At 46.9% G+C, this 277500-nt stretch overlaps 1 protein-coding gene and 3 long non-coding RNA genes across 7 annotated transcripts; 2 read left to right on the top strand and 2 right to left on the bottom strand.

The window, feature by feature from the left end:
- The first annotated feature begins 127494 nt into the window (after nt 1–127494).
- Nucleotides 127495–129241, top strand: LOC128804551 (uncharacterized). The gene is made up of 3 exons (XR_008436108.1): nt 127495–127530; nt 128866–128990; nt 129093–129241. It is a non-coding gene; the product is annotated as an uncharacterized LOC128804551 (long non-coding RNA).
- Nucleotides 129242–156241: 27000 nt separating this feature from the next.
- LOC128804560 (uncharacterized) lies at nt 156242–163553 on the bottom strand. 2 transcript variants are annotated; one of them, XR_008436109.1, is made up of 4 exons: nt 159012–159406; nt 158752–158811; nt 158572–158650; nt 156242–157826 (listed from the first exon to the last, which is right to left on the bottom strand). It is a non-coding gene; the product is annotated as an uncharacterized LOC128804560 (long non-coding RNA). The 2 variants fall into 2 exon arrangements; XR_008436110.1 differs by lacking the exons at nt 158752–158811; nt 159012–159406 and adding an exon at nt 163507–163553.
- Nucleotides 163554–164136: 583 nt separating this feature from the next.
- SLC8A1 (solute carrier family 8 member A1) lies at nt 164137–275790 on the top strand. 3 transcript variants are annotated; one of them, XM_053972393.1, is made up of 9 exons: nt 164137–164208; nt 167600–167703; nt 179708–181543; nt 261922–262025; nt 264875–264892; nt 266511–266641; nt 267287–267386; nt 270914–271189; nt 273256–275790. In XM_053972393.1, exons 3-9 carry the CDS (start codon nt 179715–179717, stop codon nt 273630–273632), a joined length of 2835 nt encoding a protein of 944 aa, XP_053828368.1. In that variant the 5' UTR covers nt 164137–164208; nt 167600–167703; nt 179708–179714; the 3' UTR covers nt 273633–275790. The 3 variants fall into 3 exon arrangements, with proteins under 3 accessions (XP_053828368.1, XP_053828366.1, XP_053828367.1); XM_053972391.1 differs by lacking the exon at nt 261922–262025 and adding an exon at nt 261471–261577; XM_053972392.1 differs by lacking the exons at nt 164137–164208; nt 167600–167703; nt 261922–262025 and adding exons at nt 169877–169935; nt 261471–261577.
- LOC128804561 (uncharacterized) lies at nt 191609–193705 on the bottom strand. The gene is made up of 3 exons (XR_008436111.1): nt 193423–193705; nt 192197–192368; nt 191609–191781 (listed from the first exon to the last, which is right to left on the bottom strand). It is a non-coding gene; the product is annotated as an uncharacterized LOC128804561 (long non-coding RNA).
- Nucleotides 275791–277500: the final 1710 nt, after the last annotated feature.

Genomic DNA, 277500 nt, shown 5'->3' with positions numbered 1-277500 from the left:
CTGTAGGATCACCATACAAATTCTTGCAGGTCAGTTGGATTCATGCACTAATTTAACTGTCTCTGATTCTCTTGGGGCTTTTTTTTTTTTTTTTTTTTTTTTTTTTGGTTTTGTTTTTTGAGTTTTTGTTTTTATTACTTGGTCGGTTGGTTGATTTTCTTTGTTTTTTAATAAGAGAAGAGCTGTCTTGTCCAAGTAAGTAAAACATTCCAGACCTGAAGGGGTTTGCAAAGGGAATTGACAGTTTCCTGTAAGAGAGCACATATGTGGAAGTGCCAGAAGAAGCAGCAGGGCACAAGTCAAGGAATGGCAGACATGCAGCAAGTCAGGAGAGCAGCTGTGCCATCCAGAATGGAGCACAGATCATTCCTAGGAACTGGCAGCAGATGGAACTGAGGACTGCTGGGTGCACGTTGGTGCTGGAACACCAGTGGTGTGACTTCTCCCTGAGTTGCTGGAGCCAGCTGAGGTCTGGGTTGGGTTTTAAAAGGAACAGTGACACAATGTCATGGGTGCTATCAGGAGACTTGGAATCTGTTGTTTCTAATCTCCTGTGTCACCACAAGGAACCCTGGACAGCCACGTCTAGATGCTTGTGAGTGTTGAAGAACGGGAGAGAACAGAAATGTGTCTTTCCAGAAACCAGAAATGGTTTAAAATCAGCTTTGTCTCCCCTTTTACAGTGCCTCACCATGAGTTTTGCCACAGTCCTGTGTGCTCTCCACTGTCTCTGCCCATTTAGCCCCCGGGGAGAAATGCCTCTTCTGACAACAGGAGCTGACCAAGGTGCCAGCTCCCGTGTTTGGGATGAGCAGTTTGGCATCTTCCTGGGCCTCAGATCTCCACAGAGACTGCCAGCCATGGAGGCTGCCAGGACACAGGCAAAGGCATGATGCAGTGTTGGCAGCAGCCCAGCTGTGGGTCAGGGGCCGGAGGCTCCATTCTCATGTTAAGGAAATTTCCCTCTCAGGCCATCCAGGAGCCACTCTGGAGTCCCTCTTGCACCACCTGAGCTGGGACTGAAGCCCCTTCTCAGCTACACCCCCCCCACTCAGAGTCAGACCAGGTTTCCTTGCCAACTCGGCCTCAGGTGTGAATTATGTTGATAATACAGGATGGCAACTGCATGAGCTTTATTCCTAGAGATACTCTGGACCTCTGCTACTTTGGGCTCTTCTCGTTTGTGCAGCCACATAAATGTTTAACAGGAGATGACCTGCAGCTTCCTTGGTTACCAATGGCATGAACAGCTGAATCTGGCAGCTGTGAGCTCTTTTTCTCCAGGGATTTGTGCCTAACAAATGCTGAAAGCCATTAAAGACCAATTCACCTGAACAGATCACTTATTTTTCATAAATTAGGAAAAAAAAGCCGTTAATGACTGCATAATAAATAAATGGTAAAGCCACTAAGTGATGCATTCTTTTTATTGTTGGTAGGAAAATGCATATGGGTAAAAGATGTGCCCGGGAATGGCTTAGGATGCTGTGTCCTGACAGAATGCCAATGCCATGGAGGAGAAAAGATGGGAGAACTTGATCTGTTTGCTCTTGTGTCTCTATCTAAACAAGAGCCCTGGGGCTGACAGCCCTCAGCAAGGCTATTTCCCACCTAGAGGAATGCTGGTGTCTTTGTGTTCATTCAAGTCAGAGCAAGAGCACACCAGGAGGCAGAGCTGAGTAGCAGAAAAATGCCCTGGGAGACAACTTGGAAAAAGCAGGTTTATTCTCAGCTGCAGGACAAAACTTGTGGTCGAGCCAGCTCCTTCATCTATAAAGCAGACATCTGTGCTTAGAAAGTCAGGTGCTGGAATTGTACAGGAGCTGCTCGGTGGAAACAGACCAGCTTTAAAAAAGGACAGTTGTTCTTGGAAATAAGTCATATATTAAAAAGAAAAAAAAAATCTGTAGATATCTGTATGTATGTATTTTTATTTATACCTACCTATATTTATTTGTCTACATAAATATGTATTTTGTATACCTATATTTATGTACAAATGTGTATATTTGTTTATATATGTGCATGTATACATACATACACATATTCACATGCAGAAATAAATTGATTCTGTGCAGGACCAGCATCTCAGCTTGTGCTATTCTCCTTCTCCTTCTTCTTATCCTTCACTTTCTCCTTCTCCTCCTTTTCCTTCTTCTTTAATGAAATGGAGTGAAAAGGCTTGAAAACTGTGAAATGAGTGCCAGGAGGCAGAACAGAAGGCCTCTCTATCCGTGTAAGGATTTAAATAACCCAGCTTTCAGGGGCAAGGCTCAGAAGTTTTGAATGCAGAGTGCTGGTAGATTGCCCTGCCTCTAAAAGCAGTTCTCAGGCTGCCCTTCCTGTGGGTTCCTCCAGCTGACATCTGTATTAAATCCTGCCAAATCAGGGGGAGATAAGTGCTGAGGTATACAATTTATACCGTGGTGCTTTTCTGGTGGTGTTTATATGGTGTTTGTACTAATGCCCTGCATAAGAGAACTTTTGGGCAGGCTTACATGGGTGCCCAAAGGAAGGTAATGGTCCTTGACATCGTGATTTGCTCTTCCTGTGATCAAAAATCCATTTCCACACAGGGACGACCTGCAAAATGCCCAGGTGAGGCATCTTCCTTCCCCTCAGCCTCTGGGGAGTTCTCTGCGCAGCTGGGATGCGCCACAGCGGTTTCACCACAGAACTCCACCAGTGCTGGTGCGAGACGAGTGCTTAAAACCTGTGCTTAGGTCTTTAGGAAGCCTTTGAAGTAGTTTACCCATCTTTTAATCAGTACCAAGACCCTTTGAAAGACCTGGAAACAACGAGAGCAAACCAGAAAACTTCATCCAGCCGCTGAAATCGAAGCGCGCAACAACGGAAGAAGAGAGCAATGCCCAGGGAACGTATCGAGCTGGAAACAGCAGCACTGCACATCCAAAACAAAGAAAACCACAGTGCACGGAGCAAACTCCCAGCTCTGGGATTCCCAGAGCAGTGTGTTTGGGCTAGAGACTTTCCAATGGCAGGGGTTAAAGAATCAAACATGTCATCACCAGCTCTTATTCCAGAGCCCAAGCGAGGAGGAGGGCTCTGGGCTCCATGCCAGACCCCATCACACGGTAACATTATCCAAAGTTCTAGTTAGAGCTGACTGGGAGGGTTTAGACCAGGCAACAAACCCTAAGAACATGCCTTTCTGTCAAAGCTGGAAAAAACCTTGTGAGAACTGTGTGGTTCTGACAAAAAACCACACGGCGAAAATGTTTTGCGCTTCATTTTGGAATATTTTATTGCATCTGCTGTTATTTCTTGATTTTGTCTTTAATATTCTGACATCACGGGAGAAAATATGGATTCAATATTTTTATGGGAAAATGCCATGGTCGGAAATCTTTATTTCTGTGACTCTCTATTTAATAGGGAGATGGATTTTTCACAACACGTGCTGGAACAGGGACCAGAGTGACTGTGGGATTGCCATCCCTGCAGATACCCAAACCCCAGCTGAACACGGCCCTGAGCACACCCTTGTGACTGGAGCTGCTCAGAACAGGGAGTCAGACTTGAACTCCTCCCAGCCAACCTTCATTCCTCTGTATTCTGTGATGCAAAGGATGGGAAGAGGCTTGCTATGACACAGGAGAATGAAAGCCTAAGGAAGATTTCCCCCCCCCCCCTTTTCACTCTCTTCTCCACAGAAAATCACGAAGTGCAAACCATTAAATTTCAAAAACCTAAAAATATTCCACAGTGCTGCCTCCTCTGGCAGAGAGTGGTGGGGTCATTTGATCTCCCTTTTAACACAGATTTTTTTTTTTTTTTCTTTTCAGTTTAACATCAAACAGCTCCAGTTAGAAGTGGGACCTGAAGGATTTGCCCTCCTTGGACCTGGCCTACTCCTGCAGTGCTGTGACCAGGCAATCCAGCCTGGAAATTCACAGTGCTGGGTGGAAGGCACACAGCAGGGACTGACAGCAGCACCAGCTCCCCTTCCTCTGCATTTCCCAGCTGCTTTTTCCACAGAGCCCAACAGGATTCTTTGCTTTTGCAGATGGATCACCACAAGTGCCCGTTCTTTCATGTTAAAGGCAATTAGTGGATATTTATAGTGCAGCCCACGTGGAGGGACTACTTTGAATTTAAGTGCTTTGGGCCAGTCCAAAGAGAGATTCGTGACTGTGGCTGCCTCTGCTGCCATTCTTTAACTTCAGATTTAGTAGCCCTCAAACAGTTTCTATTTCCTCTTTACTCAGTGCTTCAATACATCCACCTTGCCATCCCCACCTCTCCAAGGCCCCAGTGCTGGTGGCTTGGGAGCACAGGAGCTCCCAGGGCTCGGAGCAGGAGATGGAAGCAGCTGCCTGCACTGGCACTGCCCCTCTGGCAGCTGCCAGACCCTCCTCTCTCGTGGGCATCCGTCCTGTGGTGGGCCCTGGATGAAATGTGCGTGGAATATCCCTGATGCAGTGCCATGTTCTGGCTACCCCTTGCAGCTTCCCTTCCTGAAGGCACTGATTTAAACAGACCCCAGTCTAGAATTAGTCCTCTCTTTCTCTCTTAATAACACTCTGTACTCCATGCTGCAAATACTTCTTCCTGTGTTCTGCTGCATGCAGAGAAAATTAAGCAGCACAAAAACCTTTGCAGTTCAAGTGTCCCAAATGCCATTACACAGCCACTTTCAAACTCTCAGCATTTGCCATCCAGGCTGCTTAGAAGGAATTCACATTAACATTATATTATAGTTGTATATTATGCAGTTAGAAAATCAGATTTCCTCCATAAGAGAGACATAAGCACTGTAGAAAAAAAAAAACAGTTTATGACATTGCAATCAACCACTCTTGTGGGGTGGGGGAAAGTACAATAAAGTTCACAGAGGCAACATTAAATCTGTTACCTGCTAAATCATGGGTACTTGATTTTTACAGTGAGACACATTTATTTTCCTTTAATGCTTTTTCCCATTATGCATTTTCTTGAGCCACAATTTATCCAGGGCAAAAATCCCTACAGATCCCACGTCCCGTGGTTATTTCCCCTAGGACAGGCTGGGAATGGCTGGAAAGCCTGTTTGAACTATGGTTTAAAACTTCCACTTGTAGCAGAGCACAAGCCTGATGGGCAGGTTGAAGCAGATGTGGGTAGAGACTCCACTCAGTGAATTACAAGCACTGAGGAGCCAAATTCTGGACCTCAAATCCTGCAAGGGAACCTGTGAGGTTGCTGGGACACCCACTAACTCACCAGCCACTGTCTCACCTGCACTCCACTCTTACAGCACCTCCCACTTGTTAAGGCCAAGCAACAGCTTTCTCCTGCAAATCTCTCTGCTAATCTTAGTTGATTTTAAAAAAAAACTCCTTCAGATTCAATTAGCAGTGCCAATTAAGATTTCTGCAGATGTTAAAGCAACCATCCTCCTGATTTTGACGTGTGCCTGACACCAGGCGCCTCTCAGAGGATGGTGGGATCTGTTCCCTTGCCCGTTTGCCTGACCCTGGTACAGGCTTGTGCTCGATGTACTGTACTCAATTTAAATTTAACTGAGCCATCGTGAGAGGAGGAGGCCCAGGAAAAGCTGCCACCACCAGGCATCTCCTTGCAAGTCACCAAGTTTCCATGGCCCTTCCCTCTTATCTCTGTTTAAAAGTATCACAGTGACTTCCCACGGGGAAGAGGGTATCCCAGTGAGGTTTAGGAGGAAAGCTTAATTCTTGACATTCTCCACTCTCAACTTCTCCAGCATTCACAGAACCTTTCTCTTTTTCTTTTTCGGTCGCTTTGACCCTGCTCCAAAACTGCTCCTGCCTCTTGATGTGGATTTCAGTGCTTCCACTTCTGCCTTCTTTTCAATACCTGCCCAAACAGGCACCAGCCCACATGCACAACCACAGGAGCTCCTTTGCAAAGAGAACTTTGGTCCCTGAGAGAGATGAAAACCCCTTATTCAGCCTGCCCAGTACAGGGAGACTGTTCCCTGCCTTGCTTTTTACTTGGCAATTCAAGTTTGACAATTGTGTGGTCTTTTTGCTTCCGTTTGTTTCTTGTTTTACAAGTTTGCATTTGTAAAATCTGCACGAACTGGATGCTTCTTAATGACTGATAATATTCCTAAATCACATTAGGGCTTGGGGATGCACCCTAACCTCCTCCTTATTTTAGCTTGACCCTCCACTTCTTATTTCGATGAGTGGCTTATGTTGGGCACTTCTGACACTGGAGAGAACACAGTGGTACCTTTTGGAACCTTCCTTTTCCTAAGCAGGCACATCACAGCCAAAATCTCAGCTACTTCTTGAACCAGCCCTGCACTGGCAGCATGAAATGATGGCTGTGTATTACCAGCAGTTATAAGTAGTGTTTTACAGAATATTTGCCCCTCTTTGCAATGTGTGTAGATGTGAAGCAAATGTGATCCCTGCTGTTAACAGGCTGGGCAGCTAAACCACCTCTGTGGTTATCCTGATGGTCACCATCAGAGCTGCTGTTCTAGGAGGAAGAAAGCAAGTCTGAGAGGAATGATGCTTATCTCAGCAGGATGCCTCGCAGTTTTCTTTCCCTTAATGCTCTTTTCTGTCTCAGGAAGTGATATGTTATTAAGTATCCTTTGTGTGAGAGTTCAGGGGACGATGACTGAGTCTCTCTTTTGCTAGTTGCTAAAGCAAACAGCATTTCAGTTATTTAAATGGAATTACTCTAAAATCAGCATTTACATTAAAAGCACTAAAAACTTCCTCCTGAATAAATGATAGCAATAGATACTGAAAAAGCCCAACAAATATTTTTGTTAGGAACACACAGTGTTGGCCTCTGAGCGCTTATGATGAGCTTCACTTTCCAAATTGCTTTAAGACATGCTTTCCACTCAGCTGCAGGACTCATCTCTCTTTATTCTCCCATTGCTTCTGTGCAGAGGGGTGCAACTAATTGATGTTTATTTCCCTGGCTGTTAAGAAAATGAAACAATTTCCATTGCTATTTTTGTTTTTAACTGAGGTCCCTATGAGTTAAAAATACATTTCACATTGGCCAATGAAGTTTAGCTGAAAAATGACTAAAAAATAGAAGTTGACAAGAATATAAATTTGCATTAAAAGTCCAACCTAGTGCATTAAAAAAAGCAAGCACAGGATTTTCTGAGCTGCTGTGAGCAATCTGGTGAAACAGCACAGACTCCATAGGACATTTTGGTGTCAACTGAATCTGCTTTGCTGCTTTCCCATTTTTGTGAACCAATTGCACTTTCTTCACCCCACAGATTGTGGACTGCTGCTCTGGCCACAGACCCCGTGTTGTGGTGAGCAGAATGCAAGTGTCTTGTCCTGAAGAGATTTATTAACTGCACTGAGCAAAGACCTTGTAACTGGGGATCTGATTCAAAAAGCAGACAGGTGTTGGTCTAGCTTTGCCTTCAGCAAAATCCTGCTGGCTGCAACACAATTGAAAATCCTCTTCAGTGTCGATGCTTGGGAGCTTGACATCTGACTGCTCTGAGGAATGCTTAGTCATACTCAAATGTCACATTTGGATTCTGCTTCCATTGGTTTGGGGTGTTGCTCTGTTCCTCACACAGAGTGGACAATACCTCCCAGGATTTAAAGGGCTTTGCTCGCTGCAGACTCACCCAGGAGGAATAGATAGAGGTTCTTGTAAAAACCAGGAGCAGCCAGGCCCTTACAATACAGTAGGGTCTATTGTTTACATCCCAAAAGGGTTTTAGAACATGAAGTTAATTGTATCTGATGTATCAACTCCTCTGTTCTGTAGAGCTCATAATGAGAGTCTGGCAAACAATTTCTTCTGAATAATTTGTTGCATGAACCCAACCCCCTTCCCAGCTGACAGAAGCCATGAATACTGTGCAATTCCTTCAAATATATTCAGTGCTGCCCAAATTAATGGAAATACGCTGTTCCCAACTTGCCCTTCTTGCTTGGGAGGTCAGGTATAAAACCAGCACTGCCAGTTCCTGGCTATTTCACCAAACTTTCCCTTCTTTTGGTGGGGAAGGGCAGCCTGTCTGTCCCCCAGGTGAAGAGGACCAGGATTTCTGTGGGAGCTGCTGCCTGCCTTTGGGGCAATATGAGGCACCAGCAAGGAGCAGGGTCAGTATTTGGGCAGGAAGGATCCTGACAGAGCAGGCATGTTCCAGCTGCACTGCCCCCAAGTTCAGCTGCATCCACACTCTCTTAAAATCAGCCTAAATTCACAGCCTCGGACCTCGTGTCATCCCATCCAGCATCTGAGACTTACTGAGGGTTGTGGGGGCTTTTTTGGGTTGGGTTTTTTTTTTTTTTTTGGTTTTTTTTTTTTTTTTTTTTTTTTTTTTGTTTTTGGTTTTTTTTTGTTTTGTTTTGTTTTGTTTTGGTTTTTTTGTTTGTTTTTTTTTGTTTTTTTTTTTTTTTTTGAGACTATGAAAGGTGATATCCAAAATATCTTAATAGCAAGCCCTGCTGGAACAGAACAGGTGGGTATTTTTTCCTCTCTCAGCCCACTTACCTAAGGTCAGTCTTGGATCACAGTTAGGAATTGCATAGTCCTTCTTTGCCCTGATTTTTTTTTTTTTTTTGGGGGGGGGGGAGTGGGGGTGATAGTGTATGGAGTGGGGTTGTGGTTGGTTTTAACTAATTTTTTTTCTTTTTTTAACTGATCACACTCCAAATAAAACACTACTGGAGAAGAGATGTGACTTTGGGAAACACTTGGTGAGAGAAGATTGACAGAAATATTTCCTGACCCCATCAACCCTGACCCTAAGAGGGCCAAGAGGAATTAGCTGTTGATCTTAGTAGTAGAGAAAAACCTGCTATTGAAAGCAATTGCTAAACAGAGGGGCAGCTTCTTGTGGAACAGACTGGCACTGTGTCTTTTTTTGAACAATTACAGGGTGTTGCTGTGTAAACAGCTCAGTGCCATAGCTTGTCATGTTCTGGTACCTTCCAAAACACTGCATAAAGGCATTATAATTAACCTTAGTGATCTACCAGTATTCAAACAACAACTTTATTTTTTTTCCCCTAGTTCTGTTTTACCCCATGGCAATGTGGTTAAGGGCTGCATTTGGGAAGATGCACTCAGCTCCTTTCAACAGGAAGAGAGGCCACATTCTTTCAGGGCAAATGGAGCATTAAAGCTCCTCACAGGCCACTGGAAACAGAATTTCAATTGTTTTGAAACAGGTGGTTTCAAAAGCAAAGACAGAAAAAAATCAAGATGATTTTTCACCTGCTGCCCCCAGGACTGATAATTCAGTTTGTCACTGTGACTTTGGGTGGAGAACAAAAAAAAAATTATTTTTTTCCACCTGAGTGAGCTTTACAAAACGTGCCCATTGAAGGTGTGAGAATGCCTGAAGGGATGTGATGCTGTTTGCTGTGCACTGTTCATGGCTGGTGATTGTATTTCCTCTTTCTGCACCGAGTTCATTCCAGCTGGTGCCTGAATCTCTCAGCACCACTCATCTTCCAGCTCACCCAGCTCCCCAGGATGCACAGCTGGTAATCTGGCTTCTAAAAATGCTTCAAAGTCCCCAGTGATATTTTAAAACAACTAAGAGGGGTGAATAATCTCTTTAATTTAGGCCATCATTCCACCTGAACCAATAATTCCTTTAGCTCAGAGGCAATCCAGGGCTGCCTATTCCTTCTTCCTTCTGTGTTTCAAACTGATGGAAGAGACTCACTTGCCATGACTCCCACACTGCTCTGCTCATTTCAGACCTGACCACGCTGCAAACATTTCTCATCATTTCTTCATTATTTAATGCTCACTTTTTCCTCATAAGAGGTCGTATTAACCCAATTTCTTCCCAAAGGAAAAATTACCCCTCCTGCAGATGCCTATGAGGTGCTAGCTAGGAGCCATGGCAGCGTGTTTGCAGCAGACATTTCTCCTGTCTGAAAAGAGGAGAGGAGAGGAGAGGAGAGGAGAGGAGAGGAGAGGAGAGGAGAGGAGAGGAGAGGAGAGGAGAGGAGAGGAGAGGAGAGAAGAGAAGAGAAGAGAAGAGAAGAGAAGAGAAGAGAAGAGAAGAGAAGAGAAGAGAAGAGAAGAGAAGAGAAGAGAAGAGAAGAGAAGAGAAGAGAAGAGAAGAGAAGAGAAGAGAAGAGAAGAGAAGAGAAGAGAAGAGAAGAGAAGAGAAGAGAAGAGAAGAGAAGAGAAGAGAAGAGAAGAGAAGAGAAGAGAAGAGAAGAGAAGAGAAGAGAAGAGAAGAGAAGAGAAGAGAAGAGAAGAGAAGAGAAGAGAAGAGAAGAGAAGAGAAGAGAAGAGAAGAGAAGAGAAGAGAAGAGAAGGAGATTTCAGTTGGAAGGGACCTACAATGATCATTTAGTCCAGCTGCCTCAGTACTTTGAGGCTGATGAAAAGAGAAGTTACAACTGGAAATGAGAACAAAATGTTCCCCATAAAAGCCATGCCATTGTGAGATGCCCTTTCAAAACAACAAAGTCTATAGAGAAGTCCTTGTGTCCGTGTGCCATTTCCAAGAAGTTTAGCTGGCTGATCAGAAGAGGTTCTTTTTCCTGTCACAGGACTCTCCTGTGCAATCACTTTCTGTGATAAAGAAGGCTGAAAACACCATTTCATTGTGATAAAGACCCATCAGCCTCCTCCAGCTCAGTGGAAAAGAGCTTCCCACTGCACTAATTCCAGGGCCCCTCCCCAGCACTGCTCCTGGAAGATCCCTGACACGGGGATGGAGATGCAGCAGTTGGCACAAGCAAGAGCAGTGGAGAAGTAGAAAAACATTGGCTTCCTCCATATGGATTCTGTGCCTGAGTCCTTCAGCCCCCACAATATGAGTGCCCTCTAGAAAACCCTGAAAGTTTTATTTTTACATTAATTACAGCCCTTCTGCACCTGCTCTACTTGGGCAGCATGCTACTACAAAAGCACCTAAAATGACCCAGTCTCTCTGCTACATCTGGATAGCACCAAGGACAAAGTGGATTTTAGCCCCCAAATATGCATCTTTGGCACAACTGTAATAATATCCAAGAAAGAATATTTTTCAGGGATATATTCAGGGGTTGAAGTAGTATCTGTGTTGGGATCCATAAACTTTCCTCCAGGCTTTCTAAATCTCCAGGGATTGCTGAAAGCCTCTTAGCTACAGCCACATACCTGCCTGATGCAGGATGACTGTACAGAAAATTCCAATTTATTGGGGCTTGCCATCTAAAGTTCATCTCCACCTCCCTGCTCTTGGCTGGGCAGAAGGGGAACAGCTTCCCTGTGCAAGACTTCATTAAGATTGAAGAATTGTTGCTGCATGCAGAGATATTTTGTGTAGCAGGGCTTGGCCATGACTGATGCTTTATATTAAAACTGATTAGTGTTCACAGCAGAACAGATGTGGAACTCTGATTCCTTCCTCTGTGTTAGTTCTGCATTTTTGATTGTGATCCCAAACAACTTTTTCCTTGTCTAGAGAGAAGGCCCATGGCACTATCCCAGCAGCACAAAGCTCCTGGGCACCACGCTGTGGGCAGTGGGAGAGGGGTGGCAGGTATGGGGCAAACTCAGGGTGCCTGGGGCTGGCCCAGGTCACACAGCACGTGCCAGGACAGGACACTGTGCCATCAGCAGGGCTGCACTGCAGGGTGGGAAGCAGCAGAGGAGAGCAGGGCTGAAATGCAGTGCTGACTTTAAAAGAGGATCACAAAGAAAAACTGAAATTAAAGCCCAGTATGAGTCCATTTCCCAAGGCCTTTCCACTTCCTGGGGGATCACCATATTAGATGTTACTATTTCCCCTGGTTCTTGGCAAATTAATTTCTGAAAAAAATTAGGTGAAAGAAAAATGTTTCTCGATGTGACTTCAAGCATGGTGGCATTGCAGGACAAAGCTGGAGCCTTTCCTGCAGCAGCCTCCTGGGGACACTCCTGCCAGAACATTCACTGCAACATTGAGTTGGAGACATTCCTGCTCCTTGGAATGGCATTTAAAAGTTCCCTTCTAACTCAAACCCTTCTGTGATTCCATGATCCCAAGGGTCACAAGCCCCATTCTGCTAGGAAAGCCAAGGAGGAAGGAAGCAAAGCAAGCTCCATCTCCACCTGTGAACAGAGAGATTCCTCCAGGGCAGTTCATTGTCACCTGAAAAACCTCTGCTCTCATAGAAAGTTTTTATTTATGCCACAAAATTATTTCATTACTGTGGCAAAAGCCACAGCCAGCACTCAGAGCCTTTGCACTCAGCTGTGGCAGCTTGGAGAGGCACTTACACCTGGCAAAAAAACCTAATTACTTTTTTTTTTTTTTTTTTTTTTTTTTTTTTTTTTTTTTTTTTTCAGGCAGGTTTTTCAACTCTGTAACGTTTTTCTGCATAAGCTACTGGAAGCCATTTGGCCCCTGCACCCCAAAATTCAAACAGGCTGAGCTGGGGGTGATGCTGCAGCCTGTAAGGCTTCGGTGTGAGCGTGGGTTTAGGACAGAGCACAAAGACCATGTGCTGAAATAATTACAACCTGGCTAATGTGATGGGCATCAGTGGTGTTATCAATGCTGATAACAACTTCAGATGAGCAGGAACCTACCAGGAGCTGCATATAATTAGGTACACCTATGTGTAATAAATCTATAATAGAGTACATAATGAAAATGATGGGCTACTTAGTTAACTCACACAGTAAGTACATCCCATTTAAGGAAGTGCATTTTAATTAGGGATGGACAGACAATATCCACCGTGCAGGAAATGCTAATGCTGCAATGCTTGATTTAATTATGAAGTGGAAAGAAAAAACAATATTTCAGCATCGTTTCTGGAGGATCAATTCCCCCTCCTGCACAAATTCTTTTAACTGCCTGATGGGCAGAAGTCATGCTGTGGTTTTACCAACTAAACAATGTACAGGGGTGTGGGTTATGGAATACATCACTCTTTGTAAAAAAGAGTGTCTTTGTAAAAAAGAGTACAGTAATTTCTTGCTGTAGTTATATAAAACTCAGATTAATCAAAGGCCCACATACAAATTTATTTACATGAAAGGAGAAAGGTGGAGGATTTGGGGTGGGGGGCAGCTGCTTTTTGCTTAAATTCTCAGTTGCACAGGAGTTCTGTTTTCTCTGGTTCCAGTCATGGTTTGTGTGGTTTTGATCAGCAAACATTTTCAGAAGGGGGAAAAAAATTGCCTTTTTTCCTGGTCCTTGTGTTAGTGAGGGACACAGGATCAGGAAGAATAAAGGGGGATTGATGGGATGCAGTGGTGAACAGGGACATTGCCAGCCAGCTGTGCCAAGGAGCCTGGCCCTGAGATGTTTGTGTGCCAGGCCCAAACCTGTGTTTCTTTAAAGGCTGCTGAAAAGCTGGATAAAATCCAGAGGAGGACAATAAAACTTGGCCAGCAGCTGGAGATGATACTTTGCAAGGAAAGAGAGTTTCTTCTGCTCCAGTTATTGAGAGAGAGAGTGGTTCATGAGCCTTCAGGAGATGCAAATGTTGAAAGGGTTTTTCACTGAATGGGGAAAGAAAAGCCTAATGCTTCTGTCTGGGATTGGACTTGGGGCTTGCTTTACCAGAGAGCAGATTCCTGAGACCAGTGCAAGGGAAATGAGTGATGCAGATGGTTTTGGCTGGCTTGAGGGGTGACCACTTGGTGCTGCATGCACCAAGCCAAGCTGGCTTTGGCAAACCAGGGGCAGCATCTGGCTGCAAATGACTCAAAAGTGGCTCCTTGGTTTTTTAATGCCACTTCTACATCCCTGTGCACTGCACTGCTTTGTCTCCTCCAAAGTGGGACGGGGTAAGGCTGAGCCTTCAAGACCTAAGTAGCTTTAAATGACAGTCCCACTGCTCTTGTTTTAAACCCATTATGTAATGCTTAGATACCTTGACGGAAAGCACATTATAAATTTGGATAAATACACCAACACCATGTTCCTCTGCTATGCAAGGTATCCTTGAAAAGCTTGTGTTTTTTAGCCTTTCCCTCTGAAGACTGCCACTTTTTCCTTTTTTGCACCACAACAATGTTTTGCTGCCTGTAAACACCAGGCAGCTCTGAAGGATCTGCTAAAAAGAGCAAGTCCATTCCCAGGAAGCTTAAATGTACCTGCACAGGAAAATATCTAAGGGCTCAGAAAATAAGGAAACTAGATGTCAGCTTAGTTGGCAGCTATGAATATACACAAAGAAGGAAGATCTATTGTAGTCTCTGCAGTGCTGTTCAATATTTAAAGTTAAATGCCCATCAATTAACTGGAGAAGAGAGGTCTAAGAACATTTCCCTGAAGCGACTATAAATATAATTTGCTGTAATTATGAAGCCCTTTCTGTTGCCATAGTGACTTGAATTGGCTTTAGTCTACCTGAGAATTTGGTTAATAGATTTTGACTTTAGCTCACTGTCGTGGTTTAACCCCAGCCAGCAGCCAAGCCCCAGGCAGCCGCTCACCCACTCCCCCACCAGCAGGACTGGGAGAGAATCAGAAGAGTAAAAGCTGGAAAACTTGAGATCAAGACAGTTTAACAGGGAAAGCTGTGCACACAAGGAAAGCAGAACAAGGAATGGGCAGGCAGAAGTTCAGCCATCTCCAGGAGAGCAGGGCCCCATCACACAGAATGGTGACTTGGGAAGACAAACACCATCACTCCCAATGTGCCCCCCTTCCTCCTTCTTCCCCCCACTTTATATACACTGAGCAGGATGTCACGTGGTCTGGAATATCCATAACGTGGAATATCCACGTTAACGAGTGGATGACAGAACATAACAAGTGTAAATGGTGACATTTCCAAGGAAAAAGCAGTTATAGCCTAACTATAGTCTAGTTTCAGTAGCAGAGAGCAGGCCAGCTCAGAGGGCTCTTTTGTAATTTCTTTCCTTTCTTTGAAGTGACATAGGTTTGCAGCTTAAGGAATTCCCATTGTGTTTCTAGCCCCTTTCCCAAGAGGGTTTTTGAACACAAGGCAAACTGAAGGCTAACTCAGTTACCTTAACCAGTTTCTTTGTGCAGTGGCTTTGCAAAGTGCCTGGAATATCCCTTTGGTCAGCTGGGGTCACCTGTCCTGGCTGTGTCTCCTCTCAACCTCCCCTGCACCTCCAGCCCCCCCATTCCAGCAAGGCCAGTATGAAAAGCAGAAAAGGCCTTGGCTCAGCAGCAACAAAAACATCTCTGTAGTATCAGCCCCGTGTTCAGCACAAATCCAAAACACAGCCCCACACCAGCCACTGAGGAGAGAGTTAACTCCACTCCAGCCAAAAGCAGCACATTCACGTATCAGTTTTCAAGGAGCTGATGGGTTATCATAGGTTTTTTTTGGTTATTCAAAGGTAGATAAGGACACTGATGCCTTGTGAAGGCTGACCTACAACAGAGACTGTGGGAACCCAGGACATCCCTCTGGCTGTCTCAAGACCCCGGCAGGGGGCTCAGAGACCTTGGCACGAAGTCAGAAACACCTGTGGTTCGATTTTAGCCCGTGGGAAAAACGGCCAACTTTGTGTGAGGATTTACAGGTCACAAGAGTTTATGTAACACAGGGTGAAAAAGTAGAATTTTGGGGTTTTTTAGAATGGGGTTCGGGAGGCAAGATGGAGGAATTTGGGTGTGTCTTGTCCTTCTTCTCCTTCTTCTTGTCCTCCATCTTTCACTGTGATGGTGACACTTTTCATTGGTTTAGAGTAGAGACACACTGTCTAACATGGGTGATAGGTATTGGGAATGAATCGTAAATAAAATACATGTAGTTCATAGTATGAACTGTAAACACCCCCCCAGAGGGCAGACAGAATGCCATGGCTGACTGGCTAGACAGAGCTTGGCAGGTCAGAGAAAGAATGTTATAGATAAGAGAAAATAAACAACTTTGAGAAGCAAAACCGACATATCTGGACTTCTTCTTTGGCTGCGGGGCTGGGAGGAAAAGACATTTTACAATCCCGGGGTCATCCTGACCACAGAACCCCGAGAAGAGACTAGCCGGAGCTCAAGAATAAAGTAGGGATTTATTAAGTGGCCTCAATAGATCCACCTTGGGCAGCACAACCCAAAATGGTCACCAAACTGGTCACGGGGTCTCTCAGTTTTATAAGTTTTGGTCCATTAGCATATTGGAGTTAATTGTACAGTTACAGCTTTAGCTTATGCAGTCCCATCCTGCTTGTTTTTCTCTCTTTAGCTCACATTGTTTCTGCTCTTGGGCCTGAGATCTGGATCATTTGTCCTTGGTCCCCAGCTGGAGAAGGAATTGTTTTGTCTCCCTGCTCTGTGAAGAGAGCTCACCATCCCATAATATGAAGCCCAGACCCACTAAAGCAGCACAGAATCTGAAAAATAGAAAAGCTAAAACCTGAGGCATCAACCCCATCTGCATTTGGTGCCCTGTGTGAGCACAGAAGCACCCCAGGGCAAAAGACCACCCCAGACAGAGAGCCTGGCATCTTCTTGCACTCTCTGTCCTCCTGTGAAATGAACCCCTCTGTCCTTGGAATGTGGCTGGGGTTAGCCAAGGAAGGCAGGAAGGCATTCAAGTTTTTATTGAGAATGCAGGGAGAATATCCAATATCCATAGCCCCTGTGCACTCTGTTGTGTAACCATGACCTAGATGACAACTTGTGGGCTAAGCTTTTGTCGATGTGCTGCTTTGATTTAATAGGGCACAATCTGTTTAGCTGGAGCATTTGGCTCCTAGGTATATGAGCTTGGGAAACATCTGAATGCTGACTTCCACGCTCCTGCCTGCTTTCTAAACGTGTCTGAATGCCCAAATACATGCTTGAAGTTGCCTTTATTCCAGATGGCATCTCACTGGAAGCAGTCATGCCCAATGTGTGCAGATAGGCTGTGATGTGCAGGAATGGTTGCGAGGCAGCCATAGGTCATCCGGCTCCTCCGGCTGCTGCACAGGGCCCAGCATTTCTCCCAGCCAAAGGGAGAAGCTCAGTTTCTCCCTGCTCAGCTCCAGCGAGGCTCTGGACACCACAGCCACCATCAGTGGTGCACGTGGCTGGGGGTGGCCTGATGCAGTCACCTCCAGGTCACCGTGTGTCACAGGGGAGGGGCAGGGAGCTGCCTCCCGGGCAAGGCACCTGAAACCTGTCCCAGCAGATTTCCACTGCCAGCCTGCATTTCATCCAGGACAGGAACAAGGCATATGGAGGCAGGTGAGCACAAAAAAGCGCCCCACCTCGTGCTGGAGGCACCAGGGCTGTGTCCCGTGCCTGTGACTGTGAGGCTGAGCCACTGGAGCTACCTTGCTCGGAGGATGTGGCACAGCCTATGAAGTTCCACGCTGCTGAAGTTTAGGGCAGCTCCTGGGGGACCAAAAGATGTGGGAAGCAAATGTAATTGACCTTCCACGGAGTATACATTCCCACGGAATATGCATTCCCAGTCGCTCCAGGAGCATTTGAAAAATATCTGCTCTGAAAGCCCCTGAGCCCTGAGCACAGCCTTCCCTATGCATGGATGCCCCCTGAGCATTGTCATTTTTCCTTTGACAGGAATAATGTATCAGGCCATTTAAGAAGGCTGCTGTAGATTCCCCTGCATGCTTTGAAATGAAGTGTCAGGTAACCGAGAGTCACACACTTTTTCCATTCTTAGGAACAGCTACAGGAAAAGTATAATAAGAGTGATTAGCCCCAGGTATAATACCTGATATTTCCATGTCTTATCCAGGGTCAGATTTCATCAGATCATTATGGTCTGACCTTGGCACATTCCAAGATTTTTTCCCCCCCTATTATTGTTATCACCTTTTCTGCTCTTTAAAGAAATTCTCCATCCACGTTAACAAAGCGTTCCACTAGTTAGAAAAGTTGGATATATTTTAAGAGCTGTCTGGCCAGGGGGTTTTTTCCAAAGTGCTTAGGTATCTGCTAGAAGTGTTCCAGAAATATAGCTGTCAACATGGAAAAATGCTAACAGCAAAATGCTCAGATGAAAACTTAAGATGTACAGAGGGGAAGATATTAAATTTCTGATGCCCTGACAGAGGTCAGGGAATCAGAAGAGTCAGTCTCTCAGCCTGCTCAGTCTCTGTCTCCTGGAAATGCTATTGAGAGAGAAATATTACCAGCTCATCTCATTGTGGGTCTGCTTTGTTCCCCTCCTCCTGGCTCCCCAACATTTTCACTCTGTCTTGCAGGCTCACCATCGGTTGGAGCTATTTTTCTGTGCATGGGGATGAAGGTACTGATTCCTTTAGTTTTCCCAGTGGACTATCTCCAGGAAGGGCAAGGAGCTGAAACTGTAATTTAACTGCATTCCATCTCTGATTTGGAAAATCCAACAGGCTTTATTGCTACATCCATTCTCCTTTACGTTTCAGGCCTGGATATTGCAATGGTAAATATGGGTCCCAGTTCCTTTGTTTTTGGCACAGGAAATAGCCTACCAGTGACAAGTTAATGTCATCATCCAGATATTGCTATTTTTACAGATGGATATAATTCTGGTATCAATTGGCAATTTGGGCTCTTACAGCATTGAAGACTGAGCAAAACCCAAGAGTCTTGCAAATCACACCTAAATTTTGTAGCCATTTACCAACCACATATTTAGCAGAGGGCAAAGCTCACATCAAGTGGCAGGGGACTCAAAATTTGTTGACGTAACATTCTTCCAGTGCAGCATCTTCCTTTCCCCTTGCCCCCTCATGTCCTGGTGCCCTGCAGGAGATGTCCAGTCCCCCATACACGGGGCCCAGCCCTGTGCCAGCATCCCTCTGAGCTCAGAGGAGCTGTTGGAGCAGGAAATCAGTGGCACAAGGCACATCCCAGCTGCCTGTAGCCAGCGCAGCCCACGTGGTGGCACACGGACACCCAGCCTTGTCCCTGTCACTCCAGTGTCACTGCACACAGGAGCACTGACATCCTCTACTAATGCAGGCCATGCCCCTGCTGTTCTCTGCTGCAGCTTTGCTGGGGACAAGCAAGTGGCCTCCAGGGCCACCTGCAGGTGCACAGCAGGAGCTCATCAGTGGTCTTGTCCCCAGCAACATCACTCAGGCCAACAGAAGGTGCTGGCTGTCCCTACAAAGCCTTGTTCTGCTCACATGATCAAACCACAACAGCTGTACCCACCCAGCCATGACAATTTTCTTTATGCTCACAGGTGTAGCACAGCCTGGTGCCCTCTGGGCTGCTGGCCATGGCTATTTTTCTGGCCCAAGTGCCAGAAAAGTGCCACTTTGTTGTAGTCAACAGCAGTCCTGGATTCTGGTGTGGACAGGCTGTGTTTCCCCACGGAAGGTCAGCAGCACAGCTCCCTGCTTTCTTATTCTCTCCAGGCAGCCTCTTGCAGGCTCTGCTGGTGATGACACAGGTGCTCTGCTGCTCCTGAGCTGGAGGTCATGGGGGGCTGCAGCTCTGGGCTCACCCTGATCTCTCAGGTGTGGCTGCCTGCCAGGGCTGGGGCAGCACAGCCCTGTGCACGCCTCAAGGTGGTACCCGTGCATGGAAGCACTGGCTTCAAGGAGGCCCAGACAATTAGCAATTAAAGTGAATCAATTAGAGCAATGCCTGTGTTTTCAAACCAGCTTTAAACTTAATTCTCATTGATTTTAGTTTTGCCAGTTGATGGCAGAGAGGCGGTGGGGTAGAAGCATTGGTGGTGAGAAGAAATCAGTGTCCATCAAATAGACAGAGCCATAACAAATGACCAATTAAGAACAGCAAGCTAGAAATGGATGTGATTAACCAGAGGGAGTCCAAATGGGAGCTGTGAAATTGGAGTCACAATAGCAGGGCAGTGAGTTATTAATGAGATGTGGCAGCAATCAGAATGGCCTTACTGTATTAAAGCACTCTGTCTCTCATGGGTTCTGTTAGCTGACCTGTCAGTGGCACACTGGGAAAAAGAAAAGCAAAACAAACAATCAAGCTTCATTTTAGAGGCTGAGATTATGACAAATGTGCTGTAAACACAGTTGCTTCAGATGTGACCACAGTTCAAGCTGCTGTTGTGACATAAAGTGTGTCTGTATCAGCCTTGGAGGGCTGTCACAGGGCTGCCATCGTGTCCTTATGAAGGCTCAAATTTCACTATTCCAGTGAGATTGTTTTCCAAGGCAAACTGCTTTCAACCTCTTTTATGGCTTGTTCTGGTATCTTTTTCATTTTAACAGAAAACCACCATGAGTGCTGCTTCTCTTGTTAGAGCCTCAGAGAAGGGGTGAAAGTAGTGCCAGTGGGAGATCTCTGCTGATGGAGACACCGACCCCCTCCCAGTGGGTCCTACCTTGGAGCCATTGCTGGATAACCCCTGCACATTTCCCACATCCAGCAGCCCCCACACTGGCAAACCCATGGAGCAAAGCCATGAATGGCAGCCAGGCACCCTTTTCCAGCTGCACTCAAAAACATCCCTGTGCAGATGGGGAGTGAATTCAATGTGGCAAATGTTCAGCTTTTTAACACAAGGAGTTTCACTTTCTCTACTATTTTAAGAATTCTGCAGACAAAGGCAAGTCTGCTCTGCTGGGCACAGCCAAGCATGGCTGCTAATTAGCCCTGTGAGGAAGAGCATTTTTCTTTTATGCCCAGATAGGGATAATGTAATCTGTTACAAGCAAAAAAGGAGTATGTTAAAGAATCAAGGTAAGAAATTACTGTAGAGTGGGAAAGTCTCACACAAGCAGAGCAAGAGTTACACCAAGTCCAGATATGACTGATGAGAAACTTTAAGCAATTAAAAAACAGCAATACAGTTTCTGCTTTCTTTTTTTTTTTTCTTTTTTCCTTCTCTTCTCTTCTCTTCTCTTCTCTTCTCTTCTCTTCTCTTCTCTTCTCTTCTCTTCTCTTCTCTTCTCTTCTCTTCTCTTCTCTTCTCTTCTCTTCTCTTCTCTTCTCTTCTCTTCTCTTCTCTTCTCTTCTCTCCTTCTCCTCTTCCTCTTCCTCTCTCTATTTCTTTTTCTTTTTCTTTTTCTTTTTCTTTTTCATTTTCTTTTTCTTTTTCTTTTTCTTTTTCTTTTTCTTTTTCTTTTTCTTTTTCTTTTTCATTTTCTTTTTCTTTTTCTTTTTCTTTTTCTTTTTCTTTTTCTTTTTCTTTTTCTTTTTCTTTTTCTTTTTCTTTTTCCTTTTTCTTTTCCTTTTCTTTTTCTTTTTCTTTTTCTTTTTCTTTTTCTTTTTCTTTTTCTTTTTCTTTTTCTTTTTCTTTTTCTTTTTCTTTTTCTTTTTCTTTTTCTTTTCATTGCAGATAAGGGACTGAATGCCTTACAATCAAAAAGAGCGTTCAAGAGCTGTGCTTTAAAGGGATACAGAGAAGGCCCTTGCTGTGGAAAGGAAGGAGAGACAATTTAATCTCATCAACCATGGGATTACTGGGCTGTGCATCTCCCATCAGTCTTACTCATGCTGATGGGCAAGTGCAGCAGCAGGAATAATCCAGCCTGACTCCCAGCAGCAGCTCTGCCAGCCTGAGCCACGTTTTCAGGCAAGGAGAAATCACAGTGCTCAGCCAGGAAAAGGGCTCCTGAGAGGAGGGAGGAAAGGGAGCATCAGGTGGAGGAGCAGAAATCCTTCTGAAAGGCTGGTTTGTGGGGAGACAAGGAGAGAGACAAATCACAGGGAAGGATGGGCCAGTGGGGCTGCAAGCTCTCTCACAGGAAGAGGCAAGAGGAAAATGTCTCAAAGTGTAACCCAGACCTCAGTCTCCTGTAGATTGGCAGTGACTTTACAGATGCACTTTCAGGTGAATGAGATGTCAAACTCCCACACCTCTCAGCAATTACCAAGACCAGTACTTCACTAGGGTAATGGTACCCAGTCTTGAATTTCTGATGTCAGATTTCAGGAGGATTCAGTGTTACCAGCTTGGCTGTCAGATAAAGCTAAATCCTAAGAGAAAATCTTCCTGCTGTCTTAAACTCTAGAGAAGTGCACTGTGTGTCTTTCTGGGTAATTTTCATTACATTAAAAAGTTACTTTGCCTCCCTGTAAAAGCAGGTGGTGGGGATTTGTTGTGTTTTGTGATTATTAATCAGCATAACACGTTATCACACAGATCACTATGAACAGTCACAGAACGTAAACGAGTGGAAAGTCATAACAGCATGACAGAACATAACAAGTGTAAATGGTGACATTTCCAAGGAAAAAGCAGTTATAGCCTAACTATAGTCCAGGTTCAGTAGCAGAGAGCAGGCCAGCTCAGAGGGCTCTTTTGTAATTTCTTTCCTTTCTTTGATGTGACATAGGTTTGCAGCTTAAGGAATTCCCATTGTGTTTCTAGCCCCTTTCCCAAGAGGGTTTTTGAACACAAGGCAAACTGAAGGCTAACTCAGTTACCTTAACCAGTTTCTTTGTGCAGTGGCTTTGCAAAGTGCCTCAAACTGGCTCAGTGCTGGAGGTTATCATCTTGGGGGTCTGGTTCCCTGGGCAGAAGAAAGGAGAGAAAAATTCCAGCAAATGTTCTTATTTCCTGCCTGTTACATGAAGATGGAGAAACACAAACGAGCCAATTTCCTAGAAAAAGCTGCAGTGCACAGAGAGATCTTGCAGGCTCACTGTTACTAAATTTGCCATGTCAATAGATGCCAAAGTCATTATGACATTACTTTTTGCTGCAAATCTTACAGATGGAAAGCATGGATAAGGTTCCCTGAGACTAGATCACAAAGTCCAAAAGTTTTCCTTGTTTAGTAAGATTATTTAGAGTTATTTTGACAGAAATGCATTGTGGGGTGAAGGTGTGGTACTTAGGAACACTGTGTTACCCTAAGAAAGGAAATGTTACAGCAAAAATTAAACTTACTACAAAATTGCCTTTTCAAAACTCTCTTTTAAATAAATACCCTAGGATTTGCATTTTCATGCTGCTTCAGTGAGAATATAAAGCAAGACAAAAATTAGCCAGTTTTCCACAAATAAGACGTGGGTTTGGACTGCCTTGCTGTGTATGCTAAAGGATGGAATTCTGATAGCCCTTTGAAAGCCACAGCTATATGAACACTAGAGATCTTGATGTATTTATAAAACTCCCTCCCTCCTGCAAACTGCCAACATCTGCCTTGTGATTTCTGCCCACAAATGAGTCCCCCTGCTCTTGGGGCTCTTCACGAGCAGGTCATGTTTTGTCCTTTCATCTCATTCCCTGGTTAAAGCCACATTTTCTCAACCACTTTCCAGACCAGTTTTCTAATTCTTGGCTGTTTTTCTGAGCTTCCTGGGTGGTTTGGGTTTTTTGGTTTGGTTTTTTTTTTTTTGGTGTTTTTTTTTTTTTTTTTTTTTTTTTTTTTGGGTTTTTAAATTTTTTTTTCCTTTTTTTTTTTTCAGGAAAAGAATCTCTTCGTGTGTGTAACTTTGGCTTGATCACTGGGGATGCATTACTTTCACCATGCAAATTTGCATTTCAGCCTGCCTTATTCTTGTGACAAAAATATTCAGCCATGTTTCAAAGCCTTTCTGAGGGCATTTTGCAATCCATGGTGCACTCCAAGGAAGTCCTTCAGCTGGTGCACAGGGACTCTGCTGGATAATAGTAAGCTTGGAGGGGGTTTTTATTCAGCTTTTTGGCTTGTTTCAGCATCTTGGGGGAGCACAGTACAAACATGACTGCAAGAACACTTGTCTGAAGAATGATTCCTTTCAGTGCACATGCTGCTAAGCTCCTGAGAAATAAACTAAAATTTGATGCTCCTTTCCCTTCTCAGACATGGAGATTGTTTTGGAGGGGAGATTAGGTTGCTCTGATGGGCTTAATTGAGATGTGTCTCTTTTACTCCCCCCCACCTTGACTGGGTTGTCACCTGCAGGACACAAATTCTGTCCTTGGTACAAAATACTGCAAAATGGACGGGCGCCTTCAGGAGAGAGGGGGTGTGCCAGGAGTCCTCTTGCAGAATTCTTGGCATGTTTTCAAAACTGTGGCCTCCTGGTGAGACCTGTCCAACCCTGCCCTGCTCTGCCAGAGGAATCACAGTCCTGTGAAAGGAAGAAAGAGGAAAGAGGGTCTTGGTGCTCTCTTTAAGCTCATAACAGCTTTGCCTTGAGTACTGAGTGCGTGCATAGTGCTGGGTTTCACTGGGGCTGGCAGTGACGGAGCAAGGAGCACAATTCCACATATTGCAGGATGAAGGAAAAGCTCTCCAGGCAAAGCAGACCAGGGGGAAGGAGAGAAGAGAAGCCAAAAGGGCCTGGGGCTGCGGTGGAGGCACTGTTAGCTCCAGTGAACCACAACTGAAGAGGGACAAGAGGACTAAACAGACACTATGGGTGCAAATCCTCTCCAGCACACCCCATGGATATTTTCATCCTACCCAAAGCCACACACATCAGCCCTTGCTGTGATCTCCTGTTGGTTGTGAGCTGCACTGCTTGGCCCAGGGTCCCTTGCAAACTTTTCCTCCCACTTTGCACCTCCTCACCCGAGGACATCTCTCCACCCCAGGCCTTGTCACACATCTCAGATTTTCCCCTCCCTTTCCCAGCAGCTGCCTTTCCTTTTTTTCTTAGACCTTCCCCATAGCTGTCTTGGAAGACCAGCCCCAGGGTCTGGTGTCAGCACCCTTTACTGTCACCATTGCTGCCAATGACTTTTGTCTCTGTGATTCAGGACTTTTTCTTATCTTGCATGGGGGCAATTCAGTCTCTCAGAGGACCTTGTACTATTTTAACAACACAACCTGCTACTAATGAGGCACAAAAACTGGGGGATTTGTGCCACTGTGTTGGAATAGAAGACTGGGAGGGTCTTATATATATTTTGACACTCTCTCAGAAGAGCTGAAGATTTGCAAGTAGGTCAAAAACTGGATTTTAACTTTGCTGTGACCAGAGATCAAAAAAAAAAAAAAAAGCTAAAAGAGTTAATTTCCACCAGCACTTTTCTTATGGCAAGCAGTTTTCACAGTTGGTGTTTATAATTAGAGAACATGCAGATGGCACTGCCACGTCCCTGTGTACACAGGGGTGAGGGGCTCTGCCAGGACATGAAGCTGGGCTCCTATTTCACACTGACTTCCGAGCACTGTGCACTGTGGAGGAGCCATCCCCCTCAGGAGGTGGCAGACACCAAGACAGGGCAAACATGGGGTCAGTGCCTTCACTGCCACCTCTCTTCAGTTACCAGATCTCCCCAGAGCTGGGATGTGTCCCTACATCCCCCTTTCTCCTCTGTTCCCCATCAGATGGAGGCTGCATCTGTATGGCAGAGCCCCAGCAGTGCTGTCAGCCAAGAGTTGCTAGGCAAATCTGAGCAGTGGGAGGATTCTCATATCCTGCAGCCACCTGAGCTGCTGCCTGCAACTCTCCTCCAGCTCTCTCCCCTCAGGCTTCTCAGTCCCTCTTCTCCAGCCTTGTGATACCCCTTTCCATGTGATTTATTAAAGAAATATGGATATTGATCTAGCACCGATATCCAGCTATGCCATACAAAAACTCTCTAACAGTTTGAAGTTAGAAAGTGTATGTTCATTGCGGCGCCGGGCAGCGTGCGGGATACTCCCAAATGCACACTGCACCTTTCCAATGATTACAGAGTCCTTTTATCCACACCAGAATTGAATACCCAAAATACAAATACATATTCATCATTTTGGTACATCCCATTCCTCGCTCCGTGTGCTAATCATTCCAAAAGCTCTTAAGCATGCGTAGTTTGTTCCTTGAAATGGGTCGGTGGTCCCTTTCATTGGGGGAACAAAATGAGGAAGTAAATGAAGTCTTCCTCATTCTGATCTTTCTACCTTTTCAATGCAAATGTGACAAATGAACCTTGGTAGAACTCCCATTCCCTGTCTTCAATGGGTTTCAGAACAGAGGAGGCCCACAATTGTCTTATGTTCCTAAAAGCTATTTGTCAGTTTCTATATTCCTCATTATAAACCCAGATAACTAAACATTGTGTTGACAAGCAATCAATTATTAGTTAACTACTAACTCTTAACTTCATCAAGGCCTACTCATTTATTTTAATTAACTCTAGCAAGGCTTATCTCTAACTAAAATCTTAGTTCCTCTAAAATCTCTAAATCCCTTAAAGTTTATGTTTCACATGCCTTTTCTACTCTAAGGGCAAGCCCCTCTCTAACTCCCTCTTAAGCCTGCTTCTTACCTTCCCCCAAGGGACAATCCACATGTGCAGCCTGTGAGGAGCAGCAACTTTCAGTGCCCTGAGAAAACACCCACTTTCCCTGGGTCAGCCCAGGCAGGCAGAGATCTCTGTGACTGTCTGAGGTTGGAAATGCAAGGTGTGGCCGGGGGTATGCATTTTATTTGCCATCTGTTAGAGGCGGGGCAGTTCTCTTCTGTTCATTGGGCAGTTTTCTTTATCTCTTCCACAACCAATCCTCCCTCTGGAAAATATCTTCTGTTAATGGGCCATTATCTTCTGTTAATGGGTCATTGAGTGTCACTGCATGACTGATAAAATTCCATCATCCCGTGGGGAGATGCTCAGCCCAGGGGGAAGAGCCAAGCATTCCTACCTGGATACAATCTGAGGTTTGCAACACCACAGCAGCCTTTGCCCACTGCATTCCCAGAGGAAAACCAGTCCCATCTCCACCAGCCCTGGAGCTTCAGAGGGAATCTCCACCCTTGTCCAGGATCCCTGCTCCAGCAGAAGCACAGCTGGCACTGCAGGAGGGCTGAGCCACCATGGAATGGGACTGCTGCCACCTCCCTGACCCACAGGCTGCCAGGGCCTGCTCTGACTCTGTCACGGTTGTTTTGTATCACTGCATTTTTATTTTATTTTTATTTTTTCCCTAATAAAGAACTGCTATTCCTACTCCTATATCTTAGCCTGAGAGTCCCTTAATTTCAAAATTATAATAATTTGGAGGGAGGGGGTTCACATTCTCTATTTCAGGGGAGGCTCCTGCCTTCCTTAGCAGACACCTGTGTGTTCAAACCCAGGCAGCGACACTGAGGTGATGAAAAGTGGGGGTCAGCTCCCTGAGAGAGACCCCAGTGCGACACACAAAGCCCACCAGTGGAGGCCTTCTCGGGTCTGGTGGTGCCCCATGTGCTCAGCAGGCTGAGGACTCAGAAAAGGCTTCTGGAGGTGCTGGCAGAGGAGTAAAGCCCCTCTGCCAGGAGGTCACCAAACGATGCAGAAGAAAAGCACCCTGCATTAAAACTGCTGTAACTTCTGCCCTGGGGATAGAAAGCAAAAGGTGACACAGAGCAATTAAAACCCAGCCACTGCAGAACGGCTGAGCAGGGATCACATCCTGAAAAACTGCTTGTTTTTCAGTTTATTAGCAAGAACTTAACTGAAGAGAGAGCTGGGAGATGATGAAAGAGCAGCAGTGGGAGCTTATTTGTAGGATGCCAGCCAAAAAAAGAAGAAAATTTGTAGGAGGAGTTCGAAGGATGGAAATGGACTTGTTTTTTCAGGCATAGTCTGAAAAAATAGTTCCAGGTCTCAGGGTTATGATAGGGGTCTGCAGAACAGAATAACCTGCTTGGCTTTAAATGGACAGGTTTGAAAGAAGGACACCCCCCAAAATGAAGGAAAGACTGAAAGAATAATGCACATTTGCTTTGTGTTGCACTAAAACATGCTTTTTTCCTCTCCATTTTTGTGGAAAATAAAGGAAAGATTGAAAGAATAGTGCACATTTGCTTTGTGTTGCACTAAAACATTCTTTTTTCCCCTCCATTTTTGTGTTAAGGAGATTTTTTTTTCCCCCCGCAGCCTCCAAAATGCCCTTTGGAAAGCACAATTTCAAAAGTTTTTTAAGAACTTTCAACTCATCTGGATGAAGCACTCAGACTGCTGTTGCTGATACCAGAGCTGAGAGCAATGAGATGTTGGACTGGCTGGAACAACTCCCTTACTACATCATCCTGCAAAGTGGAAACAGAAATAGGAGAGAGAGAAGGGGGGAGATTCCTTCACTCCTTTAGACCAGCCATGCTGGATGAAATTGTTTGCCCAGCAATCAGCCTACTCTGTGAGTGGAGATGCTGGCTACAATCCCTATATCCAAGAAGTTTCCAGTGCCAGAAAACAGAATAAAACACAATAGAGGCGTCCACAGTAATTTGTGTTTTGCTAGATCTGAGATTATGTTTAGGACTGTGGCTGATGGGGAAAAAAAAAAAAAGACCAAACAGCTTTAATAATAGATTTTGGGGGACTTTGAATTTTCAGAGCCATTTTCTAGTGACAGTTTGTCTGAATCATACTTGGCACTGGTAATATACCACATCTCCTGTCATTCTTTTAATTAGTTTATAGCCTTTTAAAAGAGCATTTTAAAAAAAATTAATTAGGAACACCTCTGATTTCAGATCAAGAATGAAAAAATAAAACATCCCCACTGTTTCATTTTAAGTGGCGGGTTGTGCTGGTGCTGAAGATAAGCTCTCTGAAAAGTCTGACATGCCAACAGTGGAACAACCCCAAAAGAGAACTAATTTTTTAGCCATTTAAGGGCTTGGGAAATGCAAGATTTTTGAGTTTCAGGAGACAAAGGACCTCTGTTAATTAATTATGTTACCAGAAGTCTGCATTAGAAGGATTGGTTCCACTCTTCACCAATTAAAGCTTGAAAAGATACTGAGGTTAGTCTAGAGCTGGTTGTAGCTGTGGTAGAAACCACTTGCAGATTTCTTTTGTGCAAAACCAGAGGATATGAACTCTTTGAAAGACTGTAGAAATATCAGCATTTTAGGAGTCATGTTAGAATTGAACAAGATGTTTTTGCTTATTTGATGGATTTTGATCTCTGCCCAACACATGTCTAACAGCCACATTCATGCAGTTTCTCTCCCAAATTTACCCTGAACTACAACAATTCTGGTGCAGGTCTTGCAGTTTAGTCAGGTGCAGATCCAGTGGAGCAGTGTTACCTGTCCTAGAGCACAGCTGTGCTGCTGGGTTAGGAATGGTCAGCTCCATCCTGGAGGGGAATGTGTGGAAGGGCGTCACACTACGACACGAAAAAACTCACACACGCTAGATGCAAAAGAGGGAAGAAAAAAAGGAAGTTTATTTTCTGACTCCGCAATATATAGAATTCCAAAAGGATTGGAGGGTGAAACTGCCACCTCTCCAAGCACAGTGGTCAAACCAACAGTCCATCAATTCTCTCTTCCCACAAAGAAGAATGCAAACCAGTCATTGTTTATATGAACAGTGTGTGAGAACTCTAGTAGAAATATGTAAACATTAGAAGGCATAGAAAACTTGTAGAAGAACTTTAAAACTCTTAAAAAACGGGGTGACAGGAGGGAACCTGGAGGATGTGCTGTCCATGTATCAGAGGGTATATGGACAAGAAAACATGGTCATCTGCTTCAAATGCACTCTTGTACGCCCAAAAAGGGCGTGTGTGCCACATGTGTGATGAGAGGCATCCCAGGGCATAATTAGGATCTCAAACAGCAACATCTGAACCACTGGCCCTGCCTTACTCCATCTCACACAGGATCCAGCAGCAGGACCAAAGGGGAAGAGGAGACACCCAGAGGGGAATCTCAGAGGTTCTCTGGATTCATGAGCCACCTTTTGAGTGTCTGTGCAGCAGGTTTAGCCAACACCAGCGAGGCAGGAGTGTCTCTGCTGGCCTTGTGACATCTCAGGGGGCAGAGACAGCCTGGTCTGGATCAGTGGGGTTCTAGGAGGCCTGTGGCTGCTCCTGGCTCTGCTGCCCATTCCAGCCCAGGAGGCTTTAATTTGCCCATGCCCCAGCTTCTAAGCTAAGCCAACAGTGACACCTTGGTTTGTAACCACACTGCTGTCAGGTCGTTACCTTTCTTCAGAACAGGACTGTGGAAGAGGTTCTACAGCCACTTCTGTCAGCCAGAGAGAAGTTTGATAAGAGGATCCATGTTTACCCCTGAAAGAATTTTCTACCAAGGTCGTTGACATAGAAACCAAGAAAGAAAGATAAATAAGAGGAACCTGCAAGTGTCTATTCCAATGAGCACTTTGTTTGTCTTTCCTGACCAATGAGTAAAGTGTAAACTTAGGAGTTTTGTCAGAGTGTATAAAAAGCATGCACACTGTAATAAAATGGGTTTGAAGCCTTCTGAAAATGGAGTGTTGCTCTGTATTGTGGCCATCTAAACTACGACACAAGACTGCCTGGTGTTAAGTGGCAGTAGGGTGAGCCAAGGGCCCCTTGTCCAGCTGCTCAGAGCAGACTGGGAATACCCAGCTGGCAAGTCTGCAGCACCTGCACCCAGGCCAGGGATGCTGGCAGGCTCCATGGCTCCTTCCTCCTCCCACTCCCGAGCACGCAGAAGCAGAGCAGACAGAGCTGCCCTCTTCTGCAGCTCCTTCAGCTCTGACAGCCTCATTGCCTTTGTGCAGGGGCACAGTGTGAAAAAAGGGTGGCAGGGGAGGTTGCTCTGAGCTGCAAGAGGTTTTCAGAATAAAACACCTGAATGTCTCCTAGGCTGTCTCCAGCATCTGGTGAGAACCACCTGCCCACCAAGAACACTCCTTGGTCAAAGGCTCCTGTGGGTCAGCTCTTTGGGCTGAACAAATCAAACCAGGCTGCACAAACCTGTTCCAAACTACATGGGGTTCATGCAGATGCTGAATGTACCCCCCTCCAGAGCAGTCTCTGATGCCCAGCTGCAATGCTGAGTTTGCCAGCACAGCACTGGTGACTCTGAGCAGCTGCTGCCTCCTCATGGCTCTTGGGAGCCCACCCCCAGGCACAGGAGAGAGGAAATGAGCAGAAGGCTCCCTCAGTCTTGCCATCTTTGCTGAGAGCATGATAGGTCAGAGCTGCATGATGGCAGGGAGACAGTGTGGGAATTGTTTCCCTCTCCTTTCTGTAAAAAGTAAAAATAATCATAATGAGTAAGACCTGGAGCTCAGGCTCGCCTGTGCTGTCCACTGAGGTTGGGACACATCACCCCGTGCATGTAGCAAATAATCTGTCATCCTTCCCACGAGGGTGACAACTCTGCCTGAAGGTTCTTTTCTTGTTTTTTCGCAGCATAGCACTGATTAAAACCCTGGCCTTTGATATCAGGAATGCTTTTCTCCCAAAGGAGAAAGCCAAAGGGCTGGGTTAAATTTAGGTCTGCCCTCAACCATTCTGAGCACCAAAAAGGGTCTGTGCATATTCTACCACTGAATGATAACTTAAAGGAAAACAACTGCAGACCAAACCAATGGCAGCTGGTTTTCAAATAGCCTTTTTACAGAGGTAACAGATTAGCTGGCTGAAAAGGAGCAGCTCTCTCCCCTCCTCCCTCATCTCATGTGTGGAACACACTAAGGCTTTCAACAGACAAAACATGTTCAATTCTTGACCAAGAGCTGCTCAGCATACAGGGAAAAGAAAAAAAGAGAAAGGAGGGTATCACTTTTCCCTTTCCTGAATGTGAGAATCCACCTGTCTTCTCTACCCAACATGTTCCCTGTCATTTGCACTGCAAAGAGCCAGAGAGCAGCCAGGCAGCTCTATCCTGGCAGCAGCTAGCCAGTCTCCTGAAATTAGTGGGAATTGCTGCCTGTGCTGTATGAGAACATGTTTGATGGGAATATGAACTGGTTTCATGTAAAAGGCTGCCTCCACTCAAAGCAGCATATTCTTAACCTGGTTGTGCTGGGATGCAAGATGTCTTTCTTTCCTGAATTACTTTTGAAGCTGACTCTGCTTTGAGCAAGGGCTTGGACCACAGACCCTCACAAATCCTGTCCTGCACAAACTCTAGAATAAAAGTGTTTATGTTTTCAATACTAGATTTTCAATGCTGCCAGGCCTTTCCTTCAAAATTTCTCCATATTGCAGGTAGAAATTAGAAGCATTTAAGTTATCTGGCTGAACCCACAATATTTTCTTCTTTCTCAACTCCCTTCCCACCCCAGTGCCATTGTTTCATCTTACCAGAAGTCGGTGACATTCACTCACAATGACCTCAGTTTAGGGGTTTCAGAATCATCTGTAAAAAATAAATCCATGGTTTTGGTCAGCTTTGAACAGACACGAGTGAGTCAGGGTGATTCACTGCCCTGCTGAGGCACTGTTTTAGCCACAGCTTAGCCCCTGCAGATGTGGTCCTCTTTGTCCTGAATAGCTGTTCTGGGGGCACAATTAATGAGTCTTAATTGTCTTCAGATGCCCCAAACTGCAGTTAAACCACTCTGTTCCTTTAGGAACAGGTCCTTCAATCAAAGGTGCCATTGAAGAAATCTCCTGCCCAACACTTCTCCATTCCAACCTGGAAGTTGTACCTTGAGCACTGATGGAAAAAGGAAAGCAGATCCCATCAGGGCTGGTTCCAAGGGTCCCTGCTTAGGCTTTTTTATGCATCGTGGTCGTGCCCGTGTGGAGCACGATTTCCTAGGCACTTCTCAAGCCCAGCTCTTCACAGCTTATGAATAATAAACCCACAGGTCTCTTCATTTCTCAGTTTTGTGGCAGCACAGCTCACACAGCCCTCATGTATGGTCTCCCTTTGCAGTCTGTCACCAAAGGTTCATCACAAGTATCACTCATAGCAATGATTTATTAATCTCTAGTTGACAGGAAGTAGCAAGGAAAACAAAACAGAATGACTTCAGCTATTTCCCTGGTTTATTCAGCAGATATTTGAGGAGACACACAACTATAGCCTTGCCACGGAGCCGAAACCCAGTCATGGTGTTATTTGAGAACCCTACCTGTTCTGCTGTTGGCTGTGCAGTGTTTGTGAAAAAAAAAAACAAACATTGACAGGCTCAGCTGATATCACTGCAGCAACACTCTCAGCCAGCTGGGGGGAAATGGGGCAATAATTTACAGAAAGAGCTGAGTATTTCTGTTCAAAAGCATCCATGCCATGCTTGTGGCTGCTGCACTCTTACCTGAAGGCCTGATTGTCTGATGCAGTTTGGAGTCATGTCAGTTAACTATGAAGTTTAACTAATTGCTATTTATAGAGAGCGCTTGAAGGTCTGTCACTGGAAATGTTAATAAAAGCTCAAGATAGAGTCATCTAGTCATCCTGCATGTCTTTTATGCTGGAGTTTTCTTGGGTGTTTTTGGTTTGGTTTTTATTGGGTGGGCTGTTGCCCTGTGCAAACCTTCCCCTGCATGACCTTGGCACACAAATGAGAGGGTCTTCAAAATTTACAGAGAAAATTGATCTCAGAAGCTGTTGGAGGTCTCCTGGTTGTCATAAAGCTTCCTGAAACGTATTTATTTCCCTCCCCCCCCTTCTATGATTGGACCTGAGCCCTGCTGTCTTTCTGCATGCCCAGCTTTCCATCAGAGCTGCAGTGACATGTGTCTGCCTCCTTTGTCTCCAGCACAATGACTGATGTACACAACCTTGACTTTAGTCAGGCTGCCCTTGAGTCGAGTCACTGTGCCCTGCCAAAGATCACAGAGCCAAGCAGGGAGCTGCAGGTGGAAGTATCTTCTGTGAGGAGCAGAGTGACCTGGGCTGGGAGCAACATCCCTCTGGGAGCCTGTGCCACCTGGGCCCTGGGTAAGCCCCATGGCAACGGGGCTCTGAGCTGCCAGCAAGGCATGGGAGAGCTGGGAGCCAGGCACACACTCCAGGGAATGGTGTCGATAGGAATCAGAGGGAAAGCAGGAAATAACTGGTTGTTATACCCATTGTCACACAGGTCCCTGTATTAGTCCCCCTACCAAGGAATTCACAGAATTCACAGAATGACCAGGTTGGAAGAGACCTTCAAGATCATTGAGTCCAACCCATGTCCTAACACCTCAACTAAACCATGATCCAGGCTTTTTTAAAACACATCCAGGGATGGTAACTCCACTACCTCCCTGGTCAGGCCTTTCCAGAACTTTATCACTCTTTCCATGAAAAGCCTTTTTCTAACATCCAACTTAAACTTCCCCTGGCACAGATTGAGTCTGTGTCCTCTGGTTCTGTCAGTGCTGCCTGGTGAAAGAGACCAACCCCACCTGAGCACAGCCACCTTTCAGGGAGTTGTAGAGAGTGATAAGGTCACCCCTGAGTCTCCTTTTCTCCAGGCTGAGCACCCCCAGCTCCCTCAGCCGTTCCTCACAGGGTTTGTGCTCCAGACCCCTCTCCAGCCTCGTTGCCTCCTCTGGACGTGCTCAAGCATCTCAATGTCCTTCCTAAACTTCTGGGACAAGTGGGATGGGATGGGGTTTTGCAGTCGTGGAGTTTGATCCTATCTCTGTTTCAAGGCCAAGAGCAAAACCGCACTCTGGGTGTGGATCCCTTTTGTATCACAGCCTGTTCTGTCCTGGCAAACATTGTTTAAAAGGTTTACGTGTCCTCTGAAGACTGTTCCCATAATAGCACGTCTATACATCACTGCATGCTCTGGGATTTCGTGCAAATCCTTTTTGGACTGAAACACAGAGACAGCAAATGAATCATGGATACAATTTAGAGAGACTGGTTTTGGCTAGATGAGTTGATCTGCCTTGCAGTCAGAGAAAAACTTGCCAATTGGATAGACAGGGATAAAGTCAGAGAGTGGAAGATGGGGACAGGTCTCTGTACTGACAATCTGGAGTTACTGAGGGAGGAGATGATGCCTCTGTCTTCTGACTGTTGCAAAGTCTTTCTTTCTCACTGCATGGAATCTTAAGTCTCTGATGAAAGTGCAGCACAGCAGTGCTCTCACCCATCTTAATGCAGATTCACTTTCCATCGATTGGCCATTCAGAGCTGCTCTCATTTCAGGTGGCTGTCACTTCACTGAGCACTTGTGGATGTCAGATTGATTTAGCTACACTCTTCATTTTTAAATTTCTTTGCAGCACAAGTTCAAGTACCTGGCAGAGCCTTTAGAGAATCCTCTGTGGACGCTGGATAGATGGCAGGAGTCAGACTGCGAGGTGAGGATCACTGACTGACAGGAAGCTGAGCATCTCCTGTGAGTCACTGCTGAGACACCAGGGATTTCAGCACGGCAGCAGGAAGGGCCAGCCTGCATGTGAGTCACCAATCCTGGTACTGGACTCACACAGGAGCCAGTACCACAAACTCCAGCGCAAGTCCAGGCAAAGCTTTTCCCACAAGCAAGTTTTACATCCAAGTTTCACAAAGCTGTGCTTGCTGTCCTTTAGCAGAGCAATACTCAGTACAAGGAATGAAGAAGCAAATACCTACATGGACAAAAATAGGTGAAAACAGCCCTTACCCGAATGTTTGCCTGTCTGGCTGCTTTCCACTCCTTCTCAGACTTTGGCTGTTCCTCCACCACTTCTGGTCTTTGCTTTGTCTTTTCTACTTGCCCAAGGGTCCTAGTGGATCTCTTAATAGTTTTGGACCAGGATTCATCAAAAATCTGCTTGCTACAAAAAATATGATCTAATGGCTGGCTAAGCATTAAAAATGTCACTATGGCTTTATGAGAACTTAAGTTATGACATTAAAAAATAAAAAAAGAAAAAAGCAAGCAAACAAAAAAAAAAATGCATAAAACATTAACAGCAATGAAGAATATGGCACCTCCCTCCCCAGCACTTTTCATTCCAAGAAATATGAATCAGTATTCTTCTAGCTTGAGCACTGCTTGGAGAAAGCACGGTCTTCATTTACTTTGTTTGTTGGAAAATTGTTTTGCTCGTTCCCCTCTCAATTTAATTTGTGCCATATGGATGTTGTGCACGTACACATGCCACCATCCACTCAAATCTGAGTGGCAAAGTCGAGGATTCCTTGGCCTGCCAGCCACATCTCTCATTTCAGGCACAGGCACCTCTCACATGGGCACCTGTGTGTCCGTGACAGAGCCAGGCAGGATTGGACCCGAGGTGCTGTTCCCAAGGTGCAGAACTCAACACAGCATCCCCCTCCACCTCTGAGAGCCTCTTTGAGGCTGGATTTCTGTCCTGCTTTTCCTAATCTTCCTGACTCCTGAGTCACAAACTGAAATACCCATCAGCTCTCTGAAAAGCTTATACAAAATGGAGCAGCTTATTGGACAGACACTACTCGGAGAGATTTCATCCCACCTGGTTGTTTCTTCCATCTTCTCAACAAGCCCTCTCCAGGTGCTTTGTTAGTTTTTTTTTTATGCAGGCAGGATTTCCATTTTATTAGCTGCTTCAGCCACAATTCCTGCAATGATGAATAACACAACAAGAACAACAAGCCAACAAGCCCTCACATTTACAGCAGTGCGTTAGAAAAATACTTTTGTTTTTTTTTTTTTCTTTTTGCAAGGTATTACACAAGAGGGAAAAATCCTTTCAAAATCTCTTTGTTGTTAGACACATCAACTGCTTGGTAAGGTATTTAAAAACCAACACTTATAAGGTATGTGTCAGCCTCCAGAAATAAATAAATACTTAATTAGATGCTTTTGCACTGGCTTGCAGCAGTGGCCATGCACCTTGCTCAGGCACTCCTGTGTAGGAGAGCTGAGCAGGGAAGGAGCAGAATTCCCCAGGCTTGTGTAACAGCTTCAATCTGTTATATACATCAACACGTAGGATGTATAGACACATCACTGAGCAACAACTATGGGGGAAAAAAAAATCAACTTCCCTCCCTTCTTTTGGGCAAGGATACAGACTGCACTGAGGATTAGCAACAGTTGTAAAACACATCCTTCCACAAGTGAGTTTGAGATAATTTTTCTGCTTCATTTCAATAAACTGTTGGGACCATTTAGACATTTTGCATTTTCTTTTGAAAGGTTTGTTTTTTTTTTCCTTTCTCCTGATTTAAATTCCTCATTTCAATAGGCTGCACTGGTCAGAGAAAAAGGAGTGGTGGTGTTTTGGCAGAGCTTGGTGGAAGCCCTGGACTCCTGTGTTAAGCTGAAAATGAAAATCTACTGCTGAAATGCTTCTACATTATTTTTCAAAATGCATTTAATGTCAAGAGGTTCCAAGCAGCCAGCCTTTTTCAGCTGTAACACAAGAAATATTTCTGAAAACAGCTGGAAATTGGCAAGATAATACAAAAGTTAGGACATATTTAAGAATCACTAACTTATAATTAGCTAGACCTGTAATTAATTGTTTTTAAAAACCCAAATACTAGCTTAAAATGACACACAGAGATAGAGTCCTATAGCTGTCATCTCTCATATATACCTCTACAATTCTGAATACTTTATTTCTCAGATGAAAAATCTGTGACTGGCTTTTCACCAGTCACAGAGCCAGATGGAACACATTTTCCATGAAATATTCCCATTTTAACTAAAGCAACAACAATGACAATAATTTGGGAAACAGGCTACCATCAATTCAACCACTTCCTTCCAGAGAAGCCCCACTGGAGACTCTTAATCCCTCTTGTGAGTAGTGGACCCATAAACCAAGGACCAGAAGCATCCAATGTAAAAGTAATTAATAAATATGCTCCTGCTTCTTTATTGTATCAGCAGAGGAAAAACAAGGAATGCTGTGAATTTTGTATTTCATGGAACACACAGGAAACTACCCAAAATGTGCAGTGTGTGGAATATTATGCATTGAATTCAGTAGTAATTAGTCAATATTTGGGTTTCTGGTCAATTTAAAAAACTTTTGGGGACATCTCATCTCCTCCCTGTGTTTTATGAGCCCAGAGAGATAATTTATGTCTTTATGTCCTCTTTGATTATTCACCTTCATCCTTTCTTCATCCTAAACCTGCCCTGTAAGAACCCTTCTTGTTTGGGGCTCACATTCTAGACTGATTCCCACCCCAGAACAACAAGACAGCCCAAAATCTTTCTGCCTTTGTGCTCTGGGTCACTTCAGACAAGTGAGCTTCCTCAAAGAGCTTCCTGCAAGTAGGCACTACCCATCCCTTCATTTAATTTAATAAACTCTAAGCTCATGTGACCCAAGCTTGGTATTTCTCCTGCCTAGCAAGCTGAAAATAGCAGGCAGTCTTTGATGGATCATTAATTTCTTGAGCAAGAAAACTCCCAGCTCTTGCATCCCCTTATGATTTTTTCCCCCCTTTTTTCTTCTCTTCCTCCTGGAACCTTTTCCCTTTCCCATGAGCCTGCACTGAGCTGGATAAGAGGAGTCCAAGTCCTCCCAGCCCTTGGATGCTGCAAGGAGCCAGTGTTGGGAGGGGCTAAGTTCCAATTAATTCAAGTGCAAACGCTGGCACTGAAGCAGCTCGTTCATAGCAATTGCAGATGTGCTGGTGTGGGGAGGCTTCTGCAGGCCTCCACTCTCCAATCTCTTGCTGCAGGTTGGTTTTGCCTTGGAAACCTCTAAGGACAGAGATAACTCACATGACACAAGCCCACATCCAGCTGCTTTACTGCTTGAGGAAAAAAAGAGCCCTGGACAAAGCCTTTTGTGCAGAAACCACAGTAATCCACCACAGAGCACAAGTTCTTCACCATTTTGTGCTGTGATGGAACCCTGTGGGGAGAAACAGAGCTGTTTTTATCTTCCTGGAAACCTGTGGTTCTCATCTGCTCAGGAACTTACTCGTTCTCACCGCGGCTCGTGGCAGGCAGCGAGGCAGCAGAGCAAGCCCCTCTCTGTGCCAGCCTGCAGGGCAGGCAGCAGCCTCCCAAAGGGCTCCAGAGAGGCTCACTCAAGAGCAGAGCATGCAGAGCATCAGGAGAGGATGGGAATCTGTCTGTAGGAGCACACCACTGAAAAGGAAGCGGCCCCTGACAGCCAGGCCCAGGTGCTGCTCTCTTTGCTCAAGGCTCAGAACTTGTTGGGAGAGCAGCGGCTCCGTGGTGCAGGGCAGTGACCGTGGTGTAGCGATCCCTGCCAGGATTTCCAGCTCTGTGAGGCACCTCTGTGCTGCCTTCCCACCCAAAGGCACGACACAGAGCTGCCAGACAGACAGACAGACAGACAGGCAAGCTGTGTGCACAGAAAGAATACCCAAAACTTGTGACCCACAATAGCTGGGGTCAGCTGCCCTCTTGATTAACGTCAGTTCATATAATTAAAAGTGTGCCAAATTAATTGCTAGTGAAGACTGCAGAAGATTTATGCTAAAACAGGAGTAAGTAATAATTTGGAGCAAGTCAGGGCTGTGTCATCCCACAGCTATTCTTGTCATTACACATGAAACAAAGCTCTTTTTCTGACCCTTTGTTTCTTCACTTGGCATTTGAGAAGATCCAATTAGTTGCAAATTACACCAAGCCCCGAGCTCTTCTTTCTTTTCAAATACAAATTTAAATCTGGGTCTAAGGCAACCAGAAAGCCAGGGACTCAGAAAGTATCAGCCTGTCTTTTTGGAGGAGCTTGATTTCCTAAGGGGGCTCCCCTCCAGCCTCACCAGTCCAAAGCAGCACATGGGCACACTCATCTGCCCAGCTCCTTCTGAAACCCTCTTGGCTTGCAAAAGGCCCATTTCAGCCAGAACCCAGGCTGTTTTCATTTGCCAGCGTTACTTCCAAGTCTCAAGAGCTTCAGGAGGTCTCCCCCAAGCACCTGGGGGTCCAAAGACCCAGCCTGCACACTGACACCTTGCATCAGTCTTGGTGTCAGGGAGAGGGCACGTTGTGGTGAACACAATCTGAACCAAATGTCAGGAACAGAGAGAAGAGTAGGAATATGAGCCAATCACTCCAAAGCTCCCTTGTGGGCATGGTGTTCAAGTTTTTCAGACACAAACCAAAACAAAGCAGGTTGGCAGGGGGTGGGGGTAGATTCCCTAGTTCCCTAAACGATACATTTTGGGATATACCACTTCACGCTGTTGTAGATCCACTATTCTGTTAGGAAAGAGGTGACTCCTTTTCTTCTTTCAACAAGTTATTAAACAATTCCCACTGAAATCTTGCAATTTCACTTAAAAGACTGGGGAAAACAGCTCCTGTAATATGGAAATAAGCAAAATTCCATTTCAAAGATTTACCCTCATGTTATGCAAATCCTAGAAAGTCCTCTGAAGTGCACCACTTTCAAGCTCAGCTTTAATGTCCCACACGTTGCCACAATTCTGGAAACCAAGCAAGATGAAAACATGACCAGGATTGCACAGAAGGATGAGCAAGGGGAGAACAGGGTATTTACCTGCAGTATCTGCAAGCTGCTTGAAATTTCAGGCTTAGCCTTGGCCATCAGCTTGGCCTTTGTGCTTTAGCCTGCTCTTCTTGTTACATCTGAGCAGAGTAAAATGTTATTTGCCTTGGCTGGTCACAGTAGCCACCCTGGGTAGAGGGCAAAAAGTAGTGCACTTCATGGGTTTAGAAATTTTTCTAAATTTGGGGGCACTGCTGCCACCAAATCTCTCTGTGCAGCAGGAAAAAAGAAATTGGGAATGCAGAGGATGGAGCCCTGCTCTGCCCCAGGGAAGTCCTGCTCACAGGGGTGTTTCTGCCCATGGGATTTCTTCTGGGGGCTGCCAGATCCTTTGGCAAATATGGGAGCAGGGCAACAGCCCAATCCTGACTCCACACAAACCACCCCTCTTTGCAAACATCAGCCCGTGACTGCCACTGCAGCCCTGCAGCCTCGCCCAGAAACCAGGTGATCAGAAAGATCTCGCTGCATTGTATTCCTTTAAACCATGGGCAAAAGATCTCTGTGGCTGGAGAAAGGCAAAGAGAGAAAGGATGGAGAAAGACATCCATGGATTCTCCATCTATGGATGAAGAAAGGCAATGCTCCTGAATTTCCTCTTCCTTGATTCGTGGGCACATCTTTCCTGCTTACTCTGTTTGACAACACAAAGCAGTGAATTAGTGCCCCTGATGGCCCCATCTGTCACCTCACACTGCTCTGAGGTCCATGGAGTGAGTGGAGCTGGATGGCTCTGGGAAGGACAGCATGCATGTCTGGCCCTGCAGAAGGAACTGGTGTTAGGCTTGTCTCAGTTTGTCACTCTCAGCCCCGTGTCCGAGAGAGATCTAAGATTCACTTCACATACACACTTCAGCACAGCCAAAGATGTTTTCCAGGGATTAATGAGCAAACTGACTGACAGCTCAGGGAGCAGCAGAGACCATTAACCTTGTGGAATGCTAATTTTCTGCTCCCCATCAAGGATGTTAGCAACTGGAAATAATTCCCAAACATCAAGGAGACTTGGGGTTGGTTTGAATGGGTAATGCTGCTCCGGTTGGACTTCCTTGGGTCGTTTGTAGAACAGCTGGACTTTTTCAGCTGCTACCACCTGTCCTCTGTGCTTGAGACAGCCCAAATTTGCAGCTTCCTTCATGATAGGACAAAGGGTTGACTCCCTCAGTGCCCTGCTTGGGTGGCAGGGATGGTGCTGCACCCCACATTGCACATCCCCAAAGTTTGCGCTGCACCTCCGCTTTCTTTGCCAGAGACTGGGAGGAAGCTGGGAAGGGCATGAGCCTCTGTCAGAACACAACAGTTTTGCCATCAAAAGCTGTGTTTCCATGGCTGCAAAACACACTGCCTGTTCCTGGCCTGCACTGCCCTATCCCACGGCACTGGCTCACAGCATCACACCCTCTGCTGGGAAGGGACTTGGGAAATCACAGAATCACAGAATAATGAGGTTGGAAGAGACCTCTAAGATCATCGAGTCCAACCTATGCCTTAACACCTCAACTAGATTACAGCACCAAGTGCCATGTCCAGTCTTTTTTTAACACATCCAGAGATGGTGACTCCACCACCTCCCTGGGAAGACAGTTCCAGTGCTTTATTATTCTTTCAGTGAAAAAGATTTTCCTAATATCTAACCTGTACCTTCCCTGACGTAGCTTGAGACTGTGTCCCCTTATTCTGTCCTTGCTGCCCGGTGGAAGAGACCGACCCCACCTGTCTGCACCTCCCTTCAGGGAGTTGTGGAGAGCAATGAGGTCACCTCTAAGCCTCCTCTTCTCCAGGCTAAACAACCCCAGCTCCTTCAAACGTTCCTCATAGGGCTTGTGTTCCAAGCCCCGCACCAGCCTCGTTGCCTCCTCTGGACACACTCAAGCATCTCAACGTCCTTCCCAAACTGAGGGCCCAGAACTGGACACAGCACTCAAGATGTGGTCTCACCAGCGCCGAGTACAGGGGAAGAATGACCTCCCTACTCCTGCTGGTCACACAATTCCTAATGCAGGCCAGGATGCCATTGGCCTTCTTGGCCACCAAGGCACATTGCTGGCTCATATCCAACCGGCTGTCGACCAGCACCCCCAGGTCCCTGAACACTGTCCAGCCACGCTGTCCCCAGCCTGTAACGCTGTAGGGGATTTTTGTGGCCAAAATGTAGAACTCGACACTTAGACTTATTAAACTTCATGCTGTTGGACTCTGCCCATCCATCCAACCGATCTAAGTCTCTCTGCAGAGCCCTCCTCCCTTCCAATAGATCAACACAAGCTCCCAGCTTAGTGTTGTCTGCAAATTTACTAACGAAGGACTCGATGCCCTCATCCATGTCATCTATTAAAATATTAAATAGAACTGGTCCCAGTACAGAGCCCTGAGGGACACCACTGGTGACTGTCCCCAGCTGGATGCTGCACCATTCACCAGCACTCTCTGGGCCCGGCCATCCAGCCAGTTCTGAACCCAGCACAGAGTGCTCCTGTCCAAGCCATGGGCTGCCAGCTTTTCCAGGAGTGTGCTATGTGAGACAGTATCAAAGGCCTTGCTGAAGTCTAAACAGACAACATCCACAGCCTTTCCTGCATCCACCAGACGAGTTACTTGGTCATAGAAGGAGAACATCCAGGGGAAGGCATCCTTCAGATCTCTGGGTGGCTGTACCACCCTGGGGCAGGACTTCTGCTCACGGTCAAACCTGAGCTTCCAGAAACAGCTTCTGTTTGTTGCACCTTGTTATATTGTCTATCACAAGCATCCTCACTGTAAAATCCTCTCAGGAGTCAAGCAGCTGCTCCTAATTTTGGGCTCCATAGGAGCAGAAGGGAATAAGGGCAGAGATAACCAGGTACTTCACCTTACACTGGATAAACACCACCAAGAGGAACCTGTAAAATTGCCATGTGGGTGCTGAGATGAAGCGCAGCAGAAGAAATGCACACAAAAAAAAGGCAAGACACATTAAAATTGTAAAACCACGCTTATGAAAGTTATAAATTTTCATTTTTGATCCTTTTTCAGAATACAAAGTGAAAAAAAAATCACATTTTTCAAATGTTCCAGATAATACACCTTTGAGAGTATGAATCATGATTTTCTTCATTTTTATTTCTCAGGACTAATGTACTTGTTTAAGGGACTACAAAAAGTTTCTGTTGCGTTCCCACTCCTCTAGGTCTGAAGATTTTGGGGTTTTATTCATTTGTTATCTTCACAGTCAAAGGCAGAAAGCAACTAAAGTACTTTTTCTTCTGATCTCTATTTTTTCAAAGTTGAAGATATTGTAAAAGCTTGCAGAGAGAGAGGAAAAAAGAAAATCCCACCCCAGGATAATCCATCTCCTAACATTCAACATGACCGTGCTAGATATAGATAACTTTCAAAAGCAAAATTCAAAGAGCAACACTCAGTTCAATACCAAACTTCTTTTGGGGCAATTATTTAATAATTTACCTTTTGAAAGGTGGAGTCTACAGCCTCTGGTACCAAACCCAGGTAAGTCTGAATTAACTACAAAAGAACCTCTTCATTACAAATGGGAAGATAGGATCGCTCTGCCTGTTTTTACTGCACATGTGCTGCCAGAAATAAAGCCATGAGCAAAGGCCAGAGCCCATAATGGCCATCTCTGGAGCAGGCACCCAAGGAATAGCACGAGGCTGGAAGCCAAAAACCAGGCCAGCTTTGCCCAAAGGAATGGACTGGCCTGCCAGAGCCACCCTTGACTCAGCCACTGATTGGTACAGGAGTTCAGACCAAGCGCAGCAGAATCACATTAATAAATAAGTATTGTCTTCTAATTACCCCATCTCACAAATAATCTCTGCCAGAGCCCCAGGCTGGAGAAGAGAACTTTGCCAGCAGAGATGGCAGTGTTTGGGTAGATAAAACCCTCAGCATCCCAGTCTCTGAGGTCTGAGGGCTGCTAAGCTGGGCTCAGAGAGCATTAGGACCTAGGACACCTCATCACTGCTGTCACACTTCCCCCAGCAGTGAATAATGCACTAAGATGCTCAGTATTAAGGGCATTTCTCATCTAGTGGTGCAGGATCCCCCATTCACTCGTTTTCAGAAGTAACCAGCGCAGGGATCAGATGTGAATCCCTGTGCCTGCAGAAGAAAACGAGGCAGACATCAGCTGGAAACCTGCCCTGGGGGAAAGGTTGGGCAAGCAGACTGTGCTGCTAAGGACAGCAGGAAAAACGGGTGGCAGGAACTGCTCAGACAACTTGCTGAGCAAAATCTTACACATTTTGGGGAAGAGGAATTCTTGCACTAAACTGCCCCTTTCCCATCATCTTAAAAGAAAAAGCAAACTTGCAGACCTTGAGGAAAGACAAGGCACTTTCCTCACGTTTAAAACTGACTGATTTTTAAATGTTTTACAGACACCATTGATGTTTTTCAGGACCAGGGATCTGATGCAAATGATAGTGGTGCTGGGGTCTGCTTAACTTCTCTGTGGCCCATGGTTCTGTTCAATTCCCTCCAGAGATATCCAGGTCACCTGCTTTTCTTCTCCCATTTCCCTGCCTTATTACAGCTGCAGACCAGTGCTCCCCTTTTGTGTCGTGGAACAAAGCAAAGATCTCTTTGCAATGTGGCCAGGAGAAGCTGTTCCTGTGGCATACAAAACTTGCTCCAGGAGTTACAGACTGGCTGGAGTTTTCCATTAAGCCCCTTCCAAATGTCAGATCTCTAGCTTTGACCCAGCATTACAGAATGCAGGTTTGTGCATTGGTGTTGCTGTTCCTTGCTATGTTTTCCCTGCCTTTTTTTTTTTTTTTTTCGTTTAATTACAGAAATCACCTGTGGTGGGATATGCTTTGTCAGGCTGGTTAGATGAATGAGCTCACCATTTTCCTAGAATTCAATTCCATAGAATCATAAAGTCATAGAATGGCTTGGGTTGGAACTTTAAGATCATCCAGTTCCACCCCCCTGCCATGACCAGGGACAAATTTCACTAGGTCAGGTTGCTCAGAGCCCCATCCAGCCTGGCCTTGGGCACTTCCAGGGCCTGGGAATCCACAGCTTCTCTGGGCAACCTGTGCCAGTGCCTCACCACCCTTTGAGCAAAGAACTTCTCCCTGTCATCTAATCTAAATCTCTCCTCTAAAAGCCTTTTTGGCTGCTGAAAAGAATGCCCAACCAGAGAAATGAACATGACAACAAATACAGTGAGGTAACAAATGGTGTTTTCAGCTCTCTGTGCAGAGGGAATTCTCTTCCTGGCCCTGAATCCCAGCTTGCCAGACCTCTGGATTTTTTTTGTGTTTTACTAAACCACAGACCAGGACCTATCACTTTTGAAACCCTTGCCTGTACTGCCTCAGTTGACTCACAACAAATATTTACCATGTGTTAAGAAATAAAGGCAGGATACAGACTGTGGAAAACCATCAGTTTTTAAAATCATAGCAACTGGGAGACATTTTGGAAGAGAATTCACAAGGCAGGGGTGTTCTCTTCCTTTTACTAGTGCAGAAGGGCAGAGAAAATGAAAAAGAAACAGGAAGGGATGGAAAGAAGGAAGGTAAAAAAAATGTTATTTTGAGGATGATTATAATAATAATAATACCCAAAAGGGTAAAGAGATTAAAAAAATTCCATGGAAATCATGGACTCATGGAGGTATTAAGGTACAGAAACTCCCTGACAAAGTACAATTTTTGAAAACAAAGCCAAATGGAGATCTTCTTGCATGACCCAAAAGCAGCAGACTAAACAAAACTTCTGCAGGGAAGTCATGCAGTTCTGTGCCATGGCAGCTATCATGCATCCAGCTGCAGAACTCCTGATCTGCTCCTCAGAAATAGGCCTAGAGAATCAGTTCTCCACAAAAAAAGAACCTGTCATTGCTGTTGTTGAATATCCTGTGTCACAGTCAACACACTTATTTGTCACAGTCAACATGCAGTATTTGTTTATATGAATAGGACCAAATAATTCAACACATATCTAACCTTTGATACAATAATATTATTTCCTTCTTCTTTAAAGTGGCAAATTTTTTTTTGGTGTTTCTTGGAGGCAGTATTAAGTGTGGGTGGAGGGCAGGGACAGGAGCTGTAGGGCACAGCAGATGCTGCCAGAGCCCCACCTCTCCTGGTACCTCTGGGTGGGTTTTCCCTGAGCTCATGCTGTCAGGTCCCAGCAGCAAAGTGAGTTTCCAGCCATCAGCTGGCTTGCAGGAAAGCTGCCCTGTGTACACCTGCAAAGCCACAGTAAATGTGAGCTGACTTCCTTACTTGGCTCTGACATCCAGCCATTTGGCTGCGTGTCTCCCCACACAAGGATAATCCCTAAAATCTACCTTCCCATCATGGTCCAAGCCAGGATGCAACTCCTCTGAGTTCCTGGCGTGAGGTAGCAGTTATTAATTTTACAGAAAGCTTTTATTTGTAATTTTGTAAAATTGGCCTGAGCTACAGGGTTTGCTTTTCAACTTCTCTGTTTGCCAGGAGGTTGGATCTGAATACTGGCATCCCTCTACCTTACAAAATTTATGAAGCATAAAAATGTGGCAGGAATATTACTGCTCTGCAAACATCAGATATTAAAGTATTAATTGCTATTCTCACTCCTCTTCTACTACACACAGTTTGGAAATCAGAAATAAGGTTTTTCTCTAATTTACACTGATTGAAATAGAGTTCATTCAAATCCCCACATTTTTTTAGTGCCAGAAGTCAGGTGCATGGAGGGGTTTTAATAACATCAGGTCCTTCAGGACTCATCAACTCCCACTGAAGACTAATATCAACACAATTTACCTGGGCAGTTTCAGTCCTGAACCCAGCTGGCCTCAGTGACAGACCAAGGGACAATGAGCAGCAATGTCCCTTGATCACCTGGATATTGGACTGCCAAAAGCACTCCTGCTCAGTGTGAGAGGAGGGAAAAACTGTTAATGCTCTTCAGGAGGTGGCTGCAAGATGTGTTGGATGTGTGACTGGACAATAACCTTAGCTGTGCATTTCAGAAGAACATCCAGCTACCACTGAGCCAGAGGAGACACTCATCTTCCTCTTTCTTGGTTCTCAGTTCCCTGTCATACAGAAGCCTCAGAAAATGCAGACACAACTGTGCTTTAGCCACCCATCCCTGAAACAGGATCTCAAAACACAGGGACTGAGGCATTTGCTCAAGGCAGCTCAAACTCTGGTGGGGGAGGCTGTGTTGAACCAGGAGTTGAAATTCTCGTTTGCTGTGCTCACAGATTTTTCAGTACCCAGAACTTTATCAGTATACCTCGAGTGTGGCAGGAACAAGGGCAACCCAAGACTGTCTATCATCTAGTTGGAGCTCCTCTTGGTTTCAAATTGTGCCCATGGCTTCCTGTTCTTTCTCTGTACCTCCAAAGAAGTGTCTGGAGCTGTTTCCTCTGTACCTTTCCCATGCTGATCAAGCCCAGCTCTCTCTGCCTCTCCCAGCACTGAGTCCCCCAGCCCTGAGCACCTCAGTGGCCTCTGCTGGACTCTACTAGACTGGATCCAGTAGCTCAGCACAGCATTCAGCTGTGGCCTTGACCGTGCACCAGGGCCCTCACCTCTCCTGCAAAGCTTCTTTCTAATCTGTTTGCCCCAGTTTGTCCTGCTGGTGGTTGGGTTCGAGCTGCAGGACTTGACATTTGCTTCAGTTAAACTCCCTAAAGTTCCTGAATAGAGAATCTTGCTTCCATATCAGTGTTTTTTTTTTTTTTAATGCACTAAGAGCAAAACACAGAAAAGCTGACGTTTTTCTGACAAATCCTTAATCTGTTTTATTTTAGTAACTGGCATTGGAAAAAATTGAATCCCCACCTACTCAGTTCTCACTTAGGCTATATTATTATTTTAAGACATTTTAAAATATTCTTGATTCTCAACCATAAACTGTAGGGAAAAAAAAAATGTCAGAAAAGAGGTTACAGATTTGAGCTTCCCTTCTGTCAATTCTCCCACACACACACCTGTGCCCTACTGCTGATCTGTGAGATATTGAAAAAGTATCCCAGGGAGACTAAACATATATCTAAAATAAGCCACAGTGATTTCCATCCATTCAGGCAAACAACCAAAAAAAAAAAAAAAAAAAAAAAAAAAAAAAAAAAAAAAAAAAAGGAAAAAAATCCATCAGGGAGAAAAAAAAAAAGTAAGGAGAAGTGATTCTCCTAGTGACAAAGTCTGAGAAGCTGCAAGGCAAAAATATCAGTGTGTGTTCTGGCACCTTTTCCTTCGCCAGGGTTCAGTTTTTACGTTTGTTTCCTAATTGCAGTAATGTGTAAAGCTTATCTGGCCAGAACTGCCATGGATTTCACCCAGCCATTGTCTCTGCTGACTCTGCAGAGCGTGTGCTGTTGTGTGAGCCATAGCTCAGATGGTGCAGCCTGGACAGCCTGGAGATGAGCAGTATGGACAGCCTAAGTCAAAAGGAAAACTGCCTTACCCAGAAACCCCTAACTGCTGTCAACCCCCTGATTTTTACTGTTTTGATTCACTGTTGAATGGTGGTTTGCAAAATAAAACATGTTTGGATATCCTGTCTATGGTGGACTCAGCACTTGGGCCTGCAGGTGTTGTCAAACATCTCTTTGGGCTGTAGGTGTTGAGGGTGACAAAGAACAGCACTTTCCAGCCTGTTTGCCAATGGATACCTGGTAAGGGCAGGGAACAACCACCCAGCCTGGTGCTGACATCCACCTTTACTTGACATTTCACAGAATTCACAGAATTCACAGAGTGACCAGGTTGGAAGAGACCTTCAAGATCATCAAGTCCAACCCTTGCCCAAACACCTCAACTAAACCCTGGCACCCAGTGCCACATCCAGGCTTTTTTTAAACACATCCAGGGATGGTGACTCCACCACCTCCCCGGGCAGCCTTTCCAGAACTTTATCACTCTTTCCATGAAAAGATTTTTCCTAATATCCAACCTGGATATCCCTTGGTGCAAATTAAGACTTGTGTCCTCTGGTTCTGTCAGTGCTGCCTGGTAAAAGAGACCAACCTCACCTGAGCACAACCACCCTTCAGGGAGCTGTGGAGAGTGACAAGGTCACCCCTGAGTCTCCTCCAGGCTGAACACCCCCAGCTCCCTCAGTGGTTCCTCACAGGAATTGTGCTCCAAGCCCCTCTCCAACCTCGTTGCCTCCTCTGGACGTGCTCAAGCATCTCAATGCCCTTCCCAAGCTGAGGAGCCAGAACTGGACACAGCACTCCCACAGAGCTTTCTCCCCCTCTCTGGGTTGGAAGGGACATCAGGAAGCCTGGTGTTCCTGACCTGCCTTGCCTTTGGAGCAGGACCATTGCCAGCACTGGATCTGTCTTAACCAGATCTCGAAACCTTCCTGGACCTGACTGCCCAGCACCACACCGAGTGTGCTGCAGCTTCTCTAAACACCCAACCTAATTTTCAAACAGGACTCAAGGATGCTAAAAGTGACTATGTCCCAGACAGGCTGGAAGTGAGAGAACCCTAACCAAATAAATCTGCTAGAGCTTGGGATGCACATCGATGTGTCCAAGGGAACTCCTCAATTTTTTACAGACTAGCCAAAAAGATAAATAGTCCAAAAAAGCAAAACATTGGGGTTTTATTAATAGACACAAGATATTTTTTGCAGAAAAGTCTTCTCTCTGAGAAGAATTAATACATGATTGCAATTGAATGCAATATCTCTGGAAATCTTGCTTGCTTTTCTTTGAAGGAAATATTAAAAAAAAAAAGAAGAAATTCTTTAGTGGTAGCTAGACTTTTGAAAAGATATATTGGGGGAGAAACAAGGGAGAAAAGAAGAGATAAACTTTGAAGAATAGCTCCAAAAAATATCACATATCATTGTTACAAGAAAAGAACACACAGAGTCTTAAATATCTTCTTGTAGCATCTCTGTTTCTTGGTGACTCAGACCATGATGTTTTGCTGTTGAAAACTGAGCACACCTGTCCAATTATTTTACTAATTTGAAAGTCTGCCTGATAAAAAAAATATGCTCTGAGTTGAATGCATTTCACTAGAAATAGCATATCCTAGGTACCAGAAAGAGATTCATGCTGAAAAACAGTAATGTCATGACCAAAAGGGAGGCTGCTTCATTGGCTCATAATTTCTCTCAAAAGCAATGGAAATAATCAGCTGATTGCAGTATGACCATGTCAGTGTTTCCAATAGTTACAAGACAAAAAAAAAAAAAAAAAAGTTAAGTGGTGAAGGTTTCTAGACGAATAGTTGGTTGGTTTTTTTTTTTTTTTTTTTTTTAAGAAGACAAACCCCACAGTTTATTTTGTGCAGACAATAGAGCCTTTAAGAGATACAAAACCCCCCAAAACAACCCTCAAAAGTAAAGGTGTAAGCCCTCCTGATTCCAGGGCAGATGCAGTCAGGAGGCAGCAGATCAGATGATGCTTTGCAGAGGTGACAGATTCCAGGGGGGCTTTCCCAAGTGCTGAGCACAATGAGCTCCTCCATCCAGGCACTTTTCAGTCCTAGGAGCACTCCTGCCTGGCACGTTCCTCTGGCTGTGCTTTGTTCCCTCCAGGGAGCAAAGCCTGCAGGACACAGAGCTTCTTTGCTCTGGGAAGTGGCTGCTTTCCAAACTTTCCAAGAGCTGGAATGTGGCACGTGGCTGTGTTACTCCAGTGGGTTTTTTGGGTTTTTTTTTTGGCTGTGGCAGGTGTTACCAAAATGAGCTCAATCTGTTCTGGGAGGGAGGAGATGCTCTCCACTCGAAGATTTGCCATTTCCTCCCACTCCTGAGGCCTCCTGTGTAGAGTGAGCTGTCAGCAACAGGGCATGGGATGAGAAGTTTTCCAGACATCAAACACCATCTTCACCCACTCCAGGGACTGGGTTGACATCACAGCTCCCATCTACTCACACTCAGAGGTGTGCATCTTCCCTGCTCCCTTTACTAACTCACCTAGATAAAATAAAAAATCAGTGTGTTTCACTTCTTTGTTTCAAAACCAGTGCAATCCTTTAATCCAGTGCTGTCTCAATCTCCCTGTTGAGAGAGTGATAAACATTTGAGAAAGAAGTGAACACCCTGAAGCTGACAGAACTGAAATACAGCTTTTCTGGGTCTGCATTTGTGACGAGGTTGTGCAGTACTCCAAATAAATTGACCTTGTTGTTTTGTCAGTGTCCAAGAGCTCTGATTCATCATTCCTTTGTGCCCCAGCCCTCTGCCATAAGAACATCTGTGAATTTATTCCCAGCAGACATCCCTGTCACAGGGACACCTCCACCAGAAAAGCGTTTTGGACAAGGTAGAGCAGTCATCACCTGTGTATTTCAGGTACCCTGAGGGCCAGGAATACAGAAAATTATCACTGTAAGGAAGATTAAAGCCATCAGGGTATTGATCCAGCGAAGCAATTACATACACACTTTTTTTTTTTTTTTTTTGTCAAAGCAACTAAACAAAGAGCTTGAGCATTTGGCAAAAGCCAAGCAGAGAAATCATAGTTGAAACCCAATGAAACTGTCACACAAAGTACATCCTAAAACCTTGCACATTGATCAAAATGTTTGATTTTTGATCTTTTTTTTTTTTTTTCCCCAAGGACTAGAAGAAATATTTCAGAAAGCTGAAATGTGGAGGCCAGTCTCTCATTTAGCAGGCAGGGCTAAGTGCAGGATAAGACATTGTGGCAAAGCCCCCTGCCCAGAACACTCCTGGGAAGACATTTATTTAACAAACGCGAGAGAGCCTTTCCCTCAGCTGCTGTAGGACACAGCAGGGGTGATGCCAAAGCCCTTGCAGCTGACACAGGGACAAGTTAACACTAAGGACAGCGCTGCTGAAGTCACTGAGCTCTCTCCTACACCAGAGCAGTGCTGTCTGGGCAGTGAGCACACACCATGGCCCCTACACTTGGCAGGACACTCTGGAGCCAACCAACCAGCCAAGGATGAGCAGAGAAGGAAGATTTGTTTCAGCCCAAGCAGAACACCAGTAAATTATCACACGAATCTTATAAATGAGACACAGGGAACACCTGGGTGGGAAGGCCCGATTTAAAATCCATTTCCCAGCCCAATCTGTACTTGGACCTTGGCTTTCCAAGTATGAAGGTTTTGTTGCCAGATGAACCTCATCACAGTCTGTCTCCTGCCATAATTGAGTTTCTGCCTCATCATCCAACAGAGAAATGACTCAGCATCAATTATGGGAGGAAAGTGTTGTTTCTCTCTTCAGTCATTTCCTCCAGCTCCTCTGTCTTTGGGAAAAAAACCAAACCAAACTTAACCAAACCAAACCAAAAAAAGAATCTCTATTCCTGAGATCACTACAGTGTTTTAAAAAATCAGTTTTGTTTTAAGTCCAGGAGGTTGTCCAGGGTATATCACATCCTTCTAACAAGAGAAAAGGCTTCATGGCAGATCCTGTTTGGTGAGTGAGCCCTGAGAAAAGAATACTATTATTGCTTTATTCTTATTTTCTACCTTTTTTTTTTTTTTTTTGGCAAAGCAGAAATATCATGTGGGAAATACTGGCTTTTAAAATTGATTGCAGTTTCCACCCCTCAAGGAAGGCTGAAACATTCCCAACCAGCTCTGCTAAGAGTAGAATTTATATTTTTTTCCACCTTAGTTTTCTATCAAAGCTTTGCCCATTTCTAGTCAAAAACCTTTTTAATATACAAATGTGTGGGCAGTAAAAGGGCTCTAATATCCAAGAAGTGTCATAGAAAAGGAGAGAGATTTTAAACTCTACCAAATAATTTCTGTCTCTCCAAAGCAATATACAGCCCTCTAAAACAGAGGGGTTTGCTCTGTTATGTACACAAGCCTCCTATGACATCTTAATCTCTTGACTGGAAACCTTTTTTTTCTTCCCATCTGCAAAGAAAATGTTTCCTCTCCCCTTGGAGGTGGCAGCCCCTCAACCCACCAGCACATGTGGTGTGTGGCCATTTCGCACGTGGCCAGCCCTGGAGCGGCCCTGGCTGTCCCCTGCAGCAGCCAGCTGTCCCCAAGGCCACCACGGGGAGGGAAGTGCATGGCTTTGGAACAGGATCCAGTCTTGCAACAGATCTGCTGCTGCCCACGTGGAGCGAGGCGAGAGCAGATGGCCCAAAAGCAGCCTCAGCACTGGCTGGTGAGGACCTGAGGGCTGGAGGGGGAAATCTGTGATCAGAGAGATGAAACCCTGGGCTAAATCATGTCAGTCTCATGGAGAAAGAATTCCTGGCCAGCAGGAAGGGAACGGAGCCCTTAGGATGGAAAGATAACACCTAGGGCACGGAAGATCTGGAGCTCCTTGATCTGGCCTCCAGGCAGCTGGTTACTCCTCCTTGACACCAGGATGTGAGGAAAGGAAAAACATCACTAGCCACGAACACAGAGCCTGCAGAGGGATGGATGAGCAGGCAGCACGCTCAGCAGAGCACTGGCATTGTCCAGATATGGCCTTTCCAGGAAGAATTAAATTAACGCACCACACGGGCTATTTGCAGCTATGAAAATGTGTTCTGCTTTTTGCAGGGGATAAAAAGATGCATGTTCTTCACTAACAGCTCAGCAGACGTTCTCTGTCATTCTTAGCATTAGCCAACTATGTTCAAAAAGCTGGGTGAGATGCACCCATCCTTCCAGTCACATGCTGCCAGTCCCTAATGTAAAGCACGTATACAAACGGAATTAATCAAAACTGATCCTGTGCTCGTGCTTTCGCAGATATTTCATCCTTCCTCCAGCTTGTCCACGCTTCCTTCTCTCCCACTCCCTCCCCCTCCCAACAACAGTAATCACAAAATCATGAGAAAGAAAAATAAAGCAGCACAACACAAGATATAAAACAACAGAGCAATTTAACAGGAGCAGATGGCATCCACAAGAAACTGAAATACAAGCACACATCAATTACTGCAATATTCAGCCCTTGTAAACTTTCAACAAATATGTTCACATAAACAAGATCCTACATTCTGCATCCTAATTAATTTTCACATTTGTATAAAAACACTTCCAAGAACAAGGAAAAAAATACTAAAGGAACACTTGCTCAAAGTGGTTTTGTTTTTTTTTTTCCTCAAGTAACTGAAAGAAAATTCTAGGTTTTTTCTATTTCAAAATAATACTTGAATCCCCTTCTCAAAAATTCATAATGATTTTGAAAAAGGGCTGATTTTACTCACAGATGTAGCTTTTTCTCTGGAAAGGGCTGCCTTACTTGTCTGGGCATAAAATTAAATTTTGCTTGGCATTTTATGGGAAGTAAGGAATGAAAAAGGGAACCTGAATGCAACAACAAGCCAAACCACAAAGGAAACACAGAGTTTTTCAGATAACCGATTCTTTGGCTCAGTAATTGTAATGAGGAGGTGGGAAGTGGGAAGACTTTCAGGATGAAACTTGAAATTCTGCAAATCACAGTGACTTTGAGGCAGCTTCTGCACTGGTATCACTTCCTGCCCCAGCTGCAGTGGTTGGCACACCAGTCCTGGTAGCCCACCCAGATCTGGGGCCCACAGTCACCACTGTCAGGGCATCAACTCCATCAAGCATTGCACATACTAATACTTGATAGTCTTAACTGGAGTGAGTATTTCTGCCAAGACAGTGAAATAATTTCTTTCTCGGGTCAAACACCTCCTCTTTGCTAACAATGAAAGGTTTCGTATCAACTGTGCTTTAATTCCATCACAGTGGCAACATACCCAGGAAATCTCTGCTCTGGAATGTGCTCAGCCAAACTGGTTAACCAAATTAGACTCCTAGCAAGGACACAGCAGTGCTGGAGGTATTTTGGCAATCCTTGCAGTTAGAGCATCTTCTGTGCATAAATCATCTCTACTCATTGGACTGCCCAAGCAGTAGGTACACAGTAATTGCAGCAATGAACGAGCCTGAAGGTAAGTCTTGTGCATTTTGGCACAATATCTATTTACAGGCCTATCAGTGCACGTGTCTGAACTGCTCTGCATGGGCACAGCCAGGCACACAAGCCCTGGTCCTGACCACAGGCTGTAGAATCACAGCTTTCCGTGACATCTGTGATGTGACATCACATCTTTCCAGCCACTTGTGCTCACTGTGTCAGTGTGCCCATATCCATAGCTCACTGCCTTGGATTCCACAGCCCAGATTTCGCCTGCATCAGCAGGAAGCAACCTTAAGCATGGAGACATATCTCTGCCTGCCTGCAGGAGGGAGATGAGAGGGGCATCAGCAGAAGACAGTCACCTGCAGATGTAGTTTCTCTGTAGCACACAGCCAAAAGCATCCAGATTGTGACAAAACAAGCGCTGCTTTTAGTAGGTTGTGAATCTCCGGGAAAACAAAGTACCAGGCTTTCTTGGCAAGGGCCTGAGGATGGTATTTTTTTCTAGATTTCTGGTAGGGCTTTTGGGGACAGAACTAAGAAAGTGTGACAGCTAGAGGTCACAGTGCCTTTGTTTCAACTCCCTTCATCCAGGCAGCATCAACCAGAAAATCCTCTCCAGCCCTCACTGACTTGTCCTTTCAGTACCAGAACTCCAGTAGCACAACACACAGCTGGCACCAGACCACAGGGAGCTCCCAGGTTCATTGATTTCCAGGCAGACTTTAATCGAGGTTTAATGTTTATGAATCTGGAACTAAGGGTTCCTAGACTAAATGGGACTTGGGATCAAGGCTTGCAGAAATAAGCTGTAACAAGGACCGGCATTTAGTTGTGAGAAGCTTTTACCTCAGTGCTACTTTTTCCAGGGCCTGGTAATAATTTGGAAAAGAACACTCATCTGGAGCCAGTCAATGCAATTAGAAATGCAGGAAAAGCCTGATTGTTTTTCCATGTATGAAACATTAAGAAAATGAAGTCATTTCTCTTCAGTCCAAGTATTGACTGTAATTATAGATAGCAGGCAGCCCTAGCTGCTATAAAATATTGAAGTGCTTTTATATAGTTGCTGCTATAGTTTACTATTTAGGGACAGGAGAAAGGTTGCCTTTTAATGAAGTGCAGTTGCACAGAACAATGGAAAGGAGGCCATTACTACATGATACTGCTGCCCTTTCCATTATTAGTGTGAAAGCACTTGCCAGATGAATAGAAACTGGTTTAAACTTGGTCTATTATTTCTATAATGTTAATTTGCCTGGAGCGGCTCACTCTCTAGGTAATGTCTGCTTGGGAGAGAGATTTCTATCTGACAAAAGAGTATTTAGCATATTTTAGTTTCTCAGAGTTTCAAGTGGCTCTTCTGGTATGGCCAGGGTCAGAGGTGAGGGAAAATGGGTCACCCTGCAAGTGTTTCCTCACAGTCAGGGCCTGCTCCTCAGCTGTTGGCATTTGGCAGAACCAAAGAGTTCAGTCACAGTCCAAAATAGCTCTGCCACCTCCTAGTTTTGCAGGTGAAAGCCAGTCTTGGAGGGGCTGGAGAATCTGTGAGCCGAGCCTGGACAAGCTACAGGGGCTGGAATCTGGGGGGACCAAGGGCACCTGAGGACACGGGCCCGAGAGGTCCCTGCAGTCCAACTTCCCTGGCTGTGAAACAGCACCTCTGGATTTTATTACCTGTGAAATAGGGATGAGGCATATTGGAAAGGAACAGGGATTGCTTAGGGGTGAATAATGATGGTCTCATCACAGATTCCTCACAGTGAGAGCAGGTGAAATTGCCCAGCAGGCCTGGCAAGTTCTCCTGCATGATACAGCAGGGCATGACCACAGTGCTGCCAATAAAAAAAAAAAAAAAAGCTGCAAACAAACCCTGTTTCACCTCTAGAAGGTGCCACACGTGGTAAGGCCCTTCAGAGCTACTCAAGAAAACTGAAGCACAGTCTGTGGCATTTTCCTGAAGGTCCCACCTGGAGCAGCAGTTCCCTCAGGGAGAGGAATGGGAAGTGTCCCTTGCTTTGTTCAGACTTGGGGGGCAGCAGGAGATGGGAGAGCACCTCTGCTGCCCCTGGGATGGAAGCAGCAAACAGCTGGCACTCAAATCCTACAAGGTGCAGAGACAAGAATAAGTTAGGAAGACACTCCAGTTTTTCCAGTGGTAGACTGACTACAACACTCTATGTTGCCACAGCTGCCATGTACAGAAATTTTATACTTGTTTTTTTACACTTCAGCTGGCAGCATGGTTTTAAATTTAAAAGGGAAGCACTAGTTAAAATTCCTCAGAAGCAGTACCTGGAATTGTACCTCACCAAAATTTTGTATCCAAACTGCTGGAGGAAGTAAAGATCAGCCTCTGGAATTTAGCGCTGTCAAGGCCTATCAGAGAAGGTTGCTGAGGTTAAGGTTAAACCTGAATGTAATTAGTTCCCAAGCTTGAAGGAATAAATGTAGATACTAGGCCAGACTAAAGTAATATTCAATTAGGAGACACCTTTGCTGCCAGTCAGATTGGCTTGGAATAGGTAAGACCTAGCTACAGTTGTGGGTTTTGCTCTACCAAAATTATTACAAAGAACCATATGCAAAAGCAGAAGGCATCACAAATATCCTTTGATTAGCAAGATTAGAGAACTATTCTTACATTCCAGGGTTTTGTTTTTTTCTCTTGTACTCCCAGACTCTTGCAAAAAGTAAAACAGGAGGCAAAATGGGGTGAGAGACACCTCATTCATGCCTACACTTAGCAGGCACTGGGGCTATCCAGGGCTCTGTCTTCCACTGTTTCAACATTTCTGCTTCCCTTATTCAGGGAACAGTTTGGACAGACCAAATCCAGCCCACAGCCATCTCGAACAAGCATCCTCTTGAAATAACATCCTAATTGTTCAGTCAATAGACATCTCAGTGCAACCAATTAGCACAGCTCAAGTATTTTATTTCCTTGCCAGCCAGTTAATAAAACCTAAAGACTCTTCCTTTGTCAGAAGAAAAATCGCTGTTTCCTTGGTGCTAAGTCAATTTTTTAAAAAAAAACAAAATGGTTCTCAGGTGGTCACAATCCTGGGGTGCAGTTTCTCCCAGATGTTTGAAGAGCCAGGTGATCTTTATCAGGTCAACAGCCCAGAGCATGGCCTGGTCTGCAGCCCAGTTCATTCAAGAGGGTAAGTCTAGGTGAACTAAGCTTGTACTGGGGAAGCTGTATATTATAAATGATATTTTAGAATGTGTATTATAAAGAAAGATCAAGAAGTTTCAATACATCTCTGAAATACAGCGATCAATGATTTCAGCAAAATTCCTGGGTTTAGAGAGTGGGATTTGCAGTCAGTGGCCTCACAAGAGTTGCACAGATAAGAAAATGAGTGAGGGACACAAAAGCCTGAGAAGGGCCAGCTCGGAGATCCAGATGCCTTGAGAGCAGTTTCGTGCCCCAGCCCTAAGCCTTCTTCACCAGGACTTTGGAAAAGATTTTTGTCTTTTCTGCTTTTTATGGTATTGGTACCTCCCAGACTTTGAAGGATCCAAGTACATTTTTTTAGAAGTCTTTTGCTGTGCTCTTCTTGGAAAGCTTGTCTGATGGACCAGCAACTTTGTACATTTTCTTTCAAGAAGAAATACCAGGAACATCTAGAGGAGTAAACAGACTTACAAGGATGTAGCCCCAAAAGTGGAGGGAGAGAATTATTTCTTGAAGATTATCTTCTGGATGGAAAGCAGTTGCCAGAGCAACTACCATAGAAAGTGTTGTTAACTTCCACAGTAATCATCTTTTCTGTAAAGAAGCAGATCTTTTGTAGCTATCATAAAAAAAAAAAAATCCCACCCTCTGAAATACCAAAAACATTAATAAAATAATTTCCACACTCCATTAGTAGTGTAGCCATGGCAAATGATTAGTTTATTTTGTTTTCTTCTACTGGAAAACTGCCTTTTAAATTTTAATCACTTCTCTAAAGCAGCTGCCAGAGTTCTTCTTTTTCTATCATGCATTTATATACTGTATATTAATTTAACTGCCAGTTTTGATGCATAAAAAATGGCTTTGCATTAAAAATATAAATAAAGCACAATGGAATGCCTGCTGGAAGACAAAATAGAGCAATGTTTTCATCAGTATATGAAAGGAGATTGCACAGTGCTCTCCTTCCTTGCAAGCATTTCTCCTGAGAAACCAAGGCAGATTTAGTCAGAGCTGAGCACGAGGAAAATGCTTCTGTGCTGGACTTCAAATACATTGTGAAACACACTAAACAGAATTTTCTGCCCTAAAAAATATCTCACATTGTGCTTTTGGTGAACAAAAGACACAGCTGATGTGCACAGATGTTGAAACCCTGCATGAAAGGTGATAAAACCTGTCTCCTCCGTAAGAGATGTTCTGATTTGGTTGCCTTTATCAAGCACATCCCAAAAGTGACTCGACATTTCTCTGGGTAGCTGTGGCTTGCCTGCTAAATCCACCCATGAGCATGTCCTCAGGCTAGTCAAGCACTGGCACCACCAGAACTCGGGTCAGTGATGTTTTTTTTAAGTTGTTTAATAAACAAAGACGCTCACCCGTGGGGCTGGAGACACAGAACTGCTTGAAGGAGCTTTCCAAAATGCAGCCATCAGTAGCCATCCCTGCCTGACAGCCCATGGAGAGCAGATCAGCAGCACCTGCTGCCCAGAGACACGGCAGGTAGTGGAGATGCAACATACTGAAGGCAGAGTTTGGACGTGGAACAACAAGGTCTGCAGAGGCATGTGGCTTAATTTAAAATTGCTCCTTTTTCCTAGATTGCTTTCGGCAGTTTCCACATGCAGAGGAAGAGACTGTTAAACTAAAAAAAAAAAAAAAAAAAAAAAAAAAAAAAAAAAAAAAAAAAAAAAAAAATTGAAAATGCTGCGCCGTATCTGCGCTGAAAGGGTCTGCACAAACTTGAGGTGGCTGAGCATCCAGTTTCAAAGGCAGAAATAGGTTCATAGGTTCATAGGTTGCCTCCACAAAAATGCCTGTGTTGGATGGGATTTGGGAGTTTTGGGGCTCCCTTTACAGATTTGATGTCAGCATGTTTGTCCGTGCTGGGCACAACTCCCTGTTGTGGGTGTCTGTCTGCCATGCTTTGGCTGTCAGCCTTTGCAGGGCCCTGTGGGACAGGTGAGAGTGTTTTCTCCTCCAGCATGAGTCCCCTGGGTGCTTCACTGCTCCTGGGTTCCATCACACAGACGTGCCTTCCTTGTGGGCTTCCCAGCGTGAAGGATTTGCACGCTGCAGGACGAACCCTTCCCAGACTGAACTGAAAACCTCATGGGGCTCTACAAGAAATGGCAAACAGGCTGCAGCTGGAGCTCCTTCCCCAAGAAAATGGCAAAGAACACCCCAGCCCAATGTTTCAAGGCAGTGCTGGAGGACTAAATACGCTGCTTTTAAAGAAAATACTGGGAAATCTCGCGGGGTTGGCCAAGGATCTCGCTGAGAAATGTCTCTCCAGTGGAGACCAGCTTCTGATAATGACAGCACACTTGCATCTGACAGCCATACCCACTACTCTAGAAGGCCTCTGCTTATTCCAAATGGTGACAGGCTGCATCAGGGATCAAAGGGAAGCCAGGACCACCAGGGCTCCCAGATAAGCAACTGCCCTCAGGAAAAGTGGAACAGCAGCACATGGAAAATTTCCGTACTGGAGAGGGTGCAAGCGATGCTTGTCTAAACAGAAAAGGACAAGGAAAAGGGATAAAGCAAGACTTCAAGGAAGCTTAAAAGTGAGTGGGAAAAGAGTGGGGGTGAGGGAGAAAGGAGCTGCACACAAATTTCCATAGAATATCTTCTGCTCCTCAGCATTTAGGAGCCCAGAGTCCTCCACAGACAACAAAATATGGCAGTGTATGAGATTTATAGAAGAAATTGTCACAATAAAAAGAGTCAGTGCTGCTCTGATCACGGGCAAGACAAGACCAAAAAACAGAGGCACCCAGTTCAGGTATTCTTGGATGACGTCTGAAGGAGATGCCAGTGTATGTCCTTCTGTCCTTCCTTACTTTCCTGACTCTTCAGGCATAGGCCAGCTTTGCTCTCACTCCCATGCTTTGCCCAGGGGATATTAAGCAGGTCTTGGAGAAGCTGCAAAAAACCAAAATCTCGGCCTAACATCACCAGCTAGGTGGAGAGCTGGACAGGGGACAGGAGCAGGTCAGGAGAGGGGTTTCTGCCAGCACATCCCACCTCTTTTCACCAGCAGGGAGTCTCGTTCACTTTAACACCCCAAGAGCAGGAACAAAATCCCATAAATACTTTCCTCTGATAAGTCTGATGGGTAAGCCTCACACAAGCACCACTTCAAGAAACTCTGATTATCTCCACTCCAACCTCTCACTGAAAGCAGGATGATCACAAGAATTGGGCCAGAGCAGCCTCAGCTCTGGAGGGAGTCATGATGGAGAGAGCTGTCCCAGATGAGGAGAAACTCTCCTTCCAAATTACCTTTTAAGCAAATAGTCTGTCTCATCTGTGTTTGTCTCCTGGACTGATTTCCTACGTTAATACCCTCCCAGAGAATCTCTCTGCTGCTTGGCAGTCTTTGCTTTCCTTACTTTCCTAATTCAGGGCTTGTCTGATCCCAGTTTCTCCAGACACAGTGTCCCAGTAGTCCCAGTGGATTTGCATCAGGCACTAACCCTGTTCTGTCACACACCCTCTCTCTTCCTCAGTCATTTTCACTCTCCAAATGAATCTCCTTCTCCTACAGATATTATCATAAACACAAAATCAAGAGTGGAACACATTCCCAGTTATAAAAAAAAAACTTCCTTAAAAATCAAATTGCTTGACTGGAATCAAAGGATCAAGATAGATTTAAGGAAAAGGGTAGAGTTTTTAATTAATTTTTAGGAAAAGGAAATGCATCTCAGGTGGATTTGGATTGTTCAGCAGAAGGGTGAAATATTTATAGCTGGGCAGGCCCAGAATTTCTGATTTCTGTGTATCTATCTATCAAGAAATAGGAAAGGTGACTGAGTACTGGGAAGTGTGGGACCTGGCACAATGTAAATAGGATGGGATAAGAGGTGAATACTGTCCTGGAATCAGCAGTACCAGGTACAGTGCTGTGTTTTGGATTTGGGATGAGAATAATGCTGGCAACACCCTGATGTTTTAGTTGCTGCCAAGTAGTGCCTACCCTAAGTCAGGGATTTTTCGGTGTTCCCTGCTCTGCCAGTGAGGAGCTGAACCAGAAACCATGAGTTAGCCCAGCTGGGACATTCCAGAGGGATATTCCACACCATAACCAGTATATAAACTGGGAGAGTTGGTTGGGATCTGCTCAGGGATGGTTTGGGTGTCAGCCACTGAGAGCTGAGCAATTGTGTTGTGCATCACTTGCTTCTCCTGGGGTTTGTTCCTTTCTCTCTCTCCCCCTTCTTTTCATTATGATTATTGTTATTGTTACTACTACTACTGGCAGTGTCTTTTATCTTGTTTCAGTTATTGAACTGGTCTTATCTCAGCCCACTGAGATAAGAACTTTTTTTTTTTTTCCAATTCTCCTCCCCACCTGGGCCAGGGGTGGGGAGTTTTGGTGGGGGAGTGAGTGAGTGAGTGAGTGAGTGAGTGAGTGAGTGAGTGAGTGAGTGGCTCGATGGTACTGAGCTGCCATCAGGGGTGAAACAGTGACATAAACACAGCGAGAATTAAGGCCATATTCTCTCAAAGGACATCTCTGGAGCTTGCTGGAGAAAGACTGACAATACATTGTCAGTCAGACAATATTTTAAGGTTTGCCACGTGCCTTAATTTGCCCACCTATCCCACATGTTTTTTGCCTGTCAAGGAAAAGATCAAAGCCTTTGTCTTGCTCTGAGGCACAAGGAGACCAAATACATTTCACCTGCTCCAGGTTCACTGGCCTTTCAATGGCCACTGGCTGTGATAAATGACATTAACAGCAGTGAGCTCTACATTAGGCCCCTGTGAGCTTTTAACAGCTGCCTCCTCCAGCAGACAGGACCAAAAGCACTGCTCAGTAAAAGGGTGGGGGGAGGAGAAAAGGAGGCACGACAGAAACAGAAGAACAGGCTAGAATAGAACACTAGAATAGAATAGAATAGAATAGAATAGAATAGAATAGAATAGAATAGAATATTTCAGTAGAAGGGACCTACAATGATGTCCTGGTTTTGGTTGGGATTCTATCATTAATTTCATTTCAGTAGCTGGTACTGAGCTGTGTTTTGGATTCAGAGTGAGAATAAAGTTGATAACATACTGATGTTTTGGGTTTTGCTAAATCATGTTTAGCCTGGGTCAAGGACTTTTTTTTTTTTTTTTTTTGGCATCTCATGCTCTGCCAGTGAGAAAGTGAGAAAGTGCACAAAAGAAAAGCTGGGAGGGAGCATAGCCAGGAAAGGTGACCCACACTGGCCAGAGGGATATTCCACACCTGAGAACATCATGCCCAGTATATAAACTGGGAGAAGGGGCCAGTTTGGGTTCAAGGATGGGGTCTGTCACTGGTCAGCATATGGGGAGCCATTGTACTGAGCATGTTCATCATCATCATGTATTACGATATTTCAATTAGTCTTAAATTATTAAACTGTTCTAATCCCAACCCACAAGTTTTACTTTTGATTCTTGCCACCCACTAGACAGATGACCTTATTTTAGAAGGACAAGTATACACTACCAAATACCTATTTCACTGTGCATGTTGTCCTTTCAATGAAGGAACAACAGCAATTAAAAACAAAACAACCAAACAGAAAGACCAACCTCACCTCCAACAGCAGTATGTTCACCCTTCTTAAAGCTCTTCTTTCTTTTGGTACCAAAGACAAACACAATATGGGTCTGAAAGGAAAATATTTCTTCTTTCCTTTGAGGAAACAAGAAGAGCTAGAAGTTCTCCCCACAAAACTCACATTTTTGTTTTTGGTTTTGTTTGTTTTTTTGGTGTTTTTTTGTTATTATTTTGTTGGGTTTTTTGAGTTTTTTTGACATATTCATTTCTGGGTTAAAAGAATCTGTGAAAAATCAATATCTAAAATAAAACTCCAGTAATATGGTCTCCTGTAGATGCACTAGTTTCAACTCACCTCTTAAATGCAATTTCTCTTGAGAGGGCTGTAGTACCACACAGCAGAATAAAGATTACCAAGGTGGTGAATTGCAGCATTTCTCAGAAGAAAATACTGAGCTTTCATGGTAAAGATGAATAACAGCAGCAGGAAGTGGCAAAATACTGCATCTCAATGTCCTAGTTAATACCAGAACTGACACATCAACATGGTGATAAAAGTGTGTTTTCACATCATTCTGCAGCTGCTCAGGATTTTAGGTAGCTTAATATCTTTTGCACAGACTGTGCCAAGAGTTCAGTTGGTCTCTCCAGTCATGAACTGTGTAATTACCCTAATTTACAATTGCCACTAATTTGTTTGGTGAGGTTCCTCTAAAAGCTTTTGCTTTCTGTAGCCCATAATAAGATGGGTTATTTGCAATGCTAAAATGTCCATGAGGAGGAGAGAAGAGTTGTATCCAGCTGAGGAAGTGTGAAAGATCTCATCTCAACCAAGAACTGAGTGGCAAAGTCTTAGGACCCAAATTTAGCCAGGCAAGGGGGAACACAGAGCTCCATCGTGCTGAGCACTAATCAGTCCAGAGAAGCAGTTCCAAACCCAGAGAATTTAGAGCCTATGAGATTGTAGGGGTGTCCTGCATGTTTCTCTCTATTTGGGAAACCTAAGAAGCAGCAACACATTGCAGAATAAGCTGTACTAAAGCTGGTATGGGTGGTCTTCAGCCCCCATCAGCTGATGGGCTGTCAGCTCCCTCAACCATACACCCCAGCTCTCTGAAATGTATTTATTGCCTGCTTACATGGTGTGTCTGGCTTGTAACTCCAGCCTACCCCTCTCTCCTTTGGGTTCACAGGTACATTTTTAGGGTTGAAGCAGCCTGCAGACGGCGCTTTGATTCGTACGTTGTGCGTGATTCAGAGAGCCCAAGCGGCCTCAGAGAAATTGCTGAACCTCATCTCACATCTCCCAGCACTCACTAAATGCTCCATGAGTACCTGGCATGGAGCAAAACACACAGACTCCTGCAAACTGTTGACTTCTTCTTCAACAGGGGCAAGCAAAATAGCCACAGACTAAAGTCAGGTTTTTTTTTGGAAGAGGTGTACAGGACAGGTCTAGGTGTATCTTCACCAACAGGCTCAGACAGAAGTGCAACAGGGAGAGTAAAAGAGAAGCAGTTAAAGGACATGGAAGAGAAAAAACAAAGTATTCTCCATAGTGGATACCAAGGGAGCAACGAGAGCAGAATGACAAGCAGCAGGGCAGCAACCAAGGAAACCAAGAGTCCTAAGGGTATCTTGGAAGATGATTTTATCTCTCATCACACAAAGAGCAAAGAACTGAGGTTGGGAGACAGCACCTGAAGAGAGAGCAGCCCATGGGATGTGCTCAGAGAGAGCCAAGGCACTTCCCTGCAGCAGCAGATTGCCAGAAGCTTTGGGGTTTCTCTCTCCTTCACACTACCAATGGCTATATGAACTTTTAGGGAGATACTAGCTTCCTCTCCAAGCATTCCACCTCCAATAGATGAGCTAGGGAGCAGGCTAACCCCAACAGAATTAGTAAGCAATGGATAACTACTGCTACCCTCTGTGCATAATAAGGAAAAAAACTTATTGCTGCACTGCCACTGTGTGAAATCAGAAAGTGCAGGGGTCCTGCAGCCCTGACAGCACAATCTTAGCCCTGTTTTGAGAGCAACACCTCACTCCTAAGCACTGCATGTAATTCTCCCTATCAAAGGTGCAGACTGGTTGAGAGAGTCAGCCCGAGTTCACTGCTTTGATGCACCAATGTAAATTTAGTTATCCAAAGAAATAGCTTTGAGCCAAAGAAGGGTCACTGGGAAATCATCCAGAGTGAGAAGCTCACACACACAGAAAAAGTGTCCTGTTTAACACAGCACGTCCTCCTCTCCCAGCCCAAGAAAGAAAGACCAGGAAGACAACAATTACAACTTCCAAATTAGGTTCCAGTGTTCTGGTAGAAAACCCCAGTCGTTCAGAGCTGTTTTGTTTAAAAATCAGTCTAAGCATTACGGGCCTTATGCAAAAACAGCCTTAGGAGCAAGCTTAGAGTGATGATTACCTGGGGACAGATGCATTTAGAAGCCCCAGTCAATAGTCACACACCACACCCACATACTCTGGCAGCAATAGGCCCCAAGTGATTGATGTCTTAGAGAGACATTTAATACTCCCCTCCCTTCAATTTCTCGAAATGGCATTTCATTTAATCCCCCAAGGCAAAAGCACCCGTGCTGCGAGTGGGAATAATCAGCAGTGCCTTGGGGTTTGCAATTCAAATGAGTATGTGTGTAACAGACCCCAGACAAGCACTTGCACTCATCCCTGCGAGCTCTCAGGACTCCGACTGGTTCAAATCACCAGAGAGAATTCAAACATTTTTGACAGCTTTCCAGTAAGTTCCAGCATGTCCCATATCACGTGTATGGCTCAGCAACACCCATCATAATTGCAATTCTAGTGGGCCTCACTGCCTGTGGTTTTCAGTGCAGGAAGATGCACTCTCCTGGTTTGCTTTCCTTGTTACCTGCTGCAAGGCTTTGTGCCTCCAGGATGCACAGCAGCACTGCAATATTCACCCTCACACCATAACACCCCCCTGGGCAGAAAGCAGGACAACAGCTGAAGGGTGAATCTGGAGTATTTCCATTGTGGCTGCAGCTCTTTGTCTGTTCCTTCTGTCTCCCAAGGAAGTGGATGGAAGATTTTAGATTTTAGTAAAAGATGGTTATTCGTGGTAGATGCTAACAGGCCTATTTTAATATTGTTCATAAAAGCAGAGATTAATCTTTCATGAAAATATTAGAAGGAAAGTACTAAAAGGGAAGAGACTAATGCTAGTTATTACTAAAGCGTTTTTACTTGCAAACAAAACTTGATAAAAAAGTCTCATTTATGCACAGGATTTCATTTCAGCACAGACCAGGAGATCATCAAGTTTGCCCTTTTCTATAAGGCAACCCCAGGTCATCACCCAACTCTGCCTGTGCTAAAAGAAATAACTTGCCAGAAGGGAGCTATACAGTTGTAATAATTTAAAGGCATCAAGAGCTGAAGGAGCTTGGAGGATGCTTTCCTACAACACTTACTCAGTACAGAAGATGTGTGTTCAGCACCCAACCTGAAGTTGCATAGCTTTGATGTTAGTCTTGCCTACTAATTTGAAGTATCATAATTTCTCTGCATTTTCTCCCTATAATACATATCCAATACAATAACCAAATTTTAACAGTGTTTGGTCAGAAAAAGAGCTGACTCACTCAGCTCTTGATATTTCTTCATGAAACACCCAAGACATCACCAAATCAGAACCCAAATGTTGATGTACTCCATATGATCTGAGATGAGAGGCTAAGACTGAAGTTCCTGGAAGCTATCCAGATTTTAGACACAGGTCTTGTTAAAGCAGGAGAGGTATGTCTTTTCTCTCCCTAATCTAACTTGGAGGATTGACAGATTCTCACAATCAATATTAAGAGTCACAGAGTAGCTCTCAACTAGTCTTCCTTCAAAGATAGTTTTGAAACAGATTTGTTTTAAAAAAAACATCCAAAGGTCCATCTGTGACTTAAATTTTTAATTCAAAACCAGATCATGTTTTAGGCATGAGTCATCCTTCTACCCTACTGTGGCCAAAGGCTGGCAAAATCCTGATGCATCCCACAACAGCAAAGCAACAGAAGTGACCAGGGCTTGCACATCTCCTGCATAATTTTGCATTTCCAGCCACAAACCTCCCACTTGCTGTGTGGCTTTTCATTCTATGGTCACCCAGACACATCTCCATAAGCCCCTCAGTGTATTCTGAACAGGATCTCCCCTGCTGGGAAAGAACCCCCAGAAGAAGAGGTGGGGGGGTGTCTTCTCTGGAGCTTGTAGTGACCCTGTGGCCCTTTAAACCATGTGGATCCAAGCTCTGCCTCACTGCTGACAAACAGTGCCTGGCAGATTCTCACAGACATCCCTTTTCAGCCTCCTCTCACATGTGAAACAGCACCAGCACCTTTGCCCTAGCAGGGCTTCACCAATTTTGACAGGTGCCAAACCACCAGATCCTTCTCCCAGGGAACGCTCCCCCAGCACCAGTTCCCTTTTAGCAGAATTTGGATGTGCTGTGAAACAACAGGGGCAGCCACAACAAGACTGAGAGCACAGGGTCACTCTTCTGTAGGTCCCAGATTCTGTTGTGTTTGTATCACCTCTGGTGGCACTGGACACGTGAAGAGAGGACAAGTCCCACAAGACAGAGGCTGACTACACTCTTCCACATAGGACTAGAAGGTGCTTGGACAATGAACAGGAAAGGTGCAAATTTTTATAGGGAATTCTCCTGCCAGTTCTGGTTCCTTAACAAGCCAGTTTGCCAATTAGTGGAATTTCTCCCAGCTTGTTTGTACTCTTGAACTTTTTCCTTCCTACTTTTCCCCACTGCAATACTCACAAATTCTCTCAATGTTTCACAAGACATTTGCTGCTAACCTCTCCTTTCAGCTTGCCTTGATGCTTATTTGGGTCAACTGCAAGCTGAGGCACCAAACTTCTGAGTCAGTCAAGGACTGTTTCTTTGGCCAACAATTTTCCCAGTATTTGTAGGAAATTCAGTAACTCTGGGGACGCTGCTCATTCAGTAAATTGATCAAGTTTGTCAGCCAGGGTCAGGAATTACTGGGAGTGGAAGGAAAATCAGGCAGAGGTAATGATCATGCAAGCCTTATTCCAATAGGAAACTACAGTACTGCTAAAGCTGGGGAGCTCTGCTAATTAACATTATCCCATTAAACCTCGAAGTCCCTCTGCAGGAAAATACAAGGCTTGCTTCTAGCAGTGTGCTGGCAGGGGTGCCCTGGGTGCCTGATTCAGCAGTCCTGCTGCAGAGTGCCAGCTCCAGCAGGCTCAGTGCATTTATTCAGGCTGGGGGAGCAGTGGAGGACTCTCCCACACCTCTCCTCGCCATCGATCTCGTCACCCTGCCAAGCACGCTCCAAGTGACAGCTGTGCAGGCATGACACGAAAACAAGAACTGCTGTAGCATACTTAGCTTCCAGAGGTAGATGTGAAACATGGGAGAAAACCAAAGATGGAGCTGTAGAAAGGTTAGCAAACACCCTCTCCAACAGGTCTGGCTTGGGTTGCCTGTTGAGAGGACAAGCACTCCACGACAGACACACACCCGTGGCTACTGGGGAGATCCTGCTCCGCTGCTCTGCTCTGCTGAGATCCCACCTGGAGTGCTGCACCCAGCTCTGGAGGCCCCAGCATAAAAAAAAAAGGCACAGACCTACTCGAGTGGGTCCAGAGGAAGCTTCAGAAACCTACATGTAAATCCTAAAATTCCACATTCTGCTGTGGTGAATAATAACAATGCAATTAAAATAAAAACCTAGTCATTCCTTCATCAGAAGCTTCAGGCCGTCTTTCAGAGTATTCCTGTTTTTTGTTAAATTGCACTTTCATGTTTCATAAGAAGTTTATTTACCCATTTTAACTGTCACAATGTGACAGGGCACTTGGGTCCTGGCTGAAAACCTCATTTTTCATCTTTCAACTCTTTCATGCAATTGCGGCACATTGGAGAAAGGGGCCAAGCCTCGTTAACTCTTATGCACAAATTCAACAGCATCCATTTCTGCTTCTGCTTCCTTATTTACAGAATTAGATTGGAAACCTCACTATTTCCACTTTCATAACCCTTCCAGTTTGCAAAACATTCGCCATCCCATCCAAAAAATTGGGAGATTGTTAGAGCAGTAGCTTAATTTCGTAATTCAGCAAAGGACAAGATTTGATCTACTTCCAGCACTTGATCTTGCAATAAGTGTTATGTTTTTATTAGTCGAGGATATATTTTTTAAAAAATTAAATTCTTAGTATTCCTTATCACCATGGTGTCCAGTGGCTGGAATGGCCATTACGTGTTCTGCTGCTTGCTAGGCTCACACAGCGCACTGCAAAGTGCCAAAATTCTCCTTGAGATATTATCTAGATCCTGGAAGGCTGCCCAGAAGGATAGTTTTGTATGAAGAATATGCAACTGCCTAACATTAGCACCTCTGGGTTTTTTTCAAAATCTGCTCGTAATAAATCACTCCGGAAACAGAACGTGCAACTGCTGCACTTGCCAGAAAACTGACTCAAGAAAGGAGCAGCCAGAACTGGAAACCAAATTATAGCACAGATTATGTACCACATTCTGATCAGAAGTACCACACCACCACACCAAATCCCTCCCAGGCTAAACACCTGCACAGAAGTCAGCAGAGAGCTGAGACAGGGACAAGCATTCCTCAGAGAAGAAATCTTGGCTGCTCCTAAATTTCACAACGTGATTTTGAAGACTCTTAATGGAGGACCTGGACCTAGCCCATGTTGTCTTCTTCTCTCTGATCTGCTACCACCAAAAATACTCATATTTGTTTTCTGCAACCTGAAGGAATGCTCCTGTGGAAGGGACCCTCAGTGGAGCACTTTGTGAACAGCTGTAGCCCATGGGAAGGAGTCCTGTTGGAGAAATTGGTGGAGGACTATCTCCCATGGGAGTGACCCCACGCTGGAGCAGGGGAAGGACACCTCTCCCTGAGGAGGAAGCAGTGGCAGAAACATTTGATGGACTGACTGTTCATTCCCCATCTTCCTGTGCTGCTGGCAGGGAGGAGGCAGAGAAACAGAAATTAAGTTAAGCCTGGGAAGGAGGGAGGGTTGTGGGGGATGGTATTTTTAGGATTTGTTTTACTTCTCATTATCTGACTCTGATTTTGATTGGTAGTAAATTAAACTAATTTCCCCAAGTTGAGACTGTTTTGCCCATGACAGTAACTGAATTATCTCTCCCTGCCCTTATCTCAACTCATGAGCCTTCCATTGTTTTTCCTCTCCCCTGTTCAGCTGAGGATGGGAGGGATCGAGTGGCTTTGGTGGGCACATGGCACACAGCCCATATCAAACCACCACAACCAGACAGGAGTCATATAAAGATCCCTGACCTGACCTGACTTCTTGAGAGCTCTGTGGTTGTTTTCCACATAACTAATGAGCTGGCAATGAAGGTTATAGACAGGAGGGGGTTTAATCTCAGGCCTTCGACAGGATAAATCAGAAGAAGGAAGAAACTAACAAAGCAACTGTGCTGAATCAGCTCTGCCTGGGTAGAAGGTAATTCTTGCAGGGGAAAAGCAGATGCCTGCTTTCCCAGCCCTCAAATGACACGATCTTCTCACCAGCAGTCACAGTCAAAGAAGTCCTGATGATTAAAACTGCTTGCTTTCCTCCCCCCACCCCCTCCCTCCCCCCATTAAGGGCTAGGCACTTTCACTGCTCACACTTATCAATAATTAGGATAAAGTGCATAAAGGCACCCACCATATCACAGAGCTACATAATTTGTCAGCAGGGCAATGAACAAATTAAATCAGGCTGAAACATCCTTTAATTAACATCAAAACATTTGCAGCTTTCCGTGCTCAAACACGACTTGTGCTTTTAAAAGTCTCTTAGGACACTAAACATCGCTGTCCCCCTTTTCCTCCAGAGCTAATTCTGCCAGTGTGAGCTTTCAGGAGAGGGAGCTAACAGGACCAGCTCATTAGTCCAGCTGAGCAGCCAGAGCTCCCCATGCACCAGTGCCCTGCCTTGCCTGCAGCCTGCCCTGCCTGCTCCTGTGCTCGTTCCAGAGGGGCAGGGGCTGCTCTGCACAGCCTTTGCCTCGATCCACGCATGTTGTGCTGCCCCTTGGCCATTCCTGAACCTGTTTACTGAGTGGGTCTCAAAAAACGGCTTCTCAGTGAGGTGTGCACCTCTGCCAGCAAACATCTGGGCACCCGATGAATTTCAGCGATGTGAGGGGGAAAAAAAACCAAAACCAACCACAAAACCGAGCCAACAAAAATAAAACAACAACACCAACAAAACAAGGAGTGTGGGGTGTGCCAGGTCTGCCTGTAGAAGCAGCTTTGGTGGATCAGTTGTGGGTAATTTGCAGTTTCCTAGATTCCTTCCCACAGCTCCACATTGCTCTGCTTCCTAGAGGTCAGGGCAAGGGCTGTCCCAGTTCCTGCTGGCAGGAAGCCCTGCAGCTCTCTGGGACACCCAGGCCCTGCCCAGGGTCAGGACTTTCCCTCTCCATCTTTCTCTGTGCTGCCAATATAACAGGACCAGTTGTTCACCCACCCTCCCTCTTCCCCAAAATGAAAAAAAAAAAAAAAAAGTGTTGAGACTGAAGAATTCCATCGGTGGACTTCAGGGAGAAAAAAAAGAATTCTAGATCTTTTCAAGGACATGTCCCAAAGCAAGGAACATGAATTTACTTTTATTTATGCCCATCTGGCAGAGAAGAGACATTTTAGTTGGGCCTGGCTGGGTGATACACAGGAAGTTTTTGGAAACACTGTGGATCTGAGTTTCCTCACCAGCACAAGGTAACAAAGCTGTCACACACATGGGAGGACATTGTTGACAGCACTGTCTCTACAGTGTGATCAGGCTCATGAAAGATCTTCCAGCTTGTTTCTAGTCATGTAGATTTAGCAGGTGCCCAGGTTCTGCCTTCCTACAAATTGTAGCACACATCAGAGGGTGCAAAATCAGGCAAAGCCTACAATATTTCAGTGTTAGGCTTCATGCCACTGTATCTCAAGCTGTGGCAGAATTGCCTTCCCTCAGCATCCTCGTTCTGGGTCTGAACTAATAATATCTTGGTCATTCCTGGAAACCCATGAAGCAAGAAGCATCAAAGCAAGTCCTCAATGGGAGCATTTTTGGAAAAACAGGGATAATTAAGTCTTTAATTCTACCTTGAGTGGCATATTCCACACTAACCCAAGCAGGACACTTCCAATTTAAACATTTCTGACTCCTTATCCTTTAAAACATTTACAGAAACATAAGACACACTGACTATTTCTGACCACTTTCCTTAACTGGTCTGCAGTATTTTACATGTCATCAACAACTTATCTTTAAAATCCCCACAGAAGCCCTGGAGACTTTCTGAAGATCTGTCTATAACACTTTTACTTAGATAAATCTACACATTAGCATTCAATGCACATTGCTATATTTAGTTTTCAGGAAATATGACATTCATTCCACAGGAAGATTGGTAAAAAATATAACAATGACCTATTTCTTTATAATAAATGTGTTGCCAAGGTATTTCCATTGGTTTTTCTCTGCACAATATCTTTCTAAAGCACTGTAGGAGGAAGTTTAGGATCCAAACCAAGGAAGAAAAAACTTTCTCTAACAGACCTGAGTTTGATCTGTCATTATGAAATAAAATAAGGAAAATAAAATACCCCCACAGTCTGTCCTCTCGTGTTGTCCACAAAAGTCAGATGCAGTACCTGGTGTGCAATAAGCCAATAATTACATACTTGAGAGAGACACAGATTATTTATTTCAGAGTTGTGCAGGCCTGGGTGCTCTGTGGTATTCCACAAATCAAGCACACCAGCTATCAAAACTTTTTACTATTTATACATTTTAGCAAACAAAGGGGTTAGGCTACATGTAGTTCTCTTGTTAATTAGTATTCTATCTTTGGTTAATGACTCTCTTGCTTCTCATGCTAATTAGTCCCCATGCTCAGGCATTCTCTTCTTCTGAGCTGGGTTTCTCAGGTCAGTGGTTTGTGAGCTGGGGGCTGTGATCTGTCCCTGCTGGAATTACCTTTTACCCAGGCACAGCTGATTCAGCACAGTCGCTGAGCTGTCTTTATTGGTTTCTTCCTTATCTTGGGAGCTCTGCTAAATGTCCTTGGGGCCCATAAATTCTGCATTCTTTGTGTCCACTCTCAGTGGTACATCCTTCTCCCCAAGCCTGGTTAACCTCCCCCTGGGTCTGAGATCATTGAAGCAAGTCCCGCCCTAAACCTTAACGAGGCAATTCTACCCACAAGTAATTTGTTTCTCTAACACATGAACATCTCTCAGAGCTTGTTAGCTCCCTGATTAAATCTCCTTGTTGATTAGGCTTGAAAGCATGCAAAGATCAAACATCAAAGAACATCCTTTCTCAAGAAAATTCAGCTCTATCAAAAAGGTTTACCCACAGCCCGTTTCCAAATCTGAAGATATGAAAAAAGGTGAAATTGTTGCAGCTACCCCGTGTAATTTTTGATTGAATCCCATCCACTGTTTCAAACGTTGAAATTCCCCCTATCTTAATTTTACTTAGTGATTAACTGAGTGTACTACAAGATAACAGATACAGCCTCATTAGTGCTGTTTACAGTGCCCATCCATAACATGACAGAAGGGAGCTAAGAAATAATTTAATCTCATGTAAATGAGCAAAAATAACCACATCTGAAAGTTCAGCATAAAACTGTGACCTGTGAAGCAAGCTTGTTTGGAAATCACCATAACAGAAGGTGACCATTTGACAAATTGCATAAGGTTCAGTTTTCTTAATAGACAATATTATTCCAACAGCTTTGCTTCTCCCCAGCTGGGTTACACAAATAGCTTCTCTCATCTTCTCTATCTGGGGCAGTGGTTTTCCATCCAATCCCAAGGATCCATGGGCTTCTGAGGGATTGCAAGTGGTAACTAATAAAGCACCTACAAAGTGTATGCATGATTCCCAATGTTCCTGAGCGGTCTGGCCCTCTTCTGAGACACATTTAGCATTCCATTAATTTGGATTATTTGAAAAATCACCTGTTTAAAGGGCAAATTATTAAGAGCAATGACTATAGCTTACACTGAAAATGTACAACACCCCATTTTATTGGCTGTAAAGCAACAGAAGCAAACATGGACAATGTTGCTGGACTGACAAGGTCTGGTTGGAAATCATACATATAGTTTTCTTTGCTGATTTCCATTTTAAATAAACAGTCCCACATTCAGATGCCCAGTTTAGCAGTTTACCAGCCCAAGGAAGCAACAACTGCCACCCTTTCCCACAGAACTTTGATGCTGACAGCATCCTTCCATTCCCCGGGAAGTCAGGGTGGGAATAGCTGTCTGTTGATATTACCTGGATTGTCAAAACTGCATTAAGGCAAGAAAAGGTGTGGTGGGGGTCAGGTGCTGTGGCTTCCTTGACTGTCCAAAGGGGCTGGAATAAAACACTCCATCTTGGACCAACTGGCCCCAGTCCCAGCAGAGCCAGACCAGCCTAGCATGAGCCTTAAGGATTGTTAAGCCACTGATCCCAGAGCTTATTTCAACTATTCACCTATTCTCAGTTGCCTGGAGGCTGCACCCTCACCTTCAACTCATGAGACTCTCATATATAACTCCCTGCTTTAAAGCACCTCATAAAGTCCTGGATCTCCTTTTAACTACACTCCTGTAAATCAACAGGCTCTCTACTGCAGTCAATAAACCGCATGAGCAGGGGTTAGTTCTTAGCATCTGGCTCAAATCCACCTCTATTTTGGCTAATTGATACCTCTAAGTGAATAACTGTGTAGAAATGACCTTTGGTGGGAAGAGACTTAAATCTGAAAAAAGTGTTCCTGATTTTACTAACCCCGGCTGCTGCCTTCCCAGAAAAACCAGTCTCTTGTTCCCAGCATAACTAAGAGCAGAGGTATCTTTCAACAACACTATTTTCTGGTTCTCTCTTTTTCTACCAAAGCCTATTGGCAGCCAAAAAAAGGCTGGATGAAGTTAAACAGATTTTTTCTTTGAACGAATCTTAGCGAGCATCAGGCCTGGAAACTCAGCAGCATCCTAGAGATGACCTTGAAAGGAAATAGTTTTGCTTTGCCCAGCTTTGAGCAGAAGCAATTAAAGCTGCCTACACACACTGCACAAAAGCTTGTTAGGAGGCACAACAGAGCTGAGCCCCTCAAATGCCATGTTTTTGGCTTGCTGCAGACAGACCAAGAACACGAACACGTGACAGCCTGCAGCATGTGGATTGTCAGGGCAGGTGGCTGGAAAACTTCTTTAGGCCTTAGACCCTGTGATTGAGAAAAGCTTCTTCCAAAAAGCAGGCAGTCATAAATCAAGGGGCAGCCTTCTGACTCAGCAAAGACAGCATCACCTCAAGTGACACTGATAAACGAGGCTGCGAGGTTTGCTTTGCTATGCTACCTTCTGTTTGGCCTCCTCTGAGATTTAAATGCATAAAATAACATTAATATAAAGAGGAAGCCAGGTGTGAAATGAAACAATTCAGGTGCAGTGCTTCATCACAGAGCTGTTGGTATAAAGTGGAGAATAACAAACTATTCCAAGTTGGAAGGGACCCACGAGGACCATTGGGTCCAACTCTGAAGTGAATGCCTGCACAGGGATCAAACCTGTGACCTTGGTGTTGCTAGCACCATGCTCTGACCAGCTGAGTCTAAAAAGCCATATGAATTGGGGAATATGTAGGTGTGATTTATTTATAGATCAGTTTGTTCTGAGCCACACCACCTCCCCTGCAGAGAACAATTTACTTGTATTAATTGTCAGCTTTCATGAAACACTCGGGAAATCTTCTGTGCTGAAAGTCCAGCCCAGACCCTGATCTCAGCAGAACTGGGTGATGGCCACTGGTGCTCACCTTTGCCACCCCTCAGTCAGGAGCCACCTGGAAACAGCCAGATCCCAGTGCCTAGGGGTCAGTGGATTCCATTCTGGCTCCTGGCAGCCTCCTGGGATCACTCTGCAGGATCACAGAGGAAAATAAGTAACTCTTATTCAGTGGAAGAGAAGGAAGAGATGGAAATCATGACTTGCATGGAAAATACAAGGGAGGCATTCATTAGCACTACTGCTAATAAATGCTGGAATTCTTTGTAGGTTTGGGATAAGCAGGTGAAATAACCACGTCTCATTTTAAAACCACTATGTCTTAATGAAAGATTATATGAAAGATCTCACACAAAATAATTAACTTAAAGAATAAGTGGTGAGTTGTACAGGTGCCTTGGCTTTTGAGTTAGTGAGATACAAATTTGGGGAAGCACACATTAAAAAGGAAAACAAAAATACGTATTGAAAAGAGGGAAATTAACTCAACTCAGAAGCTTAAATGTCATTTACTTACAGTAGAAGTAAAGGTTACACAAAAATTTTGAGAAAAAAAATGTTTTCAAAACATACATGGACTTCTGATAATAGCCCCAACATCTAGTAGCAGCAAGCTGGGATCTCTGCCCAAATTCTATCTTTACTCCTTCTTTCTTCCATCCTCCCGACTCTTCTCTGGTAGCAGTAATGCCTGGCCATGACATCTTATCTTTGTGAAAGCAAAAATTCAACCCTACTTGCCTTACTGTGTTAGAATCCCAGAATCCCAGAATCCCAGGATGGGTCAGGCTGGAAGGGACCACCGTGGGTCATCTGCTCCAACCTCCCTGCTCAAGCAGGGCCACCCCAGAGCACATGGCACAGGATGGTGTCCAGATGGTTCTTGACTGTCCCCAGCAGGGGAGACTCCACAGCCTCTCTGGGCAATCTGTCCCAGTGCTGGGGCCCTGCACAGGGAAGTTCTTCCTCATGTTCAGCTGGAGCTTCCTGAGCCTCAGCTCCTGCCCCTTGCCTCTGGTCCCATTGCCCGGCGCCCCGAGCAGAGCCTGGGCCATGCTCTGGCCCCTCCCTGCAGACCCTGACAGACACTGATGAGGTTCCTCTCAGTGTCTCTTCTCCAGGCTGAACAGGCCCAGCTCCCCCAGCCTCTCCTCACAACTGAGGTGCTCCAGTCCCTTCATCATCTTTGTCCCCCTCTGCTGGACCCTCTCCAGGAGCTCCAGGTCTCTCTTGTCCTGAGGCTCCCAGCACTGGACACAGCACTCCAGCCTGGCCTCAGCAGGGCTGAGCAGAGGGCCAGGATCACCTCCCTGACCTGCTGGCAGTGCAGCTCCTAAGGCAGCCCAGGATGCCCTTGGCCTTCTTGTCCCCAGGGCAGGGCTGGCCCGTGGACAGCTCGTTGTCCAGCAGCACCCCCAGGTCCTTCTGTGCAGAGCTGCTGCCCAGCAGGTCACCCCAGCCTGTGCTGCTGCCTGGGGCTGTTCCTGCCCACGTGCAGGACCCTGCACTTGCCCTTGCTGAGTTCCAGAGGTTCTTCCCTGCCCATCTCTCCAGGCTCGAGGTCCCTCTGAAGGGCTCACAGCCCTCTGGGGTATGGGCCACTGCTCCCAGCTCCCTGGCACCAGGAACTTGCTGAGCAGGCATCTGCCCCTTCACCCATTGATGAATAAGTTAAACAATACTGGGCCCAGTGTAGAACCCTGGGGCACACCACTAAAGACACAGCACTAAAGACAAGCAGCCCCTGTGCCACTGATCACGACCCCCCAGGATCTGCTGTTCAGCCAGTTCTCAATCCACCTTACTATCCACTCATCTAGACAGGACTTGCTGAGCTTGCCTGTGTAGGAGTGTCAAAAGCCCATCTGAAGTACAGATAAACAATACCCTCTGCTCTCCCCTCATCCATCCATCCATCCATCCATCCATCCATCCATCCATCCATCCATCCATCCATCCTTTCATTGTAGAAGGCAACCAGGTTGGTCAAGCCTGACATAACTTTAGTGAATACTTGCTGACTACTACTGATCACCTTCTTGTCCTCCTCTATGTGGCTAGAGATGGCCTCAAAATGAGATGCTCCATCACCTTTCCAGGGACTGAGGTGAGACTGATTGGCTGGTGATTCCCTGGGTTCTCCTTCTTGCCCACTTTGAAGACTGGGGTGACATTTGCTTCCTGCCAGTCCTCAGGCACCTCTCCCGATCACCACAACCTCTCCAAGATCCCATCAAGGCCCATGGATTTGTGGATGCCAAGTTTGCCTGCGTGACCTCTAACCCAATCCTCCTTGACCAAGGGAAGGTCTTCCCTCCACCAACCCTCTACCCTGCTCTCCTGGATCAGAGATCCCTGAGGGCTGACCTTGCCAGGGAAGGCTGATGCAAAGAAGGTGCTCAGTAGCTCTGCCATCTCTGCATTCTATTTGCCTCTTACTTGTTAATTCAACGGCGTGACTGCAGAGGAAAGTTACAGGCCCATTGCTGGAATTACATCGATTTGTAAGCTCGGTGGTGTCTATTTGGAGGGAGCAAGCAACTATTTTAAGACTGCTGGCATTCTCAGAAACAATTTCTGGAGAGAATTTCTATTTACATTAGTGTTACTACTCTGCATGATTGCTTCCCACAAGAAATATGGACTGTTTAACAATAAACCAGTCACTATTTCTCCACCAAAGGAGTGCTATGCAGTCGTTCGAGGCTGATTCCTTTGGACCCATTTATTATCTGGGTTCCTTATTTTGTACCAGAGTTTCATTTTTCTTCCAGTTGAGCTCTGTGTTCCTTTTTGGCACTTTTAAAGATCCTTATAAAGTATTTTTGTGCTGCACAAATTAAATCAGTTTTTAGAACAAAGACATGGAAAAATCAACTGTGGCTGGTTTTGTCCAACAAAGATCCATGACAGTCTCCAGCTCCCTCTTCTACAATTCAGAGCTTCTTGGGATGAGGGTAGGGTGGTGGGTTCTTTTGTTGGCTGATCCACTTCTTCCCCCTCCAAACTCTTCTCTCTTCTGTGCCTGGTCTCTGGGTTCTCAGGCTGGACTGGGCAAATGAAGAAACCTGTGGAAAAAAACATGGAACAGTGCTGAAAGAACACACAGCACTGTGGCTGGTGTCGTGGCTGTGCCAGATCAAAGGGACAGTGATGCTTGGGAGGCCACTGGCAGCATGCAGCCATCCTGCCTCGCACGTACAGGCCAAACTTTACAGGTTTGTAACTTATAAAGTTATAAATTGAGGTATTCCTCTGTCCCCCTTTCATGCAAACACACTCCAAACTCCAGGCTAAGCAACAAACCCTCCCGAAAACAAGCAGAAAGATGGGAGAACAGAAAAGCGAGCCCATCAGAGCAGTTCAGCAGGCTGCTTGTGATTATAAAATCCTGACAGTACAGGTGAGAGGCATCCTGCTTTCATTCTATCTTTAATTCCCCCTTACACAACACAATAGTCCAGCCCCAATGGAGAAAATTGCTGCGCAGACAGCGAACTCCCACCAACAATAAAATGCAGCTCAGTCCTGCTTATTCATCATATCCCCATGACCTTGAGATATTTTAAAAGACAATGAAAACACCTGAGACCTTCAAGTCTGAAAAGCTCTGTGCACATAGGAATCACTTCTTTTTCAAGAGGGGCTTTGTTCAAAATTAACAAAGTGTCTATTAGGCATACTAAAAAGTGAGGGCAACAGATAAGTAGCAAAGAGCATTTCTTATCATCGCAAAGTAGGTCACATCTAGAGTATTTTTCTTTCCAAACTTGAGGTGCTTCTATTCTCCTCCCTTTCTTCTCCAGATCTTTCCCTAAATAAACTTCTTGAGAAAACAAAGATCTCCTTTTCCTTCTCTAAATGAGGGAAATACATTTCCCAGCTCACTCTTTCTCTGCTGTTTGTTTAAGTCCCCTACTGATTACCGTGTATTTGACAAGAAAGACAGCATGCAGCAGCAGAGGTGATATAAATCATATTGCATGAGCCTGGAAAGAACAACACCCATCATTGCTGCCAGGGAATTTCATGGCAATCCACTCCTGTCCATCCTCACCTTCAGCTCTGCCAACAGGGATCTCCGTGCCTGAAGAGGGATGCCCTTCAAGGTGGTGACGTGGGCAGAGAGGGTTATATTCATGCATGTTTTGTCCTTTCTAGGAACATAAAGATATGAAAATGGTTTTGATTTTGAGCAAAGGCTGGTTTGTGTTACATGGCATGTGGGAGCACCTGAAACTCTGGGATGGCTCCTGGGGGCTGCTGCAGTGAAGCAGCAATGGATAGTTTCTATCTAGGGACTGACAGGAATGGGAAAGCCTGTCATTTAGGAGGGTATTTTAATTTATCTCCACTGGATTTCTTCAGGGACCAATAATATTGATTTAGGACTTTGTTCTGGCGACAGCTGAAAGGTGTGAGCTGGGAAAATTTCCGTGCCTTGCCAACTGCTTCCCCTAATTACTTACTACCTGCAATAGCAGCCTGGAGTTCTTGCTCCTTTTTCACCTTGAGTCTTAAGACAGGATGCTGCCAGGGACTGAGCCATCCCTCTTGGTATCCTGCACCAGGACCTCACTATAGCTCTCGACATGTTCTGGAAGTTAAATTGGAGCTGCTTTCAGTGTAGAACTGAATACAAACTTAGCATCTGGGTTTTGCACAGCCTAGAGGACAATGTAGATGTTAATTGGTGGGCTGTGGGGGAAACCACACAGAAACACACCAAAAAAAAAAAAAGAAAACCAAAACCAAAACCAAAACCAAAACCAAAACCAAACCAAACACAAACCAACAAAAAACCCAAACCAAACCAAACTAAAAAAAACCAAACCAAACCAAACCAAACCAAAAAAACAAACAAACAAAAAAAACCCCACAACCCCCCCAAAAAGACCCCCAAAAACCCCCAAAAAATCCCCAGAAAACCTCAAAAAATAAATAAATACCAAATAAATAAAACCCGACCAACCAATCAACAAAAAAAAAAAAAAAAAACCACCAAAAAAAAAAAAAAAACCAAAAAACCCGAAAAAACCCAAACAAACAAACAAACAAACAAACAAACAAAAAAAAAAAAACAAAAAAAAAAAAACAAACAAAAAAAGCCCTGAACCTTGTATTTCTCCTTAGGGCACAGAGAACCTGTCTCCATGGGTAGAAATAACCAGCCACACTACCTTTCAGCACATTAGGTTGAGTTATGTCTGTTTGTGCCATATACAACCACACAAATTCCCTCTCTCCTTGCAGTTGGAAGGGTTGATAGCTGTTCCCCTGCTCCTCTGAAACTTGTGGGCATTTTTAGTTCCCACCTGTGGTGAGACAGCACTGCCTTGGCTCCCCTGTACAGCCAGTCCAGATATTAATTGGTCCAAGCAGGGTGTCCCATTGGGAAATCGCCTGTGATAGAGCCTGAAATACAAAAGATGCCTTTCTTTTGTTGTTTTTCTCTTTTGTGTTGTTTTGTATATGAGAGCACAGTGTCATCCTCTTATATTCCATTTTAATGATTTCATTTGTCCCGTGAAATTCTTGCAGCGGGAGAACTGGATACAGCACACCAATTTTCTCTTGCAAAATGAATAATCAGAGTCCCTAAGTTTCATCCTTTGGCTTTGTAGGCAGAACTAAAGTGCATGGAACAGACACAACCACATTTTCCTGATGTTTTGCATTGTTCCACCTTGCAAAGCACCCCTGAACCACAGGAGGCTGATCTCACAGCTTAGGAGGCATTGTCTGAGCAGAAGCAGCTACTGCTTATTTTGGGGATGGGATGGGGGTGAGGCTTGATATTATAAACCTTCTCCTTAGGAAATTTTCAAATTTGTAGTATCTTTTTTCCCTTCTGAAATGAGAAAAAGCACAAAAAGAAGGCATCAGATCCTCTGCTAATATGTTTGTTTTCTGCTGCTCTTCCTGAAACTTTAACTCTTCTTTGAAAATAGGAGCTGTGCAACCCTATTACATAAGAAGCACATCTTGCAGACATTGAAATAAGTGTAACTGGTGCAGAGCTACTTGGCTGATTCTGAAGAAAACCAGAAGCAGTGGCTTGCAGACAATAAATGCTCCCCTTTCATCTCTACTCAGAGGTCTAAAGCCAATCTCTTTAATGCCACAATTGCTGACTGCTTTCTTCCCAAAGAAACCACCTCAGGGAGGAGAAAAATTAAATTTCCTTGCACGGTGTGCTGCCCACAGAGGCACAGACAGACACTTCTGATCATACTTTTTAAACCTCCCTAGTTGGTTGTGGGCAGCTCCTCTGATCTTAACAACAACAACAATGCCTTATGCCGTATCATCTTTTTAAAGACAGAGATGAACAAAGATTGGCTTTTTCTTAATCTGTACAGTTTTGGATGGAATCAGTAGGATCTTATCTCTCAGACCTTCCTCATCAAACCCTCCTCATCCAAGATTCACTGATGATTATTCAACCACCTGCATTAGCTGGTGGAAGCTGCCTTTGCTCTAGAAACCCCCCAGAGCTGTACTGAGATACTGAGAAGGTGTCTGGATTGTGATTGTACTGCCTAAAGGGGAAATTATGGAGAACTTTCATGACCAAAGAGACAGCAGGACTTTGTCTTGCAGGGCTGATGAGGCATCACACAGACCATCAGCTGAGGAGCTGACAAAGACAAGCTTCAGTTTTCCTTTGCTGTTGTGCAGAAGTTTGCAGAGTTTTATGGCAAGGCTCCCTTCTTCTTCCTATCAACTCTGAAAAATCATGGAAAAAAGGTGTCCAATGAGTGGAGAAAAGCCAGTGTTACTTCCATCCTCAAACAGGGCAAGAAGGAGGACATAGAAATTACTGGCCAGTCAGCCTCACCTCCATCCTTGGAAAGGTGATGGAGCAGATCATTCTGGATATCATCACCAGGCTTGGCTTTGAGAGTCTCTGTTTTGTCTCCATAGGGAGTTAGGGCTGCCCTATCAAGCAGAATTTCCTCCTGTGAAAAAGCAGAGCATCACCAAAGCTTGAGAAGCAGTATGCTTGGGTTTATCTGAACCAAAGCAAATAAAGAGTTGAGAAAACAATCCTAGATCCTCTTTTCCCACTGTACTCATTCATCATCCCAGCATCTGGAGCATGCTTGAACTCTTGAAACCTTTCAGATTGCTCCATTGCTCTGACATTCCACCATCACTCTTAGATGTGATCTTGGTGGTGGGTCTTTGGTATAAAAGGCATTTAAGGGTCCATTTGAAGCTGTGGACCTCAGGATTTCATTGTAGAGCAGCAGAGGCAGGATGGCCCATGCCAATGCAGACTTTAAATCAGTCTGAGTGTTAAATCAGCCCTAGGAGGGCCAGTTTCCAAGGTATCAGGGGCACATCTCAGGCAGGGCCAGGCTCTTTGCTGGCATGAACAAAACTGCAGCTTTTCAATGCTGCACTCCATTACTGTGCACAATATCTAGCCTGAGCTGCATTCTGCTAGGAAAGCAGCTTAGAGTCACTGCAAAATTGAAACCGTGCAACTACAAAGCTAGCAAAATAATATCTGGAATATCCCTTTAGGCTACTGGGTGCCTTTGCTTAGCACTGCAGTAAATGCAGGGGGAAAAGAGAGGGTGAAACTCACTTCACTTACTTGAAAAAGTCCTGAGTAATTTATTTAGTTGAATGTTGCGTTTTGATGAATAATGTGCCTGTCTTGGTGAGAGAAGCACAATCACAATCTGTGAGGGGAAGCCACGGAGCAGAATTCAAGCATTACACGGGATGCCAGCAGGGAAATTAACTACAAAGAATGGATTTTTTTTTTTTTTTTCAGCGACCCCAGTAAATCTGCCTGTACCTTTCAGTCTGTAACCACCACTGGGTAGCCAGCCCAAGAGCATGATGTGCCAGTAAACAGGGAACAATGGCAGCCTAGAGGTAAATATTGCACAGTTCAGGACCTGCTGGCCATCCAGGTCCTGCCAGCTGTGTCCTCATGCCAGGACCAGCTCCCCATCCCAGCTGCAGCCAGTCCTCCCTGGCAGCAGGGAAGTTTGTGAGATGTACCTGCTCAAAGGGAGAGCTCACACTGGGAATATTTACAGAGTGAAGTAATTGGCTGCTATTCAACAGCACAGACAAGAGAGACGTGTCTTCATCTTGCACCTTTGCTCCCCTCTATGCTAGCCAGGAGCTCTCCAGGTGGCAGGGCATGAGGGCAATTGTTCCTTAGCCAACCTGAACCAAAGCCCAGCCTGGGATCAAGCAAGTGCTTCTGTCACATCACCCCAGCCACCCAAAGGAGCTGTGCACTGCCCACATAGGCACAACAGGGACACCAAGGTTTTTTTCATGCTCGTGCCCAGCGATGAGCATTTTTCAAGAGCAGCCTGCAATGCCCTGAACTCTCCTCTGACTGACAGGAGGCAGAGGCTCTATCAAAGGCATGGCTGGAGCACACTGGAGCCCCTCAGAAGGAGTGGGGGAGGCAAATTCATATCTTGATTTACAGCCAGACCTGCAAGACAATCCAGTTGATCACTACCTGACAAGTGTCAGCAGTTCTTGTCTGTGACCATTATGCCTTTAATACAAAACAGCGGGGAGATTAAATAACCCGAAAACGCAGCCAGGCTTTGCTAGGTCTTGGAACAGCCCTTATGATGTCCTGGCCAGCTCTGCTTTATTCCATTTCCTCCACTGGCAGACAGCACAGCTCATTGTGCATGCAAGCATGCTCAAAAGTGTGACATAAATGAAATGCACTCAATCTTGATGGAAAATATAAGAGCCCAGATGTGTCAGGGCCTTCAGTTGTTTTACAAGGTCCGAAGCAGAGGGAGGAGGTGCCAGTCAAAACCTTTGGTTTCTTCTGTCTCTGTCTCTCTCATTTTCTCTCTTCTTTAGAGGTTTCTTGGGAAATGAGGTAAGGGAAACACTGAAATTCCCCCTTGGATCAGCTCAAAGTCTGCAAAACCCCCGAGATCCTCCTGCTGACAGTTTCTCCCTCCGCAGATGCTTCTCTTCTGAAGCTGCCCTGCAGAAGTGTGCCCTGCCCTGCCCTGCTCTGCCTGGCACAAGCCTTGAACCCCTGGGTGCCTCAGCACTGGCACGGGGTCATCCAACAGGACTCTCAGACCCAGTCCCTGGCATTCTGAGGAATAATCTGGCACGTGTCAGCATTCACTCAGCTGATCTGCTCCTCGTACACGACCTCACAGATCTACACTGGATTGCCATGGCCTGCCAAACAACCACAGGGGTGGATGAAGGTCACCTGCCACTCAGTCCACCCTGGAGAGGAGGAACAAAGGGAGAAGGTTAGCTGCACAGTGATCCAAATGGGAAATGTTTCAGCTAATGTATGTTTCCAAGACGTCATACTTCTAAGGGTTTATTTCTTTTTAGCAATCATCTGATCACTCCAGGGCCTCGCTGCAGCACAGGTTTGGTAACAGGCATCTGTAGCTCTGAAAATGGTGTGACCTAAATATAACAAGCAGAGAGAAAGAGGAGCAGGAAGCTGCTAGAGAGAACTGACAACGTTTCATTCACATTAACTACAAACAAAGTCTCATAACTCCTAGCCGGGCTCCTCAGTCCATGCGGGCTATCCACACTGTGCATCAGTAATATTTTAATTCAGACATTTTTTGATTTTTAAATTCCAAATGCAGGACTTTCTCTAAAGTAACTTCATTTGTGTGTCATTTTTCAGAGAAACACAGATCCACTAGGTGTGTTGCTTGTTGCTGGGAAGAGAGGACATATATGTCATATAGCAGGGAAGTGCAATGCTACTGGAATGTAGAGTGTTTGAGAGTATAGACAGTTTCAGTTCTTGTTAGCTCTGTTAGATACATTTTCCCTGTGATCATATGGATAAAATGTTCAGCTTGGAAGCTGTCACAAAGACAAGGGCCTGTAAATGAGAATGATTACTAATGGAGCACAATTTTCTCCATCTCCAGCCTGCACTTGAGGATGCAGTTAACTCTTTTGTCTTTCCTCATCCTAACTGCTTCTCCAGTAATAAATCAACATCTTCTGCTATCTATTTTTGCCTCTAGGATCTTGGTTGTACAATTTGTTGTGAGCAGGAAGGAGCTTTGTGAGCCCAGGCATAGGAATCGTATAGGAATAGGATGGAAAGTTCCTGCTGGAATTGAAGCCAAGTACAGATGGACCCACATGCCAGTTTGTCATTGTGAACAAAACCAGCATCAAGAGTGAGCTCTCTTTCTTTGGTTCCAGCTGACTCAGGAATTTCCTGAGGGGGGAAAAACCCCTCAACCATCATAACTTAGCTCTTGGAATTCACTGAATGTTCAGGAATTAAAATGAGTGGTGTTGTGGTTTAGGAATGGTACTTCATGTTCTCAGTTGTGGTGGGTTGACCTTGTCTGGATGCCAGGTGCCCACCAAGCCACTTTACCATTCCCCTTCCCAGCTTGGACAGGGGAGGGAAAATAAGATGGAAAATTACTTTAAAGGTTGAGATAAGGAAGTTTAATAGAGCAAAAGCAAAGGTTTGCACATGCACAAGCAAGGAGAAAAAAAAGAGGTTTATTCTCTACTTCCCATCAGCGAGCAATGTTCAGACACGTCCCAGGAAGCAGGGCTTCAGCCTCTGTAGTGGTTGCTCTGGAAGGCAAACAAATAAATAACAAATGGCCCTCCCTTCCTCCTCCTTTCCTTGGCTTTTGTATCTGAGCTGATGCCATGTGGTACAGAACAAGATATTACATGATATCATTGTGGCACTTCTCAGAACAGCTACCATATTGCAGGGCTTGTCACATGAATTAGCACCAGGCAGGTAAAGTCAGGTAGACATCAAATCACTTCTCCACCCTCTTAAGAGATTAAAGCAAATGTGTTTCCATATGAGCAGAGACACAGAGGAATATTTATTTGTAGTTTTATATTTGTATATGTAGTTTTGTATATATATATATATATATATATATATATATATATATATATATATATATTTGTATATGTAGTTTTCTCTATACATCTCCTTTTAAAGCCTCCTGAAATATTTGGAAACCTTACTTTAAAGAAGTGTCCTTTTGCACCTACCCATTTGAAAGAAAATAAGGTAAATTGTAAAAATGTTTGTTATAAAGAAACAAAAAATTCACATTTCTTCCACGAATATATTGTTTAGCTGGCTAAATAGGGACTGTCTCTTTCACCACTTGTCTTTGATAGAGTTTCCAGTGATCTGTCCAAAGTGGCAAAAGTCACGACATCCTTCCTTCACTTTTGAAATGCTCAGGGCACATTTCACAGAATTCAGTGGGACACCAAGACTGGCCTTTATACCTTTAACTCCAAGTCAGCACAGAAGTGAAGCAAATTCTCAGTTTACTCAGTGAACTCAAGCTAAGCACGTGTTTCTGTACTGGACCCTTAACAAATTCCCTAGACATGGTCTTAGTGCAGAGTTTCATGTGATCCTATCCCATACCACAGCAAAGTTTTGATAAATAAAAGTTTTCTTCGGTTTCTGTTTTTCCTTACTGTCCCTCCAGCCTGCTTGTCAGCAGTATTTTTGCACTTTACTTGTAACACTGCTTCAAAATTGCTGTGAAGTGCAGCACTAATTTTACGTGTCAATCAAAGCTGTGACATTTTTGGTGTGGTAAGCTGGAGGGGATAACAGTATTAGTTCTGGTCTACTCCCTCTTCTCCTAACTCCTGCATTTCTTCTGACATTTTGGTTTTAGTCACTTCTTTCCAAAGCTTTTTCTCTACGGAAAAAATTACTTTTTAATGAAACATCCCCAACCTACGCCTGTCTGTATAGAATGGCTCATGGAAACTTCAGTGGGAACTTCAGCACAGTTATTTTCTGTGACTTCCCCTTTCTTGGGGCTCTCACAGGCACCCATCAGACAGGAGGACACATCACTTCATCCTGGAGCCTTGTCTGCAGAGGGGACCTATGAAAGGTATCCAGACTGGAAAACCAATGAGTCACAGAGGTTTGTGTTTTCAAATATTTCCATTTTCAAAGCAGTTGGGTTTTGCAAAAAATTACCCCAGAAGGTATCTTGTAAAAGCACATTTTTCCTCCTATCCAGCCCTGCAAAGTCCAGATGATGAGGTGTTTCACTCTGCATGAATTGAGTGTCCAAAGAAATGCTCTCCAAACCCGTGTAAGATGGGTCTTTCTGTGTTGCCCCCACTGGCAAAACTGAGAGAGAAAAGTGGTTTGGGGACTCATCTCAAGAGTACGTTTTACAGAATGTAGAAACTGTAAGATGTAAAACATACCCTAAATCATTATTTTAGCATTAACTGGCATCAGATGAAACTACAGGAGATGAGCATTACTGCATTTTAGTCACATAATCAACCAGAGCAGTGAGAACAGCAGTTAGATCATCTGTATTGTAATAAGAAACAAAACAAAACAAACCCAAAAAGAAAACCAAAACCACAACAACAACAACAAAAACCTAGAGAAAAAACTGGGAAGCAGAGTTGGTCTTTTAAAATGGGTTCCTACAAGGAACATTTAGTTTATAAAGGGAGATAAATTATAGGTGTGTGCTGAGTGTGTGTTTATGGCTTAGCCCCCAGGAGACAGAAGGAAGAAAAATGGTCTCTGCTTTTTTCCATCTTTTCATCTAAGCTGCAGTAGAATGAGCAGTTGGGGCTGGTCCATAATTCACTGGGAAGTGGCTGTACAGAAAACCTTCTCAACATCTGCAAAGCTGCCAGGGGAAGGAAAACACCAGGATCCCTGTGGTGGAGTCACTGCCTGAGCGAGAGGCTGCGGGACGGGGATGACCCGCAGCCAATTAAGGAAGGCCTAAAGCGTTTTCACAACAAAGCCCTTGGTCTTGTCCCAGTCTGACAGAAATTCCAGAGGAACTCCATCCCTGTTCTGGCTGTTTGGCTGGTGTGGTTGGCCCGCACAGCCCAGAGGAGCAGCACGTTGCTTTTGGCCAGCTGCAGGGCTGGTGGCTGTGGCTGCACGCAAAGGGGCGTGTGGTCCCTGGCACGGCTCCCACCTGGGCTGTGAAACTGCCCCAGGATAACCAAAGAGCTTGTTTTGTTTGTCAGGTCTGGACCTGGGGCAGGAAGAGTGGTCACTGTTGGAGAGAACAGCTGTGGAAACCCAGGGCACTGGGAATATTTCTCTGTCTGCTCTGGGGTGTCCTGACCCCCAGGGGAGCACTGACTTTGACCCTCATTCATGGAGAAAACTTCCAAAGCCTCAACTTAAACTAGAAACCACAAAAGTGTGAAATAGATTGTTGAGGTTGTAGAGAGTAGTGTACTGTGTCACATAGGTGAGAAATTTAGGTTTTAGGATTTTTAGTATGTTATAGGTGAGTTCAAGATGGAGGGTACAGGGTGTTGTCTTGAGTTCCTTTCTTCTTCCTTCTTCTTCTTGGGTTTGGGTGGTATCTTGTAACTGGGTAGAAAAATCCACATTGCAGATCTTTAGGGGTCAGTTATTGGGTTAGAATGGAAAATAATTTAGGTGTCACTTCTTAATTGGGCAACTTAGTTTTTGATTGGGCTTAAAAGGCCTTGTAACAAGAGATTGTTGGCCATTTTTGTGCTGTTTTTCCTGCATGCAGAGTCTGGTGCAGACAGCGTGCTGAAGTTTTGATAAGATAACAATAAACAGAAGCTGAAGACCGAAAAAGTCCTGTGCATCTCCTTTTCCTGACACAGAACTGCTCCAGGAGGGTCTCCCCTGCCAGGGGAGCCCCCAGGGAGCTGCCTGACTAAAGAAATGGAAATAAACATGGGGAAGGCACGGCCTAGGTACATGTCACAAATGATGTGGTTCCCAAAGACTTTTCCCTTCTGAAGATGCCTGTCCTGCCTAGCAGCATGCCTGGGGTGAGGCCTGTGTCTCCCCTGATGTCTCTTAGGGGCTGACCTTCTGGTGCCATGGTAAAGACTGCTCATTCCCTGTGCAAGCCATTCCACAAAATTCCAAGATGCACGGAGGCGCCTGTGAGGCCACTGTCGAATTTGGGTAAGATTGGTCAGGAGACCTGAGTGCCTGACAGGCAGCAGGATCCCACGTGCCAAAGCCAAGGCTCCAAACTGGATAGGTGGCACCAGGAGCAATCCAGATATTCCTGGAGCAGCACTCTTGCTGTACCTCAGGATGCACAAAGGAGAAAATTAAGTTTTTTTCAGTCTGATGCTGCAAACAGGATTTACTCCAAGCCAAGGGGATGTGCATGTGGCTGCAGGCACTTGGAAATATGTGAGCAGATACTGGTTTTAGGAGCATTCTGTAAGGGGTTTTGAGCTGTTGAAGCTGAGGGTCAGGTATGGACACAAACAGGGGTAATTTAACTTACTGCTCATTTCACAATCACACAAATACAGCAGTTCTGCAGCTACATGTATAAATTGAGCCACTGCTCTCAGCTAAGGACCATGGAGATATATAAATATCTATCTTTACTCAGATTGTATCTTGCTCACTGGCATCTTCGTAGATGCAAAGGTTTGCATAAAGAAAGATGGAAAGTAAGTAGGGGGATCTAGGGTGAAATCATTGTGAGGCAGCAGGAAATCAATTTTCATGCTGCAGATGGAAAATCTGATGTATAAATGTATCTTAATGAACATGTTAAGCTTATTGCCAGAGTGGTATAGCAAATTCCAAATTCTGACTTCCAAATGTATTAAGGTCTGAGAAGTTTTAAAGCAGAAAGACAGAGACAAGTTGTTTGTTCTAGAATATAGCAACATTAACACGGAGTTCTGTCAACTTAAAAAACCACAACCAATGTATTTTAACCCAAAACATGAAGGAGAGAGACGGTGGAGGATAGTAAAAATATTCCAGATATTTCTCATTTCTAGAGGATTCTATCTTACATCTCTTTCCTGCAGTGCAGAATATGAGTGTAATGAGAGCTGTGTACCTAACCCCTTTCAAATACCCCTTCAGGTATTTGAACCCTGTTCAAATACCTTAACCACTAATATTTTCCCAGGCCCACTGATCTGACTTAGAACTTAAAACCTGAGTGAAGGCAACAAGATAGAATCCAAATCTAGTTACGTTGTTGTGACACTATTATAATTCCTTTGGGGGGAGGGGATTAGAGTCTTTTAATACCCTGATTTTATAGGTTTGTGCAAAACACAGCATCAGTTTAGCTGGAGACATCTGGGCTCTCACTCTTAAATGAATAAAGGTTTTTTGGTTTTTTTTTTATGCAGTGGATGCTCAAAGAAAATAAGTTCACTACTCAGTGAATAAAACATGGAATAAATTTTAAATGCTCATGAGGGAAAGAAAAGCACTGCATAAAATAAATAAAAAAGATGTGAAGCTCTTGATAAAAGAATAAATAACAGAATAAAACACGTGAAAGGCTATGCAGCCATGAGTAATGACAAAAGGTGATATTAAACATTGCAGAACCCTGATTAGTTTTGTAATAGTGTATAAATCTGTGAATGTGCAACTTCAAAAAGAAGATTTAAATGTCCTTCTCTAAGCTGCTTACCAGAGCTCCATTTTTAAAATCTTCATTATTGTTTCTTGCTAATTTTTTTTTTATTCCAGATTCTCCTGCTACCTCCTGTGCACTCTGATTATGAAGCGTTAAAAGGATTAGGAGGCCATGGATTTCAAGAGCAGTTTTCTACACATTCTTGTCCCAGGAAACAAAAGCTTTGTTGCCAACTCAAAACTGCCTATCACAGGTTATCCTTTCAAAATTTGGGTAGAAGATGCAGGCAAGCAGCTTTCTCTGCTGCTGCTGACTTTACTCCAGGGTGGATAAAGAAGAAATCAGAGGTATGGCAGATTCACCACTTCAGCAAAAATGCTGCCCTCATTTCAGGGTTACTGTGAGATCATGATGCCCACCAGCACTAGCCAGGTTGTTTGACAAGGAATATCAGAAAGTAAAATAATTTCATTCTGGAAGAGCAAAATTTAAATCCCAGATGGCTTTATTACAAAGCCTGATGCCACTTGCACAGCTTCCAGTCCTGCTCTGCCCAGGTTTTATATCTGAGCTCACAGCAAGGAGTGCTGCTTCCCACAGCACAATGACTCCCCTGGCACACATGTGGGTTGGAGGACTGCTTCACATCTGCTGTAGACCTTGGGAATTTTCTGCTGGTTACTGAACCTGCAAAATCAGGCTTTTGCAAATGTGGTATTTGGTTTATGACATACACCACTTCCACAGTCACATCAGACTCCAGGCTGCCAGTCCATTTGTGTCCTGCCAAAATGATCCAGGCCTGGAATACATGAAATGCAAGGATCAGTGCAGGGCAGTGGACAGGATTAATCTGGAAAAGCAGGAGCCAAAGGGACATCTAATATAGCTTGAGTGGACATCTATAGTTTGGGTGGAAGTACCAAGATAACAAAGCCAAGCTCTGCTTGGCAGGTCCAGGTGGTGGAACAAAGGCAAGATCTCTGCCCAGCTGTGGCAGGGGAGGGTGAGTGAGCAGCTTTCGGGGATGCCTGGCGTTTGACCAGTGTCAAACCACGACAGTTTTTGGTGGAGATGCTGGTGGGTCACGAGGACTTTGAGATAAGGTATTAATTGAGAGAAATAACAGGCAAAACAAGTATTAAACTGTGTTATCAAGAGAAATTATAGTGGAGAATTTGTGCTGTAATTGTAGTGAAGGGTCCAGCAGCAGATTTTGTGTAAATTGTCCATTTTTTGTTCTGTATTGTGATGATGTTATTCTTGGATTTGGCGTGGGCACCTTTTCTTCTGTTTAGTTCCGTTGTTTTTATGTTCTTCTACATGAAGATTTTATGTTGAATGTTGATTTTAATGATAATTCTTAAATATGTGATTCACAGCAGCGAGGGGTGGAATGGCCCCGGTGGCTTATAAACTCCTGGGCAAAGAAACATGGACTTGAGCAGATATATCACATTCTCTATCATCCACAGGCCTCTGGGAAGACTGAAAGATATAATGGGCTGCTGAAAGATATGTTAAGGGCATTAGGTAACGGGACATGGAAGCACTGGGATGCAAACTTAGCAGAAGCCATTTGGCTGGCCAACACTGCGGGATCTGCTGAGAGCCCTGGGGGTAGTTAATGTATGTTGGGTGTAGAGATGGATTAAGGGTGTAGTTTTAGCTGTGTGGGTGAGAAAGGATTCCAGTAATGAGAAATAAATACAGTGGAAGAGTTGGAAGGTACACAGATTATGTGGGATCTGAGTATGACACAAATGGTGTGGAGTAAGGGGTGGAGATTGCCCTGGGCCTGACTGAGGCAGAGTTCAGAGCGCTCCCAGTGCTGTGCTTTGCGTTGGTGGCTGGAAGGCTGCTGATAACAAACCAGTTTTTGGCTACTGCTGAGCAGTGCTGTCCCTCTGACATTCCTTCCCCACCAAGGGGGAGTGGGCAGGGTCCTGGGAGGGGGCACAACCAGGCCAGCTGACCCAAATGAACCAAAGAGATATTCTCTACCATATTCTGGTGACACTTGAGTGTGTCCAGAGGAGACAACGAGGCTGGTGAGGGGCTGGGAACACAATTCCTGTGAGGAACCACTGAGGGAGCTGGGGGTGCTCAGCCTGGAGAAAAGGAAACTCAGAGGTGACCTTATCACTCTCCACAACTCCCTGAAGGGTGGTTGTGCTCAGGTGAGGTTGGTCTCTTTCACCAGGCAGCAATGACAGAACCAGAGGACACAGTCTCAAGCTGCACCAAGGGAAATACAGGTTGGATATTAGGAAAAAGTTTTTTATGGAAAGAGTGATACAGTTCTGGAATGGCCTGCCCGGGGAGGTAGTGGAGTCACCATCCCTGGATGTGTTTAAAAAGAGACTGGATGTGGCACTGGGTGCCATGGGTTAGTTCAGGTGTTAGGGCATGGGTTGGACTCGATGATCTTGAAGGTCTCTTCCAACCTGGTCATTCTGTGAATTCTGTGAATTCTGCAAATATGGCATCAGCTGAGATATATAAGCTAAGGGAGGAGGAAGAGGGACCATTTGTGATTCTTCAGTGTTTGCCTTCCAGAGGAACATTGGAAGAGGAGCATTACACACGCTGAGGCCCTGCTTCCCAGGACGTGTGCGAACATCGCTGCTGATGGGAAGCAGAGCTTGACTTTTCCCCTCCCTTATGGACTCGCAAACTCTCGCTTGTTCCTTTCTTTCACTGCAATAAAACTGCTTTATCTCACTCTGCTGGTTGTTCTCCATCTTATTCTCTCCCCTGTCCCACCGGGAAAGGGAGGGATGGAGCAGCTTGGTGGTGTCTTAGGCTGGAAATGTGTGTGAGTATTCTATTCCTATCTCTGGGGCAGTTCTCTTCTGTTCATTGGGCAGTTTTCTTTATCTCTTCCACAACCAATCCTCCCTCCAGGAGATCTCTTCTGTTAATAGGCCATTAATTATTAATTATCTTCTGTTCATGGGTCATTGAGTGTCCCTGCATGGCTGGTAAAATTCCATCATCCCATGGGGAGATGCTCTGCCTAGGGGGAGGAGCCAAGCATTCCTACCTGGATACAATCTGACCTTGGGAACACCACAGCAGCCTTTGCCCACTGCATTCCCAGAGGAGCAGCTGTCTTCACTGGATTCCCAGAAGAAAACCAGGCCCATCTCCAGCAGCCCTGGAGCTTCAGAGGAAAACTCCAGCCTTGTCCAGGATCCTGCTCCAGCAGAAGCACAGCTGGCACTGCAGGAGGGCTGAGCCCCCATGGAATGGCACTGCTGCCACCACCCTGACCCACAGCCTGCCAGCGCCTGCTCTGACTCTGCCAGTGGTTTGTTTTTTGTTTGTACTATTGAATTTGTATTTTCAGTTTTCCTAGTGAAGAACAGTTATTCCTACTCCCGTATCTTTGCCCGAGAGCCTTTTAATTTCAAAATTATAATAATTCGGAGGGAGGGGGGTTACATTTTCCATTTCAGGGGAGGCTCCTGCCTTCCTTAGCAGACACCTGTGTGTTCAAACCAAGACAGGTGGGCACCTGGCACCCAGCCAGGGTCAACCTGCCACAGCTCTTCAACAATCCCTTCCTGAGATTCTAAAGGCTCATTCACACTGGAATATCTTCAACATGCTGACCTCACAGGGGCGTTGCTCAGAGACAAAAAGCCAGCATGGGTTTGCAATGACCTTCCAGGCTGATCAAAGAACGGGCAGAATTAGTTTTTGCCCTTCCATCTAAAGGCTGCATGATTGAATCTGACAACTTCATACTGAATTGAAGCATGTCACTTCAGAAAAGGTCGGATCCAAGATTTCAAGTGATGCAGATCTTCCCCTTTGCCTAAGAAGGTCAGTGCAATATCTAGTTATCCACCTCAAAATCAAAAAATGCTCATTTCTTGCACTCTCCCCTGTGAGTTGAGCAAACTCATATTGCCAGATACTTCCCACATCTCTAAATTTATACAGACCCACTTTTAAAAGTGGAAGAAAACCAAATTTTTCATTAGGCAAACTGAAGTCTGTCAACCATTGTCTTTTTGAACCTCATGTGGCCATGTGGCTGGGTCTTTCCACATCAGGGCAACACCTCTCTTGTCTGCTGAGATTAATACACAGATAACAAAAGAGGTGTGAAGGGAATCTGAAAGCTCCTTTCTCTGAGTGACTTCTGGGGACAAATCCTGGCAGCCTTTAGAACAGCTGGGAGCTGCAGAAAGAAGAACTGTGCTGGGTGGCATAATCAGAGGGTTTGCCATTTAATAAGAATTAACTCAGTTATTAATTAGCATATAAATGCCTTAAAAGTTTTATTTCATCAATAATTCATCCAGTTTTCGTAAACTCTGAGTCTCTGTCTCACTGAGGGATTGCAGACTCTTTTCTTCTCTCTCCCCAAATCTTCATTAATTTATTTCTTCCCTCCTTTTTTTTTTTTTTTCCTTTTCTTCTCCTGTCCCTCTCCTTGAATTTTATTTCTCATTGTTGGCTCTGTTGCCCTCCATAAACAGTCAGGAAGTATCACTGACTGTTAGTCAAAAAGATGACAATTGAGCTTGATTTCTGAAATTTGTTTGGAGGCACTTCATCACACTCATGCACATTTAGGCAGAGAGAGAGAGAGAAGAACAGCACAGGACCTTGAGTAGAACACATAAAAATGGAGCAGGATGGTTAAAATATCGATTGGGATGGAACAAAGGGGATTCAGAGGGAAAGACAGAGAACTACAAAACCCATAAATAATCTTTGACAAGATAGCTTTAATTTGCCAAGCAGAGGAAGATTTGCACAGCCAAATGGAGCTCTTTTAATGGATGAATGGGATTGAAAGAAGAAATACTGGAAACAAAGAGGTCTGGGCCAAATAAGACTTGCTGAGCTACAGTTTGCAAAGGGTCTGGGAAAAAAAAAAGAAGGCAATGATATCATCTGCTCTGGAAAACCCTTCAGCAATGCCAGAGGGTGGGAATGAGCCTTCATTCCAAAGGGAAATTGAGCATTTGTTGTGGGTGAATTGGTAACAAACAACACTTTGGGAAAATACATTTTGTAAGATTACTGGAAAATGGTGGGAAATGATAGCTTGATTAGGGGGCCAGGGTTATGTCAAACATTTGAGGCAGATGAGCTTTCAGTGTATTCCCATTCAAAGCCTAGGGGGCCTTAACCAGAGTTTGGAGCTCAAGGAAGGATCCCTTTGCTCTAGGAGAGAAAGACCTTGATCATGTTGTTGTCCTTTTCTTCTAGAAGTCATTGGAGTAGACAAGCAGGCTGTCCTCACTGTCTCCTGACCCTGCTGAGCTTGCACAGATATGTCCAAAAGGGAAATAATCTGCTTATTCCCAGGGGAGGAATTTTGGAAAGGTGTAAACTCTGGGCTGAGAATAAACTTGCCATGGCAATTTCCATATCTGGGTGTATGCAGGGAGGTCAGAGCTTAGCAAGGCTGTGAGACAAGGAATGGTAGCAAGGATGTCAGCAGTGTCCAGTGGGAAATCTGGGCTTGGCTCACATCCTTCACAGCCACTCAGGAGCAACACTGGCTCACCCAAGGGCTGTCAGATGAAAAGAGATATCAAGATGCCAAAATAAAAATCCCTGATGGTGTGGCAGGGAGGTTTAAGCTTGCCTGCCAGCCTGCCAGACACTGCTTATATCTGTGCAGCTCTACACATCACAGGTAGGGAAATGTTATTCCTGCTTGGCCAGGTTGCATCCCCCACGGGCACAGAAAAAATTCATGGTTCTCTGCACTAGTCTGAGCAGCTCCTGGTCCCCAGGGAGGTGCCTGCCCTATTTCCAGCTCTGGGACTTCTCAGCTGCTGGCCCAAAGGTCCTGTCCTGCCTTGCCAAGCCCTGTCATCTGTACCAAACAGAGCGTGGCATTTCACCCAGCCTGCTCAGCACCCCACGGAGCAGACAGGCTGTGGCCCAGCCAAGTGAAACTGGAGTGTGTCTTTGCCAAGGATATCTGCTCTGACTCCAAGGAGGTGGCTCTTCCAGGGGCCACGCTCAGCTGGTGCAGAGCCCCAGATCCAGGGTGTTGGAATCCTGGATGCTGAAGGTTTTAAACTTTCTGTGCTGAAAGGCACAGACTCGCAAGAGAGCACTGCATTTAACCTGAAGCTGTAGGGAAGACTTCCAAAATTGCTTAATAGCACTAAGATTACGAGTGTGTAGTTGGTTAGAAGTGTGTAATATCACAAGGTAGAAAACTTAGAGATTGAAGTTTTAGAATATAAAAATAAATATGAAACTAGATAGAAGTTTTAGAGCAGAGGCAAGTTGTTCTTCTTCGCCTTCTTCTTCCTTCTTCGTGGGTTTGGGTGATGTTTTGTAATTAAACAAAAAAGTCCACGTTGCGAGCTTCGAAAGATCAGTTATTAAGTTAAAAAGGAAAAGAATCTAGGCATCATTTCTTAATTGGACAGTTTAGTCTTAAAAGACCTTGTAACAAAAGATAATTAGCCATTTTGTGCCTTGCTAATGAAAAACTGCAGAACTCACAGCTGTGAGGCTACAACATTGATAAGCAATAATAAACACCTGAGTCCGAACGTGAACCACCATCTCAAGTACCTTCACTCCCAACCTCGACAGAAGTAGACAAAACAAGCAGAGAACCCACACAAGGATTCACTCCCAGCACAGCTTTTCCCTGCCTCCTGCTTGGTTAACCAGAGCAGAGTGTGAAGCGTGCTGAGGGTGGCTTTGGGAGCACACCACACTGTGAAGAAAGGGCACCCAGGATGGAAAAATCCCAGCTGCCTATAGTTGAGAGGATCCATCCTTATTTTTTTTTTCCCTGACTTTTGGCCGGCTGCAGGCAGGAGGTTTCTTGTTTAAATTCTGACCTGACAAAATCACTTTGAGAGTTGTTTATCAAAAGGGATTTTTTCTCAGGAGGAATTTATTTTGCAGTGACAGGAAGACGCCATTGCATGCCCAGCCAAGTTTATTTGGAAAGGCTCATTTGCTATGAATCAAAGCATCTTTTTCTCTTACCATAGGCAGAAAAGTCTGTTCCAGAAGCAAACTGAAGCTTTTTCTCTCTGTTGCACTACAGTTACTCTCCTGACATCCATGCCTAAGCTCATTAGCCAGGCATTATGAATTTCAGGGCAGAAAGAGAAGCCAGAAGTCTGAGTTGCAGCACAGTGAAGTCCACATTTTTAGGGCTGACCAACAAATCAAAGATCAAAATTCAGCTCATAAATTCGGGAGAGATAAATGTGTGAATTTGCATTCCTGTCCTGCAGAGCATCATTTTGTCACTGTTAGAGGAAGGATAAGATTCAGTAGATCTAGGTATGTGTGTGTGCTGTTATCAAGGCTGTCCTCCAAGAGGACTGAGCAAGGACCAGTACAAGGCTTCAGACAGGCTTCACAAGAAGGACATGTCCTCTGAGCCCTTCTTTTCATAAGAAAAGTGAGTTTTAGAGAGAAACCTGCTCATCAACAGCATGCATGTGCACCTATAAGCATGTTTAAGACAGAGAGGGATGTGTACCTAATGTCAACACACAGGGCTGCCTCTGCTGACTGCAAGTTCCAGCATCACCTTCAGAGTTTTGGGAATGTGGCTGCTGCCTGAGATTATTGGGAGGTAATTGCTTGCTTGATACAGAACACAGCTACAATTAATAGAAGTTGGCCGTATTTTTTGTGGAGGAAGAAATGGTCTGGGAGTTTTATGTGTCCCAGGAGGGGCAGGTGAGGATGTGGTGGAGCCTCTGGCAGTGCGTGGCTCACTTTGGACAGTGCTGAGCCCAGGGTACTGACAGCAGCTTTGTACTGTTGAATTATTCAGGAGTCCTTCACGGATGGCTGCAAGCAAGGGAGGTCTGGGAGAAAGTTTAGAAGAAAATGCTCAGTGTTCAAGGAAAAAGTTGAGAATAAAAGTTGAGAATAAGTTGAAAGTTTGAGATTTTCAAAGGACTTTGGGCCAGTAAAAGGTGGAAGATTCCCCTGATAGGTACATGGGTGGTACAGGGAAGGCAGCTTTGCCTGGTTACTGAAAATCATTGCAAGTGAAACTTTATGAAAATGAAAAACCTTATCCATAAATTAACCAAACCAAATAAGGTGGATGAGACCAAGTTAAACACTGGTGAGATCAGAGCAAAGCCATATGTTGTAAATCAGCATTTCTGTGGCACTGTGATGGAGTCATGGGGCTGCTTAGACATCTCTGAAGAGGTGGTATTTATTTATCAGCACAGCAGAGCTTCTACAACAGGTTGCACATCAGACATGTCCCTCCCTTCAGCCACAGGACACATAAATTTTTCTTTCAGATGTGTGAAAGAAGTAACAGTAATGTACCAAAGTGACACTCAGCCTGCTGCTCAGACAAAGTCCTCAGGAGCTTTGCAGAGCTGTTTCTCAAGAGAAAGCAAGCTTTTAAGGCCTAAAAACTCTCAGAGCTGCTAGGACAGTATTTGTGTACAAACAGTGAAAACACAGTGCTGGGACCTCAAAAACAGACGCCTTTCCCAGAAGCAGCTCACCATCTTCCTCCTCAGGAGGTACCAAGCCAGGCAGCTGTGGAGAGCCCCTTGAATGCCACCAAAGCTCCTCGGGGACACGGTGCAGTGAGCCAGGTGGCTGCCCTGTGCAGCATGGAAGCTGCCTCAGTGTTCTTGTACCCTAGGAAATCTTGTTCTTGTCCCCTTGGAAATCCAGAGGTCCCTTCAAGGACAGGTGGCAGGTGTTTTATGGTAAGTTGTGTCAGAGACAACCTAGGAGTGAAGCACACAGTGGTTGAGGATCATCCCATCTGTTTATCAGGATGTCTGCTCTCTGCCAGAAGAGACCAGGAAATCTGTTTGGCTGGTTTTTTTTTCACTAGTGCTTTTCTCTATTATCCTACTTGTAGCTTTTGCTTCTCCTTTTTTTTCCAGCTATGCTGCTCTCAGGAGTGGAAGAGCTCAAGAAAATCTGGCTTCAGGGCTGTGTCTGGTCATCAGGACAGTGAGCTGATGTTGGAGAAGGCAAAGCATTTGTTACATTTTCTCTGAGGCCGTCAGGAAAGCAGCAGCTCTGTGTTGCCAGTGGCAGAATTATAACCTGACAATGCAGACGCCAGCAAAGTCTGGCAGGGAGCTGAAAGCTTCAAGAGTCTGAGCTGGTCTGGGCTGTGCAGGGTGTATTCATCCTTGAGAAAGAGCCACTGAAACACGTTCACGCCAGTTTTCAGTTTTGATGAACAATGGATTTGCAGGCAGCAAGCACAGCACCCAGAAGTTCTCAAGCAGCACTAATTGTAATAAGCTCTCTTTTCTTTAGTCACCTGGTGTTTTTCAGACAGAGCATTAAGGAAACTTACCCTGTGACAGTGTTCCTGCTGTGACTATAAATGTCCTCATTATCCAAATGACAAGAAGGGTAAGAAATTGTGCTGCACCTCAGTGTGCCACAGGACGCGTTTATGCTTAATTTTATTTTATTTTAGTTCTCAAATTGAAGTAAGCCAACACCCCCCTGGATTATCTTGTATCTTGAATATCCAGACTGAGAAGAAACATCTAAAAAGTGTCTGCTTTGTTAACCTGTCAGCCCAAGAAACAGGGCTGACTTCAAGAAACAGCTCGAGCAACTTCAACTGGGACTACAAAATTTTTAGAGATTCCCAAACCAAGGTCAAATCTCGGTACTGTGCAAGAAAACAAAGCATGCTGGATTCAATTGCCTAAGAGATGGGAGGCTGCTGCAGCTCCACACCCTCAGCTCCAAACAGCAGCAGGGCTAAAAACATTTTTGCAGTAGGCACGTGCCCACAGACCACGTTTCTGTATCACAGAATCACAGAATCTTCTGGGTCGGAAGGGACCCCCGAGGATCTCAAGTCCAGCTCTCCAGTGAATGGCACCCTTGGTCCCACAGCCCCCTGTCCTTGCTCCTAGGGACACAGAGGTGCTGTCACAGCCAGAGCTGACCCCAGGGACACCCACACCCCCTCCCACACACACACACCTTGCTCCCAGTCCGTGTGCCCAGCTCCCAGCCTGTTCTGGCTGGATCTCAGCTCACTGTCACCCACACTCACTGCAGTCACAGCCTGAGCAATGGCCAGCTCCAGCTGCTGCACTCACACCCTCACACGTGCCCACAGGAACAGTCTCCTGCCCAGGGAAGGGTTAGAAAGCCATTTACCAGGGGTAGAGGCCAGGCTGTGCTGGCTGGGTGCAGAGCACACCCAGAGGAGTGCACTGAGCAGCAAACTGTTCCACAACTGCCCCTTTTATTCCCTTTTATACCCCTCTACTCTCCCATTCCTGCTCCTCCCCAAATCACCTAGCCACCACCCTGCTCCTGCCTCTTCCTCCCTTTGGTTTGCCACTAAAGCATCCCACAAGCCCTGTGCACTTCCAAAACCCATCTTCCTTTGCATCCCACAGTGTGGCTGCCCTGTTGGTGTGAGAGGTGATCTGGAGAGCTGCTGGGTTCCACCTCTGGATACTGGGAGTGATGGCAAAGACCCCTCAGGCCTTGGATGTTCCTTGGCACCCTGCAATGCATTTGGGGAGCAGCCATCTGTTTGGAACATCTCTGTTCCAGTGCATCCCTGGTGCCCCCCAGGCTTTTCCCTTGTGCTGAAATGGGAAAAGGTGTCCACTGCCTTGCTGCCTCTCTGCCCACAGCACCTCACCCATCTCCAGCTTGCACAGCAGCACTGCCAGCATCAGCCCAGCTCTCCTGGCCAATGGACTGGATGCAGCTGGCATCACATTTCATGCTGAATTCGATGCTGTTTAGGCCAATGCTTCCTAGTGGAAGGTGGACATGTTAGTCCTGCTTGGAGCCAGGTGTTGTAAGATCCAGCCCCAAGCACCCTTTTAGCAGTGCCATCTCCCTGCACGCTGAATTGTGCTGGATCCCACTGCACTGCTTCCCTCTGCAGAACCACCCAGGCAGCTCACCTGCTTACAAATCAGCCATATCCCAGGCCCTGCTGGTTGTACCCCAGGGACTTGTGCTGCTCTTGCCCTGCCTGCAGGAAGGAGAGCCAGCAGTGGGGTTTCTGTGGCAGCCACGTTGGTATTTCTCTGGCTGCAGAATGATAAAGGTGCTTTTCAGATACTGAGTGCTTCCAGTGCCCTTTAGGGACACAATGCTGAAGAGCAGTGGTGCAGCCACAGGGGCAGAGCAAAGCTGATTTGATGGCTAAAAACCAGAAATGTCCATCCCTGTTCCATCCCTGCTCTTCCATTCCCGCTATTCCTTATTCTTTGTTTTGATGTTAAGATTTAATGTCCAGTTCTCCAGAAAATACTAATCTTGCTCTTTACCCTCTTACTAAATTTCATTGGAGATAAAACATAGATAAAACAATAGAACTCCTCTCTGGAGTTTGCTTCTCTGGCACAGAATTTTTTTGTGTTTGTTTTTAAAAAGAACTGAGCAAGGATTTTGTTGGATTAACTGGCTTTATCACAATAAAAGCCTTGAGTAGCTCTAATTGTATACTTGGCTTTGTTTACAACAATTATATCAGCTTCTCTTTTCTCTGTAATTTATTTTCAGTGCTGTTATCCAGCACACGTTTATGTGATTTTTTTTTTTCCTAAATGGGCTGAATGTTTCCCAAATGCCTGAAGTTGTTGCTGTGCTAATTCCTTGGCTCGTTTTTCTGTGTCCTGTGCTGCTGTCCTTCTCACATCCCTCAGTAAAAAAAAGTGGAGAAGCAGAGCCCTACCTGTCTTTAGAGCTCTGAGTGGCAGGTTGGAAGCAGCACAAAGAATGCAGAGGATGGATTTCCCAGATTTTGTGCCAGCAATAGCCCATTCTTTTTTTCTTTTGTTGAAATGAAAACTTTCCTCAGACTCTAGCAGACAGCTTCCAGGAGTGGAAACCACTGGATACAATTTCATGTTTTTGCTAAAAGACCAACATTGTGGCATTGCTTTAAGCCTAGAAATATGTCTGGAATTATGAAGACAGCACGGGTCTCTTTATTGTGGCATTTTTCTTATCTGGTATATCCATGTGGATGGATTAAGCTTAAATACCTTGGTGCTATTTGAGTGTGTAGTGAAATGTATGAGAGTGTCTATATATAGAGGGACATCTGTAGGTACAGATACATAAATATATTTTTTTTTTCTCTTTTTTTTTTTTTAGACTGGGGAGGAATGAGAATGAAGACATTTGACTTCCCTGTTCCAATCATAAAAACCCACAAGGCCATATTTTAGGCCTGGTGGTCTGGATAGTGTCAGTTTTACGAGCAGAATTCAATTTGATGTGTTTATTTCTGTCCCAAAGATCAAGACCCTAAGAACACCGCGGGTCTGAGCTCTGAGTCAGCTCCTCACACAGGAGATGTCTTAGCAGTACAAACAGCTGATAAAGACCGAGACAGTAGCAGGGGGGAAAAAAATCTCCTTAGCAGAGAACAATTAATGGCCCTTCCATGGAAAAAGAGAAGTTGTTTCATGAGTGTAAGGCTCTTACCACAACCCTCTCCAGTCTTTTCTTTTTGAAACTGTACCATCCCTGTCCAATTCTTGCACTGATCTCTAGGTTCTCTAAAACACCAAATGGACATAGCACCTTGATACCTCCCCACAATTTCACGGAATGTTCCTCACCAATTTTCAGTTCTGTACTAAATGCAAGAGGTCTCTGGAAGAAAGTACTTCTCCTTGTCTTTATTCCACGGCCTGTTATCCCCATTTCAGGGTTCCTATCTATCTTGCAGAGCCTAAACCCTCAAGAACTTGGCTGGAGGACCTCCTCTCCTAGATACAACTACCACTTTTAGTCTCAGACTAAGACGTGATGCAAGCCAGCTCCTGGCCTTGTGGAGCTGGAAATGGGAAGAATGGGATGTAAATCACTCCAGATGGTTGGGAACACACAAAACTGACAATCCTTAAGGAGTCAGACGTCCTCTAAGGAAATTGGGTAAACAGCTAATGTTCCTCAAGGGCATTGAATCCTCTTCCAAAGCTGGCTTTCCCTATGGCACATATCTTCTCTTCCCCCTCCAGCAGAACATCTTTTAACCTGATGAATTCCAGGACCCTCTTCCACAAAGCCCTGGGGGAGATGAGCTGCCACAAACCTTTAAACTGGAGATATGTTAAGTGCTGGGGAAGCTCCCTGTGACTCCTGCCCTTTTGAGGTGACAGCCTTGTGTGTTTGAACACTCCCAGACCTCCTACCTAATGAGTTCCTTTCCTCATGCAGACACATAGATGGGATTTGGGGTGATGCACAGGCACATCACAGTATATCAGAGGGCAAAACAGACACAGGGATCCATTTGTAGAGCTGGATGAAAACCCAAGTCAGGAAAATGGATGAAGGACTGCACTGCCTTTCCCTCCTCAGCCTGGAAGTATCAGGCTCATCTCTGTCTCTGAATCAAAGTGTTCAGTACATTAAAAAGTCCCAGAATTGTAGCAGAGCAAGTAAGTATTGCTCTGAAGGTAGCTTGCACTTTTAGAGAATGTCCCATGAAATGTCAATTCCAGCCTGAACTCTTACAGTGGTAAAAAAAAAAAAAGTACAAATAATCACTAATTTTCTGGAGAAAATGATAGGCAATAAAAATACTCCAAAAGCTCAAGGCACGCTGCAAAAACTGACAGACAAGAAAATGCATGCATTAATCTGTCAAGCAACTCATGTTACAGCAGGGAGAAAACATCAAGCACAGGAGCAACCACCTCCAGTACTTTGGGAGAAATAGCAAACACAAGCAGTAGAAACTTCAATTATCCTGCAGCTTCCGTGAAATCCGTTCAACTTGGTGAACCACGCTAAACACAGGAAAGGACTGAATGAATAAAGCTGGACAGAGCGATTGCAGCTTAATTCAAGAAGTGTCTGAGCTTTAAAATATTTATGTAGGTTTACCTCTTTGCCTACAAAGCTCCTGTGAATGTTATCCAGCAGTATTTCCTGCTTTTAGCTTTTCTGGCAAGGCTGCACTCATAATAGAAGTTTCCATGTCAGAAGGAAACCGAAAAGTAGTGAAATATGCAAAAAGGGGGAAAGAACAATAATGCACAGGTTTATTTTTAAGTATATAAGTTCATTCTTACCTGGTTTTTTTGGGTAACAATTTTAACTATTTCCAGTTTATCTGATCTCAAAACTCATTTGGCAGCAGAAATACTATAATCTCAGACAGGGCAAAACAGCAACAAATGGATGGATTTAAAGGAAGACCTGTTCAAGTGCTGTGCTCTGTCAGCCTGGCCACAGCTGCATTGCTACCTGGGGAGGGGGGCTAGAGTGTGTGTGACTTCTTTCTTCCCCAATCAAGTGGAGAGGGGATCAGAAGAGAAACTTTTGGAGCAGTCAGGGTTCCCCCATGCAAACACTCAGAGCCCTGAGCTCAGATCTCAAGGGAGAACCCCCAGTGACAGATTGCAGAAAAGCAGAGCAATTCAATAGTTGGTTCCTCTAATTAGCAAGCACATATTTCCCTGTAGGGCAGAGGGCTCAGGGGCTCTGCTGGTTTTCACAGATGTGCTGGCTGTTCTCATTTGGGTACCCTCTTGTCAGGTAAGCCCCAGTCTGGCTGACCTTAGTTTCAGCCCTGTACCTCAAAACTCCTGCACTCAAAGGATTTACTTCCAGCGTGGGGCTGCAAAGCACTCGTTTGGCTGTTCAGGGCTGAGCTCTCTGAGGAGGGAGGAAGGGAACCAAAGAGAAGATTGTGAAGGACACAAACTCACCCCTCAGCTGCAAAAGAAGCCACTTCAGCCTCTGCAGAGCTCATGAGGCAGAAAGCTTTCATCCTTCATTGCTGGAAACTCCCTTTACTCCGTGCCATCTGTGCTTTACCTGCATTGTCTGTAACTCTCCCTCCACAGCAAACGGGATGACACTGCCATTTCACTTCACTGCCAGTTTCTGTTGTGTTATTTGTCTCTCACAGATGATGCATTCGTTTGACCAAGGCAAACAGAGCAGCACAAACCTCCTTTCTGCGTGGTGCCTGTGCCTGGCTGCAGATGGCCACACGCTGCACTGAGCTGTGACAATGCTGAACAGCAAGAGCCGCTGTCTCTGGCTCACACACTCCAACAGAGAGGATCAAAAGAATGGAAACTCAACTGAGTTTGTCCTTTTCCAGTCAAAATGACTGCTTGTAGGACTCTGTCTTACTTTTGTGTTTCACCTTTCACTCGAGCACAAAAGCCACTTGACTTCTGTGGAACAAAAGTTGACCCCGTGCAAGGCACTGCAGTGAGGAGCCCCTTTTTTTATACAAGCTCTGGGAAAATCACTCACCTCTTCAGTCAGCAGATGAGAACCAGGCATCCAGCCCCTAGAAATCTGCAACATGCAATTCCATCCACAGCATCCTGAAAGCCAAGGGGATTAGAGGAATGCTGGGGAGGAGCAAGACCACCAAGAGTGATCCAACCTGAGCGCTATGTGGATGGCTGCTCTGCTGTTATCAGTGACTCTTGCACAGCACGTGCTTCCTACGGTGCCTAAACGCTCCTGACAGCCCACCTTGTCAAGATGTGATGCTGTTTAACGTTGCCCTGACAGATTCCTGGCTTTGCCTTCTCTCTATTTTCATTTTAGAGCATGTTCTCGTACTAATAACAGTGGATGAGATATGTGTTCTCATTATGAATGAAAAACTGCTCTCCAAAAAACTAATCAAGCAATGCATTCTTGCCCGAAGCAGCATTTTAATGGAAGAAAAGCTTTATGTGCTCGTTACTAAATACCATCTCTGTACAGTTGCACACTGCTTCCATTAATAGACTTCCCTAACACCCAGCCATGCTGATAAATGTCATTTTTTCAGTATAGTGAGAATACAGGGACAGCTTGGAGAGGTGTTGGTCTGTTTCATATGCCTATAAAAGACATTGAAAAACAAAAGAAGGAAATCCCTTCTATTCCTTATCACTGTACCCTTGTCCTTCCACCACAGAACGCTGGATTTTCCAGACTCATATCCTCACACTCACGAACCTGCTTCCTAATTAACACTCAGAGAAATGTAAAGTGATATGGTGATGCTGTCTGCAAAGCAGCTCATCATCTAGGGGAACTGAGGATTGTTTCCAGCTGTGAACAGAAATGCATCAATCTCTTCTTCCTAACACCAGCCAAAGCTACTTGCTGGCAGGGTAGTTTGATTTATAGCCATTTTGTTACCTGGAATGTGCTGGAAGGTAGTAAAAGTGTAAGAGTGAAATACTTGATTCCCTCTAGTGAAGCCCTGATTTTGCTGGGCTCCTTCTAGTGAGGAATGGGAGAACTCATTCACCCTGCCACATGCACCCAAGCTACGCTTCTCTCTAATTCTGGGCACGGTTCCTTCTCCCTTCCACCTAAGGAGAGAAGTGGTCCTTGGCCCTGGCACTGAACAGGAGTGTGAGCCATGGCCCACAGCATCCCCTCCTCTCCCCCAGCCCCTGGCTCTCTCCCAGCTACAGACAGAGACCAGAGCTAACGCAGGAGGCACTGACAGGGCTAAATTTAGAGCAGCAACACGCAGATACTGTGGTGCTCCTGGTGCCTGAGACCTTGGCTTGGCAGCTGCAAATGACACTGCTGCATCTGCCTGTTCCCAGACATGGAGCTGTAGCCCTGCCAGCCCTTGAGGAGGGGCAACCTCTTTCCTCTGCAGCCAGCCCAGTGGCCCCTGGTTCCTGCACAGGACACTGTCATGGGCTGGCACAGGAGCTGCCCCGAGGGGTCCCTGCCTCTCCTCCCCTCTGTGCTCGGCAGAGACACTGCACTTCTGCAAGCACAGGAGAATCAGCAGCTCCCAAGAATGTGATGCCTTGTGAAGGCTGACCTAGAACAGAGATTGGACAGAGCTAAAGAATAAAGTAGGCATTTATTAGGAGGCCTCAATGGGTCCACCTTGGGCAGCACAGCAGCCCAGCCAGCGCTGCACCCCAGGTGAACCCAAAATGGTCACCAAACCAGTCACGGGATCCCACTTTTATAAGTTCTGCTCCATTTGCACACTGGAGTTCATTGTCCAATTCCAGCTTTAGCCCATGCAGACCCATCCTGCTTGTTTTTCTCTCTCTAGCCCACGTTGTTTCTGCTCCTGGGCCTGAGATCTGGATCATTTGTCCTTGGTCCCCAGCTAGAGAAGGAATTGTTTTGTCTCCCTGCTCTGTGAAGAGCTCACCATCCCCTGATATGAAGCCCAGACCCACACACTAAAGCAGCACAGAATCTGAAAAATAGAAAAGCTAAACCCTGAGGCACCAAACACACTTTTTCTTCCAGCAGCCAAATGAAATATTTCAGCTGTTGGTGCCATGTGGGATGGCAAATTGCAATAATGCTTTCTAGGACATCCACATTGCAGGCTTGTTTGTAGCACATGGTTCCACTACAACTTAGCCAACTTGTAAATTAGAAATTAGGGTTTTACTCTTACTGATGACACCCCCCCCACACACCTTGTGATGGATGTGTCTTTCTTTGCACTAGGAAAACACACCCTACAAATGAATAGCTCAAAAATAAATTCTTAATGAGGAGTAGAAAAGATGTTTTAGCTTTTTAAATACAGTTTGTATATTTAAGCAAATAGACTCTGACTAAGGTGAGCAGCTGAGGAAGCTTCATAAGCAAACTGACAAAGCTCAGGAACTGAATGAATGAGAGGCTACCATATGGTCATGGTATTTACATATCTGATGGCCAAAACTGTCCAAATCAGACAAGTCTTCACAGACTGAGCTCTGAGCTCCTCTGTGTTTGCTGTTGTGAGATTAAAAAAAAAAAAATTGTAAAACTGGAAATACAGCATGGGGAAAGGAACTTCAGTTCATTTTCTCAGTTTCTTAATTCTCACAGTCTGGTGCTGCTTAGCCTTGGCAGATGGCATAAAGCAGGATGCATCACAAGGAGGATCTCGTTCACTGGGGATCAGTTGTGCAAAGGCACACCTGACTTTAAAAATATCCTAACCTGTTAAGTGCTCAGAGCCATTTTAAACTTCACTCTGAGGCACAAAAAGAGGTGTTTGATTGTGTTGTAGTGAAACTCATCACCCCTCCCACAGCCTGTCTACAGCTAATCACTGCACACTCTGATTTTTCATGGCATGATATAGGAAACCTGCTGGAGGTTCTGTCTGAAAGGAAGTGTTTCAGCACTTGTGGAAACTATTTTCTCAGACAAGACCACTTGCTAAATTCAACTCACAAATATTTTCCAGCTCCCTGAAGCTCCTTTGCCTTTGACCACTTTACCACTGATCAAAGTTTCTCTGCTCAGATATCCCAAACTGCCCTGCAGGCAGCAGAAAGAAGGAATGAGCTGAAGTTCAAACCTGTCTCTGGAAATTCTCTCTCGAGGGAGGGGAAATTGGCAATCTGTGTTGGACCTGCCAGAGAGCTACCTGAAAAAAACAGAGCAAGAAAGACAAGTGGGGTTAGAGCTGGTTCTGGGTAACAGCTTGATCTTTTCCAAGAATTTTTGCCAATATTGCCAGCAGGAGGAATGAGAAGCAGATATAGCAGGACATTTCAGTAGAGAGAGGGACAGTGATGGCAGCCTGAAAGTCTCTTGGTCCTTCTTTTACATTTCTTACACAAAATATGGCTGATTTCTATCCAAATACATTTTGTTTTTAATAGTACAGGTGAGTTTTTCACTCCAAAACACTGGAAGGAAAGGACGTTAAAAACATAAACAGTCATCTTGATTTGACATTGTAAAATAGATTTCTATTTCTATTTTCTATGCAAAACTGCAGCCAGACAGGAAGGTAAATCTTCTATGAGGCTCTTCACAACAAAATATGCCCGTTACGAGAGACAATCCTCAAGCAGAACAAAATCAGCAAAGAATTCAATGGAAATGGGCACTGATACAGGTGAATTCAAAGGCAGGTCTTTATTTCACCAGCCCTCAGCCAAGCCAGGAAAATGTTGGGAAGAAAAACTTCCAGCATTAACTGGCACTAATGTAATTTCTCTCTCTCCCATAACCCTTCTGGGTTAGAACAGAACTCTTCTGGGTTATGGGAGCAGCCTGGGCAGATTGTGGGCTCAAACCAGTGTGTCCACCCCTAACTCTTCCCTGTGCCAAGAGTTTCCAAGGTTGCTCCCTGTGTTTTGCAGCCCTGCTTTTCCAGGACTGGGGGAGAGGCAGCAGGATCTGCAAGTCAGGGCAGAGAGGCAGAACTCAGGAGCCCCTGGGATGTGCAAACACACACAGTGTGCCCAGCAGGAACAGCACACACAGAGCGTTTTGAACCTGTCATCCCTAAAACCACAGCTGTCTTCTTGGAGATATGACCTAAAAGCTGTCATGACTCCATGCTCTTGATTCCCTGGTGCACAAAAAGCAGAGATCCCCAGTTCTTTCTGCATGTTCTGGTCGTGTTCTTTCTCACGTCTTTGTGAGGAAAAAAAAACCCAAAAGGATTTTGTTAAAATTTGTTAAAAAACAAAAGAATTTTTGATGAAAAGTGGGACTCACAGTGAGAAGCCCTCTTGAGACCTCACCACACAGTGTCACCAGGCCTGGCACAACCTCTGGCTTCTTCCAGGAGTATCTGATTTTCTAATTTCCAAGAAAAAAGCCTAATCCTGCATCCCTAGATGAGATTGCTCATGAGACAAGACACTCCAGATTTTGGATTGTTTTGCCTCGCATGTGGAATACAATCAGACAGGACAAGGAGGAAGCAGCAGCCACTGTAAAATCTCTTTCCCTGGTGTTCACCATCCCTGAGGCTTCACTTGATGGCCACTTGATAGAAGATGAAGAATTACCAAGCAGACTATAAACTACAAACTCTGTCTGTAATTCTTTTGTTCTTGCAGCCATAGACATTTATCTCAAACATAAATAGGTGATACAAATGCAAGGAAATGTCAGGGACAACATGATGAAATCATCTGGAAAAAAAACAGAGCTGCTGCTGCTGCTGAATTTGGTGTAAAAAACAAAACAAAACAAACACTTTTCAGGGGAGCTGAGGTATCTGCTGCAAATTAAATGGGAGAGACAAGGGGAAAAGAACCAGAAAGAAATTAGTATAGACAATAACCAACTCCTTCCAAAGGCCAAGAAACAAAACCCAACAAATCTCTGAGAAAGATTTACAGAAGAACTATTTTAAAATCTAAATGCTTGAAAACCTAATTAAAATATACACAAATTAAGACATCATACTGAAAATGTATTCATTTCATATTTCAGTGCAGTTAATTTCCTGTCTTTTAAAGGAAAGAGTCTGTCTGAGAAAATGAGTGGTCCTGGGAGCAGAGACACGAAAGGAGTCTTTACATGCATTCCTTGATGTCTAATAAAGGATGAATCTGTTTTCCAGTCTCTGGGATGAATGTTAGTAGGATTTCACCTTTCCACTTAGCCATATCTTTCTATCAGGTATGTAGAGCTATGCTATTTCTTCACCTGCTGCTCCAGAATCAAATTTCACTGAGGTGAGTCAAGTATCAAAGTTTTAGGCCTTTCCTACCTAGGAAAAAATCTGCACGATTTCCCTAAAAAGCCTTTGGGAGGGCTGAAACTATCAGCCTTTCAAAATTATCATTAAAATGTCAAATGGCACTGTAATAAGTGTCCCCTTCTTTTCACTGACTTACTGCCAGTCTTTCAACCAAGACACTTGTAAGAGCATCTGTTTGACTGTACAAACAACCGATGACCACACCACAAAGAAATCCCAATGCTTGTTCATTTGTACACTTTTTAAAACTGAAATGGACAGCAGGTATGTGCTCCCAAACTTGGTATATTAATAGTGCTGGATAAGACATCATGCAGTAGAAAGTGGGCTGCTGCCAAAAACAACCAAGAGGAAAGCCAAGACATCAATTAAACCATTGGTTACTCCTGGCAGGATTATTCTGATTTAAAGCAATCCTGTCAGAAAGTATCCGCTATCATAACCAAGGCAAAGCAAATGAAGAAACACAGCTCATAGTCAGGCTCCCCTTTCAGTCTGCTGCTTCAAGCATCCTTGGAGCACTTGGAAAGAGCTGGAGTCCAAAGAGAAAGCTGAAGTCCAAATAATCAAGTGTAGAGTTTATCTATTGCAGGAGAAAATGACCTATTTTGCTGATTTCCTTTGAGTATGAAAGCAGGCTTGACTTTGCATTGTTATTGGCAAATGACCTTTAAAAATAAAACACAAGTGACTTTTCCAAGTCATTTGCAGTCTCTATAAAGTGGAAAGATTTGAGATGAATGACTGCTAACAGGAGATTGGTTTGGGCACTAAGTAAACGTAAGTGGATGGAAAAAAAACCCAGCAAAATGAAAAGAAAAATGGATTATCAGGCAGCCTGACAGGAATAAGGCAATGCCAAGAAAACAAATGAAATGTAATAATGAAATCAAATTTCGTCTGTGATATTTCAGTCTATACCAAAACAAGGTTTATTGTGCTTGGCAGTGGACTGCCAGAGAGGGGAAGTGTAGCAGTTTCTTTTTCCTCCGGTCTGGCCTTCATCGCAGCGCGAGGAGGAAGATGTATTTCCTAGATGTGTCTTATCTTCCATCCAAAGACAAACACTGGCGGTCTTCAAACTTGCTCCTGATCAGAGTTCATTCCAAGTGCTCTCCCATTCCCTTAGCAGCATCGTGACAGCCTTGCAGGAGGCTGGTCTTGGCCATGAGGGCGGTGGTGGTGGCTTAGTTGGCACGTGCACCCTGGTAGACCCCAAAAGCTCCATCCACCAGCAGCAAACCAGAAGAGTCACTCTCTGGGTACCACCGGGGTCAGTGCCAGCACGAGAAAGATCCTGCTATTCCAAAAATCCAGGCACTGCCATGATGGGGCAAAGCCACCAGGCAGAAGCCAACCAGTTGCCTTCAGCTGGCTTGAGCCCATTTTTCCCCTGGAAACACAAAAAGGGCCAAAACACAAGTTTGACCACAACAGCCTGCAAGGACTTCCCAGAGTGAAGTACCCAGGAAAGGCTGGCCTTACAAGGAGCTGTGCCATAGATTTTCCTGGGTGAGATACAGAGCTGCAGCAGAGACAGCTGAGAGCAGCCACAGGGCACAGGCTGGAGATAAGGGACGTATTTTAAGTGCTGCACTGAAAATACATGACCTTGCTACTGCCAGGAAAGAAAGGCTTGATCCCACCCCCCTCAAAGTCAAGGGAGCGATCTCAGACCTTGCTGCATCATCAAAATGAAGAAAGCAAAAAGGTTCAGCTGCATCCTTTCCTCTGCCACTACAAGTGTAGGGATGCTGTGACAAGACACCCACTCTCAGAGGTTTTTAATCCTCCTATTTATTCTATCTATGATTACTTATATAATTATGTATAATATAGATAGTTGTCTAATCCTTAGAAGGCATGTCAAGTCTATCTAAAGCAGGCAGAGCAGTCACACTGTCTTTCAGGGATCACTTTTTTTTTTTTTCCTGTAAAGAACAATCTATTGCCTTAGCAAAACAAATGCAGAAACCTGCATATCTCTACATTTGTTCAAAGGAATGTTTTTGTAATTTTTTTTTGTCTTTTCAAAATTCAGAGTTGAAATACTTTCAGTGAGCACTGAGGCATTTGTCTTGAGTAAGTCAAGCTGCCATATTTTAAAATTATTTGTTGTGTATTTATAAGGCAAACTGTGTATTTATAAGGCAAACTGTATAAGGCAAACTGTATTTATAAGGCAAATCTTCCAGTTAATATTTTGTTTATCAGCACAGAAGGGAATCCCCCAGCTCTAGAAAAATTTTGTTCTAAAGCAAATCTGAGTGACAACACTGAAACATGCCTTTCTTTCCTCTCTTGAGCTGACATGGACACCCTGAACTGAGAGTTTCCCAATTCTGCTAAAGGTCCCAGAACAGTGATTCAGGCTGGCAAGAGACTTTTCCCCCTTCTCAGTGCTCTGGGTCATGCAAAGCTCGTGTGCTTCCTGATTCTTACCAAGGCTGGGATTGTGGCACTGGCTGGCACTGGCTGGCAATTCCAGCTGCTCACAGCACAAATGAGATGGAGCTTTGCCATTTGAAACGGCTCAGCTGAGGCATCAGTTGTTCTCCAGTGAGGCTGAAGAGAGATAATGCACTCCTCATGACATACACAAGGAGGGCTCTCACACCACCCTTCTACGCTTGCCAGAATTATGTGGTTTTGACCTAATGTGTTACAATTAGACACTAATAACACTTCAGGGACTGACACAGTTAGTTAGACTCATTTAACCTCTATTATAGCTGTACTCTTCCCTTTCATCCCAAAGGCACTCTGTAAGACAACCAAGTGTACTTATTTGTGCAACTGGTTTACAAAATAAAACTGAAAAAGTACATATTTCAAAGATGATTCTGCTCAGAGAAAGGAGGATGCTTTGTAATGTCTTTGTAATACAGCAAGACAAATAATTTTGTGCATGCTGGACCCCACAAGCAAAACCTAAGAAGCTGAAGACACTTCAGGAACTTCAAGAAAAATCTTGAAATTACCAGAGTTCAGCAGATATTTGCAAGGGTTTCAGGAAAGAGTGATGGTTCTGACATTATTCAGGAAAATGGAATCTAACTAGAAATATTTTTTCCCATCTTGGCACAAACCTACCTGGTTGTCAGCTGATTTTGCAAAGACAGGCAGGAAAGGCTGTGATTTGAAAAACTACTTTGTTCATTCTTATCCAAGAATTTCAATACATCCCTAGCTATTAGATTACACTCTGCAGTGGAGAACAAAGCCCAGTATGTGTTCTGAAGCCCATGGTAATGGACACCAGAAATGGAACTGCTCATGGTTTAGCTTTGCTGGCTTCTTTCTTGCTACACCATGTCTCTGACTCAGGATTTAATGTTTTGCCTAACTCCAAGACATGGTATTTATCAACATATCCTACTGGCACGAAGCTCTCTGAAGATCTTGGACTTGACCTCAAGCAAATTTCACGCATATTTTGCAGCAATTTGCAAAATAAATTTAAAATGAAATCCAAGAAAGACTCTGGGGTTTGGGTGTGAACCCCATGAAGCATCTGAACAGCCAGTGGATGAGTTAGGGTATATGATGTGCCCCATGAACAGACATCAGATGTGGCTGTGAGTGCCTCACACAGAGAAAAAGTCTGTAGACAAAAAAAAAAAAAAATCACATCAATTACAACACAGTGCAAGGCAATGGATTTGCCATCCAACCCTTTAAAAGAAGCAGGCATGTTTTATGTAGTTAGTGTTAAATATCACTGCGACTGTGACACACTAAATCTCAGCGGTACTGGTGTCAGTCTTCATCTAGATTTTGGTTAACTAAGAAAAAAAATATTCTATAATCCTCCAGAGAACCTGTATTTTGCTGATCTGTAAAGAAAGGCAACTTTTGTAACACCTGCTGCAGGTCACTCATGAGTGAAACTTGCATTTTAGAGACGAGAGGAAGGTAAAAAAAAAGAGAGGAAGGTAAAAAAGTGACAACATTCTTGCAAAGTGTGCATTTAAGATATTTTCTCCAGCAGGAACACTAAGTGAAAACATCGTTAGGTTCTGATTCCTGATCAGAGGATTATGGAATTTAAACTATGTTACATCAAATCTCCTGTAGAGAGAGGAAGGGGATAAAGACACAAGTAATCACTTCTGATTGCACATGCTTCTCTTCCCTTTTGGCTTCATTCCTTACATCCATGATGTTTAAGAGATTACATTGTTCATGTGTCTTCCAATCCACCACTAATAAATATTAACTCACTAATCAACCTCACTGAGCAGCTGATGTTTCCAGGATTTTATATCCCTACAGGTTTTGGTTTTTGGGTTTTTTGTTTTGTTTTTTTTTGTGAAAACTGGCATCTGGCTGGAGGAATGCAGTCCAGAAAGTGTTCTTGCTCTCTGCTACAACTGAGCTTGGCAGCAGCTGGCAGCCTGGCAGCTGGCTGGCTAACGAGCATGGATGTCATTTGTCACTACCTACAGGCATCACCCGTGACAGAACAGAAACTGCCCGTAAAGGAAACAGGACAGGAACCAGATTTATGGAAGAAACAAGTTTTAATTAGTTCTTTCTGCTTATTGAACACCTTGTTCTACAGGACGTTGGCGTCCTTGTGGCGTCTCCTGTCTCCTGAGGTAGCAGTAGTCAGGAAAAAAAAGGAACAAGCAAAATGGTAAGAGACAGGGAGTGTAAATGTGAATTTGTGACCCCCCAGCTCTGGTGACCAGTTCCTGAAGGGTGAGTGATGGCCCACTGATGAGGAAATAAGGAGAGAGCTAACACCTATTTGTTTTTCAAAGCACTGGTTTTCCTTGAAAGAACGAAAGTATATCATTTAAATGAGGACTGTACAGCGGACAGGTTTTATTTGCTTGGGTTGTTGGTTTTTTTGTTTTTTTTTTTTTTCCTTTGAGTGATATGTTTAGGGTATGTCTTTTTAATAGCTTATTTATTGTAATGAGAGCCCTGATGACCAGACATTTTCATGGGCAGGAATTTTGATGCTTGCCTGGAATGGAACAGATTGGAGGAGTCTCATAGCAGCATAATTGCCCTTACAGGGCAGGCATTTCACAGTTCATTTGTCCATAGTCTCAGTGGCAAAACTGGGAAAAAAATATAATCACAAGTAATCAACCCATAAATGTGCCAACCATGGGTCAAAATGGGGGATAGAGTAAATTCACAGGAGGGATTCAAGAGCATGTGAAATACCCAGCAGTTAATTTTTTTTTTTCTGTGCAAGCAGAGACCACATTAAAAATATTTTTGACTCAGTGAAACGCTTTCTAAGAACAGCTTTGGTGTGAGTGATCAGAAAAAACAGCTGTGTTTAGTTATGATCCACTCCCCCATCTGATTTAGAAGGATGCCACGTGCCTTGTGCCCCTCTAAAGCACCCTCAGAGATTTCCTCAGGAAGAAAAGGGACAAAGTTGCTCCTCAGCCTGTGAATCAGATGTGCCTTGACCCTGGAGCCTGGTTGCATTCAGATCATGAAAGAGCTTCCCCCTTAAACAGGCTGGCTGAATCCAAACTGATTTTTGGGGTAGCAGGGAACCCTTTACCAGTATGTGTCACTGTATCACAGCACAGGACAGGAATTCTTCTAGTGAGGATCTCTTGATGAAGTTCAGGGGGCCACCAGAGTGAGCAAGCACCAGTCACAACACCACCACTTATTCCACACAGCATCAAACAAAAAGGAAAGTTGCTTGTTTGGCTTTTCTTTTTCTCCTCTGTGGAAATCCAAAATGTGTAGGTCCAGTGTGGGAGGGATGCACTCATTATCTGTTTCTTTTCATGGATGAGCCAGAAGATATCATGTCTTTAAGTAATTGAAAATAACCTCCCTTGCTTCACTTGCCTATTGTTTTGTGGTTTGCATTTCCCCCCCGTATGTGCCAGAACATTCATTCTGCCCATGGTAAGTAACACCACCTTGGTCCCTCTTAGGAAGAAAGGTGTATCTACTGTCACACAGAGAAGCTTTTGACCTTTACCCATGCAGGTCCAGCAAGCAAATAATGGTTTAATAATCCACAGTGTCCTTGCTGAGGAACAAACACTGCTGCCCTGACAACCAGGTAGGGCTGATGCCCAGAATCATCACAAGGCCAAGAGATGAAGGAGCAGAATTAAACTCCTGAGGGGCTGAGGGAAGGCTCCACTTAGAAGCATTATCCCATGCAATCCTGGCTGTGCCATGCAGAACCAGACACTGCTAGAAGCCAGAGCAGTCTCTGACAGGCACGGCACAGCAAGGATGCCCAAAGCAGAGCAACCAAGCAACCTCTTGACAGCAGAGTCACCTGGGCACCTCACCAACCCTGGGGTGCACAACTGCTTGCAACCTTTGAAATGGAAATGCAAATGCCAGCCATCTGTCAGCAACTCCTGCAGTGAGGCAGGGCTCGTTAAATCAGAGAGGCCTTAAAAAAATAAACTCACCAACAGCCTAATACTGCACCAGATCAAAATAGGCAGTGGTCTCAAAACACACAGGGAGGATTCATGGGCTGCACACAAACTAGGGAGGAGGCAGGGAAGCAGAAAGGAGGCAGAGGAGATGGGTGCCACAGGGATGGCAGAGCCACGGTGTGAGCAGAGCTCTTGGTGGAGTGCAGAGGGCTCAGGGGTGCAGCCCAGTGATCCACAGAGAGGATGTGAAGGGACCTGGACAGTCTCTGGACAGCCTGGACAGCCCAGTGATCCACAGGGAAGATGTGAAGGGACCTGGACAGTCTCTGGACAGCCTGGACAGCCCAGTGATCCACAGGGAAGATGTGAAGGGACCTGGACAGTCTCTGGACAGCCTGGACAGCCCAGTGATCCACAGGGAGGATGTGAAGGGACCTGGACAGTCTCTGGACAGCCTGGACAGCCCAGTGATCCACAGGGAGGATGTGAAGGGACCTGGACAGTCTCTGGACAGCCCAGTGATCCACAGGGAGGATGTGAAGGGACCTGGACAGTCTCTGGACAGCTTGGATGGCCCAGTGATCCACAGGGAGGATGTGAAGGGACCTGGACAGTCTCTGGACAGCTTGGATGGCCCAGTGATCCACAGGGAGGATGTGAAGGGACCTGGACAGTCTCTGGACAGCTTGGATGGCCCAGTGATCCACAGGGAAGATGTGAAGGGACCTGGACAGTTTCTGGCTTTGGCACGGGACAAAGAACCCAGAGAACTGCAGGAGGAACCTGGCAGCCAGAGAAAAGGAGATCTTGGTGCACGGGGATGATGCATGAACCACCCAAATGTTTACACACATCCCTGCTCCATGTAGCTGTGGGGCAGTAGCAGAGAGAGCTGGGAACAGCAAGCTCCAGGTATTGAGAAGGCAGCTGGCCATGCTCTTACACCTTGCCAGGCATCCCAGCTCTTTCTGGGAGCAGCAACTTCCCCAAATTTCCCAATTTCCCCAGGCAAGCCATGTCTTTGTCTGCAGCAACCTGGCAGCTGCCAAAGATGGAACATCCTTAGGGATCTGGTCACCTCTTCCACCAGAGCAGGGGAGAATGAGATTGCACCAGGGTCTTTCTAAGGCTAAACCCCCAGTGTCCTGAAACTGGCTCTGCTGCATATTTTGGAGGAGATGGCAGGGGGTTTTTGTGAGTTCTGATACACACTTGAAGTCAGGGATATGGTTAGGCACATTTATTGATGGATTTACATCTCTGCACTTGAAAGTCTTCCCAGGCCTGCTAAGCACTGTGGCTGAGCTGGCACCCACATGCAATATTCGAGTTTGCAAACTGTGAGGGGAAACTGGAACTGAAACCAAACCAAGTTATATTTGGGAGCATCTTGGTTAAGTGTAACAATGGTCTGGAGGGACAGTTGAGACACCAGCCTTCATAAGGGGCAGTGTGGAAACTCATCTCACCCCGTTTCAGCTTAATTCTCACTGTGACTTCCTTTTGGTTGCTGAAATCTGAGTCCACTCACTGCCAAGGGGGTTTGGATTCACCCCTTGTATGGATGAGCACAGTCACAGGGCCCAGGAAAGCCATCTATGTAAGGCATACTCATAATATCCATATTAAAAATCCAAAGTATTACTAATATTTATATTAATAAAATTTGCCAGCGTAACAAAGTGCCAGCAAATTCTTCTGGTCCAAGATGTCACCAAGTGGGAGAACTGGCAGGAGGAAGAGAGGAAGCTTTTAGGAGGGCGAAAAACACAATGGCAAAGGTCAGTCCTACCACACTGAACAGTGCTGTATTCAGGTTTCCTCTCTGCTCTCACAGATTTTCCAAAGGTCAAAAGCCACCTGATCATGACCAAAAACAAACAGAGGGAGATGGAAATACAGTGTCTGCAAATAATAATAAAGATAAGGCAACAGGACATAATGAATGTAATAAATCAAGGCAACGGGAAAAATGCTTTGAATTTTATATTAAAGAGCACTTGCCTTTGCATTGAAGGACAGGCTTTGAGCTGGCTTAAGCAGACAGAACCCTTGACTGTGATTCACAGCCCAGTTGGTTTTGTTAGCTCTTTGTTAGCTCTTCACTGAAGGCTCACAAAGCTGCCTTTGTGAATAGATGCCCATGGCACCCAGTCCCTCAGAGAAGTCCCCAGAACCCACAATTTACCCCCAAAAAGCCAAGCCTGGGAGCACCCAATGTGACTGTCAGGGAACAGCCTAACCTTGGCCCTCCCTTCTCACCTGGGGAGCAGGGAAAGTGGGACAAGCTGTGAGGTGACACTGCACTTCTGGCATTTCCATGTGCCTGCACCCAGCGCAGTAAGACCCGAGTTTGTGCTTGACATCTCCAATATTGCAATGGAAATAATGAATTAATGTAACAATGCAGATTGCAGACAGTGCTTTAGGCTCCAGTCAGCCAATATAGTAAATGGGAATTTTTCATAAGAACATAACAATCTTACCAGTCTATAATATCCTTTCCTCACTTTTTTTTTTTTTTTTTTTCTGGAAAGGTACGAATATCTACAAATCATTTTCAATCATCATCACTTTCTGAAGGATTTTTTATTACCTCTAGCCATGACTCATAAGAGTGGGAAACAAATTACTCCTGCTCCAAGTATAAACAGTGATGGTTCAAAATGCCTTCAGTTTCTGTCTCCTGAACTGTCTGCCTCTCAATCAATTGGAGAATATCAGAACATATTTACTCTGAAGAGTAACAGATGTTTTCATCTTAAGTTAAATTTAAACTCAGCATCAATCTCCCAGAGAGAAATGAGATAACACAGGATCTCTTTCAGACTTTTAGATATGCTGAACAAAACCCTGCATAAAGCAGCTCAGAGCTGAGACTTGGCTATACCTTGCAATTTAACTAAATCAGTGTCTCTCTGGCTCAGGAAGCTTTCCTGTCTGACCATGCAGGACCACTCTGGTGGTCACCCTCTCACCACCTCAGACTTTCACTGTTGGGACCAAAGCTGATCTGGGATTTGCTGTGGTTTTAAGGAAGATGTCCCTGAGTCTGAAAATATTCTGATTTCATACTCCTAAAGTAATTACAGTTGGGAATTTTGCAGCAAGAGCTATAAGAGCAAAACCATCTGAGCCCTGAAACTGCACAGAAGAAGTTCACTTTCTTGCTGCTTGTCTAGCACTTTTCTAATTCACAGCATTTTCTGAAAGCACCCTATAGTATCCCTACTCCCAGGGCAACGGGGACATAAACTGCCAAAGTTGACCTGGACAAGACTTTCTGCTCGAGGATAAATTTGGCATTCCTGGCACAGCACAAAGAGAAGCAGTGGCAGGGGGGAGGCTGGGGAAGGTGTGGAAGCACAGGACAAAGCTCCCCACACTGCATCCCCTGAGCCAGCTGAGGAAGCAGCAACTTTGGTGTTAAAAGCCAGATTTTGGAGATCTATTCCCCAGGCTTTGCTCAGCACTTGGGCCCCATGGCTTCCTCACTTTTCCTCCAGTTCACCTCTGTTCAGCCTCAGGCTGGGGCAGTCTCTCCTGAAGGCATCTACAAGCTAACCCAGTGCTCCTCAAGGCAAGGAAAAACCTGCTCCTCTTCCCATGTGGACAAGCCTTGGCTCAGCAAGTGTCCTGACTAACCTAAGAGGCTTTGTCCAAAATAATAGGATTGAGAAGGTGTGTTGGGACACTTCAGGCACTGAATTTATCCCAAAAACCATGTTGTGTTTACCTCAATCCTCACAGTAAGGACAGGAGACTTTGGAAGAAGCTCACCAGGTGGGACTGGTGAGTCTGCCAAAACTTTGGGCTTTTAAACCATGGAAGAGTCTTGGAGACACAAGGTGTGCTGAGGCCTGATTGGATTAGTCTGTCCTGAAGGGAAAAACACACTTGGGGCATGAGCTGGGGGGTCTGATGGAGAGAGCTTGAAGCTAGAATCCATGAGGGAAGGGAATGACAACAGCAGGGAAACCAAGAGCTGGCATGGCATTACCTGAGGGGAGAAATGTCAGTGGGCACATTTGAACTGCCCACAGGAGCACAGCAGTCTCTGGGGTGTATCTGAAATCCTGGTGCCCCAACAGATACAACGTGAGGGAAAAAATGGGGTGAACTGGAGGCATTGGTCAGTTCCCAGAGTAAATGTGGCATTATTCCTCCCAGAGTGTGAGTGGTGTTAGTGAGACTGGGTGGGATGGGTCCCACAGCTGGAGTGCTGGGGTGGAGGGCTGAGGGCTGTTCAGCAGGGACAGGCAGGGCAGGCAAGCTGGAGGTGTCACTGTGTAAGGTGAGAGGCTTGGTTGCACAGCCCTTAAAATCAGTGATGATGTGATAAAGAGGATTAGGGGGGTGTGGAAAACAAAGGAAATGTAGTGGGTGTCTAGCACCAATACCCCAGCCAGGACAGGTTAACTCACTGCTATTTCACAGGCACTTAGGAGAAATTCCTGGATCAGTAGCTTTCAGCTTGCCAGGCACCAGCTGGGAATACCATGCTGCTGTGATGAACAGGTCTGGGAAACCCTTGCAGTTTGTAGAGGATAATTTCTTGTCACAAGCACTCAGTGAGCCAGCTAGGAAAGATGACCCCTAGACTTGCTTCTTGTGAATAGAGAAGGACTCATGGGGGATGTGATGGTAGGTGGCTGGCTTGGCCATAATGATCAAAAAAATGATTAAGCTGAAAATTCTCACTGTAATGAGGAAAAAAAAAATCAGAGTTGCGACCTTGGATGTCAGGAGATCAAACTTCAATGTATAAATAAAGAGATGAGCTGTAGTACTTGCTCCTGCATGACTTTTATGGATAAGAATTCTTGGTCTGACCTCACATGAGCCACAGCCTATCCCGTGGAGCACGATAAATGTCCGTGTGTCCAGCAGGACCTCCTGACTTCTGGTCAGAGTTGTTTACCTGTGACACACCTGACTTTTATCCTCTTTGCCACCCTCCAGGCAGTGAGCAAGGATCATGTCACACATCTCAGGTAACCAACAGCCAGGATTCAAGCTGGTGGCTGAACACCCACTCACAAGTGACTTACCCAGATCATTTAGTAAATAAATTAGTCCAGCAAACAAACAAGGCAGATTCACTCCTGCAAAAGGAATCTGTCTGCCCTGGAAGGGACTAATTGGCCATTATTTCTGAAGCCCACCACTCCCAAACCTTCAGAAAAATGCACAGTCTGCTCCTGGTTTAAGGCAGGTTGAACATTTTTTTCCTTCTGTTGTCTCAACATCGCATATGCTTCCACAACTTTGTAAAAAAAAAAAAAAAGCTGAAGGACATGGCTGGGAGTTATCATGTCTCAGTTCATCTTGTTCTTGCAAGTGTTTTCTGGGCTAACACCATTAAGAGCAGCTACTGAAGCCACATGGAGGTCCTGAATTCACAGCATCCATTACAGAGCAGGAAATTCAACCTTGCACTGTTTGAGTGGCACATCCACACTTCTTCCTAGCAGGAAACAAAACCTAAGCCCACCACCCACTCCAAAGCCAGCACACAGAGCTTTGGGCAGCTGGCAACCCTGCCTCACCAGGGCTTTGCAAAGACTACTTCAATTTTTATTTCAGAAACACCATGAGCAAGAGGCCAATTTGTGGCCTACTCTTCCTTCCATTTCATAAATAATTCCAGTTGCTATTCTGTGCACCAGTTTTGTCTGCCTTTTCCACTCTGAAACCTCTTGCAGTGCTTGCCTTCTGCTCCTGGCGCTCTGCAGCTGGAAGTGCTCTCACAGACACACAGTTTAGGCTGGGGATGGTCTCCAGCACTAAAACAAATCTCCCTGTTTTCAGCATTTCTTCCTGACCATGCCAGGCTGTTGTTAGGAAGGGGATGGTCAAAATTTGGACAGAGAACTTCAGAGCAAGGTGGTCAAGTCTCTCTGCTCCTGTGAGCTCAGAGCTAGTTTGGTGCCACACTCCTGTGATCCCAGTGGGCCTGGGAAATAACCAGCTCTGCATTCCAGGTGGAGGGAGCCAGCAAAATGAGGGAGCACAGCTCCTGTGGCAATATCCTGACTGCAGCAGGGGATTTGCTCCCATCAGTCACAGCCTGGGTTTCTGTCACTGCAAACTCCTCAAAACATCTCCAGGTCCGAGCAGAGAGACGCTGGGTGCGCCCATCACCTTCAGTGGCTTGGAGAATTTCAGTGGCCCTATGCTTGGTACGAGGATTTACAAGGAATTTGGGGATTGACGTGCTCCAGAAAATCTTGTCAGTTCCACTGAGGGATTGGTTACATAATTCAGATAAATGCCAAGCTCCCTTCTCTGCATTTTCAGGATTAAATGTGTCTGTTCAGTCACAACAATTTTTTTCTCTATTTTTCCTTCAGGTTAATTGTTTCAAGTAAAGAAATCACTTGCTATGAAAGCAAAAAAATAATATTCTTTTACAGGTGAAAGTATAATTTCAACTTTCTATTTTCCAGTTTTCCTTCTTTTATGGCTTTAAAATCTTCCATTTTGGGGGAAAAAAACCATTTCACACAGCACTAGAAGGTGATTTCCTTGCTGCACTTAACCATGCTAGGGTAAGATGAAAATTTTCATCACAAAAATTGCACTGCTTGTGAGGTAGGCTGGAGTTACTCTGTTTTGGATTAAGTCTCTGGGAGGACAATAAATAAATAACTGGTAAAGCTTTACTGCAGCCACTGTGCTGCTACATAAAGTACCACAGCTCCTTCTGCAATACCAGAGTGCAGAGATGTCTGTGAGTGGCACATTCTGCACTGCTTTCAGCACGAAAAGCTGACATTCCTGGTTTGCAGAGTCTCCCTGGAGGCTCTGTGATGGAAGGGCCCTTCCCAGGTGACATTCCCACGTGCCCTGGGCGTGCTGCGCCTGGCTCTCAGCCCCAGCACAATGGAAGAGCTTGCCCTTAGCTAAAAGAAGATCTCATGGCCACATGAGTTCTGTTTGGGAGTGGGTGATGGATGGAGTTGCTGCCCTGTAAGGGAATTGTGGAGCAGCTCAAATGGCTGAGCCAATGGAAGCTCTCCATGGATGGGGTCTGCCTGGCACGCTGTGCCCTCATCACAGACCAGCTCAGTGCCACGCAGCTGGGGCTTCCCTGAAGGGACATGGCATCATCCCACCATCCTCTCCTTTACAGCTAAAAATTTAAATTGTACCTCAGTTATACCCAGGTGCCTTTCTGAGTGGGGTCATAATGAAGCAGCTCCTCCTGGAGCACAGCAGCACGCACAATCCTTGTGGGCACCTCAGGATGCTGCAGTCCTGGCTGGCTGCAAGCTCAGCCCTGAGACCTCACCAAGAAACCAGCTCTTCTCCTGGAGAGGTTGTCTTCTACCTCCATGCCTTCCATGCTCTGGCAAAGCAGACTCCAAATTAATAGATAAAAATAATTGATTAAAAAAAAAAAAAAGTATGACTAATGTTTTCAGGATTTTTTTTTTTTAAGTATCTCTGGAAACCAAGAGAAAGTTGCCTTGGCAACATTGTTTTCTGTTCCTCCTGTGCTCACTGTTTTCTTGTGTGCCTGTTTCTCTAGCTTACATTTCTGACAGTACACACAATAAATGCAGCTCTGGGAAGGAACTCAGCATTCAGCCAAAAGAAGGCCCTTCTTCCTTCTCACACCACCAGGGTGGAACAGTCCCATCTATGATTAAGAGTAGTCAATTACAAAAGCTAATTTAGAAAATTTCAATGCTGAAAAGAATTTATATTCATTAAAAAAAAAATGTTCTGAATAGCTTCTGTAGGACAGACAACTCAGATTAAGTGGGAGGGGTAAGCACTGCTCTGAGCCTTTTTTTGACTGAGTATGAGCCCAAAAGGAGCTATTACCTCTATGTAAATGCCAATTTTCATTAAGCAAACAGAAAGTAGTGTAGCAGCCATGAGGTAACTGGGATATAATTCAAGCTGACAGCTTTGAAATCTCTTCCCTTTCGTCAGATCTCATTGAATTTGGCAAATGGATTCAAGAGCTGTGAACTTGCAGGTGAACAGGAAGAAAAAAGTCATTATGTCCTCTTGCTTCCATCCACCAAAAACTGTACTAAAAATGTAAAATAGTATTTAGAAAGACCAACCATCCCTGTTCAAGTTTCTTGAACTTTCTGTATGCCATGAAAAAAAAAATGGTTTAATAATACATAAAAGTAAAAACTAAAACTTTAATGTGATTAGAGTAGTTCTCGAAATCTATTCTCTGCACAGTGTTGTCTTCTCCATCACACCTCATGGACTGCATTGACTTCCAGCTAATTCAGAATTCATATTCATGACCACAGTGCTATATTTTTACCACATTTACCCAGCTGTTTTAGTTAAAAGGTCCACTCTGTCTTCTCAACAACTCCCTCACCTGTAAGTTTGCGATCCACTCACCCTGCCAGGAGAGGTGCAGAGGAGCTCCAAGAGGACAGATCTCCGTGTCACAAATGTTGTGTCCCTTCCAAGACTTTGGCCAAAGCACCTGAGCTTCACAAGAGGGGGACGAGCCATTTGCACAAAGCTTAGAGCTGCTCCAAGGCTCTGTGCTAATTTGTGACCTGGCAGCTGGATTGCCTTCCAGGTTCATGTCTTTCCAAGCCAGGAGATGGATTGCCTTTAACAACTTCAGTGCTTCATCCTTCTGCCCTTGATGTAGCCCACGTTTCAGAGTTCAAAAACATTTATTGCACCCTGTAATTACTTACCAAGAGGCAACTGACAGCGTGTTGACATAATTTTGCCAGAATTAAAACCTTTAGATTTTCTGAGAAAACACTTAAAACCTTAGACTGCCAAATATCCCAGGGCTTCATATATCTAAAACTCTATTTTATACAAAGTTTAAGGTGTTGAGTTTCTTTGCCTTGAAATTTTCCAATACCTTCATGTGACCTTGCCTCAGGGAAAGAAAAAGAAACAGAAAGTTAATTCAAAACAGCCTCAGTCAGCACAGATATGTTCATTTCCCTGCTTCCTCTAGCACTGACAGGTCTGGCAAAGCTCTCCATCAGAGCAAAGAGTCATCACAGGATCTCCTTTGTGATGTATGGCTCCAGACTTGCAGTAGTAGCTGTTAGGAGCAGATCATCGGGGTGTTTCTGTCTGAAGAGAGAGAGCCTGTGCTTCTCCTGTGAGGGACTTTGCTGTTACAGCAGCAGGCTGCAGCCCGAGGTGAGCACTGACTGATGGATGTAGGTCTGCAGCCCAGCTCCCACCTGAGAGCAGCAATTCTCTCCTGCATTACTTGGCTGCCATCACTGGATGGGAAATTCCCCTCGGAGATAAGCACAGCCCCTTAGGTTAAACTCTGACAACACTCAGGCCAAGGGAAGAGCAATTTGCCTTCAAGATAGGCAGGATTTTGCACACCATGGACAGATCAAATTAGCAAGACAGGATCTTAGTCAGAGCAGGAGCAAGAAACACCACAGGGATGCACATGCAGATGGACAAGAGCAGATCCAAAACATGATGGAGGGAAAAAGTGGTGCTGGACTGGAAAAACTCATGGAGCCTGATGCCTGGTTTGACATCCACCTTGCTGTGCCTCACCCTCTGACAGCCCCTGGGGGACAGCTTTAACCAAGGACCCACAAGGACAAATCACCCTCGTTTTCCAGACCATGCACATGATGATGAGCCTGGGACATGCCTGTGGATCAACAGAGCCTCCCTGCACTCATTGCTCCTCAGGGAGTGTGGATGTTCCATTCCTGAGTGCCATAAGCTGCTGAGTTACCAGACGATTTGTGAGCACTCAAGATTTCTACCTCACCCCCCCCCTACTGCTCAGATCAACTGGCCCTTCTGCAGTTGTTTGCCACGAGAGTTTTGCCCTCCCTGCTTCACTGTTAGCACTGCCTTCCTTACACTTTCAAATTACAGCTCAAAAATCCTCCACAATAGATGGTGTAAACATGCCTCGAGCAACAGTGGTGGCTCAGCTTTCAACTAACATTCCTCACTATCCCAAAGCTGGCAGGGAGTCTGCAGAAAATCTCTGGTCTTTGGAATGAGTCCGTGTGTTTTATTTGCAAAGTATCTGTGGATGCTTCTGGTTGGACTTGCAGAGCTCAAGGAGTAGATGTGGATGACTCAGAAGATATTCAGCCCTCTGAGGGACCCTGTGGGTCACAAATGAAACGGGCAGAGTGGGATATCAGAAGTGCCTGCCTTGGCACAGTCAAGCATTAATTGATTTGCACTGAAAAATTGGGGTTTCAGTTAAGTGGTGTTTTGCAAAAAAAAAAAAAAAAAAAAAAAAAAAAAAAAAAAAAAAAGCTGGTTTTCAGCTAAAGCCAAAGTCTGATTTCTGAAAGCTGAATGAGAGCCAAAAGTTGGTAATAAAACATTGAGACTTGTTTTGGACTGATTGTACTATGACTTCATTTTAAACCAAGACCTCCTGAATCCCAAGAGGAAAGCAATCTGAGTGGCTTATCCACTCAGAGTATTACAAATTGGGATGTTTTATACCTCCCTCAGCAGGTTTTTCTGCTTGAACAGGGCTTCCAGTTCCAGCTGTACCCACTCAGGAACCTTATGTGAGAAAGCACTGATGGGGTTTTTCACATACTCAAAGGTATCCACGTGATCTACCAGGCACTGCTCTCCACCTCCTTCCTCTGAAGGTACAGACACCGAGTCATCACCAAGACCCATCTTTTCCTGGTGAGAAAATCAGCTTTCCACCAGCCTCGTGGGGATCCCTTCTCCTTGCACTTTTACCTCAGGATCTTCGGTGACTGCGATGCCAACGCTCCCAAAGTTTCAAGAAGCGCTCGCTGACATCATCTGCAAGACTGGCAAACCTGTGTGTCCACAAGCAGAACCAGAGCCCGAGGAGAGCTGAGGATCCATCACACTACTGTGGATGTTTCCAGAATTAACATCCTGGCTGTTGGAGCCTTTCCCATAGATGTTTCTGACCCTGTTCCCCTTCAGGACTCAGTAATTCTGTTCCTTTAGGAATTAAATTACAACAGTACCAAAAAGCGCTGAAAAATGCATGTGTATAAAGAATCTTTTTTTTTTTTCTATTTCTCCACTGATCCCAGAAGCAAAATATTAAACAGAGGCTATGAAAATGAGATTGGGCTGCTCACCCAAGGAACCAAAAGCCATAGTCATCTGAAGGCTGCCCTGTACAAATTAGAAGTTGTCATTATGTGTCTCAGTCAGCTCAGATCGCTTTCCCTGAAGTGTGAACACCCATTCCAATTAATTTCCCAGCTTGTGCAGCAGATGAAAACCCTAAATCAAGGCAAATTACTCTTAGCTTTTGTATTGAATGTCTTTGCAACTTGATGGACCATAGCAAGAACTGGAGTGACTGCAAAATATATCTAGAACAAAAAATAAGCTTTCATGTGGTGGGATTTATTATTTAATTTAGGTTGAAAAATTATTTGTTACTTATGCAGTCATTTAGTCATAGCCCTTAGGAAATGAGATAATTTTGAGCATCTCAAAAGTCACAATTACCCTTTGTAAGTGTAATTTTACGTGCTCCAATATCAGTGCTGATCACTGTGCTATAAGAGGATGTTTTTGTGGTCCCGCTGCTCCTCCTGGAAAAAAAACCCTGGGACATTACAGAGTAACAAAATCCCAGGATGGGTCAGGCTGGAAGGGACCACCGTGGGTCATCTGCTCCAACCTCCCTGCTCAAGCAAGGCCACCCCAGAGCACATGGCACAGGATGGTGTCCAGATGGTTCTTGACTGTCCCCAGCAGGGGAGACTCCACAGCCTCTCTGGGCAATCTGTCCCAGTGCTGGGGCCCTGCACAGGGAAAAAGTTCTCCCTGGAACTATCATTAAGGGAAAAAGTTCTTCCTGAACTATCATGAAGGCAAAAGTCCCCATTGCTCAGCACCACAGCTGCTGCGGATTGCTGCTTCCAGGACCACATTTCTGGCAAAGCAGTTCAAACTTTCTGCTTTCAAGTGCTTGCACCTCGTTCTGTGAGAACAAGGCAAAAAGGGAGGAAAGGCCTGAATCGATCAAAAAAGGTGTTACTTTGCAATGTTTGAAATGTATCCATTTAAACAAAAATCCAGGATCAAGTGGCAAGTTTTCTGTATTTTTTACACCGATGTTAATGAAACCACTAACATTTTTCATTCACTGTCACAGAACTGACTCCAAATTTCACCAAGGAGCAGCATCTTGTCTCGAACATTGGGCCCTAAAACTGCACACGCAGAGTGTTTGGGTACATAAACTTTATTGCCAGTTTCTGGGACTGACCTTTCTCAAAACAAGTCTGAAATTAAACAGCTGCAGAAAAAGGATAAAGCCTCCTGGAGAATGCAACACTCACAACCCTATCCATGGTGGTGGCCAAGCAGAACAGAAAAACATTGCAAGCTGCATTTTAGCAATCAGGGAAGAGGCAGAGGAGAATACTACACCCTGAATACCATGAGGAAATCAGAGATGGTAAACTCAAGATAAACCTACTTAATTCAAAATGACACTATAGGGAAAAAAAAAATTAGTTCAAAGACTTGAGAGGCCTGTTGGGAATTGGGAAGGAGTTTGCAAAATTATTTTAAACAATGAGATTTTGTGCTTCTTAAAGGCTTCTCTAAAAGAAGGTAATGCTTTGTTTAATTGGAAATAGGAAACCTACAAAGCTCACCCTTAAATATATTTAAAAGCTTTGTAAATGGATTATCTAAGCACAGCAGGCATCATGCTTTTGGTAAGTGCAAGATGATATAAGCCTTAGGGAACTTTTGAAGATAGTTCATTCAATAATTCATTCACTTCCCTCTAATACTGTGTTGAAGAAACATTAAACACTGGCTCTGCTTTAATAAGTGAATGATCACTCAAAATGTGGTTTCCTCACAGGATTAATTCAATTTACCACCTTTTTTGAAGTAACCCTTTGCAAGGCAGTGTCAGGAGCAAGGCTCAGGAGCAAGGGACCGTGCAGACACCACCAGATGACTTATTGCCACACCAGCACCAGCTCTTCCTGAGCTCCAGATATGGAGTTTGAAGTGCAGATATTGCAGATGGTGACACATTTTCATGTCTTTGCACAACATCTGAGGCTCTCTTCTAGACCTGATGACTTGATACAGGCAGCTTCCTGCACAGGAGGGAAGGCTTTCAAAAATCCTTCAAGATTTTTATTTTAGGAGCTGCTTGAGTGATCCTAGGTAAAATTCAAGGGAATTATATCAGCTTCAGGAAACAGGAATTTGAGGACAGGACAGGCTATTGTGTTAAGTTTGCAAGTCCCAACAGAACCCCTTGAAGAAGACAGCACAGGAAGGGCAGGAAAGCATCCCATATTCCTGCTCTGGGAAAAGGTGTGATGTGTACATTAGAGATGGAAAAGGGTATGTGTAAATGATCTGCAAAATGCCATGAAAAAGGCAAGACTGATACTTAGTAGGTAAAGTATTTCCAGAATACTTCTCAAGTGTGCCAAAAAAAAAAAAACCAAAAAAAAACCCCACAACCCAAGCCTACTTTGAGCCTTTGAAATGATAGGAGGAATTAAATAAACCAATTCAGAGTATTCAGTAAGTTGAAAGTCTCTTTTTCTTTATGGGGAACAAGCCCTAATTTTCAAGGAAATTAGGGAAGTGCTCCATTTCGTACAGCAAGTCTTAAAATCTGACCTTATTTGGGATTAACTATTTCGAAAAAGTTGGGCTTTTGTTCATTTACTGGGACTTCTCTTCAACTCCCTGAAATGAGCAGAGAAGCAACACAGGAAAATAGGGGTGGCTGGTGTTCAGTGGAAGAAACAAAGTGTGAAGGATTTGAGGATGTGGCAGGAGGAATTGTCCTCTAATGTTTGGAGGCTGCTGCTTTCTCCCTCTCTGCATAGCCTGGTGGCCTTGGCATGATTCTTCTTTCACTTCCACATCTCCAAGCAGAGCAATTCCAGCCTTGCACAGCTGACCAGGCCATACCTCTGGCTCTGTTAGTCACCCAGACATCACATTTTGACTGGGCTGAAACTGTTTGAAAAACATGACCCACCCCAAAGGCACGAGAGGCCTTTCCTGAGCACATTCAGAAAGAGCTGCTGGTGTTTCTGGGTAGGCTCTGCCTTGAAATGAATTTACACGTCGTGATTGTTAAACTGGTATAAATATATTCTTAGGCCTGGAAATCTATTCAGCCAGGCTGTGTTCTCATGCCTTTGCCCTCTACCTCTTCTGAGGAGCAGGTGGCCTCTTACCACTTTCTGCACAGCCCTGTGGACAGTCAGTACTCAGTGCTTCCAATCCTCGGAGCACATCCTTTGTCTTCTGGTGCCATGTGACCCTTCAAACACTGCATTGGATTTAAAGATCATAATCTTATATCTTCCCTGTAAAAATAAGATTTAAAAAATCCTAAGAAGTAAATTAGACAAGCAAAGGTGCTCCAGTGTGATGATGAGCTATCACACCTGCTGGGTAAGGCCATCAAAGTTCCTGAAGACATCAGTGCCACCAAAAAACTACAGTTTAGCTCAGCCTTTCCTTCCTGTAGACAGTCCTCAAAACAGTGTGGGCTTTGGGAGGATTTAGAAGGAAAAAGGCTGAAAGAATTGTAAAGCCACACGTTGCGTGGCACATATTCCCTGAGATCTGCTCCCAGGCATTTTACAAATTCCCTGTGCAACCTCCAACAGATATGAAGAACTATTAACTTGTATTGTGGGCTGTTTACAAAGGAACACTTCTGATGCCCAAGTCAAACTTTATGTGGATGTTTATGGGCACATTTCATTTCCAATGTCAGAAATTCCAAAAATTACTTTTTTCTTAGGACCTATTTCAGCTTAGCTTTGACAGCTCCATTATCAATGTAGCTCTGATGATATCAGGTGAATAAGGTATGTTGTTCAGGTTGGGGTGTTCTTTATTTGCAAGGCCTGTGGATCATTTGGAAGCAGTACTGCTGTCTTGATGCCAGCCATGGATCCTGCACAGCTTTGACCCAGCCTGGGAAGTCATTTATGAAAATTTGCAGAATCACTGAGTAACTCAGCCTCAAGACTACCGAGTCCAGCTCTGTGCTCAAAGCAGGGAAACTTCAAACCAGATTGATTGATTGATTGATTGATCACGCCCTTGTCCAGTCAAGTTTTGAAAACATCCAATGGTTACTGTTTTCCTCTCTTCCTGCTTTTCCCCCTTGTTTTGTTTGAATGTAGGAATTTCTCAGGCGATTTCTCACTAATGTGGAGTAACTAAGCAGAACAAGCAGTTAAATCCCAGCCTGTAAATCACTGACCCTGTAAAATGTGCTGATTCATCTGTAATTAGTCATATAATGCTCCCATTTCTCAATTTCTAGGATTATTTACGATTATCGAAATGGATATTAAGGGAAAAGTGTCCAATTCAGTTTTCAGTAAGTAATGGCAATATTCCAAGATGATTCTATATGTGTCAGGTGAGTTTCCAACACTAGAACAAAAACATGGGTTAAAGAAATTCCACAGTAATTATTGCAATGCCACAGTTGTTGCTGTGCACTAAGGAAAGTTTCAGGAATTCTCAGTGCCAGGCTACAACTCAACACTTTGATGAAAAGACACCATTTTGCTATTTGTTGTGTCTGTCCTTTCTAGCACCTGAACTCAGAGGGGTGATCCAAGGACAACAGATTCCAGCACAGTTTGCTTTGCTGAGTTTGGCACAACATTAATGAGAAACATCAGCATTCAAATAAGATCAATTATTAGAGCTGTTCACACAGCAGCAAGAAATCTGATCATTGAGGCCACATTCACCTGAGTCAGTTTCCAATGACAAATCCCAAATTCACTGGTCCTACAGTGACTTTCCCTTTTTATCCCAGAGGGAAGAGGCAGAGCTTTGTGGTCTGAATCAAAAGAAAGTGCAGCTTTATAGAACCACAGAACCATACAATGGTTTGGGTTGGAAATGACCTTAAAGATCATCAGGCTCCAACCCCTCTGCCATGGGCAGGGGCATCTTGTCTAGACCTGCTTGCTCAAAGCTCTCCAGGAACACCTCCAGGGATGGGGCATCCACAGCTGCTCTGGGCAAGCTGTGCCAGTGCCTCACCACCCTCACAGTGAAGAACTTTCTTCCCATCACTTCATCTGAACCTGTCCTCTTCCAGCTAAAGCCATTCCCCCTTGCCCTACAGGCCTTTGCCTTTAGCACAGGCAGATGCAACTCAACCCCTTCCCTTTTAGCATTGGTCCCTGCTCAGGAATTTTGGCCATGCTCACTGATCAGCTGTAAGCACAGAAAAGGAGATTGTGGACACAGTGAGTGAGGAATTGCAGCTCCTAGAAACCTGGATGCACCAGGGAAGACAGGCTGGGTGAGTGGCACCCACCTTTACTGGCTGGAGGTGTGACTCTCACCAGAAGGCAGTGGGTATTAATGTGCTCTTTCTTCCCCTGGGCTAAATGGAAACAGAAACTGATGCTGTCTTTTTGGGATTTGGGATTTTTTGGGTTGTTTTTTTTTTTTTTTTTTTTGGTATTCCTGCACCCCAGCAGCAGGTAATGGCACAGTAACGGATAAATCTACAGTGTCTGGCACCTTCAAAACTACCTGATATGTCTCATTGGAGCCACACAGAGCTGTTGTGAGGCCAGCATTTGGTAAAAGGGTGCATTTTGGTGGCCAACATTGCATTGCTTTTTTTTTCTGATGCACACACGATTTTCTTAAGAATTTAGAATTTATAAAGTGCTCCTATTTCCTGTGTACACCTCTGTCTTCTCTATCACTGACCCTTGCTAGCTCAAATCCTGAAGCACTGCAGCTCCAAACACATGAGGAGATGGAAATCATATCAAATCTTTGTTCCATCATTTGGATAAAATTGTTATAATCATCCATACTAAGCAAGAGAAATCTAGCAAGTTTACCAAAAGGCCTAGATCTGGGAAACACTCCAGCTAGCTCACGAAAGATGTATGCTTGTGCTCAGAGACAGCAGCATGACAAAGCACCAGGTTAAATGTGGTATTGGAGAGAGAAAAGCCTTACAGTGACACGAGAAAGGAAATCCAGCCATTTAACCATCCCCCTGCATTGCCAGGGACAGGCCACAGCATCCTTCACCTCCCACTGAAGGTGCCAGTGGAAGGAAAACCTCCCTGGCTGGAGAAAGAGCATGGCTTCTGTCTTCCACGGGCAACCCAAGGAATGTGGCCCACCGAGCTTCCCTCCAGCAGAGGGGAGTGCAGCCTGAGCAGCACGAGCTGTCAGGAACTCCAGGAGAAGGGGAGAGCTTGGCGTTTTCACCCAGCCGGGAACGATGACTTCATCTTGCGCAAATACCAGCGAAAAGCGCCGTGCTCCTCCTCGTGTAGCCCAGAGCTGCAGGAGGAGCAGACTGAGCTTAGCCTGCTTCCAGAGGCAGTCAGGTTTGGAAGGAAGCTGGTGATGACAAATGAGAATGTTGCTACAGATCAGCTCCCTGCGCGCAGGGATTTGCAAACAACTGGTCACATATTTTGGTTGCGGCGCCAAGTGAACCCTGAAGTGCATTTGTAAACTTGTTTGCTGGGCCAGACCCACAGTTCAAGCTGACTCTGCCCATTTTACTTCTCTTTAAAGTATCTGCTCTCTGCTCTTGCACTTGGACAAATTTTTAGTGAGCTTTTTATGTGTGAGCTGTAATGGATTCGTATTTTCCTCTTGGATACTGCTAAGCATGTTCCAGAACATTGTCTCTTCCTCTAAAAAGATACTGTGCAGCAAAACATACCTTAACTTCCAGCCTTTTGGTATAAGCAGGTAAGCTCATTTGTCACAGCACAACCTCCTGAGGGAGTAATAATCCACATCAATGTGGTTGAGGTCACTGCTAAAAGTTTTGCAGGACAAAAGCCAGACAAGACTGAGCGAGTCAAGCGCACACTTGCATGATCTTTCTTGCAATTTTCATCTCAAAAATTGATTTTCAAAATGCATTTGCTTCAGTATTGAGCTATATTGTCTCGTTATTGCTGTTTCAAGATCACATTTGTCCATATCAATCACCATAATTGCTGTACTGTAAAGGAAGTCTATTAGAATTATGCCTGCAAAGATTTCACAATTCAGTGCTAGGAAGAGCCTGGACTATTAACAAAGTCTAAGAGGAGTCTAAAATCCAAATGTGCCTTGGAGTGGAGTGATTGTCTTTGCCCTTGGGCACATTTCACCTGCTGCCTCCAAAGGGGAAGTGAGGAATCCTTTCCCTCGTGCCAGTGAGATTGTGCACTTATTGAAAGCCTTTTTCCTCCCACACAGCATCATGCTTTGGTCCTGCCCTGCCCATTTCCTGACCTGGGCTCACCTCTCTGCTTCCCTTGCTCAATAGAGACTGAGTAAATCAGTTTGTTCCCAAGGGAATGCAGCGTCAGCAGATTTAGACACCAGCTGTGGTAACTTCAGTTTCATTTTGCTCTGGAGAACTGGCATCTGATCCAGTGCATAAATAGGTTTGCCAGACTTCTTCACTGATGAGGGTAAGAGGAATTGATAGCTCTCATAAGAAATACATGTCAGAAAGGCAAGGATGTTATTAATATGGAAAAAGTAGTACAAGTAAGAAGCCATATGGAAGAGTTGCCAGGCAGAAATCAGTCCATCAAAAGAAAAGCAGAAACAACACAATTTGTTCCTCTGTCTTCAGGTACAGAACTGGATAGTAAATTTCTGTACCATGAAGATAAGAGATATTTAGATATTTATTCTAAAAGTGTTTAACCTTTCTTACACCTAGAGCATCTTTTAAGCTAAATTTCTAACACATCTTGTGGAAGCAGGTGCTATGGTCTTTGGCAACTCCCCCAGTTTAAAATAGGAATTAAAAAGGCCCCAGAAATGAATCTGCAAGTCTGTCCATCACTAAGTCACCACCTTCTGTGTGTATTACTTTTCTTTTTTTTTTAATAAAACATTTATTTTGTCACATGAATACACCTGTTTTCACCATACCACTGAGGTGATACTATTCCCAAATTATCAAATGAAATCTGTAATAGGATTTGGCTCCAGATAATGAAACAGGGATTAGGGATTTCCTTTCAGGCTAACAGAGAAAAAGCACATTTGAAGTGGCATGGGCTCACATGCCTTGTCTCTTCTTATTTGATCTCTGTCTGTGATACTTTGATTCATTCTCTTTTCTCAAGCCATCCTAACCTCCCTCCCAACTAGCCGGGGTATGCCAGTCTCTTCCTCTACCCTTCTCCCAGCTCTCTCTCCTCACCTTCACCTCAAAGCCAGACCCTTCCTTTGCTTCCCACCAAAATCCTCTTCCCATCCTTTCCCAGCCTATCCCCCCATCTGTAGCATCTACCTTTTGCAAAGCAATGTCCCTTTCCCTGGGGGTCTGCAGGGAATTTGTTATCCCTACCTGCCGTACCCACGCTCGTGACCAGTTAAAGGATGTGCTACCTGCCCCCCTGACCTGGCTTGTACCCAGAAACATCCCCTTTCGAAAATCTGGTAACTATGAAAAGGCAAAATTGTCCCCGTCAGGCAAAGGGATGAAATAAAGAATGCAAAGTTTTTTCCCCTTTCCACCAAATGGGCAAACAGCAAACAAGTTTGCTTTGCAAGTGAAGCAGATCATAAAACAGATCAAAGCACTCCCTGAATCCCAGCAATAGTATGGATCATTTCTGAGTAACACATCCCATGGAGAGAGCTCTTTGCAGGGGCTGCACCAGCCAAAACAGGATTAGCAAGTGGTAGAAATAAAAAGAAATTTTCACACTTTCACTCTAGCAGTGAAAGCAGTCACTGCTAGAGTAACTCAAAATGTGCAAAGTGCTTTCACTACAAAAGATACCAAGGCTGAGGAAAAAAAATAGATGGGATGGGATCCCATGCCACTAAAATGCTGCCACTTCTGAGAACAAGCATTGAAACTGTTAAAACACGTTTCACATTCTTGTTCCAAGTCATTCAGGGGCACATGGAAAATGCTGGCTGCAAGGCACCTTGTACTTGGGCTCTGGAGATTATGTAGAACAGAATAGATTTATTGTCTCAAATATACTGCAGGATCTGACTGTCACCTGTCCTTGCACGCTGCACTGTTGTCATCCTTTGGAGGAACCCAACCCAAACAGACTTCCCCATACTTATTTCTGTAAATTCATACAGTGGCACAGACTGAAAACTCAGTGGCAGGGAGGAAAATACACAGGGCAAGAAGTTATTCTTCCAGCAGATGCATAGACCAGACACAGTCATTATATCTCTGTCTGCACCTTGTGTGATCACATGCTGGGGACAAATTCTGGGGGAGACACACAAAACACCTCCTCCTTGCCATATCTGCCCAGCATATGGGTCAGAGTGCAGGCCACAGGAGTTATTATCCTGTTAGACAGCCTTGGACAGATCATCTCTGGAAGAGTTTTCTAATTACTTTCTTCAGCTTTCTCTCTTTTAGATCTTTAGCTTGTGCAGCACTTTCTGGCAAGGAGCACCACGGCTTCACTATGCAACACAGGATCCATGGGTCTTCTCCTCAATCTCAATTTTAATATCTCTTTAAAAAATCTTTGAAGGTTTTTCAGTGATGAAAAGCAGCAGCTCCTGTTTCTCTGCTCTCACCCTTATTCGTGGAGGACCTGAAATCACAGCCCTTTCAGTTGTTTTCTTTCCACTTATATTTAAACTCTTCATAAAGACCATTCACCCATACCTTGGTTCCCAGATTGCTTCTTCCCGTCCCTCCACTGCTTCCATGGAATTCTCTGAGACAGAGTGCACAAAGCTTCATGCCATGTGCAAGTCTGAGGCACATGTGGGGTTTATGCAGCAGGATAACCATGTCATCTGGTTTTTCCCTGGGTAGCTTTCCTAATAGTTTCTCACATCCCATTTTCAATTTTGACCATGCTGAGCTGCAAATCAACGTTTTCACAGTGATTTACAGAGTCTCACAAATCATCAGATCCTCTTTGTAATTGGTACATGACAATTTAGAGACAAACAGCATATCTGCATATTGAAGGCTCCCCCGCATGCACAGACACAATTTTGCAGTTTAACAAAATGAATTTTATTGGCAAGTTCATTTTTTTCTGAAGCTCCTAAGTTAGTTTAGACCATCCAGAACAGGTCTATATCAGCAGCAAGCTTGGCAATATCCTCCTGGATCCCATGTAGGACATTCCACAGGCAAGTTCTCTCCATGGAGAAAACAAGCATTCATTCCTCCTTCACCTTTTGAAACATTTGTTAATATGCTTTCCTACACAGCTCCATTTCTTATTTCTATATCCCCTCTAATTCTTTTCTTTCTCATGATTTCTTATGAATGTGCTTGGCAGATCTAATCCCCTGCAAAACCATCAAGTTTGCAGAACATTTCTGAGGACTCTGCAGCCTTTAGAGATCTTCTTCACCAGCCTAATGTAACTCCATCTAATTTTTCTCCCTCTTTACCATGCAGCATGGATGCCAATTTAACAACCTGACAATCACCAAGATCTTTCAGAGCACTGCTCAAGTTACCAGTTATTCAAGTTTTCTTCTTAGGTAGGACATGAAAGATCTCATCAGTTTAATCAATGAAAGCTTCTGTCACCCAGCATCTGCCCTTCCCTGCCCCCCACAGGGAAAGGAAAACTAAAAAAAAAAAAAAAAAAAAAAAAAAAAAAAAAAAAAAAGCTGAAGTTCTTAATTTAGGTGGGGAAGAGTGGGGGGAAGGAAATCATACCATAAAAGTTGATGAGGGAAGAGCAAGTGAAGGGGCTGCTCTGGAGAACATATGCTCGTTCTGCAGAGACACCCCAGCTGACGCCAACAGAGCACCGGCTGCTCCCAGGCTTATCTTAGCTCCTGTTGACTCAGTTCCAGGCAGAGAGGGAACCTTAGCACGATCACGCTGCAGTTTCACTCTGCAGCAGGGCTGGAATTGTTAAGAATCTCTCACTGCTTCCAGATACACTGGAAGCATAGGCTTAAAAATGCCTGGATTCTCTAAAAGCAGAATCAGCGCACTTCTGGTAACTTCGCGAGCTCAGACCATTAAGAATAACTGTATGGGCTTGAAAAGAACCAGTTAAATCTAGAAGACCTAGCTAGAGTTTAAGTTAAGGCTGTAGTTAAGTAAAACCATAATCTTGTTGCAAAAAAAGTCCTGTTGGGGTTTATGCGAATTTTAAAATTGTATTACTAAATCCACGTCACAGGATACCACATCTCCTCCTCTGAACTGGCAAACCTGCTACTGTAGGAGAAAACATCTTATGTGGTCACTCAGGTTTCCAGGAGGGCTATCCCATGGCCATAAACCTGCAGGAAACATTAGTGGAAACGACATAGCCAGGGAAAGGGAGGCCAGGGCACTTAAACAAGAGCTCCCTGATGCAAAAGTCTCAGTTAAAAGGTTTTTCAAGTGCTGTGAACAGGGCATGGATACCCATGGCCTACACTAAAACAGAACATCTACTGGTGTCAGGGAGGCCCAGGCATTTTTCTGAAAATTTTACACTCTCTTGGAGACATCCCAGTTCCCTGCCCTCTGCCAGTCGTGGGGATGATGCCTGGGCAGTGGAACACCCCCAAAACTGAGAATAGGCTTTGCCTGTGCAGCATTGGGATGTTCTGGGGCTGTACCAAACTGTTTCCCATGTGACTCCTTGGAGCTCATGCTTGATACAATATTTTTCACGTGCTTGTCACTGTGCCTCTTCCAGCTGTGGGTTGTATCCATCTCTTTGGAGAGAAGGAGAACTTTCCCTGCTACTTTGCAAATGTTATCCCACTGTCCTTGCCATAGGAGGGAGGGGAAAATAATGCCTCTCACTGCCCTTCCTCCCAAAATACAGCTGTCTAAAACCCTCCTGGGGCAGAGGCACAGCACAGAAAATTTTAGCCCCAGAGGTGAATGTCTCGTAAGGTTATGGGGAAGTGAAAACAAACGGGATTGAATAAAATCTGACTTGTGACCTCAGTGCCAGTGGTTGCTACCAGAGCCCAGAGCAGGGATTGCTTGTGACAGGCTGAAAGCAATCTTCATCACACCACTCACACGGATTAATCAAAGACCTTGGAAATTTTGATTTATAGATCATATATTCCTAACAAGGATCTATTTATTATTATACATCAGAAAGTATCCATACAAATGAGACACTGCTAAACTAGAGCTGTCAGATATTTATTTTTGCAGTCAATAGAAGTAATGTTATTAAACCATCCAAAGGCAGCCTTCAAAAGTAAGAAAAATAAATTCCAAATTGGTTAAAATTAATGAATTCATAGTGATCACAGCTGAAATATCAAGTGATCAATCTCTGTCTCCACTGCCTTCAAGTCCTGAATATTTAATTAGCAGAAGATGAAGCACAGTGCGAAGGTTAGGGTGTCTGATGGGGAGGTAAATCTGGAGCCAGCCCACACCCATGAAAGAAGCACTTGGCTCTCTGCTCTGGGCCTCCTGCTGGGTAAACAGCAGTCATCAGTGCCAGAAAAGTTCCTCTACTGAACTTCTGGATCTTGGAAATACAGGGAATTAAAGGATAATCGAGGTGGGAAGGGACTGTGGCCAGGCTCAGATGAGGCTGCTCAGGACCATTGTCTGGCTGAGGTTTGAGGGTTCAAAGCAGGGACATCCTACAGCCTCTCTGGGCTTCCATGCCCATGTTTGAACACCACAGAGAAAGAAGATTTCCTGGCAGATCTTCCTATCTTCCTCTGGCTGCTGACACTCCCCTTTTCTATGCCTCAAGAAGAATGGGGATGTTTCTGACAGTACAAAAGGAAGCAGCAGGCAAAATCAGCTCCTTTCTTCTTCTTTCTGCCCTCCAGCTGCCCCCAAACAGGGGATAGATTTAGGTCAGGTATAAGGAAGACATTTTAGAGGGAAGCTGTGGATACACCATCCCTGGAAGTGTTCAAGGACAGGCTGGATGGAGATTTGAGTACTGGTCTAGTGGAGGTGCCCATGCCCATGGCAGAGGGTTTGGAACTGGATGATCTTTAAGGTCCTTTCTAACCCAAAATATTCTGTGCCTCTGTGATTCTATTATTTTGGTCAGATAATCTTGAGGAAGGGGAAAAAAAAAAATGAGGACACTTAATCAATGATGGGACATGCCATGCAGGACTGCTGCTCTGCCAGGCTGGAGCTTGCTTTCAGACCCCTGAGAACATGCAGGAAATTATTAATGATTACCTAGTAATTATTTTAATTGCATATTAAATCTGTCCTGGGTTGTATGAGCTGCATTAACAGCATTAAGTAGCAGTGTGTGAGGTATAAGCAGTAATAGCCAGCAGTAAGAAATTCTGCTTTCTCCTCTGCTTTCCTCTCTCTTTCCAGGGAGGTGGTAAAGAAGGAAGCCACTCATGGAGGTTGAAGGTAGGAAAAGAGAATTTTGGGTTGCCCCAGAGCTGTGCACTTGCAGCTTTATGGTACCAGCACTGGCAGTGAGAGTCATTTCATGCTTTTTGGAGGCAAGTGATACTTTTAGTCTCTGTAATTCTGTTTTATACACCAGACTTTCTGAAATGTTCCACCCTTGACAGATTTACGGACAAATTGATATCTTTCTTTCATATTTAGTCATGTTCATGCACAAATCACCTAATTCCAGTCACACCAACGCTGACATTACACCCTTGCTTTGCTCTCCGGGTGTGAATATTTATCTACTCCAGTTTATACTGTTGCAAAGAACTGCCTTTCCCCGGCCCCCATGGGAGAAGCTGCTGCCTTCAGCAAGGCTTCAACACATCCAGGAGAGTCTGGAGACAACTCTCAGACAACACTGGGACACCAATAAAGGACATCAACATTGTCAGCCCTGGACTTCTGTCCTGACCCTGCAGGTCACTGAGAGCCCTGGAACATCTACAGATCACCCCAGGCTGGCAACAGCAGGGAGAAAATCTGAATCTCTTCAGCAGGGCAGCAGGATCTGGAATGAGGGGCCCTGCAGCAAGCAGTGGGCAGCTGGCAGTTTCTCCAGCACAGGCGTGGGCTGGGTTTTCTGCTTCTCCACTTTCAGGAGCCAAAGATGCAAGAGGGTCTGGCCAGATGACAGCATGAGAGGGACACCCCTGGCACACTGAGGAGAGGAAGACTGGAAGATGTGAGGGATGAGGACCATCTCTGCTGGGGCTCCACAGAAGTGCCAGCCCCTCTGTGAACGCCCCTGGCTTTGTCAAGCTAGCGTGGAGCTAGTGGATAACGGTGGCTTTGGATCAAAATGCATTTTCCCAGTGAAAGCAATTTTGCTGAATTTAGACTCTTTAATTTCAGCAATACTCATCAGAGGCTCTTCATCCTGATTACAATGTTCATCTCCAAAAGCACTATTTCCACAGAAGTGCTGATTAATGTTATCACACCAACAACGTTTCAGAAATGAAAACACTCTGGAGAAAAGTTGTCAAAATCCCATCACCTCAACATGACTGCAGATGCAAGGGAACCCCTGAGCTACAGGATGGGAACTCCTTCCTAGGGCTAAAATCCCAGAGGGCTAAAAATGATCTCTGTGATTCCCTGGATGACAGATGCCTTCAGGCAAAATTCTGTGACCAAGCTTTCTTCAGATAAGGCACTGCTTTTATCCTGGCAGCTTCAGATCCACTGGCCTGGGTGAATCTGGTCACAGTTTCACAGCAGGGGAAGAAATTAAAATATGGGATCTCCTTTCTCTTCAGCACAAAGGAGCATCAGGCCATAAGCAAACTGTAGAGATGATAAATTTCTGAAATTCACAATATTCAACCATTCAGGGCTCCAAAATCCCCTCTGGCTGCAAGGATGATTGGCAGAGCTATGCCAGTGACATTCAGTCATGGCTGGACCAGACCTTCCTCTGAGTGGTTTGCTGTGATTGGGAGTGTGAATCTCCATTCTTTCTGCCTTTCTCTTGCCTTCATCCATCATAAGACTGTGAACATTTTGAAACCTTCGACTGTTGTGTTACTACGCTTCTGTCATGTTTGCTTCTGTTTTCTGGGACAGGTGCCGTTTCTTTTTTGTCATAGCAGTTTTGCCATGTGCATGAGTAGTGAGAAAAATAACTGCTTTCCCTCACTGCATTATAGCTGTACCCAGCACAGCAGAATCAGACACTTCTGTCATAAGTGCCTCCATACCTCCAATGACAGACAGAAATTGCCCGGTCAATCCAAAGAGACAGAGCAGCAGAAAACAAACTCTCACCATTTCTGCTTGAACAAGGACAGAACAAGATCAAACCCAGCTGCTGACTAAGGTTCCAGATGCTAATGCACCAGGCAGCTGTGAAGATATGGGGTAATTTCCACAGGAAACCCTTTCCCTGCACTGTCCTTGTGTGCTGGCTGTATAAACAGCTGGACTGCAGGGTCGGCCAAGGCCTGAGGCTATGAGCTGGGCAGGGTTTGTAGGCAGAGGCAGAGAGTTGGACCAAGCCAGCAATTCAGCAGGAAAGCCATGCAGAGCAGAACCTTGATCCTTCCACTTTTTCCAGGTTGAGAATGAATTTTTTTAATGAGCCAGACTCATAAAAATTAGACATATTGGAGAGATGGGCAATCACCAACCATGTGAAGTTTAATGAGGGCAAATGCCAGATTCTGCACCTGGGATGGTGCAGCCCTGGATGTAGAGACTGGGGAATGAGAGGCTGGAGAGCAGTGCCATGGAAAGGGACCTGGGGGTCCTGGTCCACGGCAAGTTGAACATGAGCCAGCAGTGCCCTGGCAGCCAGGAGGGCCACCCGTGTCCTGGGGGGCATCAGGGACAGCATCCCCAGCCGGGCAAGGGAGGGGATTGTCCTGCTCTGCTCTGCACTGGGGCAGCCTCACCTCGAGTGCTGGGGGCAGCTTTGGACACCACAACATAAAAAAGCCATGAAGGTGTTAGAGAGTGTCCAAGGGAGGCCACGAGGAGGTGAAAGGTCTGGAGGGGAAGCTGTGTGAGGAGTGGCTGAGGTCACTTGGTCTGTCCAGCCTGGAGAAGAGGAGACTGAGGGGAAACCTCAGTGGGGTCTTCTACATCCTCACTGCAGCAAGTGGAGGATTGATTTGAGGTACTGATTTCTTCTCTCTGAAAATTTCTTCTCTCAAGACCAGTGACAGAACTTGAAGAAAAGGCATGTAGCTGAGTCAGGGGAGGTTGAGGTTGGATATCAGGAAAAGTTTCTTCACCCAGAGGGTGGTTGAGCACTGGAACAAGCTCTCCAGGGCAGTGGTCACAGCACCAGCCTGACAGAGTTCAAGAAGCATTTGGACATGCTCTCAAGCACAGGGTGTGACTCCTGGAGTGTCCTGCACAGGGCCAGGAGCTGGACTTGATGACCCTGATGGGTCCCTTCCAACTCAATGCTTTCTATGACTCCATGGTTCTATGAATTTAAGAGAACAGGGGTGTTTGGGCAGCAGACAGGAGCATCAGAGAGGAGGAAGGTGAAGAAGTGGCTTAGACCACAGCGGTGGTTAGGGAAGAAGATAAAAGTGTGGTGATTCTCCCCAGGTCCCTCAGGGGCAGCTGGACAAAATTCCTGTGTACTGTCCAGCCAGCAACTCCTGTTTGCCAGGAGCCGCTGCAGCCATGAATTTTTGCTCCTAGGCTCATCTTTTGATGTCATGTTTGCAGATCTCCCTCGATGATCACGATGAGAAAATGAGAAACAAAGGGACTGTTTAATGCAGAATGTTCCCTCGCTGGTTACCAAGTGTGCTGTCCTTTACAGACTGTTTGTCTCTGTTTGTGCTATTGTACCAGGGTTTCTTGGCTTGCCTCGCATAGTTTCCGTGGTGCGTTGGGTTCTTTTGAAGCAGATTGTGTTACATAAAGCAGCTCGTTTTAGTGGCGTGTGAATGGTGCCACCGTCTCCCTGCCCTGCGCTCCGGGCAGCTCTGCGAGATGGACGAGAGATGATGCTCCTGCCACAGTCAGCTCCGTGCAGCTTCGTTGGGCTTTGATCAGCCAAAAGACGGGGCTATCAGCACCTGATCAGGTGCAAACGGCTGCAGCCCCTCATGCCGCTCTAGGCAAACAAATTTAAAATAAAATAAAAAAAAAATAAAAAAAAAAAGGGGGAAAGGCAGGAGGATTTTTTTTTTTCTCCTCGCTTGGCAACCAGCAGTTCATTTTTTTTCCAGCTGTGGTTTTCGAGTTTCAGATCACAACCCAAATATTTTCACTGAAAGCAAAACTCTCAGGGAAACCCTCTGTCTCCTTTACTTTTTTGTTTTCTCAAAGGCAAAACTTTCAATAAAATTGTTGAGCACATCCAGTGTTAAAACATTGTTTGGATCCTCTGCTTGCTTCTGCTGGCTGGGAGTCTGGCCTGTTGAGACCTGAGGTTTCTAGCAGAGAATTTCAAAATTGTCATTTCTCTGATGTTTTAAATAAATGTAGGCAGCTGTCTGAGCCATACATCCACCCTAGCCAAAATATTATTCATTCCAAGTGGATTTGCTCCATTATAAGTTGCCTACAAATAATTTTAAAAAGTGACAGTGTTTCTTAAATTATCTTAGCTCTTTAAATATTGAAATGCATCAAATATTAATGCTTAGCAATTCAGAGTATCCTTAGTCCTGGTTCCTGCAATATTCTGATCAGCATTCGAGCTGTTCTGCCAGCTCTGGGATCTGAAGAGGTGGTCCTAGCTAAGGGAAGGGTCATGACCACCACCCCCACGAGCTGGTGCCAGCCCCAGGGGTGTTCTTTGGAAGGGGTTTGAAATGGGGAAGGCCAAAGAGCTGGGCTGGTTTCAGCAGGAGTGAAGCCAAGGAGTGAGCAGGCGCAAGCAGAGCCAGGAGCAAACATGGACTGGTGCAGGCAGCACCCAAACGTGCTGCTGGTGGCATGTCTGGTCCCCAAGGCCAGCAGTGCATGCTCTGGTACCACCAGGTCCATGCTCGTGGGCTTTTCAGTTCCTGTCTGGCCACAGAGCCCTCAAAGTTACATGCAAATTGAAGCCCATGTAGCTGTTCCTGAATTCAGGAATATCACAGTGCTCTGATCCTCATCTCTTCACCTGCAGAGGCAGCTCTGTCAGAAGACAAGGAAGTGTGAGATATCTGCACGTGGATTTGGCACGCCACGGTTGGAAAAGCTGCACCTGCAGAAGCCCGAGTTCAAATGAACACAGATAATATCAGAGCAGCTCGTCCTTTTCTCCCAGCAGAAACCCCAGAACAAAATTCATGTCTTCTCTTTTATAAGCTGACTCAGCTGCCTGAAGGATCTCATCTGGGAATGCTGATATGCCATTCTGCATGCACGTTCCCAGGCTGGTGTCCAGTGGAAGGGAGCTGGGGAAATGGGACAGGCTCCCTGACTCCTGTATTTACAGCTCCCATCCAGGAAATGGGAATTTTCACAACTTGTTCATCAGCACGTTTTCTGCGTGGCAGATTGCCCCAAACTCTGATCCTCAGCAGTGCCACAAGGCTGGCAGCCAAGCAGAAAAATTGTCAGGGAATCAGCAAGAGGGTTTTGATGGATTCCCTCTTTCCTTACTCCCACCCCACCTCAGCTCACCCCGTGGCATTTGAGGCTCAGCAAAATCAACATGTTCTCCTGGAACATTTCAACTTTGACTAATCAGGAGAGTTTCTGACAGAAAAATGTTCCACTGGAAAATTTTTGACCAGCACTAATTAGCATTTTTTCTATTAGCTTTGTCCTGAAGGCACAGTAATTTATGCCTTGGTGAAATAAACAATCACTAAGAATTGGACACTCCCCAGGTTCAAGGCATATTTGCTTACCCTAAACAGAAAAAGTCTTATTCGCTTGCAAAACTTTACATACTTAACACAAGGAAAGAATGACTGCCTGGCTTTCTTGTGCTTTACCTGGGCACAGGCCCAACTGCATTTTAATCACTTTAAAAGAAAAAAAAAAAAAAAAAAAAAAGGGAGAAGTAGTGGGTTTTCACTTGCAGAGCAGTAAGGTTCAAGCAACACTGGAGACAAGCCATGGATGTGGAACGAGAGCTGAACCACCCTCAAAGAGCTTGGAGGTAGTCACAAGAAACAAGAGGAAGACAGAAAATGTCACAGGTGCCCCAGGAGTTCAGATTTCCTTGCTATTCCTCTGCCATATGGTTATATCCTAAACTGAATTTCTCACTGAACCACAGGATAATTAAGGTGGTGAGGGACCACCTTAGATCAGGCTGCTCAGAGCCGTGTCCAGCTTTCCCGGGGCACAATGCTACATAAATGCACCTGAGCTACACATCTGAGTGTGCTGAAGCCTGCCCATCCATCCTTTTCCCCCAGAAAGCCTTCATTTTGGAGCCCTGTGCACGCCAAATGCAGACTGACAAGTCCCTGGCGGTCTTTGGGAAGCGGCTGCGAATGCTGGGCAGATGGTGCAGCTTTTGCTGCAGTGAGAATACAGCCACAGGGTCTCCCAGGAAAGCAGGCAGCTATATTTAAATCACTCTTACGAAATCCACATTGATATTCATAAAAGACACTTCAACACCTCTTTGGTGGCTCAAAACTGCAGCACACAGCGTGGGGAAGAGCACGCGTGTTTCTGAAGACCAAGGCCTGGTTTCATTTCATGGCTACAGCATTGATGGCGGCAGGCAGAGAGGACAAATAGCACAAAAAAAGCACAGCCTCATGGAGCACAATCCTGGAGAATCAGCATCTAAATGCTGTGGGAGAGCCTGGGGAGGATTTTCCCCAGGAAGGTGTATGGCTCTGGGATGGGACTCAGGTGTTGGGGAGATCCCCAGGGGGGACCAGGCTTCAGCAGATGAAGCCCCACCACCCTCCCCTGGCACAGACACGGGTCCTGATCCAGCCCTGCATCCACCAGCACTCCTGCAAGTCCTGCTGCTGCCAAGCTGCTGATGTCCCCTGAACGTCTCACCCCCAAAGGTGGACTTGATCCTCCTGGTCTGCTCGTTCTGGGGAGGAGGAGAGAAGCCAGCGGGCACAAAGGTCAAAGGTGCTTTATTTCCATCTCCCTGTGGCCCTCTCGGTGCTTGGCAACACTGCTGTCTGCTCTTTCTTTTGCTTTAGGAAAATGCCTTTCACCTTATCACCACCCTGATACAAACTTCACCTCTCCCAGCGCGGAAGAATGGAAAAACCTCTCGACGGAAAATCTGAGAAGCTCCTTGGCCGCTCTCTGTGGGGAGCAGGCTTTAAAGAGGGTGGTGTTACCCATCTAGAGGGTGACACACGGCCACTGTGCCAAAAGGCAGATCAAAGCCAGAAAACAGCCTCCTCCCTTGTCCTTGTAGCTGCTGAAATTCTGAGTGCAGCTTTGTCATGTTATTCTCAAAGCCACCTAGGTTTTTCTTTGGCACTGAAAAGCACAGACACCTGTGGTTTTCAACATTTCCCTCATGGAAAGGGGGACACGTGCAATGAACTGAGGTTTTTCTCATCTTAGCCCATTTTTGTTGGCCCTTAGACCTCCTAGGAGCAATACCTAAAGTCAAGACGTTTGTGAGACGCAAATACACTCACGTGTGTGTGCCAAACCTTGCTTATTTTTTGTGCTGCTTTGTGGCAGCTTCATGTCCATATGTGGGCAGCCTAGTAAAGCATAGAATGGAAATCACATGAATAACCCCAGAGGAATCAGAAGCACTATTCAATATTTAAAATTAAGCAGGAATTTAGATGCTTTGCTGAATCATGTTCTCATTTGCATTAGAGCATAGACCTCCTGAGCCACCAGGCGTGTCTAGCATGCAATGGTGATATTCCTGGTGATGTTCAAGCACCTTCATAGGATGAGCTTGGCTCCTGCTCTTGGAAGGCTGGAGGAACTAACTCCAGGGCAAATTTCCAGAAGGAATTTTTCTCATCCCATTCCTCTGCACAACCCCAAACAACGGGGCTGTACACAATACAGCCGCTTGGAAAAATGTACTGAAAACTGGAGGGTCCCCTTCGTAACTACTCATCTTTTCCAAAAGACTCCTTTTGCTGCCTGTTGCATGCTTCCATAGGCCTTCAGCTTGCTCTGGGATGTGCTCCCAGGGAGGCTGTCTGCTCTGGATGCTGGCAATCTCCCCAGATCCCCATTTATACACACACTCCCACTCTTATTCCCTCAAGTCTCTGAAACAGCAAAGAGCAGGAGTCAAATATGCCTCCTGAAGCAGCATTTCTAATTGGGCAATTTGTTAACGTAGAAAATGTAGTTTATCATTAATTGTAAAGGTGGAGCTGGTGAGCTCTTTTAAAATCTTTTCTTCCGCCTGGTGTTCAGCAGATGTTTAGGAAAAATCTCAAACAGTCAAGGTCACTGGTGTGTGGGAATACACAAGGAATTTCCATCTCCTGCAATGAATCAAAGCCACCAGGTTTGAGGATGCCATTTTCCATGCACCTACATTCAGCCTTAGATATCTTAAGTCTCTCTGAATATGCCTTTTACCAGCTTTCTTTCATCCAGAGAGCCCAGAATGAAGCAATTGATTAGCTCACTAATTTATCTTCTACTCCCAGCTGCCACTATAACAAACAATAATAAAGACATCTATTTACTGTTCCCCTTTCACTGGAGCCCTTAACATTTCCATTTGCACAGCAAAGATTACAAAGGGCAGAGTTAAGGGTAATTATATGGCTTCTTTCCTGACCTGTGCCACAAGGCTCCCTCCCATTTTTGTTCTTTATCAGCCCTTTCTGAAACTGAAACCTAGGAAGCAGGAAAGTACCTAGAAAGATAGGGAAAAGAGCAAGGAGTGATTTATTCATAAATAGATCTGCAGGAGGCTTCCAAACTGCAGCTTCTCTCTTCAGTGTTTCAGGCATGTCCCACGGTGGCTACTGTAATATCAGAGGAATGCTTACTCCTGCTACTGCTGCTAATCTGGGAGCAGTCACGTGGCTCAGCTGGATTCTCTCTCTCCAAAAATTTGACTTTTAACCTTCCTTTGCTACAGACATGATGTATATTGCTTTGACATGATTCCAAGTAGCAAACATGCAAAACTCTGACCTATAAGCAAAGCAAATGGGAAAGAAAAAAAAATATATTTATGAGAATAAAAGTATGTGAGCCTGCGGGAAGGGGACAGAAAAATCTGCCTGGGTCATTTCTGTTTGCTTTCCCCTAGGAATTACTTTGGGAAAAACAGCAAAATGTTAATCTGGGGAGAAGGAAAAGAAGAAAAGGTGTCCTGAGGTGCAAATAAAAAAAAAAAAATAAAAAAAGAAAAGGAGAGACGGCAGAAAATGTAATTATTTATTCGCGCTCATTTACGTGTCAGATGAAGCTGAAAGCTGCCAGATAGCTTCTTTTCGACAGCTTGGAGTTACTGTTGGGAACAGATCCATGTATGGAAGCGAAAGCAGAAAAGCATAGATAAGCTGAGATCCAGCTATGCAAACCATCTTTAGAGACACTTAAAGGACAAGCGCCCCGGCTCCTTTCTTTCTGGTAAATATAGAGACACTATCATATGAGGGCTTTTTTCCATTCTGCATGGCCCACAACTGCTGAGCCTCGGCTGGGGTAAGTGAAGAGCCACTCAGGCATTTCTGGGGAGCACCTGGGGATTCGGTTGGACTGACATGCTGGGAAAAGCTGTAAATCTGGGGCAGTGGGATGGCTCCAAGAGCTGGATAATGGTTAAGCTCTCTGAGTAGGAAACACGACGTATAACAGCTTTGCCGCTGGAGGGACAGGAACTCTCCAAGTGTCTGAAGGAGGCAAGAGAAAAATGTTGGAAAACAAGAGTTTTATCACTCAAGAAGTGGATTCACAGACTGGGTGACGATAGAGCTTCAGTGGGCAGGATGGATCAGTGGTGGTTGCCAGTGTCAGAGTCTCTCTGTGTTTCTATTCAGAAAAATTCATTTCAAAAGTCAAGGGCTTTTTCTTCCCTGCTCTGTGCTACTTTCGTTTTGAGAAACATGTTTCACTTGGGTTGAGCTGACTGGACATTAGGAAGAGCTCGTTGTAAACGACTGTTGTTTTTCTTGGCACTTGAAGGCAGTTTCCCAATGTTTCTCTGTAGATTTGAGGTTGATTACATCCTGTGCAAGGATTTTTTGGTACAGTTTTAACTGCCATTACAGTGTTGTGAAAGTCAGTTCCAGCGAAAACAGCTGTGTGCTGTTGTGAATATTTCCAAAGTACTGAAGTAATAGGTCTCCTTCAAACTAGCACAGAAATGTGTCAGCTCTGGGAATTGGGCACTGTCACAAAAACACGGTGTAGCCTTGGCAGGGAGGCTTTCTTCACCAAGTGTTTTGTTAAAAAAGAGCACAAAAAAAGCTTTTTATAGCTTTGGCTTCAAATCTGGTTGGTATATGGTGGTACAGTTAAACACAAGGTTTTTCTTTAAATGCTAGTGAATGGCTTTGGGTTAACATTTCATGTGTTTTCAGGTGTTATAATATTGTATTCATAGTCCCACTGCAAAGTTCTAGGTAAAGCGTTGTCATTTTTCAGGTGGTTAATAGACTGGAAAAAAATCATCAGAGCAGGTGAAGTGAAATTATACAGAAAGAACCAAAAATAATATCAGGAGTATGATTGAAATTGTAGGAGATTTCCAGAGATACGAAGGATGATCGTAAAGGGAAATCACTCGACCACAAATGTCATAAACATTTCCATTCATGAATGAAAATGCCTTCCCTTGTCCTTACATAAGAAGAACATAATGGAAGTGTTTGCTTGTAACCCTGTAGTAGAGTCTGCAGTTGAAAGGGCCAATGCCCTCATTTTCCCGTATTTGGCCAGCATCTCCACAGATATTCCCACTTTCCTCAGCTTTCTCCCTCACTGAAATACACATCTTGTCTTTGTCTGGTTTCCTTTGTCTGTGCTAGGCAAACTTTGATTGTTTTGAGAGGTACCTTTTCAACACGTGCCACCTGCCTACAGGAATGCTAGCACAGAAATCAATCTTTAAATAATTGGGGTCAACAGATAGCTTTTAAATTGCTAGAGAGTCACTAACCAATAAACCTTTTAGCTGCTGATGCTATGAAATAACATTTCTGCATTTCGCTCTCACTCAGATTGCTTCCATTTTCTATTGGATATGGTCCTGGTTCATAGGTTGCTGTGAACCTGCTGATATATAAAAATTCTTCCTCAGTTTTTCCTTTTTTTTTCTCCACCCCCCATTTCCCCAGATTGTGAGCTTTCCTTTCCCCAGGAGACACAAAGACCAGCTGATGCGTGTGTGGTCCCCTGAGCAAGGCGTTACCCAGCAGCTGTGCTGGGCAGGCCAGGAAGAGGATGGCAGGATGGAGCTGGGAAAGCTGGGACTTATTTCATTTGCTGTTTCCATTTGGTCCAGGGCCTGGGGCAGTGAGGCCTGGTAGACAAAGCCCTGGTGCCATGAGTCATCTCTTGGTTGCCAGCCCCAAGGCAGACTGCCCTTTGTGCCCCCCCTCCCTCTATCAGGAGCGTTTTCAGGCATTAGTGTTATCACTAATATTTATCACTATTATCGGCGTGCTGGCTGTTGTTAATATTTGCTATTGATTGGCCACGGGTGCCGCTGGGATTTCTTGAGCCCCTTGTGTGCAGCGGGTGGGATCTCACTGAGAGACCCCAGCTGTCAATATGAAGAGCCACATAAGGCATCAGTGATAGTATCACTAACATCTTTTATAAGTGACTAGTCATTATGAGTGCTGCAGTCTCCGCGAGGTCCTCCCACGCTCCATTCTCTGCCAGAGTGCAGGCAGGAGAGGGGGAAGGGGGAGCTCTGCTCTCTCTCACAATCAGCCTCAGCAAGGCTGCCGAGCTCAGTCGGGGCAGCACATACACCCAGAGTGAAGGATCAGGGGCAAAGCTGAGCTCCGTGCCTATTCCTGCTGGCCTTTGGCAAGGGTAAGGCTGTCCTCGCCCCGGTGGCACCTGGAGGGAGCAGGAATGTGTTCTGTGTCTCATGAAAGGAGCCACGGCACACAGGACTTCTGGATGCACCGGCGGCTCGTGCCCCCGAACCTTAGTGGCTTTAAAAAAAACAAAGCCAGACACACTTGGGTTTCAGACAACACATCTGAAGAAAGTCTTTGCACCAGACATCCACAGTTAGTCCCTGAATTCAGACTTTTGTGGGAGAAGGCAAAGCCACCTTTGTGGTTTACAGTGTGCCCAAGAAGAGAGCATCCCCAAAAAGAAACCAGCAAGGAGAGCTACACCCTGAATTCACTCAGTAAGGATTTTGTAAACTGGCTCTGACTTGAAGTAAGCCCACTGCACATTCTCCTCCTCCAGACACCTCAATGTTTTTATGGTTATTCCTGAAGAATGGTGTTTGGACACCATCTCTGCCTTTTCTCTAGGAAGTCAGAAGATTGGAGCAGATTCTGAGGACACGCTGACAGACTGAGCCACTTCTCTGGCCAGATACACATTACTGCCTATGTCCTAGCAAAATGGGCTTTGTGCAATGGCTCTGCCTGCTCCCAGCCTAGAAACCTGCAGACCCATTTGCCAACTGAAATCTGATTTGGCCCAGGAATTGAGGCCTCTTAAAAAAAATCTGAAAATGTCCAGCTCTCTTCTTTGGTTTTCTTGCAAAAACATCATCTTCCTATTCTGACAGGAAGAGGCAACAACATGACAGCTTTAAGTAGTGGTGGTGTTTTCTGACAATTTACAAGTAAAGCAGGGAATTTATAAGTGGACATTCATTCTGGAGTTGATCCTTTGGGGAACTCACTATTATTCTGGTAACATATAGGGGGAAAACAGCAACAATGCTGTTTTTTTAAACCTGGAGGTCTTCAAAATTCTGTTTATTCCTATTTAGGCCTCCAGATATCACTGTTATCTAATCCTAAATGTATTCTTATTGCATGGGGTCACTGCAGGGCAAAGCTTAAGTTTTTTTGATTTCCATTCTTCAATATATTTGGATTTCTCTTATATTTAATGCTTGAACTTCCTCCTGAGTTTGGGATGTTTGTTTTTAAGATCTTTCCCAAATCCATGGAATGCTGAACTCTGGCGTTGCTATCATAAAATGCGGGTTTCTGTTTGTGATGTCTCTAGCTGAGTCTTTTCCAGAGACGTGAGGGAGAGGGAGAGGGAGAGGGAGAGGGAGAGGGAGAGGGAGAGGGAGAGAAGAGAAGAGAAGAGAAGAGAAGAGAAGAGAAGAGAAGAGAAGCATTTCATTCTGGAGGGTTCCACATCACTTTATTTATGGAGAAAGGTGGACATAGGAGAAGGAAAATGCTAACAGAATTGGTATTCTGCAAAATGTGAGTAAAGGTACAGTGGGAAGACTAGTTTGGATTCCACTCAGCTTAACAATGATTAATGACTTATCTCAAAATAACCAAAAAGGATGAATGCTCAGGAACTTCTTCTGCCACAGAGAGCTGTTCAGATATTGATTTTCCCCTGCCAGGCAGGAGATTCAGCATTTGGGTTGCTTTACTCCCCATGGGAATAAAATGCACTGAATAGTATATAAAATCCTTTTCCTGCCATCAGTCCCTCAGGGCTCTCAAGCTCTGCTCAGGATGAGTTTCACCAGAAGTTTTGTCCCTGTGGTATTTCCCAGGTTATCCCACAGACCACAGTGTGCCCTGGAGGTTGCAGACTAATCCTGCATGACACCACCACACATCATTTCCTGCTCTTCCAGAGAGATGTTCTCTCTTTCACTGGAACATCAATTTGGAGTTTTTTGCCCTCTTATATAAGCAAAAGCAGGAAAATAGAGGAAAATGTAAAAATGACAAAACATGGAAAGCGCAGGAATGGGGCCTGCAAAACTATTTCTGCCTTTCTATGTCCCCCCAGGCAAAGGTTTCCTTGAGTCCCTCTTGGAAACAATACTCCCTTGTTGTGGTTTAGGAATGGTGTTCCCCAGTTTAATACAGCCACTAAAATCACTCTGTGCTGCTCCCTCTCCCCTCCAATTGGAGGCACAAAAGGCAAAGATCACGGGTCGAGATAAGAACAATTTACTGGAAACAGCAATAATACCGAATGTCAGAGGAGATAAAGAAAATAAACAATTCACATAGAACCACCCCCCTGATAAGAGCAGTATGTGATGGCACCCCCAGCCACATTTTCTCCATCAGGAGGAACCCCTTCTGCCTGGGACAGTTTCCCTTCCCCCTGCTCCTGGCAGTGATGTGTGAGGGGGTGACAAATAAGCTTCCATGTGCAGCCATGTCCTCTTCTGGCTACTACACCCCTGCAGATACTGAGGCCTCCCAGGCTACAGGGAGATCTCCTGTCTCAACAAGCCTCAGGAAGCAAGGGACAGCACATGAGCTCAGTGGGAGTGGTGAAGGGATCTGGCCCACAGTGACCTGGGCATGGTTTCAGCCTCAGGCAGAGAAGCCTGAGGAGTCATGAAGCATCTGAGGGTCGTGCATGTCCACCTAAGGCATCCCTCACCACCCTCAGGATTTCTGCAGGGGCCTAGGCTTTCATGGACAACTGTATCTCTTGCCCTACAACCCCTTCACACTTCCAAACCCGCTTGGTTTGACACCTGTTTCTAAAAGAGGTTTCTAAACCAGGCATCCAGGCTTTAGTGTGGGAACGGGGATCCCATCCCTTTGAAAGAGCCCCCTCCCAGCATCAGCGTTTGCCACATCCGCACACTGGAGCAAGGAAGCAAATCCAAGGTGATAGCCACTTTCCCAGCCTCTAATTCCCAGCTCGCTGCTTCTGCTGCAGCCTGGCAAGCAGGATAGGAGAATTATCCCGTGTTATTTTTTTGGCTTACGGAAAGGCTCCAGGCGGAGATCTTATGCTTTTGCCCTAGACGCAGCAATAAACTTCTGGATTTGCTGCTGGTGTGCTGAGACTGCCAACATGTACACAATAAAAGTAAAGCCTTCCTGTGGCCACAGACCACAACATGCTAGTGATCCATGGTATTATCCTGTTATTTAGTGAGTCATCCTTGCTGCTGAAAAATACACACAGCCATGTAAGTTGTTAACAATAACACTGGATGTGAGAGACTGGTGTTTGTTTTACTCCAGTGTAACTTATTCCATATGGTCCTTTAAAGCAGGCTAAATGTTACATCGCTTTGGGCTGCCAACTATTATTTCAAGATGAACTCACAGATCTAGAACACAGCTACTTGAAGCAAGGCTCTGAAACCATTCTCTGTCCAGGAAAAAAACGCCCAGTTCGGGAGCAAGGCAGATGTTGTGGGTTGCCCTATCTTCATCTGGATAAGCAGGTCCCCACTTTCATTGAGTGGCCACAACAGTGATGTTTACTGCTGCTCTGCTGCCTGCTATGACATCTTTCAGATGCAAGCCACGTGCACAGGGTGGAAGCCGTATCCTGACCAAGGAGATAAGTTTAACTTCTAGCATTTACCTCTTATGCATGTTTTTCCAAGTTGCTGATGAACCAATTATTTGTGGAATCCTAGTATGGTTTCCAAATCTCCTTGGTAGCCTTAATTCATGAGAAAAATACTGCAGCTGCGAGAGGTGTCCTCACTTCACTCTCTGGCTACGTTACTCAAAGGTTTAACACAACAAGGTCCAGCACCACAGAATCCTTGTGTTCCTGCCACGTTCTGTCCTGGATTTAGCCCACAGCACTGCTTGGAAAACAAACACATTAAAAAGTTTCTCTTGTCACTAGGGGTGTTCCCCAGGCCTCAGTATCTGGGGACAAGTCCTGTTTATTTATTCAGGAAATGGTGGAATCACCATTCCTGAAGGTATTGAAAATACGTGTAGACAGGGCAGGTGGGGGACATGGTTTAGAGGTGGACTTTGGTGTGTTAGGTTAACAGCTGGACTCATGATCCTAGAGGCCTTTTCAACCTAAAACATTCTGTGATCCCACTTTTTTAGCCACTGGCTGAGGAAAAGAGATGCTCCACAGAGCATCTTTCTTGATAACTGAGAGATTTGCCTTTTGGCTTGAGTTGATTTGATCGGAAGTGAAGTTTTGAAAGAAAGGGTAACCAACACTCGGAGTTTTTTAGAGCCTTGCTGATATCCTCACCCTTCCCCTGAAGTGTGACATGTGTCCAGAATAATCTTGGCAAAAGAGTTAATCTTGAAGGTTCTCTGCTGTGAGTGTGTACAAGGACCATGGAGATGTGTATGGGGATCATGTGGAGGAGAATAGCATGTGCAGGATGAGAACCTTTTATTGTCAGAGGAGAGAAATCTTCGTAGCACTTGCCACTGAAAATCTGCTTAGTGGGCAGTGATTTGTCTGTTAAGTTATCAATCATCAGTTAGGATTCAGGACAAATAATGACTATTTTAGAAAAACTACTCAGACCCTTTTCAGATTCTTAAAACCCCCAAAATAAATCACTAAAGACCCACCCGAGGAGCCATAATTTGGTGAGTCATTGCATTTTTAGAGGCCAGGACAAGTCTATATGTGCACCATCTTCACGTGTACCTGGAAAGGGCCTTAAGGTGTTAAAATGCCTGAAGACATACCTCCACAATAATGAACTAAAAAAGTGTTTGACTTTTTACCCTTAATTTCAATGTTCTTACCTTAAAACTGACCAGGAAGACTATTTTGAGCATGCTTTGAGGCACAGACCTAGAAGATTGCTACAAAACAAGACAAGTTTGTAGGCATTACGAGCTGTGCCACTACCGATGTTTTCTAGACATTTTCTGTCCCTGTTGATAAGAACATGCCAAATTTTAACATCTTCCCCTTTGAAACACAGTCTGGTTATCTTGAAACATGCCTTGATGCATGCAGCTTATGGAAAATCACAGAGCAAGTCAAGTTTGAAGGCTCTAACCTTAATAAAGCTGATGTTTTGCCAGCACAGATGCCCTGCCTTCATCCCGAGTTGTAACTTCATTTCTTGCCTTTGGCGTGGATGTCATTTGATGCACGTCCCTTCTTTGGTGGCGGTGTCTTAAGCAGACACTTCACTTCAGCAGGGTCTTGGCCACACAAAGCCATCTGCAGGGAAGCCCTGTGCTGAGTCAGGCTCTTTGGGGAGCTGGGGGTGTGCTGGATGTGGCAGATGCTCGTGACCTGGCTGACTCCAGGGTCAGCCTCACACCCACGTTGCCGTGGTGGTTTTGTACAGGAGGGATTTATGGGAGTGATGTAAAGTTTTTGTCTAGTTGACAGTATCTTTGAACTACTAAAAAGTTGTATACACTTTTGTGAAAAATACATGTTAAAGAAAGAAGAAACCTGGGAATTTTTTCTTTTTTTTTTTCTGCTTGGTAAAGAAGCAAGTTTTGGTTAGGTTAGGTGGAGTGACCCCTGCTGTGGGCACTTGTTGGGTTTTTCTTATTAGTTGCTGAGTAAAGGGAGAGGAGGAGTTATTAGCTTCTTTCTTCAGTGTGTACTGCTGAGTTTTAGTTTAGTTACTGAGATCTTTGTTACTTTTCTTTAGTTGTAACTTTGATCTGTAAGGTACTGAGCCCGGCTGGGGTTAAGTGACTATTTGTGGGCCCTGGGTGAGACATTAACTTTTTTAGTGCTTCAATCTTCTTTTGAGTGAGAGGAAATAATAAAATCTAGGCATGTAGAAGAACAACATAAAAACACTGAAGTCAGTAAAGAAGAAGTCAAGTCACAGATAAGAAGGATGAAGAAATGCCTTCAGTTTTAAGCTAAAATCCTCTCGTAAAAATATGAAGAAAGACTCTTTCCCCCTATAATGCATGAAGGTATAAGGAAATAAAAGTGTTCAAATTATAGATATCAAACAAAGGCCTCCATACTAACGTAAGCAAATATTAAAGTAACTGTAATCCTATGAAAAGTTTGAACAAAGAAAGAGAGAAGAGTAATGAAGATCCTGTACCCCCAAGAAAGAGAAGATGAAGATGGTTTCAGAGATAGATAATGAGAACTTTTATCTTTAAACAGCTCATTTTTAAAACAATACCCCATAAGCTGACATAGCCTATAAACACAGCTATAAGAAAAGCTTACAGAAAATGGGAAGGATTTCATGATTACAAATCTCCCGGGGCAGCTGCTATTTGTGAAAATTAAGAGACACGAAAGAACTGTTTTCTTGTGGAGAAGCCTCCATAACATTAACAAAAGAGACTTCTCTCCCTAAGTAAACTGAAGAAAGACTATCCTAAAAGTAGTAAACTAACTGAATTTTTAGGGTTTGTTTCTTTACATTGTCATTAGGAAAGAAAAAGTTGTAAGGAGAGGAAAAGTGCCCTAAAAGTTTTGTTCTAATTATTATTACTCTTTCCTTTAGTTACTATTAATAAATTTTTTACACCCTTTTAAAATTTTAAGCCTACTTTACCTTCCTCCCAATCCTATCCCACAATAAGAAATGAGTAAGTACATTCTAGTAAGTACACTAACAATTAGCCAACACTAAACCCACCACAGTCGCTCATTTGTCACCTTGCCATAATTAAGCACGCAGCTGACCAAAGGCCCCAGATCAATCCTGGCTGTGTCACTCGCTTTACCTCAGATTTTGGGTTTGCCTCTTTTTTTCTTCCTGGCTTCTGCTTCTTTATGCAGTCCCTCTCCCCCAGACAAGCCAATGATTAAGCTGGTACCCTGCCTTTGTTATCAGCAATGTTTCTCTTTCCTGCCATTTTTCCCGCTGCTGTCTAGTCACTGTAGCTACTGCTCAGACATGGTCAGCTCTTTTTACAATCTGCAGGTTCTGGTGGCTCCTCATGCCTTTATTTCATGTTGTTAGACAGCCATAAGTCAGGGTTAATCAAAGGTATTCTTTTCGTAGAGTCAGAGAATCGCAGCATGGCTTGGGTTAGAAGGGAGTTTAAAGATCATCCAGTTCCAATCCCCCTGCTATGGACAGGGACACCTTCCACAAGACCAGTTGGCTCAGAGGTCATCCAACCTGGCCAGGAACACTTCCAAGGATGGGGCATCCACAGCTTCTCTGGGCAACCTGTTCCAGTGCCTCATCGTCCTCACAGTAAAGATTTTCTTATTAACATCTAATCTAAATATCTTCTCTTTTAGTTTAAAACAACTAGCATTGTTCTATCACTATCTGCCTGTGCAAAAAAAAAAAGGCTCTCTCATGAGCATATTGGCATGTGAATCACTCTCTCTCTTTCATACACTTTTAAAATTAATATTGTTGCTGTTAATTTTCTTATCTGTCTGCTGTTTCCAGTAAATTGTTCTCATCTCAGCCCATGATCTTTGTCTTTTTGTGCCTCCAGTTGGAAAGGGGAGTGGGAGCAGCACGTGGCTTTAGTGGGAGTATTAAACTGGGGAATACCATTACTAAACCACAACAGCCTGGAACAAACCCTGACAGGACAAAACACAAGTGGGATATACCATGGGCTTCAGAGCAGCAATCAGTTCTCTTCGCTGGTGTCCTGTGAGCTGAGTGGCTCATCCACCCAGGAAATTGGCTGCCAGCCTGGAATGAAGGTCGGTCTGCTCCCAGGTTGTGTGAAGTTGGATTGTGTTGCACCTAGACTTTGCTGTGCTCTTCCAGCATGGCCTAATTTCCAAAGTTCTGACTCTTCAACAACACCAAATTTTTGTCCAAAGCCTAAAGGCACATCTTCTTTCCTTTCAGCCTAATCACAACCTCTGTTTTCTCTTTGTGGTGTGCTCGCTGTCTCTGGATTGTTCATCTCTCAGATTTTTCTGGTGAAATGATGTTGAGAACTAGGTCACCTACACTTGATCTGAGGTTTGCTCATCCCGATCTTAAAATCTTTCAGTGATAAAATGCACACTTCTCCCTCTTTACAGACAGCCCAGCTGCCTACACCACTTCTCTCATGGCTGTGGAAAGTTTTTCCTTCAGTGTCACTGCCTATAGTTTAACCCCCTGACTTCTTATCATGTCAACAGGAGGAATGGAAAGCATCCACTCTTTCAGATGTGCAAGGATATATGTCTCCTCTTGACTTGTCAGTTTGCATTCCTGCAATGTTTCCTCTTGAATCATATCTTTGAGACCTCTCACCCCTCTTATTTCTTATGCAGCTGTTGTCTGCTTCCCCAATGCCATTGGTCATAGAAATACAGCTGTTAACTCTGGAATTGACTGATGGCAAATAAAATCCAGGTACTGCTAGCAGCCCTGGCACAATTACCAAAATACCACACTGGTATCTTGAGGTGCAGGGGGCAGAAAGTTTCTGAGAGACTGAGGTGCACGTGGAAGGGTGCTGAATGAAAAGGGAAAGCCTGTATTCCCATCAGGCCTGCAAGACACTGCTCTACCAAACACACAGCTGCCTGCACACCAGCAAACTGCTTCTACAGCCTCAGAACCAAAACAGATTTCAGAGAAGCTGGGTACAGCTTCCCAAAAGAGCAAAAGATTTCCTTAAGGGATTTGGGGATTTCTAACCATGAGGCAAGTGGCAAAGAAGCACCTTCAAACATTTTAAAGCATAATCACGATCCAGAAAGACATGATAGAAACATTCAGCTCAGGGCAGCTTTTAAACAGGCCATGTTTGAAATTCCAAGGGGGAAACAGACTAGCACGTGAGAGCATGGAAATTTGAAAGGAGAATCCAGTCTTACAGATGACGCAGTTTCACATCTCCAAAGTGTCCAGCAAAAACCCCCAAACCCATAACCACTGAGTAATCAGGAAGTTACATCTGGTTTTCTTGTTTCTTTTTTTTTTTTTTTTTTTTTTTTTTTTTTTTTTTTTTTTTTTTTGTAAATTGTCTTTACATGCAGGGCTTCAATTCCTATGTTTAGGGCATGCAGCATTGGTTTCTGCCTCAGCACTGCTGGAGCAGGCAGCACAGAGAGGATAAGAGATTTTGGTTCATACATCTTCAGACAAAAACAGAAGAACTGGAGCAAACTGTGCCCAAACAAGATCTGGTTGTGCACCAGCATGAGTCCCTGGCCAGCAGACTGAACTGTGGGGAAGGAAACTGGGAAAAAACCCTGCTGCTGTCTCAGCTGTCCCAGGGGGCAAGTCAACCAGGAGCAAGGACACAGGATTACTGCAAGGTGCCTTGGGAAGGCCAAGGAGCACGGAAATTCCAGCCACACGGGTTCTTGTGGCCTAAAATTGACTGATAACAGCAGACAACGTGTTCCTCTGTCCCCAGGACTCGAGGACTCATCTCTGGCAGAGCTCTTCTGTGCTGGAGGGACACCTCGCCAGGCAAGGCCACTTGGAGGTGAAACAAAGCAGAGCTGAGGCAGAGGTTGGTAAAGTCAGAGCAGCAAGGAGTCAGGGAACATTTCTGACCACCCTCAAGGACAGCAGGTTAGAGCCACTAGGGAGAAGAAGATTTCCCTTTAGGAGAAATCATTGCACAACCTCTCACCTAACAGGCCTGGCTTTTGCAAGGTGTTCCACCAGCTTTCTTGACCTAGAAGACATAAATAAAATATAAATGAGGTGTTTTGCACAGCTGAGGCCAGTCGCATCTCACTTTTAATAAAAAAGGCCATTTTTCCCAGAATACCCAGCCTTGCTGAAGGCTGGCAAACAGATGATACAGAGGAGGCCAAATTACCCTCACAACCAGGGCCCACAGCCAGAACCATGCACTGCGTCCGATTTGCCTTGTGCTTCCCACTGGTCACTGATGTAAATAATAAAGGGCCAGGAAACCTTGTGCTCTTTTCTTGATAAGGCCTTTATTAAAAGAGAGCCTAAGGGGGCGGGGGTACGGGGTTTAAGACGCCACCGCTACTCCGGTCGGAGTCTTCACCCTCGGAGAATACATCCAGAGACTCAATTTATGGCTCGTTGGTCTAAGGTGGTGACTCAGTTTGGACCCCTCTGATGGTGACCGGTGTTGAAGGCTTTCTCCGATTCTTTGAGACTTGCCTGTCCTGTAGGTGTGGATTTGTTGAGCAGTCCCTACTTTGGTTTGTGGTCTGAGTCCAGTTTTATTCCTCTGCTGGGGCCTGGTAATTAATATGCAGCGTGCGCTAGGCCTCCTGGGAATCAGGAAGTCACCTCAGGGAGCAGTTGAGTTACTGGACGCCGTGAAGGGGACGAAGAGGCTTCAACTTATTAGGTATAAAGGGGTTCTAACAAAGGGGTTAACACGAGGGAAATATAGCAAAACTAGGGGAATACAACTGGAGTGTGAACCGGGCATAGGGGCAAACACATCAGGTAGGGAAAATACGAACAGGGGTGGAATCAGTGAACGCACTCAAGCAAACTTTCAAACTGTGGAATAAACAGACAAAAGGTTAAACATGCAAACAAATGATTAAACCTTGAATTTATTCATAACAGTAACTATGGGAGCCTTGCTCATGGATCAAAGGAGGAATAGGGCCAGAGCTGCTGGGGAAGCCTCACAATCCCCAGTTTGCAGGACACGGCTCCCAGACGGTGCCACATGGTACTTGCACTTCTGTTTTTCTGGAAGTCCCAGCTCCTGGAGTCATGTGATTACTATTTCAGCACTCTTAGGGTTTTTTAAACTTGCTTCTGGTTGCCAAGTAAAGTGGAAAGCACCAAATTCTAGGGCTCAAAAGCAGAAGACAAATCCAGAGAACACGTTATTTGTTACTTCACAATTCTGTACTGATGGGGGATTTTTTTTTTTTTTTTCCAACCAAAAGTTTTCCAGGCCTTGGAATGGTGGTGAAGGGGGCTGGAGTGTCAGCTGGAGAGTGTTAGTGCCTATTTGATGGCAGTGCTGCCCCAGGGCTGGCACACTGCACTTCCATGGCCCTTTGCAGGGAAGCAGCAGAGTCACTGGGCTATGGATTTCACTGGGAAACAAATTTCAGTCAACCTTGCATCTGCATTTTGAGTCTCTGAAGTCTTGTAACAGCAAAACAAAGCTTCGCTGGTGCCACGGTTTTGCTAGGGAAAGATGCTAAGGGTTCAGCAGGGGACATCTGGTCCTTCATTTTGCAGTGATTCAGTGGCTCCAGCTAGGAGCTGGTTTTTACTGAGAAGTGGAAGTGAGATGCTGGTATTAGCATGTGCTGCTGGTGAGACAATTGACAGCTGCCAGAAGGCTTTTTTGTTTCCACTCCTTTGAGAAGAGTGAGGAGACAGTTTGCACCTTGTACACCTCTCACAATAAGCCCAGCTGCTGAAGTCATTCTGTGCACATATTGAAGTTTTCCTGTACATGCCTGGTGACCAGAAGACGAGTTTGTTCCACAAAGAAAAGTACAACTGTGCAGCAGAATTTGAAGAGAAGAATGTGTGGCTTGTTTTTCAGCATAGATGTTTGCAAAATATGTGCAACTCTCCCCATTTCCAAGCTTCCTAAATTCAAGTCTAGCCCCTCTAACTACTCCTTCTTTCAGCCCCCATGCAGCAGGTGGTTTCCAGTGCAAATATACTTTTGTGTCTGTTACACGTAAGCACTGCTCTGCAAAATTTGGCCAGTCAGTGCTTCTTCCAGGAAAGCTCTCTCCCAAGCTGTTAAATGCTATGCTCACGAATCAGAGTTCTGGATTTATTGTTTAAACACACATAAAACACAGCACAGAGCAAATATCCGGGGGGAAGCTCTACAGTGGCACAAGCTTGGTTTCTCCATTTACCTCTGCAGGCTCCCAGAGCAGGGGAGTGACAGCAAATCCCACACTACCCATTTTTCACAGGTGTACCAAAACATTCCATCGAGCACTGCCTCCTCCCCGGGGTGCAGTCTGTACTCTCAGTTTTCCAGGGGAGAAGATACCTTTCACATCCAAGCCCCCTGGCTGGCTGATGGACAGCTGTGATGCCATCAGACTTCCACGGGATCAGCGGGACTCAGACTGCACCAGGGACTTGGAAACAGTTAAGGAGGCACTGCCTAGAGAGCTCAAAGAGAAATATAGTGATGTCCAGCACACAAAATTGCCCTTCCTACTCACTGCTGTGTCCCACTCCATCTGCCACATTCCTAAATGCCTGATTTATCCTCCTAACAGCAAAGGCTGGTTTGAAGGTGTCAGTGAAAGGAAGTGCTCAAATTGCTGGAAACGATGCTTCTAAGCATCTTTTTTAGAAACAGCACTCTCCAGGGATCTCCAGGTCTCTGCCAAGAACATGCATAGGAGAGCCAGAGAATGTTCAGGGAGCACATGCTCAAGTGTGCTGCAGCAAGGAGCAAAGACAGATGGATGGCAAGCAGAGGTGACAACCCACCTGCTTCTGCAGGACCTCTCTGGCATCTCCCAAGGGACTCGAGGAAAACTGTGACCAGAGCTAAGCAGCCAAAGCAGGCTCACTGCTTATCCCCAGCTTCATCTGAGACCAAAGCATTCCATTGAGGAGATGTTCCAAAGAGGGACAGGAAAGGGTGGCAGGACAGCTCCTCGGGGGTGAACATGCTTTGGCTGAGCTGAGCATTGCCCTGACCTCTTGTCTCTTACAGGAAACACAAGGCAGAAATTTTTTCAAGCAAAAATTGCCTGAGGCTTTGTGTCCCCCTCCTCTAAATTGTGCAGAGGTTCAGGTGTCTCTTTTCACAAGGCACTGGGCAGAGAATTGGCCTGCACCATTCAGTCCTGTGCTCAAGGCTCCACAGCCCACTAACCCCATTCTTTGCCAGGAGGAATTGCCTTTGTGCTCTGCACATGCAGACAATACCCAGAAACCTCCTCCAGCAACTGCAGAGAGATGCAGGCTGCTGTCGGAGAGAGCTGTGGGTGGGCATGAATGAATGAGGGAATGAATGAGCCATTTGCTACTACTGGCATGAGAATCTCCATGATTTTGAGACGAGTAATCAGTGGTTGTAAGCATGGCTGCAGTGGTAGGTGTTCACTTGCGTGCCTGCAAAGAGTGACAGGTAGGCAGAGGTAGCTGGAGCAAACAGCTGCCTCTCCCAGCACAGTCCAGGCTGCAGTCTGGAATGCTGAAGGATGGATGTGCCCACACGGTGACAAAATTTGCTGTGTCAGCAGCATGAGCAGTCTCGTTGGGTTTTTGCCTAGAGCGTCAGGCAGAGCGCAGGAGCGTTTGCTCAGCTCGCCCAGCACATCTCACAGCCCATGAGGAGCTCATTCTGTCACAGCCACCACCTGAGCTAGCTTGGCTGAGAAGAAGCAGGGTGGCCACTGCAGTGGGGAGCAGTCCTGGAACACAGCATCTCCTCTCAGCAACTGGACTTTGTCTCTCCCACTCCCTGACTTCCACCCTTTCTTTCAGAGCCCAGCTCCACCTTTCTCTTGGAGACTGTAAGAAATGAAGATGTAAATGTGCCTGGAAAAGGGTGTGTGAGGGACCAGGGAGTGGGGCACATCTTCTCCAAGCCTCTCAGCCTGATATTCTTCCTAACCAGTCACTTTTGAAGCAGCCAGATCAAAGCTGCTCTCAGGTTCAGAGGGGATAGTGCTGCTTCACCTTTTCTGTCCCAGTGCCATTAGGGCTGGGTGGGTACAAAGGGCTCATGGACTAATGAGCATCCCCACAAACACTGACAAACTCTTTGTTTTCTTCAGCTCCCCTGGAATGCCACAAAAATCCCGCAGCTGAGGCAGCCTTCCTGAGGGTCTCAGCAGGAGGCACTGGGAGACAGGAACACCACTGCGAGCTGCTGAGAGAGGTGAGTTTGGAGGAGCCGTGGGCATGCCTGGCTCTTCAGAGGGCAGCTCACCAGTGGATGCCCATTAGCACAGTCTTGGTGATCCAGAGGAGTTGGGTACTGCATTCACTGAAAGAGCTGGGAAGTAGGTCAGCAACATTACTGAGGGAATTAGGGAGTTTTAGGGAGAACTCCATGACTAAAATTTGAGCTCCACTGCCTACTGGTGCAGTGATTGGATTTCAGTGTGCAGGATGAAAAGCACCAGCAGGGATTGTGCTTGCTGCAACCATGGCAATTTCTCCTGTTCACACTATCCTTTTGCCATGCCAGCTTGTGCAGTGCCTTGCATCCTGCAGCCACTGCCAAAGCACATGCCACTGATACACATCCACTGCTCTGCTCAGCTCCTGAGCCCAGCACAGCACTGGGCACGCTGTACACATTTAGCTGTGCTCATTTTACATCAATGGCCCTGCTGGGAGAATTGAGTACCACCAAAGTACAGCACATGGCCAGATGCAAACTTATCCCTCCTCTAAAGGGTTTTAAATCAAAAGAGGTGAGGCAGAAAATCGGAGCTAGCTATTGGGACACAAAATCCTGTTTTTTTCTAAACCAAATTCTTATATGGAAATGCCTTTCATTCCATATATAGGCAATAAGCACTTAAAGTGAGACCAAAACTAAATCACACCCATAACTGCTGCAACACTAATTATAAATAGCTGGATTGTTGGTTGGTCAGCTCATCACAAAGTGCTTCACAAAGGAGTTTTGTGACACTGTCCATGTCTTACCCCTCATGTTGAACAGACAAATTTAGTTTTCCATCTCTGCTGAAGGACATGGTGGTGCAAAAATCTTCCCAAAAATTTTTTTTGAAAGCAGGTAAGAAAAGCACACATGAAATTCACAGGTAAAATTCCAGGTTGCTGTCTTGCCAGTGGTGACCAAAATTACAGGCAGAGCTGACACGGCAAGAGGGAGAGGGTGTAAGAGGGTGCAGGAGCTAAAACAATGTCTCTGCTTCCCCACAGTTCTTGTTGCACCTGAGGATCTGGGCACAGAGGGTTCATCAAGGTCGCTGGGTACTTGCACACCAGTGTGTGAGCTATTAGCTCTGGTCCTATTTTAAGTTCCCAAAGTCACAGAGTTTTGCCTGGAGGGTGGGACAATGGGTTCATCTGCTCCTTGCTGGAGCCAGCGAAGGGTGGAGGAGTCATTCAGGCATGGTGAAAGGGGAATTGCCCACAGGAAGGACACTTTGGTCAGCCTGAGGTGCAGCAAGTCCTTCAGTGCCAGGCTGCTGCCTTCCCTGAGCGCGAGGACCCTCCTGTGGGGACAGGAGGCTCTGGGGGTTCAGGGGCTGACCCAGTTACCAGATGTGAGGTCAGCTCCCAGCAGGGTCCCAGCTGACCCATATGCTCCGTGCCTGTCACCCCATGTCCCCTGCTGACCCCGGCCACAACTCTGAGGATGTGAGAAGGGGGTGAATGTCAACCCAGGGCCCCTTGGGATGCTCCTGACCTCCTGCCTCCCCACAGCTGCCATGGGCAACCCAGGGCTCTCTCCCTCCTGAAGGGTGCAAATGGGTTCAGGATCGCCCTGGCAGGCTGCAGCTCGGCCGGGGGGATGTGGGCAGGAGCTGACCGGCCAGGGTGGGGTGGGCTGTGCTGTGCTGGGCTGTGCTGGAGGCAGGCAGGGCATGGATGGGGACTGTCCCGGGCAGGGCAAGAGCAGAGCAGGACTGGGGGCAGGCAGAGCAGGGCTGGGGACTGCCCCAAGCAGGGAGGGCACGGCTGCTGGGGGTGGGTCCGCAACCAGCCCTGCCTTTCAAAGTCCCTCGATCCGAGGAGGAATTCGGGAAATATTTCCAGCAGCGGGAGGACGAGGAGGAGGGCTGAAGCTGCTCCCCAGGAGGAGGGACGGCGGGTCCCTCGCTGCCCGCGCATCGCGGCGGAGGGATGCGGAGGGAGGGGAGGCTGCCTGCGGGGCGGGCCGGCTGAGCGCATCCCCGTGTGTGTGTGTGTGCGCGCGCTCCCTCCATCCATCCATCCCTCCATCCCTCCCTTCCTTCCTCCCTCCCTTCTCCCTCCCTCCCTCCCTCCCTCCCTCCCTCCCTCTCTCTCTCTCTCCCTCCCGCCCGCCGCCGCGCCGCAGCCGCGCACCGGGGCTCCGCCGCCCGCCCCGCCGCGATGCCCCGCCGCTGCTGAGCCGGCCCCGGCGACTCCCGCTCCCGCAGCCCGCCAGGTAGGACCGCCAGGCACCGGCCCCCGCCCCGACCCTGCCCAGCCTCCCGCTGCTCCCCGCACCGCGATGCGAGTGCCGGGGGAGGCTGCCGGGGGGCGGCGTGGGGGACCCGGAGCCGTGCGGGAGCCGATGGGGAGGCGGGGGTGGGATGCTCGCACTCGCGACACACACCCGGGAAGGCTTTCTACAACCCAGCCGCGGCACCTCTAGGCGGGCGAAGGGGCTCGCCGCCCTCCCCCGGCGGCCAATCGCGACATGTCGCGACGGGAGGCGCGGCTGCGGCGGGGGTCGCTTCCCCGCTAGCCCGAGAGCCGGACATTGCCGGGCAGGTGGGGTCGGGCGGGGGGCTGAGGAAAATCTCCTTCCCGGGGGGCTTTCGGGCACATCCCCCCGGGCGCGGCGGGGTGCGGTGCCTCCGCCTGGCGGGGCTGTGCGTGCCTCCAGGCAGGGCTGCTTTCCCTGCCTTGAAACGCTTCCCGAGGTGAGTGGTCGGAGGCACCTGCAGCCACGCCGAAATTCCCGTTTTCATCTCGAGCAGCGTGCGTTATTAAGGGCTGGCATTTAGCAGCGCTCATCACGTAGGCTTTGTCTAGGTGGAAGCATGGCTGGGGCTCTTCCGTCATCTTGAGTTTAATTCTTTATTCACAGCCTTGTTGCTTCCCTCCCCGCCGAGCCGTGCAAAACAACTCCACACTCTGCTCTGTCTCCACGGCGAGAGCAAACTGCCAAAATGTTGCAGAAATGCAGCAAGCACCAGGGAGGACTGGAGCCTGAAAATGAAAGCTGTAGTAAAATCACAAGGTCACGGGCGTGTGGGTGCGAGCGTGTGCTTTCAGGGCTCCTTTTCGCTTGCGCTTTGCAGGAACCTGTTCATTCCTCCAGTCCCAGATGTTGCAAATTCACAAGTCAGGCAATGGAAATGAAGGCTGAGAGAGGCTGGGGTTCTCTGTGTGCTCCCCTGGCACCTGCCTAGGAATTCAGGTGCTTTTTGTCACCATCGCAAAGAGAAGGGGTGTGCTTTTGTTTGGAAGAGGGGAGCTGAGACACTTGCATATTGATGTGGTGGTGGCATCCAGGAGAAAAAGAGCTGTGCTATATGGCTTTGGCTGGGGATATGGCTATGATCAAAAAAAAAGGCATTTGTGATCCTTCCTTGTGATCCTGTCTATTAGCTGTTCCTTTCTCCCCTTTTCCTTCTGACTGGGTCTTCAATAGCAGCTTTGCCCCTTGTCCAGCACACACATTAAGGCCAAATAGGGAAATACTGTAACATTTCTACGACCATCACCTGCCAGCCAAGCCATGAACCCCCACCACCAACTTCCAGGAAAGCTGTCTGACTCCTCTTACGCCCCCACCAGCTCTTTTGACATGGACAATTCCTAAGTCAGTGCTGAGGAGCCACGTTGGTCAAAGCTTCCTCTCTACCAGGCTTTGCATTCAAGATACCAGAGGAGGTTGGACATACTCTCTGTGTCCAGCACCCCTGAGTGTCAGCAGTAGCACAGCTCTAACCTGATGAAACTTTGCTTGCTTCTCCTTCCCTCACTTTCTCTAAGGTTTTTGTAATCTATTGGCTGTGGATGGCTCCTGAAACTTAAATGTTCACTGTCCTGTACCTGCCCAGGCTGCACCTCATCTTCTCTCCTGGCACTGCTGCACATGGCATGGCAGAAACTTTGGTTTCTGTCCTTGCTCTTGGGAGCCTGTACAGCACCTTAAATGATGCTGTATAGGCACAGCCACTTCTCTGCCTTTTGTAGTGTCCTGATATGCTCAGGGCGTTCAGGGTTGCAATTTTCTAGTGTTTCATCTGGGACAGAATTTGGGTTTTTGCTGTGGCTTTGAGGGGATACAGTCCTGACTGCTCACAGGGAAAAAAAAGGCCCCTGTTCTCCAGCACCCGGATGAAAGTTACATCCTGTAATAAAGCCCAGTGCCCCACAAGATCCAAGCATTATTGGACAATCAACCAACAGGTTGGTCATAGACAACACAAGTGACAGTGGCTCTCCTTGTGACTGGCACGGGGAACACCCTGGAGCTCTGTCCAAGCTCAGAGTGCTGGGATCTGCACGTGCTCCCAGCTCCTGGACACCGGTGCACACAGCTGTGCAGATCCTGGCTGCACCTGGGGCTGCTGCAGGCTGCTGTGCTCTTGATCCTCTGGCATCCTCTGTGGGCTGAGCTCCCTGACCAAGGGCTTTCCCTTGCCAAGGGTGTGAGTGGTATCTCTCCAGCTGCTTTCAGGAGCCTTGGAGGAACTTGCCTTTTGCTGTTATCTCTATCCCTCTGGTGATTTCAACTGAAATTGGAAAGAGGGGGGAGCGATGTGAACAGACAGACAGACACGGAAACTGTGATTTCATGTGCCTGGCTTCCTAAGGAAACCTGGCTACAAATAGAAGTGAGATTTGGTACTGCAAAGAGCTCCTGAGGAGACAGAGAAGGCGGGGGAGTCTGAGGAGAAGGAAGGGGTGGCTAACCTTGTGTTTGAGATCGGTAAAGAAGGCCTGGCACACACCTGGGCTTAGAATCCCTTGCCTGAGGTCTGGGGGTCTAAAAGCTGGCCAATCTGCTCGGCACTAGCATCCAGCTCCCTCTAGAGTCAGCCCTGCCAGAGCTGTGCCTCTGGAGGTGGCTCTGCTGGGAGGTGCTACCACCCTTCCTCAGCCAGGAGCAGTCACACAGGTGGATGGAGCATGCCAGGGTGAGCCCCCAGCCCAGCCCAACCTGCCTAGCTCCTGCCTAGTACCATGCCTGAATTGCTCAGGTCAACAACCTGCATTTGCATTGGTCTTTCCCCACATCCATCCCCATGGACATCTCCACCTCTTCATCCCTGGATGGTCTCAGGGAGCTGGGGATGAGGATTTATTTCCTTTCCCTTAAAGCTTTCTGCTCCTGCAGGGCCCATGGGAGCATCCCTCTGCACAGAAGACCCACACACAGCTACAAACTCAGTGCAAAAACAGTCCCAGCAGAAACAGAGGACACAGGCACAGGGGAAAGCAGTAGGCCTGTTCCTCCCTTCTGGCCCTTTTGGGGCACCTCTGGGCAGATACTTCCTCCCCAGGCTGCCCAAGAGCCTCAGGCTCATTAGCAGTGTTTTATTCTCCCAGCACTCAGAGGAGATGCTCTTCCCATTTTACACAGAGACATGGAGCACAGGGAGATGCTGGGCTGCCCTGGGATCACACAGGGAGTCTGCCAGCCAGGCAGCCTCAGGGCTGGCTTGTGGAGAACGGGCAGACTGTGCTTAAAGCAGCAAGGGAGATGCACAGGCAGAGTGGAAGGCATCAGCAAACCAAGAGGAATCACAGGAAAGAGCCTGATGCTGCTTGATAAAGAAGAGACCAAAGGCAGGTGGTAAGGGTAAAGAAATGGTCTGAAGACAGCAGCAAGTGGGAAGACAGTTGTTTGAAAAGCAGACAAACAAACAAACCCCAGTCCCAGAGAAATGTGGCATTTCCCCCTTGCTTCTTATTTCTTGGCATGTTCCTAGCTGAGATCTTGAGTCGTGGGAGAAAGGGACAACTTGACACTTGGTCTCCACGTGTGAAAAGCAAGACTGTAAACTCCCCGACTAACAGTTCCAAGCACATTTTCTGCAAGCTGCCTCCAAATTCATCCAATGCGGCTGAAATTTTATATCAGGGATGTTTTATTTTCTCTATTTGTCCGTTTATTTTGGAAAGTTGCTGGGGAAATTGTGGAAGGAGATTGGATGTTTCATTGAAGAGATAGGATACTTGGAAAAATCAGTGGCAGACTGATAATTATTCTTACTTTTTAATGTCCTTTACAGAAACCAGGGTGGCCTGATGTGTGTTTTACTTGATCGGCTTCATGGAGGGCTTGTGCCTCTGACTATATTTGGAAAGGTTTTGATGTTTTTTTGTACTGATGCAATCAGGATGCTGATGGCCTGGAAATCATTTTCCTGATGTGGGGATCTACAGGGTCATGGGTAGGGGATGCCAACAGGCCGTGCCTGTTTTGGAGTGGCAGAGCTGGGGGAAAGGGAGCAGGAGCCAGGCAGAGCCAGAGCAGGAAAGCGAGCCAAGGGTTTTCCAAGCAGCGTTTAAAGTGCCGTCACGCTATGCAGCCCTCAGTGGCAACACAGTCTTTGGACTTAGCAGCTCTCCTGCATGGTTTGGATGTACAGCCAGTGTGGCAGAACCAGAAGGGTCCTTTTCCTGCCCTGATAGGTAAATCTCACAGCTGTCAGGAGCTCAGTTTTACCAAGGCTGTGCCACGGCGTCAGCACCAAGATCAGAAGCGAAGCCAGCGGAGCCTGTGGCTGCCCAGGCAGACCTCCAAGCACCCTGTACCTCCTTGCAGGGCTGCTGGCATCTGTTTTGCGTCCCTTGGCTGCAAGAAGCTGGACCTGTGATGGTCAGAGACCAGATGGCTTGTTTGGGTTTGTTTTTTTTTTTTTTTTCCCTACAGCCATATCTTTTCCCGGCACAGGCTTTGCCCGAGCTGTCTGCTGGAGAGCAGGCTGCTGATTTCAGGGAGGCACAGGCGTACAGGCTTGAGCACAGCCAGGCAGGGGCAGCAGCAGAGGAGAAGTTTACTGTTCCTCCAGAGATGGGGCCATGGCTGTAAGTGCCATGCATGGAGGCAAGGCATGCAGTGCTTCTTCCCAGGAAGGCTGCAGTAGATTCTTCTTTCCCTGCAAGAGAAACTGGGGAAGGGCTGCTGTAACTTGGGGACTTCAGGTTTGACGCTAGGAGAGAGTCCTAGTCCAGGTTTGGGCTAGGAGAGAGTCGGTCTTTTTGGGGCTTGCTGTCTTTTCCCCTGGGACAGGGTGGGGAGCAGCTGAGTTGCTTTGAGCCTCTGTTTCTCTATTGTGCAGGCTGGCTATTCCTTGCAGTGACCACTAGCTCTTCTTTGTCACTTTTTGGCCCCTCTGGTTGAAGGGACACCGTCCTTCTCCAGCCTGTGACACCAGAAAAGGGTGGCTTGAGCTGTCTTCCCTGTCTCTCCCTAGTGCACTCTTGCTAGGAAAAGGTCCTCTCTTGTCTAGCTCTGACTGTAAGATGGAAAAAGACTCTTTGGGAATCCCCGTGGTGTTGCAACATGCTCCTGGTTGTGTTCCCTCATCGAGTTGAAAAGCAGCCACTCTCACGTGAAGAGCAAATTTTCACTGGTCCCCAGCAAGAAACCAGGCACCCTGTGGGGAGAGGGTGCTGCTCCAGCCTCCTGCAGGGCGGTGACACAGCTGTGGGGACACCTTCTGCCATGCAAGCTGGCAGTAGATCGGCAGGAATGATGTTCATGATGAAGATTATGGTGTCGCAGTGGGGTGGGCACTGTTGGGTAGCACCGGCGGTGGCTGTAATGGTGTGAACACTGCTGTGTGACAGCTGCTCTGTACACGTTTGCTGTGGGATGCTGCGGGATAATTTCCACGTGGAAAGCCTCTCAAATCTTTCTTTGTGTGGCCACTCATTCCTCCTGAGCCCAGGCCATTTCCTTCCTTGCCCAAGTGTCTGGACCAGCAATGTTATTTTTTAGCACTCTTAAAAATAATGGCACTTCTAGTGTATTGCAAATGGTCAAAGACCCGTGTGAGATACAAAGCTTTAGGAAAATAATGGGGATGATCTTACAGTGGATATTTCAAAGCTGAAGTGCCCTGATGGAGATGGGACTTTTGGGAGGGTGCTGCAAAGAAAAAGCTGTGCTTTGTTTAAATGCAGAGCAGCTTTCAGGCTCGCTTTGCATGCAGCAGCCAGTCAGCCTGAAGGATCGATGCTGCCAGGGAAAGATCAGAGCAGAGTCTAAAAGGCTGTTTCCTCCCCATCTGGCAGCTCCTCAGCTGGGGGGCAGGAGCATGAGCTGGCAACAGGAGCTCTCTCCTACCAATTTGTAAAACCTAGAGCTCCCATGTCCAGCAGGGAGGCAAATATCTCTGCAACCCTCCCATCCCCACTGTGGGGCAACAACACTGCCCTCCTGGGGTTTTGCAGCACCAAGGGGTGGAAGAAAGGCTGGACTGAGAGCCCTTGGCCAGGAGCTGCATCTAAACTGAGCTTGTGATGGAGCCTCTCACAGGCTTTCCTCCCTGACTGTGCAGAAACACCTGCTGGCACCCCTGTGGAGCTTGTCTGGAAAGGGAACGGGGCTCAGGAGAACCCAGGCTGGGCTCTGTCTCTCCTGGTTAGTTTGAGCTCTCCCTGAGAGCTCTCCAGCAGCACCAGGACAGTTCCCCTTCTGTAGTGGTAAAAAGGGCTCAGGGTGCTGTCCCTGGGCATCAGGTGGTGCTTATGGGCAGGGCAGTGCTGGCCCGGGACAGCATTTTGGGATTTTTCACCGCACATGTGTGGCCAGCACTGAGCCTGAGAGCAGCCTGTGCCCCTGCCCTGTGCTGCCCTGATCCCTCTGTCCCCAGAGGCACTGGGGCAGTGCCACCAAGGCCATGAGCACCATGGCAGGCAGGGCTTGCCAGGGCTGACAGTGTGCATCAGCTGCTGCACACACTTTTATTGCTGATGGCCAGGATGGGAAATGCAATTGAGGCCTTAATTAAAAGCTAACAAAGTTCGGCTTGGAGGGAGGGCTGCCCTTCAGGTAGCCTTGCTTCTCCTTACAGCATGTTGGAAATTATTTTTCTGGGAATATTCCTACACTATGCCACAGCGTGCTGACTGTGAGCCGAGACTGTAGGCAAATGCAGAGCAAGAGGGTCTCTGGGGACCAAGCTGTTTATTTTGGATTGTACAAATAAAGAAACACGAGTTATTTAATAGCAGGTGCTTCTCAGAGATATTTTGAGTGTCAGGCTCTGGCCGCGTGTGTGTAACTAGCATGTTGTGGCCAAGCATTTTCTAGCCCTTCATAATTCCTGAGCCTCACTGTGAATTGGTTTAAGCAGGAAAGCTGGTCATGGTGTGTGAACCTTGCTTGATGACTGCACCACAAAATGCTGGAGGAAGTACAGCAGAGTTGGGGGATGCTGCTGCTGCCCAAAGGATGCACATTGGCATGGCTGGTGGATGTCTCTTCCAAGGCTCCAGTCATTTCTTGTCCCTCTCCAGAAAAGCTCCACATTTCTTACCTCCTGACATCTGAGGGAAAAATATTATTTGTACATGGAGTGCTGGTTGGGAATGCCAGAAATATGGATAGCTCAGATGCAAGCCTCTAGGCCTTTTTTTCCTCCTGTTTAAAGTAGTATGGGACTTGATTTCAAACAAACAAACAAAATAAACAAACCAAAACAAAACCCGACTTATATTAGAATGTTTGAAAGGGGTAACACATGGTAAATAAAGTTCAAATTACTTATTAATTTGATTTCATGGGTGTCTTTTTTTCTGAATGAGACTTCCAGTACCTAAATCCTCTTAAGGCTGGAGAGTTGGTCCAAAGTGTGATGGGACTCTCCTATTCTTCATGACCTAAATCAGTGACCCAAAGCATAATATTTTTTTCTAGAACCATCTGTTTTCTCTTCTTGCCAAGGGGATTTCACAATGCCTGATTGCTCCGAATAATTGTACATGTGCAGGGATATGACTTGCCACAGGGAAAAAAAATAACTGAACAAGGACAGGTGGATGTTCCTGAGTTTTCTGAAGAAAGTACTACCCTTTAGAAGGAAAGAGTGAAGAACCATGCAACTGAGTAATATTTTATGTCCACCATGAATTTTTTTAAGCCTACATATTCAAAAAGGAAACAAAACTACACTTAGGGGCTATCTGGGATAAAAAGAGTAGATACCAAGTCAGCCTGTGTTTTGACAGCCCCTTTATCAAATGCCTCCATGACTTGGTTTGGAGCAGTGTGAAACACAGGAGTACAGATGTTGGGTGACTAATTCATGCTTCAGCTAAATTTCAATGACCGTGAATGCACATCTGTTTCAGCTCAGCCATCCACTGAAGGGTGTGCAACAAGGTGCTCCTCTTTACAAACATCATGCTTGCATTTTTTTTTCACTTTGGGCTTGTAAGCAGTGGCTACAACTCACATTTGGGGAAGCAGGAGGTACCCAGACACTACAATCAGGGGGCAATGAGTCTGGTAGTAAGAGCTTTTTTGTAGCATTAGCAGGATTCCCAATGCAAGCATCTTTCTTTTAAAACTGTCTTCCTACAGGAGACTTGTTTTTTCTTGTTCAATTTATCTGTTCTTATCACCCAGCTCTCTGATTTGCTCACTTCCTCCACTATGTGTCTTTTTATTTTCTTAATTACAATACCAGGGAGTGGGGGGTTGGGGGCAGATCAACAGTTCCTGGTGAGAAAATGCCATTTATATGAAACTGTCATGATAAATTCTCAGTATTACTCATCCAGACCAATAATCTTGCTGCAGAATCTGTAAACAAAAGCAAACTGAGGAGAGGGCTGTGATCCACCATTACAGTGTCTCTTTGTGGAGCAGATCCCATAACATGGGGGTGGGATGGTACCCATTGATTCCTCCAGCCAGTTGTTCCCTTGCACACAGCCCTGTCCCTGCATGATATGCCCCTGCCCTAACGAGGAGTTCAAACCTTTCATAGCTGAGCTTTGTTGGTTTTTTCTTTCAGAAGTGTGGGTTTTTTCCAAGGAAAATCAGCTCAGCTTTTTGTATTTCCCAGTGAAGTCGAGGTATTGATGTGCTCATTTTCCTCTCTTCATAGAAACATTTTTAAGTACCATCTGATTAAATTAACTTGGATGGGAGAAGTGTGATATAGCAAAGGCTCTCCTTGAGGAGAAAATACAGCTTTAATAACTAGGGATCTGGCTTTTATTGGCTAGTGAATTTGAGAATGTATCACTGAGCATGCTCAAGTTTTTTGGTTTTTTTTTTTCACTAAGCATCTCTTTGTACTTAAAGGCATCTGTTCTGTCGGTTTATGCACTGTTAACTAACTGCAGACCTCTTTAACAGCTCCTCTACATTGCTGGAAAATCCTGAGGCAGGACGAGGGCAAGAACGGCTGTCATGCCTGATGACTGATGTTGTAAATGGAGTGAGAAAGGCCCTTGAAGGGGAAGCCGTCAAAGCTGACCTAGTGGGAAAAGAGCACAGGGACATGTTTCCTCTAGAAGCATGCCAAGAGAGCCAGGCTTCGATGCATATGCGGCTCTTTCCAGTTTTGGGAAGGTGCAAAGTGATGCACCGTGGAAGGAATGGCTCCAAAATCATTAATTACAGGCTGCCCTTCTGGTGCACCTTATGACCAAGTTACTGTTAAGAGTAAGGTTTTGCCAGGGCTCAGGCTCACTTTGTGCAGATTTCCGATATGGAGTAGATGCTTGGGAGGACTGTGAGCAAGAAAGGACTGTGAAATACATAGCTTACAGTGAATTAAAAAGTATAAAAATATTTTTTAAACATGATGAGGGGATAGTAGATTTCCCTGTCCTCTCCTGCTCTTACCCTGAATTCCAGTGAAGTGAGTGAGTGCACTGTAATTTTGAAATGGGAAACACTTCTGCCAGCTGTGAAGCAGAACAATGGGCTTTAATTAGATTAGGTTAGAGGAACAAGAAAATGCAATTGAACAAATAGGTTTTCAGCAAAGAGAAGGAAACATCATGGTAGCTAAAGGGGGTAGGTGCTAGCTCACTGGTACCATCTGAATCCATCCTGGTTCAGATCACTGAACTAGAGGATTTCTACATGGAAAACATCACTTATCATAACTAAATAGGCTCATCCGCTCCATCTTCTTAAGTTACAGGATAACTTGATCATATCTTTGGAGAGGAAAATCTGTTATCTCTGGTTGGCCTCACTTAATCTTTCCTTTTTGCCTGTTCAGGTTGAGGATGTTTGGGACCTGCCTGGTGGAAGCGGCCATGTCGCGAGTAACTCGCGCACACGCCTTCCCGGTGAGCTTCCCTCTCCTGAGCCTTGTCCTGGTGCTGCTCTTCCATGCAGAGGGCACGCATGCCGAGAGCCCCAGCGAACTGCCCGGCAATGACACCGAGGAGTGCGCTGGCTCCTACATCTGCAAAAAGGGTGTGATTTTACCAATATGGGAACCCCAGGACCCCTCGTTTGGGGACAAAATCGCTCGGGCTACGGTGTATTTTGTAGCAATGGTGTACATGTTCCTGGGAGTGTCCATCATAGCTGACCGCTTCATGTCCTCCATCGAAGTCATTACGTCCCAAGAGCGGGAAATAACCATCAAGAAGCCCAACGGCGAGACCAGCAAAACCACCGTGAGGATCTGGAACGAGACCGTTTCCAACCTCACGCTGATGGCCTTGGGCTCGTCCGCTCCAGAGATCCTCCTGTCTGTAATCGAGGTGTGCGGCCACGGCTTCACGGCGGGGGACTTGGGGCCAAGCACGATCGTGGGGAGCGCTGCCTTCAACATGTTTGTCATCATTGCAATCTGTGTGTACGTGGTGCCAGATGGAGAGATAAGGAAGATCAAGCACTTGCGAGTGTTTTTTGTTACAGCGGCCTGGAGCATCTTTGCCTACACTTGGCTTTACATTATTTTATCTGTGTCTTCTCCTGGGATTGTGGAGGTTTGGGAAGGTTTGCTCACCTTCTTCTTCTTCCCCATCTGTGTGGTGTTTGCCTGGATAGCCGACAGGAGGCTTTTATTTTACAAGTATGTCTACAAGAAATACCGAGCTGGCAAGCAGAGAGGCATGATCATTGAGCATGAGGGTGACCGGCCCTCCTCCAAGGCTGACATCGAGATGGACGGAAAGGTTGCTAATTCTCACGTGGAGAACTTTTTGGATGGGACACTGGTGTTGGAGGTGGATGAGAAAGACCAGGATGATGAGGAAGCCAGGAGGGAAATGGCTCGGATCCTGAAGGAGCTGAAGCAAAAGCACCCAGACAAGGAAATTGAGCAGCTCATAGAGTTGGCCAACTACCAGGTCCTGAGCCAGCAGCAGAAGAGCAGGGCCTTCTACCGCATCCAGGCCACTCGGCTCATGACCGGCGCTGGCAACATCCTGAAGAGACACGCTGCAGACCAGGCCCGCAAAGCCGTCAGCATGCACGAGGTCAACAGCGAGGTGACCGAAAACGATCCCGTCAGCAAGCTCTACTTCGAGCAGGGCACCTACCAGTGCTTGGAGAACTGTGGCACCGTGGCCCTGACCATCGTCCGCCGGGGAGGAGACCTGACCAACACGGTGTACGTCGACTTCCGGACAGAGGACGGCACGGCCAACGCTGGCTCTGACTACGAGTTCACTGAAGGGACGGTGGTCTTCAAGCCTGGAGAGACCCAGAAGGAAATCCGTGTTGGCATAATCGACGACGACATATTTGAGGAGGATGAGAACTTCCTGGTCCATCTCAGCAACATCCGTGTGAGCACCGAGGCCTCAGATGAGGGCGTTCTTGAGGCCAGTCGTGTCTCAACAGTTGCCTGCTTGGGATCACCATCTACTGCCACCGTCACCATTTTTGACGATGACCACGCCGGCATCTTCACCTTCGAGGAGCCAGTAACACACATCAGTGAAAGTGTAGGAACCATGGAAGTGAAAGTGTTGCGAACCTCTGGAGCACGAGGAAATGTTATTGTGCCCTACAAAACCATTGAAGGCACGGCCAAAGGTGGAGGAGAGGACTTTGAAGACACCTGTGGGGAGCTGGAGTTCCAGAATGATGAGATAGTGTAAGTCAACGTTTTATTTATTTCTTACAGTCTCTGTTTCTCCTGAAACGAAATGCACTTAGCTCCCAGAGCTGCACTGGAGGTGTTTGGGTGCCAATGCATTGCAATAAGCCATGAATGGCCTTAGGTGCTTTAGGGAGCCTGAAACACTGTGTCCCTGCCTTGCCAGCAGACTGGAGAGTGATGCCTGGTCGGGGGCACTCCAGCCTTCCAGGGAGGTGGAGCTGATCTGGCAGCCGTACCCATGCGCTGAACAGATCTCTCAGCTCTGCAGCGGAGCAGAGAACAAAACTGAGGTGGCTGTGACCACCCAGGCATGAGGGCGTGTCCTGCAAAGTGTGTGAATTGTGGTACCTGCCTCCTGTTTCCTGTTGAGGCTCAGATCATCCAGTACTGGGTCACAGCTGTCCTCCTGATGCTCTGCTCAGGGCTTTGGTGAAGGTTGCTTCACCTCTTCCTGTTCTGAAGGGTGCAGGCCTGGGTCACTGTCCATTACACGTGTTGAAAAAGTGTTGTCATGCAGGGAAGCCTCATGGTTAGGATGTAGCTACATCCTAATGCAGCCACATTCATCTGCTTGCAAGTAAAAAAAGGAGGCTGAAAGCTGTTGGAGGCTACTCCTGAGTGTTGCTGTTTGGATGGTGGGGAAATTATTAGTGCTGTAGCCTTATTACATTATGTGGAGAACATAAATTTGCTCAGTAAATCATGGTAGAAGACATCTATCCTTGGGTATGTCATGAAGACGTTTCTTTGCCCAGCTGGTGCTCTGGGAGGAGTAAGGGTTGGGAGCTGTGTTTTTCCAGCCTGAGGCTCTTCCTACAGTGAATACAGGGACTAAGTTCTGTAGCACAAAAAAAAAAAAGCACTGCATAGAACTGAAAAAAGTAACTGGTAAAGGGCACTGCTGTGTCAAGGGAGAGCAAAATTTTGGCTTGGGTGTTATTTATTGTGCTGCTGGTCTCCCAGGAGCTGAGACAAACCGTGGTGAGTGCCCAGAGTGGTCCTTGTGTTCTGTCTGTCACCTGTATCTGCTGCATCTGCATAGAGAGAATGAAACTTCTTCATAAAACTTCTCCAAGTAGATGGCAGGGGGGGAAAAGGCGATCTGTAATTCTCAGGCAGGATTTATACCAGTTGGGATTTTGACTTCCCAGGAAAAACTGAGCAAAAAGTTCACTGCTCTATGGACTGGAGGCTACAGCAGGCATGTTGCTCACACAAGGGTCAAGAGCACATGGCTCCTGACTCCTGGATGATAAATGTAGTAGAGAGGAATGCAGTTATTTGAATTTTTTTTTATTATTATTATTTTGGGAGAAGCAGGGAGTAGTCTGCAGAGATACAATGAACTAGGCTATAAGGATATCTCCCAAAGGCTCTTTGCTTTTTATCCAGGTCACTCAGCACTATCAAAACTGGGCTAGTGGCAGTTAGACTTTGACGTTTGTGCCCAGCACCCATGGGATGTGACATGTTTACATGGCAGGCCAAACACACAGCCACAGGCTCTGCAATGGCGCTCAGAGGGGCTTGGACTACGCCTTGCCTTGGATCCACCACTGTGGCCAGGATCTCTGTGCTGTCCTTCATCCAAGACCTGTGTCTGTGCTGCCTCTTGGTGCTTGGGCTGTGATGAGGAGAGGTGTTCTCCCCGGCACTGCTGTGCCTGCTTGCCTCTGGTGGTGGCCTTCCCTCCTCTGAGCTGTTCCCTGCTGACTTTTGCCAGCAGCCCAGTAACAAAGGGGTGTGCTGGCAGCGAGCTGACCACATCCTGTGGGATCTGTGCTGGTGTGCCCTCGCCAGGGCTGCAAGCCTCCTCCTTCCTCTTCTTATCAGCTGCCAGAATGTGCACAGCAAGCAAGAAACAGGGGAAAGCAGCTTTCTTAGAAACCCGAGTGTGCCTCTTCTGTGCAGATGCCCGTTGTATCTCTATTGTCTTTAAACTATCTCTCCCAGGAATCACAGTGAGTGATGGTAGCTCAGAAATGTGCACAGCCTGGGGCCTGGGTGTAAGGAGGTGGTGACTGCAGGGACAGATGCTGACCAAGGGGCTCTCTCCATTCAGGTGGGAGAGGACATTGACAGAAGGAAACCAATGGTACATATTCCAATCTATCCACGTGCCTGAAAGGCAGTAGGTATTAATGTAAAACTCAGCTGCTACAGTCCATGTTCAGGTGCTGGGTGGTGCAGTCTGACTGGCAGAAGATTTCCTGCAGGCCCATGTTTTGCCTGGACACAAGTTTAGGACAACCCTGCAGCACGGAGGCAGAGTGTTCCTGATGCTGAGCTGCTGCTTACAGGCATGCTCCCTTGGAAGAATTTGCTCCAATAAAGAAGATTTACTAGCACAATATGTGGATTATGGAGCTAAAGACTTTTTGCTCTGTCATTGCTTGATAGCGCTGTACTTCAGTTATGCCACGGTTATGTGGAATGGTACAATTCCCTAGCACATTGGATTCAATAAAGTTCTAAAATTCCAGGTTTTCTCATGCTCTGATGGCCAAGAGATGCCTTTGCTGCCCTTTCTAAAGGTCTTTAGTGCCTCTTCAGTTCTGCCATTCAAGTCTGAATGAATCAGCTTGATAAAAGTGAGTAAGATGTGTTTTTCTGGGGCAGTAATAACAAAGGTAGGCCAGTACAGGGAGACATGAAGATGAAAGAAAAAGCATGCACAAGCCTCTATTATTAGAGGGCTGGCTTGCTGGTAAGTCCCAGTAAAATTAGAAAGCGCTGGGAGGGCCCTGATCTTCTGGAGACCTTCCTCTGGTTCCCAAAAGGCCTAATTACGTAACATGTTGTTTGTTTGCAGTGTCCAGAGAGACTTTCCCATTTTGCAATCTGTTGATGTCCCCCCTTCCCAGAATACACAAAATAGCAGTTTAACTGCTGAAGGCATGCTGCTCCTGTGCATTTAATCAGACATCTCATACTGATGCTACCAAAAAAAGATGTGTAATGGAGATGTTTGTCCTCCTGTGGAACATTAAACCCAGCACTACCTCTTGGAGTGGTGGTTTTCTGCTCCTTGTTCCTGGAGCACAGCTTGTGCATGTTAGCAGGTGGAAGAAACAGCTTTTAGATGAGGTTTGCATGACACATTGCTCCAAGCTTCGTGGGAAAAGGTGTCTGACTGGGGTCTCAGCAAAGTGAGTCTCAGTGATGCTGCACAGATACCTGGGGCTCTGAGATATCACTGTAGGTGCTGTGATTTAAAGTGTAAGAGAGCCTTCCCTCTGAGCCCAGCCTCAACAAGGTGGCTCCAGCCTTGTCTTGCATCACCATGAAAGATTGCAGCTTTCTGGAGAGGATGTGCAGTTGTAGGCCCTTCCTGCTCCCCCGGCTACTACAGCTATTGTGATCATAGAAGAGGTCACTGGTTCATCCAGTCAGTGTATTTTTATCTCCTGACTGAATGCTAAATAATTCAAAAGAAGTCCAGCTTCCTATATTAGAGGAGGAAGCAAGCTTTCCCTCGGCTGATATCCCATCAGCTCTTCTCCTTTCTGTCTCGAAGCATGAGGAGGAGCACCACTTCCAGATGTGACTGCAAAGCTCTTTGAAAACACTGTGTTCTTTCATGTTCAAAAATGTACTTTTTCTAGGGATTACATTGCAACTAGAGATCTGTTGCAGTCTGCGCTCCAGATGTCTGCACACACACCCCAACAGAAAAGATTTTACTGCATTAATGTCAGTGAGGAAGATGGTACATATGGACAACCAATTAAAGTCATGTTTCATCTATGAAGTCACACCTGTAAATGCTTGGAAAATCTTATGTCAGATGGTCTTGCTGTTCATAATATACAGTTCAGCTGTTTTTATAAAACATGTCTGCTGCAGATTTAGGAAATGACACTCTTTGCTCACTGAATTTTACTTGTCCAAGTCAGTTTTGGCATTTCTCTGGAAGCATAAATATAGAAGCTGAATACTAACAGAGATACAAACATCAGCTACATCCTCTGATTTTTTTGGGGGGGGAGAGTGTCCTCAGAAACCACATAGGCTCCCTCCCAAGAGCCCTTTAAAAATGTCAGTGTCAATAAATAGAGATGGTGGCAGGAGAGGAACCAAGTGGTACTGCTTTTTTAAGTGCCCCTTTTCTTCTCCGAAAAGAAGTTGAGTGAGGTATTTCTAAAGAAACAGCAAAAATAATATCCTGACTCAACCCTGGAACCCCTCTACATCAGTTTTTCATCTGTGGCCTGCAACTTCAGAGGAAAAAAGTAAAGCCTCCAGCATGAGCAGCCTTGCAGTAGGATGCAGTTGATGAGCAGGATGTCTTCTGATGTGGCAGAGACAATGCTGTAAACCAGGCTGGAAAGGAACCAAAGAAACATTCCCTTTTTCAGGTTTCACTGTTGAGTACATTCTCTTCCTCTTTGTGGTCCCATTCTGTTCCTCTGGGCCAATGTGCATCCCCTGACTCAACAGCCCCAGCTTGCACAGGGTTAATGTCTGGCAGCATAGTGTGAGATATCAAAGGAGACCAAACAAAGATTAAACTCTTGCTTGGCCTGCTTCCAGAGCCCAGCATGGGGTTTGCAGAGTATTCTCCCCTCACCACTGGAAGTCTTGCCTGGCCCAGTGGGGTTTGCAGGTGGTACAGATATGGCCAACTGGATTTAGGGCTTGGATCCCCAGTCCAGTGGGGTTTGCAGGCACTACAGATATGGCCAGCTGGATTTAGGGCTTGGATCCTTGGCCCAGTGGGGTTTGCAGGCAGTATGGATATGGCCAACTGGATTTAGGGCTCAGATCCCCAGTGCAGTGGGGTTTGCAGGCAGTACAGATATGGCCAGCTGGATCTAGAGCTTGGATCCTTGGCCCAGTGGGGTTTGCAGGCAGTACAGATATGGCCAGCTGGATTTAGGGCTTGGATCCTTGGCCCAGTGGGGTTTGCAGGCAGTATGGATATGGCCAGCTGGATCTAGGGCTCAGATCCCCAGTGCAGTGGGGTTTGCAGGCAGTACAGATATGGCAGCTTGGATCCTTGGCAGAAGCACCCAGCGTTCCTGGCCCATCCAGTTCAGATCCCTCTCACAGGAGCTGGCCCTGGCTGAGGCCCAGGGGTCTGAGCAGGTGTGTTGCACCACACTGGGGCAGATATGGGGCCTGTTTCCCTTTTGAGGAGGAGAAGTTCTCTGGACCTGAAATGTATAATTTCTTCGGTTCCTAAAGGCCAAAAGCTGGTTGTCACCTCTTCAGAGGGGAAGATACAGCTCTAACAGGGTCAGCTGTCTTTTCTTTTTCTCCTTTTCATTCAAACAATGTTTAGTCTTTCCTGAACACTCTTAAAATATTGACCTTAATATCTCCCAGGCACAGGCACCTCTCTTAAACTGCCGTGCTCCTGCCTCAGCTGCGTGGCCAACCACATCTCTGTAAGGAGGCAGCAGGGGAATAAGGCCACGTGGTGTCCACAGACCTTCCCCTTTGTGCTGTGCCTGCCCAGGACATGGCAGGTACCAAAAAACTCTTTCCCAAGTGCCACGTCAGGTCTCAAGCCCCTGAAGGGCAAACTCACAGCTGTGTCTCCGAGTGTCCCATGACTTCATTTGCTCCCCAGGGTGAAGCCACTGAGGGTGCTCCTGTGGCACGTCATCGTGGTGGTGTGGGACAAGTCCTGCCCGTGGCTCCCGCAGGGAGGGTGAGCACGGGATGCAGACTGTGCTGTTTGCCCAAATAAGTCAGGAAATCCAGGAACTTGATTGCATGATGTCCCCTGTGGAGGGGATTAGGCTGTGAAGTCGTGTCATTGGACAAAGCAAGTTGTGCCAGCACATCACTGAGGGTGAGTGGTGGGGGGAGAAGGGTGAGGACAAGAGTTAGCTGAGGAACTGACACAGTTTTTGTCCTTGAAAAACCAATGTTTCCTTATTTGTAATGAACTGTTGTTGGCAATTTACTGCTGCCAGCTGCATCTCTGTGGTTGATTAAGGGAGCTTGGATCTTAAATATGTAATAACTCCCTGGAAGCCATTGAGAGGTAGTTATTAGCTTCATCAGGGCCTGTGCACACATCCGCTGCACTCCTTTATGAAAAGGCTACCTATTAAATGCATTGTAGGGATTCACAAAATGCAGGATCTAGTCTTGTTTTAAGAAATTAAAACAACAGCCCTAGCAAAGCTTGTTGGCACAGGAAAGTTATCTCAGAGTGAAGCACGGCTCCACAGCTCCCTGATGGGGAGACAAGAATAGGAGGCAGGAGAAGTCCCATTCCTTTTTGCAGACCCTTCTCTCCCTGGCATGTGCTTGAGCACCGCTGGGAGCAGCAGTGGCACCAGCAGGTTTTCACAGGAGAACAGGCATCTATCCCTCTCCCAGCTGTGCACACGAGATCCATGGCTGTGGCAAGTCCTTGAGCAGGGAGAGGTAATTCATTGTTACACAGGATCCCAATGCAACTGGAGTTCAAGTTGGGCATTTGCCTTAGGAGTAGACTTCTTTCCTCTGACATTTTGCCCTTGGGTTTGAGCTCAGTGGATGGCACTCGGTGTTCTTCCAGCAGCAGGGCTGAATCCATGGGCTCAAAATGAGAGTGACAGGACAAAAAGCAGGCAGCTGACCACAGCCAGCATCCAAGCATCTGTACAGATGGGCAGAGAAACATCTGCTGCCATCCAGAGCCAAACAGAGAGGAGAAGCTGGACCTGGCAGACTGAGTCAGAAGCAGCCCCTCCTCAGAAGGAGAGGCTGAGCCTGGAGGCAGCATCCCGCATGCTACAGGCAAATGAGTGTCATCAGCCAGCTCTTTGCTCTCAGGGGGATGTGATGTTGCCCTGCCCTTGTCAGATGCAGTCTTCCATGTCTGGAGCTGGCTTCTGTGTGTCTCTGCTCACACCAGGGACAAAACCATGTGTCCACTAGCAAGGACATGCACATCACTGCCATGCAAGGGGAAAGTCACCTATCCTGTCCCTCGTCTTTCCTCCTTGCCCTGTTCTCCAGCACCACAGGGGAACTGTTTTAGCTTAACCTTCACAGTCTGGTCTTGCTGAACCACCTGTGTTTTCCCAGTATTCTTGGATGAGGAGCTTTGGTTAGCAGTCTCTCACAGCCACGGTGTTTGCCATGGTGTGGGCATGGCCTCACTGCACTGCTACTATGGGGCATGTCCTTCTCTTTGCAGTCCTGAGCATGGCTGGAGTTAGGGTCAGTCCTCTCCAAGCCATAAAAGCCAGTTAGCCTGAGGACATCTTGGGAGATATCAAAAACTCTACCAATAAAGTTTCTGACAATGACATTAGAAGCACTGTGCTGGTTTCCAAGAATGGCAGTGCTGGATCCTGGGTGACAACAAACAGTAACAGCATTCTCTGTTTTAAAAATATCTTAGTGTAAGAGAGAAAATATTCCCACTGCTGTGTAAGTAAGAGGGTGACCAGCATGAGCCTCCTCTGCCCAGTCCCTATATGGTTTCATTTCCATAATGTCTGGACTGCTTCCTACACAATCAAAGTAACAATCAAATGTGTCTGGCAGTGAGAAACAAAGCAATAACAAAGAATGGGGGGCATGGCTGGATCCCTGTGAACTGGGTGCTGGAAGGAGAGACATGGAACTGATGACATATGCCTGCCCCTTAGAGCAAAGTCCTTTCCAGGGAAATGTCCCCTGAGTGCAGATGGCTGGGGACAGGGATGGGCCCCAGCTGAGTGGAGTCCAGTGCAGAGATATTACCTTTAGAGTTTTTCAAGGGATGGCTTAAATTCTATGGTATTGTTATCAGGAACCTTCTTTTGGGGGCTTGAGTGATTCCTCTGGTTATTTGCTCCCATTAAAACACTGATGTGTGGTATTCACACACTGTGCTATTTTGGGGCCATGCAATATGGCTCTAATTCAACCACAAGCCCAGTACACCCCGCAGGAGGCCCTTGTCCCAAGGGCCAGGTGCTCTGTCACCAGGTGGCAAAGCTGTTGTCTCGCTGGCTGGGACATAAGAAGGACGTGAAGACAAAAAAGGATTGATTTGCTCAGAGTTCTTTTCCAAACCTGGTTGCTTGCTTCCTAGTGAGAAACTCATTTTGAGACGTGCTTGCATGCGCCTCGTTTAACTTGTCACTACACGTGATCCTAAAGAACAAAATAGTTATAAATGGGTTTTTGCACACAATTTGAATAGAAATCTATGGATCCATGAGCACTGAGCAGCCCCCAGAACTGCCAAGCAGGCTCTCAGCATCCCCCCTGCCTGGCCTTCTCCCTGGCGCTTGCCCTCCCATCTCTGTACTGCTCGTGACTCTGCCATCCTCTGCCCCAAAACCTCCACTGTGCATCCTGAGCACCAGCGTGGTGACAGGTGACTTATTCTGGCATGCCTTTGGATCAGGGCAGGCAGCACTCCTGTCTGGACACTGTGGATGGACACTGTGCTCCGAGGAGCTGGGTGTCCTCAGCCGCAGCCCTCCCTCTGCCCTCGGTGCTGCTGCCCAGGCGCCGCTGTCCTCGCGCTGCACTGCGCTCTCAGAAATTCACAGCCCTGTCACAGCGTGTAAGGCAGGGAAAGAGCCAGTCCTGCAGGGAGTCTGGGATGAATTGAGCTGCAGAGAGCAGGGGAGAGATGCCCTGGTTTCATTGAGAAGAGGAGGCTTGATCTGAAACCAGACCTGTTACTTTGGCTCAGGCAGGTAGGGAGCAGGTTTTACCTGCAAGGAGCCAAGTGTTCTCTGGGTTCAGTAGATTTCCATTCACACTTCAGGTTCGGTTATTGAAATATATCTTCCTCCTTAGTGGCTGGGTATGTGACAGGACCAAGGGGAATAAGGTATCACCCCTACAGAGGGCAGAAATAATGTAAACATAGTCAGTATCAATGCCCCAGGCACATATCATCCTGGGAATAAGGAGGGAAGTGTAGCAGGAGATTTACCTGACTCATGAGCTCTCTGGTGACCTGCAACTCGGAAAGACTCGTACAAAAATCTGAAAATGGGTCAGCTTAGTAAGGAGGATTGTAACAGAGAAGTGCGGGAGGGTTGGGTCAGAATCAGGCTGAGCATTAACTGGACAAGAATTAGATGGGAAGGAGATATTCTGGACGTTCATGCCTTAGCAATGTAGAGGAAAAAGGGGAAGGGAGCTGAACAACAGATTCTGCCAAGAAGCAGGTAGGTCCCTCTATGATGTCTGTGATCATGAGGCCTGCAGGTGTAGGACAGAGACAGCGTGCCTGTCCCCAGAACAGGAGGCACACGGAAATCTGGCCTCGTGCTGTAAGGGGAGTGCATGGGGGGCTCTTAACAGTCCCTCTGGAAGGTTTCCTGGCCAATAGGTGACATGTGCAGGCAAGCTCAGAAGCTGCCTTCAAAAGCAGCTCAGCCAGATTAGGTCTGCTTTTGTACCTAAAAGAGCCTAGAATAAATCAACACGTTATTTGTAAGTACCTCAAAGATAACAAGGAGATGAATAACAGCCAGCATATATTTGTCAAGAACAAATCTTATCAAGCCAACCTAATTTCCTTTTATGCCAGCCTTTTGGGTAAAGGAGAAGCAGTGTTGTCATATCACTGGGCTTCAGAAGGGCTTTCAATGTCGTCTTGTTTAGCACTGTCATAAGCAAGCCCTGCCTAAATGGGCCACTGGGGTGATGGGGGCTAATTTGTCTGGAAAGAGAAATGTGTTACTGGATGGGGGTGAAAAGGTGTTCAGTAGGTGCTCGTCCTGAAATGGAGCTTGTTGAGCATGGGAAGGAGAAAATTGGTGTTTCAGCTTGCAGATAGAATAGTCTGAAAGCGTTATCAGAGGTAGGATGGGGATTTATAGAGATGTGAATTAGCCTGAGCAGAAGCAAGACACTGTAAAGTGCTTGTGTAAGAACAGTCATAAACACAAATTCAAGTGGGAGGGGAACAACCAAGTCAGGAGGTGCCATTATGACCTGGCAGCCAAATCTGAGCTCAGAACACAGTGCTCTTGCAATGAATGAGACAGATGCCATCCTGAAGGTATTCAAGAGGAGGGTAACCATCCTCGTGGCTCTCTCTTGGGGGAGTGGGTGGCCTCTGTCAACAGCAGAAGACAGCTTAGAAGGCACTGCCCAAAAACTTACTGAAGGCATCAGATATATTGTCTTTTTTAATGCACATTGGGTCAGATGAGGCCTTGGGAACTCTTTCTGTCCTCTTGCTATGTGCTAGCCAGGCAAAAGCATTCCTCGTGTGAGCTGCACTTCAGTCAATGGCCCCTTGTCCTGCAGGGTCTTCTGCCACGAGCAACCTACAGATGGAGCAGAAAGACCACGTGCACACATGGCACAGCTTCCCTGTGGCCACCCATTGTGGGCTCCGTGCTCTCAAGGGACACCTGGGGCAGGGGCAGTGCCGCCGTCTGTCTCCTTTGCTAATAATTAGCTGCAATCCAAGCTTCCCTGCAGGAGAGCCCTGTCCCCGTGGGGGAAGAAGCAAGGCTGCACACATTAAGGAAGCTAATTAGAGGGGAAGAGAGCATTGGTACTGAAGCCCCAACAGTAAACTTTGAAATCTAGATAAGGGAGCAGTATTTAATTATATACGATTAAAACACCGTATCTCAGCCCCCTGAGATCTGACAGTCCTGGAAAGCCCTCCCAGAGGTGCTAATGAACAGATCTGAAGGCAGAGGTAGGCTAGGGGCTATGCTTATCAAACTTTACCTGGGAAACACACCTGAAGATAAGAGCTAGGAAAATTCCCTTGGACCACCACCTCCTTATTCCTGCCAATGTCCTCCCTCTCCTAGAGTAGGTAACGGGAACCCAATTCTTGGGAACAGAGAGGGAGATTGCTTTGCTCTTACATGCAGCTGAGCAAGGCCATTGCAGGCACCTACACAAGGAAAGGCAAACCTGAGATTGAAGGGGAAGTCAGGGAGGGTTGTAAATACTTGGTCTGAGAAACAACCTTAGTGCCCTTTTCTCCCAGTGCGCAGGAGAAAAATCTTCTGCCCCTGTGCCTGCCAGCCAGAGATATCCTAGAATCTCCAGGAAGTACCATGCCAGTGTTCCCCTTTGCTCCACAAATCCTGTAAAGTTATCTTAGGTTATTTTCCTACAAGTTCCCTCTAGCCACTAAAGCAGCCACTTCCCCTCCCTGCTCCTTTGCTGCATCACGTATACAATCTCTGACTTCTGATCCTTTCACCTGTCCCCTTCAAGCCAGGAGGGCAGTTTGCATTTCCTGTAGAGTGCCTGCCTTGTGCTCAAACATTCCCTGATCAGCTGTGCCAGCTGAGCCAGCAAGCTTCATGGACTGCAGCAGCAGCTCTCATGCCATGGCTGCTGCTGGGTGTTAATGCAGAATCACGGTGAGGGAAAGCTGGGATGGATTCATGTCATCTGACAGATCAGAACTGCAGAACCAGCCTCAAGTTATCCAAAATGCCTCTTCTCAGCAACTTCAAACCCTTAAGGAAGGGTTTTAGTTCATCCGTGGCTGCCAAAGGAAGTGATTCCTGTTTTAATTTGTAAATATAAAGTGCCAGAGGGCTTCTGCCTTCTGGAGGCAGTAGCTTTGAAAAGCACAGGTGAAAGCCTAGGCCTCCTTTTCCTGCATCCTTGACGCCTGTTCTTGCTGAGGAACACACCTAGTGCAGGTCTCTCGTTGTGCAGCTGCAGTGGGAGCTGCAGGTTGTGCCCAGGGTGGGGAAAGAACTGGAACTTCAGGCAAGGGGCCATGACCTGGCACCAACCCTTTGTCTGACAAAGGGGACAGGGACCTGCAGCACTGGCTGGGGGTGGCCAGTCCCCTGGAGACTCTACAGAACCCAAATAAACAAGCAGGAGACCCCAAACAGATACCAAGTGTAAGGGGCACAAAGAGCACGAGGGGAATGGGTGCACAGACTGTAAGGGTGCAGAAGCCCAGGGATCCCTTCACTGACCCTGGAGGCACCAACTCAGGCTGTTGCTGTGTGACTGCACCTCGATTAAATGACTTAGAAGAACCAGACATCTGCAGGAAACCTGGGACTGAGACGGCACGAGAATCTGAGTGAGTGAGTGAGTGGGGTGTGTGGTGGGAACCCAGCTGGGCACATGGGGGTTCACTGGAGCCTCCTGCTGCCAAGGGGCTTTGGTCCCAGCAGTGGAAGCCTTGGGTGGTGCAGTTGTGACTCCCAGAGTGGCTCCTGAATGGTCAGACAGCAAAGATTCCTTAACAATCTTTTGCCTGGCCTTTGCCCCCACGTTCTGCCCACGAGGAGCCTTGCTCCTTTCAATGTGCAAAGCCCATGAGTCACGCCTGTGATGTTGTCACAAACAGCTTCCTTCCCTGGTGGTACAGCTGCTTAAAATGTAGCAAGACCCAAAAGTGATGCCAATACCATTGAGGCTCATTTTATTTGTCTGAGCCTTTCTGGTGATGTTTTCCTCTGCCGTGCCAAGATCTAAAACCTCAGGGCATCCTTCACTCATTGTGTTTTAGGTGAAAATTAAATTTGTTGTTGAATCCCAGGGCTCTGAGAGCCGTGGTCTTAAGAAAAATGCTGACTAATATCTAGTGTGCCCTGTCTGGTCCTTGGTGTGCCAGGGAAGAAGTTGCCATGCTTTGGGAGAAGAATTGCTCTCAGTTGCCAGTCCTCTAGAGCTGGAAGGAAAGGTGGAAGGCTTAAGTTGCTCCTCAGTTCAAGCATTCCTGCATTAGTATGAATGAGCATGTTGGTGTCTTGCAAATACACAGATTTCCACAAAACACTTGCTAATGAACCAAAGCAGCAGTCTGTCCTTTCAGTGATTTGTGGGGAGTCAGTAAAAGACTCAACCTGGGGAGCTCATTACCCTGCTGAAGGAGTGCATTTTAAGGGGAGATGCTGGGAAGCTGTTAGCTGCCAGCTGTGAGGCAGGGCCAGGGGTTTGGCAGTGCTGGGAGGAAGCCTGGGAGAGGAGATGTCCATTGCCTTTGTGGGCACGGGCACAGGGCTCGCTCACAACGAGAATAATTTCTCTTTCTGTGGTTGTGGGGCACAAGAGGGGCTGATTTCCACCCCCCCAATCCCTGTAATCTCAGGGCCAGGCACGCTGATGTTGTGCTGAGGTTTCTGGTGTGAGATGGAGAAGAGCAAAGTCAGCACCAGCAACAAGGGAGAGCCACAGCAACCTACTTGACCACACACATGGTGGAAACCAGAGGCCTTCTGGAAAACACAGCCACACTCCCGGGGCTTAAAAAACAGGCACTTAGTCCTGTGTGTCAGAGGGAGTGTGGCACTGCTCAGCCACTGCTCTGCCTCACAGGCACAGTTCATTTGTCACCTGCAGCTATTGCACAGCTCAGCTAATCCACACCATTGCCCTTTCCTCGGGGTGTGAGTAGATGGGCTCAGGCAGCAGCTGCAGCCACCTCCAAAAGGGATGCAAATACCTCAAGGTGCACAGTACCTGAGGGCTGCACCTGCCCATGCCTCAGCAATTAGGTTAAGTGAAAGGATAGCCAGGGAAATGCACCTGTGGGGATGCGGTAGGCTAAGGTAAAAGATGAATAATTGGAAAAGGAGTGGAAGGAAAAAGTGAAAGAGGGGCCAAAATCACAATGGTTTTTATGAATGCCTCCTCTTAGCTGCTGCTGAGCACTTGAGAGCTGCAAAGTGCTTGGTTCCCCTCAGAGCCCCCCTGTCCCATCAAACCTTAGAGCAAGGCTGTGCTGCTCAGGTTGGCAACAGGTACTTTGAAAAAGCTGTCAAGTTTCATGTTCAGTGCGTTTGCAGGGAGAACCCTGGCTTGGCACTAGGCATCAGAGGTAAAAGCACTGAGGAAAAGAGAGTACTTCTAGCCTTGCCAAGAAAAATCACTTGTCTGGGAAAGGAAGAACTAAATTGATCTGAATTTTCCTGCTATTCATCAGCGTTTTGGTGCCAACGCAGTGCATGTGAGAGAGGAAAGAAAAAGGCTAAGATGAAGAGCTCCATATTTAATATTGTGTTAATCTCTTTCCTCTCAGCTAGAGCAGAGGTTTAAAATACCTTTCCTGTACGTGAAGGAAAATGTACTGATCTGTGTGAGTGTTATTATTTAGAGAAGGAAGATTTACCTTTCAGGAAATCTACAACCTGAATAAACCAATTTGGAAATCTAAAGAAATTAATTAAAGTTTGGGGTTGTCAGTTTTGGGTTGTTTTGGTTTTTTTTTTTAGTTATTTCTTGCTTCACAGAAGATTCATTTTTCATTTTGAACCCAACTTTCTTTCATTGACTCTGGAAACTGAAGCAGGGGGGATGCATTTCAGGCCAAGTGTTTTGGGAAACCCTGCTAACAGCAACTGCTACAGAAGGTGAAGCAACAACACTTCAGCACCTCAACTTCTCTGTGAAAGCCTATACATTGGGAAGGTATATATTGTCAGGCAGCCTGTGCAACAGCTCTTTGCAAGTAAGGATTTGCTTCTAGCACCCCAGATATGTGGTGGGAAATCCTGCAAAGGAGCAGGTGGAAGTGGCAAAGCCACGTGCCAGTTTTGGAGCTGGAGCTCAGCGTGACGGTGACCTCCCCCAGCCCCCACGGGGAGTGGGGAGCAGTGCCTGCCCTCCAGTCCTGGCTGGGTGCAGCACCCTTTGATTTGTGGCATAAGTTTTACTCATTTATTTCTTTCTGAGCTTAGGCCCATGGACTAATTAGAGGAGAACTGGTGAGCTCAGCTAACGCATTTGAACACGGGTAGCTTTAGGCTTGCATTTGGGTCATTAAAAATGAAGTAAAATTATGTCCTCTTTGCACCAGCTATTGTGAGCAGGGGCCTTGGTTTGGCAGCAGTTTTCTCCCCAACACCACTGCACTAATGACTTCCAGCACAGAAAGAGCAGTGTGCCATTAACACAACAGGGTGGTGGGAATCTGCTGTAGGCAAAGCGGGATCAGGGACACAGCAGTCTATGTCACACCTGTAACAAAGCTGGGACTAACTGGCTGAGTTTAAACCCTTGGGAGGCTGGAAGGCACCATAAGGGGAAGCCCTTCCCTCAGGGACATGCTCCCAAGGGAGTGAAGTGGGTCTCCTGAGGGCCTCCTCTGCCTGCTGGTGTGTCCAAGCAGCCTGGGTGACCTTGATATTTGAGCAAGGTTTTCTTCACTGTTCTGTGGGATGTCTTTGCTGGCTGCAGGCAGGTTTTGGTTGAGATGGAGGCCATCAGTTTATAACAGGCTGCAGAGAAAGGCTTCATCTCAAATTTGTCTAAACTGCAAATGCAACATGCAATGCCAAAGCTGCTGGAGATGGCCTATAAAGATAATTTGGCTTACCTCCCTGTGAGACAGAGGTTGTATATGTTTGTTGGTTGTCATTCCTGCAACAGCAGAAACTGAGGAAATGTTAGACTGAGGATTTCTCCCACAAGTACCTTGCTGCATTTTCTCCCCTCAGTCAAAGTGAGGAAAATTGGAAACTCCACAGAAGCATACCTGCTTTTCATTAAAAAAGCTGGAGGAGGAGAAACCATGTAGATTTAGAGGTGTTGTTTGCTTGTATTTTAGAGTAAACACCTGGTACGAAAGAAAATGTCACTTTTGCCTACTTCAGTCCCTGATGACAGAAACCTGCATTGCAACACTAAGGATGAGTGACCTGCAGAGATTTACAATGCTGGGAGGGCCCTGGGCCATTGTCCTGCTGTGGGGGTGCAGTCACATCACTCCAGGTTCCATTGAGAGGGAGGTGGAGGTTTGCTTGCACGCTGTGACAGTGGAAATGGCTCACATTTCTTGAGCTGCAGAACAAAATTACCTTCAATTTCTTCCTCAGTCGCTCTGTGCCTTGCAGCAATGCTCTCCAGAGGTGGTTGCAATGCAGGCATAAATAAAATTTGGCATGCACTGGGACTACACATACCTGAAGCCATAATTTAATGAGTTAAATCAGAGTTTTTATTATCTAATTTCTCATTGTCATCCAGTTTCTTGCATCTCTGTAGATAATTGACGTGGAGAATAGTTCCTGCCTTCTGGAAACTGGCTGCCTTTTGAAATGCTCCCATCAGAAATGCTTTTCTCAGGCTTGTACTTCTTTCTTCTCATTATCCTGTTAATAGGCCTGGCTTGGCCAAGTGGAGGGAGGGGAATGTATTGGCAGGGTACACGGGGCCAGTGTGCCTTTGCCTTGGAGATGTGGGCACTGAGCAGCTCCTGCCAGGTGAAGGGAGGATAATTCCTCTTTCTGCCAGAAGAACTGTAAGGGTGGCTGCAGCCTGGTAGAGGGAAGCCAGCTGAGCCACAACTGGGGCTGAAAATGCCTCGGAGCAGGAGGGCTAATCCCTGGCCACTGCTCCTGTTGGCAGGCTCTACAGCTGCTCTTTCAGCAAAGGAGCTCTTTTGAAATCTCAAAAATCCCAGCTGCAAAGGCAGTGCATCTCTGAAGTCTAGAGGAGTATAGAAGACTGCAGATAAACCTGAAGAGCTTTCCCCAGTAGCTAAACCCCTGGGTTATATCTGTTGAGGTTGTCGAGAGAAGATCCAACAAATATTTGTAACAGATTTCTACCGAGGACGCCGCATATTCACATGAAAGAGTGGCTGCTCCTGCAGCTGGGGAGGGTGAGCCTGCGTGCAAATATCACTGTGCTCTTTTGGGGACGGCTCCTTTTCCTTTCCAACCTTGTGCTGGGGCATATCTGGCAGATGTGCCTTTCTTCTCAGATTTGTCCTGCCGCGTTCCCCGTGCAGCGTTTGGAGCACCACGTGCTGGGCTGCGGCACGCAAGGCGGGGAGCAGTGTGCGCTGGGGGACAGAGGCAGCCAGGCTTCCGAGGCACGTGGAGTGAGGGTTGGCAGCAGAGAGGCTCTCACATAAGGCAGCAGGCATCTAGGTCTCTCCTCACCTCACCTAATCCTCCTCTGAGGTTGGAAAACCCCTTCTTCCCACAGAGACCTCTTGTCTTTCATCACAGTGCCCCCATTTCAAGCTCAGCCTTCTCTCTGTCCTGCCATTCCAGTTTCCTCTGCTCGTCATAAAAACTAGCACAAATAATAACTACCAGCAAAACCCCCCTGTTGGGAGGGGGGGTTCTGTTTCAAACTATAGTTCTCAAGCCTGCATATCCTTATTTGCAGTCAGTGCAAAGAGGTTTGCTGTGTCCAGTGGTTGTTTCCACCCTGGGAACTCACCATTTGCTGTGTCACAGCTGGCTGGTGTTACTGCTGCTTTGGCACTGAGAGAGACCAAAATTTGGTTGGTCGGTGGTTTCATGATCACACCCTGTGAGATACAGTGTGAGGTACAGAAAGAGAAACAAAGAAGGGTTGGTATTGAAATAGAAGTGGTTCTCATGGTTTTGACACCCCATATGGCAGGGACATATGCAGAAATGGATTTGCTGCTGTTTGCTTAATAACAATAAGCAGGTTGAGACAGTATGTTAGATCTCACAAAAGGAAACGTGACTTTTGGGTTATAATCTCTGCTTTTTAATTGAGATGTTCACTGCTGTTTTCTTGAAATTCAGCTGCGAGTAGTGGGAAGGCATTCAACTGCAATGAAAAGGAAAGGCTGCCCCAGAGGCACACGCCTGTCAGAATGCTCTATGAGATGTCCAGTGCAGAGGCTGATGTCTTGATGAGGACCAAGCACTGTGAGCTCCAGCTCAAGGCTTGGACATGTTGGCAAACCCACTTGACTGGTTTGAGATTAACATGATGGGTGAGCTGTTAGAAGCCTGCATGCAGCAGGCTGAGAGCAGGAATGCCAGCTCCTTGCTTTTGAGCACGGTGCCATCTCTGTGGTGAACGGCACTGTCTTGTCGAGAAAAAGCTTTTAATGTCACAGGGTCAAAGCTGCTGATTCTTCAGGAGCCATAAACCTGGTTTTGCCCCCTGTGAGAAAAGCTGTTTTTCAGGCCTGTCTGGTTTTGAACATACATCACAGAACTATAGAATGATTTACTTTGGAAGGGACCTTAAAGATCACCTCTGTCCTACCCTCCTGCTGTGGGCAGGGTCTCCTTCCACTAGACCAGGTTGCTCAGAGCCCCATCCAGCCTGGCCTTGAACACTTCCAGGGATGGGCAGCCACATCTTCTCTGGGCAGCCTGTTCCTGTTAGCAAATACTTAAGTAAAAGCAGAGGAGGGCAACAAGGAAATGCCTCGATCCCAGCCACACTCCAGGGTGTGAAGAAGGACCTTGTGCTCTGCACTAGGGGGGACAGCACCCCAGAGGTGTGGGAGCACCTCTGTGAGTAAAGCTCTGCAGTTCATTTCCTGCTGCTGCAGAAGGAGGTGCGGTGGGAGTTCTTAAAAAAAAATAGTGTAAAATGTGGACTTTTGCTATCAGAAGAACCTCCTTCAAAGAGGATGTCATAGTCACTAGTAGAGTGTAAAGCAATGCCTTGTGATTTTCTAGGTCCCTTTTCATGCAGGGGTTGGTTTTGCTGTCGTTTTTTGCCAGCCTGAATACCAGAAAGCACCATTCCTCTCTTCTTGTGTCTTGTAGAATGCCCTGCCTCTGCCTGGCAGTGCTTTCCTGCAGGAGTGCAGGGGGGTCACCCCATAACTTCGCAGGAGTTAACAGTGCTTTATAATCCCCAGCTGCTGTCACAGGCACACGAGGCTGGGGGACGTCTCAGCATTTAGGGAATGCTGCGCCCTGCCGTACACGTGGCTGTGAGTGTGACATGCTGAGACATCCCTGGGAGAGCAGAGCTCTTAACGCAACAGCGTGACAATCATACTTCAAAGCTAATTGGCGATACGGGCTTGCTAATTTTACAGAGGTTAATGGATCTTCTTGGAGCCCTGTGTATGAGGAGTGCTGGGGACTTAGCATCTTTTTCTCCCCCATGGAGTTCTTTGACCATATATAGCCAAGGTATCAACTTACAGGCCTGGGATTTCAGCTTTCTGTTTAGATTTCAGATGAAAGGCTGCAGTTGGAAGTGATTGTTATAAATATTTCCTGCTATCTGGTAGCAGGCTGACTTCAACCCCTTCTAAGGAATTCGCCACAATTATCCTTTACAAAACTGCAATGGAAACGCCGCTGCTGGCGGAGGCTGGCGGATGGAGCGTGTCCTCCAGCTGCCCCAGCAGGATTGGGGGCACCACCTACCAGAGAGCTCACAGGGGGCTGGAGTCCTGGGTGAGGGACTCACCAGGACTGCTTCTGCTGTCCTGACCTGACCTGGCTGCTTTCTCCTTGCTGGCAGGGTGCTGCTGGCCATGGTGACCAGGGCTGGGCTGGTTTACAGAAGCTGGGGCTTGAAACGCATCCTGGGGCTTGCAAAGGAGATGGAAGCGCTCAGTGCAACGGGCAACCTGCTGCTGTGGCCTGACACAGGGCACAGGAGGTGGGACTGCTACTCTTCACTTTGCAGGAGCCAAAGGATTCACCTGGGCTCTGCTCCCTGTTGGCCACCAGCAATGAGTTCCCAGTGGAAGGAAGGGAAGGAAGTGTAAAATATGGACTTCTGTCATCCAAATGCTCAGAGTAATAGGGATGAAAAGTGCTGTCACCCTGCCCAGGACTCTTTCATTTTTCCCTTTATCTCTCGCTCTCACCTATTTCTTCAAATCTCCATGTATCAAAAACCCACATCAAACCAGCAAGAGCTGCCACTACATGCAGTAGGTCTAAAAAAAAAAATAAAAATGCAGCCAGATCAGTTGGAAATCCTGACTCCCGGGGCCCCTGAAAATTTGTGCCACAGAATTGCTGCACAGTTGTGCAATTTAGTGCCTCTGAAGAAGAATAAATTTGCTTTAAAAAAAATCCATCAGCATATTGCATATATTTATAGTTAGCTGCAAGCCTTTCCAGTGAGAACTTTTAGAATTTATTTTAAATTAAAGTGACTAGCATGACATACCAGTACTTAGCCTTTTAACAAAAACATTTTAGTCGTATAAATACAGTTGCTATTATTAAACTCTAGGGAAAGCCAGCAAGCTGCTCCAAATAACATCCCTCTGGCCTGCCTGTCCAAGCTCTTCTGTTCATACCCAGAACCAAGACCTTTGAACACCTTGGAGAGCAGGGGTTCGTTTTATTTTCTGTTCCCTTGATGGCTTTTTAAGCTTGTTTTAAACTTTGTTTCCATTTTCTGTTCTTTATTCCCTTCTCAATTCCATTATGTTACTCCTTGCACTCTTCTTCCTTTTCCTTTAGACTTTTTTTACCTTTTTCTTCCCCCTCTCTCATTGCCAGGGAAGCCCAATTCTCCGTGGTACTTTCTGGCCTTTCTGAAACCTGTTGGCTAAATCAGTTTCTGGGACTGACTTTAAGGACATCACAAGTTGCCCTCTGGGTTAGCAGAGAGTAAGGGTGCTTCTGTGCATTGAAAAAGTGCCTGTAAATGAGATTTTAGAAAATCTCTGTCCACTTATCCTGTCTGTATTTACATCTTTCAGAAGTGCCAAGCGAGAGCAAGTTTTGATGCTCCAGAGTAAACACCAGACACGTTGCCAACAGAGTGGTTGGACAGATTTTGACCTGTGACCAGCACAGTGCAGGGAGGACCTCCTTTTTGGGGACCCCTCCCCACTAAAGAGCTGTCTACAGTTAAAAACCAGGCAGGCAGTGTCTGGGGTTATTCCCATCTCCTCCACGTTAGTCTTCACCCAGCCCAATTCCAAACAAAAGCTGAGCAGCTATTCCTCATGCAGCTTTTAAGCCTGTGTGGCTGCTAGGAGAGGGAGGATGCAATAAATCATCCAGTCAATTAACGAGGGACTTTCTCCTTATTTGTAACCTCCTTTCAAAGCAAATGAGTATGACTGGTAATGAAAGGAAACATATGCAATAGTTTAAAAATAGGTGTTTGAGGCCAGTGGGGGGAATCTTTGCCCTGCTGCGTGTGGCATCCAACATCTCCAGTTTGCCTGGACCACCTCTCCACTCACTCTCTCCCAGTATCCACAGTAGCTTATTCCTTCAGGTGACGGAGCAGCATTTCCACATCCAATGCCATGCCAGCACCATCCCATTCACAGGACTTTGTAGACTTTTTCCAAACCTAAACCTCCCATAAATGTTGCCCATGCAGATGGGAAATGGAGGCAGCAGGGTCTGGGAGCAGCCTGCAGCATTGCAGCAACTCCCCTGCCAGCCCAGGGGCTTTGGGGTGAGCTCTGAGAAATTCAGCAGCCCACAGGTGGGACTTGAGTCTGCTGGGAGTAGAAAAACAGCAGCTGTGTCCTATTCACAGCCTCCTCTTGCTGGCTTCAGCCAAGTGTCTCCCGAGGGAAACCACCAGACCTTCCCAGGGTTTCTAATGTGCTTTATCATTCGTTGGGCTGAAAGGCTGGCTTCAGCTCTACACACTGCATTTCCAACCTGGAATAGATTACCTCATGGGTTTGGGACATAGTTTATTTGGGTTTTTTTAATAATTCCTCCCACTATTAGGTCTTTCATATTCCGTGGCACCTGCCTCCTAGTCGCTCTGTGTCCCTTAATGTGCATTATCAGGGAAGACCAGGGCAGCTGCTCATGGCTTGGAGGTCCTGATCCGTGTACCTGGGAGACACAAGGCTTTCCAAAAACGTAAGAGCATTGATTTGATGGCCCAAACAAGGGCACATCTGTGTCAGACTGGATGGACAGGATACTGGGCAGCAGGAGCATGGTATCATTGTCCAAAACAGTGTGGGTCCACCATGTTCCCCTGCAATGCCAGGATTTGCTGGAAGTAGAAAAGCTTAAGATTTTAGCATTTATCTTCCTCTCCAGCATAAGAAATTGAGAGCTATCAGGAGTGTTCTCTGAATGTTAATTTCTGTTTGCTTTGTCCTTATTTCAGGTTTCCTTTTTTTTTTTTTTACCTCTCTTAATTCTGACAGTTTAAAGGACTCCAAGAGTTACGCTTCAGCATTAAAAGCAGGCAGTCTTAGCTGTGCTCTGAAAATAGCTGAAACTTTGCAATTATGGGGTAGTGATTCCCTCTGTCCCTGTCTGAGCTGGTCACTTGCTCTGAATTACTTTTCCCCAGCTCAGCAGCACCCACCTGCTCACAATCCTCTGCTCCCCTTCTCACCACAGAAAACAGGGCCAGTGTGGATAGGCCAGTAATCCTTAATAACCAGTAACCAGGGAAAAGGCAAACACTCAAGCAAATATGGGGGGAAAATATAATTTAATCCTTGTAACAATCACTTTATTGTTGGGTTTGGTGTTTGGTTTATGGTCGGAGTTTTGGGTTTTTTTTTTTCGCCTGGAGGTTTTCTGATGGTTCAAGAGATGAAAAAAGTCTTTCTGCCATAATCTGTAGCTTTAATAATCACCCAAGTAATTGCATTGTTTGTAAACTGTGTGTTAATGAGCATGTGTAGAGCTGTGATGCAGAAAGCAGAGCTAAATCAGGCCGAGGGTGCCGGGCAATACGCAGTGCAGAAGTAATGATTATTAATGGTGTGTTGATAATGCCCCAGAGTCGTCGCGCCATCTCACCAGCGGGAAGCGGACGCTCTGTGCGGAAGACAAATACCTTGTAACCAGGAAACCGCCTGTGCCTGGGCTTGCTGGGGCTGGGCTGACCTTGGAGACGGCATTTCCCCAAGGACACAGCCCTCGGGGTGCCCCCTGAGCAGGCACCGGGGCAGGGGATGTGAGACCTTGCAGGTCTCTTCTCACGAAGGAGCGCGGAGCTGCGTTCGGGCGCGACGCACGACGCGGCTTTGCCTGCGCGGAGTTAATTGTTCCCATGGCCAGAGATAATCCGTGCAGAGCCCTGTTTTTGGAGGCAAATGCCAGGTGAGCTGGTGAAATATTAAATAGGAAAAGTTATTACATAGTTGGAATTGTGCAGTCCCTCACTGAAGAGGGACAAAAGAGAATTAACTGAAAAAATGCAAAACCTCAGAGTAGTGAAATAAGAAAATGCTAGATTAATCCAGGAAAAATCCCTAAACCAACCCAAAACATAGAATCATCACCTTCTTTTTTTTTTCTGGCTCTTATTCAATCTTTTCAAACAGGACCATATGTAACTGTCAAGGCCCTGGGAGGAGTGGGGAAGAAATTCCTTATTTACTTTCTTCTTTAAACATCTCTTTTTCTACTCTTCATCTTTCCCAGAACTCCCTGAGTTTATGGGAGGAAATCTCTGATATGGCAAATGAAAAGTAAAACCACAGCTATGGCAACTTGTAGCATTTCAGAATGTAGAAAAAACTGTTTAGCAAAGAAAATTAATACAACAGTCATTCTTCCCCTTCATTTTTTTGACAGCTTTGAAAAATTAATGAAATGCTGAAAATCAAAAAAACAGGTAGGAATCAGCAACAGTGAGGATGTAAAGTAATGGCACAGAAATAAGGATAATAATAATAGGAATTAAAAAGAACACTAAAAATAATAGTGTAAGAATTAGTCAGGGGAAATATGGTACTCAAACATTTTGTTTGAAGAATAGAGAGGGCTTGACATTTTCAGAAAATAGTTCCAAGATAAGTTTTGGGTGGGGAAAAAACTTCTAGCAAGACATTTTTGGGAAGGTCTGATAGTAAATATTATTCTTCTAAGGAGAATTGTGGACATTTAGAGGAAATAAAGAGATTTTCCTTAAGCCAGAGCTGCAAGTGGCCTCCACTTGAATGTAGTGATTCATGCTGCCTTGTTTAAGGATCTGAGATCCCTTATATTCAAAAGGAAAACTGGGAAAGGCTCCAACCATAAGGGCAATTAATACTTCAGATGTGAAATGTAGAGCCAAAATTTTCACAAACAAAGGTATTTCTCATTGTAGAGCACTACTTCTCATACCACGTGAGCTGGAATCCCAGTTGGTAAAACAAGCAGCTAAAATGCCACCTATGATATTCAGAAAAATGATCTTATTGCACATGGTGGTGATTTTAAGGGGTTATGCCAAACACCAGCGTGCAACTTAACATTGTCAGAGCTCAGGAAATATCACCTGCAACCCAAGGCCATTGGCATTGTTTAGTGAAAGCTTTCATAAGGATTTTTCCAGCTATCCATCTAGGCCTGGATAAGGCCTCTGAGGGGCACCTTTTGGCAGCAGAGAGCTGTTTCTTCTGTTTTCATTGCAGGACTAGGGGGGAAAGGAACCTTGACAGTTGAGATCTCCCAAACCTGGCCTGTAAGAGATGGATGACACAACCACAGATCCTCTTTTCTTCTGGATATTTAACAAGAAGTGTTAAATCCCTGTGCTTGGGAGTGGGGCACTGAATAGCTAAGAATTGCAGTGGTAATAGTGGGAGGAATTGATTTCCTTTTTTTTTGTTACTTAGATTTGTAAGCAAGTTTCTTTAGTGCCCATGGAACTAAAGGATCATTTGGGGACTTGGGATTTCTGTTAAGAAACATCATATTTGAGCCAGGTGATTGGATTCATGGACTTCTGTCATGACAGGCCTTAGGAAGTGATATCATTGGTTCTCGCAAGCTGAAAACAACCAAAATCACTTTTGTTGCAGAGTAAGTGGTTTGGATCCTATTTTCCCACTGCATATTGTACTTTGCAGACTAAAAAAGACATGAGAAATAGAAGTGACTGATTTTTCCATTCCTTAAGCTGCCTCCATGTGGGTTGATTGCTCAGGGGATTTCAAGGCAGACTGAAACACAGACAAACGCTGGCTTCGTGTACGCTCTTAAATATTGCTGTGTTTTGAATTTTATTAGAAACTTGGCAGGCTTCTGCTTGAGCTCTATCTGCCTTTTCTGCCTTCAGTTTATCAGCTACCATAATTTTAGATGCACAATCACAGTGTGCAACCATGTAGCCCAGCACGCATGAGCAAGGGAAGCACTCTAAAAACATGTCTGGTTAAAGTACTTGTCAAATTAGGAGCTGTCAGCCAGGATGAATTAGACCCAAAATGGTACATGCACAAGTGAGGAAACACGTTCTCCAGCACGCCTTGTACCATCAGTCCTGCTGTGCTTGGACAGGGAGCTTAACCCAGGAAAAAGCCAGGATCTTCTCTCTCTGATATTGTCAGAGTTCTGCCCAAAGACACCTCGGGTCTACGTAGTGGAGGGGATATGTATTCAGAGGAGAGGATGTGATAAACCCATACATCTGTCAGAAAGTAAACACAGCCTCGTGATCTTTCTGAGCTGGTTGCAGCTCTAAATCCTGCCGATGAGGCAGCCATAATTCCTTGTGCGAGACGCTGGAGGCAGATGTACAAATCCTGGTTTAACAGGGGAAGTAGGTGTTTTTCTATTGCTCCAAAGAAGCACTTGGCTTGTGAAATCAGTGCCCTCTATTTAGTTTTGCTGCAGTTTGTCCTGACCAGGGTCCAAAATGCAGGATGGCAGATGGTCCTAGGTCTGGCTGATTAGGTCTCACAAACCCATAGGGACGTGGAAGACACGAGCAATTTGGGAAGAAGAGATGGGTGCAAAACTCTTGCAGAAGGCACCCAATTCTTTGGAGCAGCACCAGCCCTCAACACTTTGATGACCAAAAGGCAGGAGAGGAAAAAAGCTGATTGATAACTCATAATTCTGTTAATGTGACAAGATCCTTTCTTGAGCATGGTCCAGGCTGCAGCACGTTTGGGAGTCATCAGCAGCTTGCCACCTGCAAGGGAGATGTTTGTGGTCTCTACCAGTGCAAGACAAGGGAACTCCCTGCTTGATTTTGCTTCCCACACAAAGAGATCCTGTGCTGGCTGGTGTGCAGACTCTGCCTGTGAGGAGCTGAGATGTGCCTCAGAGGTGGGGACACAGCTGTTCCTCAGGGCACTGCAACACAGGCCTGCCCTGAGGACAGCAAGGGCTTTGCCTGGCATGGCTGGCACAGCTCTCTGAAGCAGAGGTTTCATCACATCAGGGGGAAACACCAGGGAAATAAACCAGGCTTCCAGGTACTCTATCAAACGCCCACATCACCCAGTCTCAAGGTGGAGTGATAATGAAGACGACGTGGGGAAAGGCAATCTGTACCCAGGGAGGTTTTCATAAGTGAAATTGGAAGTAAATCACTGCAGATTTGATGGCTCATGCCAGCTCTCATCCATGCTCATCCCCTCACTCTGCTTTCCTTTCCATTTGCTAATTCCTCTGCTGCAAAGCACTGTTATCCTGGTTTACTAGCCAGCTGGGACAGTCTCTGAATCTGCCTTGTAGAGGAGCTGCACAGGCACAAATCAACCATCTCAGCCTGGGAGAATAAATGAGGAAATGAGAACTGGAGAGCCTGACACATTTGATGTTGCAGACTTAGGTGTACTGAACTGATGCACAGCACAGCCCACAGCACTCTGGCATATTTGTGTGCCCCCTTGAAACTGAAAGCCCACTGTCATGGTGCCAAAAAGCAGCCCCACAGAAAGGAGGGCTCCATGGCCTGCCCCTCCCCTCCCATCATTCCAGAGAAGTTAAAGCAAGGTCTGGGAAAGCAGCCGTGTGCTGGAGACCTTATGAGATGTGGCTCAGAATAGAAACGCTCTGCCTCACCACAGCCCTCTTGGAAGCTGTCTTTCAGCCAGAAGGGGTTTGTTCCCATCTCCTTACTTCAGGAGAAAGCAAGAGAAACCGGGGTTTGCACACTTCCCTGGGTAGTTTTTGTGTTCTTGCCTTGTTTTTTTGCCATCAGAGATGTGGATCTTTGTTTTGGAGCAGATGGACAAAGGCAGCAAAGCACAGACATTTCACGGTGCTGAATTTGGAGGGAAGGCTGGACTGTGCTTATCTTACCATGCTTTGGGAAGCCAGACTGCTCCCTAGGCCCAGCTTGGTGTGCTCCTGATCTCACATCCTGGCTTGCACAACTGTGCCTCACACAGCTCTGTGGCACGGTGAAAAACAACCCTTCAAGGTTTAAAATCAGCTCTGGGTAGTGCCAAACCATAGAGAGCAAGAGGTGCTGGAACAGCAGGGCTGCCTGGAAATGTCAGAGAATGGAGAGTTGCACTTCGGGGTGCTGGTGAAACCTGCAGCCAACAGCCTGCCTGCTGCTGCTGAGCAGGAGGCAGATGAGCTTGTGGGGGCTGGAGGATGCTGTCTGCACTGCATCCAGCAGCAGAGAGCTGCGTGAGAGATGGACGAGTTTCAGGAAATGGCCATCCTTGGAGTAAGCTAGGACCCACTGTCCCTATGCCTGAGGCACGTCAGCCATGCCAAAGTCCAGCCAGGGGTTTTCTCAGGCAGTGGCAGTGGTGCCATTGCACACAGGGATGCAAAAGGGAGGCTGGCTGGGGTGGCTCTCCCTCAGCGCAGTGGGCTGAAGTGCAAGGCAGTGATCTGAAGCATTTTGAAGATGTTTTCTCCAGATGTCTTTCCATTTGGCACGAACCCAGCTCTGCTGGCAGGAGCCCAGGAGTGCGTTGTTGCTTAGAATCACAGAACCATGAAGATTGGAGAAGACCTCTGGTATCCTTGAGTCCAGCCTTGGACCAAACACCACCATGTCAACTAAACCACAGCACTGAGTGCCACGTTCACACTTCCAGTGACAGTGACTCCACCACATCCCTGGGCAGCCTGTTCCAATGCCTGACCACCCCTTCAGTGAAGAAATGCTTCCTGATGTCCAATCTGAACAGCTTGAGGCCATTTCCTCTTGTCCTGTCAATAGCTGCCTGGGAGAAGAGGAAAATCTCATGTCAGGGATTTCTAGAGAGTGATAAGGTCTCCCCTGAGCCTCCTTTCTCCAGGTTAAACCCCCCCAGCTCCCTTAGCTGCTCCTCACAGGAATTGTGCTCCATCCCTTTCAGCAGCTCCATTGCCCTTCTCTGGACCCGCTCCAGCCTCGGTGTCCATCCTGAATTGAGGGGTCCAGAGTTGGACACTGGAGGTGTGCCCTCACCAGTGCCAAATACAGGGGAAGAATCACTGCCCTGCTCCTGCTGGCCACACTATTCCTGATCCAGGCCAGCCTGGATTGGCTTTCTTGGCCACCTGGGCACACAGCTGGCTCATGTTCAGGTGCTGTGAACCAGCACACCCAGGTCCTTTCCTGCCGGGCAGTTTTGCAGCCACTCTTCCACCAGCCTGTAGTGCTACAAGGGGTTTTAAACCTTCTGCCATTGACCTTGACCCCTCAACCTGCCCAGATCCTTGTGCAGAGCCTTCCTGCCCTCCAGCAGGAGCTCAATAACAACAACCAGGACTCACCTTGCAAGGAGCGTGGGGATGAGCTGGCTCATGCTCAGCTGCCCACTCCACCCCACACTATCTCAGAGAAGTATCAGGGCTGAAGTCCTGTCAGTCCTGGGTGAATGCTCACTATCACTCTGACTCTGTGAGTGCCCTGCAAAGAGCTAAGTGCCTTTTGGCCACATCAGCCTTGCTGTGCATTTCCAGGCAAACCTACAAGGAAGCACGTGCCTAGGATGTTGCACACACGCTGCACGTGCAGCGGGTTTCCTTGTGGCAGGTAGATGCAAAGATGCTGACTCAAATCTCTCAGGAGAATTAGGCAAGTTCTTTGCTGGCTTCTCCATGTCTCTGAATTATTCAAGCAATTCAAAGTGGAGAGCAGGTTACTCAGGGACCCTCTGTGAGAAGCCAGAATGGAGACGGTCTGGTGAAAAATGCAGGGAGATTAGGAAAGCTGAAGCAGTAGGATCCCCTGGGCAGATAGCCAGGGAGGCTCTGCTGAGGAAGCAGGACTGCTAACGCTGGAGGTGGTGATTGGAGCAGAGAAGTGGGTGCTTGTAGCTCCTGCACCTGACAGCGTGCAGGCTCGCTCTGGGGCCCCCTTGCACGAGTTCTGTCCCCTGAATTTCAGCAGTATTGCACAGGGCAGAAACCATTGCAGTTTTATAGGGTCAGGAAAATTAATCCACAAACATCAGAGGTCTCTGTCCAAAAAGGAGACAGAGGAGTCCTTTTTCTTTATTCAAATAAAGGGAGAGGCCATGGGGCATTCCCCTAGGGTCTCTCCAATTTTTGGAGGACACAGCCTCCTCTTTTATCCCAATTTCCCAGCTGCATTTCCCTTCTCTCTTTCCCCACTTGCTGAGGTACTTGAGAGATACAGACTTCCCATAATGCCTGATACCAGAGATTTCCCTCTTATCTATAACCCTCCCTTTTAATTTTTAATTCTTATGGAATTTAGGGTTTTTTCTTCCCCATTGTTTCTTTCATCTTTCAATGTCTAATTTCATTTATCAGCAAACCTAAAGTTTATTTGTAAAAGCAAATATCTTTTTCCATTCATCAATCAGTGGAATCCTTCCCATTGTTTCTTTTATCTCCCAGTGCTAGTTTTATCTACCAGCAGACCCACAGCTTGTTTGTAAAGACAAATCCACTATTCCTCTCAATAGGATGTAAGACAGTGGCTCCAGCCAGATCTGATTTTGAATTCGGGAGCAGCAATCAACCAGCATGGCCCCTTTCTTGATTGTCCATTTCAGGCTTTGCACATCTGTGCATATCGAGTGCTCCCCAGTCACAGAAATCTGGCATACAGAACCACTCGTCTCTTTCAGGAGCAAGTGAAAAGTTTGCCTTGTGTTTCCTGGCGTTGGCAGCGATTCTCACCCTTTTATCCGAAGCCCTTGAGATGTGAGAAGCAGGGATGGTTCCTTGCACACTGCAGATGGGCTGCTGCATGACAGAAATGAAATGATTCGTCTTGTGTGTAATCCAGAGGCTCAGCTGAGTTACTCATCAAGCCCTTTATAAACCACTTTGTAGACTGCCACTGCTGCTTATTACTTATGATATCTTGCATTGCCTGATGAGTTACAGGATTTTGCCTGCTACTTCTTCCATCCCATTGAACTCTGAGCAGCTTTAGTGTCTCAGGCAGCTTCTGCTGACTCAGAGCAGCGCAGCCCTGCCGAGGAACAGCGAGTGGTTTGGAAGTGCACTGTGCAATCCACTGGGCACCTGGAAGCTGAAGGGTGAGGGCTTCCAACAGGTACACCTGGAAATGTTCAGCGTGGTGGCATTTGGGTAAGGAACTTTTCTCCAGCTGTGTTTTGCTGCTAAGCACGCAGCCACTGGTCTCGAGGAGGCACATTCTCTCTCTGATCTGCAGGGAGTTTGGGTGCAATAGGATTTTACACGCATTTTCTGGAGTTTTGAGTTTCATTTCCTCATCAACAAATACAAGTCTGTGTAGGAATGGAAAGCCCTGAAGTGCTGGAGAAAGTTCTGGTGGAAACTCTGTGGAAGAAGCACTGATATGAAAGTGTCCAACTTTGGCTCATCACAGTGTGGTGGAAATAAAGGGATCAGCTGAAAGTCTCTTACACTGTGTGCTGCTGGCTCTTGCTGGAAACTTCTTCCCTTTTTTTTTTTTTTTTCTTTTTCCTTGCTCTGTGCAAGGGGAAAATACCACAGCTGCTTTCTCTGAAAAGTCATGTCTCCTAAACAGCTCCTGAGTCTGGGAGGCAGGCAATGAGGTGCTCTGGATGCATCAACACGAAACTCCCTGGAAAACATTGTTTATGTCCCAGCCATCCCAGTGGCCTGCTGGGAGACAAGCCTTGCTGGTGGCATAATTCAGGAGCTCACTCTCTGCTTCAGAACATGATTCCTGCTATCAATATTCCCAGAATAAAACAGCCAGGACTTTCAGAGATACTGGGGGAGTCGAGGGGGGCAGCCTGCCTGCCTAGCCCTGAGCTGTGAGGTGGTTTGGGGCATGGCAGGGCTGGATTTGGGGCAGCCTGGCACAACCCCAAGAGAAAGCTGCCACAGGAGGCAGGGTCCATCTATGTTCCCAGCAGCAGCACAAGGATAATGGGCAGACATTAACGATGTGAGCTGATCCTCAGGTTCTCTGTAGGCTCCTACAAATTTGGCCAGGGTCTGAACTATTAACCAGTTAAGAGAAAAATGCTTTCTTCTTTCAAAGAAGCACTGCCTGGGGTTGGATCTAAGGCTTTGGTAGGTACATTTAGCTTTAACTCTCTTGTATTTGTTTGGCAACCCAGCTCTGTTTTGTAACCGTGTGAAATGAGAGGGATTTCCAAAGAGATATGGAGTTTTCCCCACCACCTCTGGCAAAAATCCCTCCATGCAGCCTCACAGTCCTGTTCCCTTTCCAGAGCCCAGGGTTCCCCTGCACTCACACCCTGGTTTGCTGAGCTCCCTGTCCAGCCTCTCTCATCCCTTTCCTGTGTTGATGTCAGTGTCCTCTCTTGAAATTGCTTATTTCCCCCCTTGCTGCCTTCACCTTGTCAGAAATCAGAAAAGACCAAGGGCAGGACACTTTCCCCATGGTTTGGGTCAGGAGGGAGGGCACGGAGGGGCACCATTCCATGGGCAGAGCTGGCTGGCAGGAGGAGGTTGGGGAAAGAGCCCCAGCCACAGCGCTGGCCCCAGGCAGCGTTGGCCAGCCTGGCCCCAGCCCCAGGCTCCGCTGCATCACCATGACCTACATACACCCCTGCTGCTGGTGGATGCGTTCCCAGACTTGTAAAGAGTCTGTTCCCCTTGGCCTTGCTGGGAGGAGCCAGGGACGTTTTTTGGGGCCAGGCTGAGAACGTTGCTCGCCTCAGAAGAGCTTCCTTAGTGTGCGCTTTGCTGCGGTGTAAATAATGAATCGTGCATTTAATATTAAACATCCTGTGCACTTACCAGACCTTGCTGCGCACGTGAAGCTTGGCAGACGAAGTGCATGAAGGTGGTTTGTCTTTGCAGCCATGCAGGATTTCTAATGTGCCCCATTCTTTTTCTTTTTTTTTTTTTTTTGGGGGGGGGGTGGGGGGAGCAAGGTTTGATCCTTTGCTCTTCCTTCTGCTCCAGTCATACCTCAGTGCATCTTCCAGTGTGCTGAGCACAGTCCTCAGAGTTCCTCTGCCTTGGCCATCCTGCCTTTCAGCCACGACTACCCCACATCTCCTCATCCTTCTGCACTAAAACCTCAGCTGCCTACATGGGCATGGTTCAGTGCACAGCCCAGGAGGACCACGGACACGGGCAGAGAAAGCCTGAGGGATTTGCTTACAGTGAAACAGCAGAAATGTGTGTGCAGAGCCTGGTGGAACCAAGACAAGAATGTTTACTGGCAGGAAACTCAACAGGATGCTGGAGCTGAGCGAGGGAGATGGAGCAAGAGAAAATGAGTCATTTGGGAAGGAAGCACTGTCAGTACAGTGGGTGACATCTGCATGGTTAGCTCACAGCCTTCCAGGGACATGCTGGGAACCCCTCCACTGGAGTAATTTAAAATCCAAATGTACTCATCCACAGGGAGGGATCCTGCACGGGCAGCAGGAAGCTTGTGTGTATAGGCATGGAGGTGGTGGACAGCAGCATGATGCACTTGGTTTTCCCATCTCCGATTTCTGTGGCTCATCGATCACTTTGGAAAGCTAACCACATTACTCCACAGCTTCAGGTGAATAAGGAAGCAGGCAGACTCCCTGGGGACCTGACACACTGTAAAGCAGGCATCCATCTGGGAGAGCATTATTGCATTAGCTCAGCATTCCTGTTGGAACTGATGCATGTCCTGCTCTTGCGTTGCTCCTTGCAAGCGAAGGCTGCGTGGGGTAACACACAAAGAGTGATGAGGCAAGGCTGGGCACCCTGATTTTTTAGGTGCTGTTGTTTGTTGGTGTAGGATTCATGGGAAGCAGAGGGAGGGGGAAAAAAAATTGGGCTGAAGATGAAAAATGATGCTGCACATAAAGCTAGCTCTGAATCTACAGAGCTGGCCTTTAATTCAGTCGTCATAATCTGAAAGCAACACACACACATACATGTGCAAAAGCCAGGCTGCAGATAATGAATTTTGAGAAAATGAGCCCTCAGCTGCCTCCTCCCAAGCTTTACTTTTTAGAGAATGCCCTTCCTTAATTTTGGAAATGATTGCATTATCTCAAACTGCTTGTAAATCTTGTTAGCCAAGTAATATAGTTTGGACTAAATGTCTGTTCCTACATGAGCCTCAGGGGAGTGTGGAAAATAACCAATGCAGCCCTGTTGCAACCTCCCACCAGCTCTACAAAAGAGACTCCTTTTTTCTGATTAACCTCAGTTCCTTTCAGCAGTGAGGCAGAGAGAGGCAACAAGATTAATGAAAATTAGGTCTATTAAAGCCAGCCTTGTTTTCCAGTCGTGTGTACAGCCTTGCCACAAGCTGAACTCGTCACCAAATGCACAATTAATCAAAGTGGAGTGCAGGCACTTGGTGTCTCCATGTGCATGTGTGTGTGTGTTTGTGTGAGCATGCACTAAGGTGGCTGCACCAGATGCATTTGCAATTGAAAGGAGCAGAGGAACAGAAGCACGATCTTAGTTTTCCTATTTATTATTTATGTGGTTGAGAGTCTGCACCCAGCAAAGCTCGTGGAGCTGTGACTGATGAGTTAATTGGATACCACACTGGCATCTCTGGAAGAAGCTGTGGAAACCCAGGGACAGAAATAGTAGCTGGGACTGCAGGAGAGCATGTCCAATGTGTGTTGACGTGCTTAGTGATGCAAAGCCATAGCTCCTGCTCCTGCTCCAAAGGGAAGGGACTTGTCATCTTTGGTTTTATTTCCCAAAGGACTCCAGTGTAGGGTTGGAGCTTCTATAAGGATCAAGATTCCTTACATTAAAGCTGTCTGATCCCTAGCTTTGGGGGAATTGCTGGGGACGTGCCAGAGACAGGCCCAGCTGCATTTCTGTACATCCCAGATGAATCTTAGACTCTCACTGTTGGCACTTTCCTCCTACCAGCTGCTGCCATCCACCTCCTTTTCCTGCTTTTCTGACGGGGTTTTATGGGGTGGGGAGGACCCTGAAGCCACTGGTGGCAGTGATTTCTCTGGCCATTCCTCGATGTGTGATTGCCCAGCTGACCCCTCACATGTGTGTCTGTGCACCTCCTCTCTGCCTGTGCAGAACCCAGAGCCTTCATTCTGCCTCGGTGGTGCTCCAGGTCTGAGTTTCCCTTTATCACAAACCAGGTCCAGTTTCTCTCCATGGATCCTCCAGGGACTTGGGGAGCTCCCAGGGCCCCATTAAAATGCACATGGCCATGCTGCATCCATTCTCCTGGCCCCAGTGCCGTGGTGGAACTGGGTCTTGGCCAGACATGATTCCCTTTGTGTGGTCCCATACCAAGGGGTTGTTTGTCTCACAGGGACAATGCAAGGGGAGTGGGGAGACTTGGAGACTTTCCCACTGCCCCTTGGTGAAACAGCCCCAGTGGGGGGCAAGAAGGAAACCCCCCCCAGCCCCTCTGCAGTACTGTTTGAAAACTGCTTTGGGGCTAAACACCTCTAAACATTTCTCATGTGATGCCTTTGGGAGAAAATCACCACACTTACATTGTCTGAAAGGCAGTCTAAGCTTGCTGATGGTAAACAGGATGAAGAGAGTCCAACAAGTCCAACACTTTGCAGAGAACTGGGCAAACGTAGATCTCCTCATTCTGGTAGACCAAGCTGCCTTTGGGAGCAATGTAGCAGCTGAAAGTGATGGGTATTGTAAAATGCAGGCGAACCCAACAGGAAGAAATGCTGATGTCCAACTCCAGTTCAGAAGGCTGAATGATTTCTTTATTATAACTATGCTATAATACATTAATATACTATAGAAAGGAAGATACTAAAACTACATACCTACTTTTCTGACTACCATATCTCACTAACAACTTGTGACCCTCTCTGAGAGTCCAGCCAGAGGTGGATTGGATTGGCCACAGGCTCAAAGAATCCTCACCAGAATCCAATCAAGCAATCACCCCAGGTAAACAATTCTCCAAACACATTCCACATAAGAAAAACAAGGAGCAGGAACAGAAATTGTTTTGTCTTTCTTTCTCTCTGTGCACCTCTATGAAAAATCCTGAGAGAGAGAAACGTGCTGCCACAGATGGGTCTTACCTTTCCAGTCTCCCTGTAGAGATTGTGGGGAGATCTGCAGTGGAGATTTCCTGTGGGCCTGTGTGCTCAAGCAGTCCCAAAGGGCTGGCTTGTACATGTCACCCATCTTCATCACCCTGTAGCAAACCGGGCAGGAGATGGTGACCCACTGGGCTTACCAAGGTCAGAGCAGGGGTTGGGAACAGCATTAGGGTCCTTTTTCCCCTTGGTGGGACCACTGAAAGGGAAGTAGCAACCAGTTCTAGTGACCGGCAGGCCCCTGTGCACCCCTGCAGGCGTCACCATGCCCAGGCCCTGGCTGCACTTGCTCAGTACCAGGCACAGCTCCATGTTTTCCTGTGGCTGGGAAGCCCTGAGCCAGAAGTAGGCAAGAGGACACAAAGATCGGCAATTAAGCTGTTTCACTCTGCAAGCATCTCCCTACCACAGTGAGTGGTTTGATTGGGCTTTGTTTGTGGATCTTGCCAGGAGCTGTAGTTTTCACTCCCACCACAAAGCTGAGCCCACTGTGGGAAGATCTCGTCCCTTTCTGTACCCCCACCACTGATAAGGAGCAGCCCCTTGGCTCACTCTTTTCTCAGGGAGAGTCACTTTCTGACTCTGGGGGACACCATCAAGGTCCCAGCAAAGACAGAGAGAGGAAAAAGCCATTTGTTCCTGCAGCAGAGCAGCCCTGCCCGGGGTACCCCAGCTGGAGAAAGACATCACAGGCTTGTGACTGGGTGGTCAGCTTTGGGCTCTGAAACTGTTGGAGAAGGGTGTGAGCAGATCTAGAGAGCACTTTCCCATAGGAAAGGAGAGGAGGATGTGACCTCTGGAAGTGCACCCTGGGCTGCCTGTTTGCCCTCTGCATCTTGCAGTGATTTCATTTCCATACCCTTCTCTTCCAACCAGGCACTCAGCCGTGAAGCACAAGGTTGAAAGGAGTCAAGCCAGGGAGGGAGCATGGGGAAATAAGGTTGCTGTAGGATAAAAACAGCTGATGGTTGAAATCCTATCCACTGAGAGCCAGGGGAAACCTTCCTCCATGGGTTACGCTGAGTCCTACATGGCTTAGAGAAAAGGGAGTTAAATTACTCCCCTCACACAGTAAATTCAACCCTCCTTGCTTTCTACAGACATAGCAAAATTTTTTTTGGTCCTCTTACTGCATGCAGTTACATGTGTCAGAAAAATCATCTGGATTCCTTAGACTCCCCTTATTACTGTGCTGTTGGCCATGCAGGTTAGGTCAGACTCTCCCAAAGGAGAAGCAGGCTGCCTGCCTGTTCTGGGTCCACACTTGCCAGGTGAGCTTTCCAGACCTCAACTGCTCTTCAGCCTTTACCAGGGCCTTGAACAACCAAGCTGAGAGGTGGCCATGGGACTTGAAAGACCTTTTGGTGGCCTCACTGGTGCTGGGCTGTCGTGTCCCTGACTCCCTGCCCATCATCATCTCCCTTTCTTATGCACCCAGCTCAGGACACAGAGAAAGGTGGAGGGAGAGCTGCACCATTTCCAGAATCACTGGTTTGGGGCTACCTTCCAGCATGTTTGGACCAATTCTTTGTTCCTAGTTCTTTGGCCTGGACTGAATGAAAAAACATGTTTGTTAGTATCTTCCCATAAAAGTACTGGGGCTTGCATGGGTTTTTTTCCTAAACTTTCATCTGAAGTAACTGTATTTTCCTCCTAAACATATGAGTCTGTCTTTAATCATGCTAATTTCCTGATCTCAACAACGTGTCAGTGCCACAATTTGGTGCACTGTAGGTAAGAATATAAAAACCCTTTTGTTTCTTTGAAATACGCTGCTTTTTCATTTCACCAAGATCATTTATTCTTGTGTCAAGGAAGAATAAATGAGAAGTGTCAGGCAGACCTTTTATATATTGCTTTATCTTTAAGCTAAACAAATCCTCTGTGTGCAGCCTGGCTTAGTATGGAAATCTCTGCGCTCCTTTATCAGTTGTCACCCTGTTACTTGATGTTCTCCCTTTCTGTAGTGGAATAACAGAAACCTCATATGTGCCCTTGCAGCTGCTTTACTGAACGTTATTGTGCTGGTTTGATACTATTTTTTTTCAATCTACTGTTTGCACAGCAAAAGGTTGTATTTTGTTTTGGTGATGTCAGAGTTCTTCGCCGGGCTGGCTGCTGGGAAGTCATTTTCAGGAGCAGCTTCAGCTGATTTACAATGTAGGGCATGTAGGAGTAGTTTGGGTCTTTTGCCATTGGTATGTGTGCTGCTCTGCATTAGTTTCTTCAGACTTCATCTTCCCACTCCCTTGTCCTCCTCGGGTGCCTTTGAAGGCTCTCACAGTTCTCTCTAAGCTCGAGTTAAATATGCACACACGTGTGTGTTAGCCCATGTGTATGTGTGTACATCCATGGACACATCCAGACACTTTTCTCAGCCTGTTCAAGAGCTTCTGCAGCCCTGCACATCCTCCCACGCACCCCACAGGTGAGCTTGTCCCTTTGAAAACTGACCACTTATTCTTCCTCCTTCTTTTCCACTTCTGAGGTATTTTCAAAGCCTCAGCCTCTCTCAGATCCCTTAACTATTGTCACTGGCTTTCACTGCTGTCCTTTCATGGGAGCTGGACCAGGCTGAAGCCATCTGAACTACGCACAAGATACGCACAGAGTGCTCTTAGATGCTTATCCTCCAATTTCCTGCTCTGACACCAGACACCTCTGGTTGATGGCTCACTTTCTCTCCAAATTTAATTCAGTTACTGCACAAAGCCACTTTGTACCCTAAAAAAAGAGGTTGGAAACTTTTCGTGCCACACGTGAGCTGGGGGCAGGAGAGGAAGAAGACAAAACGTCAAAGGCCTTTTCTTTGCTCTGCCAGCAAACCAGCGAGGCTGAGCAGATCCATTGCCACTGGCCACTCACCCCACACAGCAGCTGCCCCACTTGGTGCACTGAAACCCAAATAAGCAAGCACATAATCAAATCTAATTCCCATCCAGAAATACAGCCAGCTCCTTACAGAGTGCCAATCACCACAGCCTGCTGAAGCCAGTGAGAGTCCCTGCAGGACCTGGGCCAGGCTCTGTGTTTTCCAGGTGGGCCATGAAGTGATAGCACTGCTGCAGATCCAGGCAGCCTCCCTCAGGAGAGGAGGATGGACAGCTTCTTTGAGAATCCTTCAGGAGGCCAGGAACAACATGAGCAAGTTTTACATAAGGCAGCAAGGCTGTCTGGCCCCTCTCCATCCTGAAATAAGGTGAGTGGTGCATCCTCTTGGGTGAACATGAGGAGAGCCACTGCCCTGCTCGCTTTTGATGTAGCCTTTCAGCTTTAGACCCACCTTAAGAGGAGCCAGATTCTTTCATTTTATGAAGTTTTTTTTTTTAATTATTTTAAATTTAAGCTAACCTCATGTTCACTGAGTCCCTGTGTGGCAAATTTCCCAGTGACAATTCAATGGAGGAGTGTTCCACTCTGTTGAGGTCTGGTGTCTCATTCAGCACGGGGAGCGGCTCTCTGATACATAAAATTTGGGTTCACCATGCTGGGAGAAATGGAGCGTATCATGCACGCTGTTAATGAGTCTCTGTGAAACAATGTTAAATAGTATAGAGGAGAAAGAGAACATAAAAACAGACCGTGAGCTTTTTTTATCCCCAAGCAGCACTGCAATGTGCGTAGGGGAGGGCAGAATTCAGAATTGTCGCTTTTCAGTAAAGTCACATTTCCCTTTAGATGGGGAAACGAGTCCCAACAAAAAAGCACTTGGTACCCCGTGAACTTTGCAAGGAGAAATACCAGCAGAGGCCTGAAGTCAGCAGCTCTGGTTGAGCTGTGTATTGAAACAACACGAGGTCGGAGTCCAGGACATCCCTCTGGCTGTCTCGAGACCCTGGCAGCGGGCTGGGAGACCTTGGCACGAAGTCAAAAACACCTGTGGCTTCAATTTTAGCCTGTGGGAAAAGCTGCCAACTCTGTATGAGGAATTACAAGCCACAGTGATTTGAGTAGTGTGATAGGTGAGTTGACACAGGTTGAAAAAGTACAATTTTGGGGTTTTTAGAATGTGATTCAGGGGTACAAGATGGAGGAATTTGGGCATGTCCTAGCCTTCTTCTCCTTCTTCTTGTCCTCCATGTCTTGGTGTGGTGGTGACACTTTTCTGTTGGTTTAAGGTAGAGACACGCTAACATAAGTGATAGGCATTGGCACAATATTGTCAACAGACTATACGTAACTTTTGATATAAAATGTAAACACCTCCCCAGAGGGCACTCAGATTGCCATGGCCTCCTTGCTAGATGGAGCTCGGCAGGTCAGAGAAAGAATGTTATAGATAAGGAAAAATAAACAACCTTGAGAAGCCGCCCCTACGCATTTCAGACTCCTCCTTTGGCTGCACGGGCTGGGAAACGAGGACTTTTACACACAGGAGATGGGCAGGTGCAGGCTGCACGCGAACAGAGCCGGGGGACAGCCCTGCACATAACGTGATCATCCTGCCAGGCTGGTGTTCTATTTCCCCACTGGTGCAGGTGGCTTTCACTGCTCCCACGGGTCCCTGTCTGTGGCTGAAAAGAAGGCAAAACCCCCCACTGTGGCTCCCATCCTGCATTTCTTTCATGGGTACAGATGCCATGCTGCTTTGCAAGGCCACAGGGATTTCTGTTGCCTTTAAGAGTTGACTGAGGATTCCCGGGTTAGACCCAGAAGGGTACATAAACCTTCTCCATCAGGGCAAAGCCTTAAGGCTGTTCCTCTTGCTGATTTGGGAACTGAACCTATCCAAGAGTTTAAATGGCTTTGAAGGCCATCTTCATGTGACTTGCCCTCATAACCTCAAGTGAGACTCTGGAACAGGCTGCCCAGAGAAGTTGTGGATGCCCCATCTCTGGAATTGTGGAGGGCCAGGCTGGAAGTGGCCCTGGGCAACATGCTCTAGTGGGTGGCATCCCTGCCCTGGCAAGAGTGTTGGAATCAGATAATCTTCCAACACAGAACATCCAATTATTCTATGAAAATATGAAAATACATGTACAGGCAAGGATGTACAGGGTGGTAATGGCTCCACTGAATGATTAGGTTGTGTCAGTGTCCTCAGCAAGGGGGACTCAATCAAACTTGGCCAATGTCACTGACTGAATTTACCGAGGCTCTCTCATTTTTTCATCATCCTGCCGATCTACCCAGCTGGGCAAGTGATGAAAGGCCATGTCTGCCACCACAGGAAAAGGAGAATAAGGAGAGATACGTTTGTTGCTGGAGGGATGTCTCCCAAGGCTGCTGCATGAGGTTTAGGCAAAAGTGAGTCAAATTTAATTCAGTTACTGCACAAAGCCGCTTTTTACCCTGAAAAAACGGTTGGGAACTTTTTGTCCCACGTGTGAGCTGGGGGCAGGAGAGGCAGACAAGCCCTGATCTATCATGTGAAAATGAGGCTGCAAAATCCAGCTTAGGGCAAAGGGTTCCTGTCCTGCATGGTGCTGTGCTTCTCATGTGTCTGCACTCCACTGGGGGAGTTACCTTCTCACCTCTTTGCTCAAGCACTGTAAATAGCTCCCCAAAACGGTGCAGAAATTCTTGAGCTGTCTCAGGAGTCCTGGCCTGACATCAGGAAGCAGGACCCCATCTCTGACTTTCAGTGCCAGCGGGGCAGGGGGGTTGCTAATACCAGCATTAACACTTGAAGTTTCCTGTGGTTTAAGAGCTGAGAGCTCTGGTCTCAATTGTGCTGAAATGAAGAGCAGATCAAAGGGAAGACTTTGGCCAAGATTCTGATGTGCCTCTGTGTTTATGAATGTGCACATGTACAAAACAAGTTACAAAAACCTCACTTGAGTGTGATTCACCCAAATATTGTGTGGGGGAATAATTTTTCACCAGGGAGCTAATTGCTAATTACATGAGTGTGAAGCAAATTCATGTGCAAAATTTTGTTCTTTGCAGCCAAAGAAACCAAATTTTATAGAAGCTGAGCTGATGGGTATTTAGGCAGCAGAGGTATTGTTATTTCTGTCAGAGCCCTGAGCTGAAGTTTTTAAGAAAGCTATTTCTCTTTAAAATAACTTCACTTTATTTATTAGCTCAAAACTTTCCCAGAGTGAATGACAAATAAAGCCTGTGTTATTTTTCCAGGGCTTATTTTGAGATAAAAGCTATCTGATATAAGGGGTCCCTCTGGCAGCTGGACAAGGAGACCATACATCAGCATCAAGGGGCAGGGAGAGCTGCCTGACAGATGTGAGATGTGCTGCAGGCTTCCCTCTGCCCTGGTCGAGAGCTGCTCAGGCTGCTTGGCATGGAGGTGTGGGGCAAGAAAGTGGAGACGTGAAAACAGTGCAGTGTGGGGAAAAAAATATCCCCTCTCTGCTCTCCTGTCCCCTCCGTGGTGGCCGCCTCCTCAGCAGAGCGCTGGTGTGGTCATGGGGCCACAGCAGAGTGGCAGAACAGGGCTGGGGGCTGCCAGGGATGATTCCATCGGGAAATGCGTCATGGCTGAACGTGGTGGCAGCAGCAGTGTCGTGGTTACGTGTCTGTGGAGCTGCTAATTAGGGAGAATAAGCCCAAGCAAATGTGGCTTATTTCTGTGCGCCTCTACAGAGAACTCATCCTCTCCTTATGAGTCCTTTAATTTATCCAGCCAGTGCTGGAGTGGCTCCCGGCAGGTTCTGATCAGGAAGAATGGAGAGGGCTTGGGTTGCAAGGGCCTAGGGAAGCTGAATGAATCATTAAAAGCAAGATAAGAACCTAAAAGCCTGCACCAAATGCCCTTATTAATGCTGATTTGATTGTTTATGCCACTTGACAGGGATGAAACCAGAGGCAGATGCAACAACTAAATCCTGGGTCACTGCAGCGCCCTGCCCGTGGTGCCTGGCCTTTGCTGGAGACGTCCCTTGTGCATCCAGGCACGAGGTTATGTGTTTGGGGGAGCAATTCTTTCTCCTCGGGGGCTGGAGAGAGAGAGAGAGAGAGAGAGAGAGAGAGACCCTGCTGCAGGCCAGGCAGGGTGTGTGGCTGCCCAAACATCTGTGGCCAGATGCCGTGCAGGATTTCTCACAGAAACGGAGAGCGGCGGCGGCGCAGCTCGGGGCGGCCGCGCTCCACAGAGGCAGTGGCAGGCTTGGTCACTGTCACCCGTCGGGCTGGGGGCATTGCTGGTGTCCCCCAAGGGCTGCTAGTGGGTGCCTCGGGGTGCCTGCCTGCTGTCCTTCCTGTGCCTGCAGGCTTTTTGCTTGCAGCCAAGAAAAGGAGGCTGAAGCGGGAGCTTTGAAAGGCTTTTTTTTCGTCTAGGTTAAAAGAGGAGCAGAAATCGAGCTCGTGGTCTTTGCTGCTTACCGCAGGGTAAAGCAGATGCTCACACTCGAGTCATTCTCTCCAGGCAAGGGGAGCGAGCTTTGGGCAGCCTGGCAGAGAGGGGCTGAGGGGGACATCTCCCATCCCCAGGACTCACACATGCCACCCACACCAGTTCCCCACCTGCTCCCAGCAGGCAGCAGCAGCTCCCTGTATTGCAGAGAGCTGGTAAAGCTTGCAAGGTGCTCAAACACCATGGCAAAAGTGATAAATGCAGACCATTTCAGGCAGATTATGTGTGCCAGATAAGCTGCCAGGACCTGGAAGAGTCATTGAGGGACAGCTGCTGTGCAGCAGTGGAAGGGGCGTTTCCTTTTCCTGCCGCTCCTGCATAAGCAGTTGGGTTTAGGTGCCTTTTGAGCATCCTGAGCTCTGTTTTCCAGTGCATGCTGGAGACACTCCACCACGGAGCAACGCTCTGCCTTGCTTTGGTGTTCTGCAGCCGAAAGCAGAGAACTGAAAGGCAGGCCACCAGCTCCACCAGGAGCCAGTCACCAGAGGGATGTGTCTGAGCACATGCCAGGACAGAGCTCTGAGGGTGTTGAGGTCTGTCCTGACCCTTGCAGAAGACAATTGTTGGCAGTGTTTCATGTCTCCTCTCTGTTGAACAGCATTTTTCCAACTCACAGCAGTGCGCAGTAAAAAGCATGGAGGATTTTCAGAGGAGTATGCACCACGGAGCAGCGTGCCAGGCTCTCTGCAGCTGCACACAGGCTTTGCTCGGTGCTTGTGCTGCTCTGAAACCTTGCCAGTGCCCAGTGCAGCCCTGCAGAAGGCCAGACAGGATCAGGTGCTGGAAGCTGGAGAGGGCTCAGAGGCACAAAGCAGACCTTTTTTTGGTCCAGGTCTTCGGCATGTCCTGCATCTTGCTGTTAGTGGTAGATTGTCATTGGCAAACCTTTAGCACCAGCCAAGCCAAATCCACCCCTGGGAGCGCTGGGAGAGACTTGCCCTTATTTCTGTCAGGTCTTTCCATGTCTTGGCTGCCTTGGATGGCCGGGCTGGCTGCTGAGCGAGCTTGCTTGCGGTGTCTCAGGATAACTGCAGCTGGCTGCACGTGGGTTTCACCCCCTGCAGCATGTGCCTGCTTCTTTGGCTCCAAGGGCTGAATTCCTGGTGCTTTTCATAGCATTGTGCTTCCTCCGATCTTCAGAGCGAGCCATGTTTCCCAAGGATAAAAGACCAGAGCTAAAGCAGGCTGAATTCAGAGCTGCTGCGTTTGTGAAGCGGAGCTGATCTGGATTTAGATCCGCTCACGGCACAAAAATAGACAAAATTCTTCAAGGCATACTGGAAATGTTAGCAGCTCTTTGAACAGCAGCTCTTTCAGTCTTATCTTCCTAACTTTCTCCCTGAAATGCTGCTTGTTGCACAGAATGGGCCCTGTTTTCTCCTCAGTCCTGCAGCTGTCTGCAGCTTTGCTGGCATTTGGAGCTGTCTCTGTGGCAGGGTCACCTGGGGCTATGTCACCCTCCAGCTCGAGTGTGATGCTCTCCCTGAGAATGCCAAGCCAGGGGTGTTTCTTCAGTCAGTTTGAGAAGAGGAGCCCTCTGATCAGGTAGATCCTTGACTTTGGTGAGGTGAGGCTGGGGGGGGGTGGTAAGGGAATCCTTTCTGCTCTTGAGATGTGTCAGACTTCAGTCTCATTGCTTCCCCCAGCAGATGTCTTACTGGGGGCTGTGTGAGCAGGTGTAGCTGCAGCCCCTCATGGCAGGAGACAGAAACTTTCCAGGGGCGAGCTTGCATGGCTCAGGAGAGGAGAATTCAGGCAGCTCCTGAAAACCCAGGGTCAGAGCAGCCCTGAAGTAAACATTTGGTTTAGGAGGGTATAGGTCATGAGAGCTGCCACGTTGTACCCAGTCCACACTTCCAGCTTTTCCTCTGCGAGTGTACAGGGTGAAATCTGGTTATGTTTGCAAAAAAGAAAGTAGCTTTGTTCCTGTTGGGCATCCCCTGATGCAAATAAGATCCCTTGATGGTAATGCCATGCCAGCCCTGATCAGTAAATACCTGGCTACTGATGGCAAGAGGTGATTGCCCTGAACTCAAGGATCCCTCTGTGCCCAGGCTCAGCTGGCCCCTGGCACACGTGGAATCGGGATGAGAGGCTCAAGGCTCAGTGCCTGCTCTATTTTTCCCTCATCTCCATTTCTTTTTCTCTCTTTTTCTCACATCTGCCCTGTGCATTTTAAATCACATCTCAGGGCAGCTGCAGCATCCTGCCTTATTGCAGTGCCATGTCTGTGTATCGTCCACACTTGCTCTCTTCACAGCTGAAGAAGCTTTTCAAAATAAAAATTCCCTCACTTGCAAGCACCACGCAGATGAAATATGCTTTCCTTAGTAAAATATTAAAACAAATCTCTTCCACACAGGCACAGCCCATGAAAATGTCTTTAAAACACACAGGGAGGCATGGATGCAATATTTACAATCTTGAGCAAGGCAATTTATAATCTGCCTGAGCTCCCTGATGCTGTTTGAGTGTATTTTTTTTCCTGAAGTGTATCAGAACAAATTAATCAACATTTTCCTAACTATATGCATGTGGACTTCTAAATTTTTTTGGCTGTAGGTTGTAGCCCTGATTGCTCACAGGGCTTATCCAAGCGTCTTGGATTTGACGAGCAGGAGAATGCACCAGCCACTCCAGTGAATTCCTAATGCAAACTGACCAGCCCATTTTCCCTTCTGCAATTATTAAAGGTCAGCTCAGAATGAACCAGGGAAGGGGAGGGATCTGGTCGCTTTTTGCTTTGATATTGGGCTCTAATTTCTCTTCCTTGGACTGGGGGTAGGGGGAAGAATGGAGGCAAAGTGCCCTTCTCCCCTTGTGCTCCCGTGTCCTCATTCTGGGCACAGCTGGCCAGAGACCTGGACCCTGCCAGTGCTGGGAGCTCTGCCCACAGGGGCTTGCAAAGGGTCTCTTACACCACTTCCTTTGGCTTTCTGCTCATTTGCCCCTCTGTGAATTTCCCCCTTAAAAGAAATGTATTAAAGACTCCATCCCACTGCTCTTCCAAGCTTTTCAAAGCCCATGAACTCAGCTATCACACACTGAACCATTTCTCACATGGCAAAATACAGCTCCAGGCCCCTGCCAAAAGACTGAGTTTTATTATTGCTATTTAAAAAAAAAAAAAAAAAGTAATAAAAACTGTCTCACCCCAAAATGTCAAATTTTATTGCCAGGCTTTGCCAGAGCTTGAGAGATCCCAGTGCTGGGGTATTTCACCTCTGTGTCCCCTGCAAGCACTGGTGCTGAAAGTGCAGGGGCACAGCAGGAACTGGAGCGAGGTGGAGCCTTTTTCTGCTCAGGTGGTTTGGAAAGGCTTGCTCCCATCCCCTGCCGCTGCCTGGCTGCGCATGGCGTGCCAGGGATTTCCTGCATGTGCTTCCTGCTGAAGCTGAGCAACACTTCCACTGCCTCAATGAGTTTTCTTGCATTTTCTGTGTGACAGCTGCAGCTGGGAGAAATACAGGAGAAGGGGACTGAGGAGAGGAGCAGAAAGCTCCCTGAGGAAGTCAAAAGCATTTCTGTGTGGCCCTTTGCTGCCCAATGTCCCTGGGTGAAGTGGCTGAGCACTGGCAAATGCCTGCTCACTGCAGCCATGCTGCAGCAAAACCAAAGCTGTTTGCCACGTTTCAGGATCCATGTCTTAGGGATCTGTTTTTTTAAGACATTTAAGACATTAAGAATTTTAAGACATGCCGTGTACCCATGAATACTGGCTTGCTCTGACATCTCACGTGGAGACCCAGAAAGGCACAGAGCTACGAGGAGGCAGCTCTCTCACAACACAGGTCTGAAACCAGAGCAGACCTGGATCACATTACATCAGGTCAGGCTATCTGCAGGCAGAGAGGGGCTGAGATTGCTGTGGAACAGCTGACACTGCCTGCACACCCCTCTGGGACCAGATTTTGCAGAAGTCCTGGTGAATCTGTAAAGCTTTCGGCACAAAGCAAACTGCTTTGCAGAGGTTCAGAGCCTGGTGATTGCCACTGGGGAGAGTCCACTCCAGCATCTTCAAGCCTTTTGCACCAAACATTGGAGTTGATTTTCTGTTTGCCACCATAAATTTAAGACTTGGTGTTTCCTAAGTTTGTCCCAAGCAGCTGAGTTGTGTGCCTGGTAGCCAGAGGAGAGGCTGACCAAGGAAGCTTTGCAGCAGTGCTGACAGGGTCTCTCTCTCCCAGGGTCCTGAGGGATTCTCCCAGCAGAGCTGAGTTTCCCTGGTGCACTGGGGCAGGCTGACCAGCCTGAGTCTAAAACCACAAAACAAGAGTTGCAGCCAGAGCTGGGCTGCTGCTTTGGCCATGCCATCATTGCAAAAGGTCAGCGCTGTGGCAGAGTCCCTCCTGTGGGAATGGCAACACCCAGCAAACGTGAGCTTTGGAGGCTCCCCAGGATGGAGCCCTTCTAGCCATGGCATCGGGGGTCTGGGGGCTTCACAGCTCTGCTTTTGGCCACCAGCAGCTTGCAGGGCCTGTTGGGAAGCCCAGCCCTGATGGTTCATCCCCAGAGGTCACGATGCCCCAGTCCCGTGGCAGGAGAGCTGTGGGCAGCTGAGCACTGAGAGGCTGATGCTGAGACCAAGTGGAAGCAGATGAAAGTTCTCTTGGATTAAAGTCTTTCACAGTGTGACTCGTGGGGCAGCTGAGGATGATCAATGTTTGGTCCCTAAGGAAGCCTGGCAGAAAAGTTACATGTGGTAAATCCCTGCTGCACAGCCCCTCCCATGCCTGTCATGCTTTTACCATCCAGCTAGGCATTTGTCAGCATTTCCTGCAGATAAGGCTTCTGGGTGCTCCAGCAAACAATCCTGCAATATTTGAACCAGGCATCCAGGTCCTGCAGACCTCGATGCTTTTTCTGGGAAGTGGAGGTCAGCAGAGAGCTGAGGTTTGGCAGGTCCCTTCTGCTCCAGTGCTCTCTGCTCCCCTGTCCTTACAGGGAAGGGACAGGAGGAATAAATGTGGAGTGGGGTGCAGCCAGCTTGTAGCCTCACAAGAGTGTGGGGAGGGCTTCCTGAAACTGTTGCCTCCTTGGTTTCATTGCCTTTCCTAGAGCAGACATCAGCATTGTTGTCCCTTTTCCCCTCAACTAAAGTGCCACTTTTAAAGGTGCTGCTGAGAGCTGTGGCATGCAGTGTCCAAGTGCTTGTGCCAAACAGCCCCGTGGGGTGACAAAAGCCTGTCCTCTCTATTCATGGCAGCAGAGGCTGGAGTTTCTTTCTGCCTGACCAACAGAGCTTCAGCACAAGCTTCAGGAGGAACAGGATTTCCCTGGCTGCCCTCGGAGCATAAAGATGGGACAGCAGGAGGTCCTGGGCACTTTGCCCCTGGTGGTGCTGGCACCCTTGCAGCACACTGGGAATAGCAGGGATGGGTGTGCAGCACCCACTGCATGGGCAGAGTCAACAGAGGCTGTGGGGCTGCTGAGACTCCAGTGAGCCCCTGAGAAATTTTTGGAAGGCTTTGATGTACCTTTCTAAAGCCAGGGCAGCTGTGGAGTCACAGCTGTTGGCAGAGGGACTCCAGCAGAGCTGAGTACTGTGTCACCATGGTACTACCCCACAAAACCACCTCCCTGCTCTGGGCACTTCCAGGATCCCTGTGCCAGGCTCCCAAGCTCCATGATGGCTGGAAGAACCAGGACGAGCCATTTGGTGAATTATTTATCCATTATTCATTTACTCAAATGTGCGTATAATGCCGTGCGCTGAGTGAGCAGGCGCAAAATTAAAAACCAAAATGATGGATGCTGCCTTATCAAGCGCTCCTCATCCCACTCTGGAGACTCATTCAGTTTAAAGATTGATGGCGGATCGCCTGTTGGCAAACAGAGGTTGTGTAAATCCCTCCATCTCCGCTCGCTGCCACGCTTCGGAGGCAGAGCTGCAGCCCTGTGGTCTGTGCTGCCTGGGATGGAGAGAGGGCTCAGAGTCCCTTTAATTGCCTCCTGAAGATGGCAATTAATCCGTGCCTGAGTACTCACCGAGGTGGCAATACAGTGTTTAATCAGCTGAGCCTTGGAACAGCCCTCTGAAGCCCGGGCTGCCTCAGCAGGGACTGCAGCACGGCTGGAATCGCAGGGCTGCCGTTCCCTCTGCACATAGCTGGTGCCTTCCACTGCTCTTCTTTTGCTTCAAAACCTGCCAGGCACTCATTAGTTTGCAGGATTAACTAAAAAAAAAAAAAAATTAAAAAGCAAATCCCTGCTGAGAAAGGTGGTGTGATGCCAGAGGAGCTTTGGGAGCCACTGTGTTGAGGGACTAGCGCAGTGAGGAGCAGCTTCCCAAGTGCAGGCAGAGCTGCATTACTGCCCAGGCCAGACAGTTTTTCCAGAGACCTGTAGACCCTGAATTTCCTGGGTGGATCCTACCCCTGCCACCCCCAAGCCTTCTCACACCTTTAACAGGAGCTGGACTCCCAAAAACCAGCCACAAGCCGAGCAGACCAAGAGGGGCTGCCTGCACAAGGATAAATTCAGGGCTGTCCCAGGTGGATCCTGACACTGGGGATCTGCTTTTTTTCCTCTCTCACAGCCTCTTGCTGGGCCTGAGCTCCCCACAAGAGTCCCTTCTGAGACAAGACTGATGGGTGCTCAGCTCAGGAGGCAGCAGGGCCCATCACAAGTGCCAGCTTCATCCACAGCATGGAGTGGGGAGGCAAACACCTTTCCAGGCTGGCTTCTCCCAGTGCTGGCAGTGTGAGAGCATGGGGGAGATGTCAGGCCACAGCCTCCTCTACCCTGCCAGCGTTCCCACTGCATTTCACACCGTCTCCTTCCCTCCCTTCCCCAGCTGTCAGGAATGTGGGGAGAGCTGTGCACAAAGGGCAGGGATTTATCTGCTGCTCGGCAGTCTGGGGGCACCCTTGGGACCGAGGTGGCAGATGGATGGTCTGGGGGAGATGCCAGCAGGAAGCACACTGGAAACATCTCCGCTGGCTCTCCTGAGCCGGAGGCATGTGGCGAGGTGCCTCTCTGGGGACGCTGTCCTTGCACGACTCCGGCGCTGGATTCACCACGTGCTGCAGCGTGACTCCCACGTGGCATCTCCTGCCTGCTCTGGCAGCGCTGTGCAGGCGGCTCAGGGCATCGCAGGGCTTTCAGGACAGCAATAAAAAGCAGGTTCTCATGCTGGCAGCATTTCAAGGGACAAAGCAGCGTGACTTTGGGGCGAAGGCCTAGAGGATATGCAAGCTGAAGAAACAAATGCCATCAAGCCCTCTCATCCCTGCTCTCTGGAAGAAAGAAGTGATATTCTTTGCACATTTGAAAAGCCCAAGACAAGTATCTAAAACGTGGAGCGTGGCCAGTCCAATTACTTCTCTTGGTCTTGTGCCCAGGGTTTATTCCATGAAACATCTCAGTGACAAATGTTCCCACTGCAAGAAACTTTCTAGTACTTCTTTTTTTTTCCATTTCTTGACACTGTAAACTTGTGCCAGAGGCTGCTCAGAACCAAGGTGTAATTCAGATCCATCCAGACCTCTGCAAAGTGCAGCTGGAAAATATCTCAGGAAGGAGATAATCGCTACAGCCTCAAGAAACAGCTTTGTGTAAAATGAACCCAGAGACTTCTTTTGTGGGAATAAACTTCTCTTGGAGATATGTCCTTTCACTCCTTTAATCTTTCCACTGGGATTTCCATATCAGCAACCTAAGACCCAGCCAGACTGTATTGCTCGTTTTCAGTGTGTTTTAAGCACAGATTAATTGCAGACACCCAGCTGTCCTGCTCTAACTAACCATCTCATACCATTTAACTAAACAACTGCCAACCCATCTGAAAGCATGCATGAATAACATTTCTAATTGCCATTCTTCATCCACTAAAAAGAAAAAGTCCTGGTGGCAATTCAGGTTCAGACCTTTGCCTTGGAAAAAATCAGAGCACACTTGGCCATCTTGTGCTGGCAGAGAGCTGCTGTGTGTGTTGCTGCTTGAGTGCAAATTGTTGACATAAATGTTGCAAGAGGATCGGAGAGCGATGGGAGCTGCCATCTCCAGAGGTTAAAACTCTGCTCTGCTCCTCTAGGCTGGATCACAGCTTCTAAATGGGGAAGAAACTGGGAGGTAGTGGTGCATTTTGGAGGGATGAGCAGTGTGCTAGTGACAGAGCCACAGGCATGGAGGGCAGTGCCAGGCCAAGAGGAGCAGGTCACTGCTCCATCCTGGCCCTGAATTGTGTCTCAGCATCAGGGCTTTTTATTCAGTGCAGGGCTCTGTGCATTGCCAGCTCTGGCTGCTTAGCCAAATTAATAGTGCCAAGCAGGAACAAGATGTACTGGCGAGTTTCCCTGGGACCAGGTGGGTCCTGGCTGTACCTCCAGGGGAGCCAGGGAAGGGAAAGGCTCCCCTCTCCCAAGCAGAGTTCAGCCCTGGTGGCCTTGCTCTCTCACAGCTCCAGGAGCCCCAGCATCCCTTAAGCTCCACTTAAGGGTCGCATTGATTGCTGATGTTGGGAGTCAGGGACAGGCAGGTTGCAGCGATGTGCACCTTCTCCATTCCCCCACCACCTGCACTGGATGGCACAAGCCCTCCTGACCATGGTAGTCCCCTGCATGTGGCTCATTCCCTCCAGATATTTCCAAGCTCTCATGGCATAGCAAGCACCAAAGTCCCTTTTTTTGTTGTTATTCTTGCAGCAATCCAGTGCAAACCCCCAGTCTGCAGCCAGTGGCTCGACCACAAACTGCTTCCCTTCGGAAAGCACAGGGGCAAATGGACTCCAGGGGGGCCTGGGGAGCACTGTGTGTGGAAAATCAGCAATACCTGGGACAAAGCAGCTCACGGAGCAGCTGCTGTGTGCTGATGTCACAGACCAGCAGGCTGTTTGTCACTGCCTTCCCTTTTACCTCCCCAGGGAAACCTCGTGCGCTGTGTGCACGGTTTGTCCTGACGGAGCTGCTGGATCTTCACAGACCCATCCCTCCCCATGCCTCTCTTGAGGTCTTACCAGAAAGTCTGGAGTCGTGGCCATCCTAAGGTGCAGACAAAATGGGAATTTCCATTTTGAAGCAGCCTGAAAGCCCCAGGGGTTGCACACAGACAAGGGCTCCCCAGCTCCTGTGCTGCCATGCACCACCAGCAGTGCTGGCAGGTACCAAGCCATGTTTGGGGTTTTTTTGCAAGCCATGGACTTACATTTACTTCTTTGCATGCTGGAGGGAAGGCTGCTTATGATTCTGGTCCCCAGCATTTCACAAAGGCTTAATTCACAGTTCAGTTTGGGGTCCAACAAAGCTTCAGATTTGTGGGAGACTGCTGGAGCTCTGGTTGGTTACTAAAATATTCCTGGTATCACTTCCACTACCCTCACCCTAGCAAAAAGTGCTGGAGAATGTGAACAGTATCCTCTACAGCCTGCAGAGGAATGGAAACCTCCTCAAACCAAACTCGGTGACTGAAATTCAAAGCATGGCATTGAATTTTTTTTTAACAAAATGCTGTCATTATCCTAAATATAAAAATGTTTGATTCCAAACCACTTTTTCATAGTAATATTAGACAAAAGCAGCTTGTTCTAAACATGTCACTTTTGACAAAACCAGCATCTTTGTGGCTGAAAATAAATACTCTGCGAATAAATCTCTATGCCAGTACTAGTGATAAGTCTTTCATTTCATGCTCTAATTGAACATTGGCTTTACAACTTAAAAGCAATCATCCTAAATTGCCTTCTGCTAATATTAATGCTTCAGACAAAGGGTAACAGCCAGATTATAGGTTCGTATATTATTCAGGCAAATCTGGGTTCTTCATACATCACTTCTAAAAAGAAAATTAATTTTTCCATGTGTCAAGAATGAAAATAGTAATAATGAATGATACCCTTACATCACCCAGTATTGCTGAGATTGGCAAGAACATTGCCTCTGAACAAAGTGAGCGTAGATAGCATGCGTGCCTTCATGCCAACCCAGGCAGGCGGGTGGGCAACCTCAAAAGTGCCACTGCCTGTGACTTAAACCTGCACTTCTTCAAGTGACAAACTCGATCTCACTTGCTGCACTGATAAGCAACACCCCCTTCCCCTGTTTCATGCACATAATCTATTTCAATCCCCCACCTGGCAGGTGGCTGTGTGAACTGGGGAGGACTCGCCCCCTCAAACAGGGCTGAGAGCAGAGCTGCAGAGGGGGTGTTCTGTCACACCAGCAGCGGTGCCACGGGTCTGGTTTTGGGCAGGGTTGGTGCACTGTTCCAGCAGGGTGAGCAGCAGGGTCCATGCAGGGCTGACACTGAGCCTGGACAGATTCCAGCCATGGCAGTAAAAGTTTTGCAACAGACAGGGTCTTCCAGTGGGAAATAAACAAAAGCTCAAACCTTAGCCATCACTTGAGGCTGTGGTTGTCAGGGCTACACCTGTCTTTGAAGCATCTGGATTGTCCAGTGGAGAGGGGTCACTATTCATTTGCACATTTTCCTCCTGCTTTATCCATTTCCCAGCCCAGCTCCCTCACAGGATGGGGGTGGGTTTGCACAGCGGTCCCAGTGCCACTGTGCCACCCTGCATGCCCTCTGCTTTTTTGGCTGTGCCATGGGAAACCCGCTCTTTCCCAGGCCTCTGCTGGGAGTGGGGTATTTTTAGCTCTTGGTGCCGGGGCCAGGTGTCTGCATGGCAGAGGAGTCCTTGGATCCCTGGGAACTGCCTGTTCCCACTGCAGCTGCTGCCCTCCACTTGCAGGCACAAGCACCACCATCCCCTCCTCACTCAGCAGCTTCATTCACTCCCTTGTTGCCTCTTGCAGGAGCATCTTCCCTCTGTCAGCTGTAGAAAGCCACTTGTACTCACCCTGCAGTTTGAGATCCTGTCTGCCTTCTCGCTCACCCCTGACATGCTGACCCTCTGATCCAGCCCAGCATGTTCAGGGATTCACTGGCACCTAAATTGTTGGGGAATGTCTTTTGCATCAGCTGGAGCAAGTCTTTGCTTGTTCTGAGCTTGGATGATGAGGGTGGGATCACAACTGGATCCAGCCATCACATCAGCAGTGCCAGATCACCCCTTTGCCCTCCTCAGGTGCTCTGGACCTCCTGCAGGAGGTTTGTGATCCTGGTAATGATGGGGAACTAAAGGTCCCCCAAGCTGCTGGGGGAATGGAATCCTTCCTTCCTTCCTTCCTTCCTTCCTTCCTTCCTTCCTTCCTTCCTTCCTTCCTTCCTTCCTTCCTTCCTTCCTTCCTTCCTTCCTTCCTTCCTTCCTTCCTTCCTTCCTTCCTTCCTTCCTTCCTTCCTTCCTTCCTTCCTTCCTTCCTTCCTTCCTTCCTTCCTTCCTTCCTTCCTTCCTTCCTTCCTTCCTTCCTTCCTTCCTTCCTTCCTTCCTTCCTTCCTTCCTTCCTTCCTTCCTTCCTTCCTTCCTTCCTTCCTTCCTTCCTTCCTTCCTTCCTTCCTTCCTTCCTTCCTTCCTTCCTTCCTTCCTTCCTTCCTTCCTTCCTTCCTTCCTTCCTTCCTTCCTTCCTTCCTTCCTTCCTTCCTTCCTTCCTTCCTTCCTTCCTTCCTTCCTTCCTTCCTTCCTCCCTTCCTCCCTTCCTCCCTTCCTCCCTTCCTCCCTTCCTCCCTTCCTCCCTTCCTCCCTTCCTCCCTTCCTCCCTTCCTCCCTTCCTCCCTTCCTCCCTTCCTCCCTTCCTCCCTTCCTCCCTTCCTCCCTTCCTCCCTTCCTTCCTTCCTTCCTTCCTTCCTTCCTTCCTTCCTTCCTTCCTTCCTTCCTTCCTTCCTTCCTTCCTTCCTTCCTTCCTTCCTTCCTTCCTTCCTTCCTTCCTTCCTTCCTTCCTTCCTTCCTTCCTTCCTTCCTTCCTTCCTTCCTTCCTTTCTTCCCTCCCTCCCTCCCTCCCTCCCTCCCTCCCTCCCATGGAAACAGCTGCCCAGCAGATTGCTGGCTCCTTGGGCACAGAGTGGAAGGTTGTGTGACCTGCAGAGGCATCACCCAGTAAAAAAAGAAACCCAGTAAGAAAAATCCAGCTGTAGCTGGGAGCTGTGCCTGGCATTGAGGAGCACGGCCCCAGCAGGGCACACATCCCTGCGGGCAGAGGCTGGAATGCCATGGGCATTGCAGGATGCAGTGCTCCTTGCCCTTGTTGGAGCAAAGGGCACTCGCAGCTCTCCTGCTCTTTCCTTGCTGGAGCTGAGGCTCCGAGGAGAGCTGGGAGGGAATGTGTCATAGCTCAGGGCTTTCTTCTTGAGATCAAGATGCTTGGACAAGCAGAGGGTGAAGAGCAGCTGCAGCCCTGGGGAGTGCACTATGCCTGGCAAAGGATTTCTCTTGTGCTTACTGAGGAACATCTGATACCACCAGGGCTGAAGTGGTCACACAAGGAATCCAGAGCTTGTCTGGGCTCAGGAGGCCAAATCCCAGCTGGTCATGCCTCCATCCCTGTCCCATACACCACCCAAGGATGCCAACAATGCCAATCTGCAGTAGCTCAGCAATTTGCAGCAACATCCAGAGTCTCATGCAGCATTTCCAGGTTAGAGGTCCCCAGGTGCTTCACAAAGCCTGGCTGGCGTCGTGCTGTCACAGAGGTAGGGGACACGGGCACGGCGGGGCTGGCACAGAGGTGATGTGTGCTGGAGCAGAGCACAGAGTTCCCCAGCTCATGGCTGGCAGGCTGAGCACTGCCCTGGGCTGTGAGCAGCACCTCATGCAGACACAGAAGCACTTGGGGCTTATCTTCTGGCTGGTGTTTACTCTGCAGTTGTCAGTCTCCTGTTCAGAGCAGTACAGCACGAAAATGCCTCTTGTTAGTGGCTTGTTATCAGGACTGCTGCAGCTATGTACATGCATTATCTCCTTGATCCCATCTGTCTGAGGAAATGTGGTTGAGGGGAGAGCAAGGGTGGAGCTCAGTGGCTGCAGGAGTCCAGGAGAGAGAGACCTGGGCACCCCATGGCTACATCATGGCCATCTCTAATTCATCCCTGCTCCGTGGAGCACTTGGAAATGTCACTGGGGAGCTGCAGTGGCCATGATTGATCGTGTCTCTGCTGCATGCTGACGGAGGAGAGCGACTTCAGCAAGAGGAGACCTTGGCTCCTGAGCCTCCCCTTGAAGTGCAGGAATGAATTATGCAAACTAATCCGTCCCTTGGCTCCTCCGGCAGTTGCTGCCTTCCCAACACCTCCTGCCTTCACATCTTTCTTTATCTCTGAGCAGTTTTAGAGCCTTTGAGGCTACATTTTTTTTTACTCTGATGTCCGTGTGTGTCCCAGGATGCCTGTGGAGATGGGGACAGCTCATCACCTGTTGTAGGCTGTTGTCCCATACACAAAGATAAATTGCTAAACTAGCCTTGAGCACAGCCTCTGGGCTCCCAAGTTCATGAGGAAATCATAAACCATATTAAAATATAACCAGTTTCTTCTGGCAGCCTTCTTTTGGCTCAGCTAATGGATATATTAAGGGCTCCTGTGCTGAGAAACACACACAGGCTGGGGATGGGGTTGTTCGGTTCCCTGCACGGACTGATGCTGTCTCCAGTGGATGGGAAGAGAGAAAAGGGTGGAGAGAGAAGTGGGCCAATGGAGAAGGGCATCTGCACAAAAGTGTTTGGTCAGGCTTTTGTGTCCATGTCCCGTTGCAGAGGAGATTTGTTCCTCTCTTGTCCAAGCTAAGCAGGTGTCCCCTCCTGCCCAGGACTGCTGCTGCACTGCTGGGATTTTGGTCCCTGAGAGAGCTGGAAGCTGAGGCAGGCAGAGAGGAGGACAGAGAGGAACCAAATGGGAGCAGGATGGACGTGTTGAAGAAGGTGGACACAGGACCTTCACAAAACTCACACCTGAGCCACCTCCTTGCCACATGCCTGCTGTGCCTCTCACCCCGGTGTGATAAGCCCAAGCCATGGGCTGCCAGCACAGCACAGGAGCCAGGGGAGCTGCCATTTCCCCAGCTGTCCTCCTGCCCTGCTGAAAGCCCCATTTCATGTAGAAGTGAATTGGCAAATAGCCTGTCTCATTTTGATTCAGAAAGCTCCCAGACTGGAGCACTGCAGTGAAAGTGGATGTTTTAATCTGTCACTTGCTGGCAGCTGAGGGAATGGGCTGGAGACAGGGAGGTCATCAGCTTTTGGGGGAATTAAAATAGGAAACCTTTCTTTTTTTGTTCCAGGTGTTGCAGAAAACACAACCTAAACATCTAAATTCTTACAGAAAAGGCTCCTCTTGCTGCCTGTAAGGCAGAAGGAATATTTCCTTCCCCCTGCTCTTTGTCCATGCAGAGCAGGGGCAAGCAGGGCTCAGCTTTTATGCCAATATTGTCAGCCAGAAAAATGTGTTTTAGTTATGGCTGAATCTTGAAAGTGATGCTGAGCTGGGAATGCTCCCAGTGATGGCAGCTCAGAGTGGAAATGGTTTAAAAGGACTGTTTCCCTCCTGCTCTCCCAGGAGCAGTCAGTTGCACGTGCTGGGAGCTCTGGTTGGTTATTAAAATATTCCTGGTATCACTTCCACTACCCTCACCCTAGCAAAAAGTGCTGGAGAATGTGAACAGTATCCTCTACAGCCTGCAGAGGAATGGAAACCTCCTCAAACCCAACTCGGTGACTGAAATTCAAAGCATGGCATTGAATTTTCTTTAACAAAATGCTGTCATTATCCTAAATATAAAAATGTTTGATTCCAAACCACTTTTTCATAGTAATAGTAGACAAAAACAGCTTAGGCAGGCAGTACCATCACACTTGACTGCTGGAGGTATAGTATGGGAACACTGAACATCGGATTTATGGTGATTTTTTACAGAATTAAGGTTGCAGGGACAAGCTTTGCTTTCCTGCCCTTGGGCACTTCTGTGCACAGGTAGCTCTCAACACACTCCATGCAGTGCAGTGACTGCCAGGCCACTGAGAATATGGTGTGAGATTGTCAGGGCACTTGCTTGAGGCAAGACAGCACTTGAGAAGGCCATGGGGGCAATGCTGTGTCTGCATGGTCACACCACCCTGCTGCTAGGCAATCAAAGCATTAAATTCCCACAAAGCACTCACATCAGGAATCTCTCAGCAAGTGGTTGCTAACAGGTTAACCCTGCTGAAATGGGCTGAGGTCATCATTCTTCCAACCAGCTCTTGTACAGTTTGCATTTTTGAGGTACAGAGTTTGAATTTTTCCCTTTGCTTTCAGCTGTCTGGTGCACCAAGTCTTCAGCACATGAGATAATGAAATCCAAGATTATTAGCTTTTGTGGTTTGCCACTGTTTGCAGGAGAAAATAATAACTAGTTTAAATACCTATTAGTCACCCATAGCTCTGCATGTCTGCATTGTGAGTTTAGAAAGCAGATGCAATTTAGAAGGTATGGGGATTTTTTTTTTTTAATTTTCTTTATGAAGAATCTCTTAAAAGTGCACTTGGGAAAAATCAGCTTTTAAGTATGGAAAACTTGATATGGCTTGGCAGCTCTCACCAATTAAAAAGCCAGTGTTCAAACCCATTTCTAAAGTGCCAGTAGGAAACAGAAATTATTCCTGCCAGAGTTTAGAGCCCAGCTTAACCCTGAGCCCAGCTTCAGGAAACAGATGTAAAATGCTGTGTGTGGTTTTGTGGTATGCTGTTGTCTAAGGCTGGTTTTGTGTCACTGATCGGGGCAGGGAAGTTAAAACTCTTTGCATGGATCTTTTCCCTTCTTAGTGTTGTTTCATTTCACTTTACAGATGAAAGCATCTTCCTCTGAGCTAGGGAGCCCCAAAGCTCTTCCCTGTGTCTGTGAGATTTCTGGCCAGTTTCTTCTCAACAATTATGGAGAGAGGGCATGAAATAACCACAGGGAGCTGGGAAGCCTCCTTCCTGGCTTTGCCTAGGAAAAAATCCCAGCAAGATGGGCCATGCATCCATCAGGGAAGCCCTGACCCAAAAGCCTGAACCTGCTGGCCAGGTAAAAGGGGGAAGGCATAGATTGGTGGGGAGGATGAACCCAGAAAAGAGGGAAGATCATTTTTATTTGGCATCATCTCATTTCACTCGGTTAAGCTGCTTTCACCACGATTTCACGGCCTGCAAGGGCCTCACAGAGATTTTGAAGTGCTGTTCCCAAACCCTCGCAGAGGGAAGAATGAGGGGGGATGTCTCTTTTAGGTTTGTGCTTGCATTAGAGACAGAAAAACAGGAAAGCAGCATTTGAGAGTGCACTGGAGATGTCAGCAAGGCTCTGTCCAGGGCTCACGGGTTTCCTTGCGTAACCCACATCACCAAGGCGGGGCTCAGAGGGAGCCAGGCTCAGCCGTGGAAGGTGCAGAGGGCTCAGGGAAAGAGCCCCAGCTGTGATGGGCTGAACCAGCCCTGCTGCCTGTGCCTGGGGAGCATCCTCCATGGATATCCATGCTGGACCCCTGTGGGGCTCACAGCGCAGTGTTTGCCCCCAGGACTTCTCACTCCTTTGCAGCAGCAGAGCAGGGAAAGGCTTTTTCTGTTGCAAACCAGGGCATTCAACCCATGGCACGCTGCAAGCACGGAAATATCCCAGGGAGGTGACAGATCCTGCTCACTAAGCCCTTTCTTGCAGGGAGAGATGGTGCATGTCTCTCCACTGTCAATAAAATTCCACTCAAAGAGGCAGAAGGGAGCTGAGCAGATATTCCCACTGCAGGAGCTGAGAGCCCTTTGCAGCCTTTCCCACTGGTGGGGGGAACATGGTAGAGAGGGACAAGCACCTCTCTGTGCTCCTTGTCCTCACCAGCAGCACCAGTGCAGCATGCAGGGCTCAGGGGATGAGCTGTGTTGAAAACTGGGGTGAATCTGATTTCAGATTGCTGATCCAATCTAGCACTGGTCTGGGGAGAAGGAGGTGCCCTTGCTACTCAAATCTAGGAAAAGTTGCAACTAATGGGTATTGATCAGAGGAGAAAGTGGATCTGTGGGCACAAATTTCTGTGTGAGCTTGAAAGATGTTCCCTAAAAGGGGAACAGTGTGAATAATCAGGCTTTGAGACAAATGCTAATTAGCATTGCATTTGCCTCTGAATCTCCAAACACAGTGTTTAATCTCTGAAATTAAAAATTTCCCTGGTGAGAAGTTAGACAACTTCAAGAGGCTCGTGTTTGAAAAATTCAGCTTGGTGTGCGTTAATTTCAGATCTTTCTGATTGTGTGGGGTTCAGTCTGTCCAGAAGCCGGCCCAGCCCCTGGGTCTCTGAGCAAAGCAAAAACATCCATTTCTTCCCTGCTTTATTGAGAGACCAGCAGAGAAACATGTATTAATCAAAGGCTACCCAGGACAGCTTTCAATCAGATCTAAAGGCACAGAGTTCTTCCTTGTGAGAGCCATGACATCTTCCCACTGGGAAATATTTTATCAAAGAGTAAAGCTCAGATGTTTGTTATGTGCCACTCCTGCAAGTGGCATTTTGGTTTTGGAAGTCTGTGGGACTGTCTTGCATTGGACACAGGAGCTTAGCCACAGGAGAAGAATGGATTTATAGGGACTTCACTTGGGCATTTGACAACTCTAGGTCCAAGCAGTTGATTAATCAGTAACTGGTATCCACCCCAGCTTTTCACTGCACTAGTGATTTCTAGTTTAAAGCAGTCTCAGATGGAGTCACCTTTTATTATGTGCTCTGAGAGCCTGGAAAGTGTGCACCTGCATGCATCTGTACAGAAACCCATGTGAGCACCCTGCCCTTGCTTGGGGGTGGGCCTTGCTTTGACCAAAGATCTCTTGAGGTTCCTGCCCACCTGTGAGCCCTCCTACAGCTCTGTATTTCTGCCCAGGCTTCAGCAGAGAGTATCTATGGTTCCCTGAATGCTGTGTGTCCATATATGCATGTGTGTGATGCTCACTACAGCAAAATTAAAAAAAAAAAAAAAAAGCTGAATGAAGTCACAAAGAAGCAAGAATAAAAACTGTGCCTTGCTAATAAAAAAATGAATTATTTAGAAAAAAAAAAACACCAGCAACAAGAATATATAAGGCAGAGGTTTGTTTGTTCCTCTTAGGAATAAGTGTTCTGGTATTACAGTACTTATTTTGGAAATTTCATGACAGTGATTTCATCCTTTGTAGCCACGTGTGGCTCAGTACATTTTTACTGTGGTTGCCAAGTAACAATCACTAAGCATTTGTGTCTAGATCAGTAGAGGCAAGTGGAGGGAATGGATAAAATCTATTTTCAGAGGCATAATCATTGGTGGCTCTTTGTAGGTTAATGGTTAAGTTCACTCACCAGGGGCAGTGTTTTGAAGGCCTTGGGATTTACAAGCAGGAAAATAAAAAGCAAAGAGACTAAAGAGGGGTTTTTTTTTCCTATCATTATTATTTTTCTTTCAGAGCAGAATGGCTTATGAGTGATTAAGAAGGCATTAACTATGTTGGACGTCAAGTCCCACGTGCAACAGGAGCTCTGTAATCCCCTCCTTGGGGCCGCTCCTGATGGTTTCCTCCTGTGTTTACTGTGCCAAAACCCCCAGCCAGCAGCACAGACCCCACTCTGGCCTTCTTCTGCTCCTGGGTGCACTTGTGCTCCTTCTTCACACCTGGTGCAGGTGGAGGAACGCTTTTTCTCACTGCAGAGAAAGCGTTGGAGCAATGAGGGGAAACAGGGAGGGAAACCAGAATATCTGTGGCACAACAGAGACACTGCTCCCTGCCTGGCCAGCCTGGGCCAGCTCCTGGCATGTCCCCAGGCTCAGCTGCGTCACAGCGCCTTCATTGCGCTGGCAGGGCCGCTGCTATCACACAACTCCCCTTCCCTTTTCTCCCAAGAAGGAAAAAGTCAAGCCTGGAAAAAGGGCCAGGTGTTAATTACATTTCATTATTCTTTCTGTGGAGGGCCAGCATTTGGGATGGACCTGGAGAGAGGGTGTGGCTTCCTTACTTCTGTTTCCATCAGGTGTGCACTCAGGAAATAAACGTGAGCGAGAGGAGCACCTGGACACATTTCCCTCTGTGACCGGCCTGGGTTTGTCCTGGCAGATCAAGAGTCGGGGATGAGCCAAGCCGGCAGCACTCACTGCTGACTCTGGCATAACTCAGCATCCCCTCCTGGGAGAGGAGTCAGGGCTGCCCTGCAGCTCCTGCTGTGACAGGGGGAGTGATGAGGGAGGGCAGGAGAAGTGCCAGGGAGCAGGGGTGACCTCAGCTCGGGGTGCTTCCTCGCTGGGGAAGGGAGTACAAAGAGGGGCTCCCCCTCCCCTGTCAGTCCTGCTTCTTATGGAATGATACCTGGCAAGCAGCACTGCCCTGTGCATGGATTGCAGGGATAACAAGCCAACATTTTACTCGAGGGGATGAGCGCCCTGTAAAATGACTGATCCTGCTCACTCAGGGGAAATCATGCCCGGTTTTGTCAAGGTCTGAGACCCCCGCTGCCCACAGCCCTGGAGCACCAGCAGCCTTTGCCTGCCTGCTTTTGGCATGGAATGAAGAGCCAAATGGCATGGGTGTGTTTGGCAGGAACGGGCTGGGAGGAAGGACTTGGAAGCACTGCCACACCTGGCGCTGGCAGCACATTTCCCTCCGGTTTCACAGGGGCATGAAATTCCTGCCTGGTGTCCCCAAACCTCCCGCATACAATTCCCACCTGAAAGCCTGGCTGCCAGCAGGCAGGAGCCGGGGAGAAAAAGGGATTTGCTAAGTGTTTTTGCAGGTGTCCTGGAGATGGCAAGAGTGGAGAGGATGGATCCATCTCACACACACTCTCCCCACGGCAGGAAGGAGCGGTTCCTGTTTAATTGTGGGATGCAGGATCACTGTTCCACGCTGCTGAACGGGTTGGAAACCAAGCAGGGCCAGACCAAAATGTGCCAGAGCAGAACTGCTGGCACTCTCCCACCCAGGCCCTCCCCCTTGCGAAACAGCAATATTTTTAGAGGATTGGTCATACCACAGAGTTCAGTTCATGTCTGTTGGCTGGGATTGCTGAGTCCATCTGTGATTAGTAAGTGATGTAAGAGGGGTGGAGCTGGAAACCACCAGGATGAGTGGTGCAACACAAAGGGGAGTCCCAGAGTTTGCCTTGGATGTGAGGAAAGGCATTGGAGATCGGTCATTTGGGCCACGCAGTTTTTGTGATCTGCTGGACTGGCGTGTGGTTTAATGAGGATATAGGGACAGCTGGATTTAGGACTGGGAGGTTGCCTTCATAGAAGTGAGTTTCAGTCATTCTGAGGATCTTGTGAGTGTGTTGATAGGAGTGTTGTGGCCCCTGTGTGATCACAAACATGGAAAGTAAGATTGTAAATGAATCAACTAAATGCATAAGCGTTTAGCTTATGCAATACCAATATTGCATAAGCTCAATATTAATGCAAATGCAATATAAATATTGCATTCAGCTTATGCAATACCAATAGCATAAGGTACATTAAATGGATCCTAAGACATAGGGAAATGCGTCATTTTTAATAAAAGAGGCATCTATGCATTTTGGGTCACAAATACAGTATTTGAGAAAATGAGTCTCCGGTGATCTCCTGTCCTTCAGCATCTTTTTCCTCCAGGGCAAGAAGGTTTTGAAGATGGGAGGGGTAACAGAGCCAGTTCAGCCTTTAGTGTCAGTGAGGGCATTGTCACTTGTACTGCCAAACCCCCCAGAGCTGGGGGCAGCCACTGCCAGGCAGAACCAGAGCTGGGTATCTCTGTGTGCAGCCCACTGCTGACCACAGTCCTGAGCAGGACGAGACCAGATGTGTCCAGGTGTGGGCTGTGTGCTACTGCTGCTTGGGGAGTTACAGTCAACAGCTGCAAAGTGAGATGCAGAAAAGGCTTTAGTGCTCAAATCTGCACAACAGGGCCCCATCTGTTCTGCAGGAAATGCATACTTGTAATAAATTATCATCTTATACCTTCTGACCAAAAAAAAAAAAAAAAACCAAAAAAAAAAAAACCAAAAAAAAAAACAAAACAACCAAAAAAAAAAAAACCAACCCTGCTGAATTCAAGTGGAAGAAACTTTCTCCTTCTACTTATAAAATCCAGTAGCTAGAGCAGCTCCCAGTCCAGCAGGAATTTAAGTTCACACTGAAGAGCTTCAGGGTTGGTTTGAGTGTGTTTTTTTCAAGTAGATTTTGACATCTAGATCCAAGCTTAATTGTCCTCTTCTGATGGACTGAGATTTGGGAAAAAATAGAGGCAGACCTCTAGTAACTGCTTTTAAAAACCCTGCCTTCCTCTGAGAATCACAAGTGAGGGGGGCGGAAACCACACAGCCTCTTTTTCACATCTTCATCTGACTGCATTTCATGGAGCAGGAGAGATAAGGAGCCCTGCAGGACCTTTGCTTTTTAAACATGGGCTCAGAGCTGGATTTCACACCTTGCTATCAGAGGTAAGGCCTGTGCAGTGCCTTACCTATTTGGGAAGAGGCACGTGGCATTCCTGTCTGGTGTGCCAGCACTCAGCCCTGGAGGTGCTGAGAGAAAGGCAGCTGGAGCTGGAGTTGTTTGGCTTGGGCCCAGCCAGACATCGCTTCTCCAGCGTGTTCCAGGCAGATATGGACATCTTGATGTGCCAGCAGCCCTCCCCATGCCACCAGCTGGCTGGGACATTCCACTTGGCACCTGACAAGGCTGCTCAGTCAAATCCAACGCGGCCACGCCATTCCTGCCTCACAGCCACTGTAGTCCCACTGGGTCTCCTGTCTGGTGAGGTGTTTTGGTGCACGAGCCCAAGCAGCTGCTGCTTACAGGGGTGTGTTTTGTCATTTTTTCAGCAAGAGGAAGCTGAGAGGCAGTGTGTACAGCAGCTTGTTAGATCAGCAAAGCACCCGAGGCTCGGAGGAGACACGGCGGGCGTGTCGGGGTGGTTTTGCTGGGAAGCCTCCCACTGCTCCAGGGCAGCTCCTGGGGAGCCACTCCACCAGCGTTTGGAGACACCCACTCAGAAGTGTGGATGGAAACACAGCCCCAAGTGGGCATGGCATGGGGAGAGATGGCAGACCAGCACCATGGGGACACTGGGGATGAGTAACAGAGACAGGAACGCTCATGTCAAGCCCTTTTCTGAGCCAAGAGCGTTCACAGGCAGATGTGGTAGGGCAGCACTGCTTTTGGAAGCTAAAAATAGCAGCAGAGTGCAGTCAGTCCTTGGTTAATCTGGTCTTGTTAAGGCCAGACATCCCGATCCAGTTCGATACTTTTGTTAAAAAGGCTGCATTTGCAGCGCTGCCGGACTGGCCCATTGCCCACTAGGGTGACACTGGCCACTGGGCACTGGGCCAGCTTGACTGGGTGACTTCAGCATCATCCTCCAAAGGCTGCAACAAAATGTTGGCCTGGCTCATTCTCCTGAGACCTCACAGCATCAGTCACAAGCAGAGCTGGGATTTCTCTGCTGGATGTCTGGGCCCCAGGCTCATGAGCATCCACTTCTGTCCCCAGAATTCTGCTGGCAGGCCAGAGCTTTCTAATGTCTAATAAGAAGACTATGCCAAAATGCATTTTTGCATGTGGCTAAAAAGTCCAGGCCATCATGGATGTCCCAAGGAGAGGGAAGGGAGGGAGGCAAGGCAGGAAAACGAGTGTGCATTGGTGATCTGTTGTGTTTGGCTTCATAATAGCCTGAATATTGTTCCCTGGACATTCTGAACTGGCCAGTGATGGAGGGGGCTGCTGGGACGAGTCCTGTGCCTCTTTGCCTAGAAGAAATTGTCACTGCAAGGGAGAGGGAACCAGAGGAGAGTGAATGGGAAGAGCAGCATGTCCTGGTGTCTTCAGGCTGGCTTGGCTTGCCTGGGAAAAGCCTGGGCCATTTATTTCATTTTCATTTCAAGTGGCAATTTATTTCATTTCTGATGCTGGGACAGAAGGTCACTGGCTTAAAACTGGGAGAGAGATTACTTTGTTTGCCCACAGTCAGCTGATTAAAACCATATTTTCTGCACATTTGAGTAGTGATTAGTGATGAAATGCAAATTCCATGCAAATTGGTGCAAATGGCTGGTGTGCACAGCCAGCTCCAAAGTCAGTCATTTTTCTTTCCTCTGAGGCATTTGGGCACTTTTAATGTGGAGGAGCTGGACAAACCCACTTGTGATCCAAGCATGTAGCTGAAGAAAACAGTGTGGAGAGAGTGGGAAACCAACTGGCACCTGAATGCGCTCACCAAATTTGGGTGGCACCTAGTTTGGGTGCATCAACACATGGATCTTTGCACAAGATCTTTATTAAACAAGCAGCTACAAACAGCTCAAACAGGCCTTGCACATCCCTCACATCCCTGCCTTCTTTCTCTTGTTTGCCAGGGCCTTCCTGCAGTTCTGTCAGAAGCAAAAAAAAAAAAAAAAAAAAAAAAAAAAAAAAATCCCAAACGCTTGCCACAAAGAATAATCGCAAATATATATGCACAAAAATATGTGCATATTTTTAACTTGACTCCTGTTTTCCTTTGCCTTGCAGATCCCAGAGCATTGCTTCAGTCTGAAATGCAGTGAGGCCAAGAGTTTCCTCACTTCCAGGCAGCTTTGTGGGGACAGCAGGGCCAAGAGAAATAAATAAATAATGGCTCACAGAGTGAAGTATTGTATTTAGTAAGGCTGATGGATCCTCCTGAAACCTGGTTGTGAAAACTTTAAAAAGTGTCTGTTTCCTGTAGCTATCAACATGCTGGAAAAGGGGAAGCCCTACAGGCTTGGCAGATTTTCCCCCACGGCTGCAGCTTTCACAGCTGGTCCTGATTTGCCTGGATATTGCTCATTTTTCTAGAGCTCGTAACAACTCTGGAATGGAAATCCTGGCTCCCCTGGCACCCAGTGCATCCCCATGGTGTGCTGGTGGGTGAAGGATGCCAGCCCAAAAATTATTTATCCTGATTAGCTCTTGGCTTTCCCTGCACTTTGGGAAAACGAGGCTGGAATCATGAATAAAGAATGGATAGAGGAGACCTAATAAAGGACAAAATTTGTGGTGAGTGTAAGTCCCATCATGTCAGCAAACAGGCTTGTGCTGCTTGTGGCATTGCCCTTCTCCACACACCGTGTTCACAGGTGCTGGAAAGCAAAGCCTTACCTGTGCCTGGCTGCTGGTCACAAACTGCAGAAGGGAAACGGGGCTGCTCCGGACTTAAAAAGGCAAAAGCAACCCAAGCCAGCAAGGAGGGAGGCTGCAAGTGCTGGGGCTGAGTGCCTCCAGGCTCTGTGTGTGTGTGTGCCTATTAAATATACATGGCCCTGCTGTTTGTGGGGCACACACAGGGTGTGTGCCAGGGGAGTGACTGGGCTGACGTGTCAGTGGCTCTGCCTCATGGCAAACCCGGAGGAACCCGTGCCTGTACCCAAATCTTCCACGAATCAGATGTAAATCTCACAGTCTTCAGCCTTCAAACCAGCCTCCCTCTGATGTTTTTCATGGCACAGCTGTTTCAGGTGGGAAACAGTGGCATTTTCTGCCCCCCTGAAAAGGGTGTGCTGTGCCCCTTGCCCAAGGATGTGGTGCAGGGTTCTCTGCTCTTCAGCTGGAAATCATTTTTTGTTCGCTGCTTTCCTGCCAGGGCCTACTGCACGCAAATCATTGTCCACTTGGAACATACCTTGGGCATTTTTATCTGGGTTTCTGGGAGCTGGGAAACATGTTTTTCTGCCTATTGCTAGGATTTTGACATGGCAGCTGTTTATTTGAGACGTAGAAATGGAAATCTCATCTTCACGAGTCACTCTGGAATTTTCCTCCAAAGATCAGTGAAAGCAATCATTAATATGGGGCATCATTTATAGCTCTGTGCAGAATAATCCTCCAGGCTCTCTGGCAGCTATGAATTGGAAAACAATAAAGACCATTGCTAGAGGGTTCTTAAAAAAAAAAACAAACACACAAATAAACAAAACAAAACAAAACAAAAAACCCACACAACAAAAAACCACCCCAGATACGTTCTTTGATACATTTTCTAGCTCTCAGAAAAGGAGGCAGCAAATTGAAAACCTCTCTCAGAAAATGCATGCAGCACCATTCCAAATTCTTACGGTTTTGGGGTTTGTCTTTTTTCCGTGCCATGACATCTTCCCTGAGTAGTGCCAATAAAATTAGAGGCTTTTGCTAATGTGCCCTGCGAAGGTTCCTCTGGGGAAACAGCAGCAAATGTTCACTTCCAGGGAGAGCTCCAAGGCTGCTGCAGCTGCCTCTGGGCTCCGAGGCTCAGCCGAACACGAGCCCTGTGCACGCAGAGCTGGGGCTCACCCCGGCTCTGCTGGTGCTGCCACACTCGGGGCTCTTCTGGAGCCTCATCCCCTGCTTGCTGCTGAGACTGTCCCCGTTCATTCTGAAATGCAGTCAAAGCGTGCTGCAGATTGAAGCAGGGGGAAATTTGGCTGGACTGTGTGGGCTCACAGCCCCTCTCTTCAGCTTTGGTTGGGGTCCCCACTCATTTTGCTGCACATGGTGAGTCTTTGGGTGCTCTTGCAGCTTCTGGCCCATCACACTCCAGCACATGGCCAGGAACCCTCACTCACCATGCTTGAGCCCTGCTGAGGTTAGGGTTTAATTTAACCTAAATAGCTTTAAAATATGAACACTGGTGAGAAAATAAAACTTAATTGTGTGCAGCTACTGGAGGATCCCTACCTGACTGTAGTAAATAAATATGCTCATGGTCAGTTCGACATCCTGATACTCAGTGGGAAACTAGGTATCATGATGAGATGATGTGAATTGATGTGATGAATGACAGCAGGGGGGCTGCACTGCAGAGCATTTGGAAGGGCACCTCAGCCTGTCTTTGAATGGAGTCTCCAGCTGAGATTTCATTCTCTTCTTTGAAAGCATTAATAGCCCCACAACAGCACTTGTCCATGCTTGAAGGAAAAGCAAATGAGTTTCAGAGAGGAAAAGGGGCAAGATACAAAAGACAGCTTGTATTTCCTGGCTGGTTGTTTTGGTCAATTTGGTTTCCTCTTACTACACTTTACTATGGTTTCCTTGAATCCTGACAGTATCTTTAGAGCACTTCTTAAAAGCTACTTTTACAACACTGCAGTTGCCATCACTGGGGAAGCTTTCTGGAGCCAAAGGCAGCTCATGCTAGCTCTGCTTTTATCTCTCTCTCTCTCCCCCTCCCCAGCTTTGCACTGGGAGGACTCTTTGGGAAACCACTTTTCCCTTGGCCTCCCTCCTGCCTTCCTTGCTCCTTCCAACAGCTCCTAAACCATCCCAGTGGTTCCCACTGGGCCCACACTAGGGAGAAACTCCCAAGCACAATGCTGAGGTGCCTTTCCACTTTGTGCTTTAAATGCTTCTAAGTCTCCTGGTATTAAATTGCCCTCCCCAGGAGCAGCAGGGGTTTTTTGGTAGCATGACTGCACCTGCAGCCAGAGAACACAGCCCAGGGAGCAGGTTCTACCGACCCAGCCAAGCACTTTGGACAGAGCTAAACTCCAGCTTTCCCCAGCAGCCCTGGCTCACTAAGTCAAGCTCAGGATCGGGATGGACAGAAAAGGAGAATCATCCCCTGCAGATCTCCAGGCTGAGTATGAGGGGGCAAGTGTCTGTGTCCTAGCAAGCTTCATCATTTACCTCCACAAGCTGGTAAAAATACTGCAGAGAGCCTGTCATCCTTGCAGCAGGGATACAAGGTCTGTGATGCAGAGTCCATGTGCCTGGAGACATTCGTAGCTCAGAGGCCAGCAGTAAAGGAGGAGGAGGAGGAGGGGAGGCATGGCTGTGGAATTTCTCAGGCCCCATGGTTGCCCCTGCCATGGGTAGCCAGGCCAGCCAGCTTTCCTGCTGCTGTCAGAGCTTCCAGCTCCCCAGCAGCTCCCAGGCACAGGAAAAGCCCTGCTGAGGGCACAGCCTGTGCAAAAGCAGGTTTGGCACTGGGAAAGAATGGAGCATTTCCAGAGCAGATTAAATCTTCCAAGACTTTGAGCTGCCAGTTTGAAGAAGCCTACACATTTTGCAAGTTTTTAGAGTCTTAGGACTTGGACTAATTTAAGCAAATTGGCACATCCTGAGCACTAGAGAGAGATCCTTCTGCTAAGTTTCCTCCTCTGCAGCAAAGCATAAGGAAGAGAGAATTACTCAATATAGTGTTTGGGAAAAAAAATATTTGCATGGGCAGAGCAGCATTTCTTTTTTTTCCCCAAAGCTGAGACGGAGGGGCTTTTCATTACTCTCTCAGCAGTGGCCACTCTACATGGAAAGTTTCATTCTGAATGGCTAAAGTCTGGCAAAGCACCAAGCAGCTGAGACAGACTCTAAAATAGTGGAAAGTCGTGGGCAGGCTCAACAACAGGCACTGCCTTTAACTCACAGCCCTTGACTGCATCAGGCATCCGGATGAGCATGTGTAAGATAGGAGGATCTGCTGGAGAAACAGCATCTGGGAACTTTTCCCTCTCCTGGTCTTAACTGAGGGTTGCAGAGGGATGGAAAGCAGCTTACAGGCTCTGGGGTTTGTGTGGGAATTGCCACTTCCATGTAACATCTGCAGTTCCCAGCACAAGAGAAATGTGCAGCTGGACCCGAGGCAGCCCCTGTGCAGCCTTGGCATGAGGTGGGGCTGGAGAAAGCCCTGTCTTCATGTACAATCTGGTGGTGCTTGTCTTCTGACCTTTAATGGTGGATCTTGATGATCTTAGATGTCTTCTCCAACCTAAATGATTCTGTGATCCTGTGACTGTTACAGGAGCAAATCCAGCACATGTGTGTCCATGGGGCTCTGCAGTAGGATTATTTAATCCCATATTCCATGTATCTGCCAGCCCTGTGATCTTGTAGACAGACACTGGAGCTGCTGAGCTGGCCACAAAGGGTGGAATTTTCAGCCCCACACAGAGCTGGATTTAGTTTGCTCCCACAGGGAGATCTCTAAGAACCTGAACACACAGGTCCAGGCTGAAGCCATCAAGTGCTGGAGCTGGCATATGGCTGAAACCTCTGTGGGCAGGCACTTTTCTGTATTTTAAAAGCTCTTTTTAAAAGCCATTTTTAAAAGCTCTTGGCCATTTTCACACAGGTACATGCAAACCAAGATATGGACCTTTTCCCCCTGGGAAAGGGGGAAGAGCTGCTGGCCAAGGCTGAGCCCAGCACAGGCACCCTGCCCAGCAAAGCCATCACAAACTGTTCAAGTGGCTCTTCCACTCTCACGTTTCTCTTGGCCACTTGGTTCCTCTTATTTTAGCTTTGTTTGAACAATCTCCTTGGTAACTGGAGACAGAAGCAGAGTTTTTTCACGCTCCTCATCGGATTGGTTTCCTGCCTATCTCGGCGCTGGGAGGGATCCTTGGCAAACCTGTGTTTGCTTTTTTGTTCCCACCACAGGCTTTAACCCCATGGATCACTGGGGACTTCAGGATATCTGGTGTCTCTTTCAAAGGGTTTTTGTGCACAGAGTTTCAGCTGAGAGGGATGTATTTCATGACTTAATTTACTTGGCAGTAAACAGGTGGTGTGTCAGTCACAGTGTGAATGGTGACTTCTGAAGTTGCCTACATGCTCCTGACCTCCAGAGTGTCCAGCAGCAGGCAAGCTCCACTGGAATGGCTCTTGTGAGGATGCTGCAGCCACCAGAGTGGCAAAACCCTTCAGCAGGGACAGGGAATGGCTCCTTGCTGTGTCAGCACCCTCTACCCAGGTCTCACAGCCCTGCATACCTTCTAGCACCTGCCTGAGGACATTGGGGTCCTTCAGTCTTTTTGGAGCAGTTTCTGTGAGGTAAGGGTATTAATCCCTGGCAATTCCTAAAGACCTGGAGGTGTTTGAAGAGGCAGGGGAAAAATCCCATCTCAACTGACACACTTCTTTCATCTCAGCTCTGGACATGGAAGTCATTGAAAAGGAAGAGGGGGGAAAAAACAACAAACCAAACAACTACCAAGCTGACTGAAGATTTGCTGGGCTGGAGACAAAGAACCCCACTGCTGGTACTCAACCCTAGCACGTGCTTTTCCTTGGCCAGAGCCATCCCCAAAGGATAAAAATAGCAGTGTGAATACATAAAGCAGCACCTTTTAGTGCAGACTTGAGATTTTGGGGTCATCTGTTGACTTAATGGTCCAAGCAGTGTCCCAGCTTAAGGCAGCATTGTCCCAGCAGCAGCCCCTCTCTGGGGATGGCTGAATACTTTGTGGGGCATTGTCTGAGCTTGCTGTCCTTATCCCTTGATGGAAAGGACAAGAATGCAGGATCTGCATCACCTCCCTCGCAGGGCCTTCCTGGTGGCATAGTGACAGCAAGGCAAGGCACTGGGGTGTAGCTATCAGCTTGGGTCTTCAGAAATGAGCATCCCTGATCTTTCAAGCCTATATAATGACAGCATTTCATGTGCTGCTACCCAGACACTCCATGTCTTTTATACCATCAGCTAACCTCTGATACTGTCCCAGCACAGGGGACTTGCCAAAGAGAGTCTGGACCAGGGGTGAACTCTGCATCCAGTCACTTAAAGTGCTGAATTGTGAGCATTCCACTTGAGCCTCCCTAGAACCCTGGCAGAGGATCATTGACAACTTCTTGTAATAAAAGTTCAGTGTGAGTCTACTGTCCAAGTCTTGAAATCCGTCCCTCGCATCCTTCACTGGGCAGGGGATGATAAATGTAGCGATGGCCAAGTGTTTATTCCTGCCACACCATCAGGAGGCTTTGATCCTGCTGCTGGGTCACCACGGCAAGAGTTTCAGAGGAGTGTCTGGAAAAGCAGGGCCTGATCTTTGGGGTCAGCCATCAAATAAGAGGAGTCAGACTCATGCCTGGCTGAGCATGGAGCTGAAATGACAGTGGATGCTGCTCTTGAAAGCAGACCTGCACATTCTGTATGGATGTTTGCTGTTTGAATTTTTGTGGCATGCCCTCTGCTGTCACTGAGCATTCCTCGTCTTCTCCTTCTTTTTCCATGTACAGCTGCTTTTCCAGCAGCAGAGCTGGCTGTCAGCAGCCCTGGCAGAGTGGCAGGGCACAATCAAGACTCCTTGTCAAGTGTCTTCCCAAATAAGAAGGGAAATTCTCCCTCACCCTGAAACCCAGGCAAGCAGGAATTGAAATGTGCCTTCGCTGGGAGGGAAACGCTGCCAGGATTGATACAAAGTCTTGCTGTAGTGGCGGTGCTGGAGCAGTTCATGCACAGCACATGTATTTGGGGCTTCCTTGTATCCTGATTCCTGATGCTGAAGCCATGCTGTTAGACATGGACCTATTATTTCTGGTGGTCCCCACTGTTTTGTTTAGTCAGGTTTAACTCAGCAAAGTTTGCTAAATGATTTACAGAACTGCAGAAATGCCCTTTTTTGCTGGCAGTTGCTCATTGAAATTCATTTTGTGGAGGCCAAAAGCCATATAAATAAGAGTGATGTCTTCTGTTTGAGGAGCATTGTCATGGCAACTATCCAGGTGCATATGGGGAAGAGCAGCTCATATTTATTTGAAAGGTGAAAGCAATTATTGTCATGAGGAGGAACCTGGCTGCAAAGAAAAGCTGGATGTGTATTTGGGTGCAAGAAGCAATTGTGTGCCAAGTTTCTGTCCCTTTATTTACCTGCCTGGACTACCCACAGACCTGACTGCCCAGCCAGGTCAGTCAAGAGAAAATCCCAGAAAGGCAGACTAGGGGGAAATGCCAGATTTTGGCTCTTAACCCTGTAGGCTTAGAAGTGGGATTTGCAGGCTTTTATACTGAGCAAGGATGTTGGGCTGGGCTGAGCCCTGGGCAGTCAATCCTTTGCTTGCAGCACAGGCTGGATTTTTCAGGACTAATGCAGTTTTCAGCTGGCATGGGCAGGGCTGTGCACAGCCAGGGGAGAAGTTATTTCTACTCTGTCAGCTTTCCTAGGTACCTTAAGTAATTGCTGCTGGGGGTGTTTTTGATCAAACTCATATCAAATGTGTTTTCCCTCCTAGTCATCAGTGGTATTGCACTCTTTGTGCAAGCTGTCCTTGGAGCTGCAGACACTGATCTAGATGGGTCTCTCCTGTTTGATCCCTCAGGGATCCTGCCTTCAGCAGGCACTCTGGGAGCTTCAAGGGCTGTGGATCATAATCACTAGACATGCATGGCAATGAGATTGGGAAAAAGCAGGAAAACAGCTTTGTCCTGGTGCCACCACATCCAGAGCCATGGAAGAGGAGGCCACAGCTGTGGAAACATTTAAGCATGACCGAAGGCTCAGGCACTGGTTTGGAGCAAATCAAGAGAGTCTCATTCATCTTCATCCAGCTGGTCCCTTGCAAGATATGACACTGGCAGATGGATGAAGAAGTGCATTAGTCAGAGCACAGAATTCACAGTCACATCAGAGCAAACATTGAGGATTCGCCAGAAAAACATTTCTGATCTGACAAATCCTTCTCAATATGGTCTTCCTAGGAGGAGAGTCAAGCAGCATTCAGTCTGGCATGTGAAATCATCTTACCTGGCAATCGTTGCTCCTAAAAAGTATTTTCTGAGACACTGAGCATCAGCTGTGCCTGTCAGCTCCCAGCTATTCGAGCAGCAACAGCCCTCAGTCTTCCTGTCTCTGCAGACCACCTCTCATGCCTTGTGTTTGTGCAAGGCCAAGGAAGAGCAGGCTGGATCTTTTTCCAGGATTTTCCTGGTAGTGATGCTCTGGAGCAGGACGGTGTTATGTATTTGAGCCGTATGTTGTCATTTAAACTCAGCACATCCCGAGGCCAGGGGAGCAGTTGGTTTATGCAGACATGGAAATGACAACACAGCCCTGCAGTCTGACTGATTCAGGAGACCTTGGGGAAAGAGGTGGAGGGCATACAAGAAAATGAGGGTAGCCAGATGAATTTTTGCTCCAGAGGTGGGGGGAAGGTAGAGAGGGACCATTTCCACTTCCCCCTCCCCTTGTTTGTGGTGTCCAGGCTGGTTTGCTCGATGGTTTTGGGAGGCACTGGAGTGTGAAGCCCCATGCAGACCTGGGCTGCTGGACCAGCAAACCAAGCTGCCACATCAGATCAGCTCACATCCATACTTCCCAAAGCATGCGTCATGCTTCGTTTCAGGCAGGTTTTCCTTTTCCCTCCCTGTCATGTTTGCAGTGCGCTGCAGGCAAAATTTTCATTAAGTACAGACATTTCGTGTCAGCAAGGCTTGGTTTGGCAAAAGATCCTGCACGGGTGACTCATGGGACATCTTACACAGATGGGAACCCATCAGCAGGGACAGAAACCCTGATGAACCCTCTCCTCTGCCAAAGATCACTGCTGAACAGCTAAAAGCACGTGTGGCACAAGGTCTTTCACATAATCTGGCCCATTTTTGCCCCTCTTCTGTCCCTCAGGAAGGTTTGTCCCCATGCTGGCTGAGCAGGTGTCACGTTGCCCTCACCTGTGTCCCCCAGCACACACACACACGCCCTGTGGCTGCGACAAACACCTCCACCATGGACATGAGTGTCTCTCTGTACGTGAGGCTGCCACCTACTCACCATAAGGTGCAATTTTGTTGTCAGCTGATGAAAGAAAAGCCCCCTTTTCTTCACCTCCTTTTCTTCCCAGCAACAAGCAATTTCCTTCCTTGAGTATCTGTCAGGAATTTGAGCAGGAAAGCTGCTCTTGGTTGTTGGTTCCAACCATGCCCAGGGGTCTGGTCCAGGCTCCTCACTGTGATGTGGCCCTGCCCTCTGGCTCAGGTGGTGATGATGATGATTTGGGAGTTTTCTTGCCCCGAAGTCCCTCTGCACAGGCACTGTCCAGTGACCTGTGTGAGCCTGGGAGCTTCCCAAGCCACGTGCCCATGTCTCATGGCAAGCTCTAACTTCAGCTAATTAAGTGACTGGGCTGACAGGCAGACGTGTTAGAAATCAATGTGGCAGGGTTCTGTGGGAGTCTGGGAGCTCCTGCTAGGACAGGCAGCACTGATGGATGTGGCTTTGCAATGTCACCTCCAGAACATGTGTCCCTCATGGCCATTCCCTCACTGAAACTAATGGCCCTCTTGGGTGGGAAGTGCTGGTCTCTCGGGACATCAGGGCTGGCAGCACCAGGCTTAGGCAGCACAGCCCACTCCTGACTGCCCAGCCTGGATGTTGTAGCTGTGAATCTGCAGCTGAACATCCTCCAAGCTACTCCTGTGGCTCTCCTGGGCAATCAGTGGAAGCTGGCTGGGTGACAAGCTGCAGAAGTGCATCATTCCCTCTGTTGATTCAGGAACAAGTGTCTGTGCAGACAGCAGCAGCGTGCCACGTTCTCCTGGGCAAGCTTGTTACTGACTGCCCTGACAGCTGGTTGTGTGTTTATTGTTTTCCTGGCCCACTGGAGACACCACTACTGACTGTGTGCAGAACTTCTTGGCCATTCCAGCTCTGGCATGACTGAACTCTGGTTCTGAAAGAGAGCTGAGGAAGTGAGCGCTGGACTTGTGACATCTCTGCTCCTGGAGATCTGGCCCTGCCAAGAAGTGCCCTGGATGATGTCCCCTATCCTTCCAGCATGTCCTGCCTGATCCTTTCCAGAGCTGGCTGCTGATGCCCTCCAGACTCCCGTGGTCCTTGCAATGCTAGTTGCTCATCTGAGCCAGGAGAGGGGTTTCTGCCTTTTCACTGAGCTGAGCAGTGCAGTGTAGATTGGGAATGGCAGAATTTTTGCAAATATACTCATGATTTCCACAGGTGTGTCATGACTGTGCAGGTATTTGGGTTCAAAAGGAATGCAAAGGTCCATGGAGATCCTCACCAATCATTCCTGATGCCATTTGATCCCTTGAGGGAAAAGACCAGTGCAGACAGGAGAGCTGGCAGTTCCAGATCCTTATATCTTTGCCTAGTGCTGCACTCATTTTCTCTCCTGTGGTCAAAAAAATATTCATAGAGAAATATTTTGCTGTTGATCTCTGTCCTGCTCCTGTCACCCAGTGCCAGACTGTTCTAGCTCATTACATATGCACCAGTCCCTGCACACTTTTGGGATTGCTCTCAGGGTGCCTTCCCCAGCTGGCATTTGCTCTAAGCTTTGCTTCTCTTCTTGTCCTGCTTTTGCCATTGTACATTGGTGTAGCAGCTCTTCCCTAGAGCATCACCAGCCAAGAGAGCTTTTCCATGGGCTGCTGTAACTAAGGGTTATGTGTGATAAAAGACCTCTTCAGTTTGAATGAAATAGCCTGGTTTGAAAGGAAAAGTAAGTCCTGATGGAGAGCATTGGACTTGGAGCGAGAGCAGAGCTTTGTATGACACATCCACAAAGTCACCACCCCTCTCCTGTTGCTGCTGGGTGTCTACAAGAGGAGAAGAGCTGGAGCTGAAATTCTGCAAGACCTGTTTACTCTTTGATTTCCAGTACATGGAAATGAGATGAAATTCATTCCCTCAGCAATTGCTTGGACTGCAGACTCGGAAAAGTGCAACTTCTGGCACAGAAGTGCCAACAGTCATGGATGCCCTCAGTCTTGATGGCAGAGCAGGGCTCCTTAGCTCAGGTGAGATGGACCCAACACCAGTGCAAGGAAAACCCAGCAGCATCAGCCTTGGTTTGCTGCTAATGCCCCGTGGTATCACTGGAGGAAGGAACAGGGAGGCGTGTCAAGACTGGTGATTTATGTCAACAGAGGACCTCTATCCTTGTGATTCTTCAGAAATTGTTCTTTCCCACCTGCAGCATGACTGAGGCTCAAAAGAGTAAAAAACTAATCCAGCTGTTCCAAGGGCTGTGGTGTTGTGCACTCATGGGATCTTGAGTGTTTGGCTTAAATACCCAGCTGCTGTGGACATTAGGTTATGGCAAAACACCACTGGCAGCCCCAAATCAAAGCTAATTCTTGGCCTTTGTCTAGAAGGGGCAGCTTGGAACCACCCTCTGTATTGACCCCAGATTCCCACGAGGTGAAGAAAATGTGTAATGATTTTTAGAGGCTGCTTTCATCCTTTGTTTTTTTCCCCCTCTGTCTCGTGGCTTTGGGACTCCTGGATCCTGGCCCTGCAGTGACACAGCATGAGGAGTTTCAGGGTGCTAATAAGTGTCCCTTTGATTTTCTGCTATGCACTATCACAGCTTGTTCTGGCAGAGGCCCTGAGCCACAGGAGAGAGAGATCCTAAATGCAGATTTCAGAAGTCCAGGGACAGATGCTGCAGGCAGTGCTGTGGCTGCTCTGTGAGCCTCAGGCAGCCGTCCTGGCTCTGCCCATGCTCATTCCCACCACGTCCCAGACCTGGGAGAGGAGTGAGGAGCAGGGACCACATGGAAGGGTCCAGCAGGAGCAGGGGGACATCAGTGCCTGTCCTCGATTGCTGTAGACAGCAGTCCTTACTCTACTGCAGGACGAAAGGTGCAGTTGCCTGGCCCTCCTCCTTTGCACTGGCCAAGCCCTGCCACGTGTGTGCAGGACCCTGGGAAGGGGCTCTGTAGCAGGCAGAAGGCTGTGATGGAGATCAGGCACGCTCTAACAATAGCCTGTGTCATTTTCACATCCTTGCTGTTTCTCAAACACCATTAGGAGGCAATCCTTTCCTCCAGGATTGCAGTCTCATCCCAGGGACAAATTTGCCTCAGCAATTTTTGCTGATTGGAAATCCACCCAGAGAGAGCAGACTTGCCATTTGTTCTGCCTACCCATTTTCCCAGCAGCCTTGTGCAGCAGAAACAGCAGCAGCAGCACACAAGTCTACCCAACACAGGGCACTTGCTCACACCCTGGAATGATCACCTGGAAAACTGCAATAACACCACCACCTCCTGGCAGTGGCACTTAAAGCCCCGTTATTCAGCTTTATTCTGTGAAGTCCCATTGCTGTTGTATCTAAGCATCAGAGATTATTATTTTTTTTAATTGGCACACATTTCTTTTTGTAAGGGAGAATTATTTTGTGGGGCTTCGAGGAGTGACACACATGGCAAGCCAGAGTACACCCATAGGAAGTTTATGTCTTGATGTCTCTGCTGCCCTCAGAATTTAAGAAGGCACCTCTCTTATTTACCTTTCCTTGGGGGGTTTTCCTGCATGAGGCCAGGATGCACTGTACATTTTAATGGGAGCTGTCAGGAAAATTATTGATTTTGTTAGTAATGCTTCTGAAATTGTGCCATTCTGGTAATTCTATCAGGTTCTCTTTGAAAGCTTAACTGAGAGCATTTTTATATCCTTCATTAGTTTTTTAATACATGATAATTTCCCCTAACTCAACAATGCAAAGCAAGATCAGATGCCTGCTTGGTAACCATTTTTCCTATGTACAAACCTATTGCAGCAATAATTACAAACTGAACAAATTATTACAGATATTCATTATAAAATACAATTACACTGAGCCGTGCTGCATTGTTACACTTTTCACAGCCATCACTTGCTCTTGAGTAAATGGTTTCATTAAAAGCATGAAGGGCAAACTTAATACACTCTGACTCACAGCAAACAGCACAAGAAATCATCCTGGCTGTTCCTCTGAGTGCTTGAGGTGTTTACCCTGAATGAGTAGAAAATGTTGACTCTGCTGCCAAGTACTTGTCAGCTTAACAGGGGCTCTGGGTGGCCAGTGCAGATGTGAAGGGAGAGGAGAAAGCCAGAAATCACGGCAGTGTGGCCTCAATTTCACTCCCCTAGAGCGTGGCTTTCTTCCATGTTTATGGGTTTCAGTGCTGGGACCTGCCAGGAACAGCAGAACCTCCTTCATCATATCTTGGAGCAGCCTTGGGGCTGCTTCAGCTTGTGCTGGGTGCTCGTGGAAAGTGCAGAGGAGCCAGGGGTGGGGTGGGAACCATTTCTTCGAAGGACAGGGCATTCAGGCTTGGCAGGGAGGGAACAGTGGGAAAGCTGGTTTAGGTAAAAGCACTCACAGGAGGGCAGTGCTGTCAGGTGAGTGTAGGGGGAAAGCAAACCCAGCCAGAAGCAAACACAGGACTACAATCACTGCCTTGGCTTTTTGTTTTGTGCTGTTACTTGTCTGGTTCAAGATGAAAGCCAGGAGGAGGTTCTGTCCCCACAGCAGTGCCAGGACAGTGAGCAGAGCCTCCAGGGAGGAGCAGAGGCCGCTGGATTTCTGTCTGTGCTGTCTTTGCAATGGCTTTGCACTGTAGGAAGGAGCACAGGTCCACCACCCCATGTTTGTACCCCAGATCTGGTCACCTTCTGGTGAGCAGCTTTCAGCCAGCTGTTTCTGTGAGTCCCTGAAAAGAGCTGAAACACCTCTGTGCTAATTTTCTTCCTCTGGAAGAGCAATTTTTACACCATTGGGTGGCTCAAGGAGCAAATCTCTCTCCTAGTGGCCACAGACTCCTGTGAGGCTTTCAGCTTCTGTGGTGTGTGCTTGTGGCTGTGCTCTGAGCGGTGACTGTGCCTTCAGACCTGTCCTGATGATGTTCCAGGGGCAAATTCAGCAACCTCTGGGTCATGTGAGAGGGCATTGCTGCTCAGCTCTCTAATGGGAGAGGACTAAACCTTGAAGGCTTGGGAAAGGGTGTGCTGCTTGGAAAGTAAAATTTAAGAAGTAAAATCCCACCATCAGTGAAGCTTTCCACGTGCCTGCCCTAACCAGAAAGGCTATTTTTCCTTTGCATTCCCTTCACAGAAAAAGTCCTAACTCCAACATCCCTTTCAATCTCATAAATCAGAGCCTCCAAAGGCCAAACTGAGCAGCTGATCATGATGTTGTTCATGAATCTGCTGAGCCTGGGGAGACAGAGCCTCTTCCATGCCCAAGCTTGAGCATCATGCTTCCAGAGGCTTGGTCTGTGCTGGTTCCCAGTGCTTGTGCCCACGCAACGTGTGCCAGCTGCCAAGGGGCTGTTCTATACCACAGGGTTTTGGAAAGGGACGTGTCTTGCCAAGACATCTCTGGGGAAGGGTGGCCCAACCTGGCCATGCCAGTGAGGATGGCACCTGCAGGCTGCTGGTGCTCTGTGGCCTGTGCCCATCCTGAGGCAAGCTTGGCCCACTGGCTCCTGCCCTTTGCTTTTGACTGTGCTGTCCCTCCAGCCTGTGCCACCAAAACCACTGTTTTCTGTCCACAGCCCCCTTTTCCTGCTCTTTGCACATTCCTCCTCTACCTTCTTCTCCTTCTCCTGTTCTGCTCCCTGTATCTCCTCCTCCCTTTTCCCCCCTTACTCTTGAATCTCTATTTCTTCTTCTCTGTTCCAGCAAAACGATATCAATCAAGGTGATAGATGATGAGGAGTATGAGAAAAACAAGACCTTCTACCTAGAGATCGGGGAGCCCCGGCTGGTGGAGATGAGTGAGAAGAAAGGTGGGGGATGTGCTCCGGGGCTGAGCCCAGCCTGTGTGTCCCTGTCTGGCTCACTCATGTCTGGCACCTGCAACACCGAGCTCACATCCCCGGTGCCTATGGAAAAGGGCAGGAGCAAGGCCACTCCCCGTCCCCCCTGAGCACAGCCTGTCCCCAGGCCACCACGGCACGACCTCGGCCGGGTGGTGAGGATGCTCCTGCCCTTCCCCATATGCCCCAGGGGGGATGTGCAGCCCCCTTTCCCCCAGCCAACCATCTCTGTCACCACAGCACCCGGGGCGTACGTGACCTGCATGTGTGTGCCATGCCAATCATGTGTTTGCCTTTGTCTTGTGTTCCCACAGGAAATTCATTACCCTTAGAGTACTTGACCGTGAGGAGTATGAGAAAGAGTGCAGTTTCTTCCTTGTGCTTGGGGACCCGGTGTGGCTACGACGAGGAGTGAAAGGTGTGAGAGTAAAACCAGACCAGCTCTCGAGGCGCTGCCGCTTTCTCTGTGTCTCCCTACTCTCACACTCCTTTCTCCTCGCACTTTGGCTCCTGGCCGTTTTGCCCTCCCTCCTCTGAAGCTTGGCCGCTGCACCTTTTTGCTCTGTTTTCTTTCCTCTTTCATTTGGAGAGGACTCCATCCCACCCCAGGGAGCGAGGAGTGCTCCTGGCACCACCCCAGGGCAGGGGACGGGGAGCGTCCCCAGCCCTCAGAGATATTTTGGGAGTGCTGCCCCTGCTGCACCGCAGCTGCACCTTCATTTAATCAGAGAGAACATCCAGCCTCGACAAGTGAAAAGGGCAACGCTGCATCATTTTTATCAGAAGATAAAACAGCTTTCACTTGAGGTAAAATGCATGGCCAGAGCAGTAATTTTAGCCTTTTTATACTGGCACTGGGATCCGAAAATAGATGAAAATCACAGCCCAAGTAGGTAATATCAGGAGATGCAATCAGTTTAGGTAAATCAGGTTATGCTCAAATGAAGTTTCATGGCTCTGCATTGGATAATAGCTTCTCACAGGAATAATAAAAACAATTTCCTCTTTCATCACATTTCTAAACCAAATACCAAACTTCCCAAAAAGACAGAGTTCACCTATTTTCCCATGCTTTTTTTTCTGCTAGAAAATTAAGTGAGGATTCATGGCAACGGCTGGTTCCGCACACTGCTGGCAGCTGAGCAAGAAGCACTTTTAAAGTTACTTAAGAGAGGGACCAGTATTAAAGCCTTTGCAGAAGATTTGGTCTGTCTGCTATGGAGCTCCTTTCTAGTTTCTGGGACATCAGCTCTCCCTCCAGCAGGCATTAGGCTGTAATATTTATTTGATAGAACAGAGAGGGCCCTCAGTGGTCCCCACACTGAGTGGGAACATGCCACGTTCCTCTTCAGCTCAGGTGCTAAGTCAGCTGCATTGTCCCCTCCATCAGCTTCCCTGCTGGAGGTAACTACCTAACAAAAGCTGGGCTAAAAAATCAGACACTGGCATGACTCAGGCACTGCAGGTGGGGTCTGTGTCATTAAATGGAGCTGGTGGCATCTGTGGAGCACGGACAGTACAGCCAGGATAAAGTTACACATGGATGACTCAAGTCAGCAGCTCCAGCCTTGCCCACAGGGGCCAGTGTGGGCTCAGCCTTGCAAGTCCAGCAGGAGCAAACGTGCTCTCCAGATCCAAGGTTTTAAAACCAGCTCTGGAGATCCCAGCTGAGATTTTTATCTAAAAATAAAAGGAAAAGGAAAAAAAGAAGTCTTATCTTCCTGGTCACAAAGATAACTGGGGAAACCTGAGAGAAGATCAGGCTTGCCAGCTTGCTAAGTGGAAGGCAAGACAAAACTTTAAAGGACTATTTAAAGCAGCTATTTGCTGCTTTGGCCATGCAATTTTTTTTTTTTTTTTTTTCCTTTTAAACTTGTTTCTTTGTACTTGGTTTGGTACAAGAAGAAGCGAGGCAGGAGGAGCAGTGTGCTCAGAGACACAAGGGCATCTCTGAAATGTCACCCCTGGGCTGTGGTGGGGCCCAAGATCCACCAGGGCACTAAGGGAGAGGCTTTTTCTTTTGTTTTGGAGATCTAAAATGTTGAGCAACAAGACCCTTGAGCCGAGCCTTGCCACAGACTTTTCTTGTCTCATTGTCTGTGCCAAAAGTGCAGCTGCTGCTGGAGCCATTGCTCCCCATCAGGCAGCTGGAGGAGGTCAAAGCCAGTAGCTGCTGCACATTGGACATCTTGTGTCCCCCCCCCCGGGGCAGAACTGCCTCTGAGACCAATGGAAGATCTTGCACATACAATTCAAAGGGGAAAAATGAATTTTTTGGAGTGTGTCTTTTAATCCCATAATCCACCCCATGTTTGCAGTGGTTTTTATTTTAAATCCACAATCCCATTAAACATTTCTGTTTACCGTCTTTCTCTTAACACTAACGGTATCCTGCAGCTTTACAGATCTGAAATCTCTGCCCTGGGATCTGGTGTCTTTCTGTGGATATCCCTTTTGATTTCATTATTCATTTATGTTTGTCTCTGTCTCCTTCACAGCCCTGTTGTTGAATGAGCTTGGTAAGCGCATTCATTTTTTCTTTTCCATTTTTCTGGTTTGCCTATCTTTGGAAGACAGTTGTTTTTGCTTGATGTTTTTCTTTGCTCACAGCATTCTCTTTTAGGGTGGTCAGCACTGTTTAAGTAAGCTCAGGTAACCTAATGCCCCATCTTCCCTTAGAGTAGAGCCCCGAAGTCACCAATATTAAGAGGTGGTGCAAGGAGCATTTTTGGGGGGGGTGGTGCTGTTACAGCCAGAGTAAACCTGCCAGCACCCCGAGATACAAACCTGTGCCACGCAAATGAACCCATCACCTCTAAACTGGCGTGGCAAAACAGGATTTCCTGGCGACTGAGGGATGCTTGTGGCTGGACAGGAAAGTTGGCCAATCCTTTTTGAAGAGACAGTACAAACTTTTCCTCCTGTCTTGGAGCCTAAACAGCCTTTGAATTTCCTTGCTGGCCACCTCCAGGGTTGGGCAGCTGGGGAGTGGGCACCCTCATTCCCCACGCACCCGCAGCCCCAGGGCAGGCTTCACCCCTTCCACAGCATATATTGGACACCAAGGGGTAGCAGCTTGCAGATGTGGGTTGAAAAGCCTGTCTTCAGGTCTCCCCACACTATCCCTGGGGTGTGTGTTGGGGAGCAGACCCCATGTCCACAGTGGGGCAGGGAAGGGCCACCATGTCTGTGTTGATGTGCAAATGCTAATCCTCATTTATTCTCTCTCTCTCTCTCTCTCTTTTTCTCATTTTTGGTTTCATCTAGGTGGCTTCACCATCACAGGTATGGATTTGTACTCTTCCCCTATCCCCCTGTTCCTTTCTCTTAATGGCCATATGCTCACCCTGCTCTTTCCTCTTGGTTTCCTCTTTGCTTTTGTTCTGTCCTGGAGGGAAACTCTGGAAGGGTAAGGAGGCGCTGAGCCGCGGCCTGCCTGGCCCGGCCGGTCCCGTTAACACCGTGTCCTCTCACAGAGTGCTCTGCCTGCCACACACACCTAACCCCGCCTCGGGGAGGGTGACCTGTCACCCCCGAAGCGACAAGCAGCCCCTCTCCATGTCTTGGAGCAGGGTGGGCTTCTCTGTTTGGTCCAGTTGTCCCCTGGCTCTCTCCTCACTTCCCAGGCCTGGGCCAGGTGCCCGAGTGCTGCGGGAAGGGCAGGACCCCATGGCTGCTTCAGATGTGCAGCCCCTGCCCTTCCCAGCAACAGGGCTGGCTCCTCTGGCATGAGCCAGCCCAGCTTCCCTCCTTCAGCTGAACAACATGGGATGAGAAGGTCCTGGGTCCCACACATTGCTCCTCAGGAGCCCCTGGAAACATAAATTCAGATTTAGGAGGCTCTGGCTCAGAGGTGGGTCTCTTTGGCCTGCAGGAGGAGAAGGGCTTTCCCTCAACTCCGTGCCACAAGGGGCAGCCAGCAAGGGAGCGGCACTAACCCCGTGTGACATAAGAATGGAGTTTACTAACTGCACGGGGACAGCTTGTAGAGTGTGTGCAGTCCCCCCTGCTGATCTCCTGCTGATCACTTCAATAGGCAAACCTGTCTTCAGGAAGGTCCAGGCTAGAGATCATCCTCTTCCTTGCACCGTGGTCTCCATCCAAGGTACCTGTGGTGTGGCACCATGTCAGTCTCCCGTGGACTGACTGGGGTGTGTGCCTGCTGACAGATTAACTCCAGTCCTTTTTAGCCCTGATGTTCTTCTGCCCATCCCTCGGGTGGACTGGAAGGGACTTCAGTGGGGTCTGCACAAGGGACAGTGACAAAGGGCGTGCTGCCTGCAGTCCCCGTGCCCCAGAGGTCGCCCAGATGACAGTGGAGGTGCAGACCTGCTTTATTGGTCTTGTAGTCCCTCTGCTGCCTCCTCTTTTAGGGTTTGGAGCCAGGCATTGGCCTGTGGATGGCTTCTTACATCTGTACTCTTCCCTCCAGCCCCACCATCACAGCAGGCATTGGCTGCCAGCCCCCTCTCCAAGGCAAAGCCCTGCTCGGAAGGAGGCAGAGCCAAAATTTCATCTGTGTCTCAGCCCAGGGGCTGCTGTCAGAGCTCTCTTGCTGTGACAGGCTGGTGGAACTGCCCTGACCGTCCCTCAGTGCAGACCTGGAGTGCTGGGGAACGGAGCAGCCTTAGTGCTGATCTTTCCCCTTCCCAGCAGCAATTACCAAGCAATAAGCTATTCCCCAGCCCCAGGATGAGCAGGACTCCTCCTGAGGTTGGATGAGTCGCAGACCTCTTGGTAGCATTTCATACAACTATCCTGTCTGTTGCTCCATGAACTCCTCCTCCACTGTTCTGTCACTCACACTCCCACCCAGAGGCCTCCTGACCTCCCCCTCTGACAGGAGGCCAGACCCAGAGTGACCAGCTGGGCCTGGTTCACCCCCGGGCTCTTTGCTTTGCAGAGGAGAATGAAGAAAAGCAGCCACTGACCAGCAAGGAGGAGGAAGAGCGCCGGATCGCAGAGATGGGGCGCCCAGTCCTGGGGGAGCACACCAAACTTGAGATCATCATTGAGGAATCCTACGAGTTCAAGGTAGTGTTCACGTCCTGCATGCCTGTTCTTCTTTCCACACTCCTTTTGTTAGGGAAGGTGTAGAGGAGGGAGGTATCTGTAGGAAGGTGTAGAGGAGGGAGCACTGGGAGGCACATGTTGATGGTATTGGAGCAAAGCGAGGCAGCGCATGGAATCACACACGAAACAGGAGCTGGGGTCCCAAATCCTCAGGTTGCTTTAAAACATGATCCTATTCTCACAGTGAGTTCTACACGCTGGTCCTACTTACAGGCAGCCTTGAGTGAGCCCCAAGCCTGGCACTCCCAGTGCAAAGGGCTCATAACCCCAAATGCAAGTAATGGTTGTGCAGCTCAGCTGCTCTGAATGCATGGGCCAAGCCAAGAGCTGAAAACTGGCTACTTCATTATCTTTTCCATTTTATTGTGGTATAAAAATATAACAGGGCACCCTTACTGTGGCTCTGAGATGGTTCAAACTCCCATCCATGAGCAGGTTTCCAAAGGTCTTTTTTAGCAGCAGCGAAAAAAATTGCAAATACTTACATTTGGGTCTCTTGAGCTTAAAATCTGCTGACCTTGTTCCATAAACGCATGGCCACAAGCAGTGGCACTTTAGCCCAGTATCTGCAGCCCCTAATTCTCTGCTCTGCATCTCCATCCACAGAACACGGTGGACAAGCTCATTAAGAAGACGAACCTGGCCCTGGTGGTTGGCACAAACAGCTGGAGGGAGCAGTTTATTGAGGCCATTACTGTCAGCGCGGGTGAGTTTGGGCCACAGCTCCAGGTGAATTACGATCACCCTCGCTCTCAGCTCGCCTTGGCTGCATCAGCAGCGCAGACTGTAGTGGAGCAGCAGGAGGCAAAGCAGGTGGCAGAGTTATTTACAGCGCCTGCATAAATAAGGCAGCTGATTAAAGCCTTTTGTGAGGGCACCTTGTCTCGTGTGTAGGAAACCTTCTGCGTGAAGCGTGTCTGTAGCACCAGGCAGAGCAACACCTTGGCTGGTAGCAGACGGCAGAGGGCGAAAAGTCAGTTCAGTGGGAGAGATCTGGGAGGTGAACACAGTGTGGAAATTCAGAGTGGCATAAATGAGGCTGGTGTGAAGCAACAGTGCTCCCCTTCCCTGGTTCTCCCTGTACCTCTGCGGTGAGGACAACGCAGTAGTGAGGGTGCAAAGCCTCACTGTGAGCCAAAATTTTCCCTTGACACGCCCTGTTTTCTGGAACTCCTGCTGCCCCAGCCAGCTGTGGCTGGAGGATTATGGCTCAGCAGCCCAATAGCTGCAGCAGCCTATCGTATCTGTGGTTGAACCAGATCCTGTGTGATCTTATCTTCCCTCCCTTGGAGAATTGACTTTCCCTCAAATGCCTTGTGGTACTGTTCTCACAGGTGCCAGTGCCATGTTTACCAGTACAGGATATGTTATCATTCCCATATATGTGGAAGAAGGAAGAAAGGTCTCCTCCAGATGTTGTTTTAACAGCTGGAAACACTATTACTTACTGGCTGGATGTTACAACCTCACAGCCCATCCTGGGCTGTGTGTGCACACATTAGGGCAAAGTCCACCAGCTTAAATTAAATCCCTGGGGAAGGCAATTACCTCTCATCTGGCTAATTGTGGACTGAAATGCATGGGGGAGTGCTCAGCTTCCTACCTCTAACTCAGCTATACAAGGTAACCTCTGCCAGCACCAGGTAATTAAAAATGATGGCAGTACCATTTACCCTCTGCCTCTGGAAAACAAGGGCAGGACGCTGTGCAGCAGCTTTCTCCTCAGATTGTGATCCCTCCTCTTGTAGCACAGTTCTTCTCAGAGCCTCCAGGCAAGAGCCTCCCATTATTTTGGATTCAGCATGAACTTATCATGCAAGACAATCCTTGCTGCAGGTTTTGTAGCTAATATGGCTAAACTAATCTATGCCAGAACCAATTATGTAATTGCATCCCATTTTAAAGCAAAGAGAGTCACTGATGGTTGGATGCCATTTCTGTGACACACATAAAGACTGCAGTTATGTGGAAGCCCTGTTGCCCCCATGTCTTGAATATTCTGCCACGATCAGAGCTAACAGAAGATTAACAAGCATTTAATAAATGGGATGTATTTTGGTGGACATGAGCTGTCCCTTGCAGCTGTGGATCTCAGTAGTAGTTTGTCTCAGAGCTCTGGAGGTACTCAGGCTTTAGCTCCTCAAGCTTTGTGCCAGATAAGTTAAAATGCCTTAAACACTGGAGGTTGGGTTTGAGTTTTTCCCCCACAGCTCACCGTGGATACCAGGTGAAAGTCCTCCATCACCGCTTCAAAATGTAACATCCCAGCTGAGAAAAGAAACATTAAACCCCCATTTCCCACCCAATGATCAGCTCAGGGCAGTGTTTGCAGGGGGATGGAGCAGCAGAAGGTGAGGTCGGTGGAAGGGCAGTGCAGGTGCAGACAAGGCTGTGCCACACTGTGCCATGCCACTCTGGGCTGTCCAGAGCCTGTCACTCAGCCCCTTTAGTCTGCACCCAAAAGCTATAAACTTTCTTCCACAGCAAAAACACTCTGGAGCTTGCAGGCCCATTTCTGAATGCACCCCTGGGTCACCATCCAAGGCCACTCTGTGTTTCAAGTCACCTCCACAAGATCTGGCCAGCTCTTCAAAAGAGAGACATCATGGCTGCTTAACAAAATGCTAGGCAGATCTGGATGAAGGTTATGACAGTGGCATTCGTGATCATTTTTCAGGCTGTTTCATCAGCTCTGTAAAGATGTAGGTCCATAGCAGTCCTGATGCCACCCTGAGCTTGGCAGAGGATTGAAATACCTGCTGCAGAATTACAGCACGAGCACAGCATGGTGTATCCTGCCATTAGCAGCCTTTGCACCTTGAGGGAAAACACAGGCCAACATAGGCTTTCCAGGCTGGAAAACTGTTCCTTATCTTCACAACGATGCACAGGAATGAGTATTTATATCTGCCAAAATAATAATGCTGATTAGCTACTGTTTCTGCCATAGTGAGCTTGAAGCTCCCAAGCTTGCATTTTCCCATTTCTAAGGAGCTTCTTTCAGCAGCCATCCTTGGTCCACATCCTTGGTGGGAAAACAAAAAGCATCAAAAACGTGGAAAATCACCAGACAAAATGCAAGGGATGTCTTTAACACGACTCACAGCGGCCTTGGAATCCCGAACATTCGTGACTTACAAACTCATCCTTGTTTCTTAAGGGCAGCAGGAAAGCTCCCACTGACTTAGTTGGAAAAGTGTCACCTCCCCTTGAAGTCTGGGAGTGGTTCCAGTGTGAGCAGGAGGAGTTTTTGACAATGCCACAGCAGTGATGATGTGCACTGCGCCAGGCTGGGGAAGCCCCACATTTGCCATGCAGCCTGCCCGAGGCACAGGCTGGCCAGCAGGCTCTCCAGACAGCTCCTCAGAGCTGCAGGACTCAGGCAAGGGGTCACCAGCCCCAGTGGGCTCCATGGTAGGGTCCCCCCCACACCATGGGACTCCCTGTAGGCTGGGTGCCAAGTGGTTTTGCAGAGACAGGCAAGGTGCCAATCCCTGGAGCAGGGAAGGGAGTCCCCAGTGACCCAGGAGAGACCAGACATCAAGGAACAGGCAACCAGGGCTTATAGAGAAACACATGGAGGGGCAGGGAAATGCAGCAGGGAAGGACAGCCAACAGTGATTGAGCAGGGAAGCTTTAGGGCAGGCAAAAATCCATTACCTGATCCCAGTTTGCAGCAAAGGTAAGGTGAAGCACCAGAGCAGCTCAGCAACCATCAAAGCCAGCTGCTTTTCCAGAGAGCTAGAAGCAATTGCAGGCACTTGTGGAAAGCAGCTCAGAGCAGCTCAGAAGGGGCTTCCCTGTCGGAATCTCCACGAGGCAGGCCTTGCTCTCGGTGGGTTTGCCTGCCCCAGTCAACTCCAGCCAGCAAGAGGTTGGTTTTTTCCCCACTTCTTCTGGGGGAAGAGCTCTTGAGCAGGAGCTGAGTCCCAGAAAACATCTGATGGTTAAACTCAGGCAGAGGTGCTGGCACGAGGCTTTGCATTTTCTGAAGTGCAGGTCATTTTTTTAAACCATTGCCTCTGGGGTGTGTCTCTGTGCTGTGTAAAGGGGCAAGGAAAGGCCATCAAGCAACTCTGATGATTGCTCAGAAAATAAGATATTTGGAAGTCAAGGCCTTCCAGGGCCCAGATCATGACACACAGCATTTTGGGGGCTGCAGTTTGCACAGGAGCTTTGCCCAACCTCCCCCAGGACGAGCAAATCTAATCAGGCACTGCCGGTTTTCTCCAGGGGAAGATGACGATGACGATGAATGTGGGGAGGAGAAGCTGCCCTCCTGCTTTGACTACGTGATGCACTTTCTGACCGTCTTCTGGAAGGTCCTTTTTGCCTTCGTGCCCCCCACAGACTACTGGAATGGCTGGGCTTGCTTCGTTGTCTCCATCCTCATGATTGGCCTCCTGACAGCTTTCATTGGCGACCTGGCATCCCACTTTGGCTGCACCATTGGCCTGAAGGACTCTGTCACTGCCGTCGTGTTTGTCGCCCTGGGGACATCGGTGCCAGGTGAGCACAGCCACGGGGTTTGCTGTGAAGGTCCATCTCCACCCAGGCTGGGGTTGGGGTTGGGGTTGGGATTGGGGTTGGAGCTGGGGAGGGCTGTGCTCTGCAGGATCCCAAAGCGCAGGTTTGAGATATAGATGGAAATTGGTTTTCAGTCTCAGATGGGCTGAAGGATAGAACCAGGATGTGGATTCAGTCCCATGGGAATCATTTCAAAGACCATCCCCCTGCAAAGACTGTGAAGTATCTGTTTCTGTGGGCAGCCTCTGTGGTGTCCACTTCCAGAGTCAGAATTGGTCTTCAGTTAAAATGCTGCCTGCATTGGCAATCCTGCATTTTAAGCATCTGCTGCTTTCACCTTGCTCCTGGGTGAATTAAGTGTGAGTCCGTACTCAGGGCACCCTTTCCAGCACGGACACCTTTGTGTGAGACCAGGCTCAGATGGATCAAGGTGAGGTTGCTGAGCTGGGGGAGCTGCTTGAAATGCAACTTGTGAAGCTCTGGGGATTCCCATGTCAGCTTGTGTAAGAGAGCCTGTGCCTTTCACTCACCTTCTGCCATGGGCTGTGCTGGGCAGGCAGAGCCTGATTTCTGGACAAGGGGCTCTGACCCTCCCCAGCCATCCCTTGCATCAGTCACACCTTCCCTCAGCGCCTTCAAACTTCCAGTTATCGGTACTCAGATGCTCAAAGATCCTTAAATTGTCCTAATGCTAGCAAAGAGAAGAAGCAGCAGAACCAAAAGAGAACAGATCTGGGGCAAGGAACAGAAGAAGGAGCATTTTTTAGACCTCTGGCAGTAGAGGCTTTAGCAGAAGGTTTGCAGAGCTTTTTCACATGTTTGACAGTGAAAATCTTCCCTCCTGCTTTTGCTGGCATAAGGTGGCATTTAAGAAGTTCTTTTTTAGAATACATTGGGCTACTCTTCAGTTTCCGTTGGCTCCCAGGCTGTGCAGTGTTAGCTGGTGCTGATTGGGCTCCTCCATGCCTGCTTTCCAGGAGATGGGCAGAGGAGGGTGCAGAGAAATCAACACTGACAGGGATGACAGGGACCTTCCCTGCATTGAAAGCACTGCTCGAACTTGCAGAAATGCAGGTGGTTGTTTCTACACTCATCCCTTCTCCCCCAGTGGCAGCTGCAGAGCCTTGGAGGCATCAGCACTGTCCCACACAACTCTATTACTGCACCATGATCAAGGTGCCTTCAAGACAGCCTTTTTTAAAAAAATAAAGCAGACTTTTGATTTCTTTGCTGCAATTGGACCCTCTAGCTGTGCTTATATGTGGCCATCCCCTCCTGTTCCATGGAACTAGATCTTTGTCCCAGGCTGCACTTTGCCATCTCACCTTGAAGCCCACTGGGGAGGAACAGAAAGGAAATTCTGGAGAATTAAAAAATGTGACATATGACCTCATTGTTTTCTTTTCCTGAGCCACACTGGGCTGCCTGTACCCAAGGGGATCTGGGAGTGCAGATATGTTCAGGACTCATCTTCTCATTGTTAGCTGAGAGTGCTCACCTGAACCAACCCACGGGCTGATCCCTTCTGCTCTTCCTTCTGATCTTCCTGCAGATCCAGAGCGGGTTTGGATGTAAAATCAGCACTTCCCTGTGGTGCAGAGCAGTGTCATGCTGGTCTGCCTGGCACAAGGTTTTCCATTAAAATGGCCGACCAAGTTTCATCACTGGTATTAAAGCTGGCAGAGCACCTGGGCAAGCATGCACTCATCCACACGGTTTTTCTTCCCAAGGGATGGAGGATGACCTGGTTTACCAAAGTGCCAGGGCCTGCACAAGGCACTGGACTTCAGGGAGGCAAAAGGTGCTAGAGGCAATAGTGGGGGAAGCCCTGTATTTCTGACCATTGAGATTCCCCCCCTGTGCATTTCCAAACCCTGATAAGAACCAGACGGTCCCTCGATTTCCTGGAATTTCCATTGGAAGGGGCTGTACCCTATCCCCTTACCCATTATTTTCTTTCCCCAGGTCTTGCCATTGACATTTGTCCTCAAGCTGCCCTCTTTTCCTGGGTGTTTCCTGAGGTTTTTCTCCCCATCTTTCCTTTGCAGACACATTTGCCAGCAAAGTAGCAGCAACGCAGGACCAGTACGCGGACGCCTCCATCGGGAACGTCACCGGGAGCAACGCTGTGAACGTTTTCCTGGGCATTGGGGTGGCCTGGTCCATCGCAGCCATCTACCACGCGGCGCACGGACAAGCCTTCCAAGTCTCCCCTGGCACACTGGCCTTCTCCGTCACCCTCTTCACCATTTTTGCTTTTATCAGTGTGGGAGTGCTGCTCTACCGGCGGAGACCCGAGATCGGAGGTGAGCTGGGCGGGCCGCGGACTTCCAAGCTGCTCACATCCTCACTCTTTATCCTCCTCTGGCTCTTGTACATATTCTTCTCATCTCTGGAAGCCTACTGCCACATAAAGGGCTTCTAAAGGGACAATCAGAGATAGTAAATATGTGTATATCTATATATATCTATATAGAGTGATATATAGGTATAGATATAGATATAAAGCTGTGTATAATGAACAGAGAAAGAATAAAAGAGATTTGCCATGTTCACACACCTGCTGATGGAAAGCGGCTTTGGAGCATCCTTTGAACTAGGCAGGACCCCAAAGCCAGCAGGACCCCTCCCCAGGCAGCAGCCCCAGCCAGGAGCCTGGGGCAGGGCCCTTTCTGCAACTCGACCAACAGGAGCGGCCGATGGCCACCGAGCCCCTTCCCAGCGCTGACTCCCACCCGCTGGCCCCCGGGAAGACGGATGCGAAGGCGACCGGGGCGCGTCGTCGGTGTGAGGAAGGCCAGAGTAGCTGGTGAGAAACAGAGCAGTGGGCAAGGGAAGGAGAGGAAAGCGAGGGTTCTGATGTCCCACCGCCATCCAGCTGCCTTCACCACTCGGGAACAGGCCCTCGGGCCCTGTTGGAGAGGAGCGAGAGACCGAACTGAAGACAAGGGGAAGCTGGGAGCTTTCTAAGGATAGAACACAAACCGTTTTCGTCATTGATTTGGGGTTGGTTTTTTTGTTTCGTTTTGGCGTGTGTACAACTAGCATCTCCCACCCACATGCCCCTCACCTTTCCCTGTCCATGCTTTGGGGGTGCACAGCCGCAGCCTCGTGTCCCGTGTCCCAAGCCGAGGCTGCGCGGAGCGGCGGGAGCCTTCCTCCCACTCCTCCGCCTCCTCGGGCATGCTGTCGTGGTACTTGTAACATTTGCATGAATGAAATGAAATCTATCTGTATATAGCATCCTATAGCGATAGTCCTTCCAACCATGTGGGTTGAGCATTGCAGATTGCAAGCGTTTTCTTTTCACTGGGTTTTATTTATTTTTAGTTAGTTTGGTTTTGCCATAGGGTTTTGCTCGTTTGTTTGTTTGTTTCCTCTTAGCGGGGGTGGAAAGGATGGAAAGCTGTCCCCACTTACTGCTCGTGGCGTGGTTCCATGAGAAGCAATAACAGCCATGCAGTTGTAGGTTTTCAGGGGAGGAAAACCCACACCCCAGAGACTTCAGGCTCTGTCCTGCTCTGTGCATGGGGTCCTCTGACGTGCTGAAGTCAGCGGGAAGGCCTCCTCTGCCCACAGGAGGTGTTACACCAGGTCCCAGGGAGTGGGGTGAGCAGTCTGAGGGGAACAAGCGTGGCTGACTCCCAGCACCTCACATGCTTCTGCCTTTCGAGTCGGTGGCTGCCTCAAAGCCCTTGGCCCCCTGCTATTCCCTGTACCCCCAGAGGTGTAGTGACAGCCCCTGTTTCTGAGTGTTAAGCCATCAGGACCAGTCCCCAAAGCTGGTCCTTCCCCACAGCCACGTGGAGGCAGAGTAATCACACGTAAGGGCTGAAGGGCCGTACGAGATCTCCCACTCCACTGAGCGTAGCCAGGACACATCCCCCAGGAACAGGTCGTGTTGTGCACTCTCCGAATCCGAAGTCACTGGACAGGATGAGACAGGGAGGTGTGACTCAGCATCACCCCCCTGGTGCCAGGAGTGCAGGCTGGGATAGAGAGCCGAGCCGGGGAAATGTGGCTGTAGAGCTCCCCAGGGCACAGCACAGGGGAGACACTGGGCACTGGTGCTGAGAGATGTCTCCTGACCCGATGCCCTTTGCCAGGCTTCCTGACATTCCAGCCAGGCAAACTCCCAGCCTGCACGTCCATGGTGAGCTCTTCCCACTCAGCTGAAAACCATGTCTGATGCTTGTACCATAACCAGCTGGCTGGGGGTATTTGTACTCATCTTGAACTATCTGTGGAAATTTTAATTAACCTGCTGTAAGGTTTTCTCTAGGAATATGAAGTTGTAGGTTTTTTTTTTTTCTTCTCGAGCCTTTTTTCACTTTTGATTTGTTTTGGGGTTCTTCTTTTTTGTTTCTCATTGTTTTGGGGGAAAATCAAACACAGGTGCAGGTTGTTCAGGTTTATGATTACCTTTATGTACAATGATTTCATTTTCATCTGTTTGGCTTCATTTTTTTCTTTGTGTGTATTGCCCACCACTATAAGCAGTGAGTCCACTAATTGTGATGATCCTTATCAATGGTACACAATGCACAGAGAAATAAAGTTTGTAATGATTCCTGATGGATCCAGTACTGCTCCTGCATATTCTCTATGGAAAACCCTTCTCTCCCCTCCAGCTGTTTCCCCTTTGTAGCCATCTCTCCTTGACTCACTGGTTTGCCTTCACCGTGTTTCTGCCTCTGGCAGGGGCAGTGGTGCCTTGGCACGGCCGCCCCTGCCCCATCCCATGCCCTTCCTCCCTCTCCATCTCCATGGTGCCTCAGGCTCGGTGTGTGCTGCGGTCCAGCCGGGGCTCACAGCCTGCTCCACTCTCAGGGGGATGCAGGAAACCACCCAGGGACAAAGCTGCAGGGCAACCCACCCTGCTGGGGCCAGGAGCTGCTGCTGTGCTGCGTCCCTGGCCAGTGCTGGCTTGGCCCTAGGCATGGGGAGAGCCGTGGTTGTGCCCCCAAGGTACCAAGCAGCTCTTCCTTCACATGTCCTCTATGGAACTGCTCCTGCTCTCGCTACAGCCTCACAGTGACCTGCGCTGGGTTAAGCCATGAGCTAACTATGAGGGAGAATACAAGAGGTGCATTACCAGGGCCGGGTCCATGGGTGCCAAAGCAGATCTGAGACACCCCACGAGGCTGGGCTGCTCTCAGGAGGTGCCTGCCCATGCCCCAGTCCAGGTGCCGTGGGCCATTTCAGACCCATCTGTACCTCGACACAGCTCAGCCAGCACTGAGGAGGAGAAAAGTCTCCCCATGCCTAGGGATGTTGCTCTTCCCTGTGTTTCATCCAGCATCTGTTGAGCTGTCCCCAGATAAACTCTCCCTGCAAGGCTCGGGAGGTCCTGCTCTGACAGCTGAACTCAAACACCAGCCCTGGAGATGGGCCCCAGGCAAGCACTGCCTTCAACACTCCCAGCAGAGAGCAGGGCCAGCGATGTCCACGTGCTTTTCCCAGGCAGTGATTGTGAAAGCCAAGCAGCTCTTCTGACCAAAATTGCATCTGCTGAAAGGTGATGTTGGTGTTTTCCCCTCGTCATTTGCTGCTTCAGAATGAATTGCCTTGGCTGAAGTAATTAACAAGTCAAATGGGACTTGTGTGGCCACTCAGGTTAGCAGACACTAAATAACTCTCCTGCTCACAGAGCTTTCCAAAGGGAATGATGGAGCAGTGCTTGTTGAGGACGAGGCCTAAGTCCCAGGCTGAGCACCAGCCCTGTTGCTCTCTGTGTGCTTCTGGGCATCTTTAACAGGGCTGTGCACAGTGTGACCTGAGTGTGCCCAGTGGCTCGTGGAGGGGTCACGGGGGAGCAGCCAGGGCAAGTGCTGTTCCCAAGGGTGCCAGGCCTGCTCTCCTCTTTCAACCACACTCTCCAAAGGCAGAAGAGAGCTGTCCTCCCCGAGAAGACACCAGCACTGGCTGGCAGCGTGGGAGGCAGCAGGAGGAAGCACATCCCCGGCACAGTCGCACCTTGTCACAGCTCAGCTCCCTGGATCCCCTGTCCAATGCCAGAACTCTCCCATCTCTTCCCCATCCAGCCTCCCACCCTTGCCTGCACGGGGAGAACATCGAGCATCTCTGATAAAGGCCTGGGCTTATGGGTGTTGCCAGAAGCAGCAGATCAAACCCTTGGCCTCCATCCATTTCCCTGCCCCATTTGCTCTCACCCCCTCTCATCACCCCACCAGCCAAAGGCAAGCCTTTCCATGGAAAAGGACGCAGCACATGTCCAAAGGACGTGCAGAGACAGGAGACACCCAAATGACTCCACAGGCCACTGCCAAGCA

Source organism: Vidua macroura, chromosome 3 (assembly GCF_024509145.1).
Source record: "Vidua macroura isolate BioBank_ID:100142 chromosome 3, ASM2450914v1, whole genome shotgun sequence".
NCBI lineage: Eukaryota > Metazoa > Chordata > Aves > Passeriformes > Viduidae > Vidua > Vidua macroura.
This window is presented reverse-complemented; position numbering and strand designations above follow the sequence as displayed.

Bases quoted from the DNA above. Each gene is read 5' to 3' on its own strand.
- SLC8A1 (XM_053972391.1), top strand. From the start codon at position 179,715: ATGTTTGGGACCTGCCTGGTGGAAGCGGCCATGTCGCGAGTAACTCGC. The intron at 267,387-270,913 runs GTGAGTTTGGGC...GGTTTTCTCCAG, and splicing joins GGCCATTACTGTCAGCGCGG to GGGAAGATGACGATGACGAT. The intron at 271,190-273,255 runs GTGAGCACAGCC...TTTCCTTTGCAG, and splicing joins CCTGGGGACATCGGTGCCAG to ACACATTTGCCAGCAAAGTA.